This window comes from Amblyomma maculatum, chromosome 3, assembly GCF_055883805.1.
Source record: "Amblyomma maculatum isolate TAMU_Amacu chromosome 3, ASM5588380v1, whole genome shotgun sequence".
NCBI classification, from domain to species: domain Eukaryota; kingdom Metazoa; phylum Arthropoda; class Arachnida; order Ixodida; family Ixodidae; genus Amblyomma; species Amblyomma maculatum.
The window spans coordinates 184094896-184370299 of NC_139346.1; the positions used below are offsets into that span (position 1 = coordinate 184094896).

At 48.3% G+C, this 275404-nt stretch overlaps 1 protein-coding gene across 3 annotated transcripts; it reads left to right on the forward strand.

The window, feature by feature from the left end:
- Window positions 1-33339: 33339 nt before the first annotated feature.
- On the forward strand, window positions 33340-243366 carry LOC146197142 (uncharacterized). 3 transcript variants are annotated; one of them, XM_084598916.1, is made up of 15 exons: window positions 33340-34081; window positions 188533-188771; window positions 212900-213069; window positions 214816-214921; window positions 215396-215496; window positions 218458-218619; window positions 219159-219252; window positions 221033-221096; window positions 224164-224319; window positions 224826-224992; window positions 225304-225578; window positions 227698-227755; window positions 229670-229884; window positions 236095-236303; window positions 241929-243366. In XM_084598916.1, the coding sequence occupies exons 1-15, from the start codon at window positions 33993-33995 to the stop codon at window positions 242116-242118; spliced, it is 2295 nt and encodes a 764-aa protein (XP_084455042.1). In that variant the 5' UTR covers window positions 33340-33992; the 3' UTR covers window positions 242119-243366. The 3 variants fall into 3 exon arrangements, with proteins under 3 accessions (XP_084455042.1, XP_084455044.1, XP_084455043.1); XM_084598918.1 differs by lacking the exon at window positions 33340-34081 and adding an exon at window positions 115830-116004; XM_084598917.1 differs by lacking the exon at window positions 33340-34081 and adding an exon at window positions 149398-149621.
- Window positions 243367-275404: the final 32038 nt, after the last annotated feature.

The window sequence follows — 275404 nt, forward strand, 5'->3', positions numbered from 1 at the left end:
ACGTTGTCAACATTTAATGATAACTGAGCATCCCCGTATTTTTTTAATTTTTTTGTGGGACTCGTTCCGGCACTCTAATGTAAAGGCAATTATTTCGGAACGCACAACATCCATTATTTGTTATTCTAAGCCTCGCCATATAAGGCATATTCTAAGGGGCTATATCATAACTGCTGTCACTCAAATATCACACTTGTTGTTGTCTATTTCTCTCTTGTACTACAGTTTCTTAACAGCATTTTGCGTGTTCTCTGCTAATAAAACTGCTTTCGTCCTCCTCCGCCTGTTTCCTCCAGGCATTCAAAATGAACTAGTGTTTTATCTGTAATCAAGGGAGCGGATGTGCCAGTGCTCTTGTGCGTGTCAAAGGCTAATGTGTTACGTCCTTGACTCAATTTTGTCATGTTCATGACTCTTGTTTACAGTCTTAAGCGGTGAAGAACGATTAATCAAAGGCCCTATATTGATACGTTGGCCATCATAGCACAGAGGGTACACTGAGTGGAAAACAGTAATTAACTAAAGTGGACCACAGTCCGCCCGTGAGCTGCACTTTTCGATCTCCACGTCGAGACATAATTTGAATATTTGAATTTTTTGAATACGTTTTGCGCTTAACGAGCAACACGAGAGCCTCTCATTTCAAACGAAACGTCTGCGCTTTAAGTTTATGCTCGTTAAGCGAGCAAGTATTCCCTTCGATATGCGCTAACCAAATCGATGGAGACCGGACGCTCGAGCTGATACGTGGAACGGACCCGTAATGACTCTCTCGGATTCGCTTAACGCGACTGTCGCATTCACCACGTGCCTAATGATGCGAATATCGCTCTACAGTGCCTTCGGCTAGAAGCGATATCGCCACAGTGGGACGGGGCCATTTCGCGCCATTTGACCCGTAGTTGGTAGTCGTCGTTCGTCGTCGTTCGTCGGTCTACCGATGTGCTCGTTAGCCCTAATTGAACTCTTCTCGGAAGCGTTGATTACGCTCTCCGAGTTGGCACGCAATTCTGCTCACGGCTCAGCCTTCTCCGCATTTGTTGGTTGTCTTCTTTTTTTTTTTTTAAATGGAGAAATGGATTCTAAGGCTCGAACGTAATCGGCAACACTGATGTGTCCGTACGGCGGAGCTCACCTGGATAAAAACCCACGTCTCTGCTGAGTTTGCTCACTTGTATAAGAACAAGTAAATGCAACGAGGATGCAGTGCAGATGTATTTAGTGGCGACCATGTTTGTTTGGTGGCGAATCTACAAAACCAATCGCTGCGACCGAATTGAACGAGAGTTGCGAGGTTAAGAAGGTTCTTCACTGCTGTCAGTTTTCTGTACAGGCTTAATTTTTGTTCTGTCGCTCCGATTGAAAAATTAAAACGAGGTGTACGAATTGTTTCTGCTGGTATCTCATTTTAATTCAGTGTTGTGCTTGGCTATATTGATACAATATCGCAACCTCAGCTCATGCCGGCGCCAGCTTCTTAAAAGCAGCACAAAGACAGCCCGCAGCCGTGGGAGAGAGCGCCAGTACTGTCGAGGAGTGGACTGGCCGTCTTTACGCCACTCGGGTGACGGGAAATTATGCTATCCACATGGGCGATGTTCACTGACGGCGCTCGGCGGCGCTGCCATCAATGGGCACAAGTACATCCTATACCTCAATAGCCTCAATGCTTGATGAATACGTGCGGCGTGCGAGAAAGAATATGGGGTTATGGCGCCACATTATGTGAAAGACACCCGACATAGATATAAATCCCCCCGTTTGGACCAACCCGCGTTTTTTGTCACATGGTATTGTCATGTGGTCTTTGTCACGTGGTATTGTGACGTCACACAACCTGCCAACCAAACCGTGCTCGCCCGCACCAGCCAGAGGAATACTCTTGGTTTCTCGCTCACAACGGCAACGTCGATGACGCCGACGCCGCGGAATTACTGTAGAACGGGATCTGTAACGCTTTTAAAGTTAAAGTGAACGCTGCGTCATTAGGAAGCTTCAGGCTATTTTCACATGACAACTTAATTTTATTTTATCCAAAATATCAGCACACAACGTTTTTGTCTTCTGGAAGCTCACTTAGGCTGCTTGCTTACAGTCAGACGTGGCCACCGCCGGAACTGTATGTAACGATTTTCTAGAACAATACTTGTTCTGTGCGTCGGCAAAACGACGGTAAGTTGCAAACCCGCAACGTTGCTCAGCCTTTCGGTCAGATAAGAAGTACGTAACCGCGCACATTACTCTTTACACAGACTCCATTCAGCACGTAAGGCAACGTCAGCGGTCGTTTGCTTCCGTAGTGCGGAATAGGCGGTGATGTACGCGAAACAGAGCGTCAGGAACGCAGTCAGCAAACCGGCTGCTGACAAAGCCGACGGGTTCATTGCGTAGCGCAATGCCATTTAAAGCATTAAAGAAAAAAAATCGTACTTGTATAACACTGTTACACAAAGCAAATTATCGTCCTAAACAAAACTTTTTACACCTGCTTCAAGGGTTCATTGCGCTTAGGGAGAACACCTGGGCGTCCTCATAATCCACTGCACCGAGCCGCATGCTGGTATATTTTTTTATTTCTGTAAGTTCGTATGCAGAAAGAAAAACAGAATTGACAACGACAACAACAACAACAAAAAAAAAAAGACTGACATTTCTGGAATAGGTCAGGGAGGCAAGTAATACACGGAATAGGGAGGAGACCGACGCAGAATTAAAGTGGGCGAAAGCGGGGTTGGGGGGAATCTAAGCACGTAAAATATTGACTGTATAAATAAATTTTGTGTGTGTGTGTGTGTGTGTGTGTGTGTGTGTGTGTGTGTGTGTGTGTGTGTGTGTGTGTGTGTGTGTGTGTGTGTGTGTGTGTGTGTGTGTGCGTGCGTGCGTGCGTGTGTGTGTGTGTGTGTGCGTGCGTGCGTGCGTGCGTGTGTGTGTGTGTGTGTGTGTGTGTGTGTGTGTGTGTGTGTGTGTGTGTGTGTGTGTGTGTGTGTGTGTGTGTGTGTGTGTGTGTGTGTGTGTGTGTGTGTGTGTGTGTGTGTGTGTGTGTGTGTGTGTGTGTGTGTGTGTGTGTGTGTGTGTGTGTGTGTGTGTGTGTGTGTGTGTGTGTGTGTGTGTGTGTGTGTGTGTGTGTGTGTGTGTGTGTGTGTGTGTGTGTGTGTGTGTGTGTGTAAGTTAAGGTGTGACGTAAGACTTAAAACATGGATTCAGCGGCTTTCGTTTATAAATTCATGTTCGTTTTCCCATATTTTTCTTTTGGTAATGTAAATGGATATAGGGCGTCATTATCACTGGCGACATGATGTGCTTTCTCGACTAAGAGAGAATTATTTTTTTTATTTATTTCAGTTAAGGGCCTTTGTGTGAGGGCTTTACATATTCGCTTACTGACTTTAAAATTCTATACCGAGGTTTCTAAAATTTGCACCGTATTCGGTGGAAATTGCTTCTTTTCCAGTTTCTAGACCACAACCGTAGGTTCCTTAATTTTGGGGAGGAAATAGATTTTAAACTTGATTTCCACGCGTTGTATAGCTTCACGATAACAATTAGTATATACGCGCAGATCTGTTCCCTCAGCAAGATTCTAGTCATTTACTATTACTTTTCAAAAACGTTCAGTCTGATTTAATTGTTGTGAGGGCAGGGAAAACTTCAGAAGTAAAATTTTGCTACACATCGGAATCTTTGACTATTTCTATCAATACGTTCATAAAGGTCTCTTACAATATTACATAGCCGCCTCACAATTATTTCAAAAAACGCAACCAATTGATTCAGTCCATGGCATATTTAAATGCTCGTTGCGAGCGTAGAAAAGCTGTCAAAGCATATTCAGAAGTAAAATTTGCTGCACATCGGAATCTTTGACTATTTCTATCAATATGTTCATAAAGGTCTCTTACAATATTGCACAGTCGCCTCACAATTATTTCAAAAAACGCAACTAATTGATTCAGTCCATGGCATATTTAAATGCTCGTTTAGAGCGTAGAAAAACTTTCAAAGCATATTCTTACCTCGCGTCGGAAGCTGAGGGCATTCTCTTCAACATGTGCATAACAATGTTCTATAATATCCCCCATTTTCCTCTCAGCTGCAAGCTGTCCCAGAATTCCGCACTTGGAGTACGCTCGTGGTATCTCGTGCTCTCAAAACCATCATTTTACATGCAGCACAAGGGATGTCGACGCAATTTTAATGGTATTAGGAGCATAAAAAGCATGTTCACATTTTCAGCGTTTTATCGACACAATTATTCCCTGCACTACTGTCGAGATGACTCCGTGGTTCCGCCGCTGACGTCATTCTATAACTAATTCTTAGACGATGTACCGGAATTCTGTAGCATGCCCATTTATAAATGCTCATCGAGCCACGTCAGCATATGCTTATTCTTGCATCAGCGGATTACTGGGCATCAGCAGCATCAGGATGGGCTCTTGCATTATTGCCTGCTCAAAATGTTCGTTATTGTGCATGGTCTATACGCGGTCAAAAGGCGCCAGATCTTGACAGATTCCGTATCATTCACTATCGTACTTCTTTTTCTTTATTTCGAGCGCTACATGTCTCAAACCGATTTTGCTTCCATTGCATCCAGTTTTAAATCTTTTGTAATGGGTGAATGAAGGTCATGAATTTCTGTAACAACACTAGCACTAAAAAACAAAAATGCACTCCATATATATATATATATAAATATATATATATATATATATATATATATATATATATATATATATATATATATATATATATATATATATATATATATATATATATAATTTTTCGCTCTCGCTTAGCACGCAATTACCTGTTGTCAGCATATTTTTGATCTTGGTAGCTAGCAAGCCTGCAGAGTCACCATATTGCTTTGGTGTGACTTAGGTTTAGGGCATGGACAGAAATGGCTTTACAGTGATTACATTGCAGATATTATGGAGCCGAGGATGGCGTCAACTACAAGAGGGAACACGGGATGCTGCATCTGCCGGCGAAGGCCAAGGTCTAAGGTCTGGTAGTGGTACACCATAGGCGGTACCATTGTTAAGCTATATAGCGCTGTGTGACCTCTGGCTCGTTGAAGGTCATGCGGCCTGCCAAGTTGACCTTGGCTGATACATGGTGTAGTGAAGCTGTTCAAAAAGCGCACGTGTGTTTTTGTACTTTGATATAGGTGATGCTTAACTGAGGCGCTGTGTAAAGCGGGTCGGTTCGAGTCGATGCGTCTCTCCAGAGGAGGCGGTCGAGTCAATCCGGCGGATGGTGCCCTTCGCGGGAGAGGTACAGTGGATGCGCGGCAACCAGGTCATGTCGTAGGGACGGCGGTGGGAAAACCATAGTATACGCATGTGGAAGCCTGGCATGGGAGCGCTTCTTTGTGACACCAATCACAAGTCAGTTCCTTGCTTGACATGGCAAGGAGGCACCTAGAGTTGAAGGACCTGTCTGCCTATTCAAGACGCACAGAGGTCACATGAACGTTTGCTTACGCGACGCACTAGTCTCTTTCATACATGACCACAAACCCGTTGTTCCGTTTGATTTATGACGATAATGTCCCAAAATGACTCGCCTACGAGAATCCTGTAGTGGAGGGCTGCGGTTAATTTATGACCCCTGGTGTTCTTAAACGTGTACTGATATAGCGCGATACGCGAAAGCTTTGCGCTGCGCATCCATCGAAACGCGGCTGCCGCGGCCGCGGGATCGACCCTAGCTGTGTCTCCCAGCTCAGTAGTCGAGCGCCCTAACCACTAAACCCCGTGCTGAGATCATAAATCTTTCTACAAGCACGTACGACTCTTCCACGACATAGCCTTTCAGCAGCGGATGCCGGCCTAGCGTTCTTGCGCAAACTCTCCTTAAGCCATGTTTTCTTTTTTCTTTCTACCTGTAGCGTATACCATCCAACCCATAAAATCAATGTCACACTCTTCAGGTTCATTTGTTGTTGTTGTTCTCCTCTAACTTTGATCCCAGGCTCGTTGTTAGGTCTTTCTTTTTCTCCGACCATCATGAATACCTTGGATGAAAACAGTATATAAAAGCAAGGTGCATCAAGCATAAGGTTACTTCAAAGGCGTATATATTCACAAGCATAACCCTGATCGCTTGGAATATTTCAAGTCATCTTAAGCCTCATTGGCATGGAATGGTGACCTAACCGGCATACAGCAGATGATCAAGTGAATCAAATGAAAGCAGTTACCGGAATCGTAAAAGTTAACTACAGATACACCACCCACTCAAAAGGCACAATACCAAACTACCACGGAATTTTGTAGCGAAAGCTACACTGCGCTTAGTTTCCAAGCCGTCGGCGTGGCACCATGTTACCGTGGTACCGTGGTACCGTAAAAGAAGAAGAACGCTCGGTCACCCGCAGCTAATGCTTTCGCTCCACATTCGGCAGCGTTGAACCCTTCTTATTTTTGTGGCGAAAGCTACACTGCGCTAGGTTGGTACCGTTGCACCGAGGCACCGTGGAAAACGAAGAAGAAGAAGAAGAAGAAGAAGAAGAAGAAGAAGAAGAAGAAGAAGAAGAAGAAGAAGAAGAAGAAGAAGAAGAAGAAGAAGAAGAAGAAGAGGAGAAGAAGAAGAAGAAGAAGAAGAAGAAGAAGAAGAAGAAGAAGAAGAAGAAGAAGAAGAAGAAGGAGAAGAGAGAAGAAGAAGAAGAAGAAGAAGAAGAAGAAGAAGAAGAAGAAGAAGAAGAAGAAGAAGAAGAAGAAGAAGAAGGAGAAGAAGAAGAAGAAGAAGAGAAGAAGAAGAAGAAGAAGAAGAAGAAGAAGAAGAAGAAGAAGAAGAAGAAGAAGAAGAAGAAGAAGAAGAAGAAGAAGAAGAAGAAGAAGAAGAAGAAGAAGAAGAAGAAGAAGAAGAAGAAGAAGAAGAAGAAGAAGAAAGCCCATACACTTCGAAGCAGCAACTACATACTTGCTTCGACTATATATAGACAAAATTTGAGAACCTATAAAAAGTACCCATTCCCTATGCTTTCCGAAAGTTAAGCCGTGACTTTTTGTTCATTTCTTTGCCATGGGTGCACGCACTAACGGAGTGGAAAACACAGCAAATAGGGTGGAACCAGCTCAGACATGGAATCTGTGGAATATAGGATCCTTTTCAGAAGTGCACAAGAGGACTTTAGTAGCAGAAAGCGAGACGTGTACATAACATACGGCACTGCCAAATATTGGTATAAGCGGCCGCATTTGAATACATTCCTCACTGTTTCAAAGAAAGCTTCTAACACTTCCCTATTGATAAAGGTTCTATGATGTGATAACCTGGCACTTTGTCATACAATGTCTTTCAAATAGTATACAAATACCATACGCATACATTGTCCGAAAATTTCTTTCATACTCTGTCGTAATGTACAACATAGTACGATGTTTGTGTACTACATGAATGTCATGGTATGATAAAGCCTGTATGAGGTTATTTCATCAACTTTTTCTTTTTCGATACGAAATTTGCCCGTCAGAATAGGAGTGCCGCTCTTGAGTGGCCTTGACACCTAACAATGCGAATGCATCAATTGGCAGATACAACCGTGCAACGAAGCACTACTCGATTATCCTTGCTATAAAGCTCTGGAGGTTATAATGCTATGAGAGATGTCTTGAATCTGCGATGTCACCGTCGCGGCTTGCTTTTTAGCTAGCACTTCCATGGTTTCAGCGTGAGACGTTTGGAATTGGAATTATAGAAAACAGCTATAACTCCGGATTCATCTCCACTTGGACCCCGCCGGGGTGGCGCAGTGGTTACGGCGCTCGACTACTGTTCCCAAGGACGCGGGATCGAATCCCGGCCTCGGCGGCCGCTTTTCGATGGAGGCGAAAAGCAAGGCGCCCGTGTGATGTACGATGTAGGTGCATGCTAAAGAACCCCAGGTGATCGAAATTTCCGGAGTCCTCTACTACGGCGTCTCTCATAGCCTGAGTCGCTTTGGGACGTTCAACCCCACAAATCAACAATTCATCTTCATTTGGCGGTCTGTCGTGATGATTTCAACATCCGAGTACTGAACTTCCGCAGCCTGTCACTTCACCTTTAGACAGCTAAATTAACTGCCGAAATCAGCGCAATTTTCTGGGGCGCCTCTTTCTGCCGACGCGACAACTCATAGGCGACCCTTACACGTTAACAGTATATTAAGGCGATAGCCTTCCTAGACTCATGGAGCTAAAATCTGTGCGCGGGATCTATGCGTCGCATCTGTGCACTGATGTGTCATTCGCAATTAGCGGACGTGTGAGGCGGGAGATTACGAATGAAAATGATTGATAGTGATAGGCAATGAATAAAAGTTATAAATAGACATCGATAGAGTTAATGACTAATGCTAGTGACTAATAATGATGATTAATAATGACTAAAATGACTTTAATAACCCCAGTTGATTGGTGATGAGTAAACATGCTTAGTTATGAGTGGAAATGACTACAATGACTAGACATGATTTATCATGACTATGAAATGACCAATATGTCAAACGACGACTTGAATGACCGCAACTGACTGGAAATGATCGAGTAAAAATGCTTAGCGATGAGTGATAATAATGACAAGACTAGACATAACTCATCCAATATGTCACCAATATGCCACCACCAAAACGACCAATACGTCAAACGATGACTTCAAATGACCGCGACTGACTGGAAAAAAGAAAATACATAGCGATGAGTGATAATGATTACAATGACTAGAAATTACTCACTATGACTACGAAACGACCAATATGTCAAACAATGACTTGAAATTACCGCGACTGACTAGAAACGAGTAAAAATTCTTAGCGATGAGCGATAATGACAATGGATAGGCATGGCTCACCACGACTGATAATGACTACGTAAGTCCAATATGTCAAACCACAGCTTTAATAACCCCAACTGATTGGAAACGAGTAAAATGCTCAGTTATGAATAATAATGACTACAACGAATAGGCATGAATCATCATGACTTAGACAGATAACACAACAATATGCTCTATAATAGCTCTAAAGCTGGAGAATCTAAGGCCGATAACGCTAAATCGTTCTTACTCTAAGGCCAATGGTAAGAGGCAAAGAGATAGAGGTAAACGATGAGAGGTAAATGACAGGAGAGGAAGGGATAGGCTCTCGCCGTTCTGCTCTTAAGAGACATCTAAGAGACCCTCTGTTATTTTTTTTTTTGTTTTTTTCTCTCCTATAACCACCATGCTTCGCTTTAAGCAGTCTTCTAAAGCTGACCACAACAAACGTGGGCGCAGTTTGAAGCAGACTTTCTCAGCCAGCCTTATACAGGATCAAAGAACTCCGCTGCCGTGCAGCGTCGGTATCCTAGACGGCAAGCAGTGGCGGGATGAAGAGTGGACTCATCTTGGCTCGTGCTGAAACGAGCTCTCTGGAGTTTCCGACCCCGGCGCGGACGCTTTGATAGACCCCGCCGAGCCTGCCTTCGCTTTGTCGTTGTTTTACTCTCTTCATCGGCAGCGCTCAGCGACAGGCTGACGGTAGGGGTGGCGGCGGTCAACGACCGCCGTCAATGGGAAGAGGCCGCCGACGCAGCGTATACGTATAAGCCTTTTAGTCCGTGCGGGAATGTGTGCTTGCGTTGCAACTTACCAGAGACGACCACGGCCCACGTGGTGTCAGTATGTACCGGCATTGGTGGGAGAAACTGTACCCAACCGTTACTGACACCCACTCACACACCCACGACAACCCTAACTGCGTAACGGGACTCCGCGGTTGACGGAGAAGGGGAAATAGGGAGCAAGAAAAAAATAATACCCCCGGCTTCTTTTTAGCAGGAAAGCGAACAATAGCCACAATTCCGCAATCAAAGAACAACGTAAAACGCTAATGTTAACCTATCATAACGTTCAAACTTCGCAAGCAACCATGCGATACGGTTACAGAAGGGAGCCACTGCGCGCTGATAGCCACCCGGTGCCTGGAAAAGTAGTAGTAGTAGTAGTAATAATAATAATAATAATAATAATAATAATAATAATAATAATAATAATAATAATAATAATAATAATAATAATAATAATAATAATAATAATAATAATAATGATAATAATAATAATAATAATAATAATAATAATAATAATAATAATAATAATAATAATAATAATAATAATAATAATAATAATAATAATAATAAATAAATAAATAACACATTTTCTACCTTGCAAGAGGTTCCGCGGTGTGTCGTTTCAGAGAGAGCACAGCAAGGAACCGTGTGCCTAAATTGAGTTGCTTTCTCTGCGTTTAGGGTCGTTGCGGTCCCGACTCTAGAGGAATGAAAAGAAAAGGACGTAAAAAAAATGAATCGAGAGTCGTCAAACCTGTCTGCCTTGTTTTGTCGGCGGTCGTTGGCCGACGAAGTATATAATATTATTTGGATCGACGTGAAAGGGGAGACGTACGTACCTCTATTGCAGGAGCTTCATTTTAGTATGGCATACGTATTTTCTTTCTGAGTGGTTCCAGAGTTCAATAACCTCCGTGCTGTCTAACGAGAATATTGTCCTTGTTACAGGCTTCCTGTTCCGACCACTTGCTTGCTGCTCTGAACAGAAGGACGAGTACAATATTTTGTCAGCTTAATATATTCTTACCCGTCCAAAGCAGAATCAGGTTCGCCGTTGTGGACGGCTCGGGATTAAGTAAAGCTTTTGGGATTCTCTTCTATCAGTATACAGCTAATCTTCCCGGAAAAACGACCTCGAGCACAATAGTGTAACGCTATATAAGGAACGAGATAGCTCGTGAGTGAGGGAATGTGTGTGTGTGTGTGTGTGTGTGTGTGTGTGTGTGTGTGTGTGTGTGTGTGTGTGTGTGTGTGTGTGTGTGTGTGTGTGTGTGTGTGTGTGTGCGTGTGTGTGTGTGCGTGTGTGTGTGTGTGTGTGTGTGTGTGTGTGTGTGTGTGTGTGTGTGTGTGTGTGTGTGTGTGTGTGTGTGTGTGTGTGTGTGTGTGTGTGTGTGTGTGTGTGTGTGTGTGCGTGCGTGCGTGCGTGCGCGTGTGTGTGTATGTGTGTGTGCGTGTGCGTGCGTGCGTGCGTGCGCGTGTGTGTGGTTCGTAAACAGGTTACATTAGGCTAACATAAAACCATACAGCTCATATAATCGTGTGGGAGTCGCTGGAAAGAAAAATGCCCTTTTTCCAGTCTCTGAGAACAACAGAACATAGAGATCATGGCTTTCACTTTAGATGCACTCCTTTATCTCGTTTTTGTCTTTTGCAATTTGTGCAAGAAAAATATAAAACATCTTTATGTCTAGACTTACTGGTTAGTTGAAGCGGATAAGCTGCAGCCTAGAGGTATACATGCACTGGTCTTCAGTGGTCTAAATTGAACTGTTAAGTCAAATCAGGAAAGCAAAATAGGCTTCACTACTTTAAATACAATGTTACGATTGCATCTGCGATGAGTTTGAAAATTAAGCAGTAAAAATAATGCGAACAAAATAATTTGGAGCACGAATGTGTGTGAGATCATTTCTGTGAGAAAATTTGTCACCGACCACACTCCCATGAAACAAAATTAGTCTACAGGTGAACACTTAGAATGTTTGTGCATGCGTTTCTTTTGTGTGTGTGTGTGTGTGTGCGTGCGTGTGTGTGTGTGTGTGTGTGTGTGTGTGTGTGTGTGTGTGTGTGTGTGTGTGTGTGTGTGTGTGTGTGTGTGTGTGTGTGTGTGTGTGTGTGTGTGTGTGTGTGTGTGTGTGTGTGTGTGTGTGTGTGTGTGTGTGTGTGTGTGTGTGTGTGTGTGTGTGTGTGTGTGTGTGTGTGTGTGTGTGTGTGTGTGTGTGTGTGTGTGTGTGTGTGTGTGTGTGTGTGTGTGTGTGTGTGTGTGTGTGTGTGTGTGTGTGTGTCGAAGCATGACAAGAAAAGCATGAAGTGAAGCATTTCATGGCATCAAGCTGTGATCTTTCATACACAACTCTATGCGTGCACCGCTACTCCGAGCTGTGCGGGATTTGATTGCCATTGAGAGCCGTTATTCTTTTATCATAAAATGCGTGGTATAACCGTATAATGTACCCTTCTCAATGGGCCGGAAAGGGAGCGGGACGGTGCGACTGTATCCACTTTCCACAAGCAAGAGGAAAGTCCCTGGTTGTTATAAACATTGACAAAGAGACCTACAGCTACAGAGACGGCTCAGTGAACCCAATTTGTTATTATGGTGTTGTGGGCATTCCTGTACAGGCGACAATAGTCAGAGTAAAACATCTCACCAGACTTTCATCGATGGCTGCAAAACATACTGCACTTTGTGTAACCCTTTCAGCAGGCCAGTCTAGGAAGCCCCTAGCAGTGGTCTATTGTCAGTTATTCAAAGGCAGCCCCTAAAAATTTACAACCTGTTCTTCGCTACGGATCTCATGAACAGCCGGTCGCGAAAATCCAAAAGCTATTTCACTCCTCCTTTCAAAATGAACGCGATGTTGTCTACCAATGGCTCTCTAAGACACGGCGGCATCGCAAGGCAATTACGAACGTATACGAGGTCGAGTGAACAGCTCACCACGGCGGCAGTCTTGTGCCAGTTCCAGTTTAGAGAGTGAATTCAGCATGCTGATAAGCACTTACGCTCTAGATCACGCATGCCGCGTGGTATTCCGACCACTTTACGAATCCACGTGTGCGTTCCGGAAGCCATACCTGCAGCTCTGGCTTAACCTGTCACGACGTGAAGCAAATTTGCATGCGCTTAATTGTGGCTTGGTGCACGGACTCATTATTCGCTTGTTATCGGCATGGCTGATAAACTAACATATGATTCCTGCGGGTGCGACGAGACTGTATGGTATGTCCCAGTTTGTGAGCGGGCGAGAGGGAGCCGACAGAGAAACATATCCTACATCCTGTACATGACTACCGAGTCCGACCTCTCTTGATTTCCGTGATCGACGATGTAGCTATAGGCTCGCTTCGCAAGGAGTTTAACCACTACTTGTTGAAATCAAGCCCCACTAATGCTGGTGTTGATACCATGCATGGACTATATTGGCACGACGCAACTGTGCATTACCTCGGGCTAGCAAATGTCGCGTTGTCATTGTTGTGCCCAGCTAATTAATGGTAACTGGCATGTTGAAAGAACGTCCCTCTTGGCTAAGACATCTTCAAAGACTGGACCGTTCTCACGTGGACACCGAAACGCTGAGCATGTTGATGATTATGTTAACAAGGACATGTAAAAAGTCGATTACCAGCTTGTGTGCATGTCCCGAAGCTGGTTCAGGCTCTTTACTCTCAGTATAATTTTTGATCTTCAATGAAACGCAGAATTCCTGAATATTTCTTCATCAGAATCGACTGAGGAAGAGCCAATACAACAGTTTGCTAAACCAACTTAATCTGACCACTAATTGCTTGACAGAGTTTGTATCACTATACTATGCGGCTCGCAGCTAGCCTGTCCATGCTCAAATTACCAGCATGAATGAAGTAAGAGATCAAATTCACAGTTCGGCATGCAATGACTGCTATAGGAGCTGTGGGCTGCACTTACTTTGGATCAAATAGCAGATGCATGAAACTGCCTCTAGTTCTACTGTATTGATTGTAGATACATGGACATAAATTCAAGAATGTCTGAAACTGGACGTTACCTTCTCTTTGGAATGATATAGGCCTAGAGGGCATGCATTCGTTTAACGTAGCAGTTACTTACTGCCACTTACTGTCATCAATTCGCAAGCTGAATGATGACATGTTTTGAGTTTCAGTAGGAATAACATTCCGAGCTTCAAAGCTTGTTTCTTTGTTGCCTGCATTCTTCTGTGCGCCAAGCTTCGCCTTCTCCTATTCGGCAAAGGGAGCAAACTCACGGTTTATGCAAGCACTGAAGGACTCTGGTTATACCAAAACACTTGAAATGGCCTACCTCACACGCAGCTTTTCATCTTTAGGTTTTTCTTGTTTCATTCTGTCGGTTTTGGTTTTTGGTTCTTTTTTTCTTTTCTTCTTTTTCAGCCACCGCAGTGCAAGAGAAACGTGCTCCAACTATCAAGTGTTTACATGCTCTCACCTCGGCGTCCGACAAGATGCTCTCCGGATACTTCTGGCCTACCTGGTCGCTCGGAAGGCCGGTGTTGGCAAAATGGTCTTGTTAGCAGAAATACCTTCGTGCGTGGACATGTCATAAAAGGCATTTAATGGTATCGACAGTCTTGTATACAAGGCACGAACATCATGCACCGAGCCCCGGCTTGTGGGAAAAACTCGGTTGATTCAACTTTCTTCCTTCGCATTCGTGAAGGGGCTAAATACCAGTGGTCCAAGGGAGCACGAAAATATTAAAAGCCTGTCCTCTCGTTAGATCGATAATCCTCCGTACAGTATAACACCTGGCTGAAAATGTCATATCATTTTGAAAAACCAATCGAACACACGAATCAGTTTCCTGAGAAGTGCTTATATACTGGCGTCGCTTGAGGAAAGACTATTCACGCTCATGCAGAATCGAGCATAACTTAGAAATAATGATACGCTTGCGCACCAGCTTGGCTAGTGCTAACATGCGATAGGCGACCTGCGGGTCCTTTTCCGAACTTGGTCTCGTTCGGAACGAGACTTATCGATCTTGACTGTTCACCAACAGCGAGAAGCCAGATGCCAGACTAATTTTCGTTCCCCCAACTGCATCGCTGATTGGTTAGCGGTTTCGTGACCAGCAGTCGCAACGTTGGAAAATCGAGTAGTGCTCGAGCCTGTGAATTCGCTTTTCGACTAATGCGACCATTTGCGACAGTCGCTTTTCTACCAAAATAGTCGCACAACCTATGCGGGTCGCAACTGTGAACGGGACTTAAAAGCAGTGCTCTAATAAGGCGGAAACGGAGCTTTTAACCCGAATTTTATTCCGACATGTTGTTGTGAAATTTGGTAGCGCAGAAGAAGAAAGCACTATAGCATATTCCCAGCTCCTAAAAAGTTGATGCCGAGCTACAGCGAGGACTCCCACTTCGAGCCTCGACTCCCAACCCTAAAAACATTGCAAGCATTGGACGAACAAAAAGTTGTATAAAGGTTTTCAACGCAAATATAAGATATAACATGACTTTCTGAAAACATACAATCTACCGGTCTTTAAAGAATCTAATAAGTTTAGAAATAGCCTGAATACTAAGCTGCTGTTCCCGAAAAGTGATTACAACATAAAGAGATTTTTCAAGATATATAGTGATGTGACAATAGCGAGCGATCAACAAGCTGATGAAAAAAGAGAATGATATTCTGCTGAAATAAATTAAATTTAAACTGCCGGTGGTACGCTATCTGGCCCTGAAAAGGTAAATGCGATAAAAATATATTTACGAATGTCGGAAACCCAGGAAACGCTGCTTTATGGAGTAGTCATGGTCACAGTAGTCCTGTCCGCCCTTTACCTAACTCTGCACATGAAGTCGACAGCTTGACCAAAAGCATGAAAATAATGTATCTGCAGGGTATGATGAAATAAAGTTCATTTCATTGAAACATGTGTCAACCACAGTATTTGTGTTACGTCATCAATGTAATGTTAGAAAGTGATTTATTGGTCAATGACCTTAAGCTATAGCCCATGTATGCCCAGTTTATAAAGATATAAACAAACGCAAATTTGCAACTACCGACCAATCTCTGCTCTTCTGGTACAGTCTAAAGAGTTTAAAAGTGCAATTAACAGTAGGCTACAAGCATTTCTTTTTTCTAAGCACAACGTTATATACCCTTCATAAATGTCAAATGTACAGAATGACCATTATTAACCATGAAAGACAGAATCATTGAAAACATTGAGCATACCAGATACACTCTGGGGCTGTTCTTAGACTTGGCAAGGCGTTTGATTGTGCTCAGCATGATCCTCTTGCGAAAGCTATCCGACTATGGTGCAAGAGGCGTATCTCCTAATATGCTGAAAAGTTAAGTAACAGATCGCAGTACATGGCAGTGAATAGTATTTGTTCTGACAAACTATTAATTAAGCAGGCTGTCCCTAAGGGACAACCTGCTTGGATCCCTTATGTCGAATCAAAATACATATTGATGACATATCTCGGATACCTGTATCACCTGATGGGCTCATGTGTGCAAGTCACCAATGCATTCTTTACAGCCCGTTCCCTGCCTACTCTAGAAGATATGGTAATTCCTACTCTAAAATGTTGCATGTTTGGCTACAAGCTAATAAATTTAGTCTAAATATTTCTAAGCGAACAACATATCCGGACCGATAATACTATCGAACGTTACGTACTAATGTTACATATAAAAATACACAGCTACAACAATTCCATAACCACAAATTTCCAAAGCGTTTGCTTTAATTAAAATATTTCATGGAACACTCACATTTCCAAACTAGTTTATGATCTTAGCAAAGTTGACGGTTGTCTGTGCAAGTTCGCTATAGTTTGACACTATAGTGTGTGTCAAGCGTTTGATATTCTATGCTTTGTTTTGTTCGAAGCTCTCGTATTGCATTCTCGTTTGGGGTACAACGACCCATAGAAATCTTCATAGAGTCATGCTCGCTCGAAAAAGTATTCTAAAAGCGATTGGAGGGTATTATGGAAGACCATAATAGTAACGTATACTGCACCACTATTCCTAAAGCACAGTAGGCTAAAAGACAATCAGGTTTATTACTTCCGTTTGTTCCAGCATATACATCGGTACAGACTACATACGTCAATACCATATCACAGCCCAGCGAGATATGAACTTCGAGGTCGCAAGAAGTTTGCCCTGTAAGTTCGAACAAATCATATAGTAAACAAACACTAACTTACCAAGTTCCCTTTGTTGACTTCTCCATTATCAGTAGTACATTTAAATGTAACTTTAAAGCATAGTTCATTGCAAACAATGTTGAATTTTCTTCAACCTAACATTTAAATGTTTGGTTGTTTTTTCAATTTTCTTGATAGGGGCAATTTAACTGATCGTCTACGTTAGCAGTTCATTACTGGGTGGTCATTGTTAATTCATGTATATATGTTTGTAATTATTCGGTTGATTTCTGTTTTCGCTTAGTATACTTTTTGTGTTCTTGTTGCTCTTCCGTGCATAAAAATCCCTTTGTGGCATATGTGTTTGTATTGGGTTGTGTACACTTAGTTTGTTAACGTATTACTTCTCTGTTTTGTCAAATGGCGTTTGGGTGCCCGAGCCCTTGTCAGATTTTTCAGCCTTCTGCCTCTGCTGCCTCTTTCTGTGGAAGGAAAATACATTTAAAAAAGCACTACGTCTCCTACGCTCCACGCGATATGAGGTTGACGAGGTACAAAGGCAGCGCCGGCTCGTGTCAGGCCAGCTGTCTCCTTTACAGTTGTAGTAGTTGTTGTGACGCTGGGGCTATGGCGACCCGGCCTTCACTTGGTAGCGTGCAGAGACTCCGGGTTGAAGAAGGACTGAATCTTCGAAGTTGGTAAAATATGTACAAGCAGGTTTACTGGCACTTTGAGAAAACGTATTTACAAGAATATTTACATGAAGAAGAAGGGTACATCAGCAAAATGACAAGCGTTAAGAGTTCATAGCGAGAAGCGACTGGATGAGCCGTTTACCCAGGGCCCAGAGCAGCATTTCGTGCTCTGCACCGTCCTTAAAACCCCCTATGTCCAGCCCCTCTCTGAAGATGCTGACCAACCAAATCCAGGGCACGCCCCTCAGGTATCGGCATCCAATCGAACACATCACTGCACTGATGGTCTGAAGCACTGACTGGTCCGGCATTCATTCGTTGGGCGTGATCACTTGTTGGCGGGAAAAGCTTGGGAACGGCGAGGAGAGGAGGTACATTTCTATTCTTCAGCAAAGAAACCACAGGCTGGTTCTGACAAGGGGTTTTACTTCTCAGAAACCCGAGTGCACGTGGCGCCGCATAGGGCTCCCAACATTGTCCCTTTTCGACAATTGCAAATCTTTCCTGCATTCCCGGGAAATCACTTAATGGCCGTATGAGTCATGTTCCTTTCTTGTCCTGCACGTCAGCGGACATGTCACTCTGTCGTCTCCTTTGGATAGGAGGCATTCATCACTGGAGGATAGCACTTCTCGACTGGAAGGGTGAACAAAAGAAAGAAAGCACTTCCTGCTATTTCCCGCAGGGGGACGTTTCTTTGTGTTTTTCCAGACGTTCTCTTGACAGGGTCAATTTGGCATTTGCAGGTTGTCCACAAAGCAAAACATGCTTACAAAACAGGATTCCTGGAAACAGGCTCACTTAGAGCCATTGGACCATCACCACATATTCACAAAACTTATCCATGCCCACAGGCGAACAATAGAGCGCGCAATTGCGGATGCTTGGTCGTAACAGCCTCCTCCCCCGCCAGAAGAGTCTCGGAGGGCAGCAGTCCCAGCTGCTGCATGAAGAGACGACTTAATGGCCTGCACGTGAACGCTTGAAGCTCGCTGTTGCTTGTCGCGTTGTCTTGATTGTTGTAGGCCAAATTGCTCGAGCTGTCTGAAACTCAACCACATGTCGAAGCAAGCACTCGGCTCCCGTCTGAAGAGACCAGGTCAAAAGAAAACTGCCATTGTTGTTCGAGAAAAGCCCACTCTCAAGACGTTCAGGACCCACGTATGCCTCGAAAACCAAACGTGCTGCTTTACATAGTCATCTATATTCAAGCGCACGAAAAAAAAAAAAAAAAAAACCTGATTATCAATTTGGATACATGGTGAGGAACATCTCGGACCGCTTAGAAAGAGCGGCTAAGCGCGTCCGCATTCCCATTTAACTTCCCCTTTTTGTATCTTATTTCAAAATTGTACTGCTGTAAAATCAAGCTCCACCTAAGAAGGCGACTGTTCTTCGATGTCGCAGTTTGCAGCCAAGCCAGGGGACAATGGTCCGTCTCTACGGTGAATTTGGCCCCTCCAAGATAGCACTGCAATTTTTGAATGGCCCATACAATGCAAGCGCATTCCTTCTCTGACGCGCAATAAGCCCTCTCTCTAGAACTCAGTTTTCTGCTCAAGTAGAGCACGGGGTGCTCATTACCGTCGTCATCTCTCTGGCAGAGAACAGCACCTAACCCTCGATCACTGGCATCACACTGGACCGTGAATTCTCGGCCATAGTCTGGAGCTCGCAATACCGGACGGCTAATCAGCACAGCCTTCAGGTTTACGAAGGAGGCTTCCTTTTGTTCGTCCCAGACTACATTTGTCGGTTCTGTCTTGCGGAGAGCGTCGGTCAGAGGGCTAGCCAAAGCTGAATAGTTAGGGATGTAGTGATTGTAGTACCCAGTCAGACCCAGGAATGCTCGAATTTCCGTCTTCGTGCTCGGCCGCGGGTAGTCTGCTACCGCAGAAATCTTAATCTCGCTGGGTTTCCTGAAACCTTGACCTACATTGTGACCCAAGTAGTCCACGGTCGCCCTTGCCAGGCAACATTTCTCGGCCTTTACGGTTAGTCCAGCTTGACGCAAAAGGCTCAGTACAGCTCTTAGATGTACCATATGGTCCGCCCATGAGTCGGAAAAAACCGCAATGTCGTCTAAATAAGGCACCGCGAATGTTTCACACCCCTTTAAAACCCTATCCATGAGTCGGGAAAAACAAAATGGAGCATTTTTGAGCCCGAAACTCATCATTGTTGGCTGGTAGCTGCCCGTCGGAGTGACGAAAGCCGCGTATCTGCTGGCGCGTTCAGTGAGCGGTACTTGCCAGTAACCTCGAGTAAGGTCCAGCGTAGTCACATATGCCGCTCTACTGACCTGTTCTACTCTCTCCTCAATATTCGGAATAGGATACACTTGATCCCTGGTGAGAGAATTTAGCTTTCGGTAGTCTACCACAGGCCTAGGGTCTTTACCTGGAGCTTCTACTAAGATCATAGGTGAAGCATAATCGCTTTCCGAGGGTTTTATTACTCCCAATTCCAGCATGCGAGTTACTTCCCTATCCAGAATTTCTCTTTGCCTTGGAGAAAATCGGTAGCACCTTGATCGCACTGGCACGTCTGAAGTCAGCTCAATATCGTGCTCAGTCAAATCAGTTCTGCCTGGCCTGTCCACGAAGCAGGCCTCAAACTCTGTTATTATCTCGCCCAGATCGGACAGCTGGGATTTCTTTAGTTCTCCTCTCTGCTCCGTCTTTTTGAGAAGCTCCTGAGCGTTGCTTCTCTTTCCGCTGAGGCAAATCAAGTTGTCCCCCATCTCCTCGGGAAGGTTTAACGTTAGATTTACCACGGCTTCCCTCTGCACATAAGGCTTCATAAGATTGCAATGATAAATGCGCACTTCTTTACGCCTACCGGGAATTTTCACTGCGTAGTTAGTGTTAGAAAGTTTTGCAACGACTTCAGCCGGTCCTTCCCACTGTACTTCGAGCTTATTCTGCCTTGAACTTCTCAGCAACATCACCTGGTCCCCGATACCAAACGTCCTTTGACGGGCTGTCTTATCATAGTACACCTTGGAACGAGCCTGGGCTGACTTCATGCTGGCCTCAACGAGTTCCTTAGTGTTATGTAAGCGATTCAAGAGGTTCAGAATGAATTCTACTACTGTTGGGTCTTCTCCGCGCCCCTCCCAGGCTTCACGCACCATTCGCAAAGGTGAGCGCAGTGACCTTCCGTACACCAACTCGGCTGGGCTAAATCCAGTGGATTCGTGCGGCACTGACCGCAAAGCGAAAAGCGCTGCAGGCAGGCAGGTATCCCATTCGCGCTTGTTTTCATAGCACAGTCCCCTCAGGACTCGTTTGAGAACAGAGTGCCATCTTTCTACGCTGTTGCTCTGCGGATGATGGATCGAGCTATGCACTACCTTAATGCCGCATCGCTCGAGAAATGAGGTGGTGAGGACACTCGTGAAAACGCTACCCTGATCACTTTGGACCTCGGAAGGGAATCCAACTCGTGCAAACACTGACAGCAGCGAATCCACTACACTCTCGGACGTCACCTCGCGCAGCGGAACAGCCTCTGGAAACTTTGTGGCTGGGCATAACATAGTGAGGATATAACGGTACCCTGACTCTGTCACAGGAAGTGGCCCAACTACATCTATTACTAACCGGTGAAACGGCTCGGTAATGATTGGTACTAACACCATCGGAGCTTTCCACTTATCTTGCGCCTTTCCAACCCGCTGGCACGTGTCGCATGACCGTACAAAATTTTCCGTGTCCTTAAAACATCCAGGCCAATAGTATTCTTGCAACAGCCTCTGCTTTGTTTTCTTTATTCCAAGGTGACATGACCACGAGCTGCCATGGGAAAGTCGCAGTAAGTCTCCGCGGTACTTTTGGGGAACGACTAATTGGTCCCGCTCTACTCCGCTCTTATCCTTGAATAAGCGATACAGCACTCCCTTTCTCATCTCGAAAGAAATATTGTTTGCTGTCTTAGTGGCGCGGTGGCGCTCCCTTATCTCCTGTATCTTGGGATCATTGGCTTGCTCTATAGCTAAGTCCTCTCGGGTTCCACTTAAAAGTCTCGTGAGATTACTAGACACTGGCGGCAAGAGGTTACTCTCAAGAACGTCCTCATTCCGCGTCTCATCAAGCTCCCTTTCAAGTTGACATATCTGAGATGCCTCGCTCTCAAAGTTTTCTGACCTGCTATCTTCCGCATTTACCACTGTTTTAACTGCCGTTTCCTCCGCTGTGGATTTTTCTGGAATGAGCAGTGTAGCTAGTTCTCGCGCCTTTGAACGTGTTAAGGCTTGCACAACTCTGTCTCCGAAAAGGATGCCCCTCTTTCGCAGCAGCATGTCCGATTTGTTGGAGAACAAATACGGATAGCACTTAGGAAGCTTTCCTGAAACGGCAGCCTCGGTTGTTAATTCGCCGAAAGGGCCCTCGATGACCACGTTCGCGATCGGCAAGCACACACTCTGTTCCTCAACTACCTGTCGGATCCATGCACACTGTCCTGTATAGTCGGAAGGCGATACATACGCCGGATGGACAACATCCATCGTTGCGGCCGAATCGCGCAGTACCTTGCAAGGCTTCCCGTTGACTACTAGGTCATGCAGGTAGGGTTCTAAAAGCTGCATATTTTCATCGCAGTCCCTGACATACGAGAAAGCAATCTTTTCTTTCCGGCAGTTGACGGCAATGTGACCCTGCTCATTACACCTAAAGCATGTGAGCGGCTTCCTAGCCTCAAGCTTGTTCTTTGTGTTCTGCGCGTTGGTCACTTCCCCACTTTTCTCACTGCCGTCCTTTCTAGGGACTCTGCCTGAAGAAACCTTCATTTCTTCGTTTCCAACTCTAGCAAAGTGCCTTTCCTGACGGTTTTTCATACTGAACTTGGGATTGCGGGGCCTATCCACTGCTGGGTTGCTGAATTGTCGGCGCGAAGCATACTCCTCAATAAGTTCGGCAGCTTCAGTTGCCGACTTAATTTCGCCTCGGTCCTGTAACCAATTTCTTTCTTTTTCTGGGAGGCAGTTATAAAACTGCTCCAAAAGAATTCGCTCGACTACAGCGTCCCTATCACTGTAGGAATCAGTGCTCTTTAGCCACTCGCCCAAATTAACTCTTAAATTGTACAGGAATTCAGGGTAACTCTCGTCCCTGGACTTAGTAGCGTTCCGAAAACGTTGTCTGAACGCCTCGGCGCTAAGCCTATACTTTCTCAGAAGGCAAGTTTTGACCTTCTCGTAGTTGTCCGCGTCCTCCTTGCTCAGCCGCGCGACAACCTCCGCTGCCTCGCAGGGCAGAACCGTCAATAATCTCTGAGACCAAGTGTCTCGCTGGAAGGACAGTTTTTCGCAGGTTCGCTCAAAGTTAGCCAGATACAGACCGATATCCCCTGATATCACATATGGCTGCATGTACTTTGACATCTTGAAATCTGCCTCCTTGTTGAGAAGAGGTACCGCTAGCTGGGGACAATTGCCCGACCTCTTGCTCAACTCTAGTTCTAATTTCCGGAGCTCAATTTCTTGGTCCAGCTTTTTTGCTTCTCTTTCACGCTTCTTTTCCTCTTTTTCCCACTCACTTTCGCGCTCACGCCTCTTTTCCTCTTTTTCCCGCTCTTTCTGCTGTCTGAGCTGCTCCTTTTTTTGACCGATGAGGTTCCATGCTTCACTGAGCTCCTCATCATCGGTTCCCAGATCAGTGATTGCCTTTATAATCAAGGGTTTTCGTGCCAAACCACTTGTATCAATTCCCAATTCCTCACACAATTGCAACAGTTCCGGTTTCTGCAGCTTTTGTAGGTCCATGATCGCTCCGAGTGTCGGCTACTTCCAAAACAACAGTGCAAACTACCAAACCTAAAGGCGTTTCAACACTTTTTACCAGTTCTAAAATCTAACCCTGTTCTAGAACCTGGTCCACATCAGAAGAAAAGCCAAGCACTCACCCACACATGCGATCGATGTTCCGAGCTGCTCTCTTGTTGGCCGATTGTTGCGCCTGCTTGTTGCTTGAGATGCCACCTCCGATCACAAGATGTTGTGGCTTGTAGCTTCAGATCCACCTCCAATCACCAGATGTTGTGGCTTGTAGATTCAGATCCCAACGCTGGGCACCAGTCGTTGGGCTTGTTGGTTCAGATCCCACCGCTGATCACCAGTTGTCGTGACGCTGGGGCTATGGCGACCCGGCCTTCACTTGGTAGCGTGCAGAGACTCCGGGTTGAAGAAGGACTGAATCTTCGAAGTTGGTAAAATATGTACAAGCAGGTTTACTGGCACTTTGAGAAAACGTATTTACAAGAATATTTACATGAAGAAGAAGGGTACATCAGCAAAATGACAAGCGTTAAGAGTTCATAGCGAGAAGCGACTGGATGAGCCGTTTACCCAGGGCCCAGAGCAGCATTTCGTGCTCTGCACCGTCCTTAAAACCCCCTATGTCCAGCCCCTCTCTGAAGATGCTGACCAACCAAATCCAGGGCACGCCCCTCAGGTATCGGCATCCAATCGAACACATCACTGCACTGATGGTCTGAAGCACTGACTGGTCCGGCATTCATTCGTTGGGCGTGATCACTTGTTGGCGGGAAAAGCTTGGGAACGGCGAGGAGAGGAGGTACATTTCTATTCTTCAGCAAAGAAACCACAGGCTGGTTCTGACAAGGGGTTTTACTTCTCAGAAACCCGAGTGCACGTGGCGCCGCATAGGGCTCCCAACATTGTCCCTTTTCGACAATTGCAAATCTTTCCTGCATTCCCGGGAAATCACTTAATGGCCGTATGAGTCATGTTCCTTTCTTGTCCTGCACGTCAGCGGACATGTCACTCTGTCGTCTCCTTTGGATAGGAGGCATTCATCACTGGAGGATAGCACTTCTCGACTGGAAGGGTGAACAAAAGAAAGAAAGCACTTCCTGCTATTTCCCGCAGGGGGACGTTTCTTTGTGTTTTTCCAGACGTTCTCTTGACAGGGTCAATTTGGCATTTGCAGGTTGTCCACAAAGCAAAACATGCTTACAAAACAGGATTCCTGGAAACAGGCTCACTTAGAGCCATTGGACCATCACCACATATTCACAAAACTTATCCATGCCCACAGGCGAACAATAGAGCGCGCAATTGCGGATGCTTGGTCGTAACATAGTAAATATGTTTATTTTGGAAAAAGATGCATGGGACATAGGGGGTAGGAGATAGATAGATTTGGAGCTTCAGTATTAAAATCTTCTAGAGCACTGTACTTCTGCGGTCAGTTTTTCCATAGTCTGATATCCCGTTGACCTCCGCTGCCACCTTGATCTTCGTCACCAGCATAACTTAAAGAAAAAAAAAAAAGATACGCAGAACAGATGAAGGAAGAAAGACGGGACATGAGCATCTCTTCCATCTGTGGTGTCTGTTCTGAGCATCGTCTTATCTTTTTTTAAAACAAGCACCACATAGCCCCCTCAGTGTATTACTGTATTACAGCATGGGCTGTGCCTCCTTTATAACGACCAAAAGCTGAGACCCTCAATAATAGGAAGGTTGTGTGGAAAAGTGTAAAGCAAGCACTAGGTGTATATATACCGGGTGTATCAGCTGGATGTAACCAAAGTTATTATAAGGACCATGTGTCACAGCTTATAGTAAAACTACCTGCGACCTATTAAGATACTCTTGGCCTAGTCTGCAGCACTTTTTCTTTAGCTGGAATTATTATTAAATACTAACCATATAATTATTGGCTTGGGCAACAAACTGTCAATGCAAAAGTTGCATGTACTGTCCCGAAAAATGGCTAATAACTCGCGCTCTAACAAAAAAAAAAAAAAAAAAAAGCTTTCTATTCGTGGTCGCTTGACAGCGTTGATTGAAAACCAGTAAATAGAGATACGTAAATCGTTGCTTCTTGTAAATAACGCGGGCAACCGTTTTTAGAGACGACCTAGTTTTACTTTCTTCCTCAAGCAAATAAGCAAAAGTTAGCTGATTAATCTTTGCTAATAATTAACTTTGGTGGACGAAAAAAAAAATGCTGCAGACTAGGATAGGCCACTCTCAACAGCTCTCATTTATTGTAACCGATTACATGCTTTTAGAACCTTATTTGGCAGGGACACTCGGTATATACACGTCTTTTCATGCATCTCATCATATCGCATAAACTAAATACTTGAAGAACTGTGCTCAAAGTTCACGTTATCGAGTATAATGATTAGTAATGATCTGTTTTTCTTTTCTTTTTTTTTTAACGCCTTTTAGGTAATCTTACGTAGTGGCCGAATGTAATGGGTTTGGAAACGGTCCGCTTGTTTCATGCTTGTTATTTCGGTGATATAACTTGTTAGCCATAATTATGCAACGGTTTTACGAAAATTATTACACACGTCGTCCGAAAATATCAGTAAAGGATGCTTTAGATGCCTACCCAAATTATAGTATTTTTGTTGGCCACCACAAAGTGATGAAGGTTGAGTCACGCGGAGGCAAATTTAACGCGCGCAATTTTATTTCCGCCGGCTAAATTTTGCGGCTGCGCTGTTTGCGACTAAAACTATATGTTCATGGAAATCCAGAAAATAAAATAAATGTGAAAACGCTGTTATATTCCAGACCGGCTTTTGGTGCATTTATAAGACTGCCATAGCAAACCAGCCAGGAGCGTATTTGAAAACTTATTGAAACAGCAACAACAATAACAAGCCTGCCCTGCGAGGCCGGATCTGTGGACATATATTTTGTTATGGTGCTCTTACACAATGTTTGAAAAAATTGCCCTCCTACAATTCCTACAATTTGTCCACAATTTCTGACACGAATTGTACTAGCCAACTACGATGACAAATTTAAAACGCAAGGATGACAAGGAACAATTGGACCTTGTGTAGGAGAAGCATAAGTGATGTCCGATAGAACCGGGATGAATGTGTAGGCTTGATTAAAAGTATTTGGGTCGTATATGGTTAGCTTAACCGTATAATAGCACACTTAAGACTTCCCTAATTAAACCTTACCAAATGCTTTACAAAGTGAGCACACGAAGGTTTTACCATAAATCCTGCACTGTACGGCCAAAGAGGAAACGACCCAAAGACAAACTCTGCACTACAGGCCCCTCATTGCAAGTGAGGCGGATTGGGAGAACGCCCTTCGCGCACCCGATCTGGGGGGCCAACGTCTGCTCGTTCCCCTGGCTGAAGCCGCTGCGAGGATTATTGGGGCCCTATACTGAGGGTCCCACTCCCACAACATGTAATCCTACATCAGAAAATCAATGTTTTTCACTCACTCACACCGCAGCATGGGTCCCACTCCCACACCACGTAATCCCCATATCAAAAAATCGTTTCTCACTCACTCACACTGCAGCATGTCTTGGTGGCTTTTGACGAATGCCGCATCCTCTACACAGATGCAGATACGAATGGAACCGAAGTCCTCTTTTGAGCTCAAATTTCCATGTGTTGCAGCTTCGCTTGTCTGCAACTGAGCCGACCGTGCCCCCTTGTCCTACACGCGCAGCCTCATTTTGAACGTCCACGACTCTCAGGTATTCGCGAGGGCATCATATAGTTCTGTAGCCGAGTCTCATATATCAAAGGACACGACACTGGTGGGATCGATGGCGCGTACTGCAGCCACGTCGGTGAAGCGTGATTGGATTGACAATGCAGCTCAATGACTCCGCAATCCTTTCACTGGCGGACCCGATGGCTGTTCGATCGCGCCCGGTGACCTATGGAGGCCGCTGGAATTCCGATATTGCCCGCGGGGCGTTGTTACGTCATCCGACTACGTGAGGAGAATCCAGCTCAGATAAGGGGATCGCTAACAAAGACTACAGGGAAACCGATCGAAATATATGTTTGTACAAGAGCTCTGTTCCAGCTCCACTGCTCCGACACTTATTAGCCCCAAGATCTGAACTAAGCGTAGCTATTTCAGCATCGCAGGCTACCTGCTTAGTTATTTCTTCCTTTCTGTTTTAGTTAAAGACGAAGAGGTTAATTGTGATTTTTGTCACTGATCGCTGCTGAAGTTTCCGGGGCTCCTCAGCATCATTATGACAATGAGCGTGTGTCACTTGCTGTAAAAAAATAAAAAATATAAATAAATAAAAAAAGACCCCTCATATAATGGAGATAAGACCTCAAGCATTTGCAATCATTTTACGTCTAACTCATGATAGACACAATAAAAAAGAAAACAAATCAATAAAAAGAAATAGAGCAAGAATGAAAGACAGAAATAAAAAAGAGAAGCAAAGAAAGTAAACACAAGAAAAAACACTAGAGTGGTCAAGGTTGCTGGGCGAAAACAGATAAAAAAGAAACCTGATGTAACAGGAAAAAAGGCCTGCTTCCTACTCACAAAAAAAGGTTGGGTTGCAATGTCGTGCCAGGGAAAGGGCAGAAAATATGCTTCACTAGCACAAAGGTGGCAGAACCAGTTTCGCAGCACTGCCTGCAGCAGTCTGGCAAAGCACACGACGCTAAAATCGCCAAACGAAAGAGAAATTGTATGAGAGAGAAAACCAGTCCATGCTCATTGCAGTGTGTGCAAGCTAAGCTGTAGATATAACGGTAGATCTGTTTTCGTAGTTACTTTACCAACACATGCCACGCATGAGGCGAGGGCAGGCCGTGCGAGACCGTCGACAGCGGTGTACGTGTGGTAACGTAGTGCATATGTACTTCCCCGTGCGCAAACCGGCTCTAAATAACCCTGCGCCGACGAAGCCGCGTACGCAAATGAAGGGCTGAAAATGATGAGTCGCTAAGTGGAACAGACGGGGCTGCTCAATGTGCTCGCGCGGTTCTTAGCGAGCGCAAAGGAAAATAAAATAACTAAAGAACACCAGTTCACCTCGGACCCCATGCCAAGTCCAACTGCGCGTGTAAAGCATACGCAGCGCCGCGGCGCGACCGCTTTCTCCAAGCCCACAACGACGAACCTATCTGCAAAGAGGCGCTGCCCAAACCCGACTCGCTTTCTTTGCCTGCTCACCGTGGGCTGTGGCAGGTCCAGCCTGATATAGATACAATTTGGTCACTCAGACAGCGAGGGAGGCCCGCTGCCGCTCGATCGGCGCGCCCAAGCACCGCTGCGCGTGGCCGCGAAATGAGAGAAAAATCGGGGCCATTTTTTCGCCGCCTGGTTCCTCCTTGTGCCGCCGACACTCGCGTGTCGAGAGAAAGCGGGCAGAGCATCAGCCCTGCATACTATATATGCGCGAAAGCGCGCACGTGCGCGCCGATGGCATGCGAGCGAGGGGCTGCGTGTGTAGTACACCACGCGTCGTGCCGGGCAGCTGCACAGGCACCGGGTGGACGGCAGCAGGCCCAGGCTCGGCGGCGGTCAGCGGCAGCCCCCAGAAGAAGACGACTACGACGGAGGCCCAAAATAGGGCTGTTGCCTTGGCTGCTTGCTGCTGGGCCGGCAGCCTATACGGGGTGACGCCTCTCCTCGTGGATAACTGGGAAAGCAGGAAGGCCGGCTAATCTGGACCGATATCGGAAGGAGGGAGCAGCGGTGGCGGCGCGCGCGTTCGCTCGCTCTCTCTGCGGGAGAGCCGCGGCTGCTTGCTGCTGCTTTGCTGCGCGCCTCGCAGGCCCGGCGGTGGCGGCGGCCGCCGCTCGAGGGGGTCGCTGACCGCCGGCGTTGCTGCTTCGGCCGCTGCGGCGACGCTGGTGCAGTGGCTTTTGGACGCTGCACCGGATCAGGCTGGTGCTGTAGTGCACCGAACGCGGAATGAGACATGAGGATGCTTTTGTTTTTGCAGGAAAACCCCCGCATGGTATACGCCAGGATATGCTAGTAGAAACTAAAAACCTTCATGATGTTCTTCCTGAAAATCAGGGTCCTGGGAGCCTCTAGGGAAGCCCAAGAGGACGTGTTCCTTTCTTAATTATGAACGAGAAAAAATCCATGGTAAAACTACCGTGAAAAACCCACTCCGCCTTTTCGTGGTCGAGTGCTGCTGATGTTACGAAGGCAAAATCACACATAGAGAACCGTGCAGCCTCCACAGCCTCTTTGTTGAAGCCATTGGCCGCGGCAGCGCAGGCTTCCAGTATCCCTGTTTTCTTCGCTTATTTAATGAGCTAGTGATGATCCGTGTCCTGTTCGTCTCCCTGTCTAAGCTGGCCCGCCACCCAAACGATGTCTCAGACAACCATAGTTGTCCAAAGATACCAATTGGCTGAACATCGCTTTAGTGACCTTCTGCGCTGATGAATGTTAAGGTCAGGCCTCATGACCCTACAATGGACCTCTGTGAAACGACAAAAAAGTACGAGCAAGACCTATTGTAGCGAAGTCGCTCGAAATTTGTTGAGCCAATTTCATTTATTACTTGCTTTTGCGCATGTGTTGAGCAAAACAAAACAAAGAACTGATTGCTTCATCTAATAGCTATATAGGGACCCTTCTTATCCTGGTTGCCCAAAAGAGTATGAAGAGTATGCCCAAAAGAGAGTGAAGTCTTCCTTTATGTTTTGGAATACGGAGCATCAACATGGTCTGTTACAAATCAATGTGCGATTATTTGCGATATCTCGTTTTTATTAGTAAAGTTGTTTTTGTTCGCGTAGGAGCATACGTTTTCAGTCGCCAGAAGATATATTACAAATAAATGTATAATCTTATTGCCAATTTCACTTTGCCTTACTTCTTTACTCTACAAAACGTTATAATTCATAACGAGGTGAGAAACTGCAAACAAAGCGACTTTTTCTTCTATTGAGTAGCTTTCGTTTTCACGTGTCTAACTTGCATATATAAATGCACGTACAGTACATCTCTAGTCAGAAATGTTGGCCCGTCGAAGTTGCTATCCTGGATTCACACTGTTTCGGCTCCTAAGCATTGTAGGCGTGAGGGCGAAATCGACTTCCCTGACACCTTTTCGGAAGATACGGAGTACTGGGGATAATAAGCGAGTACGGGTGCTACACGGTGAAGAATAAAAACCTGATTACCTGCATATTTTACCAAATTCTGGACTTATATATTATGCGCAGTGTACGAAGGCGGCGTGGGGCTCCAAACGGTTGAGTCCAGCGACTCTCAAAAGCCCACGGTCAATCCAGCTATGGCTTCTATATGGAGTCTGACTGTTGTGCTCGGTTTCAATATTTATGGGCAGCTTGGGAGGTCGGCACACTGGAGCGCTGTTGATCAGTTCGTGGAGTGACTCAGAAGGTTTCGAAAAACTGACACCCTTTTCTGTCGCTTTCCTGGGCGTTTAATTACAGCGCTTTAACGTACGCGAGAAAGCATCGCAAAACTCAAGGAGCATGTACGGACATATGTTCCTAAGTATTTCTTTCCGGACGAGCGGAATCAGTATAAAAAGCTTCATCTAAGGTCTTTGCTATTGAACTAAAAATAAAGGAGGAGGGAAAGGGAGAGAAAAAGGAGCTGTAGTACTATATGAACGTTAGCGGGCACAGCGGCAATTAAGGTCGTAATGCACGAACGCGAGATATGGCAGAAGTTGATGATTAGTTGAGGACAGTTTTGCTCATAAAACAATGCCACTTATGATTAGAAAAGAAAAAAATATACCACTCGGGACGCGCCCGGCACAATTCTATTTGAGGACATAGCTCCCTAATAACTAACTGTGCGTCGCTCATTTGTGAACATAGCATGGCTGTCCTTTTTCCTTGCACATATTTCTCTTCATTTTGCTAATAACCTTCCCTTCAGACAATACATGCACCAGGAGGACCAGTTGCAGGGGCTGAATGGGGAACATCCTGAGCACAATAACAGGTTAGAGAAATAATGTAGTAGTGTTGAAAAATGAATGGTCATATAACTGACAAAAATATTACGGTGAAATAATAAAACTACGCATTATAAATTATTTTACATTTTTGTAAAAAGTACTTGAAACTGAGACACGTGTATGTGCTGCCAAAATACATAAAAAGGCGGAAAACAAGATATCTCACAAAATTGTCATTGCATTGCGTCTAGAGAAGGGAAATTCTTCACTAATTTTCCTGGTTGTTGTTCATGTTAAATATACAGATGTTGCAGACTTGATTGATGTGAATTATCGAATAGTCCCCCCTTGTTATCTGGGATCGAGGAAATCCTGTTGGTGCCAAGTTTTAGCGGCATGCATGTGTCGTTAGATAGCGTTTCAATGCAAAGTTGCTCCACCTTTGCCACTGTCCAAGTGTTATGTACCACTTTTGCTCACGACTGTACATTTTGAGAAAGGGGTGAGGCAAGGCTGCATACTGTCGCCCTGCCTATTTAACCTATATGCAGAGTGCATCATGAGGAAGGCCGGTCTGGACGAGTCTTCAGCTGGAGTGAAGATTGCTGGAAAACATATCAACAACCTTAGATATGCGGATGATACCACTTTAATGGCAGAAAGTGAAGTGGAACTCAAGAGACTTCTGATGCGCGTACAAGAAGAGAGTGAGAAGTTTGGGCTTAAACTGAACATTAAAAAGACGAAGATCATGGCGTCTTGCCCTATCAAGTCCTGGAGCATCAATGGACAAGAAGTGGAAGCTGTGACAGATTTTCTGTTCTTGGGCGCCAAGATTACCTCGGAAGGAGACTGCAGCCATGAAATTAGGAGACGCCTGCTTCTGGGAAAGAGAGCAATTGTTAGCCTTGACCGCCTAGTAAAGAGCAGAGACATTAGTCTGCCAACCAAGATCCGTATAACCCGTGCTATGGTCTTTCCAGTTGTGATGTATGGATGCGAGAGTTGGACTGTGAAAAAGGCTGACCGCCGAAGAATTGACGCGTTTGAATTGTGGTGCTGGCGAAGACTCTTAAGAGTTCCTTGGACTGCCAGAAGATCAAATCAGTCGATATTGTCGACCATAAACCCTGACTGCTCATTGGAGCGTCAAATTCTAAAGTTAAAGTTCAGCTACTTTGGTCATCTGATGAGAAGAGAGGAGTCGCTGGAGAAAGATTTGATGTTGGAAAAGGTTGAGGGTCGCCGGAGAAGGGGAAGGCAGCGAACGCGATGGTTAGATGGCATTCTCGAGGCATTGCAGATGAAGCTATGTGATGTTAAGAAGATAGTGAGAGACCGGAAAGCGTGGCGTGACATGGTCCATAGGGTCACGAAGAGTCGGACACGACTGAACGCCTGAACTGAACTGTACATTTTGAATTGCACTTGTAGAATGATATACTGCAGATACTAGTGCATTGATATTCACCTGGGTCCTTTGTGAAATTCCTTTACACTTATGCAACTTTCTTCGCAATTACTGTCCCGTTCGTACTAGGGCAACTCATATTACTAAGTGTGACTTCCAATCAAAGAAAAGAATACAGTTTACAAATATCGACCTGGTGAAAATAGAGCCGATAACATTAAATTCACATTCTCATTACATCTAGTGTCTTTTTAAGCTAAACAATGTTATAATGACTAATGCCCGGCCTTGCACGTGAAGTCGATGTACACAGTTATTATAAAAGTACGTTGTCAAATTTCACGACGTGCAGCAATTAGCAGCTTTCCGGTTATTAATATACCGCACCGTCACCACAGATGAAAGTGTGCCATACAGCCTAAGCGGCGATCATTGAATGTTGGTTAATCAACTTCTGTTGCGACTGGTCAAGCAGCGCAAGGCAGCCAGTAAGTACCCAAAAGAGTTCCAAACACACTCGACACAGCCGCACTCCTCTAGGCTCAGTTCGCTAAGACGGACCGCGGAGCGGCAAGAGAACACCCGGGCTTTACTTCGACCGGTGGCCGCCGTCTCGCGGCTGTCTGGGGGGCTCTGTGATGGACACCCCAGCCACAGCACACGAGCGGCACAACAGCGCTGCCTGCAGCAGCGGCAGCAGCAGCCACCCGCGCCGGTCGCTCCTCCCTCGCGGCGCGCCGGCGCGCTGCGTTGGACTCGGCCCAACCCGTTTCCGGCGCGCGCGCGCGCTGCCGCCTCCAGCGCCGCCAGCCGCCCTGCGTCGCAAATAACTCAGTCACTGTGTCGACAGCGACTGCGAGCGGCCGTCGCGAGCGACGCCCGGGCGACTAGCTACACGCTCTCGCGCTGTGAGAGACGCCGCTGTTCAAAGCCGGACCTTGAGGTTGCCGGACGCCATGCACCCGATGCCGCTCACCTGCTGAAGGAGCACCTGCGCAAGCCCCGCCGCCGACACCCCCGGGCACCTGCCAGCTCCTTTACCGCCGTGCCGGGTCTCCCCCCGCCACTCCTTTTGAAGCTACCCCACCGGCGTGCTACTGCTCCCTGCTTGGTTCTTTTCATTTTGCTGCTTCCCCATTCGCGTTTTGTGCTCGCCGCGTTTTGTGTGTGAATGCCACCGGGCGGTCTTCTGTTGCTGCGTGAGTGCCGTTGCTGCTGTTGTTGCTGTTTTGCACTTGTGTTGGGCTGCTGAGGAAGAGGAGAACGGAGGATCCCCCAGCGCTGATGCATCGTCCCGTGAGCCGGGTGGCCGCGCCGGCGGACCACGGTTCGGCCTGACTACCATCACTGCTGCTTCCCCGATCGCCGTAGTAGTGTGTGTCGTCGTTCACCGCGTGTGGTGCCTTGGCGTTCGCCGCTCGGACGCCTGGCTCGGTCATTTTGCGGCGAGATCGGACGGAACCGGCTGAGCCATGATTATCTCCAAGGATCTGTTCATACTGGGCGACGAGTACCTGACCATGCCCAGGCAGGACAAGTACACCGTCTGCTCGAACAGGAGGTCAGTGACACTACTGTTCATTTTCTAGTATCTGTCATTGAAGATGCTTGTGCGCGCCCACGAACATGTGGAGCCCGCCTCAGTGTTATCCCTGGCTACTTTTTACGCTGGTTCTCCACGATTGTATTCCTTCAAATAAATTTATTTCGGCGGAAGCAGAGATCTCGAGCGCACGTGGGTCCGTTGTTTCTGTTTTGACGTTTATGGGTTGTATAGACGGTCCTACGCTGTCAGTCTTTCGTCGCTTTTCGCCTTCGTTGCTTCGAGTGAAAGTTAGTTTAACACTTGAAAAGGAAGTCTGGCGTAAACAAGAAGAGTTCGTTGTCGTAATGGGCCGCGCTGGAGACTGACAATAGTTGCTGTCAATTTTCATCGTCGTCTCTGGCCATCTCGTAAACGGAGAAGCCTGTTTCAGAACTGTCCTCGTCGCACCTTAGCTGCTGTCACTCTCATCATCGTTCTGCCGTTTTCCGGAGGCGGGGGCCCGAAAGCGAAAGGCGAACGCGGCCGCTTTCTCACGCTGTCAGGAGCAAATTTGCCGCTCTGCACATACGTACACAAGTTAGCGCGTTTGCAGTGACCAGCACGTTTCTCTCTCCTTTTTTACTTTTTTTTTCATCTTTCTGTTTACTCTTCGGAAAAATGTCTTGCTCTCCACCGGAGCGATCGCTGGCACGGCGTGCAGTGCGAAATCTCATCCGATAGTACACTGCCCTACGGCGGGAGGTTTCACCGCCCTCCTCTTCCTCCGCGGTGCTCTCTCTATCTCTCTCTCTCTTGCGCTCTCCTCATCCCCTCTTCTATAACTTTGCGCCGTCGGCTGCACAGACTGAGTTGCTCCATCCCCCCCTCCCACCCCCATCATCTTGCGTTCCCCCTCTCTAGTGCCGTGCGCGCTCGGAGTTCTTTGTTGTTTATCTCGGTTTGTCTCTTTTGCTTCAGTTATTTTTTTTTTTTATCACGTCCCCCGGCTTCGCCTCTGGCTGGCGCGGCAGTACGCCGGGTGTGTGTGTGTGCGCTTGCTGCTGCTCGGCTGTTCGCGTCACGTCCCCTCTCCTTCGCTCGGGCGCATCTCGCCTTTCGAACTTGACTCCGGTCGCCGATAACGCCTCAGGCAGTACCTTACCGCCTTGCACGCGTGGCAAGGATTCGTCCAAGGTGTCACGTTGGCCGCGACTCGTCGGCAATGTACCTTCTCGTGGAGGCACCGTGAGTACATCCACTGTTACCACTACTGCAAGTGCGGCACCGTGTTCGCGCGTGCATCACTTCTCCGCGCGGGAATTTGACCAGAGGCACCTGTTCTAACTCTCGCCTGTTTCTAAACTCTTATCCACGTTTTCCTTTTCTTTTTTTTTTTTTTAACCAAGATGAAAGGCCACACCCGGTGTTTCCTGCTGATCAAGTAACTGCGCTCGGCGCTGACGCTTAGTTACGGTGCATCAGTTACACGGCGTAACTACGCATCACATCACCGCTGTTAGGAGCGCCTGGAAGCAGTTTTCGCACGCTTTTGCTCAGCGTGTTTTCTTTTTTTTTCTCTCTCTCTTTCGTTTTCGCTGCTCTGATCGACAGAGCGACCAAGGAAAGATACTTGACCTTGAGTCTGGCGTCGGCTCCTTTGGACCCGGTATGTGCGTGCCCGCGGTCAATTTATTTCTGTATAGCGTCGCAGCTTTATTCGTTCTGGTTGGGAGGCTTAGCAGACAGCGAAAGCGAGACCGCTTGTGTGAGATCGCAAAGCCATTTCATGGAGCAGAGAGATAGAGAAGAAAAAAGAAGTCGACGAAGCCAAAAACCGGCGTTGGGGTAGGAGCTCCAGCGACGGCCGCTCCGCGGCATATGGTTAATCTTCCCCGCTTGCTTGTTTATTTCTGTCCTGTCGCCGTCGTACGAGACTCCCGCTCGGGTTGCACCTGCTATCGGGCCGCCGGCACGGCTTGAGCTAGTGTACTTACGAAAATACCGACGCCGCCCGAGGCGGGTCTACGATACGCCTTAATTGGTCGCAAACCACGCCGGTGCGTACTGCGAAATGCCTGGCCGCATTGATTGCCGCGTGCAGCGGGCATCGGCGTGCTTTGCAGCTGCCTCCGCCGAGGCCATGCGCCGTGTGGTCGTCTAAAGAAGGCCTCTCCGATCTGACACACGCTTCTCTACTGGCCCGACGGCCTGCTTGCTGGCCGAGGAAGTTCTGCGAGGAGGGCAAGAGAGCGCTTTGGGAAAGCGAGGAAGAGACGCGGAGTGGTTCCGAAATCGAGAGTCAGCGGAGGGAGGCGGGGAGGATGGCTGCTCTACAAAAGCTGGTTCCTTTAATCGACATGCAGGAGCGCGCGTCGCCGCTTCGTTCAGTGTTCGGGCGGGGAAATGCATTGCGCGAGCTCGGGGTGTGGAGCCGCTTCTTGCTTGACTCTTATCTCTTCTTGTACCTGCCTTCTTACCGTGCTATTTTACAGGTGTGTGTATGTGCGTGTGTCACCTTTATTTTGTTTGTATTTTGTAAACTGTCCTGAAGGCGGTCACAGCGGGCGTGCCAGATTGGTCACTAGTCCTCGTTTTGCCCTGTGCACAGCGGTATCGGGAAAGCACTCGCAGCACCTCGCTGCCGGAGTTTTATGAACTGCGGTGTTTAACCTGAAGCCACACAGGCTATGAGGCAGGTCATAGTGGAGGGCCGTGAATTCATTTAGATTATCGCATGCCGGCCGGGTCGGAGGTGTCTCATGACGGGCGCCCAGCACAGACAGCTGCTGCTAGGTCTTCGGCGCTAAAGTGTTGACGGCGCTGTGGGTAGCAGCATAGTTAGCGTTGAAAGACGAGGCACGTGAATAGTAATTAATCCACATTCTAGTTCGTTGTGCTGCTTCCTTGCTATGATGGTTCAGTGCGTCTAGCAGCACGTGTAGGGCGTGTTGGCACAGCGCGTGGGGCCTGCGTATATGCTACACTTCTCCCAGGTATAGAGTCGCAACCAAGGCGCCCCAATGTTTGTTTCATAATTATATCCTTCCAATACACCTCTGCAACGGTTTAGGCTTCGGGCAGCGCAGTTTGTTGCACTTCTGTTTTTGCAGCCGTTCTGTAGAGCCAGCCTATGGAACATGCGTGGCGATGGGTAAGCAAGGCTGTCTACCCATCGCTGTGTCTTTCCGAATGGCTCACGCCGGCACTAAGCTTAAGCAATGGCTGGGCACACTATTGGCGCAAGTCTCCGGCTAGGCAGCTGGCGTATACCGGGCGGGAAAACACAGCACAGGGATAGCACGCTGCAGTTGCAAGCGCGCCGTCCCTAAGAAAGCAAACGAGCAATTTAGGCCTCCAGTTGAATTCTCGCTAGGATGTAGCGCCATTTTTCATAGTTCTCAGACCGCCGGGTGCGCTTCGGAAACACGTGGTCAAAGCTCAGGGGACCTCCCAAAACATTCCGAAGCTCTGAAGGGGAGGGTAGGTTTATATAGGCAGGTAGTACGTTTTCAATTCTTCTCTACCCAGAACTTTGAACCCTGGCAACTTTTGAAAATATGGCCCCTGTTACTTTCGCCCCGTGTACAGTAATAGGCAACAAACGTTTGCGGGGATGAGAGGTCATAGAAAAATATTTATTTTTGCGCTGGAAAAGCAGGTTGTCACATGCATGACAGGGCGTGCATGCTGTCTCTGCTCGCCAGCTTACTATCCGGCGAAGCAACGCGGAAATAATTTTTTTTCCACGAATCCGCATCCCGACCGATTTTCGTCCAAGGCTTCACACTTTTGTAGCGGTCGCGCCAAATGGCCGTTTACTTGGCCAATAACCTTCTTCCCCGCTCATCCTCGTCCTTCTGGCGAGCTTTCTTGTTTTGTTAATTACTCCCAGACGTGTCTCCTTCTTTGGGACTCAACGACTACGCCTACCCGCTCGTTTCGGCCCTACGTCTTTTCTTTTTTTTCTTTTTTTCCCCCTCCTTGCCCACTGACCTCGGCTTCCCCGGGAATCGGTTGAATGGTGGCTGTCTCCGGTTCCCAGTGAGGCGAAAAAGTGGTAACTGCGGTTTGGCGCCCGTGCTGGTCGTTTACCTCCATCTGGTACTAATCGCGTGTTCCGCGTACCTATACCGGCGCGAAGGCTTGTCGCCACGGGGTCCTTTTTTTTTCTTCCAGGTGTCTTCGACCGCGCCTCGCGGGGAGTATAGGGGTCGTTCATTTCGGAAAGGTGACAGTCGGTCACTCGGTCGCCGTTCGCTGAGCGGAGTCAGCTCTGTTCGTCCAGTCCTCTCGCGGGTCGTGGCTTGAAGAGGTATTACTGCGTCTTTGGCATCTCTGTTGGCATGGGTAGCTGTGCCATCGCCGTCTCTCCCGGTGCGCCGATGGATTCGCTTCGACTAGCCCCTGCACCACGTCTTTCCGAGTAAGAAGCGTCGTTTTCACTTTGTTGTAGCGAAACCCCGCTGCCACGATTTTACCCCATTCACGTAGCATTGTGCGAACGAACGACAGGAATGACCCCCGAGATTCGGGCACCGGTAATCATTGAGGCTACGCTGGTAACCGTTAGGAGTGAACATTTTCGGGTCTTAATATGTGATCATACAGATTCAACAGGTCTCCCGCGCTCAGCTTGGGCAAGATGCCGCTTGGATCGGAAATTACCCTAGTGCGCATGGCAGATTATCCAAACGCTCGAAAGGTGCATGAAATGCTCCCTCTTTTTCCAATTCGACCTAAATTGTGTCGTGCGTTGATAACTGATGGCCATTGTAATATTGCTATTTATTAGCTGTCTGGTGCTTAATATAGCCCCGAAATGCGCGCTCGTCGGAAGTGCGCGAGATCGGTCCTGGGAAGATGCGCCCTCGGCTATCGGCGGACTTTGCTCAACTTTGCCCAATTATTGAAGAATAGTGCACAAGCAAAGAAGTGTAGACAGAACAAGGGAACTGTTGTATTATTTATACCTGACATTAATGTCAGCCTTCTCTCACAATTAATATTTCCCTTTCTCAATGTTTTGCCACCTCTGTGGCGATGTCTGCAGCCGGTGACCTCTGGCGAGTCACTTCGGCGCGATTGACCTTTGACTGCCTCGGCAGAGAAGTACGTGTGCCGTGACGCGAGTAGCGGCACTGCATGGCTCGAGCTCCGTATCCCGCTGCTGCGCGCGCTTATCACCGCAGGGCAACAACGGATGCTGGGGCAGAGAGAGAAAAAATATAGAAAACCGACCTTCCTCCCTCGTCACTGCTTTTCATTCTGAGGAGCTGCGCACTGTATCTCGATAAGATGATTCGGGGCCACTTTTATGTACTTGAACTGAGGGCTTCTTTCATGAGTGCGACCGCGCGGGCTCGTCGACTCCGCGTTAGGGTGGCTATAGCCGCGTCTTCTGAAGTTGTCGAACTCGTAGGATTCGATTACTGGGAGGCTTAGCGCGGAACAGACAAGAACAGGAGAGGCACACAGGACGAGCGCTAACTTACAACTGAAATTGGAAGGGGATAATGTACGAACTTGAGGAGAAAAAAAAAAAAAAAGAAATGTGCGCGTGCTCAATAAAGCGCTGAATTTGCATGACTGGAAATATAATCCAAACTGAACCAAGATAATCTAGGGCCACCCAAAGGCAAATAAAACAGAAAAAAATAAAGAAGAAATACCGGAAGCATACCGCTCGTCCTGTGTGCCTCTCTTGTCCTTGTCTGTTCCGCGCTAAGCCTCCCAGTAATGTCTTACCAACTATCCCAGGACTCTACTTTGCTCGTAGGATTCCTTCTGTTCTTTTTTACTTTTCTTTTTTATTAATTTGCTTTTCACCTGCGTGTCACCAAATTCTGTGTTTATTTCCTTTGGACATATCGTTTTTATTACAGTTCTACAAAGCGTGTCGGGGGTTGTCTATAGTGCACAATGAAGATTTTTTTTATTTGTCACGTTCGCCTCAACATGTCTATCATATATGCATCTATCCATGCGTTATTCGTTGTGATACCTGAATCACTCACGAGTAAAATACCTTTCCAACGCCTGTATAAGCAGGCGCGCTGCGTGTGCGCCTTATGTATATAGAGTTCTAGGTGTAACATCATTTCCTTTTTTTTTTTTTTTTTCTCGCCATCTCGTGGGCGTCTTTTTCTGTGCGCGCCGTATGCGCAGTTCGTGTTCGTCCGTGTGTGGCGCTTTTAGTTTACATTACTGAGTTCAATACGGAGAAGCACTAAATGTAATCGGTGCATTCTAGCGATCTTCCGGTTATAAGCTATTTTCAACACGAGGGACCGCGGTGTATGGAGTCAGACGCAGAGTTTGACTGTTCTGCTTCTGCATTAAAATCTAGTACATGATCATGTCTAGTAGCTATGAAGACTCCTCTATGCCACACGTTTGGTTAGTGTCATTAAGAAACTATTCAAGAGCTGAAGTTTCAAATACGAAAGTCTTGCTTGAGGTGACGTCAGTGTTACACGGACTTCTTTTCATCGGGTTTCCGGTCCTGTGCAGTTCGCACCTCACTGCTGACGTTTTCCCGATGGCTGTCGCCGGAGAAAGATCACTTCTGAGCTTGTCGGCGGCGCGCCTGCTCCCTGCGAGCGAGCTGAATCGAGCCGATCGGGACTCGTCCTCAGCCGCCAATGTTATACCTTCTCCTGGTGCACACAGGGTGCCTGCTCGCCTTCTGACCTTCCCACGGGGAGAAAGTGGCTGTTTTATAGCTTACCCCGCATAAGTGCGCTTGACGATAAGTTGCCCGCGCTGATGCAGCAGCCACAGCATCTGTCGGTCCCCACCGTCTTCACTCCCCTCTTTTTTTTTTTTTTTTTTTTTGCACCACCGGAGACTGGGTGCACATTTATATTCCACACTTGACCGCGCGTGAAGTTTTAGGTCACGTAGCTTTCTCTTCAGCAGCAGCTTATCGCGTTATGAGGGGAGAGGAGAACAGCGCCGTAGGCATGCAGCGGGCCTGTACCTGTGCAGAGCTGCATCGGTTGAGTACTTAGTCCTTCCACCCTTTTTTTTTTTTCTTTCTTTCTTTCGGCGTCTTCTTCGAGTGTTGTCGCCACTTCCTGCGATCGCTTCGCGGACGTCTGTCTACAAAGCGCTCTGCACGCCGCTCCGGCGAAGTCCTGGCGCAGATGTCTGTCGGCGCATCTCTCCGGTACACTAAAATAGGAGGCGACTGAGCTAGACTGAGACGGAGTTGGGCGGAGATAAGGAAAAAACAAAACCGGGTGCGAAAAGCAAATACGGGGAGACTGTTTTCATTGTATTATTTGTCTGTGCGCCGCTCTCACGGAGGCATCAGCAGCTGGAACCATAAACGAAAGGGGGGGGCTCATTAACTGCCTGCTCGCATGCGGCGGCCCTCCTCTCCCTTCTTTACTCCACGCGCATTGCGCACCGCCTCTTCTCGGCCGTCGCGTGTCGCCAACCTTCTTTTTCAAGGGCGCGTCCGGTGACCGGCCGAGATACTTCTGGAGCGGAGAGCAAAAGCAGTGCAGAACGATAATACTCGGCAGCGAATTGATAGCCAGCAAATTGTATTTGTGCCAAGGCAGAACTAAGAATGAAGAGAGCGAAAAATGAAATATTCGTTTCTCAGTGGAGAGTAGGGAGGCAAGAAAGAGGCTCTGCGTCTGCACGCTATGTTGCAGTGCGCGCCTGACTTACGTGTGCAACAACCGCCACCGCGTTTGTCGCCGTTTCTATTTCATCTTGTGTTCCTCAAACCCTTTTTTTTGTTTTCTTTTTTTAGTGACACCGAGTGTGCTAAGAGAGCGAATTCGTGGTGACGGTGTCTCTTCATCTCTCAGCATCGACGGAAAAAAAAAAAAAAAAAAGATAATAAAGACAAGAGGAAGAAATAGAGAAGGAATGAAGGAAAAACAAGATAGAAGGATGGCGAGTGTGCGCAGCGTGGAGGAGGGCTGAGCGAGAGAACGCGGGGACAGGGGGCGGAAACTACAGTGCGCTTCGACGAGAAAGGCGCGTAAAAACCCGCATCCTCCTGCGTCGTCGCGTCACACGCGCGCGCGCGCACGCACGCGAGGCGGTGTCTGGGCTGGCGCGGCGTCTCTTTTTCCCAGCTGAGCTCGTCTCCATACTTTACTTGAGGCGCAGCAACAGCAGCAGGGAGCAGAGGCCACGTCGTCCGCGACGGCTGTCCGACTGGTTCAGTTGCCTGCATGCCTGCTCCCCGCTGACGCGATCGCCAGTTGTCCGCGCACTTATCTCCGTGTGCGTGGGTGTTGTGAGCCTGTGTGTCGCTCTGTCTTCAAGTTCCTTTCCCGATTCCCCTTCGAACTCGGCGCGTGCAACCTCGCGAGGTTTCGCTTCACTCGCTCAACAACTCCTGGAGATAACCATGTCGGGTCGGCTGGAGTGTAGGTTTTTAAAAATGTGATGGCGTTGGGCCCTGTTTCCTACGCTCTTAATCTGGTTCCACATAGGTTCCACTTATAACCGGAACGCATCCGGAACCAGATTAAGAGTCTATGGAAAGCGTTCTGTCGGCTTTGTAGGAGAGAAATCACTGGCATAGCTCTGGTAGGTGTTGCCAGCTGTCATGGTCATGCGCTCATTTGCCTTTTTGGACTGTGCGACATCATGAGACCACAAACATGGCCGAATTGGCAGGCGCTGCAAACATTGATTTCTCCTTTGAGATGGGAGTGTGGTATCGGAATCCAGCCTTCCGGGACCCGGCCAGTGGGTTTAGAGTTTGACACACTGCCCACATAGAGCACAAAAGGCAGGCTCGTTCGTATACGGCTTGGTTAAAGCGGGACTTTATACGTGCCGGGCGGTCTTTTGTATGATGTGATAGAGGCCAAAATAATCAGTGGTTAAGCGTATATCAAAGTGCATGAAGTAACTGTACGCGAAAGACCATCGCCAAGGGAAGGAGGCAAACGGAAGCCATCGACGCTAGCTGTCGCGTAAGATGGAGGTTATATAAGTGTCCCCACCCGTTTGTGTCCGTTATGTGAAATGGTTTGACACTACCACGCCACGGTAATTTATCTTCTTTCTGTTTTCTTTGGATGGCTGTTCTTTTCTTTTGTGCTCTTTTTTTCTTCTCGTCGCCGGATAGCCGGCCTGGCGCTGTGGGCACCTTGATATATATTTTAAGGGATTGAAAGTAAATCGCTAAAATCATTGTGGATGTACTCGTTTGGAGCTTTGGACTTCTTCCAGTCCGGCGCCCTCTCTCAGGTTCAAGAAGTTATGCTTCTCTGCCTTCGTGGTGAGCAATCCTCTTGTTGATTGGAGGGCGGGGGTAAATATAACTTCAATCCTGCTATTTTGACGTGGTGCTGCACTAATGGTTAAGTGTAATAGGCTAGTAACTAATGCATTGAATTAGTGATACTAACTGCAATAGATTAGTGGTAAATGCACCGACCAATCTCGACGGGACCTGAGATGCGAATACATGTTGGCGCAGTTAAGAGTTTGACTATTTGATCTTAAAGCCGTACAGGCATCTGCGTATACGTGTCAGCGTATAGTGCATAACATCGCTCTGTCCGAAAATAGGATGTCAATATTTCGAAGCATTCCCAAGCATAGTTTCCCTAGCGACAGTCTATGTAATTCCGATCTCAATAACTTCGTGACGACGATCAGAAAAAAAAAAAAAAAGAGAGAGAACGAAAAGAACTGCCACATTCAAGTGCGTTTGTCGGGTTTCTGTTGCAGCTTTCGGTGGCACTTGCGCGTACAACCGTATAGGAGACTGAAATACAATTCTAAGCCTGCAAATAGCAGCGCAAATGCGCTGATCCGCTCTATCGCCGAAACAATATAGAAAAAGCGAAGTGTGAGGTATTAAATAAATAAGGGCGTATTCTCACCGTGCCAGAAAGGCATCACGCTGGCCTTACAAAAGCAACCTTTCCTCGTCCAAGGAAGCTTGCACAATCAAACGACCTGCGACTGTGTAGGCGAAGAAGTATTGCGTTGCATACTATGTTACACGCCGCGAGGAAGCGGCTTTGAACCTGGCTCGCGCCTAGGGCCTAGTTCAGTTGTTATAAAACGGTGCCTCGCACGCGTACGTATGCATATAAATGGGTGGGAACGCGGGACTCAGCTCCCCCGCGGCTCGAGGAACTGTCGCCGCGCGAGCGTCTGCACAGCAAGCACGGAACAGCTATATAGTGGCGAGAAGAAACACGTTGTCTGGCAGGTTGCTTACGCAAGCGACCTTTCGTCGAAGCGGGTTGCTGCTGTGCGTTTCGCAATGAAAGATTGCGTGACTGTTACCGAGGAAGCAATAAGTTATAACGTCGCGGTTATGTCAGCCCCTTTTATGTGGGGACGCGGGCGACGCGACTTCCACGACGACTCGCTCGGAAAGCCGAAAAGTGCAAGCGTGCGAAAGAAACGTTTTTAAGTGGCGTTCACTTAATGCGAGACAAGCGGCGTCAGCGTCGCCGAATATTTGTGAATTGAGGCGTGGGATAGGGATCTTAACAGGGTTTATTTCGTGTTCGGTGGTTCCCATGGTAACGGAGTGGTCACATGACTCGCGCGTCATGTAGTTTATGATCATGACTCAAAGGCGAGGCAGTATTGGCCATTTTCGTTGGCCGCAGTGACGTAGCCGACGAAAATTGGTTGTACGACTCTAAAGCTGCACGCCGAGGTCATTTTGTGCTGATTACGACCAGGGGACTTGGGAGGGTGTTCATGTACTCAACCATATACCTGTAATGTGAGTATAGCTCTAGATTGGTCGAGTCGGGCTCTTATAGCTTCACGCTTCTTTGTGCAGTGTCCAAAAAACACTAAAAAACGCCTAACGTTGTTAGCATCAAACTTTTGGACGGTTGGACACAAGAAACGAACGACTAGGTCGCCCGTTTCGTGCTGTTTTTGATCGTGTCCGTCCTGTACTGCTTTTAGCGGAAATGTGTCCGGTGTTGATTATAGCTACCATGTGAGTTCCTTTGCTGACCTATAGTTAGTACTACATCTACTCACGGCCGGGTTTATGAGCACCTTTGGGTTGTTACGTTTCTCCACCGAGAAGTGGGACAGCTGACGCGGCCACCGCATAGCAACAGGCAGAACCGCGAGCGGATCGGCCATTTCGACGCCGTTCATCGGCCGCGCAACGCTTCCTCCCGCCGACAAGTCTCAGCGTGTTCCTGCCACGCGCCAAATGTGTGTGCGTGCGTGTGTGTGGGCAAACGCCGGCCAAGCCTGGAGCTCGTGAGAGAGGGAGCCGTCCTCGCCCGTCTGCAGGAGGTGGAGGAGATGAGGTCGGACCATCTGCGATTGAGTCATTCGTCGTGAACCAACATGTTTGGCTCTCCCTTTCTTGTGAGGGTTTACCCTTTCCCTGTGAAGTGGAAAAACTATAAAAAGCAGCGGCCAACTCCGCTGAGACAGAGACTACTTTGACGCGCCGTTGTTACGACGCTAGACACCAGCTGTGTGAGAGTGTCTGTAATCTCTCCGGGTCAGCTTCACTGCCCGTTTCTTCATGATGTTGCAGTAAAGGTTGTTTCGTTAAAAGACGCCTCGTCTTTGCTGGCACCTTTGATGCCGTCCGCCGTCCACGGAGCCGCCAGGCCAACGCTACCGAGAGGCCGCGCGCCGCAGCGGTACGCTACCCAGGCACACGCGACCCAAACCTAACAACTGGCGTCAGCGGTGGGTTGAGCACGCGACCACCAAATGTAACAATTGGTAGGCATCGGTGGGACGACCAAGCCGTAACCGTGGTCGGTGGGACGACGCGATACCGTCGTCCAACAATTGGTGAACAGCGGTGGGACGACGACGACCAAGCCGTAACCGTGGTTGGAGGGACGAGCCAGGCGATACCGTCGTCCAACAACTGGTGAACAGCGGAGGTACGAGGACGACCAAGCAGTGACCGTGGTCGGTGAAACGAGACAGGCCTGACCGAGGTGCAACATCTGGTGGGAAGAGCGGAGATGTCCGAGGCGTGACCCGTGAATCAAAGCAGCTCAGCGGAAAGGCGGGAGCAGTGCAACGAGCCCTGTGTGATGACTGGTTGCCTGCAGCGGAACGACTGCTTTGGATTCTTGGCTGCGAGGTTTGGTGAGTGCGGGACTTTCTTCTACTGAGTTTTGCCAGGCTTTTGTTAAGTAGAGAACAGAGCTGGTAATTGTGTTGTCGTTGTTGCTGGGTTAATTGCAGCAAGGCAATAGTGGGCAGTAGAGAAGGCAGCACTCGGAACAGCCATGAATTTGGATTTGAAGTCGTTGCGCAAACCGAAATTGCTGGAGCTTGCGGAGGAGTTGGGTCTGAATTTGTCAGACAAACTCAGAAAACCAGAAGTGTTAAAGGCTATTCTTGCGTTGGAAGCTGAAGATGACGAGCTTTTGGAATGCCTTGAGATCATTGACGAACGTCATGAGAAAGAGGAACGTGAACGTCGCGAGAAAGAGGATCGTGAACGTAGGGAGCGTTACGAGAAAGAGGACGCCCGCGTAAGCAAACTGATACAGCTGGAGATTTCAGCACATGGAATGAGCGTGGAAAAGGTTAAAGCTTTTAATGCCATTCATTGTAACAGTTCAATACCGCGAGACGGTCCGCCACCGTTCCTCATCGCCGAGGATATGGCAAAGTATTTGGCAGACTTCGAAAGTGTCTGCAGAAGTAAACGTTTCGAGCGAGATAGTTGGGCGCAGATGTTGGTAGCTCTTCTCTCCGCTGAAGCGTCGGAAGAAATCAAGCGATTGGTTGGCGACCGCTTGAAAAATTATGCTGAACTAAAAGAGTCATTGCTGATACGATATCAGATAACGCCTCATGATCTTCGGAAAAGATATGAGAGCGAGAAACATTGTAACGAGGCATACTTTGATTTGGCCTATCAGTTGAAAGCCGCTGTAAGCGAATGGCTAAACAGTGCGGAAGTTCCGGAGCATATCGAATTTGCACCGGAGTGTGAGAAACAGCTTGGGGAAACGGCCGAGCAATGTGACCGCAGTAGTAAGCCGACCGATTCTCGAACAGAAGAGCATCGTGTTACCTTGGTCGAGCCACTAGCTGAGAAGGTTAGCGCCGGCTCCAACGGCGAGAAATCCGCAGGGACGCTGTCCAGCGAGGTGAACTGCATGCCGACCCAAGTAGCTGTAGGAGATACAGTTCCATCAAATGAGAGTGGGGAACTGGTAGTAACTGAACCGTCTCTCGAGTCGAAAGCAGAAGCTTGTGTAGAGCTCGACGGAGATGGAAATGAGCTAGAAAAGAAGAAACTTTCAGTTTCCGAAATCAGCTGTGTCGTAGAGCAGGGCACGCAGAAAAACGAAGTGCCGATCAGGGAAACTGCTCAGCCCGCGAGTTGTGATCAGCCAGGGCAGACCGACGAGGAGTGCGCGTCCGCTGTAGAGAGCGAGACTTGCGAAGGCGACAGCGAACGACCAGAGCAGAGTCAGAATAGTTCGTGCTCCGAAACCACGCTAGGTTGTATTCGCGAAAGCAACCCCAGTGCGAACGCGGACGTGGCACACATGACCCTCACGCAATCCGAAGCGCCCCAGCTGTCGAATGAGCTTGATCGTGCGCCGGTTAGCGCTGAGCAATGCGGCTCATCGGAGGACCCGTGTAACGTGAGTGGCGAGCTGCCAGAGGAAATGCCTAGCTTGAGGGCTGGCATGAGCGGTTGTTCGGATTTGAATGAAAGTGAGTCAAGCGATGCAGCCGCGGCGCCGCCAGAGGAAATGCCTAGCTTGGGGGCTGGCATTAGCGGTTGTTGTTCGAACTTGACAGAAAGTGAGTCATGCGCTGCTGGCCGCGAATCAGACGCGGCGCCGCACTTTGACCACTTTGACGACACCGGTGTCCTACTAGCCGAAAGAAAGTAGGACTAGAGTATTCAAGTGCTGCCACCGAAAAACGCGGAAAGGCAGGCGCGAGAAAGAATGCTGCCATCGTAAGGAGGGCAAACGATTGCAGAAAGAAAGCAGAAGGCTAGTACTCCTGTGCTGCCGACGAAAAACGCGAAAGGGCAGGCGCGATAAAGAATGCTGCCATCGTAAGGAGAGGACACTCAAACGATTGCGAAAAGAAAGCAAAACGCCTGTGTTCCAGTGCTGCCGCAGAAAAAAGCGGAAAGGCAGGCGCGAGAAAGAATGGAGCAAGTGTAAGCTATCGCGAAAGAGAAAGCGACTATCCCAAAGGCACAAATGCGCCCGTGCCCAGAAAATGCGTGACTGGTGCGCAACCCGTAAGGAGAGGGATAGATTGTTCAGAAAAGTGAGTGACTTATGCTCATGTGTTTCTTCGCACAGAGACAGGAAGGTAAGGTTGCTCCGTGAAACGGACAGCCGAAGCTTTAGTGAAAAGGGGCTTAAGTCGAAGCCCATAACGTGAGAAGAAGCCTCAGTTTTCACTTCTTGGTGTTTTTCTTCCTGGCCTAGGATTTTAAACATATTGCATTGTATTATTTTTGTTTGAAGGGACGTTTTTGAAAGCACAATTTTCAAATTTGTGGAGGCGTTCCGAGTGCTGCTGAGCTGCCCTTTAGTATAGATTGGGGCATAAGAGGGAAATAGTCTGGCATAACTTAGTGAAGATTGTGCCGTGCTTGCTGGCTGACCGGTTGAGTCTTTAGCGTGGTTGTGACGTTGTGGGTTGCCAGAAATCTCTCCTGAAGACAAGTTGCAGAGTGCCTTGGAAACCCGGACTTGCCAAGGACTTCTTCAGGCTGACTGGCTCAAGAGAAACAGCTCAAGAGAAACAGAGTCGGACGACCCCGGTTAGCAGCAACATCCCGATCCCTCCGGACAGCGGATGCAGTCCCCTGCCCTTCGGGATCTCCCTTCCCCGGCGGGGCAGTCTGTTACGTTTCTCCACCGAGAAGTGGGACAGCTGACGCGGCCACCGCATAGCAACAGGCAGAACCGCGAGCGGATCGGCCATTTCGACGCCGTTCATCGGCCGCGCAACGCTTCCTCCCGCCGACAAGTCTCAGCGTGTTCCTGCCACGCGCCAAATGTGTGTGCGTGCGTGTGTGTGGGCAAACGCCGGCCAAGCCTGGAGCTCGTGAGAGAGGGAGCCGTCCTCGCCCGTCTGCAGGAGGTGGAGGAGATGAGGTCGGACCATCTGCGATTGAGTCATTCGTCGTGAACCAACATGTTTGGCTCTCCCTTTCTTGTGAGGGTTTACCCTTTCCCTGTGAAGTGGAAAAACTATAAAAAGCAGCGGCCAACTCCGCTGAGACAGAGACTACTTTGACGCGCCGTTGTTACGACGCTAGACACCAGCTGTGTGAGAGTGTCTGTAATCTCTCCGGGTCAGCTTCACTGCCCGTTTCTTCATGATGTTGCAGTAAAGGTTGTTTCGTTAAAAGACGCCTCGTCTTTGCTGGCACCTTTGATGCCGTCCGCCGTCCACGGAGCCGCCAGGCCAACGCTACCGAGAGGCCGCGCGCCGCAGCGGTACGCTACCCAGGCACACGCGACCCAAACCTAACAACTGGCGTCAGCGGTGGGTTGAGCACGCGACCACCAAATGTAACAGGGTGTAGTAGCGCAGCGCACACTGTTGTAGCCTCTTATACCAAATTATACTTGTAAACTTAGCGCGAGTGTTAATTTAATTTCTTTAAATTAAGTTTATTGTAATCGTCCATTGCGTTAGCTGTACAGTAGCAGCCTTTTAGGGAACATATACTGATACATGCTGTTATATTTTGCGTGCACGCTTCTCTCGATAAGTATCATATGGAATGCACGGTTTGCGGGTACACTCGAATGGAGAGCAGCCCCGAGTCATCTGCGCGGAGACTCGGATATGCGCGGAAACTGGCTTAATTCCTATGGTGTTTTGCCGCAAGCCCACTGTCTGTGCTTCTCCCGAGAATCGGTGTAGTAGTTGATATACCGCGCTACGCGGCGGTTGACGGTTGCGCCTCTTCTGCCTTGTTATTTATGTACATATATATATTTTTTTTTTTTTTCACGGCGACGGTCATTACAAGGGTGCACAGCTCGATTTTGTCGCCACCCACTTGAAAGATCTGCGGCCGGCATCTTGGTCACGTACTTGCCTTCACGAAGCGTCGTAAATATAGCGCTGTAAAAGAAGACGGTCGCCGAATCGTTGTCCGTCGTCGCCGAGGACAAATAGGGGTCATGTGGGTACCACACATATTAGACGACGACATCTTTCAGTAACCGAATTTTTATATTTTCGTTTATATATATATATATATATATATATATATATATATATATATATATATATATATATATATATATATATATATATATATATATATATATATTTAACGTACTTGGCCGCTTAAAAAATATTAGAGCGAAGGGTACGCTTCATTTAAAGAAACATTTTATTAGACTCGACGTTTCGATCGGAGACCGATCTTGAGAAAGATCGGTCTCCGATCGAAACGTCGAGTCTAATAAAATGTTTCTTTAAATGAAGCGTACCCTTCGCTCTAATATATATATATATATATATATATATATATATATATATATATATATATATATATATATAACCAAGGTAGTTCAGGGGGTCATGCGGGACGCTATAAACGACAGTATAAAGGCCTTCGCCTTAATATACGCGGCTTGTTACACGTAGTAACCAGGAGCGAGGGTGGTATAACGACTGTGACATTGCGCTGGCGTGCGAGGTATATGAAAGCGAAAAAAAAAAAAAAAAAAGAACTGCACAAAAGAAAGTAGGCTATTTTTCGCGGCAGAGCTGAAATTATCCTAGCGATAGGCGAAGGCTCTCGGAGCAGTTTTGTGCTGGGCTCGCGATCGCGGGAGATTACCACAGCCGTGTGAAATCGGCCTACGAAATAGTTGTCTCTTAGCTGTTATTTTGCCGCGCCAGCCTTGCTAACCTTTCTCTCCTTCAGTTATGCGAGACCCAGCTATAAGTGTGCGGTCGATGTCGCTGTCGGTTGAAGACAAAAGAACTGCGCTGTGCTGTAGGCATTCGTGGAAGACTGAGTCGCAGGGACGCAAAAGGGGGAGAGGAATATGGGAGGGGAGCGTGCTGTTTCGGCGAGCTCAAGACGACGGCCCGAGATGGGAATCTGTCGGCGCGTCGCGGTCGGGGTGGGCCTGTTTTGCATCCTGCGTAAACGGCGGCGGGTGGTTCTGGGATGGAAATTATTCCCGAGCCTGATTGCTGTCGCTCGGGTTCAGAGAAACAGAAAGATAAAAGAAGGTGGGGCTCGTCAACGTGAACGGCTTGTAAGCGATCGGTAGCGAAAAGAAATGCGGGTAATCTCAACTTTCTTTAGGTTTCTTTTTTTTTTTTGGGGGGGGGGGGGGGGGGGGGGTTCTGCCCGGCGCATCGGACGAAATAAGCGGCCAGTATATATCGGCGACATGCGCGTCACGTGCGCCACTGTAGAGGGGGGAGAAAATTAGGGGCGACACAGGCAGGAGTCGCAGGACACACACAGGATGGGACTCGACGGTCAGCACGCGACGCCGGTGGGGCGGCATTTGCATGGTGCGGAAGGGCGGTTGGGTAGGCAATCGTAGCCAGGAGAATCGGGGGTGGTGGTCCGCCCGATTTTAAATCGGCTCGAGAGGAGAAAGGGCCGTCAGTCGCCGCAGTTTTTCAAGGTCGCGCGCATCAGCAGGCTCGTGCGATAAACACGCAGTGTGACAGCGCGGCGAGGGGGAGGTGTGGAGAGCTTGCGTGCGGTTTTGCACCGCGGCCGCCGCTGCCGCTTGCGGTCCGACGGTCGGCGACGGCGCTGACGTAGAGGACGCTCTCTTTTTTTTTCTTCTTCCACACGCTGGAGAAGAAGCGCCGCGCGGTGACGTAACGCGGGCCGTGTGCAAGTGCTTCACTTTGGCGCCTAACATCTGCCGTTTGCGCTTGCAGTGCGCATTATGGAATGCAGTGCATTATTGCTTGTTGGTCTCCTTTAGTGGTGCATCCGTTCGACGTCCTTTTTCGCGTGGCTGTTTACCTTTATCCGCTGCCCGAATATAATGATCCCGACCCGCTAAAGTGGAAACGTGAAGGGAAGCCGCAGCAACTATATAATTTATCGACGAACACCTTCACCAGGATGCGTGGGAAGGGAAAGTGGAGGAGGTGAAAGGAGATAGATGCGAAAGTCCCGGATGGTGCCAGTGTGGCGGTGAGAAACGCGTACGCTTTCTGCAACGGGGAGTTACATGTCGCAGGAGTGGGAGTAGGGCCCTTATAATTCACGACCCGCTGTGACGGAGGAGCCAGGATTAATTTTGACCGCTCGGAGTTCTCCTTAACCTGCTTTGACATCGCGCAGTGCATATTCGCATTTCGCCTGCGTTGGAACGTACTGTCCCTGCGACCGGCATTCTGTCTCTCGACCTCGCTTCCTACGGTCTAAACGTCGTGGCTACTGCGCGACCGCGGCTGGATGTGAGACGGACTCGGACCTATCTCGCGGTATGCCTCAATCCAACACACGTAACCGTGGACTTTATACTACGAGGCAGCCGTTCATGCCTGCTTCCCAGCTTGCCCGCAGCAGTATACACCGCGAACGTGTAATTAATAGCCCGCGAGACGGGCGGAAAGGCGTATGCAGCGTAGACGACAACGCGAGAAGACGAGACAGATCATTACGACAGGCCGCGCTGTCGACATGGGTTCCCTACAATCCGCGCTGAGGTGGTTCTTTCGCCCCAACGCCGAGAGCGCAGACGCATCACCGCTTCTCATTTAGCGCGCGGTCGCTTGGTATTAGATGAATGACACCAGGAGGGGAACTGGGCTGACGACTGCGCCCGGCTAAAAGGAAGGACGAGAAAAAAAGGGATGCGGAAAGAACGAATGAAAAAAGGCTGGGAGTGGGACGGAGCCCATACAGACAGCTCGACGGCTGCCGGAGAGCGGCAGACAGAGTCGTAGCGGAGCGTTGCTTCGGCGGTGGCGTAACACGGAGAGTGCGTAGGTAGAAAGCCTCCTTGGCCAAGGAGAGCGGGGCTGGCGCGGCGGGAGTAAAGCAAGCATTGTCGCGTCTCCGAAAGAGAAAAGGTGAGGGAGGAAGGGGAGGTGAGTCGAGGAGATTCCCCGGGTGCCGTCTCCTGGAAGAGGAGATGAGTAGGGCACCTGCGCGCGCACTGCCGCCGCCTCGTTCCTCCCTCCTGTGTACTACTCACCCGCTCCTTGCGGGCCTGCGCATAGCGGCGTCTCCGGGATCTCGTCTCGGATGAGGATGTAGCGTAAGAAAGGAGACGGACGCACGGTGATGAGACGATGGGCTTCGCAGGAAATCCGCGCTGCCCCGCTCTCCAGTCCAAGGTCAGCCCGCAGGGAGAAAGCGTGCGAAAAAAAAAAAAAAAAAAGGAAAAGAGCGAACGAAAGACGTGTCAGTTAGCGGCGGCAGTGTGGCTCACGCGCCTAGAACATTGCTTCACAGGAACGCGATTGAGGGCGAGGTTGGTTTTATCTTTCATTTTTATTGCCATGGTTTATCAGTTAGTACTAGCGCTGCCGTGTCTAATAATAATACTAATTGGTTGACACGAAAGGAAGGGCGCTGTATCTGTCACACGTTTTGTGGACACCTGAACCGCGCCGTAAGGGAAGGGAGGAAAGTGGCAGTGAAAGTGGAAAGAAAGAAAGAGGCGCTGTGGTGGTGGAGGGCTTCGGTGACATTTTGACCACCTGGGGGTCTTTAACGCGCAACACACGGACGCAAAATTTATTATTATTCATAGAAATGAAGCCGCAGGCGGTCGGGTTCGAAACCGATACTGGGCGGTACAGTAGTCGGGCATCTTAACCACTGCGCCACCGCGGAGGGGCCCCGTTGCGTCTAGGATGCTGAAATTTGAGCGCCTCAGTAGTATCAGTACTAACCTGCTTCTTTTGTTTCATTTTCGTTTTTGCCTCCCAGCAGTAAGTACTATTAGGTTTCACTTGATGACACCAGTATGTATAAGGCGCAGCTTTCTAATGTCTTCAAGCTTGGATAAGTACTCATTCTGGTTCGATTTGATTTTATTTGATTCGTCGAGTATAACGTCCCAAACCACGTAAGGATATGAGAGATGCCATAGAGGGGGGCTCTGGATAATTTCGATCCCCCGGGATTTTTCAACCTGCGATGCAAGTGCATATTGAAGAATCCCGGGGGGTCGAAATTATCCAGAGCCCCCAATATGGCGTCTCTCACATCCTTACGTGGTTTGGGACGTTATACTCGACGAATCAAATAAAATCAAATCGAACCAGAATGAGTACTTATCCAAGCTGGGGGTTCTTCAACGTGCACTTACATCGCGGAGGGGAAGATCCTGATGGGACTTGGACAGGTAGGTCACCGCCGCTTGCGGCGGGGGCTAGCTTGCCATCGAATTTAGATCTGTTGTAGGCCGTCATTACACCCGCCACCACTTAGGTGGTGGACGACGGCTGTTGCGGCGCGCGTCTTTCTCTACCCCTTCTTTTTCTTTCTTCTCTACTTTCTCTCTTCTGTCCGTACGAGGCAGTGGAGGTGGCTCAGCTACAGAGCTATAGTAGCAGGCAGGCCCGTGCATTTTATTTTCATTCTTCCTACAGCCACAATTTACATCGCACAGTACACGGGAGCTCAGCGTTTTTACCTCTGTAGAAACGCAGCCGGCGTGGTCGGATTTAAACCCGGGCACCCCGGCTCAATTAGATGAGAAGCGTGTCATTAAAAAAAAAAAAAAAAGCTAGAAAGACTATAGCATTGTTGTTTAGGTTAGGCATTGGTTATTACGATGATGTTTCGTATGATCACCGCCGTACTTCGATCATGGTGTGGCTCAGAATCATTAACTATTGGGCGTTCTCCCTTTTGCGCTTAACCTATCTAGATTATCTTTAAACAATTTAGCGTTCTGTACTATTTCGCCCCGCCCCTCAAGCCAATGATGTTCTTGTTCTTGAACCAACATTTTGGTTCATGGCCCCTTTTCCCAAGCATTTCACCCCCAAAGAGCCGAGCACCAGGCCGGGGGAAATCTTGTACCCATTGGAAACCGGTGGGTACCCGGCGGCACTGGGGATCGAACCCCGTACCTCCCGAATGCGAGGCGGATGCTCTACCACAAGGCCACCGCTTCGGTTGAGAGCGGGTAACGGGTTACCCACTTGAGAGCGGGTAACAGCTACGCACATAGGCTGCGGTAGTAGAGAATTTTAGCACAGCGTCGCCGTGTACTGTAGCGGTAAGCGATAACGCTCAACTAAAGCTTCTTAAAAAAAAAAAATAGAAATTGAACTTTATTTTTCCCTTCCCCTTACTTGATTGTTGACGACGTCAAGACTGAAATGCAATCCGTGATAACCGTTTGCCAAACCAAACGGTTGTCTCGGAGTCCACGGAGTTATCACGGAGGGAATACCTTCGAGGCATGCCCACCAAAAAACGTCCATCGGCGTCACCGCAGCCGCGCGGAATTGCTTCTTTCGTAATTTATCAAATTGTCCTGTCTAGAAAGGCCATTTTCGGTATGTGCTCAGTACGTACCTTCAACGCGCCGCCCGAGCGTTCGGTTCCGGCTACTCACGCATCGTCGTCGCCTTCCCGCCGCATACCGGTGCGAAGCGCCGCTCCGGCGATGAATACTAGGAGGAGGAGGAGGCTGGAGCCGCCACCGCTGCTGCTGCTGCTAGCTATGGAAGTGTGAGGAGGAGGATTGTGCCGAACGGAGGCCGGCTCGCTGGCGCACACAGTTGTCGCGCGACACACCACACGAGTGAATCAGGGATCAACGTTCTGAGTAATATGCAACGGCGGTGGCGGGGTGGCGTCGGCGGCTGCAAGTTATCCCTTCCCGCTCGTTCTTCTTTGCTTAGTTTTTTCTTTTTTTTTTTTCGCCCCCGCGACTCGCTTCTCGGGAAGACTATACTATTTGGTCGAGTGAAGCGACTCCCGCCGAGGACAAAACTACGGGAAAAGCTTGCTTGCTTAATCTTTCTTTATTTATTAAAAAAAAAAAAAAAAAAAAAAACGGCGTGAAAGCGTTCAGCGGTTCTACGAGTGTCACTACGGCTATAGTTAGTTGCTTGTTGGCCCCCCCGCGGCGTTAGTACACTTCTTTTTTCTCCTTATTCTCTCTCTCTCTCTCTCTCTCTTTTGCGTGTGGTCGACAGCATGCTGTGAGGAGGAGGTGGTGAAGGGTGGCTGATCCTTGCCCTGATGGGGCTGGGACAGGTAGGTCACCGTCGCTTGCTGCGGGGGCTAGCCTGCCACTGAAGATTTATCAGTTGTAGGCCGTCATTGCACCCGCCACCTCTTCGGTGGTGGACGGCGGCTGTTGCGGCGCGCGTCTTTCTCTCTCTCTCTCTCTAGCTCTCTCTATTTTCTTTTTCTTTCTTCTCTATTTTCTCTTCTGTCCGCTTGAGGCAGCGGAGGTGACTCAGCTACAGAGCTAGTAGCAGGCCCGTGCATTTTCTTTTCCTTCTTCCTACAGCCTCAACAGCATGCTGTGAGCCCATGTAGTTTCTGGGGTCAGTGTTTCCATTACTGATGCGTTCCTGCGACCATAATGCGCACTTCCGACATTAAAGGGGTTTCTTACTTTGACATGAAGAGAGCTTCACCCTGACTTTCGACCGTCCGCGCTTCTTTTTAGGTTAGCAACGTTACACAGTGTACAAAATAGTTGCTCTATATCTTGCGTACCCCCGCACTACCTCACTATGAATGAATGATGTTTTATTAGTGGGGGAAGGCCTGAGGCCGTGGTTAGGTGATGAGGAATAAGGAGAAAAACATCCGCGAGATAATAGTTCAACTCGAAAACATAAGTTTACAAGTCGCAGTCAAGTTCAGAGAAATACACTAAGCAGGGTAAGAAGCCCCGCCTCGCTCTGCTCGCAAGAGGCCACTTGTCTACCATAGGCAGAAATAAAGACAGTCTGCTGGGCTGAGATCGCAACCATTTATTGTTCACCCGTGACGGGCGTGCAGAAAGAACATCGAAATGTGTCTGGGTGTTGGAGCCAGGGAGGCGTGACCTCGCCGGCAGTGCCAGAACATTGTTGCCATCCTCTCAGCAGTCGCACCGAAGCGCACTCGTCAAGAGGCGCTTAGCCTAACCGCTGCAGCCTACGTTTGCCTTTTTGGAATACGCACCTATTTCCCTCGCCTACCCTTTGTTACCATTACAGGCCGGTAATCGCCGGTGAGGGTAGCCTACCCTTTGTTACCATTACAGGTCGGTAATCGCCGGTGAGGGTAGCCTGCCTTTTGTTACCATTACAGGTCGGTAATCGCCGGTGAGGGTAGAATACAAAACAAAAAAGAAAGCTGTTTATTGTAGTATATAAGGCAAGAGGGGAGCTTGGCTTCGCCAAAAACTGCCTGATGCAAAAGTGACGGAAGAAATGTAGTTGAACTGGATCCGTCAGTTGTCGCTCGTGGAGAGTGCGTTACGGCTTACATTCGAAAAAAAAAAAAAAAAAAAGCTCGTACCTACAAATATCGCGAAATGACGGCCGTGACCTACTTGATAAAGTTTTTATAGCGTGGACACTCGTGTGGCTCGACGAACCTGACGCGTTCAAGCGCACTCACCGGATGCTTACAAACTGCGAAAAAAATAAAAGCGTTTTCCTCTGTATAGGCCTATAATACATATAGATACAGCGTCCGGGCAGCGCGATACTGTGCGCACTGTCGGCAGTTTCGCGTCGACGCGGTTTCGAGGAGCAAGTTTAAAGGGCTCTTACGAAAGTGGGGAGAAAACAGTCCCTTATATATAGCTCCGTCATCGCCAAAGCGTAAACGGATATGGCTGTCCTGATTATAGACGAAGAGAAAAAAAATTATTGAGTATTTACAAATTGCTTTCTTGATTAAAACGTCGAATAATTATTGATAACAGTTACAGGGCCAGATTTCGCAGAGAGGGCATATCTTCGCGCTCGAAAGTTCCCGGATGCCGAGTTTACGAAAGACCGCGACGAAGTCCTTTCACAGTTTTATTGGTAATGAAACTTCGCTCAGGATTTTCGCTCAGCATCCAATTTCGCTCACGTCTGAAGAGGATATAGCAGCGCAAAGGCGATTTTGAAAGCTTGGCGGGCGATTCCGGGCAAGGCCGGTAGTTTGTATGGCGTGAAACAGCTGCTTCGGCAGGTGAGAGGTAACGGCGCAGAATGGCTTTGTATAGAGCTGTCAGTCGTAAAGTGCATGTGGCTGTACCGGAAATTTTCCTTTTAATTTTTTTTTTTTTGCTCTTGCTATTTAGGTTTGAAATACAGCTATGATTATGGGCCCTTCTGAGCGAGAGATATTTCCCACCGTTCTCGTTTTATATATTTCCGTCGTCTCATAAAGCGAACAGGAATGGAACGACCTATCTCAGGCTGGCAGAGCGGTCTTGAATAGGTTGCCGCAGTTCAGTTATAGGGCTCGCTAGACGAAAAATAAAAAAGAGTGTGTGTATGGGGGGGGGGGGGGGAGGTACTTTCCTCATGCCTGTAGACCGAAATAAAATGACGGCTACTTCGACCACTGGTCTGAACGGTAGACATTGAAAATATGTTAGCAACGGACGACTCGCTTGAAAATGTGATTCGGGGTACACTTCTGCAGACACTTGGAGGATGTGCTGCAGACAATTTGGTCTGTGCATAAAGCAGGTATATTATAAATTTTGCAGGCACGTAGCCAGGAGTTCGTTTCGGGAGTGGCTCAAAGTAATTTCCTGTACTGAGCGAGCGGAAAGGGCCATGGTGGGGCGTGCTAGAGGAAAATACCTAAGTACGTTTAAAGTTCCTGATCGAGCCCACATAGCACCCTATATGAGGGGTACACACAAACAGTATGCAGTCCGCGCGCACGTGGTCTAGGTGGGGCGAGGAGTACACGCGGGACGTGGTAGGCGATCGGAGCACGAAAGCCGTCTTTGCCATTGCCCTCGTGTACAGTGCTGGCCAGGCCCAGTGATTCCGGCCACTTGCTGCGGAGGAGCGGCAGGAAGACCGGCGCACGCTCCGGACTCGCGGATAAGAGAAAGGCCGCCGCGTACGCGGCCTGGGTATGCTGCCCATAGCAGGGGTAAGCAGGGATCGATCGCTCTCCTCTGGAATTTCAGGTTGTCCGGCTACCCTGCGCTCCTCTGCGAGACCCTATTAGCTACGCCGCCTTTGCTGCTGCTGCCGTTGCTACTCGTATGGTTCCGATCCCCTACCCCGCAGCCATCCGCTCCCTGATCATCTCACCGCTTCGCGGGCCGTTAAGAAAGCATAACAGAAAGAAGCGCCGCAGAGTGGAGCGAGACGGAGACGATCGACGAAGAGGCGTCAGGTGCGCGCGGCCGCCGAGGACTTTCGCCTTGCGGTGCGGTGTGGCCTTGAGACCCATCGTCCCGCCGCCGCCGCCGCCGCTCCGACTGTGCATTGCGCTTCATTTCACCGTTCGTCTCGCGATGCCCGGTCGCGCTGTCGTTGATTTACATGCCCGCGGTCTCGCGTCGCACTTCGTGTGACCTCGCCTTGGTTGGATGTGCCGATTGATCGCGGTGGCCTGCGTTCCTCATCTCTTGTGCCCCGATTGCGCGTATCGCTCGGTCAGGTATGCGTGCCTTACGTTACTTCATTCGTGTTGAAATTTCCTCGAAGCTGGTTTCCTGCGTCGTGCAGGCACCGGTCGCACTCGCACTTCCTCGTTCGCTTTCTGCAATTTGGGAGCGCTGTCAATATCGCCCCGACGTTGAAGGGGAAATATTGTCTGGCAGTTCCGAGCGTTTTATTTGCTGGGGTTAATCCAAGGAGTCGAAGTTGCGGGGTGAAGTCTTGGTGGCGAAAATAGCGACGCCAGAGACGGCGTTCGGTATTGTACGACATGTAAGACAGGAATACGAGTTTGCATTCGAGCGTGTGTCAATGCAGAGGTGTGTTCTATGGTTTGCAAGATTTTCGCACGAAAGTAGCGTACACTGTATAAATAATGACCCCCGATATGTTCTCCGCTATGTACATCTGAGGTCGGAAGAAGCGGGTAGAACAATACTGCCTGCAGGGGCTTCTACGCGAACTTCTCATGCTGTTGCGCGCAGAGTTTCCTGTGTGTACCTGTAAGTATTTCTCGTCCGCCCCTTTCCCTCCCTGGTCCCGTTGCCCGTTTCGACGTTGCCTGGCGCTTGCTGCCAGAACGCAATGCGGAGCAGCTAAACGGATCCCCAGGCCCCCATCACCGGTCGTCTTCCACGCCGAGCAAGTAGCTCGTTTTAACTTCGCCGCGCTCAGTCTGCGGCAGTGCTGCTGCTGGGAGCGTATTAGCGCCGCCGCTTCTCGTGCTCGCTGCCGACGGCTCACTGCGCTTTGTCCCGCTAGTTCCGCGCAGTGCTTACAAAGCTTGGAGCTACTGCTACAGGTCTGTGCGCACAGTCGTGACGGAGAATGCTGTCGAACAATATCCAATAAGCAAGTGGGCGTGTCCAAGTTGCGGATGTTTTCAGCTGAACCGTCTTCTCTTTTAGGTCATCTCGACCGAAACTGCGCTTGCCATGGCATCGGTAATTGCACAGTAGCGCAGAAAGAAAAAAAGTACTGAACCTGTGGTTATAGACACGGACACCTTGTTCCGAAAACTGAAACAGGCGGCCGTATTTGACCAATATGTGCGATTTGGGATTTTAAGCAACCTATGTGACCTGGGACGGTGGCGGTGGATTTGGAAAAAATGCACACACGTAGTTTGAGCCGCGCCCATTTGAGCCGCGCCAGTTTGACCTGTCCACCTAAGGATGCTTGCAGAATACGGGGCCAAGGAATCAGACCTTTGAACCTCATACAGGCTCATTTGCGTACGCTCCTGTGCATCAAATTTGCCGCGAAAGGCGATCATGTCGGAGCTACACGGTCCTCGTTTGCGGTGGCGGGATAGTTGGCATCGCGCAGCAGCAGTGACGAGCGGAGCTAATTTGGAGCGCTCAGGTTACAAGAGCGCTGCACGCAACTGTGACGATTCGGAGCGATCCAAAACAAGCGTTGCAGACATCTGCAGGGAGGAAAACGGAAAAAAAAAAAAAAAGAGAGACATATGTACATAGAAATAGAAAGAAAAGCAGGGCGGTAAAGCAGACACCTAAAAATCTCGCCCGCTCAAGAGTGCGGAGTTGCGTCTTCTCTTCTTTTTCTTATTATCCATCACGAGTCTAGCGCTCGCGCTCCGACCGATCACTGGCTGCTGGGAAGGCGGGACGGAGGATGGGGGGGGGTGTAACATGGCGAACGTCCAAGACGGCGTGCTGCCAGAAGCAAGAAAAAAAAAAAGGGGGGGGGGGTACGTTTAAGGCTGTGGATGAGCGGTAGCTTGGGAGGTTAAGTCATCAGCATAAGATTGCTAGCGTCGGGCCTAGCTAGCTTTCTCCACTCTCTCCGAAGAACGTGTTCGGCGCCGGTAATGAAGACAGTAGTTTCTGGCTGTTCGTCTCCATGGCGACATATTTGAAGCGGTGCGCTTGTCTGGGGTACGGAGTTGGCTTCGGGCGTCCTTGCGGGGAACTCCCGAGCTCTCTTGGTTCCGGAGAGCGGCGCAGAGAAGAGGCCACGAATTTCTGCATGCGAAGGAGACAGCACAACCCATGGCTTTGCCAGTGTTTAGAATCAGGGCTGCCATGCTTGTGGGAAACGTCCTTAAAACAAGAGTTGCTGGAATTCTGTCTGTACGGTGGTTCAGTTCAGTTGTTCAGTCGTGTCCGACTCTTCGTGACCCTATGGACCATGTCACGCCACGCTTTCCGGTCTCTCACTATCTTCCTAACATCACATAACTTCATCTGCAGCGCCTCGAGGATGCCATCTAACCATCGCGTTCGCTGCCTACCCCTTCTCCGGCGACCCTCAACCTTTCCCAACATCAAATCTTTCTCCAGCGACTCCTCTCTTCTCATCGAATGACCAAAGTAGCTGAGCTTTAACTTTAGAATTTGACCCTGCAATTAGCAGTCAGGGTTTATGGTCGACAATATCGACTGATTTGATCTTCCGTCCAAGGAACTCTCAAGAGTCTCCGCCATCCCATGGTAACTGCATGACGCTGGCTCGAACCACGATCTGACGAGAAGGTTGCTGCTAGATTAATACGACATGCTTTCGGCGCTGTTCGGATTGGCAGGTTGCCAGGAGGGCATAATCACTATTGGCTGCCATCACGGTTGGCGAGAATGTGGAGTCGGCGTGGGCAGTGAGGACGCCGATTTCGAAAGTTCTGCAGACGATGTATTAAATGTGCGGTGGCGGTGATCGGGAATCGCTTGCGCATGCTAGGATTGCGGCAGATGATTTCATGGGCTGGGAGAGGAGGAAGCCGCCACGCAGTTATCGCTCATACTCATTTTCCGTGAAAGATGATCTCAGAGTTTTTTTTATTAATATTATTATTATTTACGCTTCTTTTGACCATTTCAATATTCAGGTTAATGTTATAATATTTTTCTCTCACTTAGGTTCGTGCTTCTGACCGCAAAGTTTAGTTAGACTTGTGGACGAAAATGCGTCGGGTTGCGCGATGTTCTTGTCATCGAGATATCTGACCTACATCGTTGCTGGCGGTCACAGGGGACGCTGCGGACGATCTTGTACATTTCTTGTTATTGGTAAATATCGATTTCGTGGATTTTACGGCAGCGACAGACACGCTTGTTCCTGAAAAAAAAAAATTATGTATTTTTCCCGCCACTCATTCGATCTGGTGACGTCACAATCTAGAAGGACCCCGTATTGACAATGGCGCCAAAGGTTTGTCAGTGGTACTGTATTAACGTCATCTCATTAATGAAAAAAACTGCAGTTTAAGCATTATTCGAACAAGGTTGCGAAGCGAGCTGAGAAAGTGGGCGAGGCAAAAACAACAAAAACAGCACCCGTTTCCCGCAGGCCGGCTTTGCCGTTGAGTAGGAATCTACTCCTCCCGCCGATAAGGGGCGATCGGTGCGACGGGGAGCATCGTGGGCGGGAGTCAGGTCGCCATCAACAGCCCTCGGTGGTCGCGGCCCGTTATACGTTTGCGCTACTACGTACGGGCGCAGCCTCGACCCTGAAAAGAAACACGGCCGTGTGTATCTACGCAGAGGATAAGCAAATGGTTGGGATGACGCGGTACCGAAGGCAACCGCGGTAATTAATTAGACTGTCGCGCGCGAGCTGGGAGGAGCGGCTCGGAATGCCTGCGCATACGAAGGTCGCGACGGCCCTGAACACAAACGACTCCCTTGTTTTGTGCGGGTACCGCTCTGTGCACGCCAAGCGTGGGCCAGAAAGCTACAACTAACGGTACAAGCGGTTTGAGTGTGGACGTTGTGGTGGCGGCAGCAGCAGTTGTGTTTCTGGAGGTCTTACGCCCCCCCCTCCCCCTCCTCTCTCTCTCTCTCTCTCTCTCTCTCTCTCTCTCTCTCTCTCTCTCTCTCAGAGTCTGCATCGTTGGCTGCAGTGTGGTGTGGCATAGTGTATCTTTTGTGCGACCGTCGTTCCTGTTGCGAGACCCGCAAGCTCTACGTTTTAGGCTCGTTACGCGTAAGTGGACGAGAAAAATAAATCGCCAGCTAAGTAGGGGCTTTTTTGCGGCACTAGTACAGAATATTAATGTCAAGAGTTGCCTATAGGTGCCCTGAGCAGCACTCCTGTCCAAGTTCGTTCTCCCGGTCCTCAACACAACAAACGTCGTCATCTAGTCCAGTGTACGTGCTTCAAGTTAGCGAGAAGAGAAAGGAAGTGGCAGAGAAAGGGACAAGGAAAATGTAATATAATGGCGTCATAATACATCGAGGCTTGACACGTACGCTCGCCAGCTTTTATAGCTCCTTCTGTGACGAGCATCGCATCCAGGGCTGGTATCACGTATCCGTTGTGCAAACCGTAGCAAGCACTTGTGTGCGCTGATGTCATGCACTGAGCATCGGCTTTGGGTGCTTCAGGTTTCAGATGAAGACGCTGCCTGGACACCTGCGTTCGCTGCACACACCTGCCTCTTTTTAGTGTCCCTCCTCTCCTTTAGTGCCGCGAATCCACGTTTCTCGCGGAGACGAACCAGTTTTGACAGCGAGCTCGGCAGGCTCATAGCCCTGCACGTTACAGCTAGCCAGCTAGCGGTCCCAGGGGAAGAAGTGTGTGCGTACGCGCGCAGCGATTGGACAAAGCATGTGAACGATCCCCGAGCAATGCGCGCGGGCATTTTTGGCGCGCTTACGTACGCGCGTAGCTGTACGTGTGTGTCTTCTTGCCTGCGTGTGTGTGTGTGTGTGTGTGTGTGTGTGTGTGTGTGTGTGTGTGTGTGTGTGTGTGTGTGTGTGTGTGTGTGTGTGTGTGTGTGTGTGTGTGTGTGTGTGTGTGTGTGTGTGTGTGTGTGTGTGTGTGAAAAGTGGCGGCGACGACGGTGGGAAATGGGAGAGGGGGATAGAGCTGGAAGAAGCTGTGTGTAACGGTGACAGTTTAACTAATGGCCACTTCTGGCCTTCGGCGCCTGCACCCTTCCACAATGTAATACACGGGCGCGTAATGTGCTGCCCGCCTGCATGCACGCCAGGGGTCTCGCTGAGGCCTCGTCCCGAGAGTAGTTGCATGGGGCCAGTCCGCTGCCGTCGCGGCCTCTGCAGCACAGTGGCTCCTCTTTGTTCCACCGCTTCTTGCTTCGCCGGGAACAACGTTTACTTTTTCTTTTTGCTGTCTTCTTTTTGAATTGCCTTCTTTATCGTCACTCGTTCACGATCTTGCTAAACGTTCGCGTAATTTGGAGGTTTGAGCAGCGTTTGCAGCAGAAGGAAAAAAAAAAAAATCAAGAATGAATGAGAAAAAGAGAGGGGGGAAAGGGGAATCAAATGCGACTAGCGGGAGGGAAAAGAAAGAATAAAGCGAAGCGGCGCAAAATAGCGGTGAAATGACCGGAGCGGAGTGCGGGGCTGGTAGCCCTCGAGGCTAATGTGCGCGCGCGTGTGTATGTATGTGTCCTTGAACGGGAGGAGCGAGACTCCTTCGCTGGCTTTTTTTCGTTGTGCGCACCGCGGTTACCGCAGTCGTCCGTCTCGCCATTGCGTTGCGCCCTCCGCCTCTTCCAGCCACCGGTCCGGAGCGGCAGCTCGAAGATTGTTCGCGCGCTAGCTGGCTGGCTGTACGCTGAAGACGTCCTGCATTCCTTCGTCTCCGCTCTTTGTGAGGTGTGCGCCGAGCCAGGCCCTGTACTTACCGTGGCTCCTGCGACCTTTGCTTACATATATCCGTTGTTTTTTATCTCTCTCTTCTTATCTCATATTCTTTCAGAAAGGGGTTTGTAAGGCGGTCGGTCTGGGATAGAACGTAGGCTGAACGAAATAGCTGGGGCGTGTCGTGACGCTGGGGCTATGGCGACCCGGCTTTCACTTGGTAGCGTGCAGAGACTCCGGGTTGAAGAAGGACTGAATCTTCGAAGTTGGTAAAATATGTACAAGCAGGTTTACTGGCACTTTAAGAAAACGTATTTACAATATTTACACGAAAAAGAAGGGTACATCAGCAAAATGGCAAGCGTTAAGGGTTCATAGCGAGAAGCGACTGGATGAGCCGTTTACCCAGGGCTCAGAGCGACATTTCGTGCTCTGCAGCGTCCTTAAAAACCCCCTATGTCCAGCCCCTCTCTGAAGATGCTGACCAACCAAATCCAGGGCACGCCCCTCAGGTATCGGCATCCAATCGAACACATCACTGCACTGATGGTCTGAAGCACTGACTGGTCCGGCATTCATTCGTTGGGCGTGATCACTTGTTGGCGGGAAAAGCTTGGGAACGGCGAGGAGAGGAGGTACATTTCTATTCTTCAGCAAAGAAACCACAGGCTGGTTCTGGGGGTTTTACTTCTCAGAAACCCGAGTGCACGTGGCGCCGCATAGGGCTCCCAACATGGTCCCTTTTCGACAATTGCAAATCTTTCCTGCATTCCCGGGAAATCACTTAATGGCCGTATGAGTCATGCTCTTCTCTTGTCCTGCACGTCAGCGGACATGTCACTCTGTCGTCTCCTTTGGATAGGAGGCATTCATCACTGGAGGATAGCACTTCTCGACTGGAAGGGTGAACAAAAGAAAGCACTTCCTGCTATTTCCCGCAGGGGGACGTTTCTTTGTGTTTTTCCAGACGTTCTCTTGACAGGGCCAATTTGGTATTTGCAGGTTGTCCACAAAGCAAAACATGCTTACAAAACAGGATTCCTGGAAACAGGCTCACTTAGAGCCAATGGACCATCACCACATATTCACAAAACTTTTCCATGCCCACAGGCGAACAATAGAGCGCGCAAATGCGGATGCTTGGTCGTAACAGCCTCCTCCCCCGCCAGAAGAGACTCGGAGGGCAGCAGCCGCAGCTGCTGCATGAAGAGACGACTTAATGGCCTGCACGTGAACGCTTGAAGCTCGCTGTTGCATGTCGCGTTGTCTTGATTGTTGTAGGCCAAATTGCTTGAGCTATCTGAAACTCAACCACATGTCGAAGCAAGCACTCGGCTCCCGTCTGAAGAGACCAGGTCAAAAGAAAACTGCCATTGTTGTTCGAGAAAAGCCCACTCTCAAGACGTTCAGGACCCACGTATGCCTCGAAAACCAAACGTGCTGCTTTACATAGTCATCTATATTCAAGCGCACGAAAAAAAAAAAAAAAAAACCTGATTATCAATTTGGATACATGGTGAGGAACATCTCGGACCGCTTAGAAAGAGCGGCTAAGCGCGTCCGCATTCCCATTTAACTTCCCCTTTTTGTATCTTATTTCAAAATTGTACTGCTGTAAAATCAAGCTCCACCTAAGAAGGCGACTGTTCTTCGATGTCGCAGTTTGCAGCCAAGCCAGGGGACAATGGTCCGTCTCTACGGTGAATTTGGCCCCTCCAAGATAGCACTGCAATTTTTGAATGGCCCATACAATGCAAGCGCATTCCTTCTCTGACGCGCAATAAGCCCTCTCTCTAGAACTCAGTTTTCTGCTCAAGTAGAGCACGGGGTGCTCATTACCGTCGTCATCTCTCTGGCAGAGAACAGCACCTAACCCTCGATCACTGGCATCACACTGGACCGTGAATTCTCGGCCATAGTCTGGAGCTCGCAATACCGGACGGCTAATCAGCACAGCCTTCAGGTTTACGAAGGAGGCTTCCTTTTGTTCGTCCCAGACTACATTTGTCGGTTCTGTCTTGCGGAGAGCGTCGGTCAGAGGGCTAGCCAAAGCTGAATAGTTAGGGATGTAGTGATTGTAGTACCCAGTCAGACCTAGGAATGCTCGAATTTCCGTCTTCGTGCTCGGCCGCGGGTAGTCTGCTACCGCAGAAATCTTAATCTCGCTGGGTTTCCTGAAACCTTGACCTACATTGTGACCCAAGTAGTCCACGGTCGCCCTTGCCAGGCAACATTTCTCGGCCTTTACGGTTAGTCCAGCTTGACGCAAAAGGCTCAGTACAGCTCTTAGATGTACCATATGGTCCGCCCATGAGTCGGAAAAAACCGCAATGTCGTCCAAATAAGGCACCGCGAATGTTTCACACCCCTTTAAAACCCTATCCATGAGTCGGGAAAAACAAAATGGAGCATTTTTGAGCCCGAAACTCATCATTGTTGGCTGGTAGCTGCCCGTCGGAGTGACGAAAGCCGCGTATCTGCTGGCGCGTTCAGTGAGCGGTACTTGCCAGTATCCTCGAGTAAGGTCCAGCGTAGTCACATATGCCGCTCTACTGACCTGTTCTACTCTCTCCTCAATATTCGGAATAGGATACACTTGATCCCTGGTGAGAGAATTTAGCTTTCGGTAGTCTACCACAGGCCTAGGGTCTTTACCTGGAGCTTCTACTAAGATCATAGGCGAAGCATAATCGCTTTCCGAGGGTTTTATTACTCCCAATTCCAGCATGCGAGTTACTTCCCTATCCAGAATTTCTCTTTGCCTTGGAGAAAATCGGTAGCACCTTGATCGCACTGGCACGTCTGAAGTCAGCTCAATATCGTGCTCAGTCAAATCAGTTCTGCCTGGCCTGTCCACGAAGCAGGCCTCAAACTCTGTTATTATCTCGCCCAGATCGGACAGCTGGGATTTCTTTAGTTCTCCTCTCTGCTCCGTCTTTTTGAGAAGCTCCTGAGCGTTGCTTCCTTTTCCGCTGAGGCAAATCAAGTTGTCCCCCATCTCCTCGGGAAGGTTTAACGTTAGATTTACCACGGCTTCCCTCTGCACATAAGGCTTCATAAGATTGCAATGATAAATGCGCACTTCTTTACGCCTGCCGGGAATTTTCACTGCGTAGTTAGTGTTAGAAAGCTTTGCAACGACTTCAGCCGGTCCTTCCCACTGTACTTCGAGCTTATTCTGCCTTGAACTTCTCAGCAACATCACCTGGTCCCCGATACAAAACGTCCTTTGACGGGCTGACTTATCATAGTACACCTTGGAACGAGCCTGGGCTGACTTCATGCTGGCCTCAACGAGTTCCTTAGTGTTATGTAAGCGATTCAAGAGGTTCAGAATGAATTCTACTACTGTTGGGTCTTCTCCGCGCCCCTCCCAGGCTTCGCGCACCATTCGCAAAGGTGAGCGCAGTGACCTTCCGTACACCAACTCGGCTGGGCTAAATCCAGTGGATTCGTGCGGCACTGACCGCAAAGCGAAAAGCGCTGCAGGCAGGCAGGTATCCCATTCGCGCTTGTTTTCATAGCACAGTCCCCTCAGGACTCGTTTGAGAACAGAGTGCCATCTTTCTACGCTGTTGCTCTGCGGATGATGGATCGAGCTATGCACTACCTTAATGCCGCATCGCTCGAGAAATGAGGTGGTGAGGACACTCGTGAAAACGCTACCCTGATCACTTTGTACCTCGGAAGGGAATCCAACTCGTGCAAACACTGACAGCAGCGAATCCACTACACTCTCGGACGTCACCTCGCGCAGCGGAACAGCCTCTGGAAACTTTGTGGCTGGGCATAACATAGTGAGGATATAACGGTACCCTGACTCGGTCACAGGAAGTGGCCCAACTATATCTATTACTAACCGGTGAAACGGCTCGGTAATGATTGGTACTAACACCATCGGAGCTTTCCACTTATCTTGCGCCTTTCCAACCCGCTGGCACGTGTCGCATGACCGTACAAAATTTTCCGTGTCCTTAAAACATCCAGGCCAATAGTATTCTTGCAACAGCCTCTGCTTTGTTTTCTTTATTCCAAGGTGACATGACCACGAGCTGCCATGGGAAAGTCGCAGTAAGTCTCCGCGGTACTTTTGGGGAACGACTAATTGGTCCCGCTCTACTCCGCGCTTATCCTTGAATAAGCGATACAGCACTCCCTTTCTCATCTCGAAAGAAATATTGTTTGCTGTCTTAGTGGCGCGGTGGCGCTCCCTTATCTCCTGTATATTGGGATCATTGGCTTGCTCTATAGCTAAGTCCTCTCGGGTTCCACTTAAAAGTCTCGTGAGATTACTAGACACTGGCGGCAAGAGGTTACTCTCAAGAACGTCCTCATTCCGCGTCTCATCAAGCTCACTTTCAAGTTGACTTATCTGAGATGCCTCGCTCTCAAAGTTTTCTGACCTGCTATCTTCCGCATTTACCATTGTTTTAACTGCCGTTTCCTCCGCTGTGGATTTTTCTGGAATGAGCAGTGTAGCTAGTTCTCGCGCCTTTGAACGTGTTAAGGCTTGCACAACTCTGTCTCCGAAAAGGATGCCCCTCTTTCGCAGCAGCATGTCCGATTTGTTGGAGAACAAATACGGATAGCACTTAGGAAGCTTTCCTGAAACGGCAGCCTCGGTTGTTAATTCGCCGAAAGGGCCCTCGATGACCACGTTCGCGATTGGCAAGCACACACTCTGTTCCTCCACTACCTGGCGGATCCACGCACACTGTCCTGTATAGTCGGAAGGCGACACATACCCCGGATGGACAACATCCATCGTTGCGGCCGAATCGCGCAGTACCTTGCAAGGCTTCCCGTTGACTACTAGGTCATGCAGGTAGGGTTCTAAAAGCTGCATATTTTCATCGCAGTCCCTGACATACGAGAAAGCAATCTTTTCTTTCCGGCAGTTGACGGCAATGTGACCCTGCTCATTACACCTAAAGCATGTGAGCGGCTTCCTAGCCTCAAGCTTATTCTTTGTGTTCTGCACGTTGGTCACTTCCCCACTTTTCTCACTGCCGTCCTTTCTAGGGAATTTGCCTGAAGAAACCTTCATTTCTTCGTTTCCAACTCTAGCAAAGTGCCTTTCCTGACGGTTTTTCATACTGAACTTGGGATTGCGGGGCCTATCCACTGCTGGGTTGCTGAATTGTCGGCGCGAAGCGTACTCCTCAATGACTTCGGCAGCTTCAGTTGCCGACTTAATGTCGCCTCGGTCCTGTAACCAATTTCTTTCTTTTTCTGGGAGGCAGTTATAAAACTGCTCCAAAAGAATTTGCTCGACTACAGCGTCCCTATCACTGTAGGAATCTGTGCTCTTTAGCCACTCGCCCAAATTAACTCTTAAATTGTACAGGAATTCAGGGTAACTCTCGTCCCTGGACTTAGTAGCTTTCCGAAAACGTTGTCTGAACGCCTCGGCGCTAAGCCTATACTTTCTCAGAAGGCAAGCTTTGACCTTCTCGTAGTTGTCCGCGTCCTCCTTGCTTAGCCGCGCGACAACCTCCGCTGCCTCGCAGGGCAGAACCGTCAATAATCTCTGAGACCAAGTGTCTCGCTGGAAGGACAGTTTTTCGCAGGTTCGCTCAAAGTTAGCCAGATACAGACCGATATCCCCTGATATCACATATGGCTGCATGTACTTTGACATCTTGAAATCTGCCTCCTTGTTGAGAAGAGGTACCGCTAGCTGGGGACAATTGCCCGACCTCTTGCTCAACTCTAGTTCTAATTTCCGGAGCTCAATTTCTTGGTCCAGCTTTTTTGCTTCTCTTTCACGCTTCTTTTCCTCTTTTTCCCACTCACGTTCGCGCTCCCTTTCCTCTTTTTCCCTCTCAAGTTCACGCTCACGCCTCTTTTCCTCTTTTTCCCGCTCTTTCTGCTCTTTTTCCCGCTCCTTCTGCTGTCTGAGCTGTTCCTTTTTTTGACCGATGAGGTTCCATGCTTCACTGAGCTCCTCATCATCGGCTCCCAAATCTGTGATTGCCTTTATAATCAAAGGTTTTCGTGCCAAACCACTTGTATCAATTCCCAATTCCTCACACAATTGCAACAGTTCCGGTTTCTGCAGCTTTTGTAGGTCCATGATCGCTCCGAGTGTCGGCTACTTCCAAAACAACAGTGCAAACTACCAAACCTAAAGGCGTTTCCACACTCTCTTTACCAGTTCTAAAATCTAACCCTGTTCTAGAACCTGGTCCACATCAGAAGAAAAGCCAAGCACTCACCCACACATGCGATCGATGTTCCGAGCTGCCCTCTTGTTGGCCGATTGTTGCTCCTGCTTGTTGCTTGAGATGCCACCTCCGATCACAAGGTGTTGTGGCTTGTAGATTCAGACCCCACCTCCAATCACCAGATGTTGTGGCTTGTAGATTCAGATCCCATCGCTGGTCACCAGTCGTTGTGCTTGCAGATTCAGATCCTACCGCTGATCACCAGTTGTCGTGACGCTGGGGCTATGGCGACCCGGCTTTCACTTGGTAGCGTGCAGAGACTCCGGGTTGAAGAAGGACTGAATCTTCGAAGTTGGTAAAATATGTACAAGCAGGTTTACTGGCACTTTAAGAAAACGTATTTACAATATTTACACGAAAAAGAAGGGTACATCAGCAAAATGGCAAGCGTTAAGGGTTCATAGCGAGAAGCGACTGGATGAGCCGTTTACCCAGGGCTCAGAGCGACATTTCGTGCTCTGCAGCGTCCTTAAAAACCCCCTATGTCCAGCCCCTCTCTGAAGATGCTGACCAACCAAATCCAGGGCACGCCCCTCAGGTATCGGCATCCAATCGAACACATCACTGCACTGATGGTCTGAAGCACTGACTGGTCCGGCATTCATTCGTTGGGCGTGATCACTTGTTGGCGGGAAAAGCTTGGGAACGGCGAGGAGAGGAGGTACATTTCTATTCTTCAGCAAAGAAACCACAGGCTGGTTCTGGGGGTTTTACTTCTCAGAAACCCGAGTGCACGTGGCGCCGCATAGGGCTCCCAACATGGTCCCTTTTCGACAATTGCAAATCTTTCCTGCATTCCCGGGAAATCACTTAATGGCCGTATGAGTCATGCTCTTCTCTTGTCCTGCACGTCAGCGGACATGTCACTCTGTCGTCTCCTTTGGATAGGAGGCATTCATCACTGGAGGATAGCACTTCTCGACTGGAAGGGTGAACAAAAGAAAGCACTTCCTGCTATTTCCCGCAGGGGGACGTTTCTTTGTGTTTTTCCAGACGTTCTCTTGACAGGGCCAATTTGGTATTTGCAGGTTGTCCACAAAGCAAAACATGCTTACAAAACAGGATTCCTGGAAACAGGCTCACTTAGAGCCAATGGACCATCACCACATATTCACAAAACTTTTCCATGCCCACAGGCGAACAATAGAGCGCGCAAATGCGGATGCTTGGTCGTAACAGGCGGTTTAGGAATTTAACCGGAGGACGGAGAACGCTGAGCGCTCTAGAAGGATTTCCGTTCCTCATGCACGCGTTGCTTTCTTTTCGAAGCCAGCTACGTCGTGAATATATTCGTTCCTTTTTTTTTTTTTTTCTTTCTCGCTTCAGAGGAACGGCGATACTGATAATGGTATACTTGGAAGAAAGATGTGAGTGGGGTCCAGCTGCTACGTTCTTAGTGTGCGCCGAAGGTCATCAACCCGTATACATTGGACCGCCCACTGAGGCAGCTCGCCAACTACTGCGCATGGCATTTCTCTCGTGTAGAGAGTTCCAGGCTCGACTGCTGGCTGCGGTCTGATTGAGGGCGGAGCGCTGAAACGCGCATGTACCAATGCTTTGTGTACGTTATGATGGTATGGTAAGATTTTGCTTGGCGTGGTACAGCACGAGGGGGAGGGGGGGAGGGGGGGGGGGGACATCTATGAGCGTGCTATGAGCGTTTTCACAGCCTTTTCGGGATTTTAGCCTCGAAACTAAATTCAACACTGCGCGATGATTGAGCACCTCTTTCTAGGATCTTTTGTATCATTTCTCCCTTGTTCTGTCGTGCGTACACTGACGCCTACTGCTTCGTCTGACGAGAGCCCCCGATATTATAGCGTAATATTATCACTCGTGTGTCGACCTGTATCGCCCGCCTCAACAGGATTATGCCGCGGCTACAGTTTAGTGCTTGCTCGTTTTCAACAGGTCATACCTGTAGAGTGCCGGTTGCGGCCGCGTTCATTTCCGTCCATTCACGTATGCGCCGAATTCGCTCATACGTGCATTTTGTGTCTCGTTTCGCTCATCCATCACTTCTGAATGCGCGGCCCGCCTTCTCAGAGTCCATAGAACGGGCGACGTGACAATGTCGACGGGTTGTGTAACAACTATTATTTGCGTTCCACTGAAACAGAACTCACAGGCGGTCGTGTTAGCGTAAGTCCACAGGTGGTGGTGGTTACACAATGGGCTTACACATGATATACGCCTGCCTATGTGATACATCAACTAGAGGAAGCGACGAAAAGGAACAATGTGTAGTAATAAGTCTCTTTCTTGGCGGTTATGCGGTAGTGGATTAAGCCTTCCCCTTCCTCTTGTAGGTCAGGGAGGACGTAGTAAGCGAGCTATTGTATCCGCAAAGGGCAAAAGTGGCGAAAGATATATGGAGATGTAGAATGGGGGTGGACACTGATAACGCTGAATGGCGCCGCGCGCGTATAAGCCTCGCTGTTGTGCAACCGTCTATTATGCCATACGAGTGGAGATAAGCGACGACATAGAGACGCGCGGTCTAGATTGCGCGACCGCTCTCCTTTGGAAGGTCGGAAGTCCTGAGGAGCTGCCGGTTGGGTGACTAAATTGGGACGTAAGATAAGGGCAGATAAGTTGGGTGTGGAAGGGGAGCATATGTGTACGCGATGATGCTGCGTGTACTGTACGCTGGTGACCGGATAAGAGAAGGGGGATTACTGGCTCCTGCTCGCCAATGCGGCAAGCTGGATTTTTGTCTCGAGTGACCGCTTATTCTAATATGCAGCTGATGAAGACCGCATTGCACCTGAGCCGGACTAGGAGACCAGGCAGTGGCTGACTATAGCATGTATGCTATAAATATACCAGCGGGTTAGTTATTAATGTAGTTCGCAAAACTAAATAGTTCTTTCCTCCGCAAACGGACCAATTGAAAGATGTACGCCGAAGAGCCCGAACGGCGAGGGTAAAAATAACAATGATATATTGAGCTCCCGTACTCGTATCGTACAGGAATGTGGAGGAGCAGAGAGAGGGGAAATTGAAGGATCGTGTTAATCAGCCTAGGCTTGCAGGGGGAACGGGGGAAGCTGGCAAGGGAGGAACCCATCAACGAGGAAATGAGAATTTAGGATCTTGCTGGTGAACAGGTTTCTCGCTTGAATGGAGCGTAATGACCTCAGTGTTCAGGTCATCAATGATATTATCACAAACACCATTACAGAGTGCGCAATAGGAAAATGGATTAAAGGTAGTTAGACAGGATGCTGTTAAGCCCCCCTTCAGGAGACGAAAGATCCGGGTAAGAAATGCTATAGTCACGAAAGCCTCTAACCCCCGTAGATAGAACAGAATTTGCGGAGCTGTCAAAATTAATCAGTAAGTTCAAGTTAGCCACAAAAAGGAAGTATAATAGTATAATAGTTTATGTACAAGGTTTATAAGCGCAACACGTAAAAAGCACTGAAAAATGTACATGGTGGCTGCACAGCCAACGTAGTCCTCCATACAGAAATTAATACAATCCCAGTCAAGAATGGTTTCAGTCAGGGGGACACGATCTCTGTTCATCACGTACGTAAAAAAATATACCCAGATATTGCGAATAGGCTTGGATTGGTTTATCATGGCTTGGCATCCCAAAATGACGCAGGCTATGCGGGACGCGGTAGTGGAAGTCTCTAAAAATGTCGGCCACCTGGGGATCTTTAACGTGCTCCGTCGACATCGCACTCTACATGGATCATGCCTTTTCGCCTCCCTTGAAAAGCGACACGGATCGAGACCGCGTTCTCGGGATCAGCAATCGAGCACTCTAACCTCTGAGCTAGCGCGGCGTGATCTGGATTAGAAAGAGCTGTCAGGACCAATAGGGAATACGGCGTTCTTAATGCGAAAACATTATAGGTTTCATTACGAGAAAAGCCAGCGGCGGCGTTAGTGATCGCGAGATGGTCGTTTTATTACGAGCGATGTCTAGGAAGATAGGTTGACGTCACCAAGCGGTCGCATATGACACGCAGAGAAATCCGACCATCCACGACCGAGGCCATCGCCACTTGAGAAAATCGTATGCATGTCGTTCGTCTGTATATGATATATATAGCCACTATATGGAGTGAGTGAAAAACGTTTATTTCTGATATGGCGATTACATATTGAGGGACGAGGAGTGGTACCCTCAGTCCAGGGTCCCAATAGCCCTCGCAGCTGCTTCAGCCCGGCGAACGAGCAGACGCTGGTCCTCCAGGTTGGGTGCGCGAAGGGCATTGTCCCAGTCCGCCTTACTTGGCGTGAGTATACGAGGGGCCGCTTTAATAGCTTGGCAGGCCCAGACAGTGTGGTAGAGGGTTGCTAGAGACCCTCAGAGTGGGCACTCAGGACGATAGAGAGTTGGATGGATATGGACCACCTCCATGTGGCGTGCCACTGTTCTCCTCATTCGTATCAAAACAGTCATGCAATTCCGTTTCTCGTACAGCGTTTCGGGTGGTGTCTTACGACTTCTTGTTGCGTACAGCATACATGTGCTAGCCAAATTGCAGTTTAGTTTGCGATATAGATGTGAACGAACGACATATCTCCAATTGTATGTATGCTTCTATACAGATGTTTCGGCGAATACGGTTCCCATGGTGCCACGTGAATGATGGCAGCCAGCGTGGAATGCGCCAACAAACACACCGAATACAATGTCAGCAGAAATAACTTTAATGCATGCCGAAACCCTCACACGATAACATTCAGCCCTTGGAATTGTACTGATATCTCGAATTCATGCGCGTAAGTAGTTCTGAGTGTCTCTGCCAAATTTTTAACAAAAACTTTTTCTAGTCTGATTGTGCGCGAAGATGAGGCTGCGTCCTTTTTGTAATCCACACTGGGCCGGTTGCGCGATTCCCCGCGATTGTTATCCCAACGCGCCTTCTGTAAAAAAAACCTATGCCAAACATGACTTATCATTTGGTTCGGGCTCTGACCTATGTATCTGAAAAGTAGCATATAGCCTAGATTTTTGGGTGCGGATTCTCTTTCCAATACGAGCCCATTGTTACACCGACGAAGTCCGTACGGCTTTCATCTGGTTTGTATTTGTATGATGGGGGCCTCCAATGTGTGCATAAACGGGAAGGGCCTTTGCTGGACAGCGACGCAGCCGGTGAGTGCAAGCTGAGGCAACGATGCAGCCTCAGCTTGCACTCGTATTTTAAGAGAACCTCATACTTATATTGCATTGTGTTGAAATGTTTTGGCACTGCAGTTGGCAAGGTTTTGTGGCTTTTTAGCTGGGAAAAAACGCAAACACTCACGCGCACTGTGAAACCTCTCACTATAGCATTGGTGCTGGATTTCGTTTCGGCGAGCCGCAGCGTCTCTCTCATAAACAACTAACCGGGCTGCATGGTTTTCTTCTAACTCTGGTTCTCGGCCACGGAAGAGCGTGGTATACGAGACGACGCGACGGCTTCGTCGCGTCGCTCGACGAGCTGCGCTACAACGCGTACGAATGCGGATCTCCCTTCGCGCGTTCACCTCCTCACCGTCTCCGGGGTCTCTCCTATCGTCCATCTTCGTGACAGTCGTCCGCGTGCTCCTCGCAGTTGTTTTAAAAGCAAACGCGGAGCGCGCGTATGCTTTCCTGACCCCGTCGTTTTCGTCTCCCTGCCTTTGGTCGGACGCACATGAGTCAGCGCGGCAGTGTTTCCTCTTCGGATGGCGGCACAACAGCAGCAACGGCGCAAATATTCGCTGGCATAAATGTGCCAACACGTCCAGGATATGGGCGTGTGAATTATAAGCAGACCCGGGTTCTCTGCATCCTATTCCAAACCCTGCGAGCGGCTGTCCTAACGTGACAGAGACACATCTTACACTCTGGCAAAGATAGTAGAGCGAGCAGGAGCAAGCGGGTGATGACTGCGTGCGAAAAAAAAAAAAAAGAAAAAAAAAGAGGGCGGCGGGGAGGGGGTGCCTGGCCTGCTTTTATATGCAAATGCAGTGGCAAAGGTGTAGAGAGGGAGAGGTGAGGGAGGACGAGATCGCAGTCATCACACGCCCGCGGGCTGGGGTGCGACGTCCCGAACCCGGAGCTGCACGCGTTTCTTGGTGTGTGTTCGCGTGTGTATGTGTGTGAGAACGCGATGAGGCCTCTCACGTCGCAACACTGGCGTCGCCAGAAGCGGCGCTATGTAGACTTTAGTGTGGTGTGCAGCAGTCCGTGGTTCGCTGCTGCCGTTGCTTTATCGCAATGCACGAAGAGACGTCGACGACAACGCAAGGGTCCTCGCTTGGAGCGTTATCGCGAAGCGCTGCCGTGTTGCTGTGGGCCTCTCAGGATTGCCGACCCCTGGCCGCCGCCCTGTAGCCGCGCGGTGACCGTTCTTTGCCTCTCTTATGTGTACATGGAAAACACACGAGTGGACTGTTTCTTTTCTCTTTCTTGTCGTTACTTCTTTCTTTCTTTCCTTTTTTTTTTTTTTTTTTTGCGCTAGTGGCTGCTTCATTTCGTCTTTCGTTCCTCTGTGTGTGCGCGATGGAGTCAGCAGCCCCCGTTCATATATGTGTGCACATAACTGAGCGCGCTTCTGGTCCAACAATAGCGCCTGGGGCACTCTTTTTCCGCCTCGGTCGCTGAGCCCGCGGCCTATACTGGAACGGGGATAGTCTCAGCTGTCGTCCTCTTGCTCCTTCCCATGGATGCATGGTGACGTGTATGCACTGAGAACTGGTTAGAACTGGTTAATTGATGGCACGCGAAACTGACGTAAAAGAAAATAATAATAAAACGAAATGTGGCAAGAAAACTTGGTTTACGATGGCATTTGAGATATGGAAAGTTGTATAGGTGGGTTTACGTTCCTCTATAAGCCTGCAGGGGCTTCAAACTCATACTGCTATCCGGGCCGCATTGAGAAAATATCCCTCTCGGGTCAGGAGCCAGAAGAAAACAATACATTATAGAAACAAAAATAAAAAGAGCGGGTGAATTAGGAAACAATAAGTAGCATAAAACAATTTTAAATAAATTTAAAAGAAAGGTCTAGCTCCCAGTCTACGCCCTCCCATTCTTCTTGCGGCGCGTGCTTGATTCTGCTTAAGTAAAAGGTGAAATTTCTCCAACCAACACTTTTTTATTTTACAAAACCTGATGTTTCGGAGCTGGCTCGGCTCCTTCTTCTTCAAGGGTGCATGACGCGGGGCTGCGTGCAGCTATAAGCGTGCAGCTATAAGCCGCGCCGGTCGGGCGCGGCTCCAGGATGGCTCGGAAAGCGCTACTGAACTGAGGGTAAAACTGTTTGTAAATGAACGCAGTCGCTTATCCTAAAGAGCAGGAAGTATAGACGCGGAGATGAAGGAGAGTATTCGGTTGTACGACGCTTTGCATGCTCTTGAAGGCAGCTGGCGTCTGTCCGAAGATCACGCAGATTAAGTTTAAGCATCCAGTGACTCTTTTCATCTCCACAAAGAGCGTGCGAGGGGGTGGAGGTGGTGAAGGGTGACTGTTCCTGGCCCTACGGGGCTGGGGCGGTAGGTCAACGCCGCTTGCGGCGAGGGATAGCCAGCCGCCGAATTTGTATCTGTTGTACGCTGTCATTGCACCCGCCACCACTTAGGTGGTGGACGACGGCTGTCGCGGCGCGCGTCTTTCTCTCCCCTCTTCTTTTTTCTTTCTTGTCTATTTTCTGTTCTGTCTGCACGAGGCAGCGGAGGTGGCTCAGCTACAGAGCCAGTAGCAGGCCCGTGCATTTTCTTTTCCTTCTTCCTACAGCCACAACAACAACAGCATGAGCCATTAAAGGCTTACGCCTTAAAAGAATGAAAAAATGAAACGCATCAGCCCTATACAGTGGACGCCTCCGGATTAATTTCGAAAACGCGCAACGACAGAACTTCTGCATTCGCATCCATCCAAAGCGGCCTCCGTCACTCGGATTCCATAGCCCACCCCGCCTTTGTTTTCTTTGTTTCGTTAAGAACACAAACGGTTGTGTATATAGGGCCACCGCGAACATATCTGGAAACAAGCCACGACAGACCACGAAAAGAGGTGAGGTATAATTGAGCGTGGTTGGGGAATTCTTTCCCCTGCTTCAAATAGTGGCCGAAAATGAACTAGTATGTGAAAGGAATAATCGGACTATATAAAAGTGCGATATTGAACGGCCCAGAGCACAGCAGCCTATACCTATCTATAGCCTACTTCTGGAATGCTGCATGGATGTTGCTGCATGGAAGCACATCCGTGCTGCATGTAGTGCACACCTTTTCGGACGAACTTTGAAGTGAGCCAAGTGATTGTTCACAGGCGAGGTAGGTGACGATGAGGTCGCACCAAGTTAAGTACAAATATAGCATCATCCCTTCGTTGTACATGCTTTTCTTTTTCAGTAGCTAAAAAAAAAAAGTTTTTCGGGAAAACCGCGGAAAACGTTATTCTTGGTAAGAGGGTGCAGTAATCTCAGGAATCGTATCGCGCGAATAGGCGGCTGGAGGCTAAGGCATGCCATGGCTCTGCACGGCCAGCGCTATGCTGAAGTTCTGTATTCTTTCTCGGAAGAAACTTTCCTGCTTTCCTTTATGAAACAGAAATTGCGTGATTGGTGGAGGGAAAGAGAGAGAGCCAAGAAAAAATGAGGAGAATGGCGAAAGCCTGCCATTCCTGTCCTACCATTTTCCTCTCATCGTTTGCCTCTTATCGGCGTTCGTCGCAGTGCTACATATAATTATAACTGGTTTATAGGAAACGAAATGAGCAGTACCTGTCACACTTTTTCCGGAAATTGTGTTTGGACGGTACACCATCGCTCCTGTCGCGTGGCGTTCCTTGGCGCGCGTCCAAGTGTGGCATTGCAGATGGGAGGAACGCTAGACAAGAACTAGTCTCGTAAAATCTCGCGGAATATGACAGATCTCGCACACAACTCTCGCGAACGGGATTTCGTTACATAAGCTTAGAAAAGCTTCAGCCTTAAAAAAACGAAAACAACGCAGAACACAAAAAAACCGGACACAGAGACCGGCATGGTTTAGGCTCGCCGTGAGTGCATCGAACCACGGGTCACCTTTGGAGCGCCGTGAAGAGACGCGCAGCTTTGTTTCCTATGCCCGCCTGCGCGGTATCTGTGTTGGCGCCCGCAATCTTCTTTCCACCGCAGTGTTGTTCGTCTCCTTGAGCGGATATCTCCCCAGGAGAGTGCATGGCTCGCCACCGTGCCTTCGCTGTCCTGTCGCTTTAGAGAGCTTTCCTTTTTCGGGCGCGCACTTACCGCAGCTGTCCTCCACCACCTCCACCATTTGGAGTGGCCCGCTTTTGGGAAACGGGAAGGTACATGTCTGCCTGTGTGTGCATGTGCGTGTGTGTGCGTGCGTGCGTGCGTGCGTGCGCGCGCGCGCGCGTGTGTGTGTGTGTGTGTGTGTGTGTGTGTGTGTGTGTGTGTGTGTGTGTGTGTGTGTGTGTGTGTGTGTGTGTGTGTGTGTGTGTGTGTGTGTGAGAGAGAGAGAGAGAGAGAGAGAGAGAGAGAGAGAGAGAGAGAGAGAGAGAGAGAGAGAGAGAGAGGTTCGCCTACTGCAGTTTCGACTAGCGGTCGGAAGCTCTGTTTGTTGTGGGCACAGTGTTCCGGTGCCCGTTGAAGACGGACAGCGCCCTTGAATTCTCAGAACAGGCCCGTGTGTTTGAAATAAACAGGAGGAAATAGACCTCGACGGGGCATGTAGCGGCGAAGAAATTATAATCCTTGGTCTGTTCAAGCAGGAACGCTGGATATGAGGAGCAACACTGCCGGGGACGTTACTGAAAGGTGATGGTGTCATGATGAACGTAGATGTGACAGCGGCATCTTCTCTACTGTATGCTCGCATGTGCCTTCGCAGTGCGCATCAGTCCATCATCATCGACAGTGTGCCGCTACTTTAAGGGCTCCGCGTATCATGCTCGAAGTCGGTCGGCCCCGCGACAGTAGCTGCTGTCGCCCGACCGACGCGGCATATGCACACATCCGTCGGCGGCAGCGCAGCACGCTTTCCGCATCCGGTCTATCGATGCTGGCTGGTCGGGACAGCCACGCGTGTCTGCCAAGTTCTTCTCGCTGGTTGACGAATCCCAGGAAGCACCCTCTTCCTTCCACGCTTTCTTCTCCTTCCCTTCAAGTGCACTTCAGCGCTGGCGTCGAAAAAAACACAAAAAAAGTGCCCCTCCTTGGCGTTTCGCGCGCGAGAGATATGCATGCTATCAGGAGCTTTTTGCGTGCATCGGAGCGACAGCCACTCTATTTTCACCTTTCAAGGCAGGGCACACTGTCTCGGACGTAGAGAGGTGCTTATCTAATAAAGTTGATTCCATCCATCCATCCTGCGCGCAGAGATTTATAAGTAGCTGCTCTGCATTAAATGGACGCTGAAGTACAATAATGGGATATTAGCACTAGCACGAACCAACCAGCTGGTCGCAGATTCACAAATGGATTTGGTGCGAAGAAAGACAACAAAACCAGGTCATGTGGAAGAATCTGTCGGATTTGGTTCGAATAATGGTACCGCGTGATTCCGATGTCATGGGATATCGATTGCAGGGTATTCCAACACAATGGGAGTCCAACGCCATGGGATCCCGGTATCTGGGGTTCGATGTCGTGAGATCTTGACGCTACAGGATCACAACACCATGCGATCGGATTGCTGTGTCTAAGAGTTCGATAACCTCTCTGTTGCCGTTTTGGTTTCTAGAATTTCTCTAGAGGACATCGCACGGGTTTGGTTTACAGTCCGAAGCCGCGCAAACCGTCGCACAGCATGCACGTTTCGCATCCTGATCAAGCGCCGTCTTTTTGCCGCAACCGGAGAGGAGGAGAGTATGCAATCCGCTGCTGCCGCTCCATATGTGTATACAGCCTTCCCCCTCACCTCATTACTGCGCGTGCGCGCCAGCTTATTTAAATACTCGCGCGCGCACGTGCCTGTCTGCGGCGGTGTCTGCCGCTGCTCCACCGCCGTCATCTCCTCTTGGCAGCCCTCGCACCGCAGTTATATGCCTTCCCTTCCTGTGGGATTCCTTTCTCCTTCTCTTCCTCCTCCTCCTCCTTCTTTATGGTGCACCGAATGACGGAGTGAATGAACTTCGCTCCGGGAGGCGCCCGACGGCACCCTTCCTCAGTGCCTGCTTCCTTTCTGAGGCCAATATCTCGCTGTTCTCTTGAGGTTTCTTTCTTTCTTTCTTTCTTTCTTTCTTTCTTTCTTCTTTTTTTTTTTTTTTAATCGCTTTTGCTACTCCCAATGAGGCCTTTCATCTCCCAAGCGCCAGTACCGCCCTCCGACGTTACTGCATTGGTCGATATATTATTTCTGGGACATTATTCTTGACCAGCCCGTGTTTTCTGCTCGTCGTTTGCTTTATTGTCTCATTTGCTGCGGGCTGAGTTTAGGCATCTATTTTTACTTAACTTGGACCGGCGACAGCTTAGGAATAAGGATCCGATAACTGCTTTGCATGTTTGAGTGGTGTCGCGCCGATAAATGACAACGAAAGTAACAAAGGTGCCAATGGAGCACGAAAAACTATTTACCTTCCGGGGAGTTCGAATAAGTAGCGATAGCGACAGAAGCGCCTCTAGGACGTTTGCATCGACCCGTATTTGAACGCTGGCTGTCGGTTACGGAAGCCAAACAAGCACAATGCGAAGATCTAATTGTTGAGGGGAGGAACGACTCAGAATATATTCTCTCGGTCAAGACTTTTTACTTTTGGGTCTCTTTCTACCTGACGCCATACCATGTTCGTCGTCATGACCCGTTCTAAGTCAGAACCAATAGGACGTAGGCTTGTCCTGTTATAGAGAGTTGACATGGCCTTGTTACTGTGGAGTAAACACAGACTTCATTCTGCTTTCCTGATTGATTGCAGTGTCTGTTCGCTTCTGTTCCGTTGCCGACGATTTCTCGATCCTTAGACTGTATTTCCCCTAATTGCTCTGCCTGTAGCTTTATATACGTACCCGCGTTTGGGGGAATTAAGTTTTGTTTGCAGTTTCTTCGGTGCCATTTATGCGCGTGAAGAACCAAGGGGACAGTGGGCAGATCTCACGTGGGCGGCGCATTTTTTTAAATGTAGACCGCATCGAACATAAAGAAGTCGCATTCGTGACGTGTTCCCACTTTTGTTGAGGACGGAACAGATTAAAGACCGCCTATAAACCAATGTCGCGGAGATTTTGTGTGATCTGTGGCGATCATCAGGTGGCTTCCGGCTTTCATAGTATAACTTAAGCGGGACGCCGTGTTTGTTCATCATGCAAGTCACTATCGGCACTGGCGTCGAATGGTGTGATGTGTGTGGCAAGTTTAGACGTTCGTGGCAGCTCTATTTGGAAACAGGTGTTTTTTGGAGGGTGTTACCGGAATTGTTTGATGCGTTGTTGATGCAACACGGCCTCTCATCTAGAGGAGCAGAGGGAGAGGCTGGAGGGTGGATATCTCTTCCGATAGAAATTGCTAAATTTTAATGGCCAGAAAAGGGAAACAAAACAAAACAAAAAGTGGGAAACGGGTCTACCCTACTATATCTCCTCCGCCTCTGTTTGTCGACAAGTTCACCATATAAGTCGTGTCTCGTTAATATGACCCCCGTCAATATGAACAGTATTGCGCCTCGTTAATATGGAAACTCTGTCCGCGCAATGGACAAAGGGAAAACAGAGCTAATTGGGGCCCATGTAGTTTTGTCGCGTTAAAATTGTTACATATATGTCCTGCGTCGCTGGACGTTCGAGAAGACGACAATCAACAACAGTGACACAGGAAGAAGACGAAGCTGTAGTGGTGGTACGAGAAGGTTGGCGCTTGCCTGGGCATTCACTCAAGTCATCAGCCATTGTGTTCTTGAGCTAACCTTCTTGCCGCTATCATCTTGGTGGAGGTGGAGAAATGAGACCCCATTATCTACTTTCCCGCCGAAATGTTTCATTTTCTGCACTTTGAGTGCGTGCTACTTGAGGAACGCAATTAAGAAGAGCAAGTCACTAAATTATGTCGCTTTTCTCTTCTTCTGGTTTCATGTAGTATAGAGCGCGAAGTTGCCTAGCTAGCCGAGGCACCTTACCCTTTTCCATATGGCATGAATGGCTTTAAGAAAATTCTCTGGCCAGCTTGGGCAGAGTAGAAAGCCAAATTAAGTGACTCTTAGTCAACCGAGAGCTGATATTATAGCAGCAGTTCGTGGAATGTGAATAGTTATAATAGAAGTTGTCAGTTATCCATAAGGCGTAATATGGGCATATCTACGTATACCGCTAACGCGTCAAAGGTGAGCCGGATAATAGCTTGTATTATGACTATAGTTTCAACTTCAGTGCCTGTCTCTATAAACAAAAGCTGACCGTAATTATAGCTTATTTTTTAATGTGCTCATTCGCGATTATCGACGACTCGCTGTATGGACATCTTGAAGGGCACCAAAGTGTCCGTATTAACGAGGCACGACTTATAACCATCATCTTTATCTGCTGGGCTATATATGTGCCCACTGCAGGGTAAAGGCCTCTCTCATATTCATCCAATTAACACGTTCCTGTGATAGCCGCGTCCACTAGACTCCTGCAAACTTCTTAGCCTCGTTCACCCGTATAATTTTCTGCCGCCCTTTGTTACGTATCGCATTACATGTCCTGCCCATGCGCTCATTTCTTCTTGATTTCGATTATAGAATGTCATTAACTAGAGTTATTTCCCAGACCCACAAGCACGCTTCTTATCTCTTAACGTTACACCTATCATTTTCAGTTCCATAGCTCTATGCTTTGTCCCCAACTTAAATAAAGAACCGTTTTTTTTTCTTTAGCCCTCTACGTTTCTGCCCCATAGGTGAGTGCCTGCCTATGGGGCAGAAACAGGTTATATATATATATATATATATATATATATATATATATATATATATATATATATATATATATATATATATATATATATATATATATATTATTCGGACTTCTTGTTCCGCGAAACGTCTCTGAAGTAACTGCTGATAAAAAGGAAAAATGTCATTGGAGACAAGACTCGCATGTCAGACGGAGCAGTTCAGTTCAGTTCAGTCGTTCAGTCGCGTCCGACTCTTCGTGACCCTATGGACCATATCACGGCATGCTTTCCGGTCTCTCACTATCTTCCTAACATCACATAACTTCATCTGCAGCGCCTCGGGGATGCCATCTAACCATCGCGTTCGCTGCCTACCCCTTCTCCGGTGACCCTCAACCTTTCTCAACATCAAATCTTTCTCCAGCGACTCCTCTCTTCTCATCAAATGACCAAAGTAGCTGAGCTTTAACTTTAGAATTTGACCCTCCAATGAGCAGTCAGGGTTTATGGTCGACAGTATCGACTACTTACACGTAAAAAGTCCTTCAGGGCTGGCCACAAATTGTACTCCAGCTTGCTGGGCCCCATTCGTCTCAAAACGGTCGCACACACCGTGTGTCGCAGCGTCGTAGCTGGAACCGAGTGCAAGTGTTATTCACCATATCGTCTCGCCCTTGATTGCGCGCCACAATTACTACGCGCTCCGCATGCAGTCGTTAACGGGACAGTGGTGGAGGGTTTGACACGAGTAAAAAAAAAAAAATAAAAAGAAAGAAAGAAAGAAAGAAAGAAAGAAAGAAAGAAAGAAAGAAAGAAACTGCATCATCGGCTCGAGGGTAAATGATTCTTGCGCGCTGGGCGGTCTGGTGGGCTTGTGACCGTTCGCCGCCGCCGGGTAACGAACGCCGGCCACCGCCCAAGGTGGAATGCTTCGGAGCGGAGCGCCGAAAACACGGAGAAAGGGAGACTGGACTCGCTACAAAGCGAAGGTGGTAAAGAAAGAGGGGGATTGGAGGACGAGAAGCCGGTTGGAAACATGCAGAGGAGGAACGCTGGCAAGGGAAAGAAGAGAGGCACTAGCAGAGAAAGTGAGGTAAAACAAGGGTGAGGGAACCTAGGTGCGAGAGTAGCGGGAGAGAATGGGTGAAGGGAGCAGTGGAAACAGCCGCCTGGGAGCCAGTCTGTCGGCCACTGTACCACGGGGCTAGTAGGGGAGGAGGGAGCCAACCTGGACGGCGGCCCTCCTAACCGCCTCTTCTCCTCATGATTGCAACCCCTCCGCGCACGACGACGGGAAAGCGAGGAGCGGTGGAAAAACTAAAACTAAAATGTGGGAATGGAAGCGCAACAGGTGGAACAAGTGCTCTGGAGCGCCGCTGAGGCAGGATATCGCTACAGAGAGAGAGAAAGAGAGAGAGAGCAACAAATAACAACGAGAAAGCTGGGAGAGAAGCACAAGTGCGAGGATGTCTCTCTCTCCTTTCCTTCCAATGTCTTCACCTGCGTTGATCTTCACTTGTCTGTCCTCCTTTCTTCTCCCTCCTCGGTCTGCGAGGAGAAGGAGAGACGTGGCAGGACGGTAATCGGCGATTGACCAGCCCTGGTAACGCTCTGCCAGCTCTGCGGTGGAAGAAGGATAAGAGCAAGAAGAGGAGGAGGAAACGGTATTAACGCAGGGAAGGAAGTGCGTTTTTTTTTTTTTACTTCTTTTCAAACGCAGATTCCTGTGTTTCTGTTCTTGGCTCGGGTTCAGAATGGGAAGAGCAAGACGAATTGTGCAAATACTGTGGTGAGAGGAGAATAGACCGGTGAATATTCTTTCCGCTCATTTGAAACTGCTGCTGCGTATGCTAATTTTGTTCCGGCGATCGCCTGTCTTGTTTTGCTACTTGTTTACTTTGAGGAATTTTCTCCTCTTTCTCTTTTGGCGTGTGTTTATTGTTATCCGTCGTTTTCTAACACATGCTGCGTCTTTTCTGTCCGAACTGCTGGATTAACAGTTCTTTTCTGCGCTTTTACATGCTTCTTCACAGGCCACGTCGCATATTGTAAATAGGGTATTTTTTTTTCTTTTTTTGTCACCTGGTGTCAGCCTTTAAAAAAACGCTGTTCTCGCGCGCCGCGCTGCGCTGTCCGTTCCTTGTCCTTGGTCAGCGCCGGTTGACCGTCACTCATTCGTGCTCTGTGGATGGAACGAAGAGGAGAATGAGAATGAGGATACTCACTCCCTCTGTCGTTCTTCTCACGTTCTCACGTTCTCTCGCTCCTGAGTCCCACTTCCTGCTCTTTTGCTTTGCTTCCCGACGTCTCGCTTTAGAGACTTTCCAGGCGTACTTCGATGCTTTCGGTTCGTTCGTGACGTTGCGCTCGTCGAGGCGTTGCTGTTGTCGTTTCTGGCGCGGCTGTTTTGGAGCAGCGAGCTCGGCGTCCCGGCTCGCTCGGGACAAGTCAGCGACCCTTTCCGGCGGTGCTGGGGACCAGACCGGTATTTCCCGAGTGTCTCCTCCGCCCATCTCTTACCGGCCTCCCCCCTCTCTCTCCCCGTTTCTCTCTTCCACTCTCTCGACTCCCCTCTCCTTACCAAGAGAGCTCGTATGAAGTCTTCGTAGCCGTTTATTACCTCTCTCTTTGGCCCTTGCCGCGTTCCGAGCGTGTGTTTCTGCTTTCAGCTCACCGCTCTCCACATCCACCCTTTGCATCGGCGAATTGCACCCCTTTTCGTGGGAAAGAAAAAAAAAAGAGAATTTAAATGTCACGGCAAGGGGAGAGAGAGTGAGGCACGAGCCTTTTAAACCTCTCCTCTCTCACTCCGTCGGCTGCACAGTGGCTACCGCCACCATCTCTTCTTCCTCTTCCTCGTTACATCCTCCGCACATTTTTTTATTCTTTCTCGAAGGGCTGCTGCTGCCATTTATGTTGTTTTCGCGGCTTGTTCACCCCCCCCCCCCCCTCCCTTCCCTCCTTGCTTCTTCTTTTCTTTCTTGGTCGATCGCCACGGACTTGAACTTGGCTGCTACTTCAGCGCAGGACAATCACACAGGCCAGGTGAGGGAGGAGAGGGGAGAGAGAGTGGTGTGGTAGGACTATATCCTCTCTCTCTCTTTCAATATTTCTCCCTCTCTGTTTCTCTTCCTCTTTTTTTTTTTCGTCTCTCTTTAGCCCGCTTGGGCTTCTCCCGTCGGCGGCGCCACAGTGATGCTGCGCACCCTCTCGGCATCAGTTGCTGCTCTGCTCCGCTTGTGGCGAGCAGTGGAGCGAGAATGCTTCTTCCTGCTTTGGCTTCCTCCGAGACGTGGTCGCGCGCTTCTCCGTGCAGCCGGCGCGCTGTGATAAGCGGCCCACCCGTTTGGTGAGCAAGTTGGCACTGGGACGAGCCGATTTGGTGTCCAGTCCGTTGGTTGGACCTGTTGTTCTATATACTTTGTTTTTTTTTTCTCGAACATCGTTGCTCGTTCGTTAAATCTGCTGTTCGTCACGTGTTGTCGTTGTGACATTGTTGTCTTCCTTTTATAACCTGCCATTGAATGGTTGGCGCCCTGTGACAACAGGAGAGGCTGCCGGTGCCGCAAGTGAGTCGTTCGGCAGATCAGCTAGCTAGACTTTCGGAGGTTGTGGGTTACCTCAGCTACGGTCGTCTTCTAGCGAAAAGGAAAAAGAAGTTGTTTTCTTTGCTTTCTTAGTTTTTGGATACTGTTGGCTTCCTCCATATATGTCTTATTTCAAGCCGCCTTGTTGGCTGATTGCCTGCCTTGTGCTATCCTATCTGTGCTGTTTCCATCCACGACAGGCTCTAAGCAACGATCAGTACATCATGGTATCTGTCTGAATCAGTGGCGAGGCTGAAGTGCTCAAAATATGAGAAAAGGACATAGGAAAAAGCGCCTGATGATGTTTGAGCCGGACGTTCCAGTTATCGTCGTGTATCTTCGACTTGCATGTTCGACGTGCTGCGCAATGTCATGGTGGAAAGTTGTCCACGGCTACCCACGTTCGATATGCCGCTGTCACCATCGACCCGTTTTATTCCATGTTCTATTATATTCCAGTAACGAATGGGACTGTGTGTTTCATAGAAGAATATGAAACTTTGTTTCTTTCTGTATGTTTTATTTTTCTTTAATAAACATGTGCTTTGTCGTAATTCTCCACCGGACTGCCTTTAATTCGGTGAAAAGGTTTTGCATCGGTCGCTTGCGGTATGCTCACAGGTTTTGTCAGTGTACAGTCCGCGAAGGGGGGAAGCAATGAATCCAGAATTCGCATGCGCGTAGCCTATGTACGTAATAGTCACGCAATACAAGCGTGGTCAGTTTCGATGCATGCATTTTACGTTTCCCTTTAGACGTTGTAGCTAGGTCATTTGAAGTGTCGCAATTCATTTCTGACCGTCACTTGACTCTTCCTACTGGTGTAGTTTAAATTTCGATTTACGCCCTTTTATGAGAGCAGACCTCTCTGTAAATGAGGTCTGGGCCTTTAGTGAATTGGCGGTAGCGTTTCGTTTCTCGTGCGATTAAAAGAGCGAAGTTTCACGACATAGGTGTTTCTTGAAGGAATTCTTCTCCGTTTTACATATTAATTGTTTGCTGTTCACTTGAATTCGAAGCCTCGTTTCATCACTAGCTGAAGAAGGAAAAATAAAAAGTACTGAACAAATGCTGTGTACCCCTCTCATGCGCTTTATCTTCTTACGAATGAAGGAGCTGGGATTAGCTGTCGTCAATTTCGTGACAGGGGGGATCAGAGTTACGAAACGTATTAAGGGTGCTTAGATGGGACAATGCGAAGGCACGAACACGACCGCTAAGGCCACAGGAGCCTCTTTACTTAACACCCTACAGCGCCGGCACGGCCACCACTTCCATGTTGATGCAGACACTCACACGATGGAAACTATAAGAACACACACATTTTTTCAGAACATCACACATGTCGACCCGATGTTGCTGCTGTAGGGGACGCATCGCATGCGCGGAAGAGGTGTCACGGCCTGCAGAAACCGTGTGGGGAAGAGACGACGCATAGGCGTCCGTGTGTGGGTTGCTAGGATATTGGAGTCATTGCGGCATACGCGCCGCTCGCTGGTCGGACACCCCAGGCGCCTTTCCGCATGCGCCCTCTCTGCCTTCGTACTGCTGCCGACGAACAGCTGGTCCTTGGTACTGCGAAATTGGTAACGCCGACGAGGGCTCTTTAGATCAATGGGCCTGATAAAGCATTCGCTTTTAATATGCACTCGCCACGAGAGGCGTAAGCATGCGTGTAGTCTGGTAGTCTAGAGAAAAATCTTTCCGTCTAATCCAGGTCCAGGTGTATCCATATCTATATATACCCCTGGACTACCATGTAACAGGGGTAACCTGCGCTTGTATCCACTGCTGTGCGTGTGAGCTTAATGATGTATTAGCGAGATGGACTTCCGTTGAAGCCTACGTATCGCGGAAGAGTAGCCCTGCAAACGTTATCCACATATAGTTTCACGGCGTTCCGACATCCGAATACATACAGTGAATTTACACAGGTGCTCATCAATGCAGCTGCACAGTAACTAAAATTTGTGCAGGTGTACAGTAACCGGGTTAAGTGGAGAAATATGGGAGAGGCCTTCGCCCTGCAGTGGGTATAGTCAGGCTGATGATGATGATGATACTTTAGTAAATGGATGAACGTTTTTAAAAACGCTGTGGCCGGGACAGCTGTAGTCGGAAAAGCCAAACGCAGCAGCGTGGTACAGTGCATATACTAAAGAGGCACCCTGAGCTTTCGTCGAACCCCGCACGTCGTAGAAATTACAGTGGTGGCTTCGCCGCAACACGCACCATGCTGAAACAGTGGCATATTTAAAGCAAAGAAAAGCTTCCAACTTTCATCTGAACTAGAAATTTTATGCGGGAAAATTGCGGGAAAACATCTTTTTTTTTTCGACGAAGAAGTTATCAGAAATTCTTTGCGCAAATAGGACCGCAATGCTCTCGCTGTTCTGAAGTAGTACCGCATCGCGATGACAAGGGACCATCAGGCAGCCATCACACTAAACATTTTTACACCTTTTTGGGTGCATGAAGGATGTTCGAGTGTCCCCGGGCTAACACCCTACGTAAAAAACGGTAAGGCAGTGGTAAGGCACGGCGGTTAGCAATCAGGGGTTTCCCGTTGGATACCCTGCTTTGTGTAAAATGGAAGAGGGACATATAAAGAAAAAGCAAAAGAGAGAAATGCAGTCTGAAAGCCAAAAACCGATGCAGCAGTGTCTTATACTGGGCACCGTGAGGGTGCCGCGCTCTGCGGCCTGCAGAAAACACATCATCTCCTTTTCGATGTCAAACAAACGACATTTGCACAACGAAGGATGTTCCATGCAGCGCTGCTCTATTCATAGGGTGTTAGCCCGAGTACAGCGTTTTACACCCTTAAGGGTGTAGAAAGGTTTAGTGTACACCCCGGACACGTCAGTAGGTATGAATCGGACCCCCGTCGGGAATTTGGGTCAGCTTCGGTTTATCTGGCGGTGCAGTGACCCTGGACTCGAGCTGGGGCCTAAGAGCGCTATTAACCAACAGAAAGAAGTCCGCGTCAACTTCTATACTGCGCTGCAAAGGAGTTGTGAGATGGGGAGTTTTAAGGACTGCATGGGCGACGACATGTAGGTTAAATATAACTAAAAGTAGAAGGCAGAATAATATTGATTTGCCTGAACTACTTCACACCGGTCTGGGGAAAAAAAAAAAAAAAAAGAGAACGAGGCTCGATAACTCACGGTACCGTTACTTGCCGTCAGGATCACACATGAAAAAAAAAAAAAAAAAAGCCATTGCCCCCACTTTTTGCGTACATCCTAACACAACAGAGAACTGCTGGGGTCTCTTTGAGAGTGTACGTTGTTCTTGAGTATCTGGAGTGTCGTCCTGTAGTCGCAGCTTGGTTAGCTCTAATAAATAATACGTATACCCACCACCGAGCGTGACATCACCATTACCCAATACGACCCAACCATGACAGGCTGACCACGTTCGCATGCACACGAAGTTGGCCGCCTGTTAGTAATACGCAGGCAGTTAATCACCTAATATCAGCTACGCAACTACCAAGGAATGCTATATACAGCTTCCGCACAGAAATTTCACACTTGAAGCAGTATATTCATCCTTCCTTGGGCCAGGACGAATGACAAATTGCCCCCCTATTCGCGCTAATGAGCGATTGCTTCCCTATTTCAAATCTACTCCACCATGGCGGACTTCACTGTGCACATCGTATACTCGCCGGTTAGCTCACCTTCTCCAGGGACGGGGGCCTTGCGGTAGTCCGGCGGATCGGGCCCACGCCGCCATGCGCACGTGTATGCTCGCATCTAACGAGACCGTCCTTCCGCTCACCCGCGGGGTCGAGCTCTCCAGGAAGGACGCGCAATGTCATCACCGCAGCCATCATCGTCGCCGAAGGACAATGAGGGGGTGAGAACAATGGCAGCGGGCCGAGGTCGGAAGGGAAGAGGGCCACGGGAAGGTCGCCCGCTGGCACGCCCGACCTCCACCGCCGCTGCGGGGGTCAACGAACGCCGAGGCGGGAAAGAAGAAAACGACTGGGTCAGTGGTGCCAGGCCGCCGGGCAACGAGGCAGGATGCCGGCCGGTCAGTGCTTGTTGCCGGGCCGCTTCCTTCCTGATTCGGCACCTCCTTACCCCTGGGAGATGCGCTGCGCCGCCGGGCCTCGGTGTCTCCGCCCGCTCCAGCCTGCCTGCCGGCTAGGTGGCCGTTGTGGGGCGTGGTACGTGGTAGCGGTATATTACACGGGACCGGCTGAATCGGCCTCGTATTGAACGTGCCGTTAACTGCTCCTACTGTATCGCACTGCTTTATAATCGTCATCAGTGATCCCGTGTCCTCCAAGAACTTCAAGGGTAAAATTTCTACTGCGCTCCCCTTAGCGCAACGCGTACGATGTCGTCCGATGACTCACTCCACCTGCCTATGTCGCGCAGAAATGTCTGGAGCTTTAGAAACACAGCAGGTGTAATATAAGAAACGTCATCAGATTTACTTTAGCAGGATGCGTTGTTCAATGAGGTGGTTTGTTTACTATTTTGCGGCAAGGGTTGTGCATTATAAAATAACAAAAAAAAAAAAAAAAAAACGGGGGTATCGGTGGACGAGCTTCGTCTAGCGATTTTACGATTTCCAGAGCTGTTATATGGTTCAGTTCCAAGTAATTTCAGCTGCTTCCGCGTCACACCCAGGTCACTTAACACCGTTGGCCGCCGGTGAACTGACAGCTTGGCTTTGAGATTGGTTTCTGCTTTCTGGGGGAATCGTTTAGCTTAGAAAAGTCCGGAGTTGGGTTTTCCCCTTTAAGTTCGTAAAGGTTAGCCAAATTTGCGACGTAATATTTTTCTTGCGCATCGTGATCTATATTTTGGCGCTTTCCGTCGCTCTTTAAAACGTCAATTATACTTCCGTGATGGCAAAGTTGCGACTCATGGTCATTTGGTTCGGGGCTGATTTTTGCCAGGGTTGACGAAGAGCATATCTTTTCAGTAGACTTCGGTTACTGGAATGTCTTTTAGGAAACCTGGAGCTGGCGCAGGGTTATTTCGTCCCGTAGCGATGGCATCAAAATGTGGCTGTTTTGAACATTCTGAAGCACAAGTGCTGACTGATCCAATGTCATGCACAGAAGTCGAGGAAGTCGCTTTCAGGCAAACAGTAATCAATATACAGCCGGGTTAATTTTGACAGCTCGTTAATTTTGTGTTGACGCATTGACGCGTGCTAAGCTTCCGATACACTGCCACAACGGCATGGCGACAGCGGCGAGCTCAATGCTGAGGGCTCGGGGCGTATTGACAGAGAGGTGGTGGGGGGGAGGGAGGGAATGCACGGCTGCAGCAGCGGTAGGAGGAGGAGGAGGCCGCGCGCACTGCCGCCCAAAGTGGAATGATGTGCGGCCCCAAGCGAAGCTGCAGCGCCGGGGGTGACTGAGCCAAAAGTTCGCCCCGCGAACGGCAGCGCGCGAGCGAGAGCGGCAGGTTCGACGTCCTCTCGCCGGGAGCCTGCCAAGGTCAGTCAGTCGGTCGGGTCGCCGGAAATCAAGCGCCTGCATGCAGCCCACCGCAACACTGCGCTGAGCGGCGGCGGCGCCGCCGCCTTGAGCGCGGGCTCTCCTGTCGTGGTTGCCTTTGCCCTCGACGCCTTGGTTCCTTCTCTGTCTAGCTTTCCTACGGAAATCAGGCTTCTCCTTTGTGCGTCTCCCGCCAAACTGTGTTGCTCTCTAATCTCTCGAAGAGCGCGTTTGTATTTCTTGGTCTACCGTGACCTCCCGCGCCCTCTTCGTGCCGCTGGTTCCCACCCGCTGTCCTCTCTCGAAGCTATGCCGCTGTAGCCTCGACCATAATCATCATCATCGTAATCGGTGGCTGCGCCGTGTCCGTCATCAGCGGCTCCTTCTTTCCGCTTCCTGACTCACTTAGCCCCGCCCAGCTTGCGCAGGTGGTGGTCAGCTCCGCGTTGACGATAACTGGACTCCGCCTTTTCCAACGTTCGTGCATATCACTTTTTTTTTTTTTTTCTGGAGCTTCGTTATCTGTTGTATCTCTAGCCGTTGTCCGCCTGCACCGGTCGTTTAAGCGGTGCACAGAGTCGTCGACGGTGTGCTCTTCAACTGCTGACCGGCAGCCTCGTGTGAGTTGTGTCGGTCGCGATTAATGTTCTCAGGGAGGGGGACGAAGCGGAAGACAGTTGCGTTCTGTCGCGGCGCGCGCCGCAACGACCCTCGTGACTTGCCGCCGTGCTTCCCGAGTCTTCTTCCTCCAGGATGTTCCGGAGCTGCTGCTTCTTGTCCCCTCCTGATCCCTCTCCCCTCCAGCAGTCCGGTCTCCATCCTCGCTCCCTGGCTTCCTGATGCCGGCCGCCGCTGACCCGGCGCGGCGATCTTCCTTGCCCGACCGCCGTGCCGTCGGGAGAAGTGGATTGACGGGCGAGGGTCGCCTCGGCCGAGTCGTAGATGCGGCGCGCCTTCATCCGCGTAGCGCGAGGTCGCCTGTCACGAATGGTGCGGGAGAGAGAGAGAGGAAATGAAACGAAACAAGACGCAAAACGGGAATTACTGAACCGAATGAACGGACACTGCCGCGGCCTTTCGGAGCTGCGGGGGCAGGGCCAGAAAGAAGGAGAATAAAGTGTGTGCGTGTGGAGGCACTGCCTTCGTTCTTCCAAACGCGGAACTGACGATTTCGCTCGCACTTGTTCCTTTTCACGAAGCGTTGTTGTTAGCCCGGTGAAACTGCTTACGCGATGAGGTCGCCCCTTCCTTCGCAGCTTCTGCGTAGACGTCGTGGGAAACGCGAGGTGGCTCTACAGTGTGGTCACGTAGACTCGGTTTTGCCCGCTGAGGTCACTCCCGGGCCTCTCTGTTGACTCGGTAGATGCGGTTTGTCGGCCGAACGTTGGCGCCCGCTTTCGACAGTGGCGCCCATGAAGTGACCGCTTTTTATATCTTTCCGCCGGGTACGCCCATTCGGCGTCGTAGTTCTTTCGAGACACGCTGCCGGCTTGTGTATAGCAAGCTTTCTGCTCGGTTCCGGCCTCGCACGTCATTTCGTTTTAGAATTCGAAAACCGCGTTGTGTCGCCTATGCGTCACCGTTGCCTGCAGGGATTCAGGATCTTTTCTATATTTCTTGAGGAGATTTGTAGGCCAGATTTCCATGGGTTTCGCACTCTCACTAGCTCTACGCCTTCTCACTATCCTATCTCGGTTTGTGTAAGCGTATTATACTTACTTTGTAACTTACAAGCGTTTCCATTTTTCGGACGCGATGCTTTTTCAGTTTTCCAGCTCCAAGAATAAAAATATACCCCTCAGCACTGCCTTAAACTGCCTCCGCAGTTTGCGAACGAATGAGCTTGACTTTTCATAATCTATCAAATGGTGGGGACTTAATCTGGAGCGACTTCAGCGGCGCTCCAGTGCGGTCACATTCATCGCATCCGACGTGGAAGGGAAGCCGCCTCGTGGTAGGGTTTTGACACTGCAAGTAGAACATGAAGCAAATAGAGAGAACATGAGAACTACTCTCAATTGATTTCTTTTTAGTGCATAGCACTACTAGCCGCAATCACGCATTTCGCTGGTGTCTGTCCGAAGCCGCGATTCGCGGGTCAGATCTGAAGGGGGCGGAATTTATGCGCGTTTATTTATGACGGTCGCGCGGGCGGCCGCACTTCGAAAGTGGTATAGGAACACATGGGGCTGAAACGTGGAGGCTAACCAAGAGAGTTCTACTTAAGTTGAGGACAACCCAGAGGGCTATGGAACGAAAAATGTAGGGGTAACATTAAGAGATAGGAAGCGTGCAGAGTGGGTCAGAGAAATAACTCAAGTTACCGGCATTCTAGTGGAAATTAAGAAGAAGAAATGGACATGGGCAGGACATGTAGTGCGAAGAGAGGATAACCGATGGTCGCTGAGGGTAACAAACTGAATTCTAAGGGAAGAAGCGTAGCAGGGGGCGGCAGAAAGTTGGGTGGGCGGATGAGGTTAAGAAGTTCGCGGGGGTCAAGTGGATGCAGCTAGCACAGAACCGGGTTAAGTGGAGAAATATGGGAGAGGCCTTCGCCCTGCAGTGGGTATAGTCAGGCTGATGATGATGATAGGAACACATGGAAACGGGCGACGTCGTCGGTTCGGTCCGTTCCGACTCTCGGAAAAGTCGCGCTTCGGCCGTGCCGCGGAGGCAAACCATAGCAGTTAAAAAGCACAGCGTAAGCGCAGTGGTTGTGGGTTCGGCGTTAACTGCTCTGTCTCTCGGTTTGAGGGGAAAGGGCGCGGAGGCCATAAATCGCGTCGAAACACGGGCTGGGGAGAATGCGCGGCAGAGGGAGCTGCTGTCGGTGTCTTCTCGGGAAGACGCGGACATACGTCCCTTTGAAGCCGTGCCGCACGCGCGCAACAGACCGAGGGCAGCGATCGGAATGTTTGGGCCTTAGGTTTGTGTGTTGTTTGTTTTGGAAGCGCAACCTTCGGCGCTGTTTGTCTTTGTGACTGCTGGCCACCTCTTGCGTGAGCTGAGGGAAGATATTGGATAGAGTGTGTGGTAATGCATGAAAGGTATAACGGTGATAAGCGGTGCTACACACATACTTCGTATTTGATTTAACTATTCAAATCGGCCTTTTTTTTGTTTTTTTTTTTTTTGTCTCTCCTTGGCATCCCACTTTTTCCTGTTGCACTGTGCCGCTGCACTTTTTTGTGCGGTCGCGTGCTTACAGAATAGTTCTATAGGCGGGCCGTCAAACACTGCATATTGGCTGTTTTGTAAAGGTCTAAACCTGGCCAGAAGGCGTGCGCGCACTCGTGACAGAGGTAACGCCGCGGTAAAGCTAATAGAAGTATATGCATGTGTGTAGTCCGTTTGTGGAGCTATTTCAACTAGGTTCAGTCTGATCAAGCCGTAAGGTCTTAAACTCACTGCTGTCTTGGCCGAATTGCTAGAATTAAGTCTGCTGTAGGACAAAAGGGTTTCCGCAATCAAGGTATCCGCAGGTACCTTGCGGGCTTGTAGATTTTTACTGTTTGTTTTGAAAAAACACATTCCGTTACCTTTTGTGGCATTCTGTTAACCATTGTTAGCGCAGGACAAGCTTTAGTAGCAAATTTTTGATATTCGTCTTAAGGCAAGCTATTTCCGCCAATATGTTCATAAAAGCACAATATTCCGCAGGGATATTTACAAACGCATCCAGCTGGTTTTCTATGGCAGACTTAATTGCTCGATGTGAGATCAGGATAAATTTCAGAAGCCAATTTTGCTCCTCATGTGGAGGTATAAGACCATTTCTATCAATATGCTCATAAACACATATCTTACAGTATTGCGGAGTTATTTTAAAGAACGCAACTCATAGGGTTTCTATGACAGTTTTGACTGCTTAGTTCAAACGCAAGAATACGCATCGCAAGGTTAGCACGTCCGATGAAGATTCGCATAATAATATTTTACTATGACCCACAATTGGCACACAATTAAAATTTGTCTCGGAAGCTTGGACTTGTTTACTGTGACTCCTTGTAACCGTAGCAACCGTCCATTAAACGGGCCTTCGTGCTTATTTGCCAAATTTTCGAAGTTAAGATTGATAAGTTTTGTGCATAGCTTTTTTTTTTAATTTTCAGAATAATTTGGATACAATTTCCTGTGAAATAACAGAAGACAATACTATGATGCTTTTTTTTTTGTTTGTTTTTGCGTCGGAGATAGGGCTATGGTTTTGTAGTATGACTACGCTGTTAAAATATGGTGCTATGCAGCCTCATATTGTAACGCTGTGTACGAGAGACATGGTAGCGATATTCGCCGGTTCAGCTTGGGCTTCTTTCAGGCCCCAATCTCCTCTTCTTGTTTTTCTTGATTGAGCAGAAATACGAGGGACATCGATAATACTCTAGTACCCAAATTTCAGTCTCATATATGTCCGCATCACTTTCTTGAAGTGTCGCGAACCGAACGGGCCGTCGACTAACACTGTGGCCCACGTTCGGGGCACACATTCCCGTCCTAGGCAAAGCCTTTTGCTGGGAAACTTTCTTGACCGCCTCATATCCCTAACACAAAAATCCCCTTCGCCCTCCGGCATTAGACCATGCAATTTGTTGGAAACGTAGAACAGTGCCATCTGACGGAGCGGGCGACAAGAGGACGAAACTTGCACCCATCGTGCAATCTGTGCTTATCAGCCGAATGCTGCCATGGCGGCAATATGATCCCCGGCTATGTTTGGCCACAGCGTCATTTTATCATTAATGTTTGTTACATTGATAAGATTGCATACTGTGTGTCAATTCTACGTGCACATTGGCACTCGTTCCATGCAGAGGTGCTCAGTCGTTTTTTACCGAACTCGTCGTCGTCGAAAGCCTCACGTTAAGCAAGCTCGCCGGCGGCAGCAGGTCTGCTGCGGCGGCGGTCGTCCTTCCGAGAGCGGAGTTCCATTTTCCAGGCGGAGCCCCCAGACGAGGGCCCCCCGCGCCGAGAGCTTTGTGTCGGCCGCGAGACCCACTTCTCGGCCGAAGTCGTCGGCCCCGCCACTCGGGAGAGACCTACTAAGGAATCGACGACGGTGCGCCTGCACCAACAACCGGATTTTCCGCCCTGCAACGAGCACCTCGCGGGCCATATAAAGCGCAGGCTGCATGGTCCTCGCGGTAAAAGCCCAAGGGTGCCGTGGAAGTGACTCTGGGGCCCTCGCGCCCCAGAGTCACTTCATCGCGACCCAGAGTCGCGACCGGGCCCCGAGGTCTTTGTGGTGTGCTCTGAAGCCGCGGAACCTTGCTGCAACTGATGATGGTCATGCCTTAATTGGCATCTATTTTAGGGCACTGCGGTCTATTCAGTCAGAAGTTAAGAATGTTTGTTGATTGTCTAGATTCTTTGCAGACTTGGATGTCCTGTGTTAGTAGGGTCTCCGAGGCCTTCGGGATAAGGACTCCGTGCTCTTCGCGGCAGGGGGTCCGTCGTAAGGTCCACATGGTCTACATGTTCCATACAGCATGGATCTGCCCGGCCAATTCTTCTCTTCCCCCTCCTTCTGACAGCGGCCAAGTGGCATGTACATGCGCCGCTTTACACCGCGAGGATGTCCTGTCGGGCGAGCGACGTCTCCTTGGCAGGGCTGGCGCGTAGGCCAGTGGGACCCCTGATTAAGGGTCCCACGCACTCGTGTCTTTATTGCTAGCCAAAACCACCGTAATACAGCATCCGCGGCACTATGGCAGTGGGGCCAGGGCCTTCACTGCAATGACTCCATTGCATTTGTGTTAGACAGTGACCTCAATTTCGTATTGCATGCGCGCCCGCATTGATAAGATGCCATCCATCGCGAACCGGAAGCCGCAAAATTTCAAAAGTAACAATAGGAACATCAAGAAAAGCAGCAGAAAAAGGGAAGAACAAAAATATCTATAAAATACATAATTGTGAACCGAAACGTCAAATTCTTAGGCCCCACTCTCCCGTTCCGAAAAAAAATCGGAGCGTACTTCACTGGAAGGGTGCAGCGGTTAACAACGCAGCCACTTATCCTCAAAAGAAAATGAAAATGTGGACTGTAGGAGATGATAGGGAGGTCGAGTTATGCGGCGCGAGCTCGCTTTTGAAGACAGCTGACATCCGTCCGAAGTTCAGGCAGATTAAGGGGCCATTGACCCTTTCCATTTTAATAAAGGATGCCTACCGTCTGGCGATAAGGCCTTATAGTCGATCATAACCGGAAAAAGGGAGTCTGACGGTGAAGCTGACTCTGGAAGCGGACACGCGCTTTCGGGACAAAGGCTGGAATTTTTGAGCCGGTGGGCCGCATCACAGAGCTCCGCGGGTCACGTGCTTTTTGAGGCGACCCTAAGCTCATGTGTATTACCTAGGAAGCAAGAATCGCCGTGCAAAGGGATCGCAGCTACATATCGAGCAGCCTCGGTTACGGAGTTAGTAGTGGCATTAACTTTAGCGATCGCAAGGCTTGTGCTGAGAATTCCCCAGCAGATCAGTTTTAGGATCTATCTGGAGTGTCTTGCGGGACCACGATGTAGCTGTTCTCACGGCCACGTCGCTCGAAGGGGAACTGGATACGGATATGGGGGCAGCCCGTTTGCTGACGATCTTCGCCGTGACACCTTTCGAGAACGATCGAGCGTGTTCGCTTTTGCTGATCGTTGGCCCTGCGGCCACGTCACTAGAACGGCCATTAAACAAAGGGCCGGCGGTGTGTTCGTGTGCGCCGCGCACTCACCGACTGTCCGTTGCCCGCCCTTCGCCGTAATCTTGGCCGTCATTGCGCGCGTACACCTTTGAGAAAAGAGCCCGCAGGTCCAGATGTTGGTGCGCCGGAGCAGGCGCGCTGTAGGTATAAAGTTTTAGTGTTAATGGAGACACATTAGCGTGGACGCGTACCAGATTATCATATGCTGCGCGTTCCCATCCGGCCGCTGTATGAAGGAGGCTTACTGCGCACTTGGAACCCACTTCTGCATATCGATGTTAATGACGTACGTTCGCGTTCCTGGACTGCTTTCTGCAGAGGACCTTGTTTTGGGCTCGTTTTGTGTATTTTGCCCATAAGGCCGTACAGTTCACACATCCTGAAGAGGGCAGAGCCATAAGGCTCAGGAAAGGCTCGCGTCTGCAATCTTTGTGTTGCATTTTGTCCAAGATGTTTTAAAGGGTTGCTCACTAGCGCTTTTGTCCAAAGACCTCTCGCGCTGTGGCGAGAAATCGGCGAAGCATGCTATTCGCAGGTGGTCGTCCGAATAATTCATCCAACTCCAACATGGCAGCCGGGACTTTGTTTGTTTTCCTTGCGTTCCTCTTTGAGAGCCTACTGCGGGCCGTGCTGCGGTTACTATAGTATACGTATAGTTGGCGTGTTACTGGTGGCTGCGGTGGTGCCAGTGCTACACACAGGGTGTTGCGGGTGGTCCGTGGCGTGGAGCACGCCTGTGCAGAGGTCACCGCTTTCGCGCGTCCTGGCACGTAGTTCTTCCTCTGCGAAACGATGTCGTCGTCGTAGCAGCGAATCCCTCCTGGCGACCTTGTGCCAGTATTGAGAACCCCCCCTCCCTTCTTGAAAGACGACCTGAGCAGCGCAGTATACCTCGGTCATCCCATGCTATTCTGCACTAGGAACATTCCAAACAGTCGGATACTGCTCTCGTATGCCTGAATCTAGACGAACAAGCCTTAACGGTGTAGTATAGAGCGGACAGAATGTCTACTGAGCTTTTATATATATATCTGCGCTGGGCAGTTGCAGATATGCATTAGGCACCGTTGTTGGCCTCCGTGACGTCACGGGGTAGCCCATGTAGAGCATTAGATCGCTGGGTGGATGCTGTGTCCGCTTCATGGAATTTGTATCGTGATGCCCTGGCTAGCACGCAACGCGAGTCTCCCTGATGAGTGGTAGCAACGGTCCGTTTTTCAGGAGAGTGGTCGTCACGCGTCGTTAAAAATTCTGAAACGCAATAAATATAATTTCATAACACCATATAAAGACCTAGGTAGCTCTGTTCAGAGCATTAACAGCTTAGTGTTATTTCTCGACGAAAAATTAAAATTGAGAATTAGAGAAAACACTAGCGGAGTGTGATGACGAGAGGGGACGAAGTGTAGCGTGAAACGAGCGCCTTTAAAAAGCGCTCGCTCGCACGCCTTGCACAGAGCGGATGGGTAGGGGACCGTCCAATAAATTCTTTTTCTCTCCTATTTCTTCGCGGCACCGAAAGGCGAGCCGCGACAGAGTACAGCAAGCGGGCAGCGCGCGCCTAAGAGTAAAAACAGCACTTAGGCGCACCGGAAGGGAGAGTAACTACAGGAGGGAAGGGGTGGAGGAAAGGGGGGGGGGGGGGAAGTGGCATGCTCCCGGCAGTTCCTGATTCCGCGAAAGAAGTGGGCTCGGGGTTCCGACTCGGGGTTCAACAGCCGCTCTGCTGCGGTCTCTCAGCTCGGCACGGTCGAGATCGCGTTCCCGTCTCGCACTGCCTTCTTCTCTCACCGCTGTTTTAGTTCTTTATTTTTTTCGTTTTCTTTTTCTCGTCGGCTGCTTGTCGTTTGAACACGCGCTAGTTCGTTGATGACTGGCTTTTATACAGTTAAAAAGAGGAGGGAGAGGATTAGGGGGGTGCCATGTGTAAAGGAGCCGGGATGGGCTGAGAGTGAAGGGGGGCGAGCGGTTTCTGCCTAGCCAAGTATCGAAGAAAGGGGCGGTTCGGGTCTCTTCGCTGTCGTACTTTTGCTTTCTCTGTCTCTCTTTTACTTGTGTTAATTCGCGCGTGCGAGGCTTGGGCCATCGACCGATTCCGGAAATTCATCAGTGAGCCGTGGCTTCACTGCATTGCACGCGTGCTTTCCTCTATTTTCCTCTATCTCTCTTGGTCCCTTTAGGAAGGTTTTGGTGTTGGTGTTTTGTTATGGTTACAGAAAAGAAGAGGGGAGGGGGAATTAAAGAATTTCCCATCCCCAACATCGTGTAGCTTGTGTAGCGCCTTTCGTACGCAGTGTAGGCGGTACACTTACAAACGAAAGAATAAACTCGATCATATTATTAATTTCGGCTGAGGTATCGCAAACCCACTTCGCTCTCCACACTCTATGGGGCTATCCTTTTCTCATTAGCGCATGCATCATGTTAAGGATGGCGACAACGAGTCGGGCGCGGGGCTGTCGATTTTTCTAAACTTGGTTCCTTTCTTGAATGACCAAGGAAGCGAATCAGAGCCGAGACTGAGAGCTCGAAAAGCTACCGCACTTTTTGCTTCTGCGGATCAGACAGCGTATCTCACGGACTCCGCATGCCAGCTACTCTTGCTCGTGATTTTTTTTTTTTTTTTCCTTCGGTCTCTGTGTAAGGGCTCGTTCTTATTCCGTGCATGCCACTGCGCGAGCCTCTTCTCCTTGATGAGAAGCAGACGCAAAATGCAGCGTCGGTGGGTAGCCAGCGCGCGCGCGTACACATTTAGGACAGCGCCGTGGCATCGAGTGTCTGCGATGCTTTAAAGGCGAGCGTTTGTTTCGGCTCTCCCTTAGATTGTGCAGTGGCACAGACTCTCGGCCGTACCAGGACGGGCGCGGTATATATATGTTTTTTTCTTATCGCACGGGCAGCAATCAGTGTGCCTCTGTTTCTCTTCAAGATTTCCTGGCACGACCTTCGATCATATACTTTTTTCTTCCTTTCTTTCACTACATCCGTGTATATGACTATAGAGTTGAACTTGCGTAAGAGTGTTGTTTTGCTGCCCCTCCACATACATGCGAGGTCGATTCACTCACTGTGTTCGAAACTTGTGTTAATATGCCAGCAACGCATGTGACTCCTTGCCCGTCTTGCAGCGGTTCAGTCCTATAGCCCACTGTATACGCGTTCATTCGCTGGGCGCGAGCATATTACGTACTGGGGTGATTCGAGTTAGGCTGTTGAATTTTTGTAAATATATACTTCGAAACTTTTATTTTGTAGCTGGTAGATCGTGATTATTAATAGGGCCGATTCACTTCTTGGGGTTTTCCAGGCTATAAACTGCATCTTACTTTCTGCAAGAGCGTATACAACCACGGCTGCGTCCGACGCTCGGAATGACTCCCGAGGGCGTTCTCAGGACTGTATTGGGATGTATTGGGATCTTGTGGACAATAACCCTATGAGAGAATAAATAAAAAGGGGCGTTTTGAATATTTATTTCGCCTTGTTACTGTAATGGCCTTACGAACGTCGTACGCGATGCCGGCTGTTGTGAGAGGGGCGTACGGAATGCGTGTACACACGCTCCGGAGCACTTCCCTTCTCCCTCGCGGTCAGGATCGAGATTAGGTAGGGTAGCGATAAAAGTGGTACACAGATTACGTAACTGCCGTGGCTGTGCGAGTTGGCAGTGAAGAGCGAATTCGGAGTAGTGCCTAGGTTAGCCCACACCAGTGGCGATGAAGCGATCGAAATCATGGAGAGACTTCACTCATAGAGTCATATAGAAAATTATATTTCATTTCGGCCGAACGTTAAACTTTCATCCTGGTTTGACAGTGACGTATACTCGTGGATAAAAATGATATATAGTGCGTGTCTTAGCGCGCTCTGTTGTCACCAGCGGGAGTCTAACAAAGCCGATGCATGACGCGACCTGCAGCACATTGAAGCTGTCACATGAGCAGTGCTGAAGGGGCGAATCTGGCAGCGCTTTACCCAGTCGCGAGAGAGAGCGCCGTCACGTCGCTTTTTTAAACTTTGCGGGATTTCATTTGACGAATTCTAAATTAAGGCTGCTTAGACGGATCGGACGGTTTTCGCGGTTATCGACAGCTTTTCTACTCACATCTTTGCGTTCAAAGCCACGTTTAAGAAAGTCAGTTATTTAATTTCGACCGAATACTCAGGTAGCCGGAACGAAAAATATATCAGTGGCTACTTTGCATGACTCCTCACAAAATTAGAAGCCAACAGTGGGGCCGAGTTCGACTTTAAAAAGCCATGTATGTACGTATTTGCTTAATACAAAAAAAAAAAAATAAATTATAAGCGTAAAGTTGCTAGACTCATTGTGAGGTCAGAAATTGTTTCACGAAGCATATGAAAAATAATTAGACTAGGCAGAAAACAATGACCGCATTGAAAAATGCAGTTGCATACATATGCAGCGGATAAAGCAAGATTGCAGGTTGGATGATAAAAGAGATATAAAACACTTGTTCAATTTTAAAGCACCAACTACCAAGTATTTCTGAAGTTCATTCAGACGTCTTTTTTATTTTTTCTTGTACTTGGGCAATACTTCATTTACTTCGTAAAGGTACAGACAGGCTTACTATACATCAAGGTCACGTGGCGCCGTGTTTGGATCAGTGGACGTACAGTATCTGGCGCTGCGCTTGATGGGGGCTACTTAAGTATGCTTGAACTCGTAAATGTGTCCCTTCTCGTCTCATCCTCTTTTTTTAACTTTCGACCTTTCCACTCTCGTTGCTGCAGGGCTGCCTGGCTTCGTTTCTTGATCGATATCTTCTATTTGCCGAGGTCGTGATACCGTCAGCGATCGCGTGTAATTAGTCTCTGGACTGTGCTCTTTTTTTTTTTTTTTTTTTTTTTTTGCAGATAGATAATTATGTTTTGAAAGTTGGCCTCAGACCTAACCGCTGGCCAGTGAGTCATTATTCGCTTTCTATACGTCACATAAAACTCAAGACGACCATGAAACGTGTGCAGTGGAGACGGCGCGGTGTATGTGGAATTGCGATTGCTATGTTTTAGACGCAGTGGGTTAACTGTAGCCCGGTGCGCGAATATCTATTGGTGCAGAAAGGTGATGTGTACGTCAGCCTCGAAGTTATACACTAGCTCTGGTAAGCACGTTCGGTGGTGCTTGTTGTGTGCAACCGCTTGCCCGGTGCGCGAATATCTATTGGTGCAGAAAGGTGATGTGTACGTCAGCCTCGAAGTTATACACTAGCTCTGGTAAGCACGTTCGGTGGTGCTTGTTGTGTGCAACCGCTTGCTGTAAACCACGGCCACTGGATTGCACTAAGCGTGTGATCTCACTCTTCACGCACATCGTCACAGTCTGGTAAATTCGCCAGGGCATCAAGCATGAATTCCTTGTCGCAGTGTCCAATCTTTGCAGCCTTTTGACAGCCTTTTTGAGGTATATGCAAAGAAGGAAAGAGAGAAAGTGAAACATACGCACATATGCGCGCGAAATCAGAGTTTTCATTGCATAAGCTTCCAATTTCCATTTCATTTGGTAGAACCTTGGTTCGGGATGTTGGTATAACGGCAGCATCAGACGAAAACAGCGGACATTCAGACACAGGAAACACAAGATAGTGAGTCGCAGAGCTGGCGCGATAGCTAAGAAAAATTCTTAGGTGGGCGTATTGGTGCATATTCAGAAAGACACATGGGTTAATTAGGGTTTTTTGCAAATTAGGTAAGTTATTAAAAAAGCTGTGCAGCATATTGGGTCAGCCGCTCCTGAAAGTTTGTTCCTGCAAATATTTTTTTTTTCTCTGCACGTTTTGAATCCACAATATTCGGAAATTTTTTCAATTTCCTTGCTGCAATACCCAGTACGTAAGGTCCTAACCTTAGATTGTAGCGAGTTCTGTTTTGCCGCTAAGTAATCTTGACCTCTAAATATAGCTGAAGCTCTCGATCGGCTTTCGCCGACTGGCTGTTCAGTGACGTAGTGAAGAAAGTATCGGTTGGGTGGTCAGGACAGGCTGGTGCTCGAGGCTAGATCGAGATCAATCGCTCGGTGACTGTCTGCCAGGTCATTGGCCGGCAGCACTGTCGCCACCCCCCCCCCCCCTTTTTTTTTGTTTTCTTTTTCTTTTTTTTTAAACACCGACACAGTGTAATGTGATAAGACCGGGGCTAGGCGGCGGCAGAGAGTAGCGATGCGAGGGCCGTCGGCGGCAGTCAAGCTCGTAACCCTGCAGTACCACCACTAACTACCGCGCTTAGTGGCGTCTCTGTTTAGTGAGCGTGTCGTGCCGTACAGTGGTGGCGTGTCTGCTCAACGCTTTCCCGTCGGGCCCGGTGTTTTTTTCGCCGCTAGCGTATCCTGGCTCGGCTCTTCGTGTTATTGTTGCCATTGTCGCGCACGCGGCGACCCCGGGTGCAACGTCCGGGCGTGAACCCCCCCTCCTCTCTTGTTACCCGCTGCTTCTCCTTCCTCCCCCGCGTACACCTCCGTTCGTTGAGAACGGACGCGTATACTGGTAGTGGCTGCGCTGTTATGGGGCATGCGTTAATTGCTCGCATGGTGAACCCGACCACTTATGAAGTGCGCTGTTCGCTTTTAGACTGAAGAGCGGAGCATCCGCCACAGGAGGCGCGAGATTAGGTCTACAGGACCGCCGGATACCTACCGGTTTTCCTGTGGTATATATGCCTAGCGTTTCTGGGCATGATAAGCTTTTCAGAATCTCATCCGTAAGTTATCCGTACGCGTAAAATTATAACTTTTTAAACAGCTTACGTCTGCAGCGTCGGTTGCTCATGCTTTATCGTGGCTTGTTCCGGAATATATAGGTCTCCAATCTGCCAGGCGGCGTCCGGTTCTTTTTTCCTTTTGTTTCATGCCTAACAGCACGCACCAACGGGTGCAATGTCAGTGAAAACGGAAGCGGTGTATTTCACTTGGGTTTCATTTTCCTTCCTTCGATGTTTTATTTATTCATTTATTTTTAGATTCCGGCGCCTCGTGCTGTGACATATATCATCTCCGCGGTTGCCCCTTGGTTGTGTCGGCGGCGGGGTTATCGTCACCTCGAGGTGCTTGGAGGAAGAAAAGAGGAGGGTAGATGGAAGAGGCTGAGTAGTGGGGGCCGAGGCGAGATGGAGATGTGGAAAGGCGAGGATGGTGTCGGGAAGTTAAGAGCTTTTTTTCCTTTTTTCTTTTTTTGCCAGATCGCGTGTAAGCCGGAGGTTATTCTCCCCTTCTCGGTGGCGACCGGACTGCTTTCTTTGGCAGTCGGTGGTACGCCGCCGCGGCGCGATCGAGGGCTTTGGCAGCGATGGCGTTGGCCGTCTGAGCCAGAGGCCTGGCCAGATTGTGAGAAGGGCATATCGGGTCGTCGTCTACTAGACGCACCTCGTGTTTCATTCGCTGCTTTCGATCATCCCGAGCCGCGTTGATCACAGCTATGTGTTTACTCTTGGGCTGGAGTGCTCTTCCTGAACGTGTAAGCAAGTAAGACGCGGATGCAGGGAAACGGCAAACGCCACCAAATGGGTGATGGGCGTCGGCCACTGGCGTCTTGAAACCGTCGTTAATCAATTCCCTCACGCCTGCCGGCATGACGCTGGCAGTTATGCAAGAGGATTAAACTTCATTTACCTTGACGTCATGACAGCCAGTCGACGCGCCATCGTGTAGGGAAGAGGGGCTCATTCATTTCCATTTTCGTTTCATCCTTGGGTTGAACAGGGCTGTCAGGGTATATTTGGTTTTGCACCGTTCTTTTAAGGAGCAGCTGCATCACTTTTCGAGAATTTTGCGATATTCAAGGTTTCAAATCTACATAGGCATGCATGCAAAGTGTTTTTGCGCTAGCATTCAAACTGATGGCGTAATCGACGATTACACATCAAGCTTCTCCTCACAGCAATAAAGTTCTGCGGAGAAGTTCAGTGATGACGTCACGGACGGTACCATTACTGATGTTCGTTGCCTGTTCTGCTGCACATTTTCTGACGGTGCTAATCAACATTTCTAGATCTCTGTTTTCGGCAGCCTTCTTTTCATTTCTTCAAACCAAGTGTGTCTATGCAGAAAACGTACCGGTATTGTCAATGACGTCATCATGCGTCGCTGTGCAGTGCGGTGAAGCCTGATAGCCGCGGCGATTTTAATCTCTAATTGCGCCATTGTTTCAAATGCCAGCGCCAAGATATTTCGCATGCTTTAATTACAAGTTATAATCATTCAACCGTTCGAAACTCATCGAAATCTAAAACCGGTGCACCTTTCCTTTAAGCAGCACGTAATACAAAAGGACGGAACAGAGAGTTAAAAAAAAAGGGTCCATGAGTTGTATCCAACTGTGCAGTCCAGTGGAGTCATAGGCAACCGAACAAGGGTTGAGTGGGAGCCTCTGCTAGCCAGTGTTTCGACAAGTGGACTTTTCTTCGGCTGGCGAAACGGAGACAAGTCCACTTGTAGAAGCGTTGGCTCCTGAGGTACCTCTTCAACCCTTGTTCGATTTCCTTTGACTTGCGTGCCCATCATCTTCACCCCATTCTATCCACCTGCGTACAAGTTCATTTAGGAGACGTCGATGTTTGGGGAAGGGTTGCCTCCCGGCCCTCGTTCGCAAAATACATCGCAGAGAAACAGCACTTGTTCATTGATCCTTGCAGTTACCAGCTCTGCTATACACGAACGCGGCCATGGCCAGGCCAGTGCGCATGGCGGGTGACCGGCGCCTATCGTTCGTGCAACCTTCACATTGCCCCGACACGTGGTGTTCTGGCATTTTGCATGACATCTGCATGCTTGTTGTAAAAAGTAACACGATTCACGCATGGCGTCAGAAACCGCAGAAGCGTTGAATGAGCGCGAAACGGCGTGTATATATAGGCAACGGTCGCGCACATGCGAGTGCTGTCTTGCATTTTATTTTGTGCGTGTGAGCGTGCGCGCGCGCGTGCACGCACGCACGCGCTTTTTTTGCACGCTCGTTTTGTTTCCGTTCTGGTCGCACAAGTTTCGCAATCACTGTTAAACACACACACGCACGCACACACACACACACACACACACACACACACACACACACACGCACGCACGCACGCACGCACACACACACACACACACACACACACACACACACACACACGCACACACACACACACACACACACACACACACACACACACACACACACACACACACACACACACACACACACACACACACACACACACACACACACACACACACACACACATTTTATTTCATTTTTATTTTTTGTCGTGGCTCTGGTTCGTCGCGGTTGGCAGCAGGAATTTTGTGGAATGTATATGAGTGGCCTTTATTATTTTTTCGTTTGTGCAAATCGGTTCCGCATTGGCACTGTGATGCGTATAGGGCAGAGATAGGGGTGAAGGGGTTTTATATTGGCGTTTTAAGGAGACGGTGGCCAATTCGACACAAGACTGGCCAAATTCTGTTCTGCTGAGGGATTGTGTTTCCGGAGGTATTCACCGAGATCAGGTCGCACCACAGATCTGCATGTTTGTGCAATCCATCGACAGGCAGACATGTTTTTTTATATTTTTATTTATTTATTTTTTTTTAAATGCGAAAGCATAGCTTCGCTATGTTCGCAGATTTCTGTCCGCAGACCGCGTCCACAGAAGTGATAGAGGTTAATGAGTGGTGTCAACCGTTAGAGGGTGACGTAATGTTGTGTCAGAAAATGTAATTAGTCCAGAAAGGTAATTAGGTAATTAATTAGAGGCAAAACACGCAAAATCGTGTCCGCAGCAGTTGTGAGTAATTGAGAAGTGGTAGAGGTGAGTGAGGGGTGCCAATCGATGGAGGTTGACGTATTGTTATGTCCGAAAAAGTAATTAGGCCAATAAGTTAATTCGGTAATTAATTAGAGGTAAAAAATGTAAAAGGGAAGGAGAAAATGGTCTCATTAGCCGATGGCTTGGCGCCACATTTGAATGTTCCAAACCCTAAAGTAGTTAAGGCAGTCAATTCGGGTAACGTCAATGATGCGGCGTCACGCAACCGAAAGTAGAGCCAAAAAAAGTGCATAGGAAAGGATTGGCGCCCAATTTGAAAGTACCAAAGACTAAAATGGGTATACAAGAAGTGAATTAAACAACTAGAAGCAACCAGAAGCAACCAACAGCAGTATCCATGCTTTCGCATTACTCCAGTGCAGGGGCTGCAGTGCTCTTTAATTATTATTTTTATCCGGTCGAGAATTGCGCAGCACAGAGATTCGACCCACGGTCCTTTTGCCGCAAGGCGGACGTTCTACACGCGCCACCGCTGCCAACATTCTAGTGGAAGTCAAGAAGAAAAAAATGGGCAGGACATGTAACGCGAAGTGAGGATAGCCAATGGTTGCTAAGGGTAACAATTCGGATTCCGAGGGAAGGAAAGCGTAGCAGGGGGCGGGAGAAAATTATCTGGGTGGATGAGGTTGAGAAGTTTGCAGGGGCCAAGTGGGTGCAGCTAACACGGAGTCAGGTCAATTGGAAGACTACGGGAGAGGCCTTTGCCCTTCAGTGGGTACGTCCGGTTGAGGGTGATGATGAAGAGGTGAAGGGGCAAGTGATGGAAGCCATGGAAACTGCAACGCGGTCTCTTTCGGTAGTAATGTTTTGATCCTTCACCCCTTTGCTGTTTTGGCAGGTGTCTCTGCGTTCTTTTGTAGTTACCTATTATTCAAGCTTTCGAACGTACTGCTGCAGGGTGGGAGAGCGTGTTGTGCCTATGCCACTTCGCACAGAAGCAATAGTTTGCACGTTGGGAATTGAAGGAATTGCCTTGAGTTCCTCATCCTCCCTGTTTTAGCTTAACATCATATGATTGCTCGTTGACGGCATAGACAGCTCCTTTTTTTTCTCTCTCTTTTGACGCTCGACTTATAATAAACGAGGAAAACTGAATAGAAGACAGGCTGAGGCGTGCATCGCTTCTCAAGAAACGGCCGCTGCCGACGAGCGCGCGGCGATCTTTTTTTTTTTTTTTTTTTTTTTTTTCACATCGCGCAGGTGCGATGTAAATAGCAGCTCGATCGCTGGGAATAAAAAAAAAAAAAAAAGAAAGCGAAAAAGAAACGGTCGCGACTCGGCCGGTTTTGGGTGAAAAGTCTATGGTTGCGCAGTCACTCCAGGGCTGCAGGAAAAAGCATAGCAAATAAGACTCCCCCTCCCTCCTGAACGAGGAAGGATCCAGGCTCCCTTCAAAGGCGTACAACGGTGAATACTCGAATGGACGCGCTTATCTCCAGTTTAGTCTTTTCCTTTTCGCTGTCTTTTTTATTATTATTATTTTTTTTTTGCTCATTACTGGCGCGAACTTGCGTCACCCTATCGAAGGGACTGTCCCGTACACTCCACAACAGCGAACTGCTGATTTCCCCCGCCCCTCTATTTGCGCCGACAACCTGCGCACATGGGAGGTTGTTCGTGACACCTGCGCCGGATTGATTTATGACGGGGGCGTTTAGCCAAGCATCGCCGCTTGACTTTTACCCGTTCTTCTTATGTTCACGTCACGGGCGCGCGTCCAGTTTTTGCGCCTCACCGATCGATGCGCAGCACGAAGAGGAGGGGGAATCTGTTTTAAAGACTGCTGGACTACTGCTCAAATTCTGTCCGCAGTGCGAATCAGAAATCGTCGTCGGCACGAATTCCACGCCGTCAGTATATACCGTGGGATCTCCCTTGTGGAAGATTTACGGTCATATTAACATGACGGAGGAATTCGCCTCGCTTATCTCGAACGCTGCTGCCCTATTTCGTCCACACCCAGAAACGTAAGGAGATAAAAGCCACAGAATTGGAGAAACACGATGCGAAGCAAAACGTAAAAAGCTTGGAGCGAAGAAAGTGTATAACTGAGGGACACCGGGAACTCTGGTTAAAAGCAAAAAAAAAAAAAAAAAAAGAAAGAAGTCAACAACGCTCCTTGAATCGTGCTGCCAAATCTAAAATGACGACCGAACCCCACTGAAGCGCGCGCACCCAACCCGGCTGCTTTTTCTTTTTCGAATTCTTTTTCGAAACGCGATAGGCGCGCCTGACGTAATCGAGTATGCAGCGAGCCAGGTTTGATTTGCGTCCTTGCGTCGCAGCCTTATGCCTGTCTCTTTTCCGAGATCATATCGTACCCCGCCATCACGCGACAAGTTTGAGCGTCTGTGAGCATGCGCGAGTGGAAAAGGAAAGCAGCGAGCGAATACTGCATGCGTGGCTGCGCGAAGCCAAGTGAGCCATGCCTGTGGCTTAACTAACCAACCAGCCTAGCCAACCAACCGACTGGGTGCTCGGTCGGTCGGTCGGTCGCCCGTCGGCAAATAACGGCCGGGGGACGGAAACCGGCTGACGCACGCGAGCACGAAACAACGAACAAAATACGCGCGTACCAAGGCAGCAAGTGAGGGAGAGACGGAAAGAAAGAGGATCATCGACAGGAGAGGAATGAGAAAAGAAAGACAAGATGACGTAAAGAAGGAACGAAAGAAAGACAGAAAGAACGAACGAAAACGGATGCGTGGTGCCGGAGCCGCCAAGCCCCGGCTCGTCGTAGAGGAGAGGTAGAGAAGAGAGAGAGCAGCCTTCCACGCTTCTCAGGCGCGTCGCCGGAGCTTGGGCGAGGTCGACGACCCCGACGAAAGGGTGGTGGTGGTGGTAGTGGTGTCGCTTCTGGCGGTAGTGGGAATGGGAGAAGAAGAGGAGAGTCGCGCGTGTTTGTCGGCGATAAAGTGAGGAAGGGCGGGAGAGAGAAAAGTAGAGACGCAACACATCCCTTCCTCGCTCACCCCTCCACCCCTTTCCCCCCTCCGAACCCACTGCGTTGCTGTGGCTGTCTTGTGTCTCTTCTTCCACAGTATTCCTCCTTTCACTCTCTGTTTGAATTTTTGTGTTGCTTCCTCGACTTTTTCAACCCCTCACCCACCTCAGTCTCTATCTGGTTACAGTGTTCGCAGCCACGTGACAGTTCCTTGGTGGTTGTCTTTTTCTGCTTGGTTTTGGTTACTCGTGCTTTCGTATCTGTGGCATTAAGCATAAACATTTCCCGCAGAACCCCCTCTGGCCGAGTTCAAAGCAAGCATTAGTCTGTCAGGCTAGTTTTGCCTCGGAGCCGCGTTTTCTTTCCTTAATCTGTTTATTTTTCCTCGGATAAACAGTCTCGACGTTATATGGTATAATTGTACACAGTCTCGACTTTTCAGACTTGACGTAGAGCAGGATGAACGTTCATTGGCGTCGTTATTTTTCCCTTCACTGTTATGGGTGCCTCGGCGGATTGACTGCCTAGATGGTTTTGCCTTGCTTTTTAACGTTAATCATTGTTACCGGACGCGTAATTACGCATAGGTCACACGCAGTTCGTTCTCGCGCGAATAATGGCGGTGGCATCGTTTCGCACTCACAAATGACGTCCCGTGCGCCATTATACCGAGGTGAAATTTTTGCTTGACGACTGTCAGCGTGCTTTAAAGCGCACAAACTTTAGCGAGTGGTGCTGAAAGGCTTCCGGTTCTTTTTATCGCTGCTTGTGCATGTTTTAATCACGCTGTTGTCGTTAGCCGGTTTGACAGTACTGTGGCGGGGGACTTTAGTGCTTTCGCCACGCGTAACTCTCCGGCCTGTATTTGTGCTGACCTCTGGGAATTTCTACTGAAGCGGCAATTTGAGCATACTTTCTTTAATTGTGCTGTCGTAGCTGCCTCTTAAAGTGAGTTGAACATCGCTTCTGAAACAACGAGCTTAAAGTTCGCAGCCTAGAACTATGCATAGTTACTCGCCAGGGTAGATTTCTCAGGACATTTCTTCGGTGCTAGTAGTGATGAAGGAAAAGAGACGACACAGGAAGCGACAGTCAACCCGCAGCGGACCAGAAGGAAAAGCAGGGAATGATGTGCGAGGCAAGGGGAAAGGGCAGAAGTGGACCCACAAATCTGCCCTTCCCTCTGCCGTCTTCTGCGTGACGAGACAAGTCGGAGGTTAGCGTACGTGTGATGTCGCGACATACTCCGCTGCACTGCTACTGCACTGGAAACCACAGCAGCGGAACCTCGTTTTGGAGTCTGGAGGCAGTGGCGCGAGCAGATGGGAACCGTAGGCCGCCCGCCAGTAATTGTTGGGCACAGGTGCGTCAGCTTGCTTGCCTGTCTGCCTTGCTGCTACCTTTGCCCCCTCCCATCGCCGCCGCCGGGGGCAAAAAAATATGCAGTCAGCGAAGCGAGCGTTTGCCCTTCCACGCACGCGGGCTTCCACTTCCGCCGGCGGCAGCGACAGGTGCTGCCCCCTGGCGCCTGGAAACGGAGGACGCACGGCGGGACGGGGCTACCCTTGCCGCGTGCTTTCCTGGGCAGATTTCGCACTTTTCGGTACGAGCTCATGGTAGGGTAAGTCAGGATTTGCCCCGCGTTTTGTGCAATCAAAGCGAACAATACAAGCGAAGAGGCACTGACATTGTTCGTCTCTTCTTCGCGCGGTCATCTCCAGGATGTATGTTTTTGGTCTGAAAAAATAAAGAAAACTGAATTGAATTGAATCTCACAAAACTCATACGCATCAACTAGTCATGTATCGCACTGTGTAAAATTTCAAGTTTTGATGAGGCGGTCGTTTGCAAGGTTTACTGTCGGTCGGGTGCTACCTCACTTTGGCCACTTTCTGGCAACGATCTCGCTAAAGGAGCACTTGCGCCACAAGGTGGCGTGATAAGACTGGACTCCCGAACGCATTGATGCATTTCAGTGGCCCGAGGGCACGAAAAATAAGCTTTTTTTTTTTTCTTTAGGAAGCATGCGTAGCAGAGCGAAGGGAAGGGTGTGTGCGAGGGGGGGGGGGGGGGGTGCAAAGTTTCGGAAGAGATAGGAAACTTGCTTATGATAAGGTGGCAACGGCAGTCACGGGACACGACTAATTGAAGAGACGTGGTAGTACACACCTTCACCCTGCAGTGGACGTAGGTCAGGCTCACGTAGAAGAATATGATCATTTTCTCCGAAAAGAAAAGAAAGAAGAAATAATGAACTTACGTCAGCGAACGCAAAGTGCTCCCCAGCTGGTCTCCAAGTAAGTCCGTCCTATATTCCGGCCGCAAGTTTCCGAGCAAATTCCTAGCAAATTTCCTCATATTATTTCCTCAAGATAGTTTCTGAGCCCTCTTCTACATTGACATATATATCTGGTCTGATATATCAAGCAATGAAAAGACTCTGAGACGCTGGAGTTTGCTATTCGCGCACCGGGCCAGTCTTTCTTTTATTTATTTTTTTTTTGTAGGCCTTATCGGCATCGTCACCTTGCTGCGTTTTGTAATTCTGCAAGAAACGCTTGAGCACAGTGCGCAAGCGGCTGAGCTGTCTTGGTCGAAGCGTCGCATTTTCCGCATACCAACTTTTCAAGTGGGGAGGGACGCTTTCGAAGCTGCGGCCAGGTGCGAAATACTCTTCTTCTTGTCCGTTTTCTTTTTGTGCACATCTCCCTAACGCATCGGCTTCGATTTGTCTTTTCTTTACTTTTGCTGAGTCCTCCGGTCGTGCGTTTGCGACACTAATTTAGTATACTTGCTCCACTGTGACGCAATGCCTGCTGTCGCCGGCAAGGCTTAGCCAACTGAGGCGTGAACGGCCGACAAGTTATCGTGCTCGTCGAACGACGAGGCCCGTGTTTGTCCCCCTGCTTTTCTGAAGGGGTTTGTTGGTACGCTCCTGCGAGCGTCGAGGATTGATAGATGGTGGGCCCTCTTCTACGCTGTCCAGCCGGTTGTTCTGACGGCGGTCTGTTACGGCGATCGGGAGGCGCTCGAGAGGAAGTTGAACGCTCCCGATTCTGCACGTGTCGCGCTGCTTGGTCTTTATCGGGGTGTCCTTAGCTGTTTTGCATCCTCTGCGTCGGTCGTATACCTTTTTGCTCTGGTCTGTTTTGATCGTATTTTGTTTCTTCCGCGGTGGAGAGTTTCTACAAGTGCAGAAAAATATGTGTATCGAAAAATATCCGTTACTGCACGCCGAAGGCGCGAAGTGGAGACAAAGGCGGTATCGAGTCCTCATAGGTTAAGCCTTACCGCGAGTTTCCTGTGTGCTTTGTGCTCTTTGTGGAGATGGAAATTTTCTTTGGTCGTCGTTTGGTACAGCTGGGCAAGGCGCACTCCGATCGAGTCGTCCGCACGAAACCTTCTCAGCGGCTACATGAGTGAAATTGCCGTTCGGTGTCCGGATCACCGATAATGACGTTCACTCAAAATTGTTTCTTAGGCGTCGCAGTAATAACCACACTGCACTGTCATGAGCAACACAACAGGTTGGCGTTGAAACATTTTTGGCGTTCAATGAACGCTGCAGTAAATTCCGAAAAGCCTGGAAAACATCAAAATGAATTAGAAAAAAAAAAAAGAAACAATCTCGCGCGAAAAGGAAAACAAATTATCGTGCCTGAAAGTTTTTTTTTTTTTTTTCCTTTCAATAAGTTGGAGGTGCAGGCATGCGCACGAGGGCATAGCTGCGCCTTTTGGCAAGAAAGTATATTATATATTGGCAAAAAGCTTACGAGATGTCGCGTTTCACTGTAATCGCGTTCAGGTGAGCTAACATCAGCGCCTTCACTAAGTTCTTTGTTCGAAAGTGAAGCTGACGAACGTGCTTCGGGATCACGCTTTTCATAATATACTTTGCGGTATCTCCTTAACGAACTTTTCGAGTGCTTCGTTCTACACCATACCGAGTGTTAAGTCTGTTTTATTATTTTGCGAATGCCGTAGGCGTGTCTTGCGCTCTGTAGCGCTTCGTTTTTTACACCGAAATTTTCAATGGCTTCCTGCCGATGCTTTTGGGATGGGCGGATCTCAATTGAAGCGATCTTCCTATCTGTACACCAGGGAAGCAAGAATTCGCATTAACGCGTTAACTACACTCTCAGCGAAGGTAAGCCAAGTATTATTGCTGCTACGCAGTGTGTACGGGCGACTCCTTGAGCAGAAAGCTTAATTTACTGGCCTCAAGTGGTGCGGTAATACGACTTGATACGTTCGTCCTGTCGCGGAAGTCTTTGCGGGAAAGCCTACCAAAGTTCCTACACAGACAAGTGAAGGCATTCCCACGGTACACTTGCGTGCTGCGGCGGAGCCAGCGTACCAGGCAGAAAGTATTGCGGAGGGTTTCAATTCGCCAGAGGCTTCTTTACATCATTCTTGCGCCTAATTTCGTTGTCGACAGGTAGCGCGGTTGCAGAAAGCTAGGACGAAAAACTAATTTGCGGGAAGAGCAAATGTTACAAAATGACGTTTGCAATATCTGCATTTCAAAATTCTGTTATGGCAGGCAGTCCGCCGAATCTCGTCCTTGTGTGCCGTTTGGGGTCGACAGCATTGCATCTATCAAAATGAGCGGAGCCGTTTTGTTATGCATTATGTCTTTTATAAACATGCCTTCTATATGGATTATCGCGCCTTATTTTCATTTTGAGTCTGCTCTCGGGATCAATCCCGGCATTACAGAGCATTTAATGTTTTTCGTCGAACGAAGGGGATAAGCGCCCAGCTCAGCTTTCGCTGGCACATTTTAAGCATTAAACGATAACGCGCGCAGCTTATCGCCGTGAAGTGGCAACCAAGTCACGTGCGCGATGTTTTCCTCGTCGTGAGGTCAGTGATGTTTCGGAAGCGAGATACAAAACTTGCGAGCTCTTATTTTCAAAACACTTCTTGCGCTTCACCGTTATCAAGACGAAGGCCTAGCAAAGGGGTTTCAGTAGCGGCTCTTCACCTGACGGATTCTCCTTTGGCGGCTGATTATGCGCTCTTCCCAGGAAAACCACTCGGCCGCGCAAGCAAATAACAAAAGCCGGAAAGAACATGGGGGTTAAAAATAGACGCCTGAAAGAGCCGTTATAGGCAGTACGTTTTCAGTATTGCACTTTAGCTGGCATCTCTATTTCGCTTGAAATCATTTCCACCATCTCAATGGCTTGCAGTCGTCACTGTCATGGTGCGTACAATCTTAATCTGGTTCCACATACAAGAAAAAAAAAAAAAAGCTCGAGTTATAAGTGGAATTTCCATTTATATAAATGAAAGTTCTATTTATAACGAACTTTTTTAACGCGCATGTAGAACCAGATTAAGAGTGTAGGTTTCGAGCTTGCTAGTTTTCAATTGCTTACATGCTTGTTTTGTTTTTGTTTTTCTGTTTTAACTTTTCTCGCACGCAACTTTATCTCGATCGCTTGTTTATTAGATTCAGTTTTGGTTCATCTCGGTTATCTTTTTTTCCCTCAAAGAGTAATATGCCTGAGACTGCTCGTCAATCAGCTACCACGGTTGATGTCGAAGTGTATATAAAATAAAAGAAAGGTTTAAAGGCTGTAAGTCAACGTTTCACGCTTTCAGTGTGGAAACGTAGTGCTCTAAACATGATCAGCGACCTGTAGAAAGCGAGATATGGAGCCATTAACGAGATAAGGAGTAGTTGGGCAAAGTAGTGGGGCCAGTGTAGTTGAGCAAAGCAGTCAAGCAGAGCAACTAAGCAAATCAGGGGGAAGTGCAATTGAGCAAAGCACCGGAGCATACAGAACCGGGAGCCACGCACAGCGAAACGGGCGACGGCACGTGACCGTATGGTGGCTATACTTTGCGAAACGCTGCCACTTCCTTCACCCTCCCTTCCCGTCGCTGCTCCTTCCTGCCGCGATATCAACGAGCACCCGACCAGATAAGGCTGGCGGGGACTTTCTTTTTGTCGACCCAAAAGCAGACAGGCACGGGTCGATGTTCTCTTGACATAATGGAGAAACCGAGGCACGAACTCCAGTGGTGCACCAGCAGGAATAAGTCTTCGAGCCTGGGAGCCTCTGACAACAATGACAGTGGCATACATGTGGACTCGTTCTAACCTTTCGCACACTTATCTAATAATAATAATAATAATAATAATAATAATAATAATAATAATAATAATAATAATAATAATAATAATAACCCCTCTTGCTTTCAAACTCCAATTTCCGGCTGGACCGAAGTTGCACCTTTCGCTTCATACCTGATCATGATTGTTGAAGGTGTCGGTCGTGAGCAGTGCAATCAATGCACAAAAAGGACCGCGCTTGAGCTTTATACCACCGGCTGTTTGACCAACTCGCACTAAAGAAAAAAAAAGGGGGGGGGGGGGGGCGATGCATATACAAGATAGCATGTTGCTTCCGCATGCGCGCTGTCACTTGGCTAACTATACCCTGTAGCTTAACGCACCTACGCTTATAACTACCGGGCGTGGGTGGCGTTCGCTCCCCGGATTCTGTTTAGTTGCTCTACTGAATAGACTATCGTTGTTTTGCGTTCGGTAGACGGTGAGCGTTGCCTCTGTACAACGCGGGCCGCGCCCCGGCAACAGGGCGCGCGAGTGTCGTCTTTTTGTATTTTTCTTGCTCTCCCTTCTTTCTCGCTCTGCACCACCACTGCCCGGGAGAGCGGGATGATTCTGTGTCAGTGTGCACGCTCGCATGCAAAGTGGCAGTAGGGCTGCCGCCGCACTCGCAAGCCGGACAAGAGCGGATAAAAAGGAGAAGGAGGAGCAAGGAAGGAGGGAGTTTGCGAGACGGAGATATGAACTGCTGCTGTTGGACGACACGGGGGAAAGAATATGAGAGGAAGGAATTTATGGGGGAGAAAGAAAACAGCTGACAGAGGGCACAGTAGGAGCGAGAAAGAGGGTGACTGTACGGGACCAGTAGAGGAGGAAAAAGAGAAAAGAAAACGATTTAAGGGGAGGAAGCCTAGCTGGCTGAGTCGGTTTGGCCCAGTCATTTGCGCATAAAATGGGGCTATACGCTACCTCTTGCACCCGCTGCACATACCCCGCTCTCCCTCCTCCTCTTTACGCGCCACCCAACAGCGGCTTCTGCTGCGCAGGCTCTGGCCTATGTTTGTTGCTTTGGGTGGGGAAGGAAAGGGGGAAGCAGCGGAGAGGAAGGAAGTGTGGCGGCGGGCTTCCTCCTCCGGCGCTGCCGCCGGGTTCAACGACCCGACCCGGCTGCTCTAACGTCTCTCGACGCTGCCGCCACTACGCTAACGGGAAGGAAGCAAATCGGCGGGGGGAAAGACTGGCGCAGCGCTGGCGCGTGCGGCTGTTCTCTTTCTTTGCCTCCTCTCTACTCTCCTCCTCTTTGCGGGCGGCTGCATCACCTCGCGTCGTCGAGTTCGCCGGCACGCGCCTAGCAGTTGCGCTGTGCGCGCGCCAAATGCGTTAGTCGTAGTAGGGCCTGTCGTGACGCTGGGGCTATGGCGACCCGGCCTTCACTTGGTAGCGTGCAGAGACTCCGGGTTGAAGAAGGACTGAATCTTTGAAGTTGGTAAAATATGTACAAGCAGGTTTACTGGCACTTTGAGAAAACGTATTTACAATATTTACACGAAAAAGAAGGGTACATCAGCAAAATGACAAGCGTTAAGAGTTCATAGCGAGAAGCGACTGGATGAGCCGTTTACCCAGGGCCCAGAGCGACATTTCGTGCTCTGCAGCGTCCTTAAAAACCCCCTATGTCCAGCCCCTCTCTGAAGATGCTGACCAACCAAATCCAGGGCACGCCCCTCAGGTATCGGCATCCAATCGAACACATCACTGCACTGATGGTCTGAAGCACTGACTGGTCCGGCATTCATTCGTTGGGCGTGATCACTTGTTGGCGGGAAAAGCTTGGGAACGGCGAGGAGAGGAGGTACATTTCTATTCTTCAGCAAAGAAACCACAGGCTGGTTCTGGGGGTTTTACTTCTCAGAAACCCGAGTGCACGTGGCGCCGCATAGGGCTCCCAACATGGTCCCTTTTCGACAATTGCAAATCTTTCCTGCATTCCCGGGAAATCACTTAATGGCCGTATGAGTCATGCTCTTCTCTTGTCCTGCACGTCAGCGGACATGTCACTCTGTCGTCTCCTTTGGATAGGAGGCATTCATCACTGGAGGATAGCACTTCTCGACTGGAAGGGTGAACAAAAGAAAGCACTTCCTGCTATTTCCCGCAGGGGGACGTTTCTTTGTGTTTTTCCAGACGTTCTCTTGACAGGGCCAATTTGGCATTTGCAGGTTGTCCACAAAGCAAAACATGCTTACAAAACAGGATTCCTGGAAACAGGCTCACTTAGAGCCAATGGACCATCACCACATATTCACAAAACTTTTCCATGCCCACAGGCGAACAATAGAGCGCGCAAATGCGGATGCTTGGTCGTAACAGCCTCCTCCCCCGCCAGAAGAGACTCGGAGGGCAGCAGCCGCAGCTGCTGCATGAAGAGACGACTTAATGGCCTGCACGTGAACGCTTGAAGCTCGCTGTTGCATGTCGCGTTGTCTTGATTGTTGTAGGCCAAATTGCTTGAGCTATCTGAAACTCAACCACATGTCGAAGCAAGCACTCGGCTCCCGTCTGAAGAGACCAGGTCAAAAGAAAACTGCCATTGTTGTTCGAGAAAAGCCCACTCTCAAGACGTTCAGGACCCACGTATGCCTCGAAAACCAAACGTGCTGCTTTACATAGTCATCTATATTCAAGCGCACGAAAAAAAAAAAAAAAAAAACCTGATTATCAATTTGGATACATGGTGAGGAACATCTCGGACCGCTTAGAAAGAGCGGCTAAGCGCGTCCGCATTCCCATTTAACTTCCCCTTTTTGTATCTTATTTCAAAATTGTACTGCTGTAAAATCAAGCTCCACCTAAGAAGGCGACTGTTCTTCGATGTCGCAGTTTGCAGCCAAGCCAGGGGACAATGGTCCGTCTCTACGGTGAATTTGGCCCCTCCAAGATAGCACTGCAATTTTTGAATGGCCCATACAATGCAAGCGCATTCCTTCTCTGACGCGCAATAAGCCCTCTCTCTAGAACTCAGTTTTCTGCTCAAGTAGAGCACGGGGTGCTCATTACCGTCGTCATCTCTCTGGCAGAGAACAGCACCTAACCCTCGATCACTGGCATCACACTGGACCGTGAATTCTCGGCCATAGTCTGGAGCTCGCAATACCGGACGGCTAATCAGCACAGCCTTCAGGTTTACGAAGGAGGCTTCCTTTTGTTCGTCCCAGACTACATTTGTCGGTTCTGTCTTGCGGAGAGCGTCGGTCAGAGGGCTAGCCAAAGCTGAATAGTTAGGGATGTAGTGATTGTAGTACCCAGTCAGACCCAGGAATGCTCGAATTTCCGTCTTCGTGCTCGGCCGCGGGTAGTCTGCTACCGCAGAAATCTTAATCTCGCTGGGTTTCCTGAAACCTTGACCTACATTGTGACCCAAGTAGTCCACGGTCGCCCTTGCCAGGCAACATTTCTCGGCCTTTACGGTTAGTCCAGCTTGACGCAAAAGGCTCAGTACAGCTCTTAGATGTACCATATGGTCCGCCCATGAGTCGGAAAAAACCGCAATGTCGTCTAAATAAGGCACCGCGAATGTTTCACACCCCTTTAAAACCCTATCCATGAGTCGGGAAAAACAAAATGGAGCATTTTTGAGCCCGAAACTCATCATTGTTGGCTGGTAGCTGCCCGTCGGAGTGACGAAAGCCGCGTATCTGCTGGCGCGTTCAGTGAGCGGTACTTGCCAGTATCCTCGAGTAAGGTCCAGCGTAGTCACATATGCCGCTCTACTGACCTGTTCTACTCTCTCCTCAATATTCGGAATAGGATACACTTGATCCCTGGTGAGAGAATTTAGCTTTCGGTAGTCTACCACAGGCCTAGGGTCTTTACCTGGAGCTTCTACTAAGATCATAGGCGAAGCATAATCGCTTTCCGAGGGTTTTATTACTCCCAATTCCAGCATGCGAGTTACTTCCCTATCCAGAATTTCTCTTTGCCTTGGAGAAAATCGGTAGCACCTTGATCGCACTGGCACGTCTGAAGTCAGCTCAATATCGTGCTCAGTCAAATCAGTTCTGCCTGGCCTGTCCACGAAGCAGGCCTCAAACTCTGTTATTATCTCGCCCAGATCGGACAGCTGGGATTTCTTTAGTTCTCCTCTCTGCTCCGTCTTTTTGAGAAGCTCCTGAGCGTTGCTTCCTTTTCCGCTGAGGCAAATCAAGTTGTCCCCCATCTCCTCGGGAAGGTTTAACGTTAGATTTACCACGGCTTCCCTCTGCACATAAGGCTTCATAAGATTGCAATGATAAATGCGCACTTCTTTACGCCTACCGGGAATTTTCACTGCGTAGTTAGTGTTAGAAAGCTTTGCAACGACTTCAGCCGGTCCTTCCCACTGTACTTCGAGCTTATTCTGCCTTGAACTTCTCAGCAACATCACCTGGTCCCCGATACAAAACGTCCTTTGACGGGCTGACTTATCATAGTACACCTTGGAACGAGCCTGGGCTGACTTCATGCTGGCCTCAACGAGTTCCTTAGTGTTATGTAAGCGATTCAAGAGGTTCAGAATGAATTCTACTACTGTTGGGTCTTCTCCGCGCCCCTCCCAGGCTTCGCGCACCATTCGCAAAGGTGAGCGCAGTGACCTTCCGTACACCAACTCGGCTGGGCTAAATCCAGTGGATTCGTGCGGCACTGACCGCAAAGCGAAAAGCGCTGCAGGCAGGCAGGTATCCCATTCGCGCTTGTTTTCATAGCACAGTCCCCTCAGGACTCGTTTGAGAACAGAGTGCCATCTTTCTACGCTGTTGCTCTGCGGATGATGGATCGAGCTATGCACTACCTTAATGCCGCATCGCTCGAGAAATGAGGTGGTGAGGACACTCGTGAAAACGCTACCCTGATCACTTTGTACCTCGGAAGGGAATCCAACTCGTGCAAACACTGACAGCAGCGAATCCACTACACTCTCGGACGTCACCTCGCGCAGCGGAACAGCCTCTGGAAACTTTGTGGCTGGGCATAACATAGTGAGGATATAACGGTACCCTGACTCGGTCACAGGAAGTGGCCCAACTATATCTATTACTAACCGGTGAAACGGCTCGGTAATGATTGGTACTAACACCATCGGAGCTTTCCACTTATCTTGCGCCTTTCCAACCCGCTGGCACGTGTCGCATGACCGTACAAAATTTTCCGTGTCCTTAAAACATCCAGGCCAATAGTATTCTTGCAACAGCCTCTGCTTTGTTTTCTTTATTCCAAGGTGACATGACCACGAGCTGCCATGGGAAAGTCGCAGTAAGTCTCCGCGGTACTTTTGGGGAACGACTAATTGGTCCCGCTCTACTCCGCGCTTATCCTTGAATAAGCGATACAGCACTCCCTTTCTCATCTCGAAAGAAATATTGTTTGCTGTCTTAGTGGCGCGGTGGCGCTCCCTTATCTCCTGTATATTGGGATCATTGGCTTGCTCTATAGCTAAGTCCTCTCGGGTTCCACTTAAAAGTCTCGTGAGATTACTAGACACTGGCGGCAAGAGGTTACTCTCAAGAACGTCCTCATTCCGCGTCTCATCAAGCTCACTTTCAAGTTGACTTATCTGAGATGCCTCGCTCTCAAAGTTTTCTGACCTGCTATCTTCCGCATTTACCATTGTTTTAACTGCCGTTTCCTCCGCTGTGGATTTTTCTGGAATGAGCAGTGTAGCTAGTTCTCGCGCCTTTGAACGTGTTAAGGCTTGCACAACTCTGTCTCCGAAAAGGATGCCCCTCTTTCGCAGCAGCATGTCCGATTTGTTGGAGAACAAATACGGATAGCACTTAGGAAGCTTTCCTGAAACGGCAGCCTCGGTTGTTAATTCGCCGAAAGGGCCCTCGATGACCACGTTCGCGATCGGCAAGCACACACTCTGTTCCTCAACTACCTGTCGGATCCATGCACACTGTCCTGTATAGTCGGAAGGCGATACATACGCCGGATGGACAACATCCATCGTTGCGGCCGAATCGCGCAGTACCTTGCAAGGCTTCCCGTTGACTACTAGGTCATGCAGGTAGGGTTCTAAAAGCTGCATATTTTCATCGCAGTCCCTGACATACGAGAAAGCAATCTTTTCTTTCCGGCAGTTGACGGCAATGTGACCCTGCTCATTACACCTAAAGCATGTGAGCGGCTTCCTAGCCTCAAGCTTATTCTTTGTGTTCTGCACGTTGGTCACTTCCCCACTTTTCTCACTGCCGTCCTTTCTAGGGAATTTGCCTGAAGAAACCTTCATTTCTTCGTTTCCAACTCTAGCAAAGTGCCTTTCCTGACGGTTTTTCATACTGAACTTGGGATTGCGGGGCCTATCCACTGCTGGGTTGCTGAATTGTCGGCGCGAAGCATACTCCTCAATAAGTTCGGCAGCTTCAGTTGCCGACTTAATTTCGCCTCGGTCCTGTAACCAATTTCTTTCTTTTTCTGGGAGGCAGTTATAAAACTGCTCCAAAAGAATTTGCTCGACTACAGCGTCCCTATCACTGTAGGAATCTGTGCTCTTTAGCCACTCGCCCAAATTAACTCTTAAATTGTACAGGAATTCAGGGTAACTCTCGTCCCTGGACTTAGTAGCTTTCCGAAAACGTTGTCTGAACGCCTCGGCGCTAAGCCTATACTTTCTCAGAAGGCAAGCTTTGACCTTCTCGTAGTTGTCCGCGTCCTCCTTGCTTAGCCGCGCGACAACCTCCGCTGCCTCGCAGGGCAGAACCGTCAATAATCTCTGAGACCAAGTGTCTCGCTGGAAGGACAGTTTTTCGCAGGTTCGCTCAAAGTTAGCCAGATACAGACCGATATCCCCTGATATCACATATGGCTGCATGTACTTTGACATCTTGAAATCTGCCTCCTTGTTGAGAAGAGGTACCGCTAGCTGGGGACAATTGCCCGACCTCTTGCTCAACTCTAGTTCTAATTTCCGGAGCTCAATTTCTTGGTCCAGCTTTTTTGCTTCTCTTTCACGCTTCTTTTCCTCTTTTTCCCACTCACGTTCGCGCTCCCTTTCCTCTTTTTCCCTCTCAAGTTCACGCTCACGCCTCTTTTCCTCTTTTTCCCGCTCTTTCTGCTCTTTTTCCCGCTCCTTCTGCTGTCTGAGCTGTTCCTTTTTTTGACCGATGAGGTTCCATGCTTCACTGAGCTCCTCATCATCGGCTCCCAAATCTGTGATTGCCTTTATAATCAAAGGTTTTCGTGCCAAACCACTTGTATCAATTCCCAATTCCTCACACAATTGCAACAGTTCCGGTTTCTGCAGCTTTTGTAGGTCCATGATCGCTCCGAGTGTCGGCTACTTCCAAAACAACAGTGCAAACTACCAAACCTAAAGGCGTTTCCACACTCTCTTTACCAGTTCTAAAATCTAACCCTGTTCTAGAACCTGGTCCACATCAGAAGAAAAGCCAAGCACTCACCCACACATGCGATCGATGTTCCGAGCTGCCCTCTTGTTGGCCGATTGTTGCTCCTGCTTGTTGCTTGAGATGCCACCTCCGATCACAAGGTGTTGTGGCTTGTAGCTTCAGATCCACCTCCAATCATCAGATGTTGTGGCTTGTAGATTCAGATCCCACCTCCAGTCATCAGATGTTGTGGCTTGTAGATTCAGATCCCACCGCTGCCACCAGTTGTCGTGACGCTGGGGCTATGGCGACCCGGCCTTCACTTGGTAGCGTGCAGAGACTCCGGGTTGAAGAAGGACTGAATCTTTGAAGTTGGTAAAATATGTACAAGCAGGTTTACTGGCACTTTGAGAAAACGTATTTACAATATTTACACGAAAAAGAAGGGTACATCAGCAAAATGACAAGCGTTAAGAGTTCATAGCGAGAAGCGACTGGATGAGCCGTTTACCCAGGGCCCAGAGCGACATTTCGTGCTCTGCAGCGTCCTTAAAAACCCCCTATGTCCAGCCCCTCTCTGAAGATGCTGACCAACCAAATCCAGGGCACGCCCCTCAGGTATCGGCATCCAATCGAACACATCACTGCACTGATGGTCTGAAGCACTGACTGGTCCGGCATTCATTCGTTGGGCGTGATCACTTGTTGGCGGGAAAAGCTTGGGAACGGCGAGGAGAGGAGGTACATTTCTATTCTTCAGCAAAGAAACCACAGGCTGGTTCTGGGGGTTTTACTTCTCAGAAACCCGAGTGCACGTGGCGCCGCATAGGGCTCCCAACATGGTCCCTTTTCGACAATTGCAAATCTTTCCTGCATTCCCGGGAAATCACTTAATGGCCGTATGAGTCATGCTCTTCTCTTGTCCTGCACGTCAGCGGACATGTCACTCTGTCGTCTCCTTTGGATAGGAGGCATTCATCACTGGAGGATAGCACTTCTCGACTGGAAGGGTGAACAAAAGAAAGCACTTCCTGCTATTTCCCGCAGGGGGACGTTTCTTTGTGTTTTTCCAGACGTTCTCTTGACAGGGCCAATTTGGCATTTGCAGGTTGTCCACAAAGCAAAACATGCTTACAAAACAGGATTCCTGGAAACAGGCTCACTTAGAGCCAATGGACCATCACCACATATTCACAAAACTTTCCATGCCCACAGGCGAACAATAGAGCGCGCAAATGCGGATGCTTGGTCGTAACAGGCCATGGTTCTGCGGTGTCCGTAGATAGAGGTGCCGTAGTGGAGGTCTACGATGCACCGCGCTATGACTTTTGCCTCATCGCACTTTAGTGGCCCAAAGTGCCTTCTAGAATTTTTTGATACCATGTTTCTTTCATTTTCATCATTTCTGCTGTCTGGGATATGTCCCGACCCCGGTGTTATATCACCCGCGGCGTCATATTGGTCGGACGTGTGTGCTGTGCAGTATGGAAAGAAACAAAATCAAGCGCCACAATGCCCGGTCTCCCTTGAATCGAGCTATTATGATTTTCGTAGCAGCGCAGCACATAAAGATTCCGTTAGTAGAGAACTGGGCCTCGCGCTATGCATAGTCATGACAGTGTGAATTCTCATAACGGCCCTTAAAAACCTGCAGACTTCACATCAAGCTAGCCTATTAGCTTGACAACTGGAATGCGGGCTCCCATAAACAAACTGTTTCACCGCTAACAGACAGCCGTTTTACATACAAGGATATCATGCTGTTGGCATTCGCATCTTACGACTAGCGGCTTCAGTCCCAGTTTAGTCAAGTTCCTAAAACCCTCTTCTTATACTAGCCTTTTGACACCAGCATCATGAGCCTTGTAGTCGGAATGTTGACTCCACCGTGTCGATCTGGAGTCGTTCTAGCACAAATGATGACACATTGTTTACGAGTGCCAGTTTTCCTTCTCTCTGACGTCATAAGTCCACTGCCTGCTGTCGGTTGTTCCTAGTGGATATTTTTCCATCTAGGTGCTGTCTCTTTCCTTAGTCTATACGCTGGAAGTGGAGTCGGCGCTGCGTGCAGTACAAAATCCGTATCGTTATTATTATTATTTTTTTTTTTGTCGTTGACCTTCTGTTTGACGCATGTAGTACATCTGCACTCCATGGCAGTGTTCATTTTTCTTGTTTTATTTTTATTCAGGTTCCCACTTTTTGTATTGTAAGTCCTTGCTCTGCTACTACGCGGTTCTTCAGGCAGCTCACCTTGTTGGCACAATTCACTTTTTCCTATTTATTTTTATACATACATTTTTCCTCTCCGGGAGGTGCATGTTAGTTGAGATTGGGGACTGTCAAATCAAGATCGCAACTTCTTAACAGAGATCCGAACACTTGCTTCGTCCCCTGAAAGGTACGCTACACGGTGAAGGAACAAACCATTCAGAACGGCGTTGAAAGACATACCAGCAGTCTTTTTATTACTTTTATTTTTATTTTTTTATTACGTACGCTATGTAGCAAAACTCCGTTGAAATTATTGTAGATTTGCTGCATTTTTCTTTTTTGCCACCGGTTATGATACCCTTTTCCCGCGATATCTTTTTTTTTCTTTTGTTCTCTGGGAAACAGAAGACGATTCCACGCTACTTCGGATTTTTGCCTGATAAGTCATGTGCGGGCCAGATTACCTACATATCTGCATCTGTGCAGACGCCCGCACAGATCTAGAGCAAAGCGCACCGTCAGTTGCGTTTTACGCCCAGAAACTAACGCATTGGCTTTTCTGACTCCTGGGCCCGCTTGCACAAATCAATCTTAAGACTGTCTTAACTAAGTCCAGACTTAACTGCAGTCTAAAGAATAGGCCACTAGCATAGCCGCTTAAGACTGGAGTCAAGACTGGGCTTCAGTCCTGACTTGAATAGTCGCTTGTATGATTACGACTCTAGGGCTGGCTTGGTTAAGACACAAGGACGCCAGGTGTCTAAGTAGAGAAATTAGGGAAATACAGGGATGCGCTGGCACTGTCCCTGCTGTAAGATGTACACATTCCGACGATTTTGCGTTGTGTAAAACCCGTGCCATTGCTTTTTGCGGCTTAAGATTGTGTTACGAGGAAAAATGCCCCAACTGGTTGCTGAGGCCGTTCTGGGAAGCCACTCTGGTGAACATGAACCCGAAGCGTTCGACGTTCGGAACACGAGCCGTCTTAAATAAGCTTGGTCTTTCTAAAGACACCATTTAAGTCTGGACTTAGCTCGGACTTTATCGTGCAAGCCGGCCCTGGTCGTTTAACTGATGCTGAATGGTAGGCCTGTCGGTAAATCATTTGCAAAATGTGTGGGTGCCATCCATAGCAGAAATGGACACAATGGAGAAAGAGAAGACATGTCGCCTGTTCTTCAAGGCGGTCGTCGGCTTCTTTATTGGCACTCTGTTCCTGAATTCAAAAACTAAACTAGGCTGGTGTCCTCTCTACTTCTTGTGTGGTTGGTTGGCATTCATCTGTTCTGGTTGTTTGCAAGTGGAAAAATATTAATTTTCAGTCGAAATAACGCGCGGCACGTGGAAGTGTTGGCATAGTCAAGAAGGGCTAGATGGAGCCCGCAAAAAAAAAAAAGAAAAAAAAAATGTGCTAGGTTAAGGATGCCCCAGGAAGCTTATGACTCATGCTTGTAGGTTCTTACCTAGCTGAAGCCGCCTCTTTTGTCACCCGGGTCAGAAAACACACTTGCCTTTCAGCGGGAGACGGCGAGATTTACGAGCAGCTATAGTTTGCGAGTCGCGGTCACTGAATTTTCCCTTCAGGTACTCTGCGGACTCTGCTCCCGGGCCCAGCCACATTTCGGGGTACGGTGCGACAGCCTGTTGTGTACACAGTGAAGGAACTCCTTTCTTTCAGTGGCTGCGCGCAGCCAAAACAGATTTGTCGCGTACGTCAGTGTGTTATCATCGGCCTGTCGTCAGAGATTTCGCTCGCGCTCGGCGATGCCGAGCTTCTCGGGCTGCAGTACGCCGACCTCGACACCGCGGCGCCCAGGAGGCTTCTGTGCCTTCGCAAAGAGAGAAAAAGAGACAGAAAACCGCGAAAAAAAAAAAATAATAGTACCACACACAAGCACAACAGCAGCAAGAACAGCGGAGGAATTAAGAAACAAATTACGGGACGATGACGGCGAAGAATCTCAGAAGTAAAAGTGAAGAAAACGACGACGAACAGCCGAGAAACGTCCGTACTGCTGCGGTAGTGATGCTCTCCGCCACCTTGGCGTCGTGGAAGCGTTCCAGGAATGCTTATAAATAACGCGGCCGGCCATCCCGTACCGGCTGTGCACAGGGTGCTGCGGCCTCCTGGAACGCCTCTGCGTCGCATCCGCGGTACCTCCGAAATAATTTCACGTGTGTGCAGCCCACGGCTAGGAAGAAAGAAAAATATGATGGCGATGAAAAGGAGATCAGAAGAAAGCTGCTCATAGAGACAGCTGTCGGTATGACATCTGTTGTAAACTTATGTGCGTGTATCAAACGCTGTGCGTTCCTCGTAGCTCCATGCGACGACGGGGATGTGACAGGCCTCCCGTCGAGCTGACGTTGGCGCGAACTCCGTTTCTGCCTGCTGTGGTGCTTATATAGCTGACTGGCAACTCGATGTGGCAGTATAGTTATAAATGACTTCAGTAACAGCGCAGGTAGAAAGAAGGGACGGGATAGAGCACAAGAGAATAGAAGAGCTCTCTATTCTCTTATGCTCTATCGCGTCTATTCTTTTTACCTGCGCTTATTGAAGTAATGATTAACCAACGAGCATCGTGTTATAGATGTGTGTCGTTGAGGGCGGCAAGCGTGGATAAGGCAATAGACGTAGTAAACGTTGATTGTAAAGCTGATCAAAAGCCGAAGAAGCTGATTAATGACACGAAGGCGTGTATTGCTGGAACAAATACGCACGCCTTAGCTCTTTACATTGGCACGTTTACTTACAGTCGCGTTCTGTTTCGCTGCAGGAGGCACTTTAGCTTGCGTTAAAATCAGGTTACCGGTTTCTACGGTTACATTTGCTATCGTGCGCAGATATCTGCGGTGCCGCTACATGCACTGTGCATAACGCAATGGGAGCTTCCATGAAAAAGGAAAAATACAAGCACCAAATTAGGAGACAAACTTGTATGCGATTGCGCCTCCTAACGACTTACTGTCACGCCGTTTTTTTTTTTTTTTTTTCACTCATTCACCCATTAAGTAATTTAGCTGCATATTAGCCTGCGTGCATCTTCTGCAGTCTCGCAATTACGCGCTAAAGCAGTGCACTAGTTGCGCAAGGTCTCCTGAGTATACGTAATTGTTTGTTTTCTGTTTGAGCGAATGTTGCATATTAAGCGGGGGTAACCGGTGCTTCTCATCGCGTGGTTGCCTGCGTCACCCCGAGCGTTGCGAGTGGGGCGGCAGCCTTATTTCCATCGTATATCGTGATGGCGGTTTATGCGTATAATTCTCCAATATCGCGGTCGTGCATCTCTCCACCAGCGGCGACGCGCAGGGACGGCGCGAGATCTCTGATGTCGTGTCGTGACCCCTGTTGGTTCAGACGCGCATGTCCGATCGCCGTCGGTGTATAGGATTGGAGGCCATCCACCCCAAGGCGCTGCACTACGGAGTAGATGGAGCGAACCTTTTGCGCTGGGGGGAGCTAGGTGCACGGCCGTTTGACGGATGGAATAGGGGGCTTCTATTACCGTATAGACACAAATTTAACAATCCTGGTGCTGTCGCACCCATATTTTTTTGGCCCTCTTTCCTGCTTCTTATTCCTAACAGAACGGGTTGCTTTATGACACTTTAGCATTGAAGTTGCGTGGACCTATCCGTATTAGTCACGTGACGTCACAGCTGGGACGTAATGTTTTGTTGACAGGTTATTTCGCGACACCCTTTCATGTGGGGCACTATCGTCATGCCGTTGCGCCTCATGTTGCAGCTGTCGCCCATCTTACCGCCCAAAGCATTGAGATGCAAATAACACCAGCAGCGACAAAGAGCTCTTGCAGAGCTCTGCTGCTTTGTCAGCGAAGATAAGCGCTGGCAATTTTGAGGCAAAAGCCTTTAATGACTCATACTCGTGGCCATGACCCTGTTCGTCCAGCTACGAGAAGTGTCACTCTTCTTAGCGAGATTCCACGGGAGACCACGAGATTGTGACGTAAGCTCCTGGTGACGTCATCACGACGTCACATCCGGTCACGTATAGTAACCGGAAAGTAAAAAATTTAGCGCAAAAAAAAACAAACACAAAGGACAAAGAAGAACACATGAGACGTTTGATGAGCGTTTGACACATAAGACGTTTAGCGCTCGTCAAACGTCTTATGTGTTCTTCCGTGTTCTTCTTTGTCCTTTGTGTTGTTTTTTTTGCGCTAAATTTTTTACTTAATGGATCACCAACTATGCTCTCCTCATAGTAACCGGAACTGACGTCATCATGGCGAAATTTCTGGTCATGACCCATGACATCACGAGGCGATTCACATATACGAAGCTGACCCCGCCGGGCGGCTGATCTAGGCGTTCGTCCTGTCATTTGGCGCTTCCATGAACGCCGCACCCCACACCATACAGAAGCAGATGCAGTAAAGCAGGAATCAACGGTGTTTCAAACAAAGGCTTTCGCCTCATCGGACTTTAGTGGTCCAAAGTGCCCTCTAGAAAATATTTTTTCCCTTTGTGATGGAAGGAGTTTGGAATGCTGCTTACATTCTTAAGGTGAGCGAAATCGGCGCCAGTCATTTGTATGATCGTGGGGGAAGAAAAAAGCAAAAGACTGCAGTGTCATGAGTTAGACACGCTACTGCCATAGACAATACAGGCGGATTCACGGGGCTTGGTTAAAGCGAGGCTTTATATTCGGTGTAGTGGTCCTCTACGTAATGTGGTAGCTTATGAGTGTATGCTAACGAGCACGTGCGACTTGAAACCGAAGTGAAAACCAAAGTGATATCTTGCACCTGTCCAAACCTTGCTGAATCGGTCGTATACGTTTCTTGCTGCTAGTTTGGCTTGCCCTGTGTATCATTTCCACCGTGTGCATCGTGTTATTTCGCGCTGCGCAACGAAGATAATTTCAGACCTGGCTGTCACTTCTTTCCCGGAGATCGTGTCGTCACACAGGTGCGTTGTCGCTTCAGATCTCGAGCTGGCTATATTCGATTTAAGGCGGTATTTACGCGAGCTCCGGCGCGTGGCAGGCGGAGCTAGCGTCGCATCGTGCATCTCGCAATCCTGCATGCCCTCCTGCGACGCTGGTGGGAAGCTCATTAATTAAGCCCCGTCGGCGTGTAGACGGCGTGTTTCTCCGCGAAATCATGTGGGGATCTCCGAGGCGCAGTATTGTTCTTACGTAACATTGGATGCGTCCCAGCACCAATCTTGCGTCTCGCTTGGCAAGATGTCACTGTCGCCTAGCTCTGGTATAGTTAGGTTGTTTTAAATGCGCCATGTCATGATGTTTTTTTTTTTTTTTTTTTTTATTTGCTACCAACTGAATGGGAGTCAGCGAACTCTGCGATTGTTTACCGGGCGATGTGCTGTTCAGGCAGTGACGGTGGTACGGTTGGTTTTAGGAGTGCGCGTGTGTGAGGGAGGAACGGGGGGAGGACGCACTTCTTTATGCCAGGAAGGATAGAGACAGCGATTTCGTTAACTTTTTTTATTTGCGCAAAATTTTTTGTGCGCTTTCTAGTTGCGCAATAACCATAAAAGTAACCGTTACCCCTGCTTTCAGTATTAACGATTACGTGAGTGATATTCATATATGTACAGAAGGAACTTAGCGGAAAAGTAAACTGCATATCATCATCATCAGCAGCAGCAGCAGCAGCCTGACTATACCCACTGCAGGGCGAAGGCATCTCCCATATTTCTCCAATTAACCCGGTTCTGTGCTAGCTGCATCCACTTGACCCCTGCGAACTTCTTAACCTCACCCGCCCACCTTTCTGCCGCCCCATGCTACGCTTTCCTTCCCTTGGTATACATGTCCTGCCCATGCCCATTTCTTCTTAATTTCCACTAGAATGTCAGTAACTTAGTTATTTCTCTGACCCACTTTGCACGCTTCCTATCTCTGCATATACACCTTTATTTTTCTTCGAATAATTTAGCAAATACAAGTGTAGTGGTTTTTGCGGGCGATTCACACAAGAAAATCAACCTCCCTGGTTTTTATTTTTCGCAAAGCGGTTTACGGCACGCGATCAATCAACGCGAACACCTTAGTGGACGTTCACGGCAGACCGCCGTATTATGGTCTACGCCCAATCTTGGTCCTGTAGTTACGTGAGTTGGTTCCGCCGAGTAGTGTGCTGCCTCGGAGGTCTTTCTTTATCTTGCTTTTAAAAATGAGCAGTGAGAAAGTCTTTCCACTTGCTCCGTGAATGCCCGGAAATGGACGCTTGCGAATTGATAATTGCAATGCACTTTGCTTTCGTTAACGCGAACAGCCAGCTTCTTCGAAGTGGGGATACTTTGGGCTTGTCTACTCCTGTTCTTATGTGGCCCGTTAAATTGAACGCTGTGCAAATATGGATAAATGTTTTGGGTTCAGGTTTTCAGGCGGTGGTGTTGTATTGTCAGTGTATCATTTTCAGGTTTCACCCACCAGCTTCTCAGTTTATAAATACGGCGTCTCTTCAACGCGGCCTCTTTGCCCTTGTGATGGCCGTGTGCAGTGGCAGCAGTGCAAAATGCAGAAACGTGGGCGCGCGCCGAGATCTGCTTCCAGAGGTGTTGAAAGCGTGCCAGGTTGTCTGTTATTAATACAAAGTAGCTGGCACACCTGCTTTCTTATTTTCGGCCGCCTCTCTCCTCGTTGTGCTCCAACCTCTCCTCTCTACCCCAGATTATGCCTGGAAGTGCTTTCTTTCTTTCTTTCTTTCTTTCTTTCTTTCTTTCTTTCTTTCTTTCTTTCTTTCTTTCTTTCTTTCTTTCTTTCTTTCTTTCTTTCTTTCTTTCTTTGTTTTCTATTTCTTTTTCTCTTTCTTTCTCTTTGTTTTCTATTTCTTTTTGTTTTTTTTTATTTCTTTCTCTTTGTTTTCTATTTCTTTTTCTGTCTTTTTTATTTTTCTCTTTCTGTCTTTTCTCGTTCTTTCTTTCCTTTGCTTATTGAATGCATTGCCACCTGGCTTGTTTCTGTTAGCTGGAGTCTTAAGGAAAGCAGAACCGAAACGCGACACAAAGTGGAAGAAACTATAGGGACGACGCGAGCGCTGTGTCCCTTTTTTTTCCCAGAACCACTTCGTCTCGTGTTTCGCGCTGCTTTAAGATGAATCCTTTGTAACCCGCCCAGATTTTCTGTTCGATGTTTGCTGTCTGTCCTACCGATTTTGTTCGGTTTGTCAACAGGTTCGTTCGCCGCGTTTACTCCCCGTTTCACCTTATGTAGTCACGTCTCCCGCTTCGGGAACGTTTATTTTCTACTGAAATTGCACTGCGGCGCCTTCAGCGGATCGCGATAGAGCAGGCAGACCAGCATTCCACGGAATCTCTTTCTGTTGAACCATATTTTCGTGACCTTTATATTTTTTTGGCCGAGTTACGCATCTTACGTTTGATCGTGTAGCTCGCCTGAGGGAGAGAATCGGCGCAGCCCCTTCTGAGGAGCCCGATTCAGACCTCGCAGGGCCCCTGCGAGCATATCTACCGTGCTTATATATGCACAAAATGATGTGATCAGTAAAATTAATTGGGAGCGGAAATTTAGTCCAGCTTAATACATGCTCACTGATGTGCGCCGCCACCAGTGTGGACGCCGAGCGGAATAAGAAAAAAAAAAAGAAGGATATCACGTGATAGTGCTAATGGCCCCTCTGTGCTGATCGTAAGGTGTCCATTTATATGAAAGACATAATAAAGTTAGAGCGCAGAAAAAAAAAGAAAAACCACACTCAGTGCTGTGTGTCGTTACTGTCTGTGCGTGTTGTTGTTTTTTTTTTTTTTTGCTCTCTAACATTTCTATGTATGTACATTATATGAAAGACAACTCGGCATAGACGCATCTAAAGCCTGACTCATAACGAGCTGTATTGACGTGCCTGGGTGGCCTATATAGGAGTAGCATGCATGTCTAACTCATCGCCGCAATGGTCCTGGAATGCTCAACCTCCCTTTTCTAGGGAGAGGCCCGTGGTGGCAGCGCCTGGCATGCCACGTGGTCTTGTGACGTCACACAGTTCAGCTCACAATGCCTAATTTTCAGCTGAACGGGGCAGTTATTTCCTCTCTTCAAATCTATCTTCACCCGATTGGCACGGAACGAATCAATAACGAATCGCATTGAATATATTTTTGAGCTTGTTTACAAATTGCGCTACACTTTCCGGCGGCCAGCGTGCGCGGCCTCTCGTCTTGGCCCCGTTGTTCCTCCGCGTCCACCGTGCATGCTCTGTGTGTTCTGTCGGCCATTCAAGGAATATCACTGGGTCAACGCTCTCACTTGTCGCGGCGACGAGTCTGAACTTCTTGTCATTTGTTTTGTGTGTGTACCTTTCTGCTTTATGAGAAAGTTAGGCTGCGACAATGCTACACCTGGGCTCGCAGTTGTGGCCCTCCATGTTTGCGCCGTCAAGCCTCCGAGGCTACCGGTGCAACAATGTAACAATGCATCTGTTTGAGTTGCTACTGCCGATGGTGCGGCGTGCTTATTCGCGAGAGCAAGACGCTGTCTTTGTGTGGTACGCTGCTCTTCTCGGGTACTCCGTTGTTCCCTCCCGTTGATTTTAAAAGTTCCTTTTTTTTTTTTTTTTTTTTTGCTTAGTTGTCGGTGGAGGGAAATTGGGACAGGGTGGCTTTGGTCGAGCTCTGAATGAGAGCAAAGACCAAGATAAGGGAGTTTTGACTGCGTGCTCAACTTAAGAAGCATAATAAAAACCATGTTTGGACCTGTGTGACTCCGATGAAACGGTGGGAAATATGGGTCGTGTTATAATGTGACTGAATTTAAATTTAACCGACATGCGTTGGTAAAGCGTCTCATTTAACATTGCTGAGAACAGTACGTACTTGTTTAGTTCTGTGGATGGGTGTTGTATGGCTTCTTGTTCCTCTCAGTGCATCGTTTTTCCGGGTTATTTGATCCGGGATGGACCCACGAGTCATTACACACTGAGGCTTGTGCAAAGACGGAGCACTTTTCCCAGGAGCCGATCAACGAATCGCGGACGAGCGCTCTGCCGTCAAAACAACCATCCTTGTCTTCGTGAGTCACCTTCCCGATAGCTCTTGCGTTTTTGTTTCACTGGCGTAGGAAATCGCCGTAGCGCAAGGGCGTCAACAATACACCAATAACAATAGCAATAACAACAGCATGCAGCGACCTTTTCATTTTTGTCTCTTGTGCGCGAAGCTTCTCCCCTTCGGTATAATTCCCGCTTCGTCGGCAGAGTGCAGTAAGCCAGAGCGTAGTGCGCGTCGGCGACCTCGCCCGTCTCTTCCTCTGCAAAGACGTCAACGTCGCCCGCTGGGCGACCAACATCAGCGCACACGTGACATTCAAGGAGGTATTGACCTTCGAAAGGGCGTTTTCTTTTATGCCCCTCTGACCGACGCTCCCGTATTTCGCTGCGCTGCCCTTAAATTGTGGGCGATGATCTCCAGACAGGTAAACATCTTTATTGAGACACCTATTCCGGAGTTCTTATTTAGTTCTCTCATGGGTTCATTGTTGTCCGTACGGGTTCTGCAGGGTGTCTTCCTCTCGCCTGAGGCCGCTGACCTTTTGTTTATTGTGTGCGCGAAATATAAATGAGTCTCCGCATATATATCGACGCTATGAAATCGCTCGCATGGGACTCTCTGTGCGGCCTCTCGAGGGAGTTTGAATTTAAAATTTCCGTGACATCGCTGCGCTCGTCGCCGACCGCGCATCGTCTCTGTACACTATACAGTACCTGATCGTCCATTCGCTGCTTGCTTTGTTGCAATCGGCTCAGCAAGTTTATTTTTTGCTTCAACTGTTACGCGAGCTCGTGAAAAGAGGATGCGAGCCCATTATTCATTCGGCGAAGAAGCAGGCTGTTGCAGCAGCAGCAGTTGTCTCTTGGAGTCGGGCGCATTGTTCCGCATAGCTCCACAGGGAAGAAGAGTCGGTGCCGGAGAGTCGGCGAGCTGCGCTTTGTTGAAGCAGAGCCTTGTCGTCTTGATGGATTTCGTCATGTGAGTACGTGTAACGATCGGCATACACGTTTATTTTTATTCCCGCGGTGTTTCTGTGAAATTCGCGATTGCCACAATGGACATACATGAGCTATCGCTCACTCCATTTTATGCAACTGTGTCGGATTTCGTAACTGTCCCTATTGTGTCTGATCATTGGCCTGACGCTGCTTACGAGTTCACTCGGTTGTCGTTTTGCTGTTATTGGTATATTCTGCTTAACATTCTAAAGGCTATGAATAACGCCTTGGGAAGGACTTGGCATCAATTTAGACCACATGTATGGCTCTTATATGTACGTTGACGCCGCATGGAGAACGGACGTCTTGCATTTCGCCTCTGTTCTCTTTTATTTTCTTCGGTTTCCTGATTTATTTTACTGTGCTAGTAGGCGCAAAAGTTGTGTTCAAGTATTATATGCATATATGCGAGCAGGACATCGTGCAGCTCAGTCCTTCTGTAGATTCGTCACTTTGATTTTCGCCCTCCCCTTTGAAAGCGTCAGTGGTAATTACCCTCCGTCCTGTAGGGACGAAACAAAGCTCAACTCTATCTGCAGCATTGTTCCCGATTTTCGATACGTCCATCACCGCCCAGAGCAGGAATCGTTTCTAGAGGAGACACGCATTCCCACTCAGGTGCCGTCGACCTTGTCACTTTCCGCGTCGTTCCTGTTTCAAAAACGCGTAACACCTACCTGCGTGCGAAAAAAAAAAAAATGTTCATGATGCACCTCACTCCCATGCTGCGTTCATCGAGTGGTACATAGTCAAAAATCGAACGTCAGGCAGAAAGATGGGCGGGTCCCACTTTAGCACTCAAGCGTGGCTCGCAGAACCTGTCCCGAATGTCGCTCTGCAGCGCAGCTCCAGACCTTTCCTCTCTTCAGCGTCTTGCCGATGTCTTCGCGCCTTCTTGAAGACGAAAGAAGCAAAAAAAAAAAAAAGAAAAAAACCCTCAGGCCTCTCGCTCACACGCGAGTCCGTGCATGTCGTCACTATCGTGCCCCTGGCTGTAACACGCACGCTCAACGCGCGTAACCGGTTGTTCGCGTAACCTCTGCAAACGCGCGGCACACATAAGACGACGGACGAGGAGGTAACGTCGCGTTAAGGTCACCTCCCTCCAGCTCTCCTTTCTCAGCGCCCGTCAAACTTGCTGCCATAGTGCTAGGTAGTACAACAGTATCTAGGTGAAGTGCGCCTTTTACTATGGTTACAACGGCGAAAAGTCATGGAAAACGCGTGACGTTATATGGGCCAAGCGTCTGTCCTCCTACCCCCCCCCCCCCTCCCCTTGTCTCACCTTCTCGTACATACAGACACGCACCGCGTTACTGTGTTCCATATGCCTCTAACGCCCGTCTAGCGAGACAGGAGGGACGAAAAACCCATCAACAGCGCTACGTTGCGTTAAGCGCGACAGTTCGTCGTCTTCTTTCTTTCTCTTTTTTTTTTTTTTTTTTTTTTAATTGGGTAGCTCCGTGTGTCTACGCTGCACACGGAGAAGGCACAGCAAGGCGGACGTTGCCCTCCCCCCCCCCCCCCCCCCCTTTTTTTTTTTTCGTCGCATCTTCGCCACTTTTTCTTGACGTCGGTGCAATGCTCAGCCCTCAGTCCATCGCTATTTGGACGTCGGAACTCTCGCCACGTTTGCAGCGGTCAAGCGTCGTTGTCTGCGGGGCGCGGTATAAGCAGGGGAGACGCTGCAGCGGGTGGTGGTAAAAACATGATTGCCATTTGGAACAAATATTGGGGGCGAAGCCCCCTGCATCTGCACGACGCTGCAGCGAGCCCGAGCTCTCCAGTATTAGTTGTATCCGCGGTAGGTATACACAGAAGAACGTGTTGCGGTGTAGCGAGCGACCCGGCTTCGTCCACGTTTATGCAATTTTTTTTTCTTTGCCGCGCATGCGGGCGAGTTGTACATTACCACAATACACGAGTATTATATTTTTATTCCACCTCCAGTGCGTGCGTTTCGGTCTACTGCCCCAAAAGAAAAAAAGAAATGTTGATGGTTTGCGTAGGGGATGAAGTCGTCTCGGCGCGTCGTCGGCCTCCTTATATGCTCTTCGTGTTTTTGCTGCGGTGGCAGTGGCGGTGCTGATGGAGTTTCGTGAACCGCATCGGTTTGTTTTTTCTTGCATCGATTAGCGCCGGCTACCGTGATCGCCTGCGTGGCAAGGCGATAAGGGATCAGAGGAAAGGCGGATGGAAGGTAGGCGCTGAGTGGGCTGGATGGAATGATGGGCGACGAGAGGGGTCGGGATGTAGGAGCGCACGCTCTCGCGCGCCAGTGCACGCGCGCGCGGATGCACTCTGATGTGGTGGTGTTCCTGTTGTTGCTGTGTACGTTCGTCCCTTCCCCTAAAATCTGCGCCCTTTATCGCACTTCCTCCCGCATGTTCTCGGGCTTCACAAGTACGGCGCAGTGTTATTCCAGCTATGGCGCTGCCAGCACTATCGGCGATGTGGGAAGGCTTACCGGCGCCAAAGCTGCTTTCTGTACAGGGTCGTCCACTCTGCGTTAACACACGCACAGGGGGCGCTTTGTAAAAGGCAACCAGCTGCTCGTGTGTTCGCACTAAGTGTGGACGACCTTGTACATTTGTCAGAGTGAATCTTGCCAGATTCACTAACGACACCAGTAGCTAAAGAAACGAAGGAATAGATATATATGAGACTAAGAGCATACTAAAAGAAAAGTAAAAGACTAAGTAAAGAACTGTATTTTAAACTAAAAATCCGCCGCAGAAGGACACGTTGTCGTCATGCGCGAATACAGCCCCGCCTGCTTCTCGAATTTCGACTCCTACTGTAATAAAAATACCGCTGCCTCCGAGGACGCTCTAGCTCTAAGCTTCGACAGAACTGCACGCTTTTTCGTGACACGGCTGGTCGATCGTACGGTGTGTGTGTGTGTGCGTGCGTTAGTTTGTGGCTAGATTGCGCTTGTTCCAGATAAATGGCGTACACGCTCGCATGTACTACATATACGCTCCACGCTCTGAAGGAACGCGGCGGCAACCGGGTCTCCGCGGCGGCCCAAGACGTAAACAAACGCCCTCGCCCAGATTCTTCTTGTTTTCTTCTTCCTTTTTCTCTCCGCCGCTTCCATTCACCGGGTCACTGTTACGTCGTGTGCACGGGGCGTCACGCGCCCCACTCGGCGCCGCCACCACAGCCGCGTTGTTTGCTGCTTCTGCTGCTGCTGCTGCCGTGCTGTGCCGGGAGCTATGCGGGTCCGAAAACGCCGTCGTGGCCAAGCACGAAGACTCGCCGAGTTGTAGAGCAGATTAGGAACAAGTAATTTAGTCGCCTGGGTATGCGCGCGAAAGCTCGTCCTTCACTATTTTCATAAAAAAAAAAAAAAGAAAGAAAGAGGTTTGCGTGGCTTTCTGGAAAGGTTCTGCAACAGCGCGTATGACGGTGTTGCTGTGAGGGGTACACGTGGTACGTACGGAGAGTACGCGTGGTGCGCACAGGGTGCGAACGTGTGCGCCCGATGTGCGCGCAAAGACTCTTGGGAGGTTCGATCCGAGGAGACTTCGAGCAGGTTTCTGAAAGGACTAAAAAGGGTGGCTGCACGCAGGTTTTATTTTTCGACTAATGACCACACTCAGTCCCTTTCACGCTGTGACTGTGGAATTCCTCTACAGTGAATCAATATGAAAACTTGCTAATAATTCTGAAGTGACCGTGCACTGGCCCTGTGCGCGAATTTATCTCCTCCTCCCCACCCCCACCCCAAGAACATGAATATGTTTTTTTTTTCTTCTTTTAATGTAGCCGCGCGCTGTAGCTGGCACAGGCATACGTCTCTGAGCGCATGTTTCCCAATTATCGGTGTGTCTAGACACCACCATGGCGCTATCCGTGCTTCGCCGTTAGCTATGCCCGTGCTCGCTAGCAAACCAGCAAGATGGAACTCTATGAGCTGTACCTCGTTTTGTATCCGTTGTTTCGGGACTGCTGGTTTCTTTCGAAATCCGCCTCCTCGTTTGTGCGCGTCTGAGTTTGCCGCAGCGTACTCCGCAAGCTTGCACGGAGAGAGAAAGCTCGAATCTTCTTCATTGCTATGTAGTTTTTCGTTGCCAGCCCGGGTTCATCTTTCGCAACCGCCTCAATCATGGGAGGTAAGGGCAGTGCCGTGCAGAGAAGCTACACCGCCCGCTTCTCCGTAGCCGCTCTCTCGCTACCGCAGTATAGTCATCAAGGACGAGACAAGAACACCTCGAGAGGAAGGAGCAAGAATAAACAACACGTATAAAAGGGGCAAGTAACGAGATTGAACGGAGGTGGCACTTTCATGAGCTTGTATTGTGTTATACGTTGCACTGCGCGCGCGGTGACGTAAACGGTGGTTCATTCTCCCCTTCCCCCACCCGCTTTTACTAGAAGATTTTCGTTCGTGTTTTCTTTTTTTTCCTCGTTTCGCAATGCCGTACATACCGCAACAAGTCCCGTCTTGAGCTGCTACACGAGCCTTCCTGCTAAATTCGGACGATGTGTGCTCGCTTGCTCGATCGCCACGTACACACACTCACGCTCTCGCTCACGAACTCCGAAACGAAGGGATCGATACCGCTTTGGAGCGGAGGGCGCGATGAAGCAACTGCTTGCTAGCCACCTGGATGCCTTTTATTTCTCTACTTTGTCCCGAGAAAGAGCTGGCGCTGCGCGTGTTTATACCGCAGGATCTTTCCAGAAGACATTTTGTGCAAAAAGCTGAAAAGGCTCGATTATTCTCATACAGCTGAACGGCCCATTATGCGATAAACGTGTAGTATCTACCTGTCTTATCGAACGAGCCAGTTCCGGATCGTTTGAACTGAAAGAAAAAAAAAAAAAAGCGGTAAATGCCAGAATAGAAATGTGACTAGAGTGTGAGGTCAAGGAATTTCGCAAAAGGAGTTTATTCGCCTTATCTTTTGTATAACCGCCGTGCTTGTTTCGTAGCCCTGCCTGGCTCGGCTCGTGCGAAAGCATCGTAAAAAAAAAAAAAAAAAAAAAAAAGACAAAAAAAGCGCGCTCGCGATGTGACGGAAAAGTCGATACAGGTCTCTTCTTAAGAACCTATATAGTACACGACGGTATCGAGAGTTCTGGGGTGAGAAATGAGATAAGGTCGCGACTTGAGAAGTTTGCGAAAAGGAAGTCCTAGCCGAAGGCAAGGAGATAATGACGTGCAGTGAAAATTAGGCGAAGATGTGCTTGCGCAAGCCGGCGCATGCGCATACGGGTTGTAGAGAAAGAACGAGAGAGAGAGAGAGAGAAGAGCTTGTAAAAAAGAGTGCAGCTGGTATTTAAGAGGAAGTGGAACAGCTACGCAAAAGTCGGTTTTGCTTCATGATGAAAAATAGCGCAAAAAGTACACGAAGGACGGATGGACGACACGGACAAGCGCTTACTCTCAACTGGGGTTTATTGCTGAAGCACGCTTCTTCTTATTCTTTTGTCTTCGGTTCTCAGAAGGCGAATAGCTTAGCTACGAAAGTATACTCGAAGGAAAGAAATAAAAATCCGACAGAGTAATGAACAGTCAAGGGCGCGGATATCTCCGCTCGACCTTCACCCCGCGGCTGTCCGATGGCACACGGTTTGGGGCCTGAGCGAACGGTCCCTCGAAAAACGTTGTCGGCTCCCGAAGACAAAAGGAGGTGACGCAATGAAATTAATGATCGAAGCTCGCCGTCCCGTGTGGAACTCGATGGGCCAATGATGGGAGCGCGATCAGCAGGGCCAAAAGGCACACGCCCTGAAAACAATTTGGTAAAGGAGGGGGGATAATAATAACGCGGTCAGTTCTGTCTGATTTTGTTTTTCCGAGTTCTTTTTTTATAGATAGATTTCTTTTTGGTAGTATTTCTCGATGTGCTGATCATGTTACAGGAGCATCTTCGCGGTTCACGGTCGTAATACTCAAGACGGGAAGACATGTTATGTTCAGTCAAGAAGAAGTTGGGGACGCGGAAAAAAAAAAATTGGGTCATCTTTTCGAAATGTTCCATTTCTTTTTTTTTTCTTGACCCGCGGACCTTCATCTCTTTTTTGACAAAAAAATGTAGCCTAATACGGAGTAGCAATTCAGAAAATTTATTAATATTATTTACTGTCAGCGACGTCAGGCGCTAGATGGGAGTGGTGAGTATGCACGATGAATACATTCCAAGGATAGTGTGGACCCGGTTTCGTCCACAGTTATGCAACTTTTCTTTTTTCTTTGTCGCGCAGTTACCTCTCTCTTTCTTAGCAACAGCTAACTAAAAAAAAAATAAAAGGTTCTGAAATCTTAAGAAGATACATATTCGTGCAAATTTGGTTGCCATCTATGCCGAGCGTGGCGCTGCCGAGGAGTGTCGCGAGCTTAACATGCTGTCTGGGTCACTGACATGCGTACGAGACTACACAGATGCCGATGGTACCAGGCAGAGCTTGTGATTCGCTTACGATGTATCAGCAGCGTAAGACATGTCGCAGTTTGTTGGTCTTATGAGATGCTGCTTATATCTGGAAAGAAACTGCAAACTATAGACTATTAAAGGAAACACAATGAAGAGGAAAGATGGAGTTGGGCATTTATGACAGTAGCTGGAAATGAGAACGCAATTCTTCTTTTATGGTGTTAATATTTAGATCAGTGTTAAACTTTGCATTGGACACTTTTCATATTTGATATGAAGAACGCCGCTTTTGTGTGTGTGTGTGTGTGTGTGTGTGTGTGTGTGTGTGTGTGTGTGTGTGTGTGTGTGTGTGTGTGTGTGTGTGTGTGTGTGTGTGTGTGTGTGTGTGTGTGTGTGTGTGTGTGTGTGTGTGTGTGTGTGTGTGTGAGGTTTTTAATATTGAAATCAAAACTGGGTCAACAACAGCATTCCTAACAAGGCAGGGCAACCTGACTTTCAACAAACTTATGTGTGCACGCAGGTGCAGCCAGCCGCAAAGGAGCCTCAGTAAGAAAAATTTAGTTTACACTCGTTTTATTTTTTCTTGTGTGTCTTATTTTGTAATTGTCTGCGTCTTTTTGCGCTAGTTTGTTATCGTGTATCCTACCCACTTATCCACTCGCCCATCTCGCTATTCGCGTTTTTTTTTTTTCTTACCTCGACGGGCTTGATAATCCGCTGGTAATCACTGCTGTCAGTTACTCAAGTGTCCTGGCTTCTGCGACCTTTCTTAGGTCCCAACGTTAAGCCATTTTTCTACACGCCTGCCCGTGCACGATAAAAGACAGCGCGAAACGCCGGCGCCGGAGGCGCGGATCATGGCCTCTTAACTCAGGGGAAGCGTTCTGCGCAGCGAGCGAGGAAGCAGCAGCAGCAGCAGCACTTCGTGAGGATGAGGAGGAGGGATGGCCCATCGTTCGGCCCGCTCATTGTGTCATTGGAGCAACGGCGGTAACGGCCTCGCCTGGCGGCTGCGTGCAGCTCGCCCGCTGCCTCCGCCGCATCTCGGAGGTCGACGACCGCCGCCGCTCTTCGCCGGTGCCGCCGGTCAGGTCGCTTCGATCCGCTCTGCTCCTCTGGGCGCGTGCTGCTGCAGCACAACGGAGCGCACGCGGTCCCTTTGCCTAATGGGCACCCCCCCCCCCCCCCCCCCCCCCCCTCCCTGCGCTCCACCACGCACTGCCCAGAGGAGGAGAACTCCTTGGAAGGAGAAGGCCCGCCTCTTCTTGTGGCTGAGGTCATCGGAACGCGCTTCCTCGCTGCCCCGTTCGTCTCCCGCGCGTCACACGCTGCCGCCCTGTGTTCCACCCGGAGATCCGTCTACTGCCTGCTGCCTTGCCTGTGCGGCGCCGCCGCTAAATGTGCAGCAGGAGCACCGGCGCATTCCCTATGATGACGGGGTTGGGCAGGAGGAAAGACAAACACTGGCAAGGGAGAGAAGGGCGCGTTGCTTAGCAATGTTGGCAATGAGAATGTGTCCTCCGTGGCCTTATAACGTTCCCGGAGACAAGCCTGCCGCACCGAGGCTGTGGGAAGGTTCGCGGAGCCGCCTGGTTGGATGGATCAAACTTTCCGGTGTTCTTTTACGTGGAATGCTATTTGACTGCGTCGTTTGATCCTCGCGCTGCTTGAGATTCCTGGTGGACGGGCGACCAGAGGCCAGCGGAGTCGTCACTTGTAGGGGTAGCCTGGGAAGAAAACGGATTATATGTACTTATATTTCCTCACTGTGTAGCCCTGTGGTCGAGCGCAGTAGAATATCGGATTAACGTCGGGTTAACATCTCGCCGTTAGAGAGCACGGTGGTCGAGTGTAGATGACGGGAAAAGCACTTAACGCAGGTTCGGATAGTTCGGACCATATTTTAATAAAACGGCTGTGTATGACGTGTTTAACGGTTGTTCAATCGTTTTAGGCACGCGGAGAGCATTTTTAGCACTTAACGGCGCCCTCGGCACAAAAATCAATGGTAAGGCGGATAACTGTATTTTAGGAAATACAGCAAAAAAAGAAAAAAAGAAAGCTGTCTGACTGCTAGCAGCGCTGCAGTACGCCTGACACAAGTACTATACCGTTTTCGCTAGCGGCAGTGACCGTTGATGCGCCGCGCGCTGGAAACAGACCCGCATAATGTTCCGGAATACACCCGCACCGCTCGTTGAAAAACAGAGAAGCAAGTTGCGACCCGTTTTTCCTCCTTTATACGCTTCCGGCACGCGCAACATCAGCTCATCTTGGTCGTTTTTCAACTCTGTCGAATAGGGTACGCCAGTCCGTTCTTCATTCAACCAGTGCGAGTGTGGGTGGGGGAACTAGTTGCAGCGGCAGGCGGGGTGGTCCGGACAGTGCCACAGGTGTGTGAGGAGAGAAGAGGTGGTCCCGCGAGTTGGTCGCAGAGGCAGCGTTGACACGGGGCGTCCGCCGCGAGCGCCTGAGCCACCGCCCCGGCAGCTCTCCTACTAAAGGAGCGCCGGGAGGAAGAGCAGCGTTGGCAAGGCCCAGAAATGGGTTGCTGTATCAGGCGTTGACCCCCACCGACGGCCCTGGCCTGACCGCCACCGCTACCACCACCCGTGCAGCACGCTGGCTCGTGTTCCTCCTCGCCCGTCCGCTGCCGCTCCCTCCTTCCGCGTCGGCGGCACACAGACCGACTCAGCGGGGTCTCCTCTCTTCTTGTTCGGCATCGCTCACCTCCTCTGGAAGGACGCCGGTGGAGGGCTGCAGCAGTCAGCGCAAGCGCCACTGTGGCGGCCGAGGCATCCATCGCTAGGCGTCTCCTCGCAACCGCATCCCCCTCCCCTTTGGTCCCCAGCTGGGCACACGCTACGCTGCCACACAATCGTTGGAGCTGCTCTGTTGTTGGCCGGCAGTGTGTGCTCACCCTCACGACGGCTGCTGTCCAGCGCCTCGGCAAGAGGAAGAGAGGACTCCTGAGGAACGGCCGCCCGTTGAAGGAGTCCTTCACTACCTCTTTCCTCCCGGCGCCAGAGGTGACTACGCGTCGTTCGCCGTCACGCTAAGGACCCGCTGACCCACCGGCGCTGGAAGTATTCGTTGCTTGTTCATCTTCCCGACAAACAAGACGTGTTTTGGAACCTTCGGAGGAAAGGCCTGCGCCCTCCGGCTTTGCACCGCTGTTGCAAGGCGTGCCTTAATAAGGAGATCTTTCGTACGGACCCGACCGGTCCCGCTTGTTGGGAGGAAAGAACGTGCGAAAGCTGCGAGAAAAGACTTGGTTCTCTTTGGTCGAGCTTCGTGGCGGTGCCGGTTGTCGTCCTCGCCTCCTAAGCGGAGGAAGGGCGGCTGCCGAAGCCGGCGGGCCTTCTTGCAAGGCGTGTACGGGCGACGCATCGCACGCCTCGCCGACGGCGGCCCCGTTTCTTTCCGCTATCCTTTTGTGCTGTCGGCGCGAGCGTTGCTATCTTTTCCAATTCCGCGACCGGCACCGAGTGACAGACAGCTGACGAGAATGAGGAAGGAGAGATAAGGCGCAGAAGACGCGGCGGCACAGGCAACGACAGTTCCGGATTGGATTGTGTGTGGACTTGTGTCTTCACCGCGACGCGTGCGTTCGAGCACAAACGCCCTCCCTCTCTTCTCCCGCACAACGCACAGTTTGGGCGGACGCGGCATCTTCTTCGCCATCCCCACCGCGGGGTGGTTTCTTGCGGTGGCGTCTCCGTCCCCATGAGTGTGCCGGTGACCACCGTTGGTGTCGTGGCCCGTGCTCGCTTGCCTGCCGCTTGAGTGGGCATCGGGGATGCTTCCTCTGAGCTACGGCCTTGAGATAGTACAGTTGTTCGAGCCCCGTTGGGCGGACCACGAATTCAGGTGAGCACGGACCGCCGACATTTGTACTGTTGGCAGTCGTTCAGACACATGCTTTTGGAGGCTGGTTTGCTTACCTGGTGCCATTCGCACGATGGATAGCGTGCTCGAAACACGATTTCTTGATGCATGCGCGGGCATAGGACGTCGAGAGTCAGGTGTATTTATTGCCTTTCGTCGTTTCGCGCAAAGCCCTTAACGTTCGCTTCCGGAACGGTTTCCTGTTCACTTACTTCGCCGTTCCTGAAGTGACGTGGGCTATTCTTTGGTGACCACCGCTTCTTCGCTGCCCCAACGTGGGTGATGACCGTGTATTGTGCTGCAGGAAAATCCGCGTTTCGGTTTGATGCGCAAGATCGGCAGGGAACAGCTTACCTTATGCAGCATCAGTCTATAAGAGCTTCGATTAGCAACGCAAATCATGTGGGCCGACAAGACAAGAAAAATACGAGAGGTTTGGGAAATCGTTTTTATCCCCCTTGGTATTGCTTACAAGGTTGCCACCTGTGAACTATCGATCGGAAATTCGATAGCAGCTGTCTGTTAAATCCCATAAACACATCTTTTTTTTTTTTTTTAAGCGCAGACCGCCCTGCGTAATTTCTTCCAAGTCCGATTGTCCCCCCAAGGTCGCGGGTTCGACACTAGCCGTTCAGCCTGCGTATCGGGGGAGGCAATAGACAGTAACATCCGTGTGCGATGCCAGCGCTTGTTAAATAACCCCGGGTGGCTTGATTTGACGGTTGGACGTGAATTTATTTTACGGCACTGTGTACTATGACCGCTGACCTGTGAATGAGCATTTGAATCCTTCTTGCGTTTTGATCCTCTTCATGACATTCAGGCAGGTCTTCAGTTTCCTTGTATCCATGAATTGTTTGCCGATGACGCACAAGCTGCTTGTTAAGTTATAGTGCGCAGTCGTTAAGGGGCCAAGTGTTCAATTCTCAGAATTGGCTTCTATTGAGTACACACGTGTGGCTGCTTGCGATTAATGCGGAACCGCCTACTTTACAAGCAATGCTACGTATCGTTCTTCTTCCTAATCGTAAAGCCAAAGAAGAAAACAAACAAAAAGCACTGTCAGCGCTTCTCCTTCCGAGTCTTACACACTCTTAACATGACATATGTGTAGTCATGTGCATAGCGTGAACAGGGATGACAATAAATACTGTGGAGTAAATAAAGGTGGGGCTGGCTTGCATTCAGCGGTACAGGGGTGCCACAGTGGTGGACCACGCATACTATGGTTTTCGCCAGGATATCTTTGAGCATGTGGCGATAAGTGTGTTAGGCGCGTAAACACGCTTTCTGTTTGCTTTCGGCGCACTGCTGCCGGTTCAACGTCGAAGCACATCGGACGCGGTTGTGCATTGTGATTCGTGAATATATTCCGAACATGCTTTTTTTTTTTTTCGTGCCGCAGAGACAACAGTATTCCGACAGAATCCGGAATATTGGAGTTTTGCTTTTATTCTGAATCAGCGTCTTTGGGAAAGGTCATCTTTTTGGTGATTACTCTGGGAGCCTGGATCAACCATGAACCTAGCGTTTGAGAGGATTTTTTTTTCTTTTCAGAAGGTTTTTTTTGTCTACTGTTGCTATTTGTGTCCAAGCATTAACGTTATGGCCTTGACGGTTGTTGCATACAGGCGTTCGAATTTGGATCCGCAGACCAGTAGTACGGCACTTGAAGACTTGTGGTAGTCGAGTGAAATATGACGAAGCATGAAGTACGTACGCCACCCTCGCGCAGTCTCGCCCCTTATTGTTTTCTATATCTCTATGTGTAGACGGGTATTAAGAGAACGTAGTAGTTAAAGAATTGGGTAAGTGTAGATTGTGAATAGTCATGCCATTTCCTGATTTTATTTTATACGGTAATCCTGCGACAGCCTCCGCAATGAGAGTAGCAGTATGTAATAAAATTAAATAAATAAATAATAGGTTTGGTTTGGTGTGTGGGGTTTAACGTCCTAAAGCAACTCAGGCCATGAGAGACGCCGTAGTGGAGGACTCCGGAAATTTCGACCACCTGGGTTCTTTAACGTGCACTGACATCGCACAGCACAAGGGCGCCTTGCTTTTCGCCTCCATCGAAAAGCTGCCGCCGAGGCCGGGATTCGATAGTAGCTGCCTGTGTAATCGGTTAGATTAACTATGAACCTGTAGTCGTAGAGGGTCATACTCCGTTGTTCGCCCTCGTAAGTTTGCTCCGGCTGATACCTAACGTGCCGTGATGAAACGTGACCGTGCAGAGGAGAAATGCGTCCATGTCACTATACTTCCTCTCGGGTGAATGGCGCCGGAATTGTGTCATGCCATGCAACACATTTGTCATAAGAAGGAAAGGGTTGTGGTTAATTATGCCCGACAACTGTGCCGTAGTACCCGGGTTCGAACCCGACCACCGGCGGCCGCATTTTAATGGAGGCGAAACGGAGAGGCATGGACGTGCTGTGTGATGTCAGCGCACGTAAAAGAACCCCAGGTGGTTGAAATTTCTGGAGCCCCTCACAATGACGCCTCTCATAGCCTGAACCGCTTCGGGACGCTAAACCCCATAAACCGTAATTCTTTAGTATCGAAAACCAAAATACACGAAGAGACGCGATCAGGTTTCGCATTAAAGCTATCTACGAGAGCCCCGCGCTGCCTTTTCTGTAGCAGCACACCTTTTTCCTTCATTCTTGCTGGAATTTAACGCTAGTATTTGTCGGTACTTGGTGTGACGTGCTTTTTGTTGCCTGTCAATTAACGAAGGTGATTCACTATGATCGCTTGGTACATTGTCGTGATTTTATCAAGCGTTGGGAGATTTCTTTTTGCGGCGGCCATTGGCTCTTATAACCGTTGTCATTTGGCAACTTCTTTGTGAAATATGTTGGAGACTCCTGCATCATATTCCTATGTTGTCTACATGTTTCTCCTATAACGAGCAACAATGCGTCTCTAGCAATCCGTGTATACGGCAGTCGACGTGCAGTGATGTCTAAAGGTCCTTCATTATTCCTTGCGCGTTTCTCCTTTCTTTCTGTTAGATGGCTCGATTTACTTGGCCATCTCCCCTGTTTTATTGGTCCCTACAAATTCCTGCGTAAATTCCGGTGTTCCTGCACTAACTCCATTGGTGCAGGTTCATGAAGCTGTGAAATCTTTTGGCGGCTCTTCTGCATGGGAACATGACTATACTATGACCAGCCCCGCCGGGGTAGCGCAGTGGTTACGGCGCTCGACTACTGTTCCCAAGGACGCAGGATCGAATCGCGGCCTCGGCGGCCGCTTTTCGATAGAGGCGAAAAGCAAGGCGCCCGTGTGCTGTGCGATGTCAGTGCACGTTAAAGAACCCCGGGTGGTCGAAATTTCCGGAGTCCTTCTCCACTACGGCGTCTCTCATAGCCTGAGTCGCTTTGGGACGTTAAACCCCACAAACCAAACCAACCAAACTATACTATGACCAATAATACAGTGGAATGTTGAGCGATAGTTGGTCCACACACATACGTCTACGTGCGTGTCTCTCTTGTGTGCATCGTTGTCTGTTCAGCTGCGTTTTTCATCACGAGCACTACGACCGAAGCAACCCAAAACTCACTTTCGAAGCAGTGATTGCAAGCGGCTGCGATAAAGCGCTATTTATACGCAGTTACGAGTTGCTACGCAGTGCCCCTCCTCCTCAAACCATGGCTCCTGCTTGTTGAGAGAGAGAGAAAAAAAGGAGGGGGGGGGGAGTTGAGGTACGCCTCTAATAACGTTTTCCTTTTATCGGGAAGCCTTTGTTTAGGTCACCGTGTCACCGTTCAGACCTGGTGCTTGGAAACGCTTTACCGAGATAACTAGTCTGATGAACAGACAGCGTCTGTGTGGGTGTACGAGTATATCTGGGAGGAAGTGGCGGTCACGGACCAGACCGGCATCGGGATACGAGTTCATTGTTATGCAAGCTGCGTCTGTCGCCTCTCCAATGCACCTCTTCCAGTGCAGAGAGAAAGAGGGATGGGGAGCAGAGGGTGTGGGAGGCTATCGTTGGGGCTTCGTGGCATCGCGACAATTGCGCGCGCTTGCGTGTGTGTGTGTGTGTGTCTGCACATCGCACAACATCGCGGGGCACAGAGGAGTGGCGTTGGCGCCGGCATCGTCGTCGTCGCCGTTGCATGCTCGTCGGCGAGGCCAGATAAACGAGTGCTGCTGACAGCGCCGATGAGGGAGAGAGAGAGGCAGGTTCGAAGGCTGCGAGGTCGGGTCAGTGCACTGCGGCGAAACAAGGAAGCGCCCTATCCCCGATAACCTCGTTCGGCATGACCGATACCGGCCAGCGACGCCGCCGAGCTCGCACGCCTCTCCTTTGCTATACGGGCTGCCGGTCCTCCGTATTTCCCCTCTCCTGCGTTCGTCACATCATCCTTCGTCGCCCCACACACCGAATCGCTTTCGTCACCCCCGCAGTCGCGCTGCGGCTTGCGGTGTTTCCAGCGAGGCCTCGATGCGGCAGCGATATATCCATTCGCGTATACTTCTGGGGAACACTCCTTGTGCATCCTGAAGGACCCTTGCGAGATTTTTGTGGAAACGGCAGTGAAGCCCATAGAAACGGGAATGAAAATTGATTCACTTGTGTCGACGGCGCACGCGCCTTAGGTTCGGGTGTTTTTCTTTCCGCGTGGACGGTATACGCGTGCATGGCTCTTGGTGAAGGGTGCGAGGACTCACTACAGTTTGGCGGTCGGCTTGGCTTAGCTAGAGTCAGGCCTTGTACGAGGCTCGCAAGTTGAGCGAGACAGATACCGCTTGTGTACATGAAGCTGCACCCGAAACACCGCGGCAGACATTCCTGCCGAGGAGCTCCGGGTCTTTTCCGCTTCAAGAGGGTTCTAAGAAACTGATAAGACGCTGCAGCGCAGCAAGGTGCCAATAGTGCATAGATAAAACGGAGCAAAAAAGTTCTTTCCGTGCCTCTTTGTCGTTGTGTACGTTTGCGGCAGTGAATAATGAAATTAGTTGTCGATGCAGCGAAGTCGAAGGATGACCATCGTTATTTTGTCTTATTCAGGTTGCACCTGAGAAATATAGAAAATACAATATTTATTCTGAAGAATTGTACTTGCTGTAAAGAAAATAGTAGATTGGACAATCTCTAGAGTGTATGCTCGGACATTCGTATTTCTTTTTTTCCTTTCTCGAATGTGGCGATCTTAAAACTGGTCAGAGAATGTTAGTGTCATTTCGCGCCACTCTAGACGGGACATTAAACAAACAAGTGTGACTTTAACATCTTGTTTAATGCAAATGTTGCGTGAAGTTTAACGTGAAGATTTTTCGCAACGCGGTCTTGACTTCGCGTGGAACCTCGCAACGGGTCTGAGTATAGTAAACACGGAATTTTCCCGAGTAGTTTCTTGAGAACGAATGATTCTCGTGAAGCGTTATGAATCTCCGTGCGCATCAAAAATGTGAATTTCACTTTAGATTGCAACCGCAGTTCTTATTTGTTTTTGGGCTTTCACATTCGCGTTCCCCATTTATTTATTACCGGAGGGTGTGAAATTGACGGTGCTAATAGTTTTCAATATTTTCGTTCACGATGCGGCCCAACCTTCTTCCACAAATCATGTTCAAAATAAGGTCGGTGGATGCGTACCGTGTATGGTAGGCTATATTATGTGAATTAATTTTCTTCTTCGCGCACCAAAGGGTACCAATCATCACGGTATTATGCAAATTGCGTATCTTATCGCATTCTCAAAGTAACAATGCCAGCTTCCAGAAGTGCAGCAGGCTGACGCGCAAGCCTAACCTAAGGAGTTTTCAATGTGTTGCAGGCAGCAATGCGCTCGATTGTACCCGTACAGTGCCTCCAAGGCGAAGCGAGAGGAGAAGGCTTGGCGTGCACCGCGTTGTTTAACAGCAACGGGACTTCCCGCTACGCTTCCCCACACCGTCATCTCTGAGGCGCAGCCGGCGGTTGCGATATTTCTTGCACTCCGCTCACGCCAACATACGCGAGAGCGTGCATAGAGGGAAGTCCGTGCACGTGACGGCGGCGCCGACACTTTGATCCTCTCCTGTAGAAGGGAGGAACGAACGGTCCGGCCGTGGAAGGCGAGGGGGAAGAGGAGGGGAGCGAAGGAAAGGAGACCGAAAGAGAAAGAAAAAGAAGAAACCTTACCTAACGTGACCTTGGCGTCAACGTCTCGCTCGTTGCTGCTGCTGCTGATGCTGCTCCTTTTCCTTCTCTCCCGTCTGGCCGGCTCTCAGTGTCAAGGTCGCGCTACACTGAGCAACTGAGGCAGTAGTGCCAAGGACGACCCACAGCATTCGTGTGCGACGCTGGCCGCCGCGGGCAGTGTGTCGCTCCTCTTGCCCCGGTCCCGGCTGGAGCGAGGCAAGAGCAAGAAGAGCTCCGCTGAAAAGCCAAAGGGGGGCGGGCCACGCGACGCCGGGTCATCATCGCGCTGATGACTGAGGACCATAAGCGACTCCCGAGGCGACCGTGCGGGGCGGGGGTAAGAGGGCGTCTAGACAGCGCTGCTGCCTATGAAAAAAAAAAAGAGTTAGAAAAAGAAGTCTTCTCCGGCTTATGTCTCGCTCCGAAGGAATACCGCTTCGCACGCACGGATGACTATCTGCGACCCCTTCCCTCACCACCGTCTATCCTCGTCGTCTTCTACGTTTATGGGGCTTAGCACGGCTCTGAACCCAGACTAACTAACCCAGTTGGAAATAATTTTTTTTTACGTAACCTTGTCGAGCGGTGCTTCTTTTCCTGAGTTTCTAGGTAACGGGTTTGGTAACATGTCTTCCCGGCCCTCCCTTCTTTCTTGCGAATGCAGGGCGCGTTTTATTTATGGTTATGCGTGCTAGCAACTTTGCTCTTAGTGCTGGTCCCATGCGCTTTCTCTTTATTTTTTGCGTGGGTTCCAAAACACACCCGCCCGCTCGCGCGATGCCCCTGTAGGTTGGGCCTCGCCTTGAGCACGCCACCTAAGTGGGAAAGCCAGCTTACGGGCCGAGACCGTGCAGTTTTTCTTTGCTGTTCTGTTGGTCTGTTCACTGTTTTGAACCTCGCGTGCATTGCCGATATTATCGTAGTTGGACATCGAAAGTGAAATCAGTGGTTAGGCGTGCGAAAGTGGGCCTAATGAAAACATGTCTTTTTTTTTTTTTGTCACTTGTTCTATTGTTGCTTTTTCCCACTTGCGCTGGTTAACTTTGCACAATTGCTGCTTTGTTGCTCATGGTGTAGACTTTTCATTCTCGTTTTTCACGTAACTAGACGTGCTGAGCAGGCGCGAAACGTGTTTGTTATCGCTCTTGCCAAAGGAAATCTCGTAACAGAATGTGCATTAAGTATATTTTGCTAAGTAAGGCAACAATGTGACTAGTTGTTTCAACACTTTTATGGATCTAGCGCGCTACCCTAAGAAAAAAAGGCTGTTGTGTGCCTCGTTTGTCTTAATTGTGTAGCGCGCTAGTTCCATCGAAATGTATTGTGGTGCTGAAGAAAATAAGTGACTTGGCAATGCATTTCCTCTTGCCTTTCGTGATGCCCCTTTACCCGATAATACCGACCGATCCAGGTTTGACTTATTTTGCGCAGAGGGTGATTGAGTTAACCTTTATTCACTCTCATGTTTTCCTGTAGCACTGAGCGCGTGTCTTTGAGCGTGTCGCCTAACCACAACTCCTAACGGACAAACATACGAGTATTCGCTCTTCTGTGCCCTCAATGGAACCACCTTCGAGAGAGCTTCATTGACAGCAGTGACCGCGGCCTTTCATAAAGCGAGAATGGGCCTAAACGGTGACCCTCACGCGCACCCGTGAACGCGTCGAGCTGATGTTCGTATAAAGAGCCCGTTTATAGCCGCACTGACTGCGCTTATTCGCTGGACCTTCTTTACGAGCGTCCACCTTATGAGCTGCTCTGCTTCTGCGCGCGCGTCCTGATATAGCACCGCTAGCGATCGTATCGCAGCATCGCGCCTATTTTACTGCTCTGGCCGATGGGTAGATGAATGCCCCTTTTGTCCGCGGGGCGGCGCGGTGTACCCTGCCTCCAGCCGTACCGCATTTTTACTTTTTTTTTTTTTGCATTTTTTCTTTCGGCGCTTTATTTTTCTTCCTCGCTTGAATCTGCGCGACAGGCCGCTTGGAGGCGCCTGTGAAACGCTGGGCAGTTGTAGAGGCATCCCGGTTCCTAGCCAGCGTGGCCAAGTTCGGAAAAATAGCTCCCGGCAGCCTTGCGCTTGTGCATCATGGAATTTCTGGTACTGACCTGCTCTGCTTATTGTCGCCTAACCTGGTGATAGTGAATTCGCCATTAGCACAAGCGAGCCCGATTGCGCTATAAAAACGATTCTGTTTTCGTTCGCTGTCTGCGGAGCCGTTAAAATCTGACCTGCACAGTTTAACGAAATATTTCGCTTTAACTTGTGTAGCCTAGCTGCTTTATCACACGACCGACAGGCAGCCTCAGTGGGTTAAATTGCCAGATAGCTGATAGTAAACTCCTATATTCGGATGTCCCGGCCGCGGCGGCTGCTGCTTTTTGATCGAGACGGAAAGCCAGGCCTTCGTGTATTATACGACGACAAAGCACGTTGAAGAGCCCCAGGTAGTCGTAGTTTCCGAAGCCCTTTACTACGACCTCCCCTAGCCGATGACTCGTCCCGAGAACACGAAAACCCACTTGTCTAGGGCGGGCGAACTTCGTGCTCCAGGTCGTTCAGGGCTCCGCGCCCAGGCTGTATACAAGCTGTACGTGAGCATATGTGACGAATTTGGTCGTACGTCATCTGCCTTTTCCCGGCTCACTAACTGCCGCGGAATCGCCACTTCCTTTTGCTGTCTGCTGTGTCGACTGTGAATCGGAAATGAAGCGACGACCTATAGGTGCATGATGCGAGTCGTCTGTTTTATTTATTTATTTATTTATTTATTTATTTATTTATTTATTTATTTATTTATTTATTTATTTATTTATTTGCGCATGGGAGAACACATTTTGTATTGCGCCATGTCTGACGTCGAAAATAGGTGGCAAAGCCGTGGCAGCCAGCGAGTCGCGGAGAGGCGGGCAACGCTACCAGCTTATCCTCCCGCTGTCGCGCCCGAGCTCTGTTAGATGTGGAATTCGGGTGCCGCGCTCGACGGATCCTTGGCTAAGATGACGCCCGTTCCACTCAGGAGAGAAGAGCTGACAAGTGCAGGGGGTACGGAGTTGAAGGACGAAGAAAACCGGTTTTGTTTGCATCTTGGATGGATCAGGAAAGAGAAATAACAAGAGCTGAGAACGTCAATGGATGGGTGTAGTACTCGGTTTTATAGCGTTTGTCTTCCCTAGTCTCTCTAGGTGAAGGGCGGGCCCGTAGTTGAGGGAGTGTCTTAAAGGACAATAAACACGAAATTTTGGTGGCATTTTTCGTCTTGGTAATGATGCGTAAGTCATTCCTGTATATCGATCCGCACGTAGTTCTCGCCTACGACCGCTAAATAATTTACAATTGAATATGCTTTTCTCGTCAGTTTTGGTTTCGTCAGCCGAGAGATGGCCGTGACGTCCCAATCATGTCTAGATGCGCGGCATGAAAAAACAGCGATATAATCGCTCATTCTTCACTTAAGGTGATTCTTATTCTTGAGGCAGGCTGTCTTTACCATTTGAGTAAATTCAAAAGACGCAGCAATGATTATTCATCCCTCGCGTGACCCAGACTTTACTGTGACGTCACAGCCATCGCTCGGCTGTTGAAATCGAAGCAAGAAAAGAAATTCGATTATAAATTATTGAGCAGCCGTAGGCGAATGTGATGTGGGGATCCGTGTACAGTAATGCCCTAGGCACCATTAAAAATGATAAAGCACGAACCCAAAAATTAGGTGTCCGTGGTCTTCTATCACGCACTTGCACCCTCTCTCATTCCTGGTGACATGCCTCCAAAAATAGTTCGTACTTGCTGACGAGGAGGAAGCCGTAGTGGCGGTAAAGGTGGCGGCACATGAAGCGCTCAATGTCTGCCGGCGCCAGGTTCTGGGCGCACACCTGCGTCAAGGATGCGCTCCGTCGGCAAGAGCAGGGAGAAACGTAGTCTAAAGCGATCCTTTTGTCCCTTCGCTCGGCTACCCAGAAGGGGAATGCCCGCGCGGCCGCCTTGAGGGTACCGACCCGAGTGGAGACACCCGAGCCTTTTTGTTTCCGAAGGTCCGCTCGTTGACCGCTGTCGATGACCGTCCGAACATCCCCCGCATTCCTTTCCGGCTTTTCATGTCAGGCTGCTTCATGTCGCGTCTCGCTGTCGCCGTTCCTGACCGCCCCACCTCTTTCGGTAGGGATTTTTTTCGATGGCCCAAAGTGGCGGCTTCCGTGCACAACTCGTTGTCGCCATTATTAACAAGGCGTTGTCTGCATGCTCCGAGCTGTGCCGGTGCGGCTCGAAACACGTTGGGCCATTCTAGGCAGGCGTTTTTGCACTCTGTACTCTGTCATCTCCGTCCCATCTATAGACCTTCATTTGTACAGTCGTGAGCAAAAGTGGAGAGACCATGCGCTTTGAGAGAACTACCCGCCAGCTTTTTCTGACTGTGAAACAGTTATTTCTGAAAAGTGCATTAGGTACCACGCATAATATACTTGCCTTCTTGCCCAAGCAATTTTTTCTGGCACATCTTTTTATACATCAAAAAAGCAATCGTAGCAGTTAGCGTGGTCTCTCCACTTTTGCTCACGACTGTACATCTGTCGATGTGTCATCTCCTCTCTGGTTGGAATGCGATGGATACGGATTACATGCGCTGACTCGTATTCATAAACGCCTTACGCGTGAGCGTCGTCTCTTGGGTTGCAGTTAATGTTAACAAGCTTGCGTACACGCGACGTTTTCATAACTGTGGCGGAATCGAAATGGCACAGGTTTTCTAGCTTCCTGGTATCGCTTTTAAGGTAAACAAGTCTATTTCCAGCGGATCTGATGAGTTTCGTGCAAGTTCGATGTCAGAAAAAAAAAAAAAAATGAATCTTCCGTCTGCAGGTCGTTTATTTTTCACGAGGTCGATCACTTATTTCAGCAGCGCCACACTCATGCAGTTTCTCGGGACATGCATTACGAGTTTACGACGAGGTTCATTGATTTCTTTTATGGACTTCCGGCTTGCACCCTTGCTCTGCAGAGCGGAGAGAAAAAAACACTGACGCGATTGAAACGCGAGTGGATTGCAGTAATTGATTGTTTTTACGACTTGCAAAAAGGGCACTAGCCGTTCAAAGCGAACATGGCACTACCTGCAGTCAGTCGATGTCTATAGTTTTGCTCTGCAGCTTTGTGCGTATACGAGCTGCTCGTTCCTGCATGCACTGCGGTGCTTTTCGGTATTATCGGTAAATGTCCCTCAGTGATCTAGTTGGAATGACTGCAGTGTGAAAACGTGATATATTGTGGCTTACAGTCAATGTATATAGGACTGAAGTAAATGAATGAAATTGAATTCCTTGTGACCAGTGGTTCTTTCTGCGGCGATTGTCATATTCGTCTCATTTCTCACTGTACAACGGCGCCGACTTTTTCCGTCTTTATGTGACACGTTTCGCGGGGCCCGCGTGCCGGTGCATATCGATGCATGCCAGTGTAGATTGGTGCGTGCCGGTGTATATAGACTCATGACAGTGTACATATATGCATGCCGCGATGCACATCGATGTACGCACGCAGATGTATCTCGATGTATGAAAGTGCACCTCGGAGTAATAAGTCCCGACTTCCCTGCTTTTACATCCTTTTGAGCTGTGGTGGACTGTTAGCGGACTATAAGCTGTGGGAAAAGTACATACGGCCCAAGGGGTTTGCTCCTAAGCTGTTTAGCGGGGCTTGGCTCTTCTAGCAGTCCAAAGCTTTGGGGAGGACTCGAGGCACTTGCTATTGCATTATGGAAAAATGTCATGATTAGATATTTCATTCCAAAGCGAAATAAATGAAGACGTTCATTTGCTTCGATGGCGTGTCATATTTTGCGCGTTGCTTTGTGAGGGTGTATAATGAAGTTCTTTAGTTCGTGCGAGCTGACATGCGCGTTTTTGTTTCCCGATGTCAGTACAGTGGTTGACAACGTAACTTCATGGGCGAGCCAGTCTGTAATCGTAACATGCACCGTTGGTATCGCTACATTCGAGCTAATTTCTTTTTCGTTTTTAGAACTCCGTCGAAATCTCAGCCTGAAACTTTAGTATAGTCCTGGCTGCGAGGCTTCACGTATATGGAGTCAAAGTTGGGTGCCGTACAAGCACTTACCAACGCTATCCCTTCCAGACTTTTTTTTTTTTTTTTTTTTTTGCGCAGGTTTCGATTACACTCGTCGGTCCAAAATCGGCACGCATAGTCTCAGCCCGAAAGGCGATTTATTGTTTTGCGTTTGTCACGTGTCAGAAATTGCCGTGTCAATGTTCGCACTATCTTTGTTCGGGAATGCTCACGTCCGGAGCGGAAACTGAGCGGGCGGCGTCAGTCAACGCGCTGCCCTTTCCCTCGTTCTCTCCAGAATGTTTGCAGCTTTCGGCACGCCTCCGCTTGATGGTGCTCACTTTTCTTTCCTATATATTCTAGAAAATTTGAGTTCATCAACATCGGCTGCATTTCATTCTGTAGCCGCTTTATACGGTGCACACGTTTGCTTCGCGTGCCCATGCAGTTCGGCGCATTGGTGTTGCAGCTGCCTGTTAGGGCGAAGACGAAGCGGGCCGAGCTTCGCACGACTGACAAACGAACGAAGCAACAAGTTAGAAACTGCCTCAGCTGAAGCGAAAACAGAACGCGCGGATGCCTTGTTGTTGGGAGATCATTCTCAAAACTGTAGGGCGCGAGACAAAGCGATGTGGAAATCTTCGCCATCTTTTATGGACACGTCAAAGCACACGGGCTTACAAAACCGATTATAGGAAGTTGGGCTTACGGCCACGAGAGGGGAAAAGCTATCCTTGTGACCAAGGGACACCGCTAAGAACCGGCCCGAGCCATTAAAAAGAAGGAAGCTCCCTGTCGCTTCGATCTATTACGGTATTTTCCTTCTACAGTCGCGCTGCAGTGGCTTGAAAAAGGGCGATCTGGACACCTGAGCCGCGCTGTAAGAAAAAGGGGGAAGGTAGAATTGAAAAAAAAGAGGGAGAGGAGGAGAGAGAGGGATAGTGGATGGCTCCAGAATAATTTCGACCGCCTAGGAATCTTTAACGTGCACTGACATCGTACAGAACATGAATGCGACGGTTAGAACCATGTGCCCCGGATCAGCAGCCGAGTTCATCCTTAACCACTGATCCAACGCGGCGGGCTAAGTGGGTCTCTATAGCGCCCCTTTTTGGCAGGAAAATCCGGAAAGTTTGGGAACTCTTTTTTTTTTTTTTTCAGATGCCTTGATTTTGGCCTTTTCGCACTTGTGTGAGGCTGTGCACATTTGAGATTATTGCCGTCTATGGACACAAGGGCAATCTTTGGCGCGGCGTGTGAGGGAGTGTGTCTGTGTTGAACGGCGGTGCATGGAAGTGCTGTTGCATGTGCGTCCCCACGAGAATCGGCTGTGCTTTTCGGAAGATATATTGAACCGCGCTGACTCAACGGGGGGATGACATAGGTGGCTTTCGCACTTTAATGTGCTATATGCGTCCTGTCGCGGGGCCCGCCTGCGTAGTGCGTTCGGCGATCCCAGCGACATGCCGTCTCGTGGAAAGCCTTACACGCGCCGCGCGCGCGTCGATTTGGTGTGCGGGAGGTCGCGCCCTCGTAATGTACTGGCACGTGGGTCGGTATGCTCGGTAACAGACCACCCAGCGATGTCTTTGGGACATCCGGTGCTTCATATGCCATAATCTGGCTTACATTTCGCGTGTTCTTTTCTTTTTTTAAGGAAATATATGCGGCCGTTTACAAGGTGCCACCGTCTATTTGTTTTATTTTGTTGACAAACTCACGCCGGCGTGTCTTCCCGGGAACGATCCACCTGAAAACGTCTCGGAGCGCGCGATCCTGACGCGGTTGAAACTGTTCACCGCTTGTTTTTTCTTGAGTAAGATGTGGTGGTGCAGTTATTTCTAAAAGGTGGCATACACTGCTAGGATTTTGTTTTGTTGAAACTTGCTTGACACATTTTCTGGGTATATAGGTTGGTCCTGTCGGGCAGTATTGTTATTACAAGGGTTCTGCTGCGTTACCAGGGGCAATGCGCTTACAAGAATATATCTTACCCGATTGCCCAGCCCTTCAAGCATCCTTGACGAGCGCGCTAGGAAACATTTCCATCTTACATCTTCTAACTACCCTCATCAACCGGGTGGCCGGGGTCAAAGAATTCAGGCCAGTTGTAGAGTAGACCATTGTTAAATCTAGTAACTGAGCGAAGATTCTCCAATGTGGGCAATGTTTTTGCAATGTTTGACTGTATCTATAAATATTCGAACAACCTTGGAATGTAATTTCAGTGCTGCACAGATCAGTAAGTGATCCGTTCATTCGAACATCCGCGATAAATGGGGAATAGCATGGTTCGATCCTGTGCCACCGAGTGCCCACTGGTTTTCCAGTGGACACATTTACCGTACTTTGGAGTTCGACTTCTCTCTGGCTGAAATATTTCGAAAAAAAAAAAAAATTCTCCGTCGCCTTGTGCACACTAAAAACGCCTTCACCGTGAGAGTTGCCTTTGCGCTTCTAATAAGAAATTGTAGGCATTGATTCTCCCGAAAGTCCTCTTGCGGTTGGAAGGGCAGTCGTATTTGACACGGAAAAAAGAAAAGCCACTCGACTCCCCCCCCCTCCCTTTTTTTTTTTTTTCCTTCACTGTCTCAGACAGCGGTTGAATCGGAACGTTGCTCATCGCGTCTGAAGGCCCAGTACTGTGGAAATCTACGCATTTTGTGAGGGGCCGCGCATAGCGGCGGCGCCACTCAAGGACGCACACTTTCGAAACGCGCAGTCGCACGCGCGCACACTCATGCTCCGGAGCAGTCGCGCGCGGTCGCTAACCTCGACAGCACTCTTTCAGGTCGCCACAGCATTCGCACTCGTTTAATCGAAAATAAAATCCGCGCACAGCCAGCAGCTGCTGCTATGTCGGCGCACCTCCATCCGGACAGCGCCTGCCTGTCCACCCGACTCTCTCGTTCCGCCTCGTCCCCGGTCGTGCGCTTTGCGAAGCGCACTACCTCGGTTCCGATTCCTGCACGTTCTGCGATGCTGCCGCACACCGCCTACTGCCGCCTGTGAGTCGCCACTCTGCTCTCGCATATCGCTCTGAAAGCGCGAAGTCGTCCCCAGACTACTGCACGGCTATGGGCGTGTCAGATTCAAGACTAGCTAGCTAGATCGCTTACTCGGTGCCACTATAATCTCTCGCTTATCCCTAGCACGATCGACTCTAAATTAGCCTTGATGTATCTCCGCCATGTGCTAGGGGCCCAGGCGTTATTGTCAGAAGCACGAAGTTTCCAGACAGCTGGTATACGACCCTGGGTCGCGCATCAAATATCAAGTAGTTTAGAAGAACTTCTTGTTGGGCGAGTTGGTGCATTGCTTTAAAGGAACCAAGATGCGCTATAAAAAGACAGCCACAGGAAAAACCCAAGGAGACAGACAGAGCGCATCTGTCTGTCTCCTTGGGTTTTTCCTGTGGCTGTCTTTTTATAGCGCATCTTGGTTCCTTTAAATCAAATATCAAGGTAGTCTGGCAGGTATGCAAACATAGCTTGTGGTTTACCACAGTATACAATAGACTAGATTGTTAGTTTACATTTATTGTTCTACTAAGAACTAGCTAAACATTCAGCGACTTTCTTTGAAGTTCTTTCTTAGTAGTAACGTGGGGTTCATCAAACTGCTAACCATTTACTGATGCTCGTCTTTAGCGTACAGCACATACGATAAAGACGCGCTCGGTCAAGGTTCATAAGATGCAGCTATATAGTTCGCTTCCATATTTATCGTTGACTGTTGTGGGATTCGGAGGGTTGTTTAATATACGGTGACAGTGTTGCTTCAAGAACGGCTGCCTTCAACAAATGTAAGCCTGCAGGGTTCAACAGGGGGCAGCAATCAATCGAAGGCAAGCCTGGCATCCATGGTTTCTGTTATGTTTAAAACTAGGGTTCTGTCTCCAAATATAGATTCGTGTTTCCATTGATTGCTGTTATCGCCGCCTGTCGATACACGGGCTACAACTACGCGACCACTTGCACCGAAGCGGATAAATGTGCTCCATCGCTTTTCCAGAGTTTCGTTACCGTATACAAAATTTCTGCATAAGTGCGTTTTCCTCCCTTCTTTTACCTTCGTAGCGACCTTCACAGTCACGTCGACCTTTATAAAGGTCTTGGGCCCCCAGCGCTCAGTCCGTGTGAATGACATAACGCGAATTACGCAACTTTGGCTATCTGCGCCCGCGAAAACGTCGAGCTCTGAGGTTTATCCCTATGCGCTATCTTTCTTTCTGCTGTGATGGAGTGGCTCAAAGGAAAAAGTGTTTTTTAACCTTGAATGCTGCTCAAAAAGGCGGAAAAAAAAAAAATCAGAACGGACAGACGAGAGGCAACTGCTGCTTACTGTAGGCGTCTCCATGTTAACTCCGGCGCGTTCGTAAAAAAAAAAAAAAAAAAAAAAAAAAAGCATATATAAATAAAGCATATGTATATATAGAAAGAGAACACACTCCACGCATTCGTAAGGCAGCTGCTGCCCCTCCAAGACGCAACCGGAAGCAGACGACCTGCATTCGGTAGGTCCGGGCGGCAGACGCAATGTCCTCCGCAACACAACATCAGGGGGCGGTTCTACACGCCGCGTGCGAGAAAGTTCCGAGCTCAGAGAGAAAAAAAAAAAAAAAAAAAAAAAAAAACGGGCGTAAAGGTGAAGCGTACCTAGGAGCGCGGGAGTAGTAAGGTCACGCGAGAGTCCGGAACGACGCAGCCGCGATAAGGATAACAGCGCGGGGGCATATACATATAAGACCGCATCACAATGGCACATACTGTCGGAGGCACCCCGCATTCCGGTCAGCTTGACCGGTCGGAAATCGCCCCGTAGCTCCAGGGACGGACGTGTGGGGGCAGTCGCGATCAAAAACGAATGCAGATGAGAGTATCGCAGTTGCGTTTATTCGGTGTTGATTTTTGGCTAGAGAAGATTAAAAAAAAAAGTGAATCGGAGTGAAAGAGAGAGAGAGAGAGCGACTGACCTCAGCAGGAGGGGCGCAGACGACATTGAAATGCCGCCGTTCCACAATGGAGTCGTCTGCTTGCGTATAAGACAAAAATAGAAAGAAAAAAAAAAAAAGGCTTCGTATTGGTGTGAGGGAGAGGCCGAATCAAGGAAGGAAGGAAGGAAAGCGGAACTGAAGGTCGCACAATATGAATTGCGCAAAAAGAAATAAGATTTGGTCTGTCGAGGGAATGCATGCTCTATACGAACGAAACGCACGAACGGACGGTGAACAGGCACACAAAAACACACTACTGTAAAATAAGTGGCCGAAGACACCTGAAGCCGCCGGTAGGCGTCTCTGCACGGGTATACGGGCGAGTGGAAAAGGCAGTGAGTGACGGTGAAGGCTGTGCGTGCCCCAGGGTTGGCCGACCTCTCTCGCTCTCCGGGCGTGTTGTGCTGGCCGGAGACGCGGCCGCTGACTGACCGTGTAACAATGATGGCAGAGTTGCACGCGCGGCCCTGCTCCCTCCTGATGGCGATATTGCCTTCGTTGCTCCTCCTCCGGTCCGCTTGTCGCCTTCGCTCGGAAGTTGTAGTTTATATATGTATATTTTTTTCACTTCACTGCCCGTTGAACTGTAATCGTCGTGGGTCAGTGCGAGAAAATGACGTGTGCTTTGCCCCTGAGCGCCTGTTAATCGTTTTCTACTTACTCCTCGACAGAAAAGAGCCCGTCACTTGCACCGCAGTAACCTACCGCGGGTTCTATATACTTACATAAAACGTCTGTAGGGTACATCGATCGGGCGTCCACTCGAGTTCGCGGAGTCATTCCATGCATCGCTGTTTGTTTTTCAATACCCGAATCCTTGTTTCTCACGGGCGTTTACGAGTCCTTAGGTTAGTACATCTGTGCGCTGGTGAGACGTGCATTCTGGATTTTTAGTGCGTAGCGCTTGTGGCCGCATTCATGGATTTCGCTGGTGGTGGTGCGACGCCTGCTCTTTCTCCCTTCCCAATTCGTGCTTGAGGCGCGGAGTAGGTGGCGAGACTGTGTTGCGTTGCGTCGCGTTGTCTTAGCCAATTAGAAGGTGGAGCGACCTCGCATCTGCAGCCAGTCAGAGAGTGGCGCGCATCACAGTTGCGGCCGTCACCGCGGGCAATGCTGTACAAGCGCGTGTCGCTCCGGTCTGAGTAGCCAAATTCGGACTCTCTCCCGTAGCGTCAGCCTCGTTCCTCAGCCTTCACAGGCAACAGACGTGTACGCGGGGCGCTCTCTCGACCTCGGCTCCGAGCCGCTCACCGGGCTGCTCGGGGATGAGAACCACTGCAGATGGTGTGAAGAGAGCAGACATGGCAGTAATTGAATTACAGTAATGAAATTACTGTAATTTAATTACTTTTCTCGGTAATTTGTAATGTAATGAATTACTTTTTCAGTTTGGTAATTTAGTAATGTAGTGAATTACTTTTTGGTAGTAATTTTGCAGCAAAGTAATTAATTCCTCTTGAAATTACTTTTACTAAAGTGCGCCATCACTCCTTCAATAGACAACAAAGTAGAGTGCGCGAAAGCACGAACGACGTGCTGCAATCCGAAGCCAGCGTAACGGATTGGCAAAAGGAGACAGAATTGAGCAGAACTAGAATACTCTGGAGAACAAGTTGTTTTGTTTAATAGCTTTACTTAGTTTTTTCATTTATGGAAACTAGAAAGTAATTTCAAAGTAATTGAATTACTCAGTAGAAGTAATTGTAATGTAATTTTATTACTTTTGGGGGAGCAGTAATGAGTAATGCAATTACTTTTCTGCGATATTCAGCAAAGTAATTAGTAATGTAATTTAATTCCTTTTCAAAATTAATTCTGCCATGTATGGAAGAGAGTTCAGGCAGACGACATCGTGGCGCACTGTGTGGACGTAGTTTGCCTGACGTTCTCCGTTTGGCAGGAACTGTCAACTGAGCTATCCCCTTCAGCCGATCAGGATACTTTCATTCCACACACGTTACACCTCAACCACGCAGTCACGTTCATATACGGCTTGGTTAAAGCGGGGCTTTATATTTCTGGTTGTAACCTACGCTATCGCGTCATACCCTTAAAGGCGGACTTTATTTGCAGCTGATGTATGTCGCTTATTTGGGTAGACTGCGGCCATTAGCCTTGGCACCGCCTCAGTCTTTCACTGTGTTTGTTGAAGCAGATGGATTTTGCGAGAGCGTGTTACACTGAGCAGTGTCAGGTGGCCGGAAAGGGCGATGTATTAATCCTGCACTTTAGGTGGTTTTTTTTTTTTTAATCATCATTGTCGTCGCTTAGGCCGCGCTTAATGTGTCCAGGATGATACGGAGCACCCTTCGGCGCTCCGTTTATTTTATTGGATTGCTTATTGATGACAGAAAAGTTTCTTCCGTCTACGCAAAAGGGCACCTGCGGGATGGATGGATAAAACTTTTATTTAAGCGAAGTAGTTTGGGACTTGCAGACCTTTAGTCGGTGTATCTTATGAAGCCAGGCCTGAATGATGTCCTGCCGTGAAGCGTGGTCCGTATACTATGGATTCGATTTTACATTTCCGGCTTTCGCTTTAGACCACCCTAAATTCCTGTTGATGACGCCTACCTGTGTGATGCTCGGCCTTCGTACCTGAATTTAACCTCGTTGCCTTCATTCATTCACGTTGCTAAATAGTGAGTCTGAAACCCAGGCGTGACGTGCGGCCGGTCCTTTAACTTAATCGCAAACAGATGGCGCCGCCGTATGTAAACGCGACAACCAGTTATCAACGACGTCTCGCATTTTTTTTTTTTTTTTTTGTCACAGCTGTGTTTCCAACTGCTGAAGAGTACGTTTGTCCGTCGTAAGTTGCATGGAACCGATACTAGCTTCCAAGTTTTGCACGGATATAAGTTTTAGAATTTGATAGCCGACTATCTTCGTGGAGAATTATGCATCTAGCGTGGTATCAGAAAGCTCCGAGGGTTTCGGAGGCCTTAGAAGTTGTTTGCCTATGACTTTTTCCAGCCGAGTCAGGCGCAACTGGGAGCTTTCGAAGCCACCAGAGGACGGACGTAGAGAAAAAAAAAAAAATGGCACAGTAGAGAACGAGCGGACACATGGTGTCACAAAGACGGAACGTGACCCTCTACAGTGTCCGTAAGGAAACGAACGGGAACTAGGCCACGCAGAAGGCGCAATCTCTATAGCTAGGGTGCAGTTTTTTTTTTTTTTTTTTGCCCACTTCGGTCCTTTCTCATATTTTCTGGCACCACCATACCTCGGCATGTCCCTCTTCGCCTCCTCTGGCGTCTCTCCGTTCTGAAACCTGAACAGCAGCGGCAGCACCTCACCCCGAACCTGGCCACATCCGTCTGGGCTTCGGCGAATGTGGTCTACGGAGTCCACCGACAGATTGGCGTAAACATTGCCTCTTTCCTTCCCGTCGCCGCGGTGTTTGCGGACACTGAGCGATGAGGCAACAAAGTTTTAAAGGAAGGTGGAAAAAAGGGCGGTTGACCCAAAATACCCTTTAAAGCAAAGACGAAGAAACAGAAATCCTTGCGACTGAGGGAGGGAGATTGCTGCGGTTAAAGGAAGTCGGGGAAACGAAGAGCCATGCCTGCCCAGTGAGGAGATGGTTGGTTGCGCCAACTGGACATAACCAGACGCCATCGCGACCTTTGCCTCCCACTCTTTCATTTTCTCCCCTGTCTGGTGGTTGGGGTCAGCTTTCCGGATGCGAGTGAAAAAGTCTGGTAAAAAAAAAAAAAAAAGGCACGTGTTACGGCAGCGGGGTTGCGGAGACGGCGGACCGGTTCCTCTTCGAGCCTGTCTGCAACTTTCGGGAAAATTAAGTAGAAAAAACTCTGTAGACGGCGAGCAATCCAACCCACTCCCCTTCCCTGTCTGGCGGTTCCAGTATTGCCTACTGGGTACTCAAAGAAAATAATAAAAGAAAGGGTAGGGGAAAGAAGGATTGGGGAACTCCTCACCTCTTGACCTACAAGTTGGCCGTGGGGATGGACTGCCCACCGGGCGGTCTTGTCCGGACCGGCGGCTCTCCCTCATCCTTCTGTCCCGTGTTTTCTTTACCGCTTCCTTTATCATGTGCTTTTTTTTTCTTCTTTTTTTAAGAGGTCAGCGCGGTTCCGTTTACTGACGAAATAACATGCTTCAGAAGGAACGCTGTTGGAAGGGAAAAAAAAACCTGGAACGGGGAAACTGCTCTGACGGGGGAGGTGAAAGGGCCCGAACGGTCATGCGAGGCCCAAGGGAAAAAAGAGGGTCCGTATGACCCCCCCCCCCCCCCCCCCCCCTCCTTCCCTTTCTCTTCCGTCCATGGCTTGCCTCCTTCGCAGAGCCCACGCTCTAACTTGCTGTCTACGGCCGCTGCAGGGTTCGGTACGCACGCACTCAATCTGTTGTCCAACCTTGCGTCTTCCGTCCATTTTGTTTGCAGCGTCGGGGCTAAGGGGTCGCTGAGAAAGAGGCAGCAAAGGCGGTGCTTGCGTGGTCGGGTTCTGGAAAGCACCGCGAATTGTTTGGTCCGGTCGCCGAAGCTCACCGGCATCCTGGGTAGGCTGGTTGAATTTTTTGTTTTGTTCGCAACCTGGACGACCTAGCTACATTGGTCTGGTTTCCTCTTCCTGCTTATTTTCCGAGTATACCATTACCACCTTGCACAAAAAAAGACGAACAGCAAAAAAAAAAAAAAAAAAGAAGAAAGAAAAACTCTTGGTATAGTACCTAGTAGTCGACGGGGCATCTGCCTTGCGTTCTGCTCTTGACCGTTTCGCATTGCGTCGGGGGGAACCTCACGTGCGTCTGCCGGCTTCTCGATCCGTCTCTGAGGGGGAGTGTTATCTTCGTTAATACATTCTCGGCCGCCCTGTTATAGTGTTGTGTGTTTCACTACTGTGGCGCGTGGTGTGGTTGGGCGTGGGTGGCCTGGCGGCCATATCTCCCGCGGTCCCCTGCTTTGCCCTGCTTGCAGCGATGCTCTCGGCGGCAGCGCCAGCTCCGGTTTTGTGGGGCGGTGCGTGTGTGACCCATTCGTAGAATACGCGAGGCAACAATAACAGATGGAAAATAAAGACTAACAACCTCTTGGACTCGGTTGGGGACCAGGCGGCCGCCGCCTCTCTCCTCGTTTCCGCGAGGTGATGTACGACTCCCGAAACGGAAGCGACCGCTAGCTCACCCCCCCCTTGCTTTGTTAGGCCGTGCGCAAACTAGTAACATTCAGTGTGTGTGTGTTAACTTGGGCAAAACAAGAGCTGGTCATAGTAGCCCGGTTGCTGCTCGTCATCTAACTTGCTTTCTTCGCCACCGAAATGGTTTTTGTGGAGCGGTCGCGTTTCTGCCTAGTTTCATCGCGGCCAAGAAGGGTGCTCGGAGCATTTGAGGAAGAAGCAAACACGCCGACGCAGCTTCAGGAGGAAGTACTGTACACCTCTGCTCTCTTGCTGCGGTGGTGGCGGCGGTTATGGCTGTTGGGATGAAGGCTGAAAGAGCCATCCAGAAAAAAAAAAAAAAAAAAAGCCGGCTGGCGTGTTTTGAGCCCGCGCCACTGTTTCTGCTGCCGCTTCTGTTGCCGGAGGTGGAGCGCGCACCGGAGGCGAAGGGGCCAGTAGGTACGGCGGCAAAGCCGCGTGTAAGGGGTCACTGGGTCAAAAAACAAGCCGCCGGGCCGCTCTCCGGTGCACATTTTCTGCTTTTCTTCAGTTTGAGCTGCTCCTCCGCGCCTTGTCGGTTGTGCCCTGCGCGCGCAGACTCACGCACCCATCAATGCGCATACCGGACGTCTCTTCACGAGAGCGGGACGGTTGCCTGTGTAGCCGCCGGCGTACCGGTCGGGTGCATCCTTCTCTTTGCTGCTTCTGCGCTCGCGTTCTGCTGCGGCCGCTGCTGCTTGCTTCCTCCTCGAAGGTCGTCGCCGTCTCCGCCGCCGCAAATGTAGGTCCTGTTTTGGGCGGACGCGCTCGCTCGCTTGTAGGGGATGAACGTTTCCTTATCGGCTTTATGTACTATACTAAATATACGACTCGCAGCGGAGTAACGGCACGCGGGCAGCTCAAGCCGTTCGTGTTCTTTTTTTTTATTTTTATTTTGCTTTTTCCTCGTATACTTGCGTGCTGATACAGTCTGTACCTTCTCTGAGTTTATTCGTTCTCTCGATCATGCTGGTTGGGAGTCGGTCTGAGATGGAGACAAAGTAGCGGTTGTCTCGTGGTCGTTCCAATATCGACGACTTGACGCGCTGCTGTGTCGGATATAGGCGCACTTGAAGCCGATTGGCGCGGGACCTCCTGACGAGTTAGGCCGAAGAAAAAGGCTGGGCGTAGACCCGTTAGGAGTTGACGAGGTCTAATTGCTGCCTGTATTAGGTGCGCATCCTGACTACTACAACGCGTGCGCTTGCACTGCATGCAGTGTCGTGGCCTTCCTTTGCGCATCTCTGCCTACATTTTTGTTTGCTTGTTTTCAGTATTTTGCCCGCCATTTTCCCTTCGAGAGAAAGAAACGCGTTGGTTCGCTGACGCGGTGTGTCGCTATTCGGGCTGGCCACTCTGGAGAAAACGCCACGTGGTTTGCTCTTGCGGTGGTCGCGGCGATTGGTCTCCGTTTCAGCCTGGTTTGATTAGACAAGTTCAAAGACCGGCTCTCCTGTGGCTTGAGCAGGCTTGTCGTTTACAGGAACTGCGTTGATGGCAGTACTAGTAGTAGTGAACCGTGTTCACTTGCACCCCGAAATGACCGCGGATATGGCATGTCCGATGAGCCAGCTGCGGAAATGGTACGACGTGTTGACCTTCGAGGTACTCCAGCGCGTACGACCTTTCGCGCACGGCCACACCCACATTCAGCCTGGGGTTTCGAGCAAAATTGCTAAAGAAATTTGTTACAGTATGGAGTGGACTTTTTTTTTTTGTTGTTGGAATTCACGCAGTTTTATAGTTCATGTCGCACGTGCGATTACATGACGGTAACTAAGGAAGCTGTATACTCTTTTCGTTCCGTAATTTATTTCCACTATAAGCGAGGGGCAGAACATATATTCTTCAGTCTTACTGTTTATTTTTTCGGCGCAGTTACTCCATCGGTGTTGTGTGCGTGTGTGTGTGTGTGTGTGTGTGTGTGTGTGTGTGTGTGTGTGTGTGTGTGTGTGTGTGTGTGTGTGTGTGTGTGTGTGTGTGTGTGTGTGTGTGTGTGTGTGTGTGTGTGTGTGTGTGTGTGTGTGTGTGTGTGTGTGTGTGTGTGTGTGTGTGTGTGTGTGTGTGTGTGTGTGTGTGTGTGTGTGTGTGTGCGTGCGTGTGCGTGTGTGTGTGTGTGTGTAATGCGCAAGCATGCGGACTGATGGAGCAATGGTGTAAGCGGAGAATACTACGCAGACAAAAATTCGCTCGAGGTTTGTTCTAAAACTAATCCGAACACGAATAATGGCTTCCTCAATACACTCCCCCCCCCCCTCCCTTTTTAGCCTCAGAAAAAAAGAGAGAACACAAGAATCGAAGAGATTGCTTTGGGCCCATCAGGACAAACGGCTGATTGAACCTCTGGAAAACACGCACGTGAAACGCTCGAGGCGCCGGCACTCACGCTTACAAAAGCTGCTGTCTGGGCGTGCCGAAGACGAGTTGTTGTGGGTAACAAAGGAGGGTTTTTCTCGGTGATTTCATTGCCTCCGCCTCATGTCTTGTTTTTCTTCTACGAGTTAGACACGGTAGTCGAATGGTCAGTTCCCACTATGGCCTTTATATCACGTTCTTTTCAACACGTCTACGTGGAGGTGCGGAAGGCTAAAATCGCGCACAGGGAAAAAAAAAAAAATAATAAAAGCACAGTTCGCTCGCTAACCATGGTCTGAGCCGTGCATTGTGTGCTGTGTTGTGCAGTACGAGCAGGGAAGTTCAAAGCAAGGCCTTCGGTTTGCGGCTGCATTCTCAGGGTGACCGGCAATTAAGCTTCGTTGTAATATTTGGGTTCCGAAAACTTTTGTGGGTGCCTCTACTTACAACGGCTAGCCCCCAGGGTGCGTATACAGAAGTCTGTAGGTCTGCCCTCGAGACACAGGCTACCTTCCCTGCCGCGTTTCCTGTGATCTGAAAGTCCTTCGCCGGTCGCACCATGATCTATGGTCGTACGGGTCAGACCAGCCTTTTCCCGGTGCCGTCCGAATCCAAAGTTGGAAAGGAGGGAATTGCCAAAACAAGCTGTGTCGTTTTAGAGTTCCTTGAACTTGGCCTGAGCCACCATAGCAGTGCGGCGCTGTGCGCCTCCTCGCACATGCTGCTGCTGTCCATGTTCTCGGCACTATTGCCGCGGGATGTTTCGACTGTGTTCGTGAACGGTGAGGAAAAAAATGTTTATGACGTTTATGACTCCATACGTACTATATTTTAGAAGCCGGATCCTGCTTGTAGAGAGCCCATGCATAGCGGGATACCTTTCAGGCCATCCTTCAACGGAGTTCTCGGTACTCCCAAAGCGAACCGCACCGTACGCGAATATTATGGGCGCGAAAGGCTGCGGAGTTCCGGAGATTTTCTCCGCTTCCAGCGGCTGGCTTTGACTGCGATGAGCGCTCGAAAGGGTAATTTTCACCTCACCTCTTCCGAGCCTTTTTATCCTTTTTTTTTTTCTCGTGATTTCAGCCCTTTGTGCCGCCGTTATGCCTTTCCTGTACTCCTCCAGTGTTCTTCGATTTAATTTTTTTTTCTCCTCTATGCGGGGCACGTGTCAGCGTTGTATGGTTTACGAGTATATAATAAATTTCCTGCCGTCCACCGTGCGTTACGGACTTGGGACGACAGCTCGGTTTCCAGAGCAGCTCTGCTTCATCGGACCCGGGTCGACCCGAATGAACGCGAAGCTCGAAATAAAAAACGCGAGTCGCAAGGAGCGAAGCTAGCGGGTCGGGATTTGTTAGTCCGAAGCGTGGGGAACAAGGGGTTCAGAAGCGGGCCGCCGAAGCCGCATGCGGAGCGGAAGACGTAGACCGCAATAAACTCGGCTTTAGCCGAAACGCCCCCTCCGTCGAGGAGGTGAGCTGCAGAGAAGAGCGTCTGTTGTTCTCGGAGGCGTCCCCGTATGTGGCACGTCTCTGTGCGAACGGCCGACCGACGACTGTAGGCTAAGGCATGTGGCGCGGTGGTGTTATTTACGAGGACTGCGTGCGGTTCGAGCTGGCCGATGCTTTCTTTACTTCGAGAAAACGCTTATATAGTTGTTTATCTTTATAGGCGATGGTTGTTTAGCAGTTGTTGCCACTGACAGAAAAAAAAATAAAACAAACTTGTGTACGTGCTTTCGTGCGGCGCACTTTATATCTCTTCTCGCTCTGATCATGTCCCCCCCCATCCCCCTCTCTCTCGCTTATGTAAGTCCAGTGTTCCTGGAAACGTATTGTTAATATCGCATGCAGTGTCGACCGGAATTTGCAACTATAAGCTTTTGCAGCGCGCTTTTTTTTTTTTTTTTGTCCTCTCTCTGTATTCCTCGCTTGCAGTCTTGACCTGACCTGTTGCTCCAAAATCGCAGCTGGCTTCTAAAGCATGAAGCTGCCCCATTCCCATTTCTCTCACTTTAATATATATAAAGAACGATGGCTTAAAGTTGCCGGCCTGCCTGCGAACACAGGACCCAAGAGGCGGAGGCGGATGATGATGAAGGTAGGGCGTGCAGTGCAGAGATAGAGGGTGCAGGAGAGAAAGAGGGCGGCTCATGTACGCTCATAAACATATGTCTTGGCCTGACTTATGTGCTGCTATCGCGCTTTGTTTGTGTGTATATTTTTCTCCCACGCCGCCTCAAAACAGTTCCTTTAACACCTTCGCGAACCCGCTCGGCACGAGAACGCGGGCGCGAGGTCCGTAAAAGATGGTGCCAGCAACCGTGTCGTACATCATTTCGCCGCCCCTGGCGGCTTTTTGATAGGGACGTTGTATAACACGCCCCCTTCCACATTTCTTTCAGCGTGCACGCGTCGTCGACCATACTGAAACACGCGCGTATACGGAGAGAGCGCTCTCTGTGATGGAAGCAGCAGGGCAGCGTATCCGCCTGTGCGGATGTGTCAGCGAAAGAAAAAAAAAAAAATATCAGGCAACGTAAATGCCTCTCGGGAGAACGTATGGAAAGAGTGTAAGGAAGAGAATGGGCGGTGAACGCGTAATTCACGCGCGACCCTATTCTACAGCACCACTTGACGCCTTGTATGAGGCGAGCTGGCGTCCCAACCTGTCCAGAGCAGCGAATGCGAGAAACTGCGCGAACTAGTTCCTTCGTTTCTTCCTTCGTCGGTCGGTCTACCCGCTGCGCAAGCACATTTGTCTCGCCGGAATTCCCCTTCTAATTGACTTCGTCGGCGAGCCGCCGGTAAATAGGCCCGGTGTCGTCATTTGTGTATACGTGCATGCATAGTTTGAAGGCAGGCCAGAAGGCGTGTTAAGTGGTCAGCCCGCGCCTTCCACCGTTTGCCGCGACCGTCCATTGTCACTCGCGCTAGGCGGAAGGAATACCTGCCACCTGGCTGCTGTCTCTCTCGTATTAACCCTTGCCGGACTACTTCGCGCGGAGGTTAATTTTGCTGTGGAGAGGGGGTTGGCAAGATGATCTATGTAAGAACCGAACAAAAATGGCAGGGGGGGGGGGGGGGGGTGATGCAACGGCTGTTATGCTTGTGATAGGCAATGGCTTCCTGCATACCGGGGCGCGTTCATGTCATGCTTGTTATATGTAATGACTTTATATATGTCGGGAAGCCTCTGACTTTCGTCGATAAGACGACCCCGCTATATTTTTTTCTCTCTCTCTTTCGAAGCCACTATATTTCGTTCTGGGCATGGTCTCCCCATTCGCGCCTCATCTCGTGCTCTTCATTGGCGCGGCGCCGCCTTCTTATTCAAGTGGCCGCTCGTTGAGGTTCGTTTTTGTTAGGCGGCATTCCGTCTCTCTTCCTCGCTTTTTTTTTTTTTTCCTGCCGAGCCATGCCGCGCGATATTCACTTCCGCGAGTCACGAGGTCGCTGCTTCTGCTGCTTATAAATTATTGCATCACACGCGCGCGCGCAGGCATAGCGGGGCATTTAAATTTGCCCCCTTCCGGCCCAACAAAAGCGGACAAAAATGTGAGCACGCGCGCACTCCTTTCTGTGGACGCGCGCACGATCGCTCGGGGATGCATGCAAAGCCTGGTCGTGAGCGGCAGCGTCATATATGATGAACTGCTCGAGCGTCACACCACTAACGCCAGTCCACTCGGTCGGTCGGTCCTCGATATATATTTATCCCCGCAGCTTCGCTAAACAAACTCGGTCCAAGTCGAGCGAGTCTGGCGAGACCCTGGAGCTCTTGTGTGCCCCGAGTTTTGAGTGCCATTTCTTTATTTATACGCGTGAGCCCGAGTAGTGAAGTAAAAGAGAGCCCCTTCTTCAGTCTTCGTTCGCTCTCTTTCGGAACGAAAGGAAAGAGGGAAGAGGAATAAGCACGCTGCTGGTTGACGTCTTCGAATTCTCTGCATTCGGCACATGCCATCTCGCGCGGCCCCGAGGAGAGTCAGCAACAGCGGCGAAAATGAGGCGGCACTTATCTGAGATTTGGCACGCTTACTACTCTCCCACTCGCTCTGTTCCCGAGCCTCCGAGTGCGCGCGTGTGCATCCCATAAGCGTCGGCATGAGCGAGGTCGCTGCTGGCTTCTTCTCCTGCATGCTTTGCTGATCGCATCCCTCTCCGCCGTCTTAGCTGTACGGCTCTCTCGCTGCGTGCCTCGTTTCCTGATCGGGAAGAGGATGCGAGTGGGGCTCGGATTGCCTCGTGCCAGGCGAGATCACTTTGCCGACGCTCCATTCTCGCTGGTCGGTCGCGCTGTTGATGTTTCGCCTTGCATACGCGGCTTGATACCCCCTCCTTTTTTTTTTTGTTCTTTTTTTAATGCATGCGAGCATCTCTGGTTCTCCAGTTGCTGCTGGTGACTCGTCAGCTGACGAGGCTGTCGACCTCGTTGAAACTCTGCCCTGTCTTTTCTTCTTTCTTTATTCCTTTTTTTGCTTGCGCACATTTTGGTCCTAGAGCCGATGTGTGTGCACTCCCAGATTTGTTCGCTTGACGCAACGCGCCATGGTATCGCTGACGAAGCTTTTCTGGGGCGATAGCAGGCAGGCACGCACCACCAGCCGTTCCCGACAAGATACGCTGCTTTCGGGAAGTCCTTTCATCAAGTTGAGTCGCTTGTGGGGGGCTAATTATAGAGCGCGACGTATGCATGCCATAAGGTGCCCCTTAGTATTGAGGTTATTTGTCGTCCGCTCGCTCGCTGGTCTACTGTATCAGCCAGCGGGAGGGAAATGGTGTAACATCGCTAATTAGATGGCAGGCACATCTGCAGCACGCTGTAATAACCGTTTAATGCTCCATTAACCGGCGTTTTCTAATTTTGCATTGCTCGCGCCTGTTGAAACGCATTTGTCGCCCTCCGTTGAATCCCTGGTTTTGGTTTAATTTAAACTGCGCTTTGGAGGTTCGCGCGTACCTACTTACGCACGTTCTCCCAGATGCTCGCGCATGGTTCCCGCAGGTCGCCCTTGCTCTGTCCTGTAGACTGTCGCCAAATTGCTCGGGCTGTCTCTGTTTGCGGAAATGGCTGGTTTCTGCCGCCCCTTTTACTACAGCGATAAGGGTTGTTCTAGCCACCTCCTTATCGGGCCCGGCGAACGCTCTTCCGGGCACTGGTGACGAAGTCGGGCGAAACAACTCGTGCGTCGCCTGCGCTTTTGTATATAGCGAGGCTGACTCAGAGATCCTTGACTTTCCTCCTTATATTGAGCTTCAAACTCTCTTCCTTGGGGCGTTGAAGTACCATGAGTTTCATTCAAAACTTAATTACATCAGAAGTTCATCGGCAAAAAGAAGGAATAAAGATTGTATAGCCCATAAATCAGCATTGCGAACTGGGGTAGTTTGAGTGGGAAGTTCACCTTAGGAAAAAGACCGAAAAAAAAAAAAAACGTTATTCTCGATTGTCCTTGGTTGTTTTTTTTTTTTTTCGCTGGTTTTTTTTCTAAAATTGTAACCCATACCTTTGTGTTATGAATACGAACAATTTACCTGCATTGCATTTTCGTTTTTATCTTTGTCGTCGTCAAAGGTTATGTCACCGACAGGTGTAGTTTACCCTGAACTAGAATGTCCTGCGGCCGCTCCAATGTAGTCTTCTGGCTACATGCTTCGAGGTCAGCTCGTGATCGCAGTTCATAAAATAATCCATCGTCTCTCTGTCGAGACAAGCGTACTACCTCCCTTACGTCTTATTGTCGGCAGATTTGCGGTAATTCGCTCCTTGTCTGCCTGTCCCGCTCAACAATTTTGTTTTAATGTAATATCAGAGAAAACCAATTTGAGAGCTGTGACAAAAAGACAGTAAAACAAAAACTTTCCCCAGTGCTTCGCTGTATTTCAATAAACCAGGACACGAGTGCCTTCTCATGGCGCCTAATTATTCCGTTCTTTCTGTCTTTTTCGTCCTCCGAGGTTAAGACAAATGGAAACTAATTGCTCCTACGTGTATTGATATCGTAGCGTCTTTAATTATGTAAGCGTCAGCGCTGAGCGCCTGGTTATGCAATGTCCTGCGAACGCGGAAGATGAAAAGCAGCGAACGCATGCTCCTCACACCCTCCCCCTTTTTTCTTTTCTTTCTTTTCTGCCTCGTCTGTTCAATGCCCCCGGCGTTTTGTTTGCCGCTTGCCGGGGACAAAGCAATCCGAGTCCCGTCGAAACGCAGAGCTCCCCATAGCTCTGATCGCTTCCTGCATACGGGTGTGCTGTGATGCCCGCTGCTGTTGATGCTGCTGCTCGCGGTCGTTCACCTTGTCGGTATACGGGCAAGTTGATCGGAGACCCCCAGTCTCAGCAAAGCTGCAGACGCCTTTGGCTGCATAATGAAAGGAAGCATGTGCATGCCTTCCGCTGAAATGAAACCTCCCGTCGTTTTGGTTTATTTTGTCTGCGGCATCCATTACGCAGGATCAGTGCATGATTCTTTTCTTATTTTGCGCGCTGTATTGTTTCGCGTCAAGCGAGTCTGCTGCCGGTGGTCAAGGCGCCACACGGCGTCATTGGATCGGGTAGCCTGGCCTTGCGCGCTACGTGGCGGCGTGCATGCGCTCTCAGCACTGGCGTATGAGGTTCCAACTCGAAGCCTTGAAAACTAAAATTAGTGTTTTCTTTCTTTTGTTCGAGGCCCCGGCGTCTGGTTGTTCGTTCTTTCTTTTGTTTTGTTTGAGGTCCCGCGGCGTCAGGTTGCTCGAGGACAGCAAAGGAATCGAGGATAGCCAGGCTTCGTGCGCTGCGCTTCGCCATGCATGGGCTGGGCGCCTCTGTTCTCAACATTGGCGCATGTTCTGACCTGAAGCTTTCACAGCCGCGTCTGGTGATCTCGTTTTGTGCTGAATAGTGGGTTCTCTTGATATTTCCCGCGTACGTACTCGCCAACAACGAATAAGAAAGGAGCATCTGCAGTGTTCCCTGTACTCAAAGCTTAAGCGTATGAACACCCAAAAATGTTAGCACCGAACAGAAACAATGAACGAAGCTGCGAAAACTGTGAACGCTGAACATCTGATTGTATAAGTGTATATGAGGTGTACACAGAATTGGTGCCTTCTTTAGCTGTTCTACATATGGCACAGCAGTGTCGTTTTTCTTCTGGATATCGGAGCATGTTTCTATGTAAAATTGCGTTAACGCTGAAAGGAGGCCATCGATTTTTCTTCTTGGTGGTATGATGCTCAGTGTTCCAAGAGCTTTGTCATATCCAGCTCGCAGCAGCTGGTCAATATGACGCAGTGATTTCGTTTTTTGTATCTGGTAATCGACGTTGTTACTTAACTCGTATGAAGGCTGAAAGGAGACCAGGGTCCGTTTCTCTTGGCGCTGTGATATACCCAGTCTTCGTTGTGCGAGCGTAGCGTGGACCTGATGCCACGAAAACATCGATTTTCCAGGAATAGCCAGCACCAATTTCACACGAAGATTATCGGTCGAAGCATCTTACCGGTGTTCAATTGATGTTTTCTCTCTCTCTCTCTTTTTTTTTTTTTTTTTTTCAATTACGGGACGACCAAGTGGTCGATATGTGGCTTTCCGAGATTCAAGTATGATATCGTTTAGTCTCCAAGCGATTTCCTCGCCGCTTCACTTGGATCGCGTATCAATAAGCAGCAATATGTAAAATTGTATATCGCGGGTTCATTCCTTTCCGGAGGCCTTCCGATAGTTTCTCCTCTCTGATGTGTGCTCCGGATCGGTTTAGAAGCGAAGACGACATGCCGAGTCAATTTGCCTATATGGCCGCAGGGAGGGGAAACATTCGACTTCAAAGAAGGCAGCGTTTTTTACGAATGACCTGGCCTGTCGACCTTTCTTTATTCACAAGGCACGCTTGTAAGCTCCATGGATCTTCAGATTTTTAAAACTCAGCGGTTCATGATGATCGTTTTCCTGTTCCTTTTTTTTTTTTTTTTTTTCTTTGCTAGGACTTCAGTGGCAAAGGTCGAACTTGTTTCGTGTCAGTCTTATTATTCTGTCTTGTGCTTACCAGTGAGGCCTGCAGTGACCGTGTGTCAGGTTATGGAGCCCTTCCGAGGCTTTGTAGCATGGAGTACAACAACTACAAAAGGCCAGGGCAGTGCTTTTTACCGGAGTCGAGCGGTACTTGCGAAAGAGATTTCGACCGCCTAGCGACAGCCTCGTTTCGAATCGAGTCGATTGCAGGCACGCTCTACAGTCACTTGTACCTGTGCTTCCAACTGGCCGCGGTACTGTTCTCGCGTGCTGCTCGCTCGCCCTGTACAGGATACGAGCAAAGACCTAGTCGACGATCGCGTGCAACCGGCAGTTCGCTGGTGAAAGAGAAAGAAACAAAAAGAAATAATTAAATGAGCGCCGATTTGTCACTGCCTTTGTTCTTTTCTGCCGTGTCCTCCCTACCACCTGTCCCCTCCCTCCACTTTTTGAGCGCAGCTTAGCTTCGTAAAGGGGGGAAACGGTCGTTACGCAATCTTTCACCTTACTCTGGTCAGTGGCTCTCCCTCGGTTCAGCCATCGTGTTCAACAACCCTTTTTTTTTTTTTTCCATTCCTTCTTGTATCTCGGGTGGTTTTTTTTTTTTTTTTTTTTTTTTTTCTCATCCCGAGTTGGCCTCCTGCCTTTCGTCCCGTGCGGAAGCCGAAATCCTCGTGTCTCTCGTGTGCAACGCTCGCAGTTGCCCCCGCGTTCTCCCTTCTCGCACTCGGGAAGGCTGACCTGCGTGACGTCTCGTAAAGACGCAGCTCTTCACGTCCGTTCAGTGAAGAAGGTACACAAGATTAGTGGGAAGCGGGGCCACCGCGTATCGCGTTCGTTGACCTCTCCTGCTGGCAAAGCGATTGACGCGCTCCGGTGCGTGGAAGACGGAAAGGGCGTGGAGAGGGATCGAACGCAAGTGTTCTGAAGTGCCCTGTTACCGCGATGGAGTTGACTTGACCGAGGAAAAAGGCGGCAACGCTTATCGACCACGAAGAAAGTTTTGAGCACTCTGGCGTGCATTCGTTTCCATTCTTTTCGTTTAGCTTAACTTTTGCTTTCTTGCGCAAGTGGGAGCGGGAGTAGTCGTGAATTTTATTTGCGGATTTGTTTTCTCTAATGGGGCTCCGAATGCCTTTTCTGCCGTGCAACTGTTCCTGGATGCTACGTTTACGTGGCGCCCAGAAGCAGCGCCTATTGACGTCGTGATTGCACCGGGTTGGGCTGTAATGACCTACTCTAATCACCATCTCTAAAAAAGACACAGAAGCGCGTACACCTTCACGAGAGAAGTTTCATAGGTAGCCTAGCCGGCATTATAAAGTGGTCATGTGAAGCTTCATCGAAAAGTCTTACCCGCTTTAATTTTTTTTTGTTTCAAAAGAAACGGAAGTTTTCCATTGCACAAGAACTTTCCCTCGGCTTTTGACAGAGGGCCGAGCGTGGATACAGTCAAAATATTTCAATGCGCGCATAAACAGATGGGTCAACAGGTCGGACCTTTGACGGGCAGCGCTCGGCCAAATTGTTGACATACAGGTGGCTTTCGGCACCGCGACGTTGCTTTAGGTTGTCGTCTTACGACATTTATTCGCTGTCTACTTGATGTTTGGAGCCAATTGAGACCGCGCCTCAAGAACACGAGCGAACTAGGCCAGTGCAAGCGCGGACAGCACCTGGTCGAAAAAAAGATCGCGGTGCCGAAAGCCACCTGTATGTCAACAATTTGGCCGAACGCTGCCCGTCAAAGGCCCGACCTGTTGACCCATCTGTTGTTTATGCGCGCATTGAAATCTTGTGACTGTATCCACACTCGGCCCTCTGTCAAAAGCCGAGGGAAAGTCCTTGTGCAATGGAAAGCTTCCGTTTCTTTTCCGATTACCTTTGTGTCCAAATAGCCAAGAGAGGAGATATTCGAAATACGCTGTATGCCTGTAACGCATTGGCTCATTGGACTCATGTGCAAAAAGTGCAGTAGACCTGTTACTGAACTATTCATTCCTTTTAGCTAACATTTGCCCATTCACATAACTGTCTTCAGCTCTTGGGACAATAATTACCTATAAAATAATGGGCAGGGAAAAACGTTACGCGAGTATTGCGTCCTCGGCCTTTTGTCGTATTGAGTCTCTTTGATCTGATCTGTGATGTGAAGTTTTGGCCCCAAAGCTGGGAACCCGTCACATAACCAATTGTATCAGGAACGCTGGCGTTAACTAATCCGGCACATTGAATAGTAGACGGAGCTGCCCCGCTGGATTTAATTTGTGACGTCATCAGTATCTGGTCAGTATATATAGGCTTTTTTTTTCTTTTTTCACTGGTCAGTCGTCTTTCTCAGCTCTCTGCGTCGGCGGTTATACGAAACGTAAAAGCAACTGTCCGTGGTTTTCTGATGATTGCCTCAAAGCTGTGTAGCCCTAAACTCCTGGTCATTGAACGGGCCTTCCCATGCCGCGTATTCCTCACTATCGGCCCGGACAAGCCCGCGCTTTCTTTTGCTAGCCACTGTAAAATCTACGTTGACGTCATGCATGCAGCCACTGGGTAAGTTTACACTGCCCTCATGCCCTTTTGAAAGCCCTGAAATCGGGACAATCCCACTGTAGTCGAACCAAACGAACTGCTGGTTTCTCTGACATCTTCCTCGGCAAGGTATCACGCAGGAGCAGAAGACGACACTGAAGCTTAATAGCAGTTTCGGGCTGAGACTGTGTATTATTTGCGGTTCTCAGTTCTATTCCCGAATGCGGAGGGAACGATAGAAAGGAAGAATAATCCGGCGAAACATTGTATTTGTGTTAGCAGTAAGAGTCTCCAATAATCGTCACAGACTAAGCCGACCGGCTTGCCTCTTTAAATCAACTTTCATTTCAGGCTCGCCTAGTTCATACTGCCACGCGCGTTCCCTCAATCGCGTGTAAAGGAATTTCGACTCTGACTTTGCGGGTGCCCCATGCTTCATCCAGTAGGGTGAGAAAGAAGAGAATATGATGAGAGAGAGAGAGAAAGCGCGCGCACCTAGAGCGGTAGTGGGAGAGCGGGTCCATCCGCAGTGTACTACGCGGTGGGGAGGGGGGGGGGGGTCGCAGCGTGCAGCAACTCCCTGTCGAGCCGCCGGGAAACGCAAGGTGCCGATGGTTGTGGCTCCCTTCCTCTTCTTTTCATCCTCCCTCCCTTCTTTCTTTCTCGTGTACGCGCGTACAGTTTATACGGGGAGGAGGTTAGCGGGCTCGTTCAGCAGGACAACGGCGCGTATGAATTGAGAGTAAGGGGGACGCACGGCCAGCAAGAGAGAGGGTGACGAAGGGAGGGCGCGGCGGAGGAGATGGCTGCGCGCCGCGAGATTGCTCGGTCATTGAGTCAGTAGTGCGCGCGCGTGCAACGCGGATGCTGGGAGCGGCGCGCCGTGCGAGGGAGACCGCCTCGAAGAGAAGTCGTGCGTCGAAGACGACCGTGTCACGCGCGTCCGCCGCGGGCGTGTGATGCGTGCGTTGTCGCCGCCGCTAGTGTGAACGACGAAGGTGCGCACATCGTTGCTCTAGGGCGTGCTACGCCATGGGGCCCGCGTCGGCCGAAGCGACTTCGGTGCAAGTGCCCAGCTCTCCGCCTCGTGTTTTGCCGGGCTACGTGACTCTCCTGCTCGGCAAGGGAGATGTTTCGAGGCTCGACATTGTGCGGCCCAACTGCGGGTCAGTTTTGTCACCTTTTATACGTTTGGTGTTTTTTTTTCTCGTGTTTCTGATGGGCTGATTGTTGCGTATTTTCTGTTATCTTATTCCGTATTGCGGCGTGCAATGTTCCACTACGTACCAACTATGGCTCGTTTCGAAGTGCTGTCAGATCGCAAAAAAACGAGCGAATATTTGCGGCCAAGCGATTGTTGACCTAAACATGTTTCTCAGTGCGTACTACCTACCCTTCTTTGATTTATCCATTGACGTGACGCAGCTTTTTCGCGAAGTGGTACATATTTTTTGCTGGTTTGTTTGAGCAAGTCGTTTATTTCGCAGGTATGCAATGTATGCAGTCTTTTCTTTCCGCGTACTTGTTGCCGTTTGCGCCTCGTTTTGTGACTTGATAGCAAGTTTCTTTTTGGGGGTCATACTTGCGACATTTGTTGCTCGAGTCATGTTGAAGTTCTAGAAGAGTTCGAGAGTTTTCGGCTTAACATCGGTTACCCGATCTATTATATCTCGCGCGCCACAGTTTTGCTGGTTTGAGCTTGAAGGAGCCGTGTATTTTGTTACCCGGAAAACGAGTGAATACTTATTGCGGGCTATTGGGAGAAAATATGGGGTCCTGCATGCAGGTACGAGGCAGGTCATACACGCGTGCGATAGACGCTTGCGCTAGGAACGGCGAGGTGTCCATTTCTTTAATTATTCATCGTGTTTCTGTGTTCTCAACAGTACAGTTGATAATAGTCTTGTAGTGTTTGCTGATTTTTCGGAATCTTTTGCCTACACGGCCGTTGTTCACGCGCCTTGAATGGGAGCGCGACCGCCGACTTCGGCTTTCCTGTAGAGCTACTGTGCTCCGCGGTGAAGAGACCGTCTTTTTGCTGCTGGAGACGTAGGTTACTGCAGTACCAGGGTCACAGTGCTGATACGGTGTTTTGGTTACGAAGGCAAAAAGAAAAAAAAAAAGGGGGGGGGGGGTCCTGCCGGTTTTTAATCCTGTATTAAAGCGTAGCATGGCTTCTCGTAGCTAACCAGTAAGGAGCGCTACGAAGTTTTGACCTATTTCAAGGTATGGAATGGCGTACTCGTGAAATTGCTAAAGAAGGGGGCGAAATTTTGTTGCTGATTGTATATGTGCTATAAACGCGCGTTCTGTACACCGTTTGCAGAAATTCATCTAAGTCATGCTGTTTATATTCTTTCCATCCGTCAACGTTGTATCCGCAGTGTCGGTCATGGGGCATGACCTGCTAGGCGAGGATAACCTGTTCAGAGCCGGCTAAACATTGTTTTCTTCTCGTTATTCTTTTCTTGTCGGGGAAACTTAACAAACGGACGACGTTTATAGAAAGTTGATGCTGGATGTTCACGAAGGTTGCTTTCGAGCTGCGACCCTTGTTTGCGCATTTCGCATCGCGCTAACTACACTTGTTCGCGTAACACGGTCGGTATACGGTGTACCAATTGTGTCGACCAAATGCTCACTCGCTAATGAAATCGCGCTTTGTGAGTTAAACAATATGCTCGTATCAACTTCAGTTCCGGAACCGAAGTGTCTCCCTCCCCCCCCCCCCTCCACCATTTTTTTGTATGTGCGTGTGTGTGTGAAATTTCCGGCCGACCATTGGAGAAGCGTACGCCAACTTGCAAGTTTCGGCAGGGTTTTTTCATTTTTTTTTTTTAAAGATAGTGTGGACCCAAACCTCGCGTTACTGCGCCGTCTTTAAAAGCAGGAATTCGTAGTTAATGCACCGCATCTCTTGAGAAACCGGGATCGCATCGGAGTTTTATAACGCATACTAACCGTTGTTTAATCTGATACTTCCATATGCACACAATCGTGTGCTCAATTCCGCGGTGTATGGGCTTGTGGTACAAAAGGAAAAAAAAAATAATGCCACGTGATTCATCGAACTAGTTTACTGGAAACCTTGGGAGACGTGAATGTCTGTATTCTGGAACAAACAATAGCAGAGTGGCTAGCGAGGCTACACGGACATCTTTTTTTTTCCTCCCGTCAACTCGCATCTCATAAAGCTCTAGCGATCACTGATCATAATGGGGAGTGACGTCACGATAATTAATCTCCGTCATGACAGGGTGCAGTCTCCATGGCACAACCGCGAAAAAAAAAAAATCCTGCTTTAATTGAGCTCTTATCATTTGTAAAAATCTTTCTTCCGGCCTATATTAAACGGAGTGGCGATTGTGACTTAATAGGGCGTTGTTGTAGGCCATTTGATGGGACATCGTGAGGAACAAAAGCGCACAAACGACAGGACAAAGACTAAGAAACAACGGGTTGTCAGTAGCGCTCTGTGCTGTCTTGCTTCTGTTCTGTTGTTTCTGCTCTTTTGTTCCTTACGGTGGCGAATGTGAATGGCCGTTTCATGACTGCTTGACTAAACCACGAGTGCTTTCTGTTGTCCCGTCGATGGTATTGCAGAGGGCAGCGGCAGTTGCGTAACCTGTTCCCATTTTCATTTGTCAGGTTGGAGAGCTCTTCGAGCGGCGGCTGCCGGCTGGCGCAGGGGGCCGGCAGCGGGGCGAGTGGAGGTTGCAGCGGCGGCGGAGGCCATGGCTCCTCGTCGGCTGCGGCCGTGGCCGCGGCCCGGCCCGTCGAGCTGGCCTTCCGGGGGCTCTCCGTCTCGTGCGGAAGCAAGGCCATGCTTCAGGACGTCTCCGGGCTGGTGCGGCCGGGGGAGATGCTCGCCGTCATGGGACCGTCTGGTGAGCTTGGAACATATCCTACTTGAGTGCACTGCGTACGCTGACGAGCGTGCAAACTATGAACACAGCATGGAGAAGCTCTCCCTACTGCCTTTAACAATGAACAGTGTTTTAGGTCCCTTAGCCTGCCCTAGGCAACAGAGACTCGCGATGAACTTTTTATTTACATATTTGAAAGACATTGGACTCCTTGACAAACTCTAAATTCACCTCGCATGTTTCCCTCTGGCATTTTGAAAGCTGTGAACTCTATAAGCACATTTGTCGGATCATGCATTTCATTATTTGATTTTATATCATTACTCCACGAAGCACCTTAGCACGTATTTAATGGCCGTGTTTTATCTCCCCCTTTTCAATTCTATGATTTCCCTCTCCATTCTTTTTTCAATCTTTCCTTCCCGAATTCCCCTACCCACACAGAATAGCATGCCAGCGAAATCTAAACGCCGGCAAAATTCTCTGTTTTTCCATTAAACAGTCTCTCTCTCTCTCTTGGCCTTTAATTTTTAGCGATGGTTACTCCTCTTTGTGGTGCATGAGCAGCCAGAGCAGCGATCGATTTTCGTCCCTGACTTGTTTAAAATCCGGTTCGAAGATCACACGAACAGGGCAACCACCTCTTTGTGAGCTCAGACTGTATGTACATGGCCGCGTAGGTACAGAACAGGCTTTGGTTATTATCCGGGCGAGAACTGAGAATAGTGACGCGAGGAAGACGAAACAGTAGCACACGAAGACGAAAACATCGATGGGCTACACGGTATTTTAACGGAGCTCACCCAAGAAGTAGCGCAGAGTAAAGGCGCGATAATCTGCCGCCAATCGTATTTCTGCGCGCACCAGTTTTACCTAACATTTCATTTTTTTTTTTGCCCCTACACGTTTGATTATTTTATCCGGCGGTATAACCTTGCTTTTTGTTCTTGGAGGATCTATTCCCCGCCGAGCCAATTGATCTTCGATATATCGCCGGCAGCTGAAAGAGAAGCGGCCATTTTTTTCTTAAGTGCACTCGATATCTGCTGGTTGCCAGAAGGATTTTGTGATGCTTTTTGTGTAGCAAGCACTTAAATCTTTGTGGTCCTTCTCAACCTTAAACTCATACAGCATCGCTGTTTTTGTTGTCGCTGCTGCTGTTGGCGTTCAGATTCGGAGACTCACTCCCACAGTCTTCTTGTAACTCGACACCGAACCCTGCGCAGGCCGCAACAGTTTGGAAATTCCAGTCATTTCTCCGCAACAACAAATTTGGCTTCGCTTTGCTTTTTTTTTTTCTATCTCTGTGTACAAGGCATCAATATCACTGTCTTGGGAATTCACTTCTTGTAGCGTTTCGTAACGAAGGCTTTGCGAAAGAAGATTGGATTTGTATTCCAATTTTGTCCAGGTTCAATTCGATATGTTTCTTTCTTTCTATAGAAGTCGAATGGTCGTGTGATACGCTATGCTGCCGTGTCGGGTTGCACCATTTATCGTGTTCTTTCCCTTTCTTATCCTTTCCACGCGCAAAAGTCGCTCGGTAATTTGTTAAAATTTCCTCAAAAACATTTCCTGGTAACGGTCAGACGGTACGCGCTGGCGGAGTGGATATTTTCCTTGTTCAAAAAGAACTTTACCACTATGTTATAGCTGACATTCAACTATACATCACTTTAAGTCTGGATTCAGAGTCCTTGTACGTTTTCTTTCAATGTGTGAAAAAGGGGAAAAATTTTATAGCGAAAAAGCGAAAAAAATTTTATATAGCAAAACCACGCTAAAGACAATTTTTGCGACACATGAATCCGCCCCTGCCCGAGATGCGACGATCCTTTTTTTCTTTTTTTTTTTTTTGTCGACAGCTTACTGCTTAAGCCGCACTTCAGACAAACGTCTGCATCCGCACGCGCCAGTAATTCGTCATTAGGACGTGCCTATGAGGTTTAACTAGTCGAAATCTACTGTTGGCCGCCGAGGGCCAAACCAGTTAGGATGCTTTGTCGTGTTTCTCTTGCCGTACGTTTTTCTCCGAATCTGGCGACTAAGCATTTCTGACCTGCATAGCGCACTCCAGCCTTCTTTCTGTCGATATTTACTTTCCTATCGCCTATGCTAAGTTGCGTTCATGTGGGCGGGCCTCAGCCGAGCGCGCACAGGCACACAGACAAAAAGGAAAGACTCATCCCGGCTGCGTTTTTTTTTTTTTTCTTTTATATGCTTCGGCTTCCGAGGAAGCGTTAGAACTCACACGACGCGCGCCACCTCGCACTCCTTTTCAGCGCCTCTCTACGCGGTACTACTGCGTACTACTACGCCGGTGGCTGTGCGCGTAGCCCTTCTCTTCCGAACGCGCGCAGCCAGAGTTCTCGCGGCGGGCTGTTTACCGAGAACGGGTCGCGATCCTCTCGCGCCTACGGGACTCCTGCTGCTTCGGCGTAGAGGTGAAGAAAGCGACTCCCCGCCAGCACGCGCTTACGCCAAGTCCGTGTTCTGTGCCACGCCGGCGACGAAGTCGCAGGTGCGCGAGCAGTTGCGTACGTGTGCCGTTTTGACGCGGATACAATCTGCCCGCGATCGATTCAGTTGTTCGATGCCTGCCAGAAATAAAAAGAGAACAAAAAACGACCGGAAACGAAGATGAGCGAGGTAATATAGTTACGACACGGGATCTGGCAGAAATGAAATGTCACCCGTTTTTTTTTTTTTTTTTTTTTTTTTGCGTAACAAAAAGCGCATTGCCGGTAACTTTAGTACTGCTAGGAGCGCCGACTAAATGTTATCGTTTTGCATGAACTACAGCATAGTTCTGTAGACTATTCACTAAAGTAGTACACTTCGCATATTCATGGTCTCCGCTGGGCATCTTTCAGTTTCTTATATAAAAAAAAAAATTCTTTTGAACCCACTGTACTTCCTGATTCGTTGTATTTAACGTTCATTTTTGTCGAGCATCCAACAGGAACTGTTGCCTTCCCCGCGAATTGAGAAAAAAAAAGATAGAGGAAAGGCCCCGAAGCAAAGAGCACCTCCTACCCCCCATGAACGAGACCTCTGGTCAGTAACGTCGGCGCCGATACGGTAATAAGACTGGTGGTCAGAGCTGCTTGTGTGACGTACGGCTTTTTCTCCTCCTTTCCATCTTTCACTTCTCTTCCCCGTCTTAGTTCAACCCGACTAACGGCGAGCGTGCTCGCGCGCAGTAGCACAATGCCCGGCGCGCTGTCCGCGCCAGGGCCATTCATCGCGGAGAGGACACGCGCGGCGGGGGATCGGCGACGCGCTTCGCCGCGCGGCGCGTTGTTGCGCGGGAAAGCCATTCTTACGGGGCGGCGAAGACATCCCGCTAGGACAGTTTGCTTCGTGCTGTGCTCAGAAAGAGAGCAGCTGGTGTGTCTTCGTTGTATTGGTGTGCTGCTGGGCAGAGCCTTCGTTGTAGTGGACGCTGTCCCATAGTACAGCGAATCTGCGGGCGGAAAAGTCTTCTCCACAGGGGGCCGCGCTTATCGGCCAACCGCGTGCGTGCGCACACGTGCAAGTGCGATGAAAGGAGGCAATTTCGTGTCAAGACTGGCTTAACAAGCTCTCTCTCTCTGGCGGGTGAGTTTTGGGGAACACTTCAACGTACTGGTTAGACGGATGAGGGCTTTCCTTCTCTCTCTCTCTCTCTGTGCTTTTCTTTTTTCGTTTTGAGAAGTCTGCAGTACCACGACTTCTTTTCCAACACCGAATTCTTTTTGAAAGTTGGGGTAGACCAACTGGCCTGCCGAAATTAAATCATTTGGTCCAACAAGGACCCTAAAGAAAGCAACAGACAATATTTCAGAATTTGGTTGGCCATCGTCATGGTGGATTACAAGGCTCTAGGAAGTTTCCTGGCTCTGACAATGCGTTCTAAATTCAAAATAAGTGGTCGCGGCAGGACAGAAAATATTGAGCTACGTTGGCCTTTTTGTTGTTGTTCCTGGTATTTCCTGCGCTGACGTCCTACCGGGTCCAAGTTTTTGCTGAGTTGCAACGCCTTTGTGTGCCGACCACACGTAGGTTGGCTTCACCCACGAATGCCATCTGCCGCGCCTGGTTAAGTATACAGTTGAACCAACCAGCCCGACAAAGCCCCCCGCTTGAAGTTTACAGTCTCGTCGATAGTACCTTGATGTGGTTTTTCGTCCATCCCAATTGGATGGCCTGTAATAAACACTGAAAGAAAGCCACATCTTTAGTTAACAGTTAGACGCTCAGATTTCCACCGCCACAGAGCTCACAGTTGTTCAGTGAAATGGGGAGAGAGAGAGAGAGAGAAAACTTTATTTGTCAGCGATTGGTACTTGCCTTGGGCTGCATTCAGCTGCTCCAGGTGGCCGACAGTCCAAGTCTGTCAGCGACCTCTTGCGCTCTTGCCGGGGCCCGGGACTGGACGTCTGGGTCCCGGCTGGCGAGAACAGCTTCCCAGTGTTCCAGCAAGGGAGATGGTACTAGATCTGCCGGAGGCGGATCCCCCGCGCAGTCCCAGATTATATGGTCTAAGGTGGCAGGCTCGCCGCTCAATTGGCAGTACGGATTTACTATATCGGAAAGATCTTGGCAGTGAAATGAAAACCCCCCACCACGCATCGCGCGTTGAAGGCCATACTCATGACGTGGTTAAACCGTTCTCTCAAGGTCGGCTGCCGTATCTTTCCTTTTCGCATAACCTTCAGTTCACTATCTTGAGCATTCTGCGGACTCAGCAGATTCGTGGCTCGTAAGGGTTAAGTATCTAGAGAGGGTCGGCTACCGTTTCAAAGCCGGCGTAAAAGCGTGCGTCGTCCTATAATTGCAGGGTTGCTAAAGCCTGCGTATTCCACCGCGCTCGTAACGGGGCGTCCCTCGTGAATGAACGGGTGAAGTCATCCTGTAGTAGATGTGGGGGTGGGAGTTTGTAAATGGCGCGGCAAGGGGCAAAGAACGTGGGAGTCCGCGCGGAAAGGGGGCGGTGTCGAACGATGCCACGGAAAGTGAGGCGAGGGCGGCGGTGTGTAAGATGGTGCGCTGCATTGCTTCTTGCGTCCCTTTCTTTTTCTATGTTGGTCCCGGCGCTTTGGGTGGCCGATTATGCTTTTCGAACATCGGCACTTTTCATCTTCCTCTCCCTTTGCCGCAGCCTCCGCCTCCTCAGAGAAGTTGATCTCGGCGACCGTTTTCGAGATAAGTTTTTCCGCGGATGGCTTTCTACCCCCCCCCTCCCCCCCTTTTTTTCCTCTCTTCTTTTTTGTTTTTCTTTTCAGCAGTGCTGGCGGCTGCCCACTTAGGCTTTCCCATGCTTGTAGGAAAACGTGAAAGTTAAATGAATGCTAGGGCTACGTCGTGCCTTTCTGTGCTGAGAGAAATGCAGTGGCGCCGGCCTGACCCCCCCCCCCCCCCCCCCCCCCCTATCCTACGGTTGTTCCGCGATGACGTCAGGGGAGCACCGCAGCCGGATGAGCTCCGCAGCTCGTCGCGCTGACGTCAGCATCCGGTTTACTACGTGACTTTTGGATGCTCTCACGTTACGGACCGCCGGCACCGTATGCGCTCACGACGAGGATTAACGAGGGAGAAGGCAAAATGCTTTCTTTCTGGATCTGCCTTCTTTTTATTTTAAGTATGATGATGGTGGAGATCGCGCGAGCTGAAACGATGGAGTGTGTAGGAAGCTGCGAGCGGATTCTTGCGTCCGCTATAAAAAGGTCCATTGTCTTCTCTCGAGAGGCACAAAGACGTCGCTTGTTTCGAATCCCGTCATGCGGGACCGTGCATCACGTTTTACCCGCCTTCGAATGACGCATAACAGGATCCTTTGGAGTTTTCCACTCTCCTAACGCGGCCAAGAGCACAGCTCCATTCAGCTTTCAGGTGCCTCGCTGTTCGGAAGGCTCCCTTAATTCTTAATGAACTCACTTCCTTGAGGGACCGATATGATGGAAGCAAACGAAAAATTCCTCCTTCAGAAAGTCTAAAAACAAAGCAAGCAAGGAAAAACTGTGCTATACACCCCGTGTTCGATGGCTTGTTGCTTCACACCGAGCTTCTGGAGACGCCGCCGTTTTTTTTTTTTTTGCCACAGCAACTTGCAACAGAACTGCTCTTTTATTTTAGTTTTCAGCAGTTATGTCGCCCGCCTTTAAATTTAGACCCACGCCGTTGTCTAGAATGTAGGGCGCTTTAGGCATTCTCCTCGTCCGCGCGCTAGTCTCTTACCGTTAGGAGCATAGCTTGACAGCTGCGGGTACCTGGAGGAGGAGGAGGAAAGGCAAACAAGAAGAAAATCGCCCCACATGGCGGGAGTGGCCGAACCTTCCCAAAAACAGAAACCGAACCAAATAACGCCGTCCCAACTGCCACCGTACGTAATAACGGAAACTGGCTCGTCATTTGATGGTAATAATAAAAAAGTCGCACAACTTCGCCGTCAACCGTACACGCAGAAGGCATTTCGAGGCGCAGCGCCAGCTTTTTGGGCAGGAGGGTTCGAATACGGAATTCGCCAGGAGACAGAAAAGAAATAAAAAAACGGCAGAGACGGAGGAAGAAATCTAGGTCACAGACCCCCCGCCCCCTTCCAACTTTATGTAGAACCTAGGGGAGACAGGGAAAGTCAGCTGCGTCATCGCACTTCTGTCAGCCACCCTTGTTCAGACAGCGTGGCGGAGGAGGAATAGAAAAGCGCGAAAACAAAACAAAATCCCTCCGCGGCTGTCCCTCTCGGCGTTTTATTTCCTCTCAAACTGTACGGGATAAAACGCGGCGTCGTAGTAAATAGACGCGCACATACTTTGTGCGAAGCATAACCGCCTAGCCGGCACGCACATGCATTCGCCACACCCCGGGGCACCCACACCAAGCATCGGGCGCGTCGTCGTCAGCTCGCTCGAGGCGGCGTCGCCCGCCATTTTCTTTATCTGAAACCGCGCTTCTCTTATCCGTCACCGCTTCTTCCTGTACGAGGGCTGCGCGTGCATCTTGCGCACGCGCGGCACCGGGAGTATTACCGTTGTTCAAGAAGAGGGGGGGGGGGGGGGGGTGTCTAGGCGCCCAGGCCACGCGAGGGAAAGATGCAGGATAGCTACCGCGGCGCCCGCTCCAGGTCGGGAGCGTTATTTTTGTTTTCCCGTTTGTTGTGGTGTTCGATAGCGTGCTGCTGCACTTTCGCCTTCGAAAGCGCTTTCGCAGCAGCCGCTCGACCTCATTCTCAAAACCGGGTAGGGGGATGCCCCCAGCCGCCCACCCTCCTTCTTCCCGCCATTTTTGCTTACCGGTGTAGCAGACGAACCGCTCTGCCCTGTTTGTGCCTGTTGTCGTCCGCTTTTCCCGCACCTCGCTGGGCGCGCCGAAAGTGAGCGGAATCTTTTTTTCTTCCTCCAGTCGCGCATGGCTTCGAATTATTTGTTTTATTTATTTATTTATTTTTGCTAAACCTAGAAAGAAGGAAATAGGCGATGATAGAACCCTGGCATGGGGAAGAGCAGGAGATAGGGAGGCAATGGTCGACTATGAGCTGGAAGGGGGGGGGGGGGGGGGGGGGCATGAACAGGAGAACAGCGGAGACTGGGGCCTTGGCGCGTGCTAGAGTGCGCATCACGTCTGTACCGCGTGCGCGAACCAATGCCGCCTTTCCAACCGAAACGGCGCCAGACAAGGCGCAACAAAGGATGTTCTTTCCCTCGCCCCCCTTCTTTCGCATTCCTTTGCCGTAAGTGCATGGAAATGGGGACGTAAGGGGGCGGACCTCGTAGCTGTAGACGAGAACGGAGATAGACTTTCTCCAAGTCGTGGACACGTCTCGAAAAATACGCCGTTATCGAAGGCCGTCGGGTGGCCAAAACGCGCCCCTGAGCTGCGCGCACGCCAGCACGTATGTTGCTGCGCGAAGCTTCGCCGAAAAAAAAAAAAAAAAAGTAACGAACAGGCAGGAAAAGAGCGATTTTGACGCGGAAGCCTTCATCCCCGACTGTCGTCAGGAGCTCACTGCAGGCTAGACAGATGGCTGGCGCCCGACCGACTTAGCAGAAGGCCAGAGAATGCTCGAGATTGAATAAACACTGAGGACCGAACGCCCATGCGTTCGGGAAGAAGTAGGGGAAGGTAAGGGGGTTAGACCCTAGTGGCTGTGCCACGTTTCCCGGCTCGTCGACGGGGGGCTTTGTTGTGCAGATGCCACGCCCTAATCAAAGGGCGCCGCCAGGTCAGAGGCGGCGGTTATGGTGCGATGGAGTCGAGCAAGGAAAGGCGCAAGAATGGGCAACGTGGTGTAAAATAAACTAAACGAGATCCCCCTCACGGTCCTCGAGTTCAGTACGCACTTTTTTTCGACACACTTTCTACCTGGCGGTGTTCGTTCGTCGCGTGGACTTCCGCGTTGCTTGCGAGCCTTTTGAAATACCGTCAGCTCCCCCCTCCCTTCCTTTGGTTCACGAGAATCGATATATTTAGTCATATTTTCTTATTCATTAGTTAGGGCACGGTTTTCTTCTAAGTTTCACTTTCACTTCCGGAGAAGCGTTTGAGTTTTGCTGCATGCAAATTTTCACGGTGTACTCCACTGAACGACCTGTGCGCCCACCCTTGTGGTTTATTTCTTGGATACTTAGTATACGTCTACCCTAAATCTTACTTCCTCTTCTCTAGAGTGGGAGTTCGTGATTAATAATGCACTATTGCCTCACCCCCGCCGGGGTTGCGCAGTGGTTACGGCGCTCGACTACTGTTCCCAAGGATGCGGGATCGAATCCCGGCTTCGGCGGCCGCTTTTCGATGGAGGCGAAAAGCAAGGCGCCCGTGTCCTGTGCGATGTCAGTGCAAGTTAAACAACCCCAGATGGTCGAAATTTCCGGAGTCGTCCACTACGGTGTCTCTCATAGTCTGAGTAGCCTTGGGACGTTAAACCCCACAGACCAACCAACTATCGCCTCATACCAAGTACCTCGCATTGTCCTCTTTTGGCAGCGGGAAGGTCTTCAGGTGCAATCAGTGCGGTATGAGGAAATGAAAGCATGACGGCTGGGCGGGCCTAGTTTTGTTTTAAATGCGAAAGTGTTACTAGCCTTCTTGCTCGAAAACCCATCTGGGGTAGTTGTCACTGCCACTCGGTGGCATCCATAAAGATGGCGGCGAGCTTGGCGGCCAGAAAATAGAAGCAGTTCAATAAAACATGCAAATTGGTTGGCATAGGAGTTAAAACTCAGGCGCTCTGCGTTCCAGGCGGGCACCTAACGCATAGGCAACGAAGGGTGTTTGGTTTAAGCGTGTTGTTAGAGGGACACGTGTAGTGAGCACGTTGTGGTGCGCATAATGTACTAACTAGTGTTTTGGATGCGTAGTGGTGTTGCAGCAATAGTAATCGCCGAATGAAACCGGGAGAGCGCGGGCCTACGCAGTGATTGATGATGGCAGATCTCGATGCACTGAGGCATTGCGTGATATGAACACCGATGAAACCCGAATGCATTTGGACTGCTCCTCGTTCAACTAGGACCGTCTTGCCACCACTCCGTGCAAACTCGGAAGCTCACGGTCGCTTTTCGTGGCGACAACGTCGGAATATCGCCTGTCTTGTGTGCAGCAAACGCGCATACACATTACAAGGAATAATTTTAACGAATTTAGGAACATTTGCCGCGAAGTTGGGGTCACAGAAAGATTGATGCCTTCGCATTCTCACGGCCGAACTTTTTTCTGTTCCTCATCGTTGCCTATCTACCCGTGCCGCGGAAAACGGGTGATCCGTCTCGAAACAGGCCAAACTGCTAGCGGTTAACTTTCCCTTTCTCTGGTTCACTTTCTCCTCCATTGTGTCGCGTGCGTTTCTTTTCTTTGCATTTAAGGACGTCTGCTGAGCCCGACGGCATATGGTCGCCGTCTCCTTCCGCGTGCGCCCCGTTCCCCTATGTCGGTAGAAAGAAGCCTCCCTATTTTCTAGGTTCCTCTGCATGCAAGCTGAGCGAGTGCGCGTGTCCCTCCCGGCTCCCCGCCTCTCACTTCGACCTGATTCTCATGTCCCGGGAGCTGCTGCTGTTGCTGCTGCTGCTTGCTCACTGTGCTTTTCCGTAAGATTGAGCCGCCTCCTCTCATCGGAAGCAGAGACCGCGCATGTTCCGGGCCACTCGCATCACGCCCAGGCCTTCCTGCCCTGCATCCATTCCTTCCCCGTGGTTCATTGCCGCTAATCTCCCTCTTCTTCGGTTCCCAGTCAACTGCATAACCTGAGCGCTGCTCACAACTGCTGACCCCTGTCCCGGCTTTAAAGCGCGCATCTTATTCGTGTAGTTTGGTCCAGTGTTTCTTTTTTTCCGTTCCGTGTGGGTGCATGCGATGGCGTGATGCGACTCGTCGAACCGGGGCGGTGGGACGTTATGGCGAAAAGACAAACACAAACAACAAAAACAAACAAGAGAGCGACTGCATATCTGTCGGTTGCGCGCGGCGTCTAACGTTTCCAGAGATAAATGCTCAGTCCGTGCATGCATCGCCTGTCTGCCTCCGCGGCCTCTTTCGGTGCCCCGACCTCCTCCTCCTCCTCCTCCTCCTCCTCCTCCTCGTCGTCGACAGCGAAAGTTGGCGGGGCTCGCGAGGCCTCCTAGAAAGAGTGTAGGAAACGCGTTTGCATGGAACGACCTGCGCGATAGAAACAGAGGCCGAAAAACAACAACAACAACAACAATTATGTGGCAGGAATAATTGATTTGCAGCTCCTTTTTAGGCGGTGTTGACCTGGATGGTTCCTACATATTTTTTTTTCTGTCGGGTCGCCCCAGTTTCCAACACTCGCCGCTTTGCGGCTTATTCAATTATTGCATGCGAGCTGAGTCCCGTTTCTCTCCGGCCATCCGTAGTGGGTCGTGGTCTCTCAGCAGCTGTTTGTTAATAATTTAGAAGGGCTCCCCGGAGCCTTTAGAAGGCGAAGTGCGGTATAGGCTTGGGGCTGGTGTCGAGGTTATATACACTTCCGCGTGTGCATCGTCTTTGAGCGTGTCTCTGATAATGACATATAAAGCCCCGCTTTAACCGAGCCGTACGTATGAACGTGCCTTAGTGGCCTACAGGGGTAACGTGAATGCCAGGGACCTAGCAGGCTGATTCTGACATAATCGTCCCATGTGAAACGAGAGACCCAAGTTGGCAGATATATATATATATATATATATATATATATATATATATATATATATGTATATGTATATGTATATGTATATGTATATATGTATATGTATATGTATATGTATATGTATATATGTATATGTATATGTATATATGTATATGTATATGTATATATATATGTATATATAAACGTATATTGCGAAAGCAATACTACTCGCACTTTCAAGCCTTCGCGTGACCCGGCCGCAGTTACGTCTTACCCACGTGACGCTGTGACGTCACACCCCACGTATCACACGGGCTGGCAGGAGCTGCCAACTTGGGTCTCTCGTTTCACATGGGACGATTATGTCAGAATCAGCCTGCTAGGTCCCTGGCATTCACGTTACCCCTGTAGGCCACTAAGGCACGTTCATACGTACGGCTCGGTTAAAGCGGGGCTTTATATGTGGGCTGAGCAAGAAGAAAAAGAGAAGAACGCTCGGTCACCCGCAGCTAATGCTTTCGCTCAATATTGGGTTCAGCAGCGTTGAACCCTTGTAATTTTTCTTTTTCCGCCACGAAAATGTCATTTTCTTTTTGTGTGTACAGTGTTAGGTTAGATAGAGCGGGGACTGTATTGCACCGTTCAAAACCGAACTGTCCATCGTACAGAACTGATTCCGAAACTTTGTCCTTTTAGTTCATCCCTAACAGAGTTTTGCCTAACTCCGTATGCGTAAATCAATATACGGTGCGCAAAACTTGGGGGCAGTGAAATGATGCCTGTTTTGTGCTGACCACCAGTTTCTTTGCTCTAGCGAAACTCAACTCGAATGATCATTCTTCACTTCTCGCAGCCCTCGTGGAAGATTGCGTAAAGCCCGGTCGCTATTTAGGTGGAATAATTTTAAATAGTAGCCTGTTTCACACAAAACAGTGTCCGCTGAATAATACATAGTATCAATTGTTTACCCGTTAAGGCATGCTTCTAATTTCTGTCGGTTGGCGCCGCTTTTTGATAATTCCTCAAGCGTTCGCAGTAGTGTTAGTGAAGAGTAATGCTAGAGTTAAAATAGCGGTGCCTCCTCAGACGCTGTGCGAGGAAAGGGAGGGGCTTTTACTTTTCTCAACTCTGGGGACTTCCATGCACAACACTTGTGTGCGTTTGGTGTGCGGTCCCGCTTGACAGCGTCCCTGCTCTGACCTTCATCGCTTCAGAATGGAGACTCTCTCATCCTTGCGTGTATACGGCGAGCGTGTCGTGTACAGGCTGGCCTTGCTCTTCAATCCCGTGCCCACGCCAGGCTGCCTTATTCGTCCTTTGTCGGGTATACCAAACGAGTATCCTTAAAACCCAGACAAAGTACAGCATGCGCTGGCTGTATAGGTTTCGTGTTTCCTGTGTAGATCGTTGAGGCAAAGGATACGCTGCGTACATCTTTCGCAGCGTTTTTTTTTTAATTTTTTCTAGTGCTCTCACCCTTTTCGTTCCGTTCAGATTTCGATATATACATGTATTTTGCAGAACCCGTACCTGCAAGGCCCCCCCTTTTTTCCCCGAAAACGCTCCCATTTCGAAATTTCCCACCCACCAGCATCCGTACGTCCTTTGAATCGAAGGGGTGGCCTTGCTCCATTTTGGGAGATTGCGCGCGGTAACCGGTTGAAGGCCTTCCTTTCCATTTTTCCCTCGTTTCCCTAGCCGTTGTGTGTTTTGGCCATGGTTTCCGGCGCACCGGTACGCCGTGGTCTAAGCTACGCCCAAGGTTACCGCGTTGAAAAATCGCTCTCCACCGTCCAACGAAGACAGCCGGCCGGCCTACCCACTTTTGCGTGCGACGGTATCCCGGTGCGGGTTCAAGGTTTTTCCTAAAAAAAATTGGAACGCCGCAACCGAACTTTTCTGCCCCTTTACCCCCTCCGTCTCCTCTTTTTCTGTTCTTTCTTTCGTCTGCTCGTATATGTAGTTGAAGGTACCGGGTGCATGTGGAAATATTGAGGGGAAAAGAGGAAACTGCAGGAACTGTGGTGGCAACATCAAGGCCGTCTGACAGAAAAGGGGAAACGAGGTCGAATAATGTGCGACAGCGGCTGAAAAGCTCTGGGTACACGTGCTTCAACGCATCGTCAGATACAGTGTGAAAGGAAATAATACAAACGCATTCACGCATACACGCCGGGTGTTCGCGCGAAGGTGAACCAGCCCTTTTTTTATATATAGGTTTTTTTTTAAATAATGGGTGGATAATGTTGCTAGTAAACTAATTTCTGAAAATGAAAATTTTCATTTATTGCTGTTGCGTGTCTGTCATCATTATCATCAGTTGGACTATACCCACCGCAGGGCAAAGGCCTCTCCCATATTTCTCCACAGAACCCGGTTCTGTGCTAGCTGCATCCACTTGACCCCTGCGAACTTCTTAATCTCATCCGCCCACCTAACTTTCTGCCGCCCCCTGCTACGCTTTCCTTCCCTTGGAATCCAGTTTGTTACCCTAAGCGACCATCGGTTATCCCCTCTACGCACTACATGCGCTGCCCATGCGCTCATTTCTTCTTGGTTTCCAATAGAATGTCATTAACTCGAGTTACTTCTCTGACACACTCTACGCGCTTCCTATCTCTTAATGTTACCCCTACCATTTTTCGTTCTGTAGCCCCCTGCGTTGTCCTCAACTTAAGTAGAACCCTCTTGGCTAGCCTCCACGTTTCAGCACCATAGAAATCGACAAGTGGGGCTGATTTCTGAATTAAGGAGTCTGGAAATAATGGGTTAGGGAAGGTACCGATTCAAAGCTTTGCGCCACACCACCTGTCGTTCTTTGGATAGTGAACTGTACGGTGGCGGATATGTTCTTCAGAGTCTGTGGCGTGTGGTGTAATCTTGGTATTTACACTCTGTGGCGTGTGGTGTAATCTTGGTATTTACGCCGCCATGCGACGAAAGTCAGAGACCCAGAAACCTATACTACCAGAGCAAAGCCCCGCCGTTCTCCCGCGACCACAATTAAACGGCAGCCGACCGTGTTCTCCCATTGCACTTTTAAGAGGAGCACAATAGCGGTGCGAAAACGTTCTGGCATGTAGATTCTTTTTTTCCCCCGGCCTTTGGAACGCAGTAAGAAGGACCACGTGAGATATACAGTGTAAAAAGCAATTCATCGAGATGTTGCCGAAGGTGCTCTACAGTTTTGTATCGCACTTTGGGTCTTCCAGCAAATATTTAAATACAGTTTAAAACGTCACAGGCTACTGCCAACATTATGCAGGCGGTTCCATTCGCATCCGATGTCTCAGTCAGGTGACTTTTACGTCACCTTTAGCCTCGGTCCCACGGCAAAAATTGTATTTTTGCTACAAACTGCAATAAATAAATAAATAAATCTTTAAAACCTTGACTCGTGTTACGTGGGACAACGTGTATATATTTCCGCGAACCCTTGTAATCTCTATTTGTTGCCGATGGCAGCTGCTGGCGTGCACCCTTATCACTTTGCTTGTACCGTACAAGGAAAGATCTTGCGTTCTTTATTTACGATCAGTGTCGCCAAGACGCGGCTTTATCATTTTCTTTGTCGTGAAAGATGGGCGAAGATGTATCTCGAATGATCCCATCCACTTGCGTCGGTCTCTGCTGTGTTGCACGTTGTGCTATAGTCAGCTTTCGTGCCTTTATCTGGATGTTTCTTCACCGACTTCAATTTGGTTTCGAGGAGTATCGACGACCTGCGAGCACGTTTGCTGCATGCTATCGCCACCGCCGAGTCACTGGTCAGCTCTTTTGCGGGCGCAAGTCAGCCCATTGAGGAGTTGTATACGCTTCATTGTTCTTTTATGCTCAATGCATTGTCACCAGCACAAGACAAATACGCATGCGCTCAAAGAATAAGTTACGGCTGTTTGAATCCAGTGACATAGAGCGGTGGACATTAAGAGCGCCTCCGACTAGCTCAGATTCCGTAAGGGGTGGTGCTCGTTTCATCTGTGTACCGTTGGCATACAATTATCGATCGACGCCGTTTTCCTAAAAGTTGCAAGCTATCTAGTATTCTAGGCAGGACTGTATAAAACGGAATTTCCAACAAGCGATGCGCGGCTTTGTTTTTAGGGCAAGCGTGTATATAACGCTTCACAGAAGTGCTGCCTTATTACGTATTTCCCGACGTAATGCGCACGGCATCAGTTTTCGAACGAAGCAAATGGCGTCGCAGATGCGAGACGGTGCGCTTAAGCGTTGCTGTTTGCTTTGCTTCATTAACGATCTGCCCTGTTCCATAAACACTGTTTAGTTCGGTGCCCGACGATGGCCTTCTGTGTTTCGAAGCGCTCTGATGCTCGCGTGCATTACACGCCAACGGCTCCCCATTCATCTCTGTACGGGGCTTGTTGTTCCAAAGCACGCCATCAATCAGCGCGAAACGCGCGCTCCCGGTAGCTGCAGTGCTTTGTCAGCAGCTGGCTTGAGCGGACAACTCTTAATTCTGCCCTGCGCCACACCCCGCGTGCACATTCAAGCCGCGTTGTCTTGTACGCACTGAACCCTCTCTCCATTTGACCCCTTGGCCCATTGTAGTCTCATGCTCGGTAGGAGGCCGTTTATATCCCACTCTCTTTTGTTTTTTTTCTCCCGCAAAACAGTCTGTAGTTCATGCATGCTTTCCCTGCAGCGTTGACGACAGTGGGGGCGCCACGAAAAGGCTGTTTAAGCACGTCCGTAAGACGCCCAGTGCAAACAAACGAGCCTGTCTGACAGACGCTGACAAGATCAAGATGCCGACGCTTCTTTGTTGTTTTTCTCTTCAGTAAGCCGAGTTTGCTGTGGCGGGTGCGCAAATTCGCGGAAAACTACGTTGCCTGCCCCCCCCCCCCCCCCCCCCCCCCCTCACGCGCACACACGCTCACAATCTGCTGTTCGTTATATTTGTGCCAGTAACAATAGCGGTTCACTTTTGTTCCATGTAAATTAGCGTCTGGGTTTTAAGCTCAAAATGCTTTCAGCTCTCTAATCATCAAATCAAAGCGACCATCATCCGAACCTGAAGCCGAACGTGAGAGAGAAGATCGCGACGCCGAACACGAGGCGGTATTATTTCAGTGGTCCTAAATTCTTCGTCAGTATCCGGCAGAAGAAAAAACCCTCTCTGTCCAAAGTGAGCGTCAGAACAGGGCCCGTATTCCGAGTTTGCGTCGTTATCGAAGAGTCGCTATCTCACGTGACCTCGAGTCATCTGATTGGTCGAAACGCCGGAACAGGGTGTTGCCAATACGGAACCGGAAGAGGTGTCCACATCATATTCCGGGGTTTCCACCAATCAGAATACTCGAGGTCGGGGAGATAGCGACTTATTCGATAACGACGCAAACTCGGAATACGGGTCCAGTTTCGCTTGACCACTCAGCCATAGTCTTCTTCTTCTTTTTTCATTGCCTGGCGCTGGCATACAGCAACGAATCGTCAATAAAAACGCACAAGCACACATTGTCCACTGTAGCGATGTCAACACCATAATCATCCAGCCATGCGCTGCCTTCGTCGGGTTATAATTCCGAACCGGGCCATCTTCGTATATACCCTCGCGCGGCGTGTGTTGCATGGTGGTATCTCAATCTTTGGACGTCGTCCACCGCGTGGACATCGTCGACTTCGCCTTTCACCCGTTCTTATACGGCACCAGCGGCCGCGTAGAGAGAAAAACGATGCTTTTGAGGAAAGAAAGCCTGCTGCGATTGCGATAGTTGGGGCGTATACAGACGCCACCTCTTTGGGGTCCGCGGCGCAGGTCACTGCATGTGGTCGGCACGCGCCGAAATTTGCAGGAGTGTATATACATATCCGAGCGCGTTGTCACTCGCTAAGAAAATCAGAGTGGCTGATAGATGCTTCGAGACTCGAGTGTGGCTACCACCATGTGCGAACCGTCCTGAGATTGTCGTTTAACTGACGTGTCGTCATCGCGCTACAGCGCTTGTCCTGTAGCTTGCGCTGTTTTTATTAGCAAAATGCATAGTCCGTTCAGCTCGTGGAATTACATGCGTTCTGAATACGGGGCTGTGGACTGTGCTTAACCTTTTTAGAGACTAACCTTAGAGAGTTTATATTTTTCAGGGACCTTGTTTTTCGGGGCGGGGTCAAAAAGGGTATACTTTGTGCAAATAGCGACTGTTATTTAACGTAGCCCGAACACACTCGGGTCTCATAATCGCTGCGCGCAGGCGTGTGACGTCACCTGTGACGACGATGACCATGGCTTTACAGTGATGTTTGCTTTACTGATTGGGCGTTTCGGTGCTTTATAAACATCACGGAGCTTGGGGTTTTAAACACACGTCCACAATCTTCTTCAGCGGCTTGCCGGTGCGTATTGGACCCTCACGTTTTCAGCGCCCACCTTCTGAAAGTTATTGTTGCGGAAGAATCGCTCTTCCCGTTTTCGCACGAGTGTCGGTGGCGCTTGTGCTGTTTCCTGCATCGGAAGCACGCCGCGCGGACATCATGACAGCATAAATTAGTCTGAGCAAGAAAAAAGAAAGAAAAAAAAAAAGCAATACTTCCGAGCCCACACCGCCTAAGGCACCGTGACAACTGCCGGAACGTCGCAGTGCGCGTTGCACGCTCTATTTACGATCGGACCTTTCGCGATGCTCTTGATAAGCGGCTCTTCTTTCACGGCCACTTCTTCCGCTGGAGAGGATGAAGCTGCGCGTGGGTAAATAAAGAGTCGCGAGGAGGAAGGAAGGAACAGCGATGCACTCGAGTGACCACGGCAGCTAAACACAGAGCGCGACGTGTGTGCACATGGGCTTAGTTTTTGCCAGACGTAAGAGAAGGCCGGCGGCGCCATGAATGCCCCGGTAGCCGGCCGGCTCAACGTCGCGCCTGCAAGACCGCTTCTCCGCCTGGCAGCAGCAAGAGGAGGAGGAAGAGGCAACTCGGCTCCTCCGCTTCTTGGGCGCTGCTACGCAAAGCGGCTGCGATAAGCGGAGAAGCGGGTCAAGGACGACGGAGCCGCCACTCCTCCCCACTTCCCCCATCTGCGGGGGAGAAGTGCCGCGCACACACACCGCGCCACGCCACCCAAAAGACAAAAGCGCAGTACCAGCGCCGTAGAAGACGAGAAGACAGCAACGACAGCCACCGCCGAACCGTGCGCGCTGCGCCGCGTTCCCCCTCCCCACAGCGCATACAGTGAAGGAGGAGCTGGTATGGCTGCTCCTCAACTTGGCGGCGGTGTCTGTGTGTGTGTGTCTTGCGTATGTGCGTGTTTGCGCGCGCTCCTTAGTTTTTCGCGGCGCCGGCGGCACGCATCCGCGGTTGCCGACCTCGTTTCCTTCGTCCCGCTGACGCCGCCTCCCCCTGGTCTTCCGCTGTGTCGCATCCGTCCGTTCCATCCTCACGGCGATCGCACACGTCCTAAGGGCCAGGAGGCCTGTGGCAGATCCTTCTCACTCGCGCCGCTTCAGAATGCGACAGACTGCTTGGAGCGTGAGCTTGCACACCTTATGCAAGCTCACGCTCCAAGCAGTCTCTCGCATTCTGAAGCACCTTATGCAAAGCTCCGCAAGCATGTTTTGCCACAAACTGCTGTCGTACCCGACAAAGTGGTCGAGTGCGCGCTTTGAACGATCACAATCCTCGCTGTCCCGTTGCATTCTCAATCCTTCCACTGAGAGCTTTGCCATTTGGCTAAGTATTGAGGTCCGGGTTCGCTGGACTCGCACTGCTTGTTTATTACAGCGTCTTTGTGAAATGTACAGTCCAAGTGCCTTGCCTCTGAGCAATATAATGATGACCTTGCTACACCTGCGGGAGCCCTCAACTGACAAGAGCTCCCATCACCTCGTAGATTTGCAACGCTGACGATGAAAAATGAGCCACGCTGTGTGCTAAACCGTAGGGGCTGAGCATTATTTCACAAAGGCTGTACGCTTTCTTTTAGCGATTCGATATACTGCGCGTCCCCGACATGCCCCCCTTCCGTGGTCAACCACCGTACACCTGTTTCCCCACAATAGGCTATGTGCACATGAGCAGAGGAAGTGACGCGCACGTAGCGATACAAGAATGCATAAAAAAAACGTCCACTGGCCACAGAAATGACACTCAACACTGTGAACATAGCACAAAGCTGCGCGTTGGAGTGACGGTATGGTAGTAATGCAAGATGGGGACGGAATGAGCGCTCTGCAGCGGCGGGTGAGCAGCCACGAGCCTCCGTCGTGCGTCCGCGGTTCCATCACTTTGGTAATCGCCGTGACCGGGGACAGGTGCACACTGATAGCTACCTCGCGCCAACCACTCTGTGCGGGAGACCAAATACCGCATCCGAAAGTTCAGTGAACTTCACACCTCTCTTAGGGCCTATGCGTGGTCTAGAAACAAAACAACAAAAAAACGTTGCCCATTGCATTGCACATTTTGCTCGGAGATGCTTTTGCCCTTTCCTTTAAGCTCTCTGTACACTTTACGGCCGTCGTTTGACATGCTACAACGTCTGAGATTTCGATTCCGGCTTTTTATGACCTCGCTCGGTGGCTGATACTTCCGGTGGCTGATATTTCCGAGATATTCTAGACGCGATAGCGTTAATGGACACGTTACGTCGAAAATTCAGCGTTTGTTTTGGCGTCGGTGCTGTCGGCGTCGTGAGCAAAACAAAAAAAAAAAAAAAAAAAAAAAAAAAAAGAAAGGAAGAAAAAGAAAGAATCAAGGACACTTTGCCGACTAAATTGATGAAAGGCGAAAGCCTGAGTGCTGCGCCAAATTTGCGCCTGTCCTCAGGTGCAAGCATTTCGAGGAGATGACATCAGCCCGTTAGCGACGAGATCGCGCTCCTTGTATCTTCGCAGTTGTTCTACGTTTATTGATGTCGCAACTGCCAGTTATTAGTAATTGTTACTTAACGAGTCATTAATCAGTGGTTATATAATTAACCAATAATTAATCACGTATTAGTTAATTAATCAATTATTGTCGTGTGGCTATATAAGGCACGCATTCGCGTATACTGTGGGGATGCTATGTGATTCGTCGATACCTCCATGACGTCATCCCGTCTCGACCAATCAGAGCCGCCGCAAAAGCGTGACACTTTTGCTGACGACAACGATGAGACAATAGAAGCTTTCGCCTTAAAACCATGGGAAAGGCACTGGGCGGCTTTAGCTGGCAGCTGATACGGCCGAGCACCGATTATTCAATGATTTGTGCTACTTAATGACATATCAGAAATTTGGGAGAAGCTGCCAACTCTGGTTGCTCATTTGATGCAGAAATGCGGAATAAGAATCAGCCTTCCAGTGCTTTTCGATGCCGAGTCAGCAACCCTACTTCTAGGCCATGCGGACACGTTCATATACTTCTTGGTTAAAGTAGTGTTTTATATTTCGGTTGGTTAAAGGCGGAGGTTAAGTCAACCTCTTAATTTTTTTTTTTCTCCTTTTGTCTCAGAAACTGACGACGTTTTCGAGGTGGTGGAAAACTCAGCTCGTCGGCTTTGAAAGGCGAACCTTATAGAAGGCAGCGAAGTCAATTCCAGGACTCCGCGCACCATGTGACGATGTATTGAGGGGGAGCCAGCTAATAGGCCACGAGTGCTTTTTCGACACTGCGGCAGATGGCTGGGGTTAACACGGCTGGTTTGCCGAGACGGACGATCGTCGTCCCAGTTTCTCACGGTTCGTAACGAGTACAGGGACGTGTGTCGAATTCTTTTTCCTGTACCCGACCGTGCCTGTCGTGTCGACGAACATCTGCTTACCCTCGTTAGACGGAGGATCACATGTGTTAATCCTATCGTTAGGGCAGGCGTCGCACGTAAAACCATTGGCCCCAGTCCAAAGGTGACCGTTACCTGCTCCTCCCGAACCCCGAGAACCAATAAGGTGAACCCCTTTAATCTTGTTGAGGACTTTCGGCATATTCGGAAATAACGCTTAATTCGGACACATTCTAAGGTGTTTGGGAGGGAGATTTATACGCTAGAATTTTTGAGCAGCGGTTAGGACACTTCACCTTTACTGTGACAATTAGGCAACCCCCCCCCCCCCCCCCCCCCCACACACACACACACAAACACCGTCTAATTTTGTCTAATTTTTCTCTGTAGTCGCAGGCGTTGAGGAAGTCGGAGGCGCGACTGCATTGCCCTCGTCGCACTTGTTAGGAAAGCCCCGTGGGGCATCGTTACTGGTAACGCCCTATGTTGAGATATGTCTTTGCTGGCACTTGGATTACCTTGTTTTCGAATGGCGCGTAAATGAAAAAGAAACTTAAACCAGCCCTTGACAGGCCACATCGTCATGCACTATATTGTACCATTATAGTAGTGTTTCATCATCCAAAAAACAGCGCGAACAAACGGGGACGAAAGGAAGAAACCACAGGACAGCGGTTGTTCCTGTGGTTTCTTCCTTTCGTCCCCGTTTGTTCGCGCTGTGTTTTGGATGATGTATCGCCAACTCGCCCGCTTAACTATCCTGTTCAATAGTAGTGTTTTAAGCCGTAAATCTGTTTCCAAGCCCCCTTGTCTCGTGTCCGTACATACATCCTAAGTCGTGTTGGTATGCTACTGCAAAATTTATTTGAAGCGCGAAATTCAAAGACTGACTCACGTCTCGCCACTTCCGAAGCTTCCTGCAACTGGGGTGTAGACGAAGAAAAAAAAAAACGATAGATAATAACGATGTTTCCGGAAAGGTTGCGGGGGGCGTTTAGAGCCTGTAACCCGCTTTCGAACCCGGCCTGCAAAAATACGTGCGTAAAAGACGGCGACGTCTCCTTCCGGAGTCTGGAGGGATGTCACTGTCATTATTGATGGAAGAGGATTGCGGTTTACTCCGGTTCGCGAACGAGCAGACACGTGTTCAACAGACAGACGGAGGCCAGGCGTGTAGCGTGCCCAGTGAAAATGAGACGCTCAGCGAACCGGAGCTGCCGCCGCAGGAGCGTAAACACGGAAACGCGCGGCTCGAGTGTGGGCGTGCTGCTGCTTTGGGTCTTGCGTGGACCGAAAGGTTTACTCTCCCATGAAGAGAAAACTCACCAGCGGCGCAGGGAGGGGGAGGATCTTCCGTGCGCGCACATGTTTGTTGGCACAGGACGTACGTCCTCGTTGTGCTTCACCCCCCCTCATTTGTCTTTTTCTTTCGAATCTTTTTGTTTTCGTTGGCAGACGAAACGTGCTGTTTGTGTTCGTGCGTTTGTTAAACTCTTTTCGCGCGTCTCGCTTTAACCGCATCCTTTTCACGGGGGTATTGAAAACGTCTTATTTTTAATTTTTCGTATGTCTGTGATGTTTCGGTAGCGCCGGGTTAACGGCCTCTGTTGCTGCCAGACGACACTTTTGCTTTTATTAGTGTTAAAAAGGATCAGCGTTTAGATCCGCTGACAGAGAGTTGTGCTCCCAAAGTCGTGTTTTTCGGACTCTTGTCTAGGCCTCGATATTTTGTTCCTTTGGATGGTTTCGCGGCTGGTTCACCTTGTATGGTTGACGTGATGAGTTGGTGCATTTTTGTTAGTGTTTTACAGCATGCTTCCTGATTGTGCGTTTTGTTTGAGCAAGGGAAAGCTGTATTCAGACAACGTGCCTGTGTACCCATGCATTGTGTACATGCACGCCTTGGCCGTGCATCCCTTGGTCGTGTTCCTCTTGGTCGTGTTCCTCTTGGTCGTGTTCCTCTTGGTCGTGTTCCTCTTGGTCGTGTTCCCAATGGTAATGTTCCCATTGGTAATGTTCCCATTGGTAATGTTCCCATTGGTAGTGTTCCCATTGGTAGTGTTCCCATGAGACGTGCTCCTTGCTCTTGAGCTCTTTCAAGTTTGAGCGGAGCCTGCGTCTCATTACGCTCTAGTTATAGCGCTCATGTCAGTGATTCAGTGGCTATGACTTTCTGACGTTGTGAACGAGTTGGAGGCCGCATCTCGATTGAAAAATGGAGAAATGTACGAACACTGATAGTTTGCTGCACTTAAAGGGTCACCTAGGTGGTCTCAATAATTTCGGAGCTCTTCACTGCAGTGTCTTTTATTGCCAGCGCTGTTGGTTTGTCACGAGAAATTTCGTGTAATAAATGATGACGTACGAAAAGGAAGAACCTGTGAGTGAAAACAGAACCCGGTTTCCGGTAGTCGCAAGAGCTGCGAATCCTGGCCGACATTTTGCAGCGAAAAAAAAAAAAAAAGTCGAGTTAATTCTGAACCTTCTGTCATATTTACAGCACCGTTATTTCTGTCTCTCCCAAGTCTGGTCCCTAAACTGAGTGTCTGTGGCCGCCGACTTTTGGCGCTCCACTAAGCGAACTCTTTTAGCCCTCTTGTCCTCATCCATTTTCTTGCAGACAAGGAGCAGGAAACGCACATCCGTATCATGCTGTCAGAAACGGCGTCAAAAGGGCGTTTGCATTGCCAAGCTGACCTCGCTGGCTGTGCGAAGTGGGCTTCTCTGTTACTCGCGGGTGTATTGAGGCGGAGCAACCTTACGGTAGTCGGCTCTTGGCTCGTCTACGTGTCTGAGCGCGCTCGTGAAGGCGAAAATGTGCTAGTGGCATGTGATGTATTTCAGTGCAAATCACCTCGCTGGTTTGTGGCCTTAGACGCAATTTTGTTGCTGCGCCATTACCGCTACGATGATCATCCGGCCGTCGAACAGGACATCTACTTCTGTTGCTTTGAGTGTACGAGACGGAAGCTTAGCGCATGTACTGCAATTTTCGACTGATCCGATTGAAAGTCCGTGTCTCTCTACGATGAATGTAATGTAGACTTTGTAAAAACAGTGAAGCGCTGCCGATTAGCTTGTAGCAACGGGCGTTCTTTAATTACCTTGAGCTGGAGATCGTACAACATTGTCGTTTTTACTGAGCCTGCGTCGAAATGCTGCCGCCGCGGTCGGTATATGGGACTCTCGAATTCGCGCTGCAACAACCCGTGCATGAACTTCGCCTTTTTCCGCGGTGCTTCATAATGCATCGTGCTGTACATATGTGCCTTATAGGTGCCGAGTCGTCTAGGCCAACTGTGACACTTTTTTTTTTTTTTTTTTCATTGTGTGCAGGCTCTGGCAAGACGACCCTGCTGAACGCGTTGGCCGGCCGCATCCGCACAGACTCCGGCGTGACGCTACTTAACGGCGAACCGCTGAACAAGCAGCTCCGCCGGCGCATCTGCTACGTCCTCCAGCAAGACATCTTCTTCCCGGACCTCACGCTAAGACAGACGCTCAACGTGGGTGTACAACTGCTGACATTGACGCGACTTTCAATGCGTGTGCGACATTTAACGCCGAGTACTTGAAATGGATTGGCGCAGACAGGCAGCCTCGAAGCTGCCAGTTTGTGCCTATCGATCAGCTAATCGCGATAACAGTAAAAACAAAATCCAATTGAAGATCACCTCTTGGAATCGCTTTGAGCCAACTACACTTTCCAGTTGCTTTTTTTTTTTTTTTTTTTTTTTTTTTTTTTTTTTTTTTTTTTTTTTTTTTTTTTGCCCTCCACCAGCTTGCACACAGTGTGCTTAGTGGGACATACCAACTGGATCCAAGGGCAATACTCGCTGTGTACGATGGGTCCAACCGGTTGGATCTATTGGATAAGATCCATTGCATATAATGGGCCCAAGAAACATACAAATTGGAGCAAAAGGAAAACTCTACAATTGATTGAGTACATACCAGTTGAAACAAAAGAGAAACTGATTTTGTGAGAAGTGCAGGGAGACACTGCCTGGTGCCGAGTAACATCTTTAAGCAAGAATGAAAGCTATTAGAATTGCATGCTTTGATGGAAATAAAGATCGACAAGCATGCATGTGTCGCATTAAAAAATGCATATGGTCACACTGATAGCATAAACTAAATATGTATGTACATACAGTCCCGGCCATAATAATACTAAGCATGCCTAGGCAATAGTAACCTTTGTCACATATGTAAGATAATTAATATTAAGAAGGTTTTATGCACATGCTAGCACGCGTTGCTGGTGCGCTCGTGCATGGACCCAATTGTAGCCATAATATCTTCTCTATGGAATGTGAGAAAATATCGAACATCAGAATCATGTTCTCTAATATTGTGACTGCAGCTGTACGCCCAGTCAGCACACTTATTTGCTTTCATGTTACCAACCCCGGTCATCACTCATTTTAGGGCCAGTGATACTTGCCTATTGAGTGCAATCATTTCATCGAGTTTCTACCGCAGTGATAGTGCAGAAGACGAATACAAATTAGTGATTTATGTGGCTGATAGCTTTATTATTAGATCATATTAGTTATGTCTTGTTTGTCAAATATGCTGTGTTCACATATAGATACATTGGGTGCATTTGAACAGCTCAATTGGATGCATTTATTAAGACCAGTTAGGCTTGCCAGTTGTCAAAAGATTAATAAAACAGAGTATCCAGCCAGGACATGACTTATCAATTAAAGAGAGGTGCAACTTTTATAGCTTCAGCACTGCTGAGTCCAAGCTGCAGTCTAGATTTTGCACTAGTGCCAGGTCCAATTGGACTATTCCAATAGATTTATAATGTTCTCTACGGTGGCTCATCTGAAGAGGCTGATATAAATGATATGACATGAAGGGGCGGATTCAATGGTGCTGTTATGCAGAGACTTATGCGGGGGCTGATATGCCTTGCCATAGGCATAAAGTCTGAACGTCTGTGCCTATATGCAGGTGCAGAGGTTCAGGTGCGCTGGTGTGCAGGCGCCAGTATGCAGGAGCTGATCTAATAGGGTGCTTGAAGGGTTGTTCTGAGGGGGTGCATTGAAGGGCTGCACTGATGGGACGGCTTTAGGCCTCTTGTCACGTGTCAGGGCTGTCACGTTTTTTGGGACACTGTTTAATTTTGCTCATATATATGGTTAAAGGAGCCAAATGTGCCACTCCCCAATTCCTCCCTCTCATTTTGAAAGAAACATTAAATTTGACACAAATAATAAATAACTTTTTCCTTTTTACAGTACACAGCACAACTACGGCTTCCCGAAAGCATGTCATACCATGAGAAGATGGAACACGTCAACCAGATCATCGATGTACTGGACCTTTCAAGGTGTCAAGACACAAGTATGTCAGCATAATATTTTGATAATTTATTTTCTAGGTCATTATTGTAGAAGTTATGTTTATGGGCTATCTTTTGGTACTGCACATGCAGCAAAATGCCACCATTTAGGAATGTAAGTTAAAAAAAAAATTCAGTGCAAATTTTAAGACAGCATTTTTGTAGTCCAAATTTCTTCTTGGAAGGGCATTCATGTCGGCAACCAGGGCACATATCAAGATAAATTACAGTGCTCTCCATGTTAGATATTGACTTAAATCGGGATGATGAACTAGTTTATCTCTTCTTGTATAGGCAAGACGCTTGCCAGTGTTGGGGAATAGATGCCAGAATGAGGTGCAGACACTAGCCGGTGTTGATTATGTCCTTCAGATATCATTCTTTTGCTATTTGGCAACACTGGGTGGCATTTTCTCCAATGCTTCCTTGTTAAAATTTTACCACTGATTTGCTTCCTGAATGATTCTCCTATGCAGTAATCGGGGACGTGATGAAACGTGGCTTATCTGGTGGCGAGAAGAAGCGTGCGAGCATAGCATGCGAACTCCTCACAAACCCCACAGTCATGCTCATTGACGTAAGTATGCATCAAACTATAGCAAGATTTGTTGTCGGGTTAGTTGGTGATTCGTCTGCTGAAGCCATGGAAAAGTTTGCTAAACGGAACAAGTGCATTTTCCTGTGGCTTGTGCATGCGTCAAACTGTTTCTTATTTTACAGCGACACCTTTTAAGACCGCCAAATTTTCTGTTTATGTGGCATTAGGATTGTGAAAATTAGCATTGATATAACACACCAGCGGCAACATGTCACACTGATTCGTCATCATAAAGTGGCTTCATAAAGACCACTGTGAAAAAGTGCCATGGTGATTGACCAGAAATCTGCTCACTTATTAGTCCAAACAGTGACGTTGCTTGTGATGTCCTTGTTTTCGGTGTGGTCAGATCTGTTCACGTGGATTGAAATGATGAGTAATGAATAAACTGCCGTGTATGGACTGTGAATATTTATTAAATACTCCAACTGGCATTGTCAGTTTACATCATTGTAGCTGATATTGGCTTAATATCTCATTCCTGCAAGGTCTAGTCAGTTTTACAGTGCTGCTGTCGCTGGTTAGTTTGGAGGTTTAGCATTGGCAGTAGTGGTGGCATAACCAGGTAACGTGGCTTCTTGCACATCAGTGGACTCATAAAATGTCACTTCTAATTGGCCACCAGAGTTATGGAACAATTGCCTGCGTTTCCTGAAAATAGGATTACAAGATTGATATATAAACGTTGTCTACAAATAATATTTAAGAGAGCTTCATTCTGTCATAAAAATTGCCGACAACAGCTGCTCCGTATTATGCATTACAGAGTACCATAATTGGCCTGCAATTTGTTTTTTACCTTTCGGTTTGCGAAATGCGTGAAATCGACTTAAGCATAGTGGACAGAAACCTGCTTAAACAGCGCTTTGACGGATTTCGCCATGGAGACTGCTCTCTGATTGTTCTAGGGATGAAAGCTATAATTTGAACAGAAAATTAAATTTTGTGCGAATGCCTCATTATGGAACATAATTTTGAGGCCATCCCTGCAAAGTCCTAAACGTATGCTTGCCAAAGATGTAAATAAAAAGCAAAACAATATTACTGCAGAATTTAATTTAGCAGATGATATCGAGTAAAACAGATATGGGTTTTGCAAGCTAGGCTAAGTCTAATGAACTTCATTGTGTTGTCGGGAGCAACATCTCAGAGATCTTCCACTCCTCACGTTATGACTTTCTTGAAACATGCATTAGCGTGTGATTGTTAGTGTTGCCTTTTATTATTGTCATCACCTCTGTTGTAAAGAACAGCAGAAAAAAAATGAATTGCTCGCACAAAGCATTCTGTGCTGTTGCGAAGTGACAGGCCTAGCTTAACCCCAGCTGGCCTCCCCAGGATAAAGTTGATCCAGTTTGCAGCCAATGGCAAACATTTGCATCCATACGAATTTAACAAACTGAAGGCAGATGATATTGCATTCAGCTTTGCTCTGCAATGGCAGCGATCTGCTTCGTCAGGGTAAAGAAACCTTGCCAATAGGCTCCTGTTGAAGATCCTGGCTGGACATACTGTCTATGTGTGAAGTGAAACCAGATGAATGGACGACATTTCCAGACAGGTCACTTTTGCTTTGATCGACAAAATCAGCAGCTCATGCAGCGAAATCCTTTGACATTTCAGAGCTGGGTTGGCGTATACAGACTGTATAATCTACAATGTCACTCCATGTTGAGACATTTTGCCACAGAGTAAAAAATCACCCTCTTATGGATAACAAATAAGTGGGGACAGAAATTGAACAGTTCCTCAGCTACATGATGAACCACATTATTGGTCCAGAAGCTGCCTAGATTGCGCAGAATAGACCACTTTACACCATTGTTCGAATTGAACAGTTCGAATATAGACACTGTAAGTAAAGTTGTTCAGAGGTTGAAAGCGCCAACGGAGAAGCATAAAACTTTTTTTTTTTAGAATAGGTACAAGACACTAGTTAGTTTTTCTGCAGTGCCGTCAGCTTTGTGCATTAGAAAACTACATTTTCGTGAGGGTGCATTTTTGGGGTAAGTGCAGAATTTAAACCAGTTATTCGAGAAATTTTTGCAGTGCAAAATTCAGGTGTGACCAAGAGTTACCCAGGTGGCCACAGGTGTAAATGAGATAAGCACATAACACTTTACTAGTGTTTTATTTCAGCCTTTCCGTCAACATAGCTGTTAGGTGTGAGCTTCAGCTTGCTTGGGCTTGGTACTTTGTGTCTGACCACCCTCTGCCCTATTCTTTTACCGTGAAAGTGTTGGTACAGTCATGTAAAAAAAACTTCGTTGGCATTGGTGTTGCGTCAACAGTGCCGACTGTTCGAAGCCTTACAGCCTCAAAAGATCATGAGTAATTTCTTTACCTACATGATAACATAATCATGTAGCACATTACAAAGTTTTACATTGACATATGTTATGTAAAGATGGCTGCTTGAAAGAGGCAGTGTCATGACAACATAGTAGCCATTCTTAGTCGGCTTGGCTCAGCATCATCGGGGCATGATGTCAATACCAGTGGATGTAGATGACTTATCTAGATATCCTGACTTAGCTCCTTGGCCAAGTCAGGACATCTTCATTGTGCTGGTAGGAATCATAAGTAAATTAGATAAGTGTATGCTTTTGTGTCAGCATCTATCTATGGTGATGACATTGGTTGAAGGAATGAATCACCCATTTGACTCTTCTGCATCAGCAGGCATTTGTGCTACTATATTAACAGAAAGGCCACACATGTTGGGCAACTTTAGTTGACTTAATTCAGTGCCGTGTCTGGCAAGAGTTTTGGTCCACAATATGTTTTATCTGTTATTGCCGAGTCTTCTAAACACCTAAACTAACCTACAGTTCATTAGTAGCACATTGTGAGCATTTTTACCATCATAGTTTCGTGGCTGCGTCCGAGGAGCTTTTAGAATCTGTCTGGGCTCAAAACCTGTTGTTTTCATTCCTGCAGGAACCTACGTCGGGCCTAGACTCAAGCACAGCACATTCACTCATGTCCACCCTGAAGGAGTATGCCCACAGGGAAAACAAGACCCTCGTCATCACGGTTCATCAGCCTTCTAGCCAGATATTCTACATGTTTGACAAGCTACTACTACTATGTAATGGCCAGGTTTGTGCAGGTTTTAATTTTGGCTTGCACTGCATTAGTATATCTTAAAGGTTAACCATTGACAAGCCCTGGAAACTCATAAGAAATGTACAGTGCATATGGCCATTTAATTTTTGCCAGACATAACTGGAAGTACCATTTGTACAGCTGCCCAAATCCTAAACTGGCATGCGCGATAGCCGCCTTTTATGTGCTCCTTTGTATTAGGCCGGATAAAACTGACCAGAAGGTCAGGGCTTGGTGCACCTTTTTCACAGGTTAGCTCTTCTGTAATGCTCAGAATCACAGAAAATATGGAGCGTGCCAGTTAATGATTTGAGCGGCTGTACTTGCTGCCACCAAAATTAAACTCAAATTCTAGCCAATTACCAGTCACCCTGAAGCTGGTACCAACTGTACTCTTCTTGGTCTTTGACTGAGACGTGTGTTCCACACTGCAGATTCGAGTTTTTAAATGTCAAAATTTTTATTAAAATTTCACATGGAATGACAACAGCATTGTGTTTATTGTTAGTCCCTTTTATTTTTTTCCTTTGCAGACTGCTTATTACGGTGATGTCAACAAAGTTGTCGACTTCTTCAGTAGCATAGGCCTTCAAATCCAACAGCATTTTAATCCAGCTGATTTCATCCGTGAGTTTCATTTCCCTTGCCTTTACTTTTGTATGTGCATGGCGCGAAACTACAGACGAACTGGGAACCTTTTGTTAAGCTGAACACATTTATTTTCAGACCTGCAACAGTCTAAAGTCCATAACCCAATTATATAGATTACCAGCTTCATAACTGCATTCATTAAGCAACTAGGCACTGACAAGCGAAATGTTGACTGTGAGGAGATTTTTTGGTCACCCAGCCATTGACTTGTTTTCTGTTTCAACAATTCGAGTTTTGCATCAGTTACGCAATTAAAGTAATGTAACTCAGCCATTTTTTTGTTGCAGTCTAAAGCACAGTGAAACCTCGATGCTTTTTAAAGAATGCTGGGAAAAACATATTTTACGTAAACACGTATGATCAGAACTGCCCGATTAAAAAAAAATTAACTGCTGAGTGAGGTACAAAGGCATTTAGAATTGAAACTTTCAATGCATAAAAGTGTAGATTAGCATTTACAGACATCAAGTATGCACAGCTCCTTTTTTTAGCTATCACAGAATTCAGTCCGCATTTGCGTTGTTGTAAACGGGGAAGAGATTTAGTAAAAAATCTGGTTCGTAGAAGGAATAACGAGCTGGGATCGCTTCCGTGGTTGTTTTCGGGTGCTCCGCGCCCTTGCACCAGTGACATGTGGAGAAGCCATCGTGATGACTTACAGTTGCCGCACTTTTGCTCGTGCTGCTTCCCTCCGACACGGCCAGCTTGTATGCAAACGAATAGTTGTAGTTCACCCTATGCCCACCCATAAGGCACCGCAAAAGAAGCCACCGTGTTTCTCCTCATGAAGTCATGTTTCCGCGGGAACAGGCGCCTCGTGTGTTGGCTGGTTAGCTTTCTTTGATGCTTCACCCGGTTGCACCTAGGCGTTTCAGGAAAGCAACTAGGGCAGTGATTGCCGCTGATCAGTATTTCACGTCGCGAGTGCTGGTTGATCCGGTTGATCACAAAACGTTATACTACACAGATTGTCGAAATTTCGAACATATCAACAGGGAAATTGTGTTATCCAAGAACGTATTAAACAGGAGAAAAATAGTGCAACTCTATGGGAGATGTTTTACTGCCCGCAATTTTGAACGTATGAAACAGGAAATCTTATGAGCCGGGATCGTATCAGTGAGGTTCTATATGTGAGTTAATGTTAATATATACCTTTAATCTTGCTGCCTTGACACAGAAGGTATTGCACAAGATGTAGCACAAATGCAGGTGTTACTGTGAGATGCAGTAATGGGAAATATGGGACTAGATGGTAGTGGGTAATCGCTTAACAGACTGCAGAACAAAACTTAAAACATAGAGCTTTTAGAGGCTTTGAAAGTAATTTTTTGGGTAATGACCTCTGCGTAAGTACAAGCAGCAGTTTCACTACTTTGCGTAAAACACAGGCTTGTATGCATTGTTTAGGTTTTCTTGCATTCTCATGCTGTGCTCACCATTCCAAGCACTTGTGTAACTTTGTTTTGGCTGTCTTCCATCCTTCATAATTTCAGTTTTATCATGCGAGTTCAGTTTTTTTATTCAGAACACTATGCTCATCAAATGTATTTTTGTAGTTCATTTCAGTCACATTATGGTCATGTCCATCTTTTTAGTTCCCCATCTTGTTGTGCAGTGTACTATTACCTAATGACCAATTGCTGGGGAAGCTCCTGTTGTCTCGCGTAATTTAGTAGGCAAAAAAAAGAAAACTTAAATTTGTCAAATTTTTGGGCCTTGCATCAATTTACTAACCTTCTTTTTGTGGTTTCAGTCGAACAAGTGAAGCGGTCACCAGAAATTCAAGAAAAAATTATAATGAGTGCACAAGAACTTAAGTAAGTATGGATGAAGAAAGGTATATGTGGGTTTATTTGGGGTTGTGTGCTTCTATTTGTATGAACATTTAGTTGAGCAATACCATGGTTCTGATGTGCTTAACTCCTATACTAGTAATACAACTTGTGGGTTGTACTTTAACCCTCTCGCTGTCGGGTGTTTCTGGCCGTGACGGTTGGCTTGGTTTCAGGGAACGAGCATATTGGGGAACAAGCATAGCGATTTATTTTTGATTATGATTGCTATAAAAAAAACAGTCAATGAAATATGCACATTTCAGTGTTCTGCAGGCATTGTTAATTAACATCATCATCATATTCAGCCTGACTATAAATAAGATATATGAGGATAATATAAGAAAAAAAAAAAAGCACTGCTTGATACATCTTGAGAGTCCGAATCCGAGCTCTGCTTGTATTCATAATCAGAAGAGCCATCGCTTCAGTCCGCAATCGAAGGCCCGAGAAAAATGGCACGTTGTGAAATCAAGATGACAGAGGGAGATGAAAAGAGGCTAAAACATCCTCCTTTGCTGCTGCTAACTGCAAGCCAGGGCGCGGCCAGAGAGAGGGAAAGCAGCGATCAGTGTCCACCTATTAGAGAGGCAACGGCGCGCACCCCTAAACTTGACGAGTCGTAGGCTCAACGCTCGTAGCAGACATGCTAACAGAATAAAAATAAAAACCTGCATACCTGTGGCAGATGGCAGAACAACCCTGGAGCCTGTAACCGCACGTGCGTGCCGCATGATCACTTAGCGCGAGAGAGTAGCGCGTGTGGAGCGGCCACGACCCCCTTCAAAAAAGGTGGCGGGGGCGGCCGTGGTCATTCCATACTCTTCAATATATACGCACCAACATAGCATGGGGCGAAAATACGAACTTGTAGAAAGATTTGACAGATGGCGCAGCCAGTCCAGGCGCGCCAGCTTCGCGCTCAGGCATGAAGTTTTGAGCGTATGATAGAAAACCTACTGGTACGTCGGTGACACTGGGGAGAAAGCCACGAAAACATTAGTGCATTCGTGACAGCGAAAGGGTTAAGCATGATAGTTAAACATTTATTCTCCTATGTACTAGATGTGAGGCAGTGCAATATATTTTCGTGACAAAGCAGACTGTCCTGACCAGGTTACAATCGGATTAAACGATTTTTTACTTCCAGCTATTATTTGGTGCCATTTGTAGCATAAAAGTGCCCTCGCCCAGTTGACTTGCATTGCTCACATTTCAGGTGACGATTGCTGTTGAGAAAAAAAAAAATGGGGAGGGGGGCTCTTGACGTCAGCTGTTGCTGTTGGAAGCAGCACTGGATGCTACCCTCAAGGCTAGGCTGCTTGCATGAATATGCCTACAGTCATGGAGGTCCTCAAAATTTCATATTGGGAAAAGAGGCTTAGCAACATACCTTGTGTACATACCTACCATTCACGTGTTAAATCTGTTGAAGTGAAAAATGCAGTGTTGAGAATTCAGTCTTCAACGAGTGAAAAATGTTGAGGCACAGATATGGTTCCGCAGCGGAATCATACACTAGCCACGACTGATATGAAATGTGCACTTTCTGGCATTGTCTCTCTGAAAGTAAAGCTCGTTAAAAAATGTGAATAGACTTGAATGCCTCTTTTCCTTCTACGTAAATTTGACAAACTCTGTGCCTATGCTGCTAGCTGATGTGACAAGAAACATCTAATTAAACTACCTGCTTTGTTCATTTGGGTTCGACCATTGGTTTTAAACACCTGCAGACTAGTTTGATGCATGTACAAAAAAAGCTTTGGCCTGTGGTTGCCAGTTTAAGTGTTTCTTGTCATAGCAGGCTGCACTATACATGTGTATTTACATTTGATGTGCTGAGCCTCGCGAAAAAAAAGAAATCTTGAAAGCTTTGAGAAGCCTAAGTTTATGGCTTGTTTGTTTTGCACTCAATAGTGCTTCCTATTGTCAGATGCTGCATTGATACTGAGATCGTAAAAAAATTTAAATGCAGTGGTTTCAGTTAACAGTGCAGCAATTAAGCTTTTACCGAAGGTGCTGTTTGAACATGATGGTTAGGTTTCGGTTCCTTGCTGGCAAGCCTACTTATGGGTAGCAAAGTTAGAAAATGCAGTGTACACAATATAAAGCTTGGCTTCAGGCAAAATTTTTGTGACATCGGGAAAGAAAGAACATTCTGACATAAGCACCTCTACAGCTCATATCATTGTAGGTCTATTTGCATGCAACAATATTGAAACATGCAGTACAGATGCAGACTCATATCTATGGAGGTGAAATTCTAGAGACTTGAGTATCATGTGATGTTAGTGCACATTAAAAACGTTCCAGATCAGGACAAATTTTTCTTCAACTAAGAAGTTTCTGAGAAAGCTGTATAGCTTTCCTTTGTAGCCGTATGGCTGCACTTGGGTAGATGTCGATGAGTAATTACTCCCTTGGCTGGTTGAAATTTCACTTCGGCGTCCCTCGTAGCCAATGCCACTTTGGAACGTTGAAAAGCACAGCAGCTGCAGCGTGATGTGCTTTCCTGTGCTCGTCTTTCAGGAGTAGTTTTAGGCTTTTAAACCCCAATTTTCTTGTGCAGTGGACTCCCCTAAGGATATGTGCTCTTCTTACCGTGGCACCAGGGGCAAATTATAGTTGTGTATTAACTAGTTCATTGTAGCCACCGCTGCTGCAAGTCACTTTCACAAGCAAACTGCAACAGCATCGCATACTTTTGTTTCGAGTTCTCTGTGGCTACTCCGCAGCACCATCCACTTCTATTCGGCGGGCACAGGTGGAGTGCATAATCCTGTGCAATAAAGGATTTGCTATTTTCAGCTGTGGATTTTTTTGTCAAGAAGCGCATTTTTGCCAAGTAAACATCAGCACAGCAGCAAAGAGCCCAACTGTAAAACTTTACTGAGAATAAGAATTGGATGGAGTTGTCCTCTGTGCGCTTTCGATGAGATGCCTCTGAGAGCTCCTGCGTTGCATCGGCCATAGTGTGTAGGAGCAGTGGGATATGTGCCGCCATCGAAAACAGTGATGGCACTGATGGTGCTGCCCCTGTGGCCTTTCACAGGAAACGGCCGGACTACCCAAAGCAGCTGCTGGAAAGCAGCGAGGTTTACCACAGCCCGGAAGAAGTGGAGAGCCAGTGCAACTACAACGGGGCGTCTGCAAACGGCGTCAACTGCCCACAGTGTCACAAGCATGTCTGGAAGAACTACCAGCACAAGTATGTGCCAGTACTAACCAGCGAGCATGTACTGCTGGGGTACAGTTCAATGCAGCTTGAACATTGTAGGTTTTGTTTTCACTAAACAGGACGAAGTAGACTTCTCGTGGTGCGACGGTCACTCACTCTCCAATAATGCAATGCAAGGTAGAGAACTAAGTAGCTACCAGAGGTCTTGCACTGTTTTTTTTTTTTTTTTCTTTCCTTTCTTGCAAACATAAGCTGTAAAGATTATTGTAACTGCTGTCTGGAGCCTTTTTTCTTGAACTAAATAAATAGCTGAGCCGACCAAGTTGCACAAATCTGCATTGTGTTTATATGAAAACATGTTTCGGGAGCAGAATCCTTTGTGCATCCCGTGCACATCTGGGGGTTTGTTTCCGCTTTCATTTTTGATGATGGCTTCTGTCCAATTGACAGATGAGATGTTTGTGCTGTGCGTACGATCGACCAATGTGATTCGTATGCTTTTGTGCGCTTACCAGTCCTTGTTTTTCTCTGAACAGGCACACGGAGGAGGACTCGTGTCACAAAGAGCTTCAGGGGGACAACCAGCAGTACGTGTGGGCTGTCTCTGAAGAGGACAAACCGGGAACTGAGAAATCCAAGCAGGTGGAGCTGCGAGTGATGCTTGATCCCGAGAAGAAGATCCCCACAGTGTACAGCAAAATTGGTATGCCACATGCCGTACTTAGGCAACCATGAAAAAAAATGGAGCACACTTAAGCTCCGCATTGAAGAGTATGGCGCGGCAGTGTTAATGGCCGATAACACTGTCGATAACAAAGTAGTCATGAATAATGAGTAAAGGAGTACTGAGTGACTAAAATGAGTAAGGAAGAGTAATGAAAGAGTAAAGGAGTTCTTCCCGTGTTACTTTTTTTCCACCGTAAATTGTGAACGCGTTCTAGCCTGTCTGTTTCTCTGCTGTTTTGTCAAAATTTCCACTACATGAGCTCTTTTGTGCGCTTAACTGTGCTGCAGCCATACGGGATGAAGAAGACTCTGGCCGTTCCTCGTGGTCTGAAGTGGGAAGCTCAGTGTTCAGCAGCCAGGATGACTTGGGCCACGAACAGAAGTGGCCAACGTCCTTCTGGACCCAGGTGTCGGTACTGACGCGACGCAACTTTCTCGAAGCCAAGGGCCGCATGCTGTCCAAGTTGAACTGGGTTCAGACCATTGGCCTTGGCATTGTATGCGGACTCATCTGGTTCCAAGTGGACCGCACAGAAGACACCATTGCCGACATCAGGGGCTGGGTGAGCTGCGTTTGGTGCAGATACTTAATAAAAAGTGCTCATCCTCTACAGTTGCATGAGCGTTTCAGCCGCATATATATTTGGGAAATCAAGGTTACTCATCGGCTTGAAAGCACTAATTGCATTTCTTGCGAAATATGAAAATCGATCAGTTTTTTCCTTGCTGGCCCTTTCTACTGAAGTATTGATTTAGTTTGTATTAACATTCTTATTGTAATACACTAAGTGAGACACCCCCTTTTTATCCAGTGAAGATACGAAAATTAAAATAAAAACAGAAACGCTGTCGCTGAAATCACTTCCCTAATGATTGACTTAATGCAAGTGTATTAATGGGGGAGGGGGACTTTGGTCATCTCGTGCAAAGAGAATCTCTGGAGAAAACTCTGATGCTACGAAAGATTGAGGGACACAGAAGGGAAAGGGCAGGCAGCGAACGTGATGAAAATGATGGTATTCTCAAGGCGTTGCAGATAAATCTGTGGGATTCGAAAGATAGTGGGAGGCTGGAAAGCTTGACATGATATGGTTTCTAATGTCACGAAGAGTCGGACATGACTGAAGTACTGGACTAACTGAACTGATTAATGGGGGCTTACCATCATCCAGCCCCCGGGGAATTTCTGACTGGTGTCTGTTGGCAGTGGCTTTTATGTGTGCTACTGGTACTCAATTTCTTGCCTGTGTAATATTTCTCTTCTTTCATGTAGAAAGGGGGCACTCGTGGGATCGTATGCTGACCTTCTTTATTTAGCAGGGGAGTCCAACATGCCCATACACATAACGTGCCCAGCATTCATGCATAAATTTTACTTCAGTTTGAAGAAAGATTGTTGGGGCTTCCTCATCCTACAGTCTAACACTTTTGGCCATAATTGACAGCAGTTGCTAAAAAGCTACAACAACACACATGCACTGAGACAACAGTTAGTAGCATAATGAAATAATAATAATATAATTGGTTCACAGGAAAGGAAAGACACTGTATTTGTCACACTTGTTCTGTGGACACCTTAACCACGCTGTAAAGGAAGGGAGGAAGGTGGGAGTGAAAGTGGAAAGAGAGAAAGAGGAGCCTAGGTGGAGAGCTTTGGAGTAATTTCAGCCACCTGGGGATCTTTAAGTGCGCTGGACGCCTCGATAAGTTTCTAAGGTCAAGCTGTTTTAATCAATGCACTTCAACCTAAGTGCATTTTAAACACTTTTTTTTTGTTATTTGTTACTAGTACCTTAGACAGGGATGCACAAAGCCTTGGTTTACTAACGGTGTTTTCTGCCCAAGTTGCTCCCTGGAAAGGACTATGGACCCTTTGCAAAACTCTTGATAGTCAGCTTCTCTGCACAGCAAACCCCTTCACCATGGCGGCCAAACCTGTTTTTGGGGCAGAAGTTGGGTGCAGCGCAGAATACTTCTGTGTCAAGCCTGATGTCATGCACGAACCTGGAGAGCAGAATTCCTTCGCTTTTGAAAGCGAGGAGGAAGTAGGGGTGGGAGAGGAGATATGAACGGCACTTGCGAGGAACTTTGCTTCGCCGATGGTATCGTAATACCACAATTGCGGCAGCAACAACAACAGGCAGAAGGGTGCAGGAAATGGACGTGACCATTATTGTCACGTGGAAATCTCCTGCACTGCACCCAACTTCGGCCATCAAAACACATGGTGAAGGGATTTTTGCTGTGCAGAGAAGCTGACCTCCAGAGTTTTGCAAAGGGTCCGTAGATTCAATTATTTGGAAAACAGCAGTAGGTTTTTCACATTAAAGGACAATCGAGTGCTATGTTTTCTAATTTCTTGGAAATATATTTTTATCAATTAAGTTTGTTTTGCTTATCATGTTAGCTTGTATATGGTCGCACTCATTTGTTATAGTTTATTATATCAGAATGCTCTATTGTTCATATTAAACCTCGCAAATATTCTTCCTTTTATGATGCCAGGTTGCACACCCCGAAAAAAAGTTGTCAATGATCAAGTTTCTAACCATAAATTTACCTTTTTTAATTTCGATTCCTCATGCCTTTCGTTTCTGCGGTTGTGATGTTTCTCCATTAACTATTGTTGATACAAAAACATCAAAAGTCAAGCAGGTCTCTAACGATTTGTTTGTTTTGCAGATCTTCTTCAGCACAACATACTGGATGCTGTTTGCGTTATTTGGCGCACTCATATCCTGTAAGAATATTTTTTACCTCCATCCTTAACCCTGCTCCCTCCCCATCGTCATAGGATTCCATACGGCTGCGCCAGTGAAAAGTCTTGTTCAGCTTGCATTGTCTTTGTTTGTCCTTCCCTAGAACCCTGCATGACCACAGAAGAAGTTCGAGCATAAGTGTTTGTGTGTGTCAAGCGTTTTTGTTTAGTCGCGGTTATACTGTGTCCTGTATCTGCTCTCAGTGGTGGATGTTGACTTTTTCAGATAGTTTTCAATTCCTATTTGGAAAACTTTTTCTGATATGCTCATCCTAGTTTCTGTACGCTTGAAGCACGTGCTGTTAATTTTCTGCAGACACGACCAAGATTCCATTAAAGGCGTAAATCAGTCATGTAACCGCAGCCCACTGCTTTGAGAAATATGGCTTGCAGTTTTCGCTGGCTAAGATAAAAAAGGCGTTTCAATATGATTTGTCCAGAAATCGGTGTTGGTCATGTTACATTCTTAAAAAGCAGCTGCGAGTTTCTAATGCACAGTTTTTGTTTATGTGGAATCTGAAAGGGGGAACTTCCAAGACATTATGCATCATTTGTTGGCTTCTTCATATCATATGTGCAGCAATATTCGTTCCATGAAAAAAAAATAAATAAATGCTTTCAGTGTGACTGTTATCATCTAATATTAATTGTTGTGTTGCTCATGGTGTAAAAAGCCTCAAGTCGCTGATGTCGCGGGATGTCTATGCAACCGAGAGTTGCCCACAGTGGTCTAGTTATTGAGGAGTATTGGGGTCCCCTGCTGTGTTGTCATTTTGCTTCCTTTAAAGAAACAAAGGTTCTAATCTTAGTTAAGTAGTCAAAATTTATGCTGAGCAAAATAAACCCGTAATTATTGATCATTTTACTTTCTCTGCAATGTTTAACACGCAGTTTCGAAAACACCGAAAAAGCACTTTTCTGTATTATTACTTTAATTTGTATACTTTTGTTTATCACACATTAGCTGTCATCAATAATGAGTTGTACAGAATCTATTTAAGACATTGGCAGACATTGGCAGTATGATATCGACAGCATACTACAAGTGTTGTTATTCTTCAGTTCATTTAATGCTGGGTTGAACTTCGAACTTTTTGGGATGCTGCTCTTTACAACCTGTTTGAATCTTTAAACTTTCAAGGTTATCGTCTTACATAGCCATTTGCCTGGCAATTTATGCTTTTAAGTGAAGTGTCTAATCAAGTTATAATATTTGTTCACTTGCTTTGGCATAAAGGCTTTGCTTGATGCATGCCTAGATTTGCTTCTACCAACAGAACCATAGTTTGAACTGTGCTTTTTGGTGAGCATTCAGATTGAAAAACAATGCTTTTGTTTGATTTTTTGTTTGTGAGCGGTCCTTTGCAGCATTTTTAGTATTATCTACCATAGCTGTTACTGAAATGGAATTTTAAGGCTGTGGCTAAATAATTTCATTTGTAGTATGTGTGCTCAGTGTGCACATTTTCTTAATTTAATTCAGTAAGGTAGGTTCTTTTTTGTTTTAGTTCACAAATTTTTTGGACAGTCTGATCATCTTGACCCTTTTTCTGTCTCCTGCCATGTTTGAAAATCAGGCCAGCAGCTGGAGCAATTTTCAGAGTTGGTAATCCATGCATTAGAACACTAAGCCTAGGCAGACTGTCTCTATCAAGGCTTGATGCAGTTACTTTATTTTGCTGCGCAGCAGCATTAAGAAATTTAACGATACTTTTTTTTACTGCGCCAAACATTTGTTGCTTGCACCTATAGTTGCCCTGTTCCAGTGAAGCAAAGCAGAGCCCATTTTTACTGAGCTAGCATGCAGTCTTGTAAGTCCTTTGGGGTCTCTTTGGCTGCTGTTTATTGTTTGTGACACCCTGATGCCCACTGTGCATTGTTCTTTGTGCGTTCCAGTTCCTCCAGAGCGTGAAGTGATCAACAAGGAGCGGGCGTCAGGCGCATATCGACTCTCGGCCTATTACCTGGCCAAGATGATTGGGGAGCTGCCCTTGACGTTGACACTGCCATCTGCATTCCACCTTATTGCTTACCCCATGCTGGGCTTCCACAGTGCCCAGACCTTCCTCAGCCTGTGGGGTTTCCTCGTCCTGAGCACAGTTGTCTCACAGGTGAGCATTGCTGAATCTGTTGCTGCATGGCCTGTGTGGGTACGAACATGTGCCTGAATAGGTTGTTCGATAGTATTGGCTAACACTTTTTCTTTGACACCTATAAACCTCCATCTTGTTGACACTCTAGATAGGAAAAAAAAGTATATTTTGCTTTTTCGGTTTTCCACCAGCCTTGAATGCCTAAGCTTTCTCGAACTGTATTCATCAACTTCGTGCTTTTTTGTCGTTTAAAAAAGCCAGAACAGCCTGGTTTGCAGAATTTAAGTGGGGAACTGGCATCATGGATGATTGCTTAGGAGAGTGCCTTTGTTTCTATTTCTGCTGTAAATATGACTATAAAACCAAACTCTGAACTTTTCTGAACACTCCTGTCTTCTTGAACACTAGCATGTGAGGCTTACTTTTTTCTCCTCTGTGTTGAAAGTTTTATTTTCTTGCTGGTTGGAGACTTGAAAAAAGTGCTAAAGTCTGTTTTGGTTGCACACACTTCAGCACTCGGTATGCATACAAGTATGAGGCAGTTAATTAGCCCTTTTTTTGCAGAAATCCTCACCCAAATTAGCACTTAGTGCTTCTTTAGTCTGTTTCCAGTAACTGGCTTAACTGGAGCTTGTGGTTCACGGTCGCATCCAAATGCATGCCAGTCACTTACCATGTCACTTGGGGGCTTTGCATCAAAGAATGCTTTCTTCATAAAATTTAACTCTTATAACCATCTTAGAAGACTCTGCACTCTCATTCATGTTACCGTGACTGGTGTGAGTCGACGTCCTTTGATATTCCTGGTGATGTCCAAAGTGCCTGGGGATATCGCCTTGCTGTATCAGGAAATGATTGAAAGAGATGGACGTTCATTGAAAATATTTTACTGGGAGGGATACAGGCCATATCACAATGATGGCCACAGAAGCAAACTGACAAAAAGCAAACTATTAGATTGAATATGGTGCTGGCTATGCATGACCAGTGGCTAGGGAATAAATGTTTCAGTGTGTGTTGTTTTTTCCACAGAATTGAAGCACTGTTGTTTCATGTGGTTTAACTTCAGACTAAATTTTTTGTTTCATACGACTGATTATTGTAAAAGCTACAGCTGTTTCTTTTTCTCCAGCCTTATATACGTTGCTAGATTGACAGTTACTGAACTAGAATAATATGCATCTACGTAGTAGGTGTTTTCCAGAAATAGCAACTTTGCTAAAATAGTAAGACAATTTTGCTTTAAAAAAAATTAAACAAAATGTGAATATCTGCTGGAAAAGTATAATTTTTGTTGTTGAAAGAAGAGGTAATGAGGCTTAAAATGAAACAATCCAAATTGAGCTGCTTTATATAGTTTAGAAGATCAGCTTTCAAAACACATAAGAGGTGTATCGGCAATACCCTCTGCTCTTAAAACACCTTTTATCAAAGCTGCTGCCTCTGAGCATCATATGCTTTATTAACCTTACAGTCCTGAGGTTCTACTGCATTTGTTTTTTGTGTGTGTTTTCCTGTCTTGAGCACTGGCAGCAGGTAGGAAGCTTATCAAAGGTTCAAAGGACGGGGAGACAATGAAACAAAATTTGGGGAATGCAAACAACCAACAGTAAGGAAAACAGAAATTTTAAGAATATGAGTTTCTTTAATCATGTTTACCGATTGGACATTTCAGTTTCAACTGAACAGTGACAAAAGTAGAGGGAAATAATATTTTAGTTAGTTTCAACCAATGAAGTTCAATATGTAGGTCAAAACTGGCTCTGTTCTGTATGCCTCTCACAAGAGAACCAGGAACATGGCAAGGCAAGACATTGCAGATGGAGACGCTTCAACTCCTATGTTAGCAATAGTTGCTTGGTCAAATATTGAGGGGAATCCCCCAAGGGGGAGTAGATTTGTAATAACGGAGTAATTGGTTAAATATTTTGGGGAATCCCCCAAGGTGGAGTAATCTGTAATAAGGGAGTAATTGGCTAAATATTTAGGGGAATCCCGCAAGGTGGAGTAGATTTGTAATAAAGGAGTAATTGGTTAATTATTTAGGGGAATACCTCAAGGTGGAGTAGATTTGTAATAAGGAAGGAGTTGGTTAAATATTTAAGGCAATCCCCCAAGATGGAGTAGATTTGTGATAAGGGAGCAATTGGTTAAACATTTAGGGAAAGCCCCCAAGGTAAATCTCTGAATGGTACCTCATTCACTGCTGTGTGCCGTTTAGGCTTTATTCATGCCTTTCGACTGGCTTGCCAGTTTGTCATGCATTAAGGAATAAGAAACGCAGTGCTTCAGGTCATTCTTGCTTCTGGAATCTGCAGTAGCCAGAAAGAGCACATCTTCAATTTTAAGACTGCAGTCTTATTTTCTTCCACCCTAGTAATATTGCTTGAAATCACTGATAGTAAGGGTCGTCGTGTGCATGTAACTGGCAGCAGCTTGTCAGCTAAAGTAGGAGTATGACATTCTGAATGAAAGCATCGGTTTGGTTTCATTGCCTAATTAATGGGTCATTCTTGTTTAAAGTGTTTGCTGCATTGGGGGACTCAACAGCACAAAGCAAAGTTTCCTAGGGGCGATGTCGAATAGTACAAACTCTAGTTTGCCTACACACACACAAAAAAAAATCTTGCTTAGGAACCTTAAAATGTCGTGGAGGTTCTTAAAGGGACAGTCTATTGCCGGAGACAAGCATAGAAATGCTGGCATATTCTGCACAACCAAGGACGGCATCATACTTCTATAAGCAAGAATGTTTGGTGCCTGCAGTAGATTCCACCGGGTTTATTTAGTTTATTAATTCATTTCATTGTATTTCAAGCTATTTTCGTACTCTCGGTCAGTTTTAACAACTCTCTTGGAAGAAGGCAGCAGAGCAGGTAACAACACAAAACATAAGAAGCGCACACAAACACAAGGACAACGCTGCACTGACAACTATATTGACAAGAACCCGCACATCTCCCTTCACTTCACGCCTGCAGCCAACTTCTTCCTTTTCTTTTACATCCTGCCGGTTTGCGCAGAAATTCTAATTCCTTCTTCAACAAAACCACAGAAGGCATAGTGACACATTTTATCAAAATCTGTATATCCGTAAAATGACACGCTCTGCACCCGACTTGAGCGGCACCACTGTTACTGTGCTCATAGAGCTGCATAGAGTTACTATACTAACTGTATGTCATGTCTGCTGCATAACATCAGTGTTTGTTAGACGCCGACTACCACTGAGAAAACGAGACTACCATATAGAAAAATTAGTTTTAAATGGTTCTGCCATGCTTCTCAGCTCCATAGCTGGGCATTCGTTAATTTGGGGATGGAGCTTTCTAATGAAGCAAGAAAAAAAAAGGTTAAAGCCAGTAGACTGTCCCTTCAATATGAAAGCTTTGATGCCCCCATTGTATATCAAATGTCCTTTATCTCTAATGACCTTTATCTAAATTATCCTTTATCGCAAAGGTCCGAAGTGAGATTTCCTTTTCTTCAGCTTGCCTCCTGCCAGCCATGGCAGATAGCAGCTGATTTATACTTAATTCAATTTCATTTCACTTCAGTGAATTGGTTTTGTTGATTATGGCTCACTAATTTGAACAGAGCAGCACTCGATCGCTGGCTTTGTGTACTGGACTGGCTGGGTGCGAGCCACTTGAGATGAATCTTTTATTTGTAAGATGCCTTAAAGGAGTATAGGCACCAAATTTTAGTAGCCATTTTCTTTTTGTTAATGATGGAGAAGACATTCTTGTATATGGATAATTACGGGGTTTTTACCTGCAAGTGCTAAAATATTTTCAATTGAATTTTTTTTTCTTACCGGTTTCGATTTCCGCAGCCGAGAGATCGCTGTGGCGTCACAATCGAGTCTAGGTCAAGCACGGCATGAAAAAAACTGTGATATAATCAGTGACCCTTCACTTGTTGCGATTGCTATTCTTGAGGCGGGCTGGCTTTAGAGTTGAATTCAAACGACAGAGGAATGACTATATTGCTGTTTTTTTTTTTTTTTTTTTTTTCACATTACCTAGACTTGACTTTGATGTCACAGCCATTTCTCGGTTGTTGAAACCGAAATCGAAACAGATCAGAAAAGAAATTCGATTATAAATCACATTCAGTGGTCGTAGGCGAATATCATGTGGTAATCTGTTTACAGTAATGACCAGTGCCTCAATACAAACAGGGGTGGAAGTGCTGCTCCGTTTGCTCCATTCTGCTCCAAACTGCTTTTCCTGCTCCATCCTGCTCCAAAATGCAATATTGCTCCAAAACTGCTCCAAACTGGCTGTCTTGAGGTTTTGCCATCAAATTTAGCAGAAAACGGGAACAATGTCACAGCACTGGGGGCAACGCATATTGCACTGGCTTAATACAAATCAAATTTTTGCAAAGAAGGGAAGCATGGAGCATAATAAATATTTGCTCACAAGCAAATTTAGTATAAGCCACTGGCGATTGGAGGGAATTAATTGCGAAAAAAAATGTGTAGATGTGACATAGCACCTCCTCCCAGCCTTTTAAATTGCTGGTGGAGAGAGCAGCAAGCCAAGCATATAGCGCAAACTACTGTGAGCCATTAGGAAAGTTGTACAACTGCAAAAACTGCATGAGTTATTCCAATGGTTCTGCTGTGAGCACAAGACTTCACCATTGAGACTCTGTCAATGACAACATGCTTACGGCAGATAAAATCATACTTCAAGCATTATGCATTGATATACCAAAGGTGTCAATCACTAGAAATCTTCTAAACAATATTGGAAAGCCATACAGGGCCTATGCTTAGGTGTTAAAAATGAGCCCCAGCTATGCTCAAGGAAAGAGTAATGAACTATTGGCCGGGGGCAGTGAAGTAAAAAAGCTGAAGGATGGAAAGGCTGCCCTTCAGTGCCATCTATCGTTCCTGAAGGCACTACAGTGCTCAGGAAATTATCAGCACAGATATAGGTTCGAAAAGGATATGCACAAGATAGAGAGTGCAAATGTCGTGCCCATTAATCTGAACTCTAAATTAGTGGCACTGCTTGAGCACTTCGAAGTGGTAGACTCGACATTTGAAGTCAAAATAGGCAAACACTTTAGGGTCAGAGTAGCTGCACAGTTATGAAGCGCGCCAGTAAGCGCTCTGTTTGCTGCTAGTCTGTTCCAAGTTCTCGCTAAGGTCAGTCTGTGTTATGAATGCGAAGTTGGAAAGGCATTGAACTTGTATAAAAAGGAATGAGATAACAGATTTTGTATTTCAGGAAGAGAAAACTACAATTATCAAAGGCGTTTGACCTTAGAAACTTGCTCCAAATCATAATTCAAATGCTGCAAAACGAGAGTTTTGCTGCTCCAAAGCTGCTCCAAAATGCTCGAGCCTGCTTCCACCTCTGTACAAAGGGTAAAAACACGATCCTAAAAATTAGGTGTCTATACTTCTTTAATAGAGTGAACCATGATTTGTTGGTGCAGTTTATACTGCCCACTTCTGTGTCCGAAAATTTTAGACATTGAGTAAGGTAAGCAGGCTCGCCATAGAAGGATGTACAGTGTCACTGTGGCTGTTATGGGCATCAAACTTTTGCAGTCGCCACACAGCACACACATGTACATATGTGAGCACACATGTGTGTGTTCTGTGCATATGTATGCAATGAACTTGCCTGTTTCCTTGAAGCATGTATACAGCCTGTCACCTGAGCTCTTCATATAGGTGCTGATGGGATGTGCTCATCCTGAGCAGCTTCTTTTTGTATTGCGTTGGTTGAATTGGCTGCTCTATGCACAGTGCCTATACCTTTTTAAAAGGGGGCCTTCATACCTGCAAGGAAACTAAAGAAGCTAACCAGAGTGAAGAAATCTGGTTTGGTCCAAGTAAGGTATGTCAGAAACATGTTAAATCAAGAAGTAAAAATTTAACGCAGCGACGCACTTGTTCTCCGAAGGGCATAACTAATTTAGATAATGTTCTCATCTTGGTCAGTTCATTTACTGATGAATGTGAGTGTCTTGCTATAAAGGGACAAGGAGTGATAAAGGAATGCAAACAACATGTGCTATAGGTTTCGATACAAGCCTCTCGCAAGTCATGCACACCTTGTGTGTCATTTCAGTTTCTTCATATTTCCTAGCCTCGTTTAAGTAGGATGAGTATGCACGCATGTACAGTTGTTTTTTTTTTCCTTCCTCTCTTCTTTTTTCTTTCGATGTGCACACATGATGTGGGAATTGTTTTTCCTTGCGCAGAGTGTCGGGCTCTTCATTGGCGCCACCTGCACAGACCTCCAGGTGTCTGTGACAGTGTCAGCCCTGTACTCCCTCTCCACAATGCTCTTTGGGGGCTACTACGCCTCATCACTCCCCCACTGGCTACGGTGGCTACAGTACTTCTCTATGGTGCACTACGCCTTCCAGAACATGCACATAGTAGAGTTCAGCAGCGGGCCTGATGTGAGGTGAGTCAATGTGGCAGCAGCCTCGAGGCTGGGCTCTTAAATTAAGACTAGGAGTGTGCGAATACTGAAAGTCTTGAATACGAATTGAATGCAAATATGGGGAAAGAAAATGCCTTTGAATGCTGAATATCTGGTCAGGGAAAAAAAAAACTATGGAAAATTAATGAATAGCAAATACTGTTGGTCTTGTTTATTTCAGAATTCGCATGGTATTAGCAAATAAAATTAAACTAGAATTGCACAGATTGTATACTCTGCTGAAAAATCAAGTATAAATTTTACACAGCTGTATTCTATAATCCTGTTTTTTTGTACAGGAAGCACCTGCATGAAACTAGGTGGAGCTGTCATATTACTGCTGAATAAAATGAACTGCCATTAATTTGGCCTTCAAGGGACTAGACTAACATGTCAGAGTTAACGGAAAGCTGAAAGGAAATAGGCCTGAAAAAACTGCCGGAAACCATATACAGTCATAAACAATATGAGCAAGAACAAACTTTTTGCACAAAATTGTGAAAATTCTTGGTATTTCTTTATTAAATATGATGGTTACCTACGTGGTGCATCCAAAGGAAACCTCTTTAAAAAACTAAATAATCTGTTCTTGTCAAACAAAATTACAGAGTAATCAATAAATGAATGCTCAAACTCTGTTCTAGCTCATATTGCTCATGACTGTACGTCTCAGTAATTTTATCTGATGAACACCCTCCTCACGAAAGTGCCTCCTCGCATTTAAAGGATGTTTCACTTCACAGTGCACACATTGAAGTATTGCGGTGAAGCGTGCAGCATGGGGAAATTGTGGTGTGTTCGGGTAATCTTCGAATATCAGTTTTTCGAATGCAAATATGAATCGAAAAACAAACATTCTCGATTCTTATTCGAAATTTAAAATATTCACACTCGCCTAAATAATACGCTTCGGCGTGAAGATGACTTTCGAGTGATAGCTTAAATTTCAATGTATCAAATAATTCGAACAAAATGGAAAACAATAATTAGCCCCAGTATATTTTTAAGTGTTATATCTGTCAAAAAGCACTTTTATTTACTGTACATATTCACATAAGGGATACAGTCAGTAGATGGATACATCCACTATGTTGAAATACATCCACTATGTTGAAATACATAAATTTAGGGCACAGTCGTGAACATGTTCAGGGCTCGAGTCTGCACAAACGCAGGTGTACAGGCAAGCCTCCTGTATTGTAGCTGATAAAGAAGCTGCATTTTGAGATATGCAATAAGTGCAAAATAAGGTATGGCAAGATATGTTATTCCATGTGAGGCAGTGCTTTTAGACTGTATACTGGTGCGAAAACTCCACTTCAAGGAGTGACTTGTACCACTGGCCAAATTTTGCGGGCTTAAAGATTGCAGTGCCATCTGGAGGTGACCATTAGAGTGTGTTACAAATTTTTGCCATTATTGTGTGAAGAGCATTCCTTTTTGCTTGTTTTACCTCTCTGTTTAGCTCTCTCCCACTGTTATGTCTATGTATTTTTGTTGCTGCATCTGTTCAGTTCTGGCCAATACAGGCGCAAAATTTCCAATTCACTGAATGAATGCATATAAGCACGCAAATGCAAGGCATTGCTTCAGAAGAAAAAACAAAATTTCAATGATATGTAGATGTGTTATGATAGATCCCAGCAGCTCCAAAATAACTATGGCAAGCGCAGAAGCAACATGCTTTTTTACTGGGTGATTGCTTTGAGAAGTGTTCGGCTGTATTAGATACTAAATACAGAGTTTCTGCAACAATTGTAGATTAATAAAATAAAATGTGAAATGGGTGCTTGAAATTAAAAACAAAAAAAAATAAATGAGAAGAGTTCAACGCTGCTGAACCGAATGTGGAGCGAAAGCATTAATTGGCTTCTTCTTTGTCTTTCTTTTTCTTCGTCGTCTTCTTTTTTTTTTTCTTCTCATAGCTGTGGCCACCCGAGGTCTCGCTTTGGCTGTCGTAGTGTTGCTTTCGCAACAACAAAAGCATAATCATATTGTTTAAAGGGCTCTATATCAACTAGAGGATAACCTCAGTTCCTTAATGGCTGTCTTTTACAGCAGCCAACTGGTGTGCATTTTCAGTGGCATTTGGAAATTTGGATTGTTTTTTTATTTCAAAGGCTGTTGCAAATACTTTCGCAACATGAGTGTAAAAGAATACGTGTAGAGCTTTGAAGATGCAGGAACTGTGAGATGCTTGTGTTGCTAGCAAAGTGGAACATGACCTTTGCAGTCGATGCTCTTTTTTTTTTTTTTTTTTTTATGTGGAAGCGTATTGGCCTTGGACCGAAAAGCCGTCGCCATACCCCAGAACTGTCGGAGAAAAACTTGGCATCGTGCCAAACATGCCGGCAAAAATACGCACTTGGCGTCGTGTCAAAACTATAACGCAACCTTTCTTTATGCAGCGTTCAGGGTGGTGCCGTATAATTTCGCTTCTCATTTAGCATCCATCTGTTAGTCACGTTGGAGGCTAGTTCATGATAGGGATTTGAAACGACGACATAGGTACCTCCAATTGTGTGCCGTTAATTGTGAGTACAGGTGTGCACTGACAGGTGAGACAGACCTTCCTTGCGCCAGAATCAAATTTAAGCAAAAAATTAAAAATTCGCAGAATGAAAAGGCGGCGTAAAGGTGCTATCACGCCTACTCTTAAGGCGAGGCTTGTGCATCCCTCTAATTTTGTGATAATCCCTTCGGATTAAAGTTGAGCTAGTTAAGCTTAGCATTATTGGGCTTGCGTTTGTCAATAGCTTTGCCTTAAAAACGTACCATTTGGAAATTGGGAGAGCAGTTGTCGTATACGTCATCTTCAACTTCTTTTACCGTGGTCAGGGGCTAGGGGATTGAACACGCAGCTATTAAGCCAGAGCACCCGGTTTAAATCCTCGCTGTAGAGACTGCATTTGGTTGGAGGGATTTCACTGTATGTTAAAGAACCGCAGATGACCAAAATTAAACTGGGGCACTCCACCACAGCGTTCTTCATAGCCAATGTTCTTCATAGCAAATTTACAATTTCTTGATCCAGTTGTGTCATTTTTAGTGAGATTTATTGCTTTGTTTTACCCTGCCGGAGGCCACTGGATGGTATTAGATTTGATTTTTACCACAATGGACAAACAACATCCTCTGTTATTGGTGCCCGATTGAATGCTAGGCCCTTCTTTCTAATTGCATTTAGTCCACATTGTTGCAAGTTGCCTACGTATTCCTGGGATACTAAAGAAATCAATGATGCCACTTAGTGGACTCGAACAACTTACTCTGGCTCACATATGGTCAGAATATTCTAATTATATTCACATATACACTGACGGATCTGTGTCATTACAGCCATCCGCTGCAGCCGGGGTGATACATGCTCAGAAAATGACTCTCCATTGCCGTTTGGGACATACTTTTACGTCAACCGCTGCTGAACTTGTAGCCCTTCAGGAATCTGTTCACTGCAATTGTGGGGAGCCACCTCAAAAATGGTGTATATTCACGGACTCGAAGACTGCATTGCAAATTTTGGAAAATTTCTTACGCCGCATCGCCTGCCAGTCTCTGGCACTAAGCATCATGCAGCTCCCTACATCTGCCCTACTGCAAGGCCACAGGATAATGCGTCAATGGATCCCTGCCCACTTCAGGCTTAATTGAAATGAACAGGCCGATGCTGAAGCAAAGAGCCCTCAGCAGTGGTCTCCAAACAGCTTTGCCTTTTTCAAGAGCGGATACCACGTGTCTTCTTATGAACTGTATGAAGAATGCTATGGCAGCTTGCATGGCCCAGCCAGATGCCCGATACATCCGTCTAAGACTTGACCGAACACTGAGATTTTACGTTCCGCTTGAAATTCTGCACCATCATGCATGCTCGCTACATAAACTTCTTTTAAATGTGGCTTTCAAGTGCAGGTATTTGCATTTAATTTGACAGGCACACTCCCCAGAATATCCATCTTGTGGCATCACAGAGGCTGTGGACCATATATTTAGGGTTATTTGTTTTTGGGTTTTATATTTTTTAAAATTCGGAGTGGGGGGGGGGTAAAAATCGGGCGTAATTTTTTGACTTGGTAATAGGGGAGAAGTTAGATTTTTTATGGAATCGCCTCGAAATTCGAGTTTTATCGAGTTAAATTTAGAGATCAATAATTTATTGATTTCTCCTAATTGGTGGGTAACAATTATGGTTATGTTTTGGGTTGCTTTCAAGAAAGTATTGCATAATTCGGCATTTCTGTCGTAATTATTACTCTCCTCAGTGATATGCAACGGTCAGTTTTTGGACAAGAAACATTTTATTAACATGAGCATAATCGGTTTTACACGCCTTTATTAACATACATAATCATCTGCATGCACAAAATTTCAGTTTACGTCCAGTACTTGTCTGGTCTCTGGAGGTATAGTAGCTGATACAACATTCGCTCAACATCACAACTGCAATTAGCTAGACACAACGATGTAAACACTGCCTTTGCTAGCCTGGGATAGCGCACAGTTGCATCATTCCAATAGTCCATCACTTCAACACTTTCATTTGTAGTGCTTGCTTCCAACAAGTACTGGTTAAACTCCTCGCGAAGCGAGTCTACATCGCTTGTCACGGAAATAAAGAGAGGTCGGTAGTCATCAAACGACTGACTCGGCAGCCATTTCTGAAATTGATTGAGTAAGGCATTCAGTTTCCACATTGTCAACTGGCTTTCTTCTTTGTCTGAGGCGTTCGGTTTCAGAGTGCCGCCCTATTTTGAAGATTTTTGAGCAAAACTCTTCACAAGTTCTTACTAATGTGTCACTGCTCTTAGGTAGCATAGATAAAACACCCTTTGCTCAATCGCTTTTATCGATCATCGTGGAAAACTTGTTGATAGTCTGCTGTAGCTTGGCGTTTAAGAGATGATCGAAACTTGGCATCAGAAGTTTTCCTGCTTTCAAGCCTTTTCTGGGCGTCTAAAAGTGGCTCGAGTGCATCTCTCATTAAGACTGCCTTCGCATAAAGAACCTCTTTATCAGAAAGTATCGCTCGAATAGCTACTGCTCTGATGCTAATTCATACGAGATTTCAACAAGTTTCGTGTGCACATCTGTTTCAGAAACTGGGAAAAATTGGGTTATACCTGATTTATTAGAAACATGTTTGGGGTGCAGAAATGGGATAAAATTGGGTTTTACCCGAAAACCAACAACCCTACATATACATTATTGGTGTGCCCAGTTTATCCGTGTGATTGAAAAGTGCTAGCCGCTTCCTTGAAGCGTTTGGACAAGAGGCCTCTGTCAGAGGAATTGCTGCTGGGCACTTGGCAGGACGAGGGAAAGGGTTTCCAGACAGTGCAGGCTCTTTGCCGTATTTTGTGTGACACGGGACTTGACTCGCGCCTGTAACACAACTTGCCGTGCCCGTATATATTTTCATATGCAGGCTGTCATAAGACAGCCTTCTCCCACATCGTCACCCATCATGATCCTCTTTCTTCTCTTCCCCTTCCCCAATGCAGCGTAGCAGGCCAGATTTTAATCATTGCTGCCAACCTTTCAGCCCTTCCTATCAATAAACTCATCCATCTATCTACAGCATCTGAGGTCCTCTTGTGTTTCTTCCCGCAGGTGTCTGTCACGAAACTCTCACTTCACGGCCTGCAACACGGGTGGGAGCGTCATTCCTGTCGAGGACATCATAGGTGACCACGGCATGCCGCTACCCATATGGGCCAACACGTTGGTACTCATCAGCTTCCTCATATTCTTCCGTGCACTGGGGTACCTTGTGCTGCGATACGTCCACAAACCCAAATAGAACTGCCTTTGCTTAGGACAATGCAAGGACACAAAAAAAATGCCGTGCCGCGCCACAGTGGTAGTGAAGCGGTGCCGTCTCTCTGCAACACAAGGACCACAAGCGACAGACTTTATATTCACTGTGAAGCACAGAGAACTGTAAGCAATGGCAGGGACGCGAGAACGGCTGGTGTCTGCAGCCCCCTCCCTACCCCGTGCCGCTTGTTAGAAGCATCGTCAAGCTGTGCCGACAACCGAGAAGACAGCTTCAGCATGCTTTCCCAATGACCAACCCATGCAGCTATCAAGGAGACTACTGGGGGGAGAAGCTGCTATGCTGCCATCTACAAGAGCCTTCACGCCGAGATGCCTAATCGCCCCCTTTTGCACATCTGAGTCAGCCTGTTTACTGACATCGTCCGAATGTGTTCTGCAAAGATTGCTCGAAGTGAGGGGCATGTGCAAAGATAATGATGGTGCACAATGTCCAACGTGCCAAAAAAATGACATTTCCAGAAGGAACCCGATCCCTGCATGGACATCCTCTTTGCACATGCATCCACACACGTGCGGATGCCCGTGCAAGTGGCGCACCGAGAGGAATGTAACTGTGTGAAGAACGTTTCCACGTGCCGTCACGAGGTGCAGTTTCTGTGGTGTGGGTGCTGCAGCTCCGGCTGCACGTGATCGATGGCAGCATAGCGTGAGAGTGCGTTACTGCTCCACGGCACTGCGCGGCGAGCAGTGAAATGTCCAGTGCGTGGCGTTTCCTTTTGCGAGACAGCCACCTGCGCAACGGGTGAATGAGATGCCCCGGTGATATCACTTCCCGGGGACCAGAGCCTGTCACTTGCTCGTGCTGACCTGACTCTCCTCCTCTTCACCTCGCTGCTACTATTGCCTGCTAAAAAAAAAAAGGTTCCTCCCCTTCTTTCGGCCGAGGAAAGAACTTTACATTGCTTCCCACCTGCCTCCTCCCCCCCACCCTGTTCTCTTCCTTCTTCTAATTCCCCTCCTCATGACAGAAACGAAAACCACTCGTTTTGTTTCCGCATGCTGTGGTATGGATCTCACGACGGCAAACGCCATGGCGCTAGCAGTGACATACCAAAGAAAAAACGTGTAGTAGCAGATGTGCTAGTAACCTTTTCTTGCCCTCGTCCTCCTCTCCCATGCGAGAGGTAGCAAGAATGCCGAGAGAAGAAGCCAGCAAGTACTGCCAAAGCCTGCTGCTTGCTACTGTGGAAAAAAAAAAAGTAATGAAACGGAGATGTGCAGGAAGAAAGCGTGACAAAAAGTGTTGCACATTGTATCATAGTAATACTGCCTCGCTTTTAGCGGGACTGTCGAGTGAGGCACCAAGCGAGGATATTTCTCTTCCCCTCTTTGTGTTTGCCGCACTCTGCCCAGATGACACACAAATACTCTTGTTATTTTTATAAGGCTGCTCTTTCTGATGATGCTGGAAGGATGCATACGTGAATGCTCTGTCTGTGTCTGCTAGATGTGGGAGGGGGGCGCGCTTGAAGATTTTTTTTTTTTTTTGCCACGAACTTTGAACACGCCGCCTGTAATTACTGTTGGGCACCCCTTTTGCTGCCTTGCACCTGGGTGACGTGTGTTCTGTGACACCTGCCTGTTCGTGCTGTCTACTACTGCCCAACTCTGCTCTTGAATGCCTTTTCATTGTTATTCAGAAGCATCTTTTCTGTTGGCTGAATATTCGCCAGGTGCAGGTCACTTGTAATGCTTCTGAAACTTGGAATTGTTGTCACTGACTGAGAGTGTTCCTTCGTCGAGTGAGGAATGTCTATTTTCCTGTGTGATTAGTCTCTCAATTAACACCTTTTGATCGAAAATCATTCAGCATTCCGGAGGGCCTGCACTCAGCGAACAGTCAGCAAGAAGTGTTCTCTTGCATATTCATTGTGCTGATTTAATGCAAAGCAGGCTTTTTAAGCCTCAAAATTCACAACTTTAAAATGCTGGATATGTCCTTTTTGATGTATTCAAGAACTGTTGCATAATTTTTGTGAGACTGCATTCCATGATATCCACCTCCAGCTTCTAGGTTGGGATGGTAATGCTTTGCATATTGGGTTTTTTTTCATTGTCTTGAGACTGACTCTGCAGATTCGTGCAATTGGCCTTTGTTGTGTATGGTTGTTATCTGACGTTACACTGACAGCTAGCGCTCAAGGGCTCGCAAGTGGCTGAGAGAGAGAGATGGTGGGAAATGCATAGAAATAGTTTTTTTTTCCTCATCCTTTGCTTATGAGTATATCAAATGTTATTGTAAGAGCTAGTTAATATATTCATGTGAACAAACTTGTTCGTTGATTCCAGTCTTTTTGGAGAGCTCTTGAGCAACTTGCATTCTTGAGGCTGGCAGGCAGTGGAATGAAAACAGAGCTCGCAGAAGACGATGAGCTAGCAAGCTCCTCCGATATTTGTTGTTGTTTTGACTGCGGGGGAAGTTTTGTGCAGTGCTGATTGTTGCGACAACGGGCTGCATCCTCTTAGCTGCCGAAATTCTTTCTCTCATGCTGTGATTATCAGTTTTTACCCTTTAAAGAAACAGAACAAATTTTTTTGCCTCTGCACGAGCTGTTTCCTGCCATCTATTGGATCCAACCATCGGCTTTGTGTCTTCTGTGTTCATTGAGGGCATACACTGTTGCCACAGTTAAAAAAGCAGCTTTTTTTTTTTTCTCTTTTCTGGGCATTATCATGAAATTAATGAAAAAAAAAAAAAGATGAAAAAGTTTCTGCACTGGGATCGCTGGGCTCATTTGCCTTTCGTGAACAGTGTAGGGCTTTATATGTCTTCTAGGGCTTTGTTCTTTCTTGTGCTACCTTTTGGACTCAATGCTGCCCTCCACTTCAGGCACTGTTATAACCCTTTCCTTCCTTCCTTATCACATCTTCCCTCCCTCTCCCCTCCTTGTTCTGAAGTCCAACTTGGCTCCTAGCCGAGTAGTGAATTGCATAACCACAATTTAATAATAAATTATTTTGGAGTTACCACCCTTATTAAGTTGTATTTAGGTTCTCTTTTTAAAATACTTTTCTCTCAACCCCTCTCCCATACCATGTACCCCTGCCCTGCTGCCTGCACCTTCTCATCTGCATTTTTTTTTTAACCTTCATGATTCAGTATTTCCTCTCTTGACCAAGTGTTTGTAAATATTTTCACCAATTATTAATGTCCTTACGAATTAAATGTTTCATCTATTTTATTATGCACTGGTTGTCTTTGGAGTCATTATATCTCTTTATTAAGTCGGAGGTATTGTGACCTCATTCCAAGTGCCGGCACTCATTGTTTCAAAACTGGATCGCTAGCAATGCCTGGCATTAATGGATGAGGTTATTTCCTCTTTCAAAGGTGCTGTTATCAGGCTTACCGTAAAAACCCATGTATAATACGAGTGACGAAAGTTCAGCGAAGACATCGCATCCCGCACCTCACTTCAATCACTTTCTGTCAAGCTAAGTTAATTTCTGGGAATGCGGCATTCCTCAAGCTGCGAAAGCTTCATCTCGTTCACTGCACGTGAAAAGGGCTTCTTTCTGTCCTCTCCATGCACGAATGCTTCCCTCGACAACAGCAAACTGCCCCCCGGCCATACTGTTGGTAATGTTCTCGGCAGCTAAAATCGATTTTTGCTTGAAAGCACCGGAGTACTGTTTTTGAGACCCTGACATCTTGCTCCCCCAAAAAATATCTACTTCACAAAGCGTGGCTCACATGCGAGCACGTGCATAGTCAACAGGCACATGGCACACTCAGCAGATCAACAACAAAGAAACATTGTGACTTCGTTTGCCGAAATTAACGTAGCCAAGTCGTAGCCACACCTCAATAGCAAAGCTAAGCCATAGCCAAGCCGCAATAACGAAACCAAAACTTCGAGTAACTTCGAAAATATTTGTTCAGATCCACAAATACGAGGCGTAAATTTAGGATGCTAATTAAAAAGAACCTCGTATTATTTGCGGGCTACAGTAATTAGCAAGGGACGCAACAGCATCTACCTCGAAAATTTCCTGCATAAAACTCTTAGACAACTGCTTCAAACAAAAGTTGGTTTTTTTGCTCTGGCCCACATTTTGAAAAGCACTTTGCTGACATACACAGACGTTGCATCTCTACACTAATGGACACCTTATCCATAACATGTTCTGGTCGGTAGAACAATATAGCTAAATTCAATTCAATGCAATCTTTACTTCTCTAAGATGTTTAATCTTTGCTCAAAGAAAGTTACCAGGAAAGCACATAGACTTTAATATTCGAAGTCCTCGCACCGAGGCTGCAGCATTGCAATTATGGGTGCCGCAAAAGTGAAACGGTTACGCAGACAATGATGGTAATTGGTTTCTCATATACAATGCACTATACGGATTTCAAGGAAAAAGAACTAAGACAAAATATTGATTTTTTTATCAGAAGAAATTGCTGTTTCTTATGGTAAGTGTCTGGTTTCAAATAAACACTTTATATTTGCTGGTTTAAAAGAGAAAAAAAAAAAAACCTATATCAGACTGGAGATTGTCTGCCTGGATCTGCAAACATCCACTGTGGGAGTGGAACCGTATACAGTTGTTGCCTGCCTCTAGGGTGTTTAACGTCTGGCATAGGTTCGAGGACTGTGGACAAGTTATTAGTTTCCGCAAATGAAAAGCATTATTAACGAGAAGTGCGGGACTTAAATCTCGTAGTAAAATTATCATATCATGAGCAAGAAGGCGTGCGGCAGATGGATAATCTGACTACGCTTAATTCCCGGCTGTCCCCACTGCCGTCAATACCATAACATGGCGCTCAGTCTCCTTCGCGCCCTCTCAAGTTTGCAAACCCCTTCGTCTTCCTATTCGTTCCGCTTACATATTCTTGCCGAATCTGCAACAAACATATCACAAGGTGGAGCTGCATATATGCAGCAATATTTTTAGCTACCTTGCTCATGTTTGGCTATGTATCTGTCCTCGTAACAACGGCATATGCATGCAACTCATGATTGCTACAGCTCGAATAATCAAAGCTCCATGTGACCCGACGTCACTGGCTCCGCCACGTTCGTGGACGGCGCAGCCTTCGCAAGCCAAAAACAGGCGCGTTTACCCTGTCGAAATATGGGGGTGGTCTGCTATTTTTGTAGCAAAGCTAAATTTTCTAAGTGAGGCAACAATAGTATTTTCGTTTCTTCTTTAACATAAAAGGCCTGCTTTTGTAGTGTCAACAATAGGGTACGTTGATGTGATCGGGGTTTGGGGGCCTAGGCTTCACCGCAGTGCAACCATCAGGAGTCTAGACGACTGAGCAGAAGCAGCCAGGGAGGAGAGGCAAAGAAGGTTTTATACAGCTTTTTACATAATGGGATATTTACAAAGTAGGATGAAGAAAATGGAGCTCGCGGTGGAGACAATTTTCACCGCCTAAAAACGGTCGGTTATCCCCACTTCCCTAGCTGAGGGAACGAAGCTCAACCGGTGCAGTCCACTCAGTGGGGCACAAGCATGCATGGAGGAAGGAAAAACTAGGAGGGAGCGCGCGGCAATACTCTTGAAGCCTAATCATAAAAAATGAAAGGGAGAGAGTCGGTCTCCACGTGATTAGACCACGTGATAGCGTGCGCTGATATCTACTACCGCTGCACATCGCGCATGCGCGAGTCGGCGTGATAACCCATGCTCGCCGCAGCAGCCGGCCGCGCGCCCGCGCCAAGGCAGACGCGTGCATTAAAACATACCGACATCAAAGCATTGGGACAGACTGGGAGAGCAAAAAAAAAAAAAAAAAAAATCGAGGAAGGGAACGGTTTTCTCGGCGCTTGGCTTGCGAAGGTTGGCCGTGTGACGTCGCGCTCCCTCCTAGTGTTTCCTTCCTTCATGGGCACAAGAGCTCACGTACGGTGTGCCGCCACTGTCGAGGGTGGTGCTCGTACCTCCTGTCACATGTTTCGGTGGCGAGGGCAAACTTCTTCGATATCAATGACGATCTTGTGCTGGTGGTGGAGATCCTGCGCCAAGGCGAAACAGCCCGCGAAGTCGCCCGCTGGCGGCGGTCATTTCCCCGCGTAATTCCAAGAAGGTCACGCGCCTGCTTTGAGAATTCGGCGAGCGGGGTCAATGATGCTCGGTGACGCGCCCCTGTTCCATTCAACACAAGGACAGGTTCCCTGCTGTCGCCGCCGTGGACGCCAATGGGGATTAAGATCCGAAAGGCAGCCCGTCTCCGTCCCGAAGGGGGGGAGGGGGAGGGCTGGCCGCCAGCAGTGGACAAAAGGTCAATCCCCCGCCATCGCCGCCACTTGGTGCAGACTTTCGATGTGAGCGGATGTGTCCCTGCTCGCCTCCCGCGATATCGTCGCGCCTCGCTCCGTCGCGCCAGCTTCGCTGCCGCCGAGCACCTTCGCCTGCGCCCGCTACCGTCCGTAGCGGCAGGCGTACGTCCTCGCTCGTCGCGCGCTCTCCAGCGCCGGCGAGTTCCTTCTACTAGGAGGTCTTCCCAGCAGTCGGCCGCGTCAGCGGCCACCCGCTACCTCTCCTAGAGGCCTAGCTCGGCGGGCCGCTTCGGCGGCCGCGGCGCCCTACTCCTCGAAAAAGGATTTCCTCGGGGCCGCCGTCGTTTGCTGCGGCGGCGGCGGCCCCCTCCCTACTTCATGGACAGCAGCCTGCAGAACCGCCCGCGGCCTCCTGCAGCTCCTTGGATCTGGGACGCACCCTGGCTAATTCTCGCTGCACCCTCGTGGCGCGAGAACCCCATCGCCACGGACCACGTGTTGCTGTGGATCCGGCGACCTACCCGCCGCGCTGCTGCTGCTGCAGCAGTTCCCGGCAGCCCCCCCAGTTGCCGCCCGACTTCGTCGTCGCGGTGACTCCCTGCTGACATCTTTGTGATGCCGCAGTCCTCGCTGCGCTCGCGCTTCCAGCCAAGCCAGCATGCTTGCCACGTGCAAGCCACCCGCCGTGCTCGCAGCACCAATTGTGTGCACCGAGGCGGCTCCACCTCGCCGCCATGGACCACGTGTTGTCGCGAATCCTGGCACCCCCTCCTGCTGCTACCTGGATACTCCGGGACAGCTCCCCGTGGGCTCCCTGCTCGCGGGCCTCGGCGCGCTGTCTACTGACGGTCACCTCAGCGCCACCCGCCGCGCTGCTGCCTTGGCAGCAGTCTATCGCGGTCCCATCCTGCTGCGGCGGTTGTTCCAATCGCCGTGGCGTCCTGCTGTCAACAGCAGTCCTTCCTGTGCCTCGCAGAGGCGCAGTACCAGGCTTCGTCTGGAACAACCAGAAGCGCTGCTGCACCGGAGGCTGCGCACCGGACCACCGACCTGCCGATGCTCACCGGGCTATTTGCTTGGTGCGGGCCACGACGAAAAGGCGATCTCCCCCACCCCACCCCTCCCAACATCCCACTTCCCCACCCCCCCGGACACCAAGAGTGCCGCCGCTATATTAGGCCGGCATAACCCGTGTCCGGTTCCCCCCCACCCCCCCGTGAATATCCCAAAGTTCACAACAATTTGGTGCGTTTGGCAGCGGTCGCTCGTCGGCGTCCGCTAGATCAGTTTCTGCCTTCAGCTGCTAGAGAATCTGCTCGAACCTTCAGCCGGAGTCCCAGCCACAACAGCACGTACGTCGCCCGAAGAAATCTCGCAGGGGCTGCAGCCTACGTTGCTCCCCGAAGGGACCTGAAGCCTGGTCGGTTTAGTTACGTTTAGTCACGAGCCACACTGGCCGGTTGCTTTTTGCTTCCCCGTTGGACAGCGTTAGCAGTGTCAGCCACGCAAGGTCCAAACACAGCAAATACAAAGCGCAAAATCAACTTTGAAAACTGCCAGGCTGCTTTTTAGCCAAGATTGTCTTTACAAAAAAAAAAGAAAAGAAAAGAAACAAACCAAATTTTGCTCCTATAATTTCAAGTCCTCTTCCGAAAGAAACCATGTTAGAGAAAACAAGAAACCAGAGAGCAACTTCATTTCGAAAGCGAATACTCTAGCTAGAATTTTGGCCCATGTCGTAACATGAAAGATGCCGTAGAAAGCCACTTCCTGCGAGAACATTATAGAAGAAGGGCGGACACCAAGCCGCCTCTGGCTACGTTTAATTACCGGCTGTCCCCATTGCCGTCAATACCACAACATGGTGCTCAGTCTCCTTCGCGCCCTCTCAAGTCCACAAACCCCTAGCTTCTTCTTCCTATTCGTTCCGCTTGCAAATTCTTGCCGAATCTGCAACAAACATGTCACAAGGTGGAGCTGCAGGTAGCCAAAGGTCAATACAAAAAAAGAGTAATACCAAACAAAAAGGTACTAATATTCCGAGGGAATTAATGGCTGGAGGCCAAACAAGAGGGAGACTTTGGCTGAGGCCATCAGTGTTGGCATTATCACGCCATTTTCACTCCTGCAAATGTAGGTTCCAGTGAAGCATACATTAAGTTAAGATGGCAGTTAAACGAACGAAAGCCATTTCTACAAGCGAGTGTACTCTGCTAGACAACATTACAATTTCCGAATAGCTGAAACTAGACAAGCGCCTTCCTTCTCGGACGCACTGCTTGCACGCTCACAAACACCATAGGGTGCTGCTCCCCCTCCATTGTCAAACTGTTAAGTGGGGACTACTCGCACATCATGGTCACTCGTTTTTTTATTCCCTGCAGCACAGAAGGGTGAGTGTAAACAGTAACCCTCAAATAGCCTTACTATAGCCGGGGATGATTTTTTGTTGACCAATTCCATTAAACCTTTTAAATCTTAATGCTTCAGCCGGGCCCTTGGCAGCCGCGATCCTAAGGCGGCACTCGAGATCTGAGAAAACGTTGAAGGCCTCAGCTCGCGAACTTGACCTTTTCCGCGTTCAAACTGTACGCTTCCGCAGTGTAGCCTGTGCTTGGAAAGCCGGACACGAGATTGGGGCGAGCGATCGCGTTGTCGGCTGATCCTCCTGCCCTGGATTCCTTTTGCATGCTGCGTTCCTCTCTTACTGCCGCGCATTCTGCAGTGCCATTTTACGCGGCCACGACGTCCCTTCGTAGCAAGCTACTACTGTCACCTGTCACTGGACCACTACTGCACTGTCTCGAGTGACAGGAGAGCCTAGAATATTTGGATTTACAAAACCCTCGACGGTCTGCCTTTGCCGGTGCCGTAACTGGCTTTGACCTTTTCGCGCGCTTAGCCTGCTTTCCTTTCACGTGGCAACTACGGTCCCTTCCCAGCTCACCGCACGTGTCACCCCTCACGAAACAACTTGGGTGTTTCGATTTAAAGGTAGACATTTTCCAAATACCACGGGGCCTTGTACTTTTTGTTCTGCTAAATACTTTGCGGCCGGACTTGGATCGTGCCGCAAGTGATCGCCTTCGCTGCGCGCACTTCGCCTGGGCTCCTTTCACGCGAGCTCTGCCTGCCCTATGTACCAGGCGACACATGCAGTCTGCTATGAGACAACGACCTGAGTGTCTCGAGGTAGAGGTAGACATGCTCGAAGAATATAGGGATTTTGTACTTCTAGATCTGCGAAAGCCCTACGGCCTGACGCTTATAGTGCCGCAGGGCGTTTTCGTCAAAGCTGCGCGCGCTTTGCTTATGCACATTTCTTGCGGCAGCTACGCACCCCCCCGTAGGAATTGACACATTTTTCCTCTCAAGGGACTACTTCCTGAGTTTTCCATGTTAGAGAAAGACATGTTTAAGTGCTGAGGGGTCTCGAGAGTAGAAATGCGTCTACGGCCTGACTACGATAGCGCCGTATAGTTGACTTTAGCCTCCGCTGCGCGCGCTTAGCTTCCTTTCTTTTTACCCGACAGCTAAGCATCCTTTGTCGCAGCCTCCGCATGCTACCTCTCATTAGACTGCTGTGGTGTCTGGACACACAAGTAGACCTTTTCTTTGAACATTTAGTTCCACAGACGCCTCTACGGCCTGACTCTGCTAGCACCGTAGCTATGCACCCTCCGTAGCAAACGACCCACGCCACCCGACAAACGACAACTACCGGCGTTTCTCATGTTAGGGGAAGGCATACTAGAAATGCCGAGGGGTCTTCAAGATGCTTATCTGCGAAAGCCTTGTGCTCTCATGCGACGCGTGCGCAACCTATAGCGCTGAGGTGCCGATTCTTTTCGCTTACGTATCCTCTCGGTTTTCAACTAGGGTTTGAAAGTGACCTGAAGTTTAAACCCTCCTGCGTGGCCTTCTCTATGGGATGCAACCCTTCTGAAACTTCCACTGGCGTGTCTTGCAGAGCCCTCACAGGGTAAACTACCAGCCTCCCTTGCAGGGTCAATTTTGCGCACCCCCTGCATGCTCTTTCTGGTGACTATGAAAGTCCCCTTCGCTTTCAGGTTCCTTTCTGCCCTCTTCATCCTCGGGCCTCGCTTGCACTGCGTTACACTGAGGCCGCAAGCGGGTGATATCCTGAGCAGCTTCATCTCCAAAACAAAGGCCCTTTTCTCTTAGATGCATATCCGAGTGGTTAGAGTAACTACCTTTCTCAGGCACGCTCGCTTGGTAACTCCGCAGGCCAAACGTCTATAATGGGCGGACAACGTCCTTTTCAACAGCCAAGTTACGGGGAACTTTACACGGTTTTCCTTTCATCACTTGCTCTTTCCGAGAGAGCTGTATAACTCGCGACTTGTTGCCTAGACTGAGACGGAATGGTAACTCTTGGCTTACGGCAATCGGTCGCAATATTGCCAGGCTCTTGGCAACGGAAACAGACGACCGGTTTCCTAGCTTTAGAATTTCCCTCCATGATCACCTCTTCCTTTGTGCTACCTGTGGCACTTTTCTCTCCAGACGGGGTATTTGCCGACACGTTTCTCGTGCCGGTCTTGGCTTCCTCATCTGCATTAAACTGCGCCTGACTATCCCTACCAACCTTCGATCCGAATCGGACGCGCTCTTGCTGCGATCCTCTTCGTTGCAGTTGCTGATCTCTGATTTCGAATTTTTTTGGTTACCGAGCTTGCTTGATTACTAGTCGCATATTATTCTCGAAGCGTTTTACCTCTGCGATTATAGTAACTCCAATCTCTTGAGCTCTAGTTCTCTTTCTTTTGCTCTCTTAATCCCGAGGACCTCTTCCTCAGCCTCCCTGAACTTCTCCCGTATGAAAGCCCAGGTCTCGGAAATTTCACCCTCCTCAGCTCCAAACTCCTGAATTGCCCTCACAAGCTGCGGCTCTCTAAGGCTTTCCCTAACTTCAATGCCCAACTCTTCACAAAGCAAAATCAACTCTGCTTTCTCTAATTTGCTCAGATCCATGGCCACTTTCGAACGAGGACTTTCCCAAACAAATTGTAGCGAGGAAATCGTTTCAGCACGCACGCTACACAAATACAAAATCTAATGGCTTTGATAACATCAGTGAGTTATCAAACATGGCAGATTCTCAAAGAATGGCAAGCGCTCACCTTATTGCCGATGCCAGGACCAAGCGTGGACGATCCCATCGCTGCCATCGAGTTGATGTGAACGGGGTTCGGGGGCCTAGGCTTCAACGCTGTGGAACCATCAGGAGTCGAGACGACGGAGCAGAAGCAGCCAGGGAAAAGAGGAAAGTAGAGCGTTTTATACAACTTTTTACATGAAGGGATATTTACAAGTAGGCGGAAGAAAACTGAGTTCTCGGTGGCGACAATTTTCACCGCTTAAATACGGTCGGTTATCCCCACTTCTCTAGTTGGGAAAACAAAGCTCAATCGGCACTGTCCAATCAGTGGGACGCTAGATACCACTTGGTGTGCCGCCCATTGCTGAGGGTTAATGTGCTCGAAGTTCCTCTCACATCTTTCGGTGGCGACGACAAACTTCTCTAATGTCGATGGTGATCTTGTGCTGGTGGTAGAGATCCTGCACCAAGGCGAAACAGCTCGCGAAGTCGCCCGCATGACGGCGGTCATTTCCCCCGCGTAATTCCAAGAAGGTCACCCGCCTGCTTCGAGAATTCGACGAGCGGGATCAATGCTGCTCGGTGATGAGTCTCTAGTCCATTCAGCACAAGGACGTGGACGCCAAGGGGGATTAGGCTCGAAAGGCAGCCCGTCTCCATCCTGAAGGGGGTGAGGCGGGGAGAGTTGGTCGCCCCAGCAGATAGACAAAGGGTCACCCTCCCGCCATCGCCACTGCTTCGGTGCATTTGACAGCGGTCACTCGCCGACGTCCGCTAGACCCGTTTCTGTCTTCAGCTGCTGGAGAATCTGCTCGAATTTTCGGCCGGAGCCCTAGTCACAACAGCGTCGATGCTCTCGCCTCCCTGGCCATCGAGGCACTCTAGTCAACAATGGGGCGTGGTTGGCCTGCCATTTTCCTCTGCGGTGGTGGAGCTGTGCGGTGCGGTGCGGCTCCAGCCTCCGGCGGTTTCCTTTCGCGCCGTCGTCCTGCTCGTCCGCCGCTCATGGACAACATCCTCTCAATATTTTCTTGGGTATTGCCACGGATGAGGTGGAGCCAGTGACGTCAGATGATGTGGTACTCCGTCCGCAGACGGTTCGTCCGTCGTGTGAATCGGCGCTGCTCCTTTGTGGGTCTTCGTTCGGCTGCATGCACTTTGTGACTCGCTTATTAGTAATCTTTTTACCTCCATCGTCTCACTTATTAGCATATACAACCGGCTGTAAGCTACCACATTACGTGAAATATGCCACCATACATAATATATAAAGCCTCGATTTAACCAAGCCGCACGAACGTGCCGTGTGTAATGTGCGGGTCTGACTAGGACAAAAAGATCCGGAATGGTTCGACTCCCTACTGACTTCTACCCCCCCCCCCCCCTTTTCCGAGGAGCTACCCGAGTTAGCTCTCACCAGCTCGGCCATGTCATGAGGTCTTGTGACTCACAACCTGATGATTAATTAGTGTCTGGCCATGTTAAGTGCCAATTACCATATACTAGAGACATGCCAGTGATTCTTCGCTTGCAACGACGACGCTGGATTTTCTGGAGAACGGGGTCTTTTAACATTGTCGCGTTATGAATTAAAATAAAAGGAACAAAATGACTGGGTCGATATTATGTAAATGTGCAGAGTCAATAAGGATTTCCATTTGACATGTAATGGACAAAATGTAGATGCAGATATATTTGAAGAATCATTAAGTACCTCTTCTTTGCCTGTGGACTGGAAAACTGCCCGGGTCGTTTCAATACATAAAAGCGGCCCCAGGAATGTTGTTTCTAATTATAGGCCGATCTCCTTGACAAGTGTTGCATGTAAAACACTTGAACACATATTATATACTAATATCATAACTCATGTAAACAGATGCAACCTTTTGGATAACTCCCAACATTTGTTAAGTCATGGTTTTTCATGAGTGACTCAATTAACCGAGTTTGTTCATGAGATAGCGGCAGCTCTTGATGACCGAAACAGCATTGATTTTGTTTTTCTTGATTTTAGTAAGGCGTTTGATGTTGTTCCGCACGATTTGTTAATAGAAAAACTGCATGGTTATAAACTGCATAACAAGGGTATATGCTGGATACGGGAATACCTGTCCCTTCGAAAACAGTACGTTGTCCTCAACGGCTACCAATCCACATGTGTTGATGTCACGTCCGGAGTCCCTCAGGGCTCCGTACTTGGTCCGTTGTTGTTTTTACTTCACGTGAATGATATAATTGACAGAGTGCCTGCACTGTGCGTCTTTTTGCGGGCGATTGGGTCTTGTATAGAACAGTGCGAAACAGTGATGATACCAGGATTTTACAAAAAAAAAAAAAAAATGTTGATTCAATCGTCTATTGGTGCCGGATGTGGAAAATGGGCATTAACTTGAAGAAAGGCGTACATATATATGCCTTTTTCAAGACGTGTTCAAATGCCTGACTTTCTTTACTCCATTGAGGGTGTGTTAATGAAGACCGTGTATGAATTTAAATACCTGGGTGTAATCCTTACATCAGATTTATCTTGGAACAAACACGTTGACTATACAGTATCGAAAAGTGCAAAAATACTTCGGTTTCTGTATCGCAACTTCAAAACCGTTCCCCGTTCTCTGAAAGAAAGATTTTATTTCTCGAATGTTCGCTTCATTTTAGAGTACGCGTGCACGGTGTGGGATCCTGACACCGCAACATTAAGAACAAAACTAGAACTTGTCCAAAACCGAGCTCCCCTTTTTGTTTCAGGTAATTATAATAGGAATCTGAGCATTACAAGTGCTAACCAAAGCTTGGGATGGCAAGAGTTGAGTCACAGGAGAAAATGTCTCCGCCTTAAGTTATTGTATAATATATTTCACGATTGCACTGGTATCAGAAAATTAAATTACCTTCAGTCTCCAAGCTATGTATCGCAAAGAAGAGCCCGAAAAAGATCCGGCCATTTCAATGCAAAACTAATTATTTTAAACATTCTTTCTATCCTAGAACGGGGGAGGAGTGGAATAATTTGCCACTTTCTGTAGCTTCTACTTTATGTAAGGACAATGTCTTTTTAGCGCTGAAACCTTCAGGTTTTATTTGCTTTGTAGTCCCTTTTCTTGTTATTTATTTTAAAACAGTGTCTTAAAGCTTAGTTGTCTTGTGTGCCGCGATGTTGAGGTGAAAAGTGTGCACTTTTGTCATGTATTGTCAAGAGGAATTGTGAAATTTTCTGCATGTACGATTTTATTTTGCTTGGATACCCCCCCCCCCCCCCCCCCCCCCCCGTCCCTTTCTGTAATGCCTAACGGCGCTGTGTGATTATGCATAAATAAATATTCAATGTACCTTAACTATTTCGAAAGGTGCATTCAGATTTCGCTGCAGCCTTCGCGAAAACCTTCATGTCATCTCTGTTATCAAAATTAATTGGTGTACGGCTGTAAGAAAGACACTAAAAACCAGCACTGTATAAAAGAGCCACTAAGTGCACCTAAGCGTCGGACAACCATGCATACAGACCGTACAAAAACCTGATCTTTACTGCATGCTTAAAACACAAAGTATGGGGTCAAACAGCACGACCTCGTTGCCGTCTCAATTTTTTTTTTTCTTTTCCCTTTTCACCTTCCGCGCTGGCTGGCTTGAGGCAATGGATATTTAATGGGCCTTTCGCCTGTTACGCCTGGTGACACTGACCTTTATTTCATAGCTGAAAGAGGGACAACGAAGGTGAGAGAGCAACACGAGCCGATGTTGCTCGAGTCGAATGAAAGGCTGACTGGCCAAACATTCTCAGTTTCATCGCTGGGCAAGAGAACGTGGAAATATCTGATTACGACATAATAGGGCACCTTTTATTTCAGAACAGAGGAGAAAGAAGGGCTGGGGACCAACCAGAAGGAGAGATGTGGGGAAAGGAGGGTGAAGAAACGGAAGAAAAAAAAAACGAGTTCAAAATGAAACGTGTAAAGCAGGAGCTGAATTGTTTGCGTAAGAAAACGTCCGTAATACCCTCACTGTAAGGCAGGTCTGACCCCTAAGGACTAGGCCAAAGAAGGCAGCACACACCCATGCGTGCGCGCAGGCGTGCGGCGCTGACCGCCTGTACCGGGGAAGGTCGAGGTCGCGCGAGGCAGGCAGGTGTGCCTCGCTAGCGAAGAAAAACGGATCGGGCCAGTGCGCTTTGCGCAAGCCCTTTCCCCCCGGGGCTCCGCGGACGACGGTAATCCGCGCTGCGCGCGCGCCGCTCCCAGGATTTCTTCGCCGTTGCCGACAGTTCGTTTCTTCAACACGCTTTATTTTTCCCTACGTTTATATCATCCCGCACCCTCTAGGTTTTCTTTCTTTCGCCTTTGTTCTCGTCGCAGAATTTCGCAGCAGACCCTGGAACTGTCGGAGAGTGTGCACATATTACATACTCGTGTGCTCAGGAATTCGAAAATAGATTCTCACTAAGGAAAAGGAAAAAAAGGAAAGAAAAAAAAGATGGACCAAGGCATACGGAAAGGGCGAAGCATGGCAAGTAAGAAGAGGTGAAGAATGAGTGAAGAGGAGAAAAGAAGAGCACAACTAATAAGAAAAGAAGAGCAAGACGTCGGCAGGTGGAAACGAAATTAGGTCTGGGCGTTGTCGGCACTGGAGAGGCTTTGTCAGCTAGCGCACTCGTCGCAGTTTGTTCTTGGTGCTGTGTCCCGTTATTTGAGTGCAGAGGCGGCGCTTCCTTTGGGACATTTGATCGTTTTTCTTTCTGAAGGTTAAAGGGGGCGGGGATCTTAAACCACGCGTACAACCTTTCATGTGGCGTAGCTGCGGAGTACGGTTAGGGAACGCAGCTAGCTGGCTCTGCGTATGTTGGATCTGGATCGAAAATTCCCCTCATGCCTAAAGGCATTACCCAGCCGCAAACGCGTTGGTTTCCGTTGCCGAAGAGAACGGGTCCTCGACGGAAGCCTGGCGGCTGGGGCGAACCAAGCTTGGGTTCTGGGGAACTCACCTTTGGCTTGAAAGAATGAAAAGGATGGTGGAGAATAGCTAGAAAGCTAGTAAGACTGAAACTTTGGAAATGACTGGTGGAAAACAAGTGAAACGCCTAGTACGGAAAGGCCTAATGGCTAAGTACACACTCCGAATGTGGTGCCAGGAGGGAGTAGGGGCACAGAACAGTGTTAAAGCACTTAGTAATGCCCTTAAAGCGACCGGCACAAGTAGGGGTGCTGGAACGGCGGGAAACTGACCTCGGAAACGGTTAGTAGCCCGGCGAACAATTCGCCAAGTGCTCACGCGGGAAGCATCCTCTGTAGGATGCAAGGCCCTACAGCACAAGAGCGCACAGACGCGTGTAGCTACGGATGGGACTTCAGGATTTACCACCCTGAATGCTATACCATCCTACATGCAATGTCGGGCGAACACTGGGGAAGAGTATTCATCAGTGTGCGCCAGAGACCAAAATATGGCCACTTGCAGAGTACCTTAATGTAGGGATGAACGCTAAGCGAAATCCACCTTTCGTATCTCAAGTAGGGTTGGGGTGGGAGAACCGAGCTTGGGGGACGGGGAACCTTAAAATCGGCTTCATGTAGGGAACCTGTCTCAGACGCCGGAGACCAGGCAAACGCCTTGCGGTGGTGAAATGATCCAAGGGCCGAGGGCCGCACATTCGGCTAAGAGCGTGCTCGCCCTCTACGGAGGTCCGAAAGGGAGCTCGACTCGAATTGTCTGTCAGTCAAAATCCTACGCTGCCAACATTCCCCTCCAACCTTTCATAACCCGATCCTCATACCTACTTCCCCTTTCCCTACAATCTATCCCTTAGGGGAGGTATGAGGTCTCCCCGGGCCCGCTCCCCCGGCTGTGGGTCGCTGAGTAGCAATCCACCCCTTTCATTTAATAACTTCCAATCAAAAACTTTGTCCGAATGGACCTTTTCATTTACACCTCCAATTTCAGAACTTTCTCTACCCGCAATACATTAGAGGTGCGGGAGCTAGAGTCTGTCTTTGGACTCCATCTTACCTTCTGTCTCCGTGGCTTGCCACTCTTGTTCTCTCGGGGCTTTGTTGTAGTTTGCTGGAAGAAGGCGGGGTAGAGGCCATGTAGATACTACTAGCAGCTCTGTATGCAGTGGAAACTGTTGGGCAGGCGCTCCAAGGAAACCCCGCAGAGTGGGCAGTGCAAAAGGGTGTGTTTTGTCTCCCTTGTGCTCTGTCCGATGTGCGCAGTTTCCTTGCCTGTAGCCCTCCCTGCACAAAACCAATCAACCTCATACATTGCCATGCTTTTACTAGTTATTTTCTTATTTAATGAAGCGCACTAGAATGCATGATAGGATCAAGCATACAGGAAAATTTCACTCACTCAAGCCTACAGCATACTATAGCTGACGGCCTTGGTCCCGTCATCATAAGGGGACTGAACTTTACATAGTAAGATTTTTTTTTCCTTCAGTAAAGTTGAAATAGCGAGAATCTGTTTGATAGGTTGTCTATAGCAGGCTGTCTCAATGGGCAGAGGAATATTATAAAGGATCATGTTTGTCGAATAAATGGAAGTTCATTAGGTAGCGGTGATGGAGTCCCCGTGTCCACGCAAAGTGCTGCGCAGTCCAGATAGAGACCCATTGTCGAAGGTGGCGCTACCCACCTGAGATGGGTGCCAGATACAAGTTGATTTCTAAACAGTAAACAGACTCGTCTCCTCTTACTCTTGTTTCACTATAACAGACATTAGTTCGACGTCGGGTATATATACGACCCCCTCCCCCCCCCCACCTTCTCTCTCTCTATTCAAATCCTTACGCAGCGCAAAACTCCGCATGCGCGAAAAGGAGATAGAAAAAGAGAGATCACAAAGACGTGTTATTGCTTACTCTGTATTGCTACAGCCGCGTGCGTGACCTTGTGACTGTTCTCTGTGAGGAAATACGCCCCTCTACAGCTCCTTTCTTGCTATCAACAACGCGGCGAGAGTGATTCTTACGTCGTGCGCCGCTCGCTCGGTTCCCGCCAGACAGATTCTCAACGTAGCGTTTTCTGTAACAGTATTTCTCGCAACCTTGTCCCAATTTCATCTCCCAAACTCAGTAGGGCCAGCCTTATGCTAAACCACATAAGCTGAGCTATACTGATAAAAATGGGTTCAATAGCGCCAAAATGCTCCAGACTCGCTGCTTTCGCAATGGACGGGTATCAACAGCTAGTACAAGAAGAATAATCTTATTTGTCGCTGACGTTCCATAATGTTAAGTCTTAGCGAATACAAAAAAAAAAAAATAAGACACGGTAAACTTAAGGAAAGAATACTTCGTTTTTACTAATTTATATTGTTTTCTTTTTCAGTGGAGAAAAAATATTGAAACAAACAGAAAAGTTTCTAATGCGATTTCTAGATTTTATGAGCGCTTGCTTCAAGTTTGGGCTTATACTTTGCTCTGAAAATCACTACAGCAGGCGTCGACAAAAGACAAGAAATAAAAAACGAGGTTAGTTGTCATCGTCTATATTTAGAATTTTATGGTGTTTAGCGTCACAAAGGGGTTCAGCCTATGAGGGACATCAACTGAAACGCTCTGAATAATTTCAATTACAGGGGATGCTTTAACGTGCACTGAAATCCGACAGCTCCACGAGCGCCTCACGTCTCACTTGCATCGAAATGCAGCCACCGTGGCCGGGATCGAATCCGGATCCCCGGCTCAGTGGTGAAGCGCCTGTGTTACTTCCTGTTAATAAAGCGTCCCTCAGACGTTTGTGCTGCGGGAGAGTGAGCTGACGCCTCCAGGTCACACAGATGCGTCAGGTTGAATCGCGTGATGCGCGTGGCACAAAACCACAAATATGCAAACTGTTTTATCCGAATTTAGGCCTTCTTGCTGGTACGACATTGGTTGTTGTTTAGGCTTTTTTCAGGAAAGTTGCGCGATAAATTTATGCAAGATATATTCGCGCTGCCAGATAATTAACTTCGAGGGAAACCAGGCAGAAGCTTAAACCAATACGACTGCGCAGTATTGCCGTGTATACTTTCAAAGGACAAACAAAAGAGAGTGCTTACACAGTAAAGGAGAGTTGATTAGAATGATATGTTGTTGCGGATTTTGAGAAAGGTTCGCCCACGTTTTAACGTACCAAAGGATTTTTTTTTTTTTTTTTGTGTGTGGAACAGTCACTGGTTGGAAAAAGCGAGCAGTATGCAAGCTCTGTAACGTTGAGCATGAATTTCCTGTTGCGATGCGTTTTGCAAGGAATTTGTTGTAGTGGTTTGGTTTGGTTTGGTTTGTGGGGTTTAACGTCCCAAAGCAACTCAGGCTATGAGAGACGCCATAGTGGAGGACTCCGGAAATTTCGACCACCTGGGGTTCTTTAACGTGCACTGACATCGCACAGCACAAGGGCGCCTTGCTTTTCACCTCCATCGAAAAGCTGCCGCCGAGGCCGGGATTCGATCTCGCGTCCTTGGGAACAGTAGTCGAGCGCCGTAACCACTGCGCCACCCCGGCGGGGTAATTTGTTGTAGTGGAAGATATTTAGGCTGGACAGCACGGTAACTTACGTCAATTAAACAAACGTCAAGCGTCAGGATTGTTTATGCGAGCTGTCATCTAGTGAAGCGAGTGAGTCAGTACTTTGGAGAGGCGAAGAACAGCGCCCATTATCGAAAAAAAAATTAACGAGGCTGAGCCTCTTCTAGACCTGATCCCTACATATAACAGAGCTGCCAAGCCAAATTTACGCTGCTTTAGCTCAAGATTCTCTTGTATCATCTGAGTGGAGTTTTGCTCGACTCGAAGTATGCGCGAATAAACCATGCTTCGTGCTTGAAAGTTTTCACAGATGGGTGGACTAATATGGATAGCGAGGCATATGCTCATGAATTGGCCGTGGTTAAATTATTATTAAATTGGTTCACAGGAAGGGAAAGGCGCAGTAACTGTCACACTTGCTCTGTGGACACCCGAACCGCGCCGTAAGGGAAGGGAGGAAGGTGGGAATGAAAGTGGACAGAAAGAGGAGCCGTAGTGGAGGGCTACGGAGTAATTTCGACCACCTGGGGATCTTTAACGTGCGCTGACATACGCCAAACCTTTTTTTGGTCAGTCGCAACATGCAAGAATTGTCACTTTTGGTGTACGTTGCTGGTGAGATGCGCAAAGGGACTGAAACGGTCGGGAGCGATAAGGTAGCGGGTTTAGTCACGGAGAACAACAGCATACAAGCACTTTGACACTGTGCGGATATCAAATGTACAGTGGATATGCAGCTCACGGCCTAAGACTCAATATGGGCGACATGATAAAGCTAAAGTCATTATTGATGTTCGTGTTTTTATCAAGTAACTCCACCTTGTTATATCAGTGTTTCATTTTTTTTTTCGAAATTACCAATTTTAATAAAAAAGAACACGTTTTTAAGCCACCGAAAATTTCGGGAAATTTTGTATATGCTGTACGTTTTAACAGCATTCTTTATTAACCTCTCTCTCTATCTCTCTCTCTCTTTGTTACTCATGTCCTGAAGTTTATAATAAGTGGACTAACAAAGAAATCATAGCGGCTTCACCTCCGTTACACCCAAGATCGTGAGGTATGTGCGATGATACATATTTTTGGATTCTACTTCCCAAAACCTTTTCGGCGATATATGACGACATTTCAGCTCCAAGTTGAATTTTTTATCATACCTAACTAATTATCACTAATTAATTAGGACTCATAATTAGTGTAGTGCGCTTTTACTAGACATACAGCTATCCCACAATATACGACTTGATACTATGTCGTGAAGTTAACGTTTTTATAACGAAACCTATAACGAGATTCGCAATTATTCCAGTGCAATTATGTTCGACATAAGCTATTCAAAATATGTAACCTAATGTTGAAGGATAAAGCTTAATATTTTATTCAGTCAGCTAATTAATAATTTTTAAGACCTACAATTAGTCTAGTCCAGTTATGCTCGGCATAAGCTATCAAAAGATATACGACCTAATGATGTACCGTAAAGTGCAATTTTTGGTCACAATTATCTAATTAGGTTAATGAACTGCAACTCGGTTCTGTGCTAGCTGCATCCACTTGACCCCTGCGAACTTCTTAACCTCATCCGCCCACCTAACTTTCTGCCGCCCACTGATACGCTTTCCTTCTCTTGGAATCCAGTTTGTTACCCTAAGCGACCATCGGTTATCCTCTCTTCGCACTACATGTCCTGCCCATGGCCATTTCTTCTTCTTAATTTCCGCTAGAATGTCGTTAACTTGAGTTATTTCTCTGACCCAGTCTGCACGCTTCCTATCTTACCATTTTTCGTTCCATAGCCCTCTGAGTTGTCCTCAACTTGAGTAGAACCCTCTTGGTTAGCCTCCACGTTTCAGCCCCATAGGTGAGTACAGGTAAGATGCAACTGTTGTATACTTCCCTTTTGAGCGATACCGGTAAGCTGCTAGTCATAATCTGCGAGTGCTTGCCAAATGCGCTCCATCCCAATCTTATTATTCTGTATGTACGTGGAGCAGTGGAAATAACAGTCTAAAACATATGGAGAAAGACAGACTTCCGAAGTGTACCGTTGGAGCCTAAGCAGCTCTACTGTTCCAAGGGTGCGAACCCCGGGTACGAACCCAAGGGCCCTTTAATGCCTAAACTAGATAGCCCTAGTCCTGAGCAGTGGGAGGACCTTCTAACCGACTCGGACACGCAGCGTCAGTTCATGCTGGTGCAGCGAGCCAGAGCCGCTGCCGACGCCAACAGGACTCCTGGACAAAAGACTGCCGACCATAGCTCTTTCCTAACCGACTACCCCTAACTCCCAATTTTCCCCAATAAAGTTTATCAATCAATCTACTCTCTATACACTCTCTTCACTTCCACTCGCGAAGATAAACCAGCTAGGAAATTGAACAGTGGCACTTATATGGGAGGTTGAAGGATGCTCTACGGTAACGCTTTAATGATGATGAACCGCGTGCACCCTTCCCTCCGCTTTGCGGAGCACCATTTGTCATCTCCATTGTAGACAGCACTCTTCAATTGATGATTACACAAAAGGTGTAAAAAGAGTAAACAATCTGACACACTAGATGGCAAAACATAACGGCAAAAAGATTCCCCCTCCTAAAAGAAACGAGAACAAGGCTTGCTGAAACAGCTGTCCTTGCACATACAATCAGCGTTTGTATACATTTCGGTCAAGCACTTAGCCATTTCTCATCTTTTGTTCCCGCAGCGCTTGTTTTACCAGCGCCATCTGCGCATTGTGTCGATGGTTCAGAGCACGCCGCTTTGTTGCGCGCACCCGTATAACGCGCAGTGTATTTCAGCTGTCGTCGGAAGATGATCTGCCGTTTTGAAAGCTGCGTGCGTGCCGACAGTGCGCGCAGCCAGCATTTGTCGCGGGCCGCTGACACAATAAACGTGCCTGTAAGAAGCTCATATTTTTCGGTAAGCGAGCTGGCTTTGAGCAGAGTTGTGGAGTTGATCTGATCTGAATAGGTTTGTCCGGATGACGAGAGGCGGCAGAACTATGCCCCATTCACAAGATGCATGCTAAGACCTTCGAGCGTGTTCGACTGGTTCTCGAGCACTGTCGGGAGGTTGAAACTTTATGCGTCACTATTACTTGCAGCTGTTCACAAAAACCTTGGGCTTTGCCGAGGCGTTCCTGAGGAGGTTTCACCACAGCCTTTGCTTGAGGCATAGACTCTTCTTTGTGTGGCATAGTTGGAGAGGTTTCCTTGGAGGGCTACATACATGCTGGATATGCTTCAGGTGATTATGCAGCAGTTCATGTGGGTGCTTCCAGTAAGTGCCTGGACTGACATCAACAAATGGATTAATGCTTAATGCAAAATGTAGCCGTTAGTAGTAGCAAAAACCAGCAGCGGTATACAACAAAATAAAACATTTCTTTGACACAGAAAACCTCACAGAAGTTCACAGTTCGCCCTGAAAATGAAGTTCGGGGCATTGTAATTTGTGCACGAACTAGAGAGGGAGAGTGCGTAAGTAAGAGAGTTAGTGAGGGGGTGATTAGCGATTGAGAAAGAGTGTGGATGGCAGATATAGATGGTAAATGAACTCGTGCATGAGTGAGCTGGCAAGCTTGAAAGAGGAAGATGAAATGCGAGTCAATGCTTAGGTGGTAGTATAAACGCTTCACATGATTTATTCGTCATATTTGAGTGTTCTTTTCTAGAAAGAATCGCGCTTTAACGTTATCGCAAGAATATTTAGCTCCCACTCTTCACCCGATGCAACACTCTTGACACTATCAATAACCACTTGAGAGCAACTAGCCTGTAGGGCTTCGAAGACTCACAGCACCGCTGTTCTTATCCGGTTGCAAACTTATTGCTCTCGGAGCGCTTTTCGTACTGTGTGGCCAACTCTGCTTGACTACAAGTGGAGTTCACCTTTCACACCTCGTATATTTATGCTTTTTGGTTCCTGTAATTATTTTTTTTTCGCTGCCCCGTGAGCATCAAAAGGAGCAAAACCTTCTTTTAAACTTTCCAACGATGCCAGCTGCCGCGATAACCGCCCCTAAACTGCTGAACTAATCCCACACCTTTCTTTATATTTATTTAGAATGGATGGGAAATGGTACACTGCGTCCGCTCGCTTCCTGCGAGCGGTTCAATGCCGTCCTAACTGCGTCCGCGTTTTTAATCCAACCTGTAGCGAAGGTTTCTTTCTTTTTCTTTTTTTTTCGTTTTTAAGTGGTGGAAGTATGTGCGTACATGGCAGGCTGGACCTTTGACGATGTGTCTGCTCCTCGGAGGATGGGCGAATGGGCCGCGTCGGATCAGAGGCGACTCAGGTGTGTACACAGCACAGCAGAGAGTCCTGGTTCACTGAGATAAGAGCTTGGCCGTGTGTGTTCTAAAGCGGCTTGAGGGCGGGGACAAAGGAAAACAAACAGGACATTGCGGGTAAGGCCGCTTCCTCATCTAGATGTTTCACTCTTTTTATTACTGTCTATCTTTCTATCACATTTTTTTTCTTTAACAAGCAAATTGTGTGAGTACGTGTGAGGCGAAACAAAAATAAGAGAAAAAGATCGAGTACGTAAACAAACCTTAGAGGTGTAGCGAACGCTATGGTGAGCGGTTTTTGTAAAGATAACGAGAACGGAATAACGACTCCCGAGTTTTTTTTTCCCTCCCTTTTTTAACACAAAATTATGAAATCAGTGCCTCAAACTTTTGTTATTAATATAGGCTAGACAAGGTTGTCAACTTTTCTAACAGACATCTTAACGTTGTTATACAGCCTATCATTCTCTAGAGCAAACGTGAGCATGAATGCATAGTAGAAAAGGCGCGAGATCTCGCACATGGATGGTAGCGGCACTCCAGTACAGATTACAGCCGGCTGGACGTGACCTTGTCTTTGGCCACCTTTGTCTATGCGAGCTTGGCAGCACGCATGGTCTTTGCGGCTGCTGCTCTCACGTCGTAGGGAGCCTGCGCCACTCAGGCTTTATTCGGTCATAGCGCTTGGCTTCCTTCGTAGTTTTTGGCGCTTTAGGCGCCACCGTATTCAGCCGGTTCACCTTCCCGTGATGGGTAATGCACTCAGCGTACATCGCTGCTTGAGGCTCCTTAGCGACGGCTTGGCCGCCTTCTCACTTCACTGTGTGGCTGCATAAAGTAACCATTAATTCTGCCGCCATCTGCTCATAACGCTAAAAAAAAAAAAAAAAAAAAAAAGTGTATGTAGCTTTTCTCACATTGGGTTGGATTATATTGTTTGTGAAGCTTTCCCCTTTATAATAAAGAGGAAACAAAAGTCCTAGTCGTGTACTGAACTTGGCGGAGTCTGCCCCGCCGTATAATCAGTGCCACCCAAACCATCTATATTAATATTCTCTTCCAGTTCTCAAGACGAAGTCCAACAGGAGGAAGCAGCAATAATGATAGCTCCAGCAGATAGACCCCGATTTCCTCCTCTTTCTCTCCTATTTTATTCACTAGCAGAAGTGGACGACGTCCCAACGCAGGCCATGTTTTAGAAGCTGCAGACATTTTGGATACTTAATATTTTCGTTACGGCCAGATGTTTTGTAAGAAAAGCTTTTCTTTGTATGGGCTGTAATATTAGATCAGCCGTGGTACACTACATACGGCTTCCTTGTAACCCCCAACCATGCTGGCACGTTCTTGCAAGTCCACAATAGTCGCGTCTCTAAAGCTGCTGCAAACTCAAGAGGATGGCTGAATAAATAAACAAACAGTAAATAATCCAGCAAATGACGTTTTTTTCCCCCAGGGACAAAAACAAGTTCACAACGGAATAAGAAAACTGTTCGATACTTATATGTTACCTCTTATGCAAGTGCGTCTCGACAAAACCTTATAAATAAAAATAAAATAAATAAGTAATTGGTTCACAGCAAGGGAAAGGCGCAGTATCTGTCACACTTACTCTGTGGACACCTGAACCTCGCCGTAAGGGAAGGAATGAAGGTGGGAGTGAAAGTGGAAAGAGAGAAAGGGGAGCCGCAGTGGAGGGCTGCAGAGTAATTTCAACCACCTGGGGATCTTTAACGTGCGCTGACATCGCACAGCACACGGACGCCACTTCGTTTCGCCTCCATCGAAACGCAGCCGCCGAGGTCGGGTTCGAACCCGGGAGCTCCGGACAGTAGTCGGGCGTCTTACCACTGCACCACACCGGCGGGGCAATCGACAAAACCTTCAAACTGGTTTCCTTTACAGTGACAGGGTTATTTGCATGTGTATGCATTAACACGGCATGTTTTATTCACACATTCGTACTCCTTAAGACGATTGGTAAACTGGGTCAATTCTACGCCAGCATATTCAGGCTGTGCGCTCGGCCATCTTTGATTGCTTTTTAAAAAGTCACGGTCTATTATGTTGCCCTGAAGAACATTATTCAAGTTTGATTTTGCTGTGTTTTTCAGCCCGTGGCCGCGATCTTGAGTTTGAAAGCGGTAACAAAGTTCGATCTCGACCGCGGCGGCTGCGTTTCGATGGAGGCGAAACGAAGAGGCGTCCGTGGGCTGTGCGATGTCAGCGTTGTTGTTGTTGTGGCTGTAGGAAGAAGGAAAAGAAAATGCACGGGCCTGCTACTGGCTCTGTAGCTGAGCCACCTCCGCTGCCTCGTTCAGATAGAAGAGAAAATAGACGAGAAAGAATAAAGAAGAGAGAGAAAGACGCGCGCCGCAACAACGGCCGTCATCCACCACCACAGAAGCGGTGGCGGGTGCAATGACGGCCTACAACAGATAAAAATTCAGTGACAGGCCTGCCCCCGCCGCAAGCGGCGGTAAGCAACCTGTCCCAGCCCCATCAAGGTAAGCCACCGTAATCAGGGGAAGGTGCCCCGATGTCAGAGCACGTTAAAGATCCCCAGGTGGTCGAAATTACTCCGAAGCCCTCCACCGCCTTCCCTTACGGCGTGGTTCAGGTGTCCACAGAAAGAAGTGTGACAGATACTACGCCTTTCCCTTCCTGTGAACCAATTATTGTTAACCTATACACGCAAAAAAAAATTGTTAAAAATGAAATTTCTCACCCATAACTACAAAAATGTTTTCCATACATATAGAATACAATGCGCTTTGATATACAGCCATTTAAATTAACTCTGTATTATTTTTGTTTAAATATAAACCATAAAAGAAAGTAAACAAAATTTGTGAAAATTGTAAACATTTTTTTTGTTTGTTCGCACAGCAGTCAGTTCAGCTATCTGTTCAAGTTTTTTAGGAGGCAAAGAAGCCTATATAAATATTCCAGAGACCAAAGAACGTAAGGGGATCCATAGAAAAATTCTAAATTTGAGAAATTTACCCTTTTGAGGCTCACTCCACCGTCAGTTGCGTAATGAAGTGTTCACCATTCAGTGTCATTTATTTCTAAAAGTTTAATCAGGGTACTTTTGTTTTGTTCGAGAGAATAATTCTGCGAGTTGAGTCCTTTGACGCTACAGTCCTTTATCCGTGCTTGCGTGTTCTTCGCTGTAATGGACGCCAGAGCCGACGTCAAGGAGACACATCCTAAGTGGATGCTAGTTACATTTTGTGGTTGAAAGGTCCGACTCCGTTTCGCTGAGACGCAACATGGCACGTTATCTCGGAGTGGTTTTTACTCCGACTACTCAGACCGCGCAATGCGCATCCTGGCCGGTGAACTCAGCACTGTTTTCGTTGATGAACACTAGTCTCTCTGCTCGAGCTTCGACCGAAACCGGTACCTGTATTTAACAGCCCTTTCGCAGGTGCCGTCCGAAGACAGATTCTGCTGCAGTTTTCATCCTCATCTCAAGTTACTTTGCGGGGTATCTTGATCATATTGCCACGCTACCGCTTAATTTTAATGTTTGTATCCGTGCTTTCAGCAAATTCTTATGTTGTCGAAGCTGGCAGCGCCCAGGCCTAGCGCACCATTGTTTATTATTTATTGAATATCTGTATCTCCCGTAGGGCCTTACAGCAGATGAGCTACAAACGTTAACTTTGACTAGGCCGTCATTGCACACGCCACCGCTGGTGGTGGACGACGGCTGTTGTTGCGGCGCGCGTCTTTCTTTCCATCTTCCCTTTCTTTCTTATCTATATTCTCTTCTATCTGCACGAGGCAGCGGAGGTGGGTCAGCTACAGAGCCAGTAGCAGGCCCGTGCATTTTCTTTTCTTTCCTCCTACAGCCACAACAACAACAACTTTACATATAATTTCGATTCATGGTAAAAAGCATTGTTCATCAGAATATACACTGTGCTTGATGGCAAACTATTCCAATCTCGCACAGTTCTAACAAAAAAGAGTAACGCAAGACGTCACCCCTACAAGAAAATTCCCTGACCTTCAAACCGAGGTCCAGTCGCTTCGATGTATAATCGTACGGGAGAAAAGTAAACGCAAAAGGTACCCTAATTGGACTTTCATAAATAAATGGCATGGAATAGTACTGTGCAAGTTAGTGACTTTGATATATTTACTAGGACCACCTAATTACGCAATCGACGGTGGATTACATGCCCCAGAAAGCTAATTTTCTCAAATTTAGAATTCTTCGCGAATACATATCTTATATTGTTTGATCGCTGGAATCTTTTAATAGATATCTTCGCCATCTGAAAAACATAGAGAAATAGCTGAATTGGCTGGTGATAGTATAAACTTTGATGAAAAATTACAAATTTTGATCTCTTTGCTCTTAATTGTTTCCATGACTTAAGTTTAAACAAAATTCAGTAAGAGTTAGTTAATATTGCTGCATATGAAAGCGCAAATGCATTTACTCGTACAAAATATGCCGAAAATGTTATTTCTTACTCTTTTTTGTGAGTAGGTTTTGCTACCGCTTTCAAACGAGGTGGCGGCCATAGGTCTAAACATATTTTCAACAAAAACAAGTTGAGATAAAATCCGTCCTGGTAATACAATTAGCCACGATTTTTAACAAGAAATCGATGGTGGTCGAGCGCGCAGATTGGATCAGTTTTACGTGAAATATCCTTACTGCTTTTTTCTTTCTTACTGTATCTGCCGATCGAATGCGGAGTGCATCTCAACGTGTACAAAAATGGAATTTGCGTAAGCATAGTGGCAACGAAAGGTTGGGCCCTAGCGAAAAAAAAAAAAAATTAAAATAAAATATTTGCAAATATGAGTTGCTCTTACAGCTCCTAAAATGCAGAACGAAATCGACAAAAGAATCCTGCGCAAAGCCGCAGTAAAGTTCTGCCGATATTGCCAAAGGCAACTCGATTCTATAGTCTGTATTTTAGGCAGTATTATGTATGCATTAGCAGCACCGTAACAATTACACATTTTGACGTTCCAATCAATCAATCAATCAATCAATCAATCAATCAATCAATCAATCAATCTTTAATGCGCGCAGGAACAACCATATGATCTTTGTGCTGCAGCAAAGTCAAGATAAAAAAATGCACACGTAAATTTTACATATACCATGATAGAACCCAAAAGAAGAAACAAATAACACATTACATGCAATTTAGACAAAAAGAGTCACGGAGAGAACGAAGTCAGTGAATAGCATGTCTTGTGGAGCACACGCACACACGCACACACGCACGCACGCACACACGCACACACACGCGCACACACACACACACACACACACACACACACACACACACACACACACACACACACACACACACACACACACACACACACACACACACACACACACACACACACACACACACACACACACACACACACACACACACACACACACACACACACACACACACACACACACACACACACACACACACACACACACACACACACACACACACACACACACACACACACACACACACACACACACACACACACACACAAACGATAGAGAAAAAGAACAAAGAACTGACGTGGACTATAGTGATATAGTAATATACGAAAAGTAAACAACCATTCCAGGCGCAACAAATGTGTGGTACCTAAAACGCAAGTTAGAAATAGAGAGAAATACAACAAAAAATACAACTGAATGCGGGACAGTAAGATTCAAATATAAAGATTTAAAGTTAAAATATTGTTACGGGGCGGCAAGCCGATGAAAACAGGAGAACAGAGGACAGGGAGAAGATGTTCGATTGATTGACTGAAGGGGGCCTCCTAAATTGGTGGCAAATAAAGAAGATGTTCGATGACCGTGAGATGACGTTGAATGAAATGTTAGCGGGCCTAGCGCGAGCGCTCCTGTCCGCGCCACTGCAACGATTCTTCTTTCTTGCTCGTCCGTAACAATATAAATAAGAAGCGGATAAAAAACAGTCAAGATACAGACAACATTGAACAGGAGAAAAAGCAAAAGTGAAGTAAATACAATATTTATGCTAGAAAGTGGAAGTTATATGTGATAAAAAACTGTTTTGAACATAACGCTACGAACATCCAGTTTAAATGAAGAGTGCGAGTTTCAGAAGCTGTCAAGGTGAGGACAAAAAAATATTTAACAACCTCTGCATTCTGTCTATAGTACTGTAGTCAAGAGGGGAGTGGTAATGTAGAAGTGGAGAAACTTGAAACGGTCTGAATTCCCTCATGCTCTTTCGCAGAACGCGGCGTAGGATGTACTTTGAGCTGAAGACACAGAATGTGGCCATGAATGAGTTTGTACAGGAAAATTATGTCTGCCTTGACACAACGTAATAATAATAATAATAATAATAATAATAATAATAATAACAACAACAATATCAGGATTAGGAACTTTTGAAGTCGTTATCCAAACGACTAGAACTTTGTGTTGGCTCTCTTTGAGACTCTTCGGCTTGCTGAAATACCAAGAATCAAGAAACTGCGCGGTAGATAAGGAGCACCCGGCAGTTTATCTCGAATCATATCAAATTAGTTTGCGTAAACACAGCCATCGAAGCAAGTAAGTCGCGAAAAGCTTAGTCTATCTCCAAGGAATAGCACGCGATTTCATTGGCGTGGTTTGTCTCTCTCAGTACCTTACAAAGTAACCTACTCTAAGGTGAGGAGCTCGTACGAACCTTACTTATAATCATGATACGTCCAAAATAATCATTATGCAAAGTAGCATAACTCAGTACTTTGTGAAGTAACGTAATGTAAGGTCTGGACTTTGTACAAGCATTGCGTATAGTCATACCTCAAAGTCATTATGCAACCTAGCATAACTCAACATTTGAAAAAGTAACATAACCCATAGTGAAATGTTTGTACAAACATCACTCAGTCATGACTCACAATCATAGCCATGACCCACGCCTTATAGTCATTATGTAAATTATAAAATGTGGGTCTGGACTAGTTGGTACAAAGCGCGCACGAAAACAGGGACTGCGTGCTTCGTGTTCACTATTCATAAGGAAAGGTTACATAACTCAGCACATTACAAAGTTACGTAATGCTTTCGCATTTTCATGCGTAAGCGGTCTTAAGTGTGTCTGCCGAATTATATTCCCCTTTTCTCTCTGGCGCAGCGGTACCTATCCGAACCACAGTAAGTGATGTCGTAAATACTCGCGCGCACACGTACATTGGTATAGCACAGCTCTGAAAGAAACTCTCTCGGTCGTTGTTTTGCAGTGCGAAAGCGTAGTGCGTATATCTATGCCCTGCCCAAAGGAGAACCGGAGAACTTCGCCGCAACGCATTTGGCAGTTTTACGATGTGCACGCCACCGCGTGGTGGCGGGAAGACAACACCCGAAAGGAGCAGGGATCCGCAAAGGGGGCAGAACAAGGCACGCGCGAAGAAACCGCGCCTGGGAAAGAAACGAACTCAATAAGAAAATGAAAGAGGAAAAAGTAGGAACACGCTTGTTGCTCGAGCCGAGTCGAAATGAAACCATTAGCTCCGAGAGTCACGTTTCAGTTGAGCCCGCTTTCGCTCGAGGCTCCTTTCCGTTTGCACGTTTGCCGCAAAGGCAGATTGAGAGAAAGGGGGAAAAAAGGAGCTCCACTCATTCTCGGAATGAGAGAGAGCATTGTTTGGTCGGATCACGTGCGGTTTCAGTCTTGCGACACTGTAACGTGCCCGTGGTCTACAGTGTATTATTTCTCACTGGGCATAGTACTGAGGCCTTTCAGGCTATAGTTTACGCCATCGGCATCGACGATCGAATTATTGTGACAGACGGTGTTACCACACTTTTCGTTGAATTTCCTTCTACGTTTAACATTTTCTTTTCACTTTATCGGCAAAGAAACATAATTTTCCCAGCAAAAGCCACGCTGTTGATAATCAGATTTTATAAGTAAAAATTGTTGCCTTGTTTATTGCAAAGCCACGCGCCACGTGATACAGATGGAAGGCAACCTGAACTAAGGGAGAACACTTTGACCATAGTATATCACACGGATCAAGAATTGTGATTAAGCAGTGGTGCCAAGTCTTTGTAGATGACACACTGCTTGTTTTGGTATTGATGCAGATTCTACGCTGTAGTCTGATTATGATGCATCATTTTGTCCATGAACCTGTTCACTGATTTGTAAGCGGTCAAATCGTTATAGCCTTGTTTTCCTCTTTAACAGGGCTATATGAGCTGCATAACGCGGCTTGAAGACAAACCACGCAATCCAATGACTTTCATTGAAGGCTTTAGGTTGCTTGTTTGAACTTTATATTAAAATATTCGCAAGAAAGCCACAATGTTGTGAAAATGACAAAATGCGCTTCGTATCTTTAAATGCCATATTTTCATCGTAAGGATTGCGTAGTTACTCACTTGATGCGGTTCTAATTGCAAGCGGTCTTCATTCCGCTGTGAACCTGAACTACTGGCGTTTGCGCGCATCGCCGATTCTTTTGCGTGTCACAGTTCATATTACTGTCCCAGTTCCATCCCTACTCGCACATGTAGAAGTAGCCATGCACTTTGATGTTTTACCGATAAAAACCATAAAAACAAGAGTCAAGAAAGGGCGTTTAATATTTGCCGTTGAACACTCAAGACGGTGAGTGACACGCGGTGAACTCCGTAAGGTCAACAAAAACCTCGTGACTCAGCCAGCTGTCCAGGTCACTTTCTCGTTGATTAATCCGCTTTGAGGATCGCGTCCTAGACTTGACATCTTGGGACAATGATTTAGTCAGCTACGGACGTTTCTGACATGTGGAAGAAAAACCGTAGTTTCCTCTGAAGAAAGCAAAACGGCTCAACAAATGACTGAGATGGCGAAAGAAGAGAAATGTCGCGGTCGTAGGTTCAGAAAAAAACCGCTGTGTGCGGCCCTGAGCTGCTTCTGACGTGACCGAAAAAGCGACCGCCGAATTGCTGTACAATGCGCCTGTTTTTTTCCACGTTCCGCTCCGACCTATAACGTTTCTCGGGCTCTCGAGTCAAAGAACTTAACTCGGATGGAGATCTTCGGAGTGGAAAACGGAGATGTGCCCTGGACCTTTGATGTAATGAAGGGAAG

Bases quoted from the DNA above. Each gene is read 5' to 3' on its own strand.
- LOC146197142 (XM_084598916.1), top strand. From the start codon at position 33,993: ATGATTATCTCCAAGGATCTGTTCATACTGGGCGACGAGTACCTGACC. The intron at 213,070-214,815 runs GTGGGTGTACAA...TCCTTTTTACAG, and splicing joins CGCTAAGACAGACGCTCAAC to TACACAGCACAACTACGGCT. The intron at 236,304-241,928 runs GTGAGTCAATGT...TTCTTCCCGCAG, and splicing joins AGCAGCGGGCCTGATGTGAG to GTGTCTGTCACGAAACTCTC.